This window comes from Pezoporus occidentalis, unplaced genomic scaffold, assembly GCF_034315485.1.
Source record: "Pezoporus occidentalis ecotype Australia unplaced genomic scaffold, CSIRO_AGI_Poc_V1 ctg39, whole genome shotgun sequence".
Classification (NCBI taxonomy): Eukaryota; Metazoa; Chordata; class Aves; order Psittaciformes; family Psittacidae; genus Pezoporus; species Pezoporus occidentalis.
This window is the reverse complement of record NW_026915713.1, coordinates 1,642,915-1,931,272: the sequence shown is the minus strand read 5'-3', so window position 1 is coordinate 1,931,272 and position 288,358 is coordinate 1,642,915. Positions and strand designations below refer to the sequence as shown.

Sequence of the window (288,358 nt, the reverse complement as noted above, 5' to 3'; positions counted from 1 at the left end):
TGAGTTAGGCAGCTTGCATAGCTTCTTGTGTGACAAGTAGAGTACAATCTTTGCCCAGGTATCAGGAGTTTGGATTCAGCAAGAAGCTAAGGATACAGCAACATACGGCAGCAGGGCACTCCAAAAGCACTGCTCATAAATGCATACCAAGTGGGTTTTACCCTCTTTCTCACAGCTGCCAGCTCATGTAGGTGTATGGCTTTATCCTGCTCTATTAAATTAAGGCTTCTTCACTTTTCCTTCTGCCAGGAAAACAAAGCCCAGCATTGTTTTTTTCCTCAAGCATGCTATCCAGCTGTCTTTCTGGCTATTTTGCATAGTCTCCTTTCCACAGTCGCTGAATTTAGCAAGGAAGTATCACCCCATTTTACAGAGTTTAGAATTTTACACATTTACACATTGAGAATGTGAGGCACAGAATATGCTGAGAGACATCACCATGAAAAGAGCTTTCTTCTCTTTCACCAGCTCTCTTCAATCTGTTAGACTGCTCTTCCTAAAAGAAGAGTGGATGCTAAACTTCAGAGGCAGTGGGCACAGGAGTGAGAAAAGAGGAGAAGAAAGGAAGCTGTAGCATTGATTGAATGCTGATTGCTTGCCATGCTTTGCTGTGTGTTAGCTTTTATTTAGAGGAAGCTGCAGAGGCTGTCAGTCCAGAAAGTGATGGAAAGAAGAGCATGATAATCTACAGGGGAAACCTCAGTCAAAGGTCACTGATAGAATCACTCCAAGCAAACGCACATGGTTCACTCCTTGTCCCACACAATTTATACCATAGACAAGTGGAAGACTCATTTACCCATGCACATCCCTTCCGCAGAGACTGTGGGCAGTGAAAGGAGAGACTTACTCTCCTCTCCCTGACTCTTGCAGCACTTCCTTTTGCATTCCTTCCTTTCCTAGTTTATGCAAAGAGGTCCTCCTGTGTCCTCACCTTGCTAAAGGGTTAAAGCCTGTTCTGCCCTTTTGGGTGCTGGTTCAACCTCCACTTTGGCGGGGGGGGGGGGGGGCACATTGTGGTCTTCTCTACAGTCATAGCTAGCTATAGATTTGCCTCCAGTGGAGGAGAGCATTTGAGCTGTTGGGCTTGTGAAAGGCAGGAACAGCGAGCATGCCAGCAGCTCCTCTGGTTGCTGCTGAAAGATGAGCTAGCTGGCCTCAGTACATCAGATGCCAAGACTGTGGGGAGGAGCCAGGAGAGATGAAAGAAAGAGATGAAAAAGAGCGAGGGAAGACTTGATGTTTCTGTGGAAACCAAGACTTTAACTCAGATTTTTTGTATCCCTGACCCCAAGGTGACCGGCTGACCTCTCCTTCCAGCCTGACTCCAGACCAGCTGTTTCTCCTGAAGAAAAGAGGACAGACTCACCCCCTGCTCTCTGCTTGACAGCACGTCCACGCAGACTCCTTCCTGCCACAGTAAGTACAATTAAAAGAGCATCATGCACAGGTTTTGGGACACCTAATACCACAGAGGTCAACAGGATAGGTGCCCTAGAAAACCACAATGCAGCAGTGATTTCTTAACAAGTAAATAACTGCACATGTGCTACTCTTTCAAGTTTGCTGACTGCATAGGTAAGAATTGCTGGATGTTGCTTGTTCTCCACCTATATGTAAAAAACTGCAAAAGAAAGATCTGAAACAAGCCATGAGGTTACAAATCCAGCTTCCAAAAGATGTTTGCTGATCACTTTCCTAGTCAAAAGGCCCTAATAAAAAGGTTGTGGCAGCATGCAGCCTGAAGGCTAAACCAATGTGGACTAGCAAAGAAGCGAGAGATGTACAGCAAGTTCCTGAAGGGGCAAAATTATTTGAAAGGAAGAAGCAATATATTAAAAACTGTAGAGAAATAATCTAGTCTGCAGCCAGGACAAAGCAACTACAATTATGTGAGCTTGTATTAGGAAGGAACAGTGATTCCATTGCTAAACTCCTCCCTCAGGCAAGAGATCAAAGCAAATTACACCCATAAGAAGAATTTCTACAATGCCTCACTAATTAAATAGCAGTTGGTTCATGTAATATTGAAATCAAAAAACATGTAAACAAGCCTTGAGACAGGGTTGAATATTTTCCGTGCAGACATAAGCCTAAGCAAACTCTGTCTTGCGCTATGCAAAAATTTTGGTGAAGTTTGAATCCAGAGATGGATCCAGTCTGTGCTCCACTTAATATTAACAAAAGTCAAATCCTTAGAGAGGAAAATACAGTAGCTTGAAGGGAAATGCAGAATGCAACTAACGACTGATAAGAAAATGTAAAATGAGTCCAACTTCAGTGACATTTCAGAACTAAAAAAGAGACATACTTAGGTGCAAGTAAGTGAAAGATATTCAATAATTTTTAGGGTCCTCTAGTTAAGAAAAGGAATCAGCATTGTGATAACAAACCCAATAGCAGTGCTTTCCAGTATGACTGAGAAGATTCCCAGGCTGATGGCAAGGCAGCAGCAAAGACCAGCAGCACCTTTCTTGCAGTGGGGAAGTGCTGCAATATGTGTGGTGCTGGACTGGTCAGAAAGGGACAAAAGAATAACTAGACCTTACCACAGCTTTTTAGAGCAGCACTGCTGAAAGTCTATGAGTTTTGACTCTGTGACACCCACAAATCTCTTCCATCTGACAGAAGCAGAGCCTGGGTTTTGAAGAGACTATCCCTGCAGCTGCATGTGTTCACCTAAATAAAAAAATATACATATTAAAACCAGGCAGCTGGGGATTTCTTGGCTCTTTTCCATCAGAAGTCTGTACTGGGAACTTACAGCCTCTCTGCTTTCCATTATCAGTTTCTTCTCACTGATTTAAGGATCACCTGCAATGCCTCTGTCTGTCAGACCCTGCTGGGAAGGGAACACTGGGAATATTTCCCCTCCTTCACAGAACAGATCTCTTTTCTCCTAAACCAGCTTCTGCTTTGTGCATGGTGGTGTTGCTCTAGCTGTGTCTGCTCCAGTAAATGCAGCAAGGCCAGGGAAAAGGCTTAAGCACTGTCCTACAGCTGCCTCTGCCATTTGACTGTTGGCAGACTCTGGGAGCAGCGCCAATGGCTGCCTCCTAGCCTGCTTGCATTGCTTGGGCACGGCTTGCAAATGCCAAGGACCATTTTCTCACAGCAAAGGTAGCCCTCTAACCTCCCATCCCTCCTAGTCACTGGCCCTTCCCCATATTCTAGGACCATCCCACCTCATTCCCAATTCCCTTCCTGCTAACCCAGTCCCGCACATATGCACACAGAATATTACCATTGCTATTCTTGTTTTTTCCCTTTGACTCATAATGCTGGAGCCCTGCATCTCCAGAGAGCCAAGTGTCTCTCAGAAAGAAGATTTACAAAATAAGAATTTCATTCTCAAGAACTCATCTGCTAAGTCCCCACCTGCACTCCTAATCCTACCAATGACATCAGGGGGAATGGGCAGACATTAGCAATTTTCAGTAAAAGGCAGAAGTCATTGGTCTCATGTTCATTTCCTACAGCCATCTGATCCCAAAAGAGCAAAAGAGAACGTTTTGGTTTTTTTTTTTAAGACAAAGAATAAGCAGAAATAATAGCCCAAAACTCTGCACACCCAGAAGTATGTCAGAATCACACTATTTCTGAAGTGACCACTTCTGAGTTTCCTGTAACAGCAAACTGGATACGCAGTTCAAGTACTCTTTGGATGTGGTAACCAGGAACTGGAACATCAGCCATATGTTCAGCATGGACATGGCCTCTCACCAAGGGCAGGGTAAGGGATTCACAGAGGCAATGTTTTCTCCCTTCAAAGGCAGAGCGGCAGGAAAGCTCATCTCCCAGGGAGCCAGGGCAGCCGCAGAACTGGACCAGCTTCACAGGCAGCCCAAAAAAATTCTTCCATCCTTCAGGTTTCCCCCTTAAAGGACATTCCTTTCACAGCTTACCTGTGCCAAGCACTTCCCTCTCGGGGCAGCTCAGAGCAGAGACTTTTGCAGATGGCTCTACTCCAAACAGCCACTTCAACCAGCTTAACCTGCACAGAATTTTGCTTCACTGCAGAAGGACATCACTCTTAATCACACGTTGGAAAAACCCTTGCACACACACACACATTCACGTGTAGACACAGGCATTCACACGTTCACACACGCAAAGGCCCCCCAGCCATAGCCTGAGGACAAGCATATTCAGCACTGGCATAAAACATAACTCCAGTGCATCCTCTCATTTTATGAATAAAAACTTAGCAGAAAAATGTCTTGTGAGGACAAGTCACAGGGCTGTTATAGCTTTAACAGACCCCGAGTGCTTATCTCAAGCTGAGAGAGTGATTTCATGGCAATAATTTGTTTAAAGTGTTGCTGATTGCTTCCTATTTCTTCCAGCAAGTGACTTTTACACCTTTCTACTGTTGCTTTTATATGAGCTGCTATGGCAATTACTCTGCAGGAGGCTGTGTAAACATCACACAGACCCTTTTATCTGACTACTAAGGGCCATAGAAGACACTCCTGAGACCTGATAAAAAGTATTTTCATACGTTTTCCCCTTCCTTGAAAAAAATATTGTTACTAAATTGCTACCAGAGTTTTCTCTATTCTTACAGTGCGCATTCAAGTGTACTTCAAACAGAGACTTGTCTGGTCCCTATAAGAAGTCTCTTTGAAGGGAACTCCAATAAAGTAATAAATAAAATTACTGAGAGTTCCTGGGGGTGGGGAATCACCCCTTCTCTGGTAAAAGAAGAATTTCTGTGATAAAATTGTTTCAATTCATGTTGACTCCTTCAGAACAAATGGGGCTAATCGGATGAATCTTCTTCTGGTTTACCCTTTTATTCTCAAGTGCCAGCGCTAGGTGTCAGCTATCTCTCTCCTATCCCTGCTAGGAACAGGTTGATGCAATGATGTTCGGTATCTCACCAAGGCAATGTTTGACTGGGGTTCCAGCCCGAGGGTTTGGCTTGGCCAGTGAAAGTTTTCTGCTTTATCCCAAAGTGTCAGCATTCTCCATTCTGCATCTCTCAGGGATTTGAGTGCATCATCACACAACCACATCTTGGTCACATTATCCAGAGTCTATGCGAGTTTTAGGCTTTTTTCTTCCAGTTTTATTTCAACTTTAGGAGGACTTAAAATAGGTGAACCAGCACAAAGTTAGAGGACCACAGGAAGGTAATGCAGGATCTAGTGTAAATCCAGCTGCTATGGTTGTGTTGTCAATGTTTTTAGCACATTTATGCTGGTGGCTGATGATATGAGCTCATTTTTGATCAGTATTTTGTGTTGTGTGACCACAGTGGGCTTTTTTTCTCATCAAGAAAATCATTACATTATGCAATGAAGAGTGAAAAAGGTACTCTGATAGCAATTAGTAGAAAGAGAATGACAGAGCATTAAACCTTACAAGATGATTAACTCAATGTTTCACTATTGTAGTTAAGATTGTGATGCAGGTTCCATTTTAATCCTTGATCTTCAGTTGTTTGGGGGATTTGATAGTTTAGCTGTAACATATAAAAAAATGATTAAAGTCCTACAGGCTTTACCAGCAGATTATATTCCTTTTTATGAGATAATACAACATGGTCCAATATAAGTAATATATTTATTTCCCCAGCATTCAATATGAATGAGATGTTTCAAATGTCTTATGGATGAAAGTACCAAAACTCAAAAGGAAAAATTGTAAGACTTTTACCTGTAGGCAAAATGGGGAATACATACCTCAGTGGTGTTATCATAGAGTCTTTATCGTAGTTCTCTATTTTGTATATAGTCTGTATTATTATCCCATTTCACAATCTCTGAATTCATATTTGCTTTGGGATAAGGTAAATTCGAAAGTAAGCACATTGGTTTACTTCTGAAAACTGTAATTTCCAGCCACCCTGTCCCAGGGACAAAAACCATACACACGGTATTGTATGTATGTGGATTCATCCAGTTGTGTTCTTTACCTTTGGTGTAATCAAGGAAAGTTTCCTGAATTGCAGGCTGTATTAGTCTTCCAGATCATGCCAGTCTCTCTGCTGCCCATCCACCCCTACTGTTACACCACTAATCATACACAATGACAGCTTCCTATATTAACCCCCTCCCAACAAGTTACGAGTTGGTTTTTTTCAGTCTTTAAAATGTGTTGTCAATACTACCAGGACTCCGTTAGATACTGGATCAAAGTCATGTTCAATACAGTGAATAAAGGACATTATGTGTATCCTTACCTACACATACATTTCTCTGATCATTACCTCTTGCATTTCTGGGCAGTGAAATAACTCCCTAGCTGTAAGAAAAGAGCAGGTACTCATCAATGGGCTCTACAACATCTGTTGAAAGACGTGCTGTGTGCAGCATGATGTCAAACAGAGGGAGTGTGAGCTCCTTAAGAAGTTATGAAAGGAGCTTCCTTGTTCCTTGGACTGAAAGCCCATTTCTGGCTCCAGGTGGTAAAAACGTTAAAACTGATTATGCATTATACTCACTGCTTATTTCACACGAGCACGAACTGGTCTAGTACAAGAACTGTCTGTCAAGTAAGTGAAATGAGATAAGCAGGACTAACAGTATTATGCACTTAGTATAACAGTAACTCCTGTAACATTATCTAGATGGCTACATAAATTGCTCTTAAGTACTCCAAGTGTTGTTACGTGCATTTTTCTTTACTAATAGGCTTGGTAACATTGTTCTTCCCAGCCTTTGCACTGCCACGTACATGCTCCTTCAGCCCTCAGAAAACTAGAACTGTAACTGTACAAAACAAAAGCTGAAATGATTATTCACAGCAGTATTATGTAATCAAAGAAAAAGTCTTCTGAGATCTATTTGCTATGTATGTATGTCCATAGGTATAAGAATATACAATGCAATACTGCCCCCTATTAAATGAACATTTATTTGCCCAATATAAGATAGTGGAAAATCCTGATTTGATCCCCAAGATCTGTGTAAGAAAACCACTTAGACTAAACAAAGATAAAACTGTTGTACAGTATCTGATGCTCCTTTGCAACCCAACACAGAGCTAATTCATCACCATGCCTTAATGTTATCAAATTCAGTCCTAAAGCCTCACTTGGTGCGAATAGTGGCAATAGTCCACCACAAAAACTTGTTTCAGATTAAAAAAGAATACACAGTGTCTAGTAAAAACAATACACAGTGTCTAGTCAAAACTGATCCCCAAATACAACCCACTTCAAAACATTTCATCAAAACAAGACTATTTCTGACCTGTTTAGGTGGAAGAGGAGAAGTACTTAGAAAACTTCTCATCTTCCCAGCTAGCTTTAGCAATTTAACTGTCATCTGGTGTGGTTTTATAGCTCCTAGAGAGAGGTGCAGGGCCCCTAACCTGCCTTTCCCAACCTGGGTTCCCTTCTGTCTTGCCTTCTTTTCAAGGGACCTTAGAAGAAGATCCTCACAAGGGATTCCCCTCAGTTGCCTGCCCATGGACATGGAGAAATGCTGGAGCCCCCCAGGACTTAAGACAGAGTAGAAAGCTGACAGGTAGGACCTGTGCTCTCTGGCACAACAGTGGGAGCACCCTGAGTGGCACTGAACGTGGAGGTGGTCATCTGCTAGTCCTGCGGCAGCCTGGGGATAGCACAGGCAGAGACAAGAGGAAACTGCCTCAAGTTGTGCCAGGAGAGGTTTAGATTGGGTATTAGGAAATATTTCTAACCAAAAGAGTTGTCAAGCACTGGAACAGGCTGCCCAGGAAAGTGGTGGAGTCACCATCCCTGGAGGTGTTTCAGGCTTGTAGATGTGGTATGTAGGGTTGTTGTTTAGTGGTGTTACACCTAGGCAGTGTTAGGTTAATGGTTGCACTCAATGATCTTAAAGGTCTTTTCCAACCGAAACCATTCTATGATTCTATGACTCTTCACACACAGCAGTAAGGAAGACTCTGGCTGTACAGACACAAGCTATACCATGCTGCTTAGCTCCCTGGGGTAGAAAACAGACCCTGGTTAATTTTATTTACTGGTATAAGTGTAACCCTCAACTTCAGCTGTGACATTTCTTGAAGAACTGTATGGTCTACTCAAAGGGAGTAAAATAATAGATAACAAACTGTATCTTACTCTAAAACATTCATATTATCACAGCTTACTATGAAATAAATATCTAAATGTAAATTCTCCAGCCTTCTTCAATCACACCTGAGTAATCACAAACCTATTCTTAAAAAAAAACCAAACAAACAAACAAAAAAAACAAACAGTACAAACAGAATTAAGATTTGTCTAACATTTCTGTCTGAACTACTTCTCTCACTTCTTTAAGGTGTTCAGGATTTTCTGTTGCTTGCTTATGCATCTCTCGCTGTCCTGAAGAAGCTCTGGGAATGTGTGGGGTGATAACCCCTGACAAGTTATTTTCCCTAGGCATCTTCTCACCTCTGCACACAGTCTGCCTCAGCTGCCATTTGCCTCATAGTCTAAACCAATACAAGTTAACAGAGTTGGCTGGGAGTAGCTGAATAGTGGCCGTATCATCTGTCCTGCCATCCCTGAAGGAAGAGAAGCCACTTCTACCCGAAGAGTGGCCACAGGGAATGCTCATTGGACTTGGGCTCCTAAATCACTGCTGTGAAAACTTGACCCCAAATCTGGAGCATGCTGTGTAGCCACTTGCTGCAATGTGACAAGACTTGAATTTCTCTGTTCCTAGTGGTTTGACTTTGGTTCCTTGTTAAAACAAACATTTTAACAAGTTTGTTTCTGAAAAGCTTTGAATTTATTATCTTTACATTTTTTTCTTCAAATGGCCTATTGCAGGAAACAATATTTCACATTCTTTTTGTATCTGTTAACATATAAACTTCATCCCTATAATCCTGTTCTTTGGAGTGATTTTAAATAATTACATCTTCTTTCACTTCCATTTCTCTAGTACTGCTCAGATAGAATGGTTATAACCCACAATTTAGAAGTTATATTGTAAAGTATAGATGACAACCAGCAGAGCCAGCCACATTGCTCCCCAAGTATCCTTCTAGTTCATGCTCCTCTTCCATTTGAAAATAAGGGGATGTTGTTGTTTTGTTTGTTTGGTTTTTTTAACGTGTAGATTATTTTGTCAGGTCTGCTCGGATGATGTAGTGATTGCATACAGTCTCTTCACAAACAATTTCCACTGAGAGTCAGGGATGATACTCTCTCCAAATTAGATACTCTAGGAAATATTTGTGTTATTTTCTACCTCTAAAGAAAAACTAGGAACCTTAGAATATAAGGAAATAAAAAATTCTTTCGTTGTTTCCTGTTACATTCAGCGTAACAAAATCTCCAGTCTAAAAGCAGCTGCTGCAACATTTTAAACCAGTTTCTACCAGTGTACTTTTCAATATACTAACTTCGATGTAAGACTTTGTTTTCAGTTTGCTAATAGAAATTTGGCATGTTTTACATTTCCCATTGTGTAAGAATTTTTGTAACTAAAAATTATTGTCATAGAATCATACTCATTTAGGTTGGAAAAGACCTTTAAGTTCATCAAGTCCAACTGTAAACCTAGCACTGCCAAGTCCACCACTGAACAATGATGTCCCTAAGCACCACATGTACATGTCTTTTAAATACCTCCAGGGATGGTGACTCAACCACTTTTCCAGTGCTTGACAACCCTTTCAGTGAAGAATTTTTTCCTAATATGCAATCTAAACCTCCCCTGGCACAACTTGAGGCAGTTTCTTTTTGTCCTTGTTACTTGGGAAAAGAGACTGACAGCTTTAGTGTAGCTATCTTCCTCCTGGAGAGATTTGCGAGGCTACGTTATTTGTGGTCCTGGTAAGCAAAATTATTAGTTCTATGTCATACTTTTCATCTGATTTCTCACCATATATATGTTTAGTACAAATGTCAAAATAGGAGTATTTTCCATATTTCTATGTTTACTTATATTCTCTTGTCCAGTTTTCTCAGGAATGTAAAATCATTCTATGAAGCTTTATCTACTGAGTATTTCAAAGTCGTTACATGATTTTAGACCAGACCACAGGCAAATGAGAGGTACTTTTTTGCACAAAATGACCAAGTTAGTGGCATACCTTAGAGAAAAGACATTTCATTTTGGTTTAGGAAATGAAAATATAGCAAATATTCAATCTTCATATCGAACAAAATGACAATATGATCCTTACCTTTACATAAATGAAGCAGCTCCCTGATTTTATATTCAGAGCTGTTCCTTTTGTGTATCAGAAGTGCTTATCAGTTGAGAAAAATGTTTTCTTTCAAAGGCACAAGCTGTAGAGGACTCAGACAATTTGGCAGTATGTCTGGCATCAGACAACATAATACCTATTCTTCTTAAACCTCTTTGAAATATGAATGAAATCCAACAGAAAATTATAAACCTGGCTGACTTCACTCATCATCACTGGTTTCATATAACCCAGCAACAGTCAAAGTCTAAATGCTGCTCCTGTAAGGAAATAACAGTTATCAGTATATTACCTTGAGGCAATTCCACTCCTAGCAAAATACAAAGCTCCTCCAGTTGCAATGATGCAAGCTCACAGTGAGTGAAGTTATGGGGAACGGACAAACCTCTTAACTAAAAGAAATTAAGTGGGAATAAAGAAATAAAGAGCAAATGAAGATTCCTCTGTTATAAGTTTTTGCCTAGTGTTTAGACAGCTTTGGGCAACACTCAACCAACACAATGAGCTTTATCATTCTAGTAAGCTCAGGTTGACTCTTGGGCTGCTCTAAATTACATCGGAAGCTGGAGCCTCTAGGCTTAGGGAAGCACTAAGTTTCTGTAAAGTACCTTGCCTCCATGTTTGTTCTTTACCTCTTCTTCCAGCTCAGTCTATACAAGCCTTTTTGTCTGCTCCTACGGCGCCTCTGACATGCTCAAGCAAGAAGTGACAGCCATCGCAGCACCATGTGACATTCTGTGATGGAATCTGTGTTCATAGACCTTGACAATTATATTATAGGCCCTCATCTGTTCAGTGTTCTATTTGCAATACATTGTTCAAATGCAGAGACATATTACATTACTCATACCAAGCGATATAGCAACTCTAGCATCCTACAGTAAGAGGTCCTCTGAGATAGTCCACAACATATTGCTGAGAACATTTACTATGCTGTTTTTCAACACTATCCTGATTTCTGTTGCAGCTTTTTTCTTGTGTCTTCTATTTTTGGTAACCCAGGCCAGTAACATACTAATGAACTTTACATTTAGAGAAGCGCTCAGTATCCCATCCCTAAATCTGCATAGGAGCAGAACACAGGATAGGCAATACAGTCTCAGTTACCATGCCTTCCTGTTGTGCAGCTGGGGAAGAACAGGAAAGTTAATCTGCCAGGACAACTCTGAGCCCTCTTTGCTAGAGTTTTCCAGAGATGTCAGTCTTTGAAGTAGACTCTCATAGAAATAGATGCTTTCAAAATTATTTATATGCTAGTATAGCATTTTCAAATAGGTAATAACAAGTTTCTTCTTGCAGGACCTTCACCATAAGCTTTCTCTATGTTTCTGATTACACAGCTCTGTTAATCAATTTTGTGCAACTAATATTCCCAATCTACTACCCGAATGTGCCCTAGAGAGTTCATATCATCTGTTATAAGCCTGATAGTATAGTTCTTAAATTAGTTTGCCTCACAGGGGAAAAGATTAGGGCCCTGTAGACCCTTGAGTATGCGCTTTTAGGTCTTTGCCAGAGGATGTATCTTTTTTATCTCTCTTGCAGTGGAAATTTCTCTCATTTTGTAACACTGGAGGTAATACTTCAAAGCCATCCACTATAAATTGAAGGACAGAAATTTGAATAGTATTAGTTCATGACAGCCCTGTTATTGGCTCCAGGGTGGAGAACAAATTCTGATATGATCATAGTGCAGCTTTTCGTTGCGCTAAATTGGATCCGCCTCAGAGGATGTACTGATTTAGTTACTTCCACTGTTGGCATAATGTGCAACAGGTTTTATATCCCAAAATGCTTACTGCTTTATCTCTGTGTTGAATTTTAAGTTTGCATGGAGATGCAAAATACGAACGGTCACAGATATTTTCTATGGTCAATAAGTTAGAGAGAGCTAGCCACATAACGTGGTGCTTTCTGGAACCGATTTTCTCCTGCAGAATATCTCCAGGTTTTAAAGAAACATTTCACTAAACTTACCTTAGCATAAACAGATGAAAAAGAGAAACAAGTATTTGACTGCATAAAGGTTCTCATTGTCTGGTTCACTTGCAGCCTTATTCCTAAGTCCTCTGCAGAACAGCAAATATTTGTAATGCAATTTATATATTATTCTACTTATTTTTTTTCCAGGGTTTCTCTAAAAATCTCTGTTGCAGTCCTGTTCATGTGAACTTCTATGCAGGCACTTTGAAGAAAACAATGCTCCCCAAACACAACACAACAAAACAAAGCAAAACAAAACAAAACAAAACAAAACAAAACAAAACAAACAAAACAACTCAGAAGCAGAACTGTCTTCTCTGCCTCCATGAGTCTAAAAGCAAAATTTATCCCAAATACAAAGCAGTCCAAACCACATCTATAGTCTTAATTAAGTAGCTATGCTGTGTTTTTTACAAATTTACCAACTGTAGAAGCTGCAAACATCCACCACGGAAATAAATAAAATGCATGTTAAGCCATATTTATAACTACCATAGAGTAAGCAAACAAATTGCTTTGTGAAGATTGATAACTACTCCTATTAATTTTATCTTCCTGTATATTTAAAATTTTTAAAATGGGAACTTACTGTTTGTGATTGGCATAAAAATTTAATCTCTTTTATCAGGATATCCCTCTAACCCCCATAATTTAACCAACTCAAGTGACAAACTAAAAGTCTGTCATGGTAATGAACAGCCTACTAGGTACACTCATTACATGCCCTCAGATTGTCAAGTGATGAATACTGTGAAAGTGCTTGGCAGTCCTTGCTTCTGGGCTGTCCACAGGGCTAGTTGGGAGGATACAGAAACATTGGTTGTGCATGTAGGGATGGAAAGACAAAACTCAGCCAGAGGTGAAGCTAGCAAGGGGGGATGGAGGACAACAGGAAAGGCTTCCTCTATAAGTATACTGGCAGCCAGAGGAAGGCTGAGGAGACTGTTGGCCTGTTGCTCTGTGGGGTCAGGAACACAGTAGGGAAAGGTGACCGAAAGGCGCACCTCTATGCCATTGTTGCTCCAGTTTTCACTTGTCACCAGGCCTCCCAGATCCCTAAACCTGCTGGCAGTCTGTGGGAGTGAGGCCGTACTCACTGACGAGAGACAAGTACTTGAATGTGCACAGGAAATTGGGACCAGCTGGGATGCATCCAAGGGTGCCAGAGGAGCTGGCTGATGTAATTGTGAGGGAAGTCTACATAATTTTCAAAAGGTCATGGCACCTGGGGAGGCTCCTCAGGGCAGGGAAAAGACAATGTCACACCCATCCACAAGAAAGGCAAGAAGGAGGATGCAAAGAATTGCAGGCTGGTCAGCCTCACCACAGCCTCTGGGAAGGTGATGGAGCAGATCGTTTTAGAAACCATTTCCAAACACAAGAAGGACAAGAAAGAGGTTGGGAGCTGCAAACATGGGTTTGCCAAGGGCAAATGATGCCAGACAAATATCAATGATTTCTGTGATAACACCTTGTGAATAAGAGGAGGGCAGTGAATGTCCTATACACCTTGACTTTTAGATAGGTCTTTGACATACATTCAAAGTCCCAGCCACACTTAACAGTTGTTTCTGTGTTATCTAGAGTGCTCCCATGATCTACCAGGTTTCAAGGTGCTGATGCTGCAGCAGGATAGCAGTGTGTTAAAGACTCCTGCTGAGCAAAGAGCACCTCTTTCTCATTGCTGTCCTCTGTGCCTACAAAGGCAGGTTCAGAGCAGCCTATCTCATTCCTTTCCAAAAGTTGTGCACTGTGGGTAGAAACAGGTAAAGGAGGGAAGGTGGAGTGGAAAGGGGGGGAGAAGAGAGGTAAATGGCAAAAGTTAAAACATGGTGAGAGAAGAGCTTTGCAAAACATTTGGATTTGTTGCAGCCAAGTCACACTTTTTTACAGTTCCAAGTTTCCACATCTTGCTGGGCCATTCAGAAAATGCTCCCACAAGAAAGGGGTTTTAACTTCTAAAAAACTCATTCATTATTACTATTTATTGTTACATCCTGATAATTGCCAGGATGGCAGAAATAATTTCTAAAGAAATTAATAAAACAAGAAGTACATGTAAGAAATTTAGAAAAGACTTGCTGTTTTGTCTTTTGTTTCCTTTGCTAGGAAACTTTCCAGAGGGACCTTGACACACTTGTGAGGTGGGCTGATGCCAACCTCATGAGGTTTAACCATGCCAAGTGCAAGGTCCTACACCTGGGTCAGAGCAATCCCAGGCGCAGCTACAGGTTGGGCAGAGAAGAGATTCAGAGCAGCCTGCAGAGAAGGACTTGGGGGTGCTGGTCGATGAGAAAATGAACGTGAGCCGGCTTCAGTGTGCGCTTGCAGCCCAGAAAGCCAACCGTATCCCGGGCTGCATGAAAAGGAGCGTGACCAGCAGGTCGAAGGAGGTGATCCTGCCCCTCTACTCTGCTCTTGTGAGACCTCACCTGGAGTATTGTGTGCAGTTCTGGTGTCCTCAACATAAAAAGGACATGGAACTGTTGGAACAAGTCCAGAGAAGGGCCACAAGGATGATCAGGGGACTGGAGCACCTCCCGTATGAAGACAGGCTGAGGAAGCTGGGGCTGTTCAGCCTGGAGAAGAGAAGGCTGCGTGGAGACCTCATAGCAGCCTTCCAGTATCTGAAGGGGACCTATAGGGGTGCTGGAGAGGGACTCTTCATTAGAGACTGTAGTGATAGGACAAGGGGTAACGGGTTAAAACTTAAACTGGGGAAGTTTAGGTTGGATATAAGAAGGAAATTCTTTCCTGTGAGGGTGGTGAGGCACTGGAATAGGCTGCCCAGGGAGGTTGTGAATGCTCCGTCCCTGGCAGTGTTCAAGGACAGGTTGGACGAGGCCTTGGGTGATACGATTTAACGTAAGGTGTCCCTGCCCACAGCAGGGGGGTTGGAACTTGATGATCTTAAGGTCCTTTCAAACCCTAAGGATTCTATGATTCTATGCTAGAAGAGGTTATAAGCATCTTTCAGCTAAACAGCTTCCACCCAGTTCCTGAGTACAAAAGCACACAGCAGCAGCACCTCCAATGTGAGACTGATGTAATCATCAAAACCCTCAAAGCAGGCACAATGCACGATGGGCTGATACTGCAGATCTCCAAGCCTGCTTAGTGAAAGTTATTTTTCACATCTTGAATGGTAAGCACACATTACAGTACTGTGCCTATCCTATTTCAATTGGTGAAACACTACGTTAAGACAGACAAGAGTTACAGGTTAAAAATGGCACCTTTAAAACAGTTCTTCAGTGCTTACAATCTGAGGACCTACAACCTCCAGAAAGCCACTACCATGCAGAAAAAATGCTTTTACCTCAGCACTTCTGTGACACAGCCTTTCAAAATCAACCTCTTGCCCACTCCTTTAGTCCTGTCCTTCCTCTATAATTTTTTTTTTTTTTGTATAGAAATAAAAACAAAGCCATATTGGATTTTCTTACCTCCCCTCCCTTTTTCTTTTTGATTATGGACTAAAAGACTGAGAAAGTCTGATATTTCTTGATCTCAAGCTTTAAGCTCAAGAAAGTGCAGCTGAAGGGAACGGGAAGCCTCAGTGAGTACAGATCACGTTATGTAGTATGTGTGAAGAAAAAAGCGAAGCTGAAGCACAAGCACAGCATGGCGTGCTCTCCCTGTTTGGTCTATAATATCCCAGAATTACTAACAGCACAAAGACAAAGCAGTACCGTATTATTTATAATGTCATTTCTCAAGAATGTGATGTCCCACCCTCTCCCACTCTCAGCTTTAAACTCATTTGATGAACACCAGTTTTCCAGTAAAGACAACATGGTATTTGGCCAGAGTGGCGGAATAAGAAACATGATTCTTTTCATGTTGGACACTTGCATATTTCTCAACATCCAAAGTTGGGTTTATGCAGTATTACAGCAATTCTCATATGTTTATAGAAGACGACAGCATGTCGTGTGATAATGTTTAGGTTAGTCATCATGCAACCTACAATAGCCTACGTGGAGGGTAATATGAAATTTTAGTTAGCAAAGTGAAACATTTAATTAATTTCATCTGTCCAACAGTTGCTTTTTTTTTTTAATCAAGCAGTAAACATCTCCCAACAGATTCACAGAGCAGAGACTTGTTTTACAGTGACAGCTAAGGAAAATGCTTATTAATGCTCTGAGCCTGCTATGTATGTCTGACACAGCCAGGTTTGTCACGCTGTTGACCTCAGAGCTGCGTGAGAAAAACAGATTGCACATAAGCCTTCACAGCTTCTCCAGGCCTGTGAAGGCTTGCGTGGTCTAAACTGGAGAACAGTGTGCCCTTCTGGAAGAGGAAAGGAGAAAACTGTGTTCCCTTCTGAAAGAGGAAATGAGACAACCTTCAGCCCATCACCATCATCTCCTCACGGATTGCTGCTACTTTCACTAGGGTGGGAGAGACATCCTTCCAGGGAGAGGCAAGGAAAGAGCAGGGAAAATCACACATGAAGTTTGTTGAGATAAACATTTCCAAAAAGTCTCCAGCTGACCCTCTGGGTGCTATAAATAATGTTAATTGTAGATGATCTTCTAAAGGCAGTGATATGAGGCATAGATAGTTTTTATTGCAGTGCAACCATAAATAAATTACAGTATAATAAATGAGCCTGTCAAAACCAGCTGGCAAAAAGTTAGACCAACTAATCTGATCTGACTGCCAAAATCAGCACTCAAGAAAATCTCCATCTGTGAGCTGACTGCCCAAGGTGCTTGAGGGTGTGTTGTGCATGCCTGTGTCAGCTACCCAGAGCAAAGATGCTGCTCGGAGGTGCCCTGTGATGGCAGATGGATATCCCATAGGACAAAGGAGTGTATAAAGGGCACTACTTAATTGCTACTGCACTTGGGTATGTGCCATAAGCACCAGTAAAAGCTCTTTCTTGTAAGCAGATACAGCACTTTTTACCTATGTGAACTGTAGTAATAAAACACCTTTGATAGTGTGAAAATTTACTAAGAGCCAGGAAGTTAAAACTATGCCCATCATTTATAAGATGCGACTTTTATGCTCCTTTCATTAATTTGCAGCTGACCAAAACATGCAAAAAATTTTCATTAAAAAAATGTCATTTTTAAATGATGACTATTGGCCACACATTGGTGATGCTATTGGATTTTTTCCTTTAAGCCCAGACATTTAATCTAAGTATTATTAACACATCAATAATTTGCCAATTTTTCCCCTTACTAAGCCTTCTTTTCAAGATGGTTATTGGTTTGTTTCCTTTGAAATTGTGTTTCAAATGTGATTTTTAATGACTTTTTAATAACAATATCTCTTTTAAAATTCAAATACTTTTTGGGGGTAAATGAAAAATGGCTCTGAACAGAGACTTTGTAAACTCAAATTAGCCTCAGTATTTCTTATGCCATGTTATTCTATTTTTGACTGACTCTCCATTTCATTGAAACTAAAAAACCCAAACAATAAAATATATGTTTGCAGTGTATGCACACAGACACGTGTAAAACCACACACAAATACGTGCAAACATACACATACATACAGTTTGGCTGAGGCCAATTTGGAAAAACAAAAGCATTGCTAATACCTGAAAATGAGGATCTATCTATACTGGGAATAGACGTGTAGCATCAGTGCTACCAGGAGTTTTCTCTCTCCACCTACTTGTGCTAAACTTTCTGGAGGGGTTTAGAGATGTTGTCATTGTAGTCTGTTAGACTGAGAAGATTTCTCAATAATCTCTTCCTGCTGTAACAGAAAACACTCACTTTTACAGTATTTATTTGAAGGTGGATGTGTTTTTGACAGAATCCTCAACCCTGCAAGAAGACCGGAGCTGAAACAGTTGACAAGCATTTCAATGTTAAAATTTTTGTTGGCGCTTACACAGCTTTGTCTGCCTCTATCTCTTTTACATGAGGACAATAAAGAGAAGGGGATATTATTCTTGCACGTATTAATACAACATAAATATTTTGAACTTTATAATGTAGATAAGGAGAAACAATCCTGTTTCTGCCTCCCTTTTTGCTCCAAATTTTGCCAGCAACAGCTTCACTTAGCTATTCTCAGGCATGCTGTATGAAAAACTGTGTATACTCTGAGCGTAGTTTATGTCTGAGTGACGTTAAAGTCAGACCAGAAGAGCAACAGAATGGGTGTGGGTACAACTAAGAAAGCTGTGGAACCGTCCGTCATCTTATGCATTTCAAGGATGTCCTCACTTGTGATCTAATCTTGGTTGCAGGACCTGTGACTCCAGAAAGTCCTCCAGCCTTGACTTTAAAGACATTGGGAAACAGGCCTGAGCACTGCATCTCTTGCTTTTCTCCCCTCTCCACTGGCTGTGGGTGCCTGTGAGCACTGGGCTGTGGTGCGTGCCATGGACAGCATGCCTCCGCACACTTGCCAAGTCTCCCCACATCCCAGGGCTAATAAATACACCAATAAATCTGCTGCCTGCTCACACAGGGCTGCAGGCTGGCACCCACCTCCTCCCCACCCGCGTTACGTGCTCCTAATCAGCCTTCCTGCAGGAGCAACAATACCGGATCAGATGGCGGCACATTTTTGTGCTGGGTACCTGACTTAGCGGAGGCCTTTTCTTTTGAATTACAGCCCCCAGCCAGCTGGACAGTGGCAAAGGGGCTGTCGGCACTCGGTAGGAAAGCCTGGGAGGAAGGCAGCCCCGTGCGGAGAATGGCAGGAAAGCCGCTCCGCTTCCCGGTGGCTCTATCTGCTGGGAGGCAGCACGGCGCCTGGAGCCTGCCTGCCCTTCGGGCGCTTCCCGGGATTTCCGAGTCGCAGCCACGGCTCCTGCTAACAGCCAAATACTTCACTCTTGAGACATACTACACTTCCTGATATAGGATGCACTTGCATGTCTCGCGGTGACCTTAAACACTAATAAAGGAGTCATAATATGACCTAGACAGGCCTTGAGGGCCAGCCGTCGTGTGAGTGATTGAAGGGGAGGTTGAATGGGTGGGTGCACTTGTCTGCTCTTTGTTCGTCAGCTTTTGGGTCATATTCCTTTCCTTTTGTTTATGCAGAGGAAGAGATACTGAAATACATTCCTGTTGCCCTTTTGCCAACAGCAGAAGTTAATCCACTATGCTGGGAGAGAAAAATCTGACAGTCGGGGCTGACCAGCAGCTTCTGCTGCCTTGCTCTTGCTCCCCCAGCAGCATCCTATTAAGGAAAACAGTGACACAGTGCAAACACCAATCTTCCTACACAGTCACTAATTCCCACTCCTTGTGCAGGCCAGAAACTATTGTGCATGTGTGTCATGGACGTGTTGAGGCCAGTTTACAGTTGTGAACTCACACAGAAGTATCCAGCTCCTATCCAAATCACAGACTGAAGAAATCATAGTATTATAGAATCAGCTAAGTTAGAAAAGACCTTTAAGATCATCAAGTCCAATAGTTACCTCAGCACTGCCAAGACCACCACTAAACCATGTCATTGAGGGCCTCATCTACACGGTTTTTGAACACTTACAGTGATAATGGTTCCATCACTTCTCTGGGAAACCTGTTCCAATGCCTGATGGTGGGGTTCTTGATGTTGTTGAACCAGCTTTTCATTTGCTGACAACGGACTTATCTGCATTCAAAAAAAGCAGAGGACTTAGCCCCTTTGGTGTGAGGAAACACAGCAGCTATCGTTTGCTCCTTCCTGCCACACATGGAGTTTTGTACTGCCTTTAAGCAAAAATAAGCAGAAAAAGGCTAATTTTGGATCATGTTGGCAATCCAGCTATCAACCATAAAATGTGCTCAGACTTGCTAAGTAATGAGTGAATGATGACTTTGTTACCAGTAAAACAGTCAGTGCTAGACAGATCAAATGCAAGTGGAGGAGAAACAAGAGACCACCATGAAAAGAGGCAAACTTTCTCATCAGCAGAGAGCTGTTTAAACTGCTTTAATAGCTCTAAAAATAGTTAATTTGACCATGAAGCTATGTTATTTAGATTTGTTTATTTGTAAAAGAAAGGATAACAGTCTGTCTTCAACTCTATGTTACGTAAGATCAGCTGACATTTGCTATGATATCATAGACCAACAAAATGAAATAACTTGCAGAGAAAATATTGACTTTCTTTGTCTGAAATGAAGCCAGCAGCCAGAAGGGAGATGAATATGAAATAAGAGAAAATATTAGAGCAGTCATACCCAGACTAAATTTAGATACAAGTGATACATGACCTAATTCAGGAAAGCTCAAGAAAAAAAAGAAAATCTTAGGCATTATTATCATTACTATAAAGGCTTGAAGTTGCAGAAACCAGTCCTTAGCAAATGAACAATGCAGTGAGACAGTTCTCACAAGTGATGGAAACTAAAGTGCACCATGACTTCATCATCCCCCAATACCTTCACATAATTCCCCCTGATTTTGACAGCAGCATGCACGCGTTTAGGAGGGAGGCCTTTGGTCGTAAAGAGAAACAGAAGGCAGAACCTGTACACATGGCAGTTCTTAACACTCGCTGTCACTGCACAGCCCAGCAACTCAAAACATTATGGATCTGCTCTCAGCTAAGACACTAATCAAATAACTTCACATCTGACATGCCCTTGGAGTATCAGTCTGCCTGCAAGACTCTTTCCCATGAGCTGACTGACAAGGGCAATTAATCAAGGCTGGGTCCACTGTAGCAAACAATGTGACACCAGTGCAAAGCTGGTGAGAAGTCCACACCAGACCTTGTTTTCTGCATCAGCTTTATTCTCAACATAGTGCTGTTGCTCACCTACTACTTCATTTTTTTAAAATCAGTGCACATTTTTTAAACTGTTGGTAGGATACATTTCTCAGTTTGAGTCAACACAGTAGGCTTTAACTGCAATTTCTACAAAATCCTATTCACTCATTCTGCGTCTTTACCAGGAGAACAAAGCCTTGACGACTGCCTTTAAATATTCCTGTCTGTCATGAAAACCTTATAAAAATTTCCTCTGTATATTCAGAACAGTCTCCTGATAACCCTTCTAGGGTCTGATGTGCCCACTTTGTTATTTTCATTCAACAGGAAATGCTTCTCTTGATATGCTCCCAAATTCTTAATTTTTAATCCAGTACCTCTAAATAACTAACAACAAATTATCTGTCCCCAGTCCTAGATTTAGAGGGATGAAATGCTATCATCTCCCACATGCTCTAGGGTTTTAGGATAGCAGAATTTTGAACATTAATCTTTCTTTAATATTGATTCAGTACACTACACTCTCACTACTGAGGTTACACTTGTATTCTGAAGTCACGCCAGATCAAGAATTGTGGTGAGAACCTGATCCACACAGTGTCTGACCTGTATGTAGTAAAATCAGATTTTGAGGACTTTGGAAGCCCTGCCACTCCTTAGAGAACCCTGGGTATCTGTACTATTTCTGGGGTTTACGACATCTTATTAAGTAATACTTCTGCCTCCTGTTACCCTCTTATCAGATCTTTGCAAGAGGGATTGTCCAATGCTCCAGGACTCTCCATCTCTTTCTTTCTCCCCACTGGCCTTTTGTCTGCTGTTCCTGTTGTGTATTTCTGCACAGCATTTCAGTTTCTTTAAATGCACCACTACTGGAGCCTCAGATGATCTCAATTTGTATGTCAGACAGAAAAGAAAGAAAAAAAGCCAGTCTACAATTCTGTTTGCTTTTTACTGTCTAAAATGCTCCATAAGTTTACTTCATGTCATATGAGTGTTTCCATTCTCCTCCACATCAATTTTTCCATGGAAACCTGCAACAGCATCATATAGGATTGTAACAACCTGTGTCTGGGCTGCCCATGCATGAGCAGTGAAGGGAGTTGATGGGAAGGTAAGTGTGACAGACAGACAAATGGCCTGTGGCTCTTTTTGCACGTGTTTCTCAAGCCCCAGTTGTGAGTTGACATGTTTACATTTCAAACCACTCACAGATTGCAGTGGGTGCAAACAGACATCTTCAATTATTCGTGTGGCTTCCTCACAAATAAAATATTAAGAAAGAAAGAAAACTGCCTTCTAGCCTGTTTACTGCTAGGATTTATCCCATCTTGTTGTACTCAAGCAGAGTAACTGCAAGAAACTCCTTGGCTGTCATGGAAAGGAGAAATTACGACAAATAAGCCCAGACAGTGGTCAGGTAGATGCATTCCCTCTGGGGCCAGAAAAGAGAACACTGATGAAAGGATGGCTTTGCAGCAAGGGGGAGGGTAAGGGCCCTGGCTGCCATGCAGGGACACGTCATTGCAGGCTTGCTGTCACCTCAAAACAGGGAGCTGGTGGCCACATCAGCCCCACTTGCCCTGAGGTGGGGTGGGAACCAGGACAACAGCCCTTTCAGTTTCCACATCAGCTGCCAGCACTCCCACCGGATTTATGTGGCAGTTTTGCCCAAGTGACATCTATGTCACAACCAGTTCCTACGTACCCCACTGAAACTCCAAGCTATTTCCAAGGGAGCTTCTTTCAGTCCATAACGCACATCTGTTTGTTCAGTCAGATATTTGCTCCTAATGGTAACTTAGCACAAACAAAACCACGTGCAAAGGTTATGTAAAATGATATAGACTTAGAAATAGCTACATCTAGGAAAATTTAAAGTGGGATTTTTTAAAACATCTACTTGTCATCTAAACACCTTTTTCCAAAGCAACTGTAGGGCCTACTTCCCTCCAGCTTTCAGTCAGACTTGTCCAAGATGGTAACTACAGCACTTCACATGAGATTGGCCTTCACACGAGATTGGCCTTCACACTTCTTGATTCACAGATATCTTCCTGTAATGGGCATTCCCATTTGGCATATGGCTATGTAGACAGGAACATGCGGTCACAATCCCCGTGCAGGGCACAACACAACTGCTACATCTTTGCCCATTGTACAGGTGAAAACAAGCGTTCAGTTCATGCTGGGCATATTAACAAAGAGTGCAGGGATAGGCTTTGCCCATTCCCTTGAATTTTGAACTTTAATAAACTCATGAAAGAAATATATAGGCAAATCAACTAATGAGAGTAGAGGAAAACCATACATCAGGGAAGACTAGTCTGCAATAAACTGAGTGTGTTTCAACGGCATTTAATTTTCTTTTTTACTATTCCCTAGGAGATGTATTCATCCTGCCTTTGAGAACTGGTGCCCCTGCTTAATCAGATTTATAGTAAGCCTAATATTTAAGTTCTCAAGAACAATTTGAGATTTCCTTCCAGTGAACATTAGAAAATGATACTGTGATTAGCCATGATATCTCTCTGACTGAGACTGCTAAACCAAACAAGCAGCTGGCACAACTGCTTGATTTTGGAAGAAAGAGAAGCAAGAGTAATGACAGCCAGTTTCCAGGTTTTTATTGGAGGAAATGTTTTTGCTACAGAAGTCCCATCCGAGCTGTATTTAAGTTTACATGCTAAATAACGCAAGATGTTTTTAGAACATGGAAAAGTTCAGAAAAGCTGATTTAAATGATTCCTTATAGCCCTCTGTTCACTTTTCTCTTTATGCAGCCCCCAAGAGTTGCAAGAATTGTAACACAGGGGAAAAACAAAGGATCAATCCTGCCCAAAGATATAGCAGTCAGCTAAGACAAGAGCAGAAATTTGCCCAGCTTTGCCTTTGGACCATAAGGACTTTGTTAGCATAAAAAGAGACAACCTTATTTTTCTGAGGAATGTGATGTCAGTAGAGCTTTTGAAGAATAAACAGAATCTTTTACTGCATTGTGCCATGGAGTCTTAAAAACACATCAACTGACTTCTCACATTTTTACCACAAGTGATGCACAAGGCAGAAAAAAATTGCTGAGTAGATTCTGAAATTTCAAGCTGCACTGTCAGAAGTTAGAAAAATCTTGCCTATTTAAGCACAGTGACACTGAAACAAGTGACAACAGAACTATGCAACTCCATGTTTTTGTTTTCCATGGTTAAGTTCAATCCAGCTGAAGAGCAGAAGAATAGACTAGCATTGACTAGATGGGTGTTTCTCTTTTCTTCATTTCACAGAAATTCAGATTTCAAAGTGCTTTTTACTCTGGCCTGAAAGTGGTTTAAAAGTAAACATCTGTCTTTCATCTGCTGGATAGCAATTAAAGAAAATCCATCATTAACCCCCCAGGTACCTCTGCAGATGCTGGGTCCCTGGGAACGAGCAACTGTTGGGGCTCTTGGAGGTCCTTGGGTTTGAAGGAACCCAGTGCTTCTACACTTCAGTGAAAAAGGGAATACAGCATCAAGGGTCCCTTTCTGAAATACAGCTGGAAGATAGGAGAAAAGTCAGAAAAAAGCCCTAAATCATTTTAGTCCCATTCCTACATGTGTTCCCAATAGTGTCCTGAAGACAGACAGTGTATTTAGTCTTAAAAAAAATGAAAAGAGCAACATCTATTACAACTGAACAAAAACTGTACTTTATGGTAGCTGTATGTATAAAACCACATTTAGTCCTTCCTGTCACTTGCCTTGTCTCAAGTTTGGCACCCAGGGCTATCTACTGCTCTCTTATGAAACAGCCTTATGAGTTCACCTTTTAGCAAATATTTGAGCACGTTCAAGATGCAGGTACTTGGCACTCTGGGACATGATCCAACCTGTTAAGAAGGAAGAAAATGCATTTCCTCCTTTCTTTGACATGCCACCTAATGTATTTCAGGGAATTTTAAATGTAGGGGAGAGGAGTCAGCCTGAAATCCCATGCCTCACCCAGTGCCTCTGAAGAGGCATTTCCCTGTGCTTGGCATGTGCACTGGATACCTTTTCTTCAGAGAAGAAACTGCGTTTTATCCCATGCCAAACAGGCTACCCCAGGGCACGGAACATACAGACTTGACAGCCTCAGGAAATTTATTACCTGCCAAACAACTGCATAGCCACTAGAGCAGAGCAGTGGTGGTCCATTCTGGCACTTTTCATCCGGGTCAGCAACATCCCTTTGACCAGCAATTAAGACAAAAAGTGATGGTGTTAGGCTTGGGGGCACCCAGATGCTGCGACCCACTGCTAGGTCACTGTGTGTGTGTTGCATCCAACATTTAACACAACACATAAGCATTCAAGAGACAAATGCCTAAATATCTTTCAGCCTATTCTGTTTCGTTTTACAGGGATTATTTTGCCATGCACATTACAAGACATCTGAGAAATGCATTTCCAGTGATAAACAAAGCAGCCTACACTCAGACCTATCAACAAAAAAAAAAAGGATTTCAGTTCACAAGTCAACTAGATGCTTTTGAAAATGTCAGACTGAGCTCTTCTGGCTTCCCCAGGGAAGCAGCTGGGATGCCTGGGACCTACCAGTACAGAAGCAGTTAATTTCTATGAAGTCTTTGAGAAAGAAAAACAGTCTAAGAACAGCCTTGTGTTGGGAGGAGGGCTAGAAAACGAGGCTGTTGCTGTTGTTTTCATTGTGTGCACTCTAATCAGAGAGAGTAAGAACAATAATGCATGTAATGCTGATTTTGGACCGTTTCCATGCAGCTTTTCCCAGGCTAGGGAGCCTTGGGAACCACTGATAGTGTGGCACACCAGGGGCACAGCCTCAATCACCAAGCACAGGGCAGGGCAGCCTTTTCTGCGGATAAAATATGTGAGGGATGACAAGAATCTTCCCAGCATGGGAAGTGGCAATAACAAAAAAAAATATACAAGGGGCTGAAGCTGAGTGCAACATCCACTGCAGAGCGTGCCTGCAGGCAACGCTCAGATTTGAAAGGTAGACTGCTATTTTTCATTTCCTCCCCCATTTGGGGTTTGTTTGTTTGTTTGTTTGTTTTCCCTTCTTTCATTAAATGCCCCCCTCCCCCTCTCAACACCACTTTGAAGCCAAGATGAAAGAAATGCTGTGGGTGCTGGCAGGGAGCACACACAGGGAGACCGACTGAAGTGTGCTTTAGTTTAAGATGCCACGGCTTTTTTTTTTTTTTCCCTAAGTAGGGGGGGGACGGGGGGAGGGGAGAGGAGGAGAAGAAAGTTATTCAGCTAAAACAATATATTACACTTCATTGAAAAGCATATTGTACAGCTTGGATTGAAACATGGTCCTAATTTTTGAAAGCTTTGCTCTTCAAGGACAGAGGGTTTGGGGTAGCTAAGATGTGGCAGCCTCCCAGACAGCAACTGTCCATATTTTACTCATAAAACCTGTCACATCAGTATATGATGAGAATTGACACAAGAAGCCGTAGCTTTGTGACCTGTTTTGAATAAGTCAGTCAAATCAATGATGTTTGTCCCTTGGTAGCAGAAGTTTATACAGCCACTGTAGGGTGGAAAAAAGTCACTTGCCACCATTTTTGTTCCTAAAACAAAGAGATGCTTTTGAACAGTAACAATAAAAGGATCAACCTCTTTTCTTTCTTTTCTTTTTTTTCTTTTCTTTTTTTTTCTTTTTTCTTCTTTTCTCCTTTTCTTTTTTCTTTTCTTTTCCTTTTCTTTTCTTTTCTTTTCTTTTCTTTTCTTTTCTTTTCTTTTCTTTTCTTTTCTCTTTTCCTTTTTTCTTTTTTCCTTTTCCTTTTTTCTTTTTTCCTTTTTTCCTTTTTTCCTTTTTCTCTTTCTTTTCCCTAGGCAATTGATTTCTTTTGACATCCACCTTAAAAAAATAAAAATCTGTCAGGAGAATGGGTAGAATTCACACACCTCTGCCTTGACACTGTAAATACTGGAAGACGTAATTAACTTTGAGTGGTTGAAGAATTCAGATCTTTGGGGAAATCCTGGTGCCAGTGACATCAGCAAGGGATGCATCAATGACTTCAATGTATCAAGGAGTTCAAATCCCACCAAATTCATTATGTGCCACCCAAGCCTGCAAGAACAAGGCCCTGCCACCAACCCAGACTTGCCCCGATGCTGGGAAAGTTGTGCAAAGACTGTAAAATCTGGAGGAAAAGGAAGGTCATCATGGATGGTTGCAGTATTTTCTCCTTGCGCAGCTTCCAGCCCTTGCCCCTATAAAAGTGTCATTCACCACTAGAATTTCATGCTTATTTAATATCTGTTAGTCACTGTTAAACTGCCAACAGCTAGCTAAATTCACACTAATGTTCTTTTAAATATGCAGCAGTCCTACCATTTACAATCATTATGGAATTAAACTGTAGAATTAAACTCTCAGGTCAAATACCTTAACATATATCTAAAACAGCATTAATTAGCATGTCCAAGGATTTTTTGGAAGCCCTTGAAGAGAGCAATTACAGCAATTGGTGAATATCCTTTGAAGGGTGGATTGCATGCAGCTTAGCAAGTTAGAACTTCTGACTATTAATTTATTTTAAACTAATTCTGACCCTGCTTCTGTCTGCAAACTGCAAGACAGTTTTCAAAGGCCAAGTACACTAGTGTACAAAGTAAGCCAAGTTTTCTGGAGAATAGAGAGCAGTAAGCCAGCTCTCAAAGGGATGGGACTGGTTCAGTACCAGAGGTTAATGGAGAAACAAAAGAATCACAAAATAGGTGTTATCATGACCTGTTACACAGAAAAATAATTTTATAGCAATATGTTTTGTGTATGGAACAATCCAGGCTCCATGTTAGGAAACAGCACAGCCTTTGTAAGAGTTTCTTGTCGCACCGGAAACAGAGGATTTGTTACAAACTAAGCAGTTTCTAAGCAAGTAGCAAGCAGGGGAGCAGACCCATTTGCAATTGCGGCATCGCAAGAGTATCATGAGCAGACCTTTAAACGACAGACAGATTATAGGGCTCAAAGAGACTTTTTGGCCTGACTCCAAGGAAAGACCTATACCTAAACTATTCCAGACATGTTCATGAAATCCCCTCTTTAAGGTCTCAAATGATGGACATTCCTCAGTTTCCCCAGGTAACACAATTCAGCCTGTAGCTGGCTGCACATCAAAAATAGGTCTCAAGATTTTCTGCAGTCTTCTTTATTACTGCTTGGTATGCCTGCATCACATTCTTCTGGAAGGCAAAATGCATCACACATTAGCGTTTTCATTTTGTTTGGCTTTATCCTTATCATTAATAGGTCTGGCCAGTCCCATTTTTCCTAATAATGGCTCTGGGATTGTGTGATTTAAGCTTTAATATGCTCCAACTCTTTTATTTGCTGCATTTTGTCTAGCCAAATTCTAATTGTAGGAGTCCCTTTTGTGAGTACCGTGATACGCTTCCTATCGCCATTGTTTTAAAAACACAGGCCCTTTCAGAGCCATAAGTAGGAGGGGATGAGAAGAGGAAATGTCCAACATTTGAATTAATTGCAGTAACTGGGTGCCAAGACACTGAGCAATGAACTTTGCATATCAGACAACCACATAGACCTCACTCAGTCTAAATTGACAGGTGAATAATATTCCAGAACTGAAGTAATTTTAAATGAAAGATAGAAAGAATCAAACAGAACAATTCTGCATAGGGTTAATCTCCTGTCACTGCACAAAATTTGGCTACAAATCAAAAATAGCAGAGTGAGGAGAAAGCTAGAATCTGTGAAGAGTTAGTTTTCTAAGTGACGAGATCAACAGAGTTCTCCAAAATTCTCTCTTCTTAAATCAGTTGGTTCGATGTTTCTTTGGGATAACTGTAAAGAAGTGACAAACGAAAGGCATAGCAAGTTCTAATTCTTGCCTATCATCCAAGAAATACTCCAGTTATTTTAACCCCCAGAAAAAGTCAAGTACCTTCTGGAGGGCCTCAGTAAAAATATCTGTTCAATGTGCCTCTGAGACAGAAAGTTCAAATTGTTAGTGCTTCTGGGACAGTTAACATTTGAAAAAGAAATTGGACAACTACGTGAACAATAACAATACAATGAATTATAAAATATAATGCTGAAAAAATCCACAGGAGGCATTAAACCTGTTGCTTCAGGATTTAGACGGTTCTAAATATTGCTGATAGGGAGGAAACCGGCTGGGGAGAATCAGGTATTTAGCGCTGACTGGTTCTTATGGTAGTGTATTGAACAGGATGAGCCACATACTGGTCCAATATGAGAATTTTCATGTTCCTAGAAAAAAAGAGGTATCTTAGTAATTCTATAATCAACCTCAAGGCAACATCTTTTCCATTTTCATCAATATATCTGGCATAAAAGCATTTATGAGCCCTGATCACTGTTTAGCCTCATTCACTAACATTTTACCTGCTGAGCTCTAAGTGTCAGCACCTGTGTGCTCCCTAAACACAGGAAGTTTTTCCTGGCCGTGTGCCTGACCCCATGAGGCTCTGTGTGTGAAGCCCCATAGAAAATAGCAGTACCCCTGCCTGCAGCATCTTTAGTCTAAGTCCCTGTACCGTCCTACAGATACTGCAACCATGATTTGTGTGAATCCTTAAGCTTTGCCTAGTTTATATTGGCCTAAAATGTGTCAGATAATTGAATTCTGTTGATTAACCTTCTTAGTCTTGTCAGTGAACTTTGAGTTTTGTTTAGTATCGAGCCAATTATTATCTCTGTTCAATAACAAAGTCAGGGGACCGATGCAGCCTGGATGCTTGTTCAGCAGCCTCCCCAAGCTCTTTGAGAATCATTGTTATTAATGAATTCATGGTAGAGTGTCAAACAGGAAAGTATCAATTGGAGGGATTTTTTTGTATTAAATTATTAAATATTCTTCATTAAATGCCATTAAGATACTAAAATACTAAGTTGATTTTTCATGCCTTGTGAATGCCTTTCACAGGCAGCAAGTCCACATGAGTTACTGACTGTCTGCAGTACAGGGCAGAGGGTTTTTAAAAGGTTAAAGGAGAGTCCTGGTATTGGTTAACAAATCTGTCCTCTCCTATGTGTGACTGGGGAAATCATATTGGCAATATCAATCTTGGCATACCACTTGGCTGCCTTTGACTCCAGTTCATACTGAAGTTCTAGCATGTCCGGTACGGCAGCACTCAATGGTGGTGTGACTTCATTCAGGCCACAATAGTCTACTGTTAGTCTCCATTCTCCATTAGACTTTCGCACTGGCCATACGGGGCTGTTAAAGGGTGAGTGGGTCCTGCTGATCACTCCTTGGCTCTCCAGTCTATGGATCAGACGATGGATGGGAATCAGGGAGTCCCAGCTGGTGTGATATTGCCACTGGTGTGCTGTTGTGTTTGCGATTGGCACTTGTTGTTCCCCAACCTCCAGCAACCCCACAACAGAAAGATCCTCTGAGAGACCAGGCAAGGTGAGCAGCTGCTCAATATCCTCTGTCTCCAAAGCAGCGATACCAAAAGCCCATCAGTACCCTTTTGGGTCTTTGAAGTACCCTCTCCTGAGGAAGTCTATGCCAACAATGGGGCCTCTGGACCAGTCACAATGGGGTGCTTTTGCCACTTCCTCCCAGTCAGGCTGATTTCAGCCTCCAGTCTTTTACTCTGGAGTAAATCATGGGGAAATCATGGGGAAATATGTCATGGACTACTTGTAAGAAAGAGAGTAGGTGTGTTTTAAAGCTCAAATAAGTATCCACTTTTGCAGTCTCTCAGCAGATCACAGCAGGCACATAAAAGTTTTCTGTCACTGCTTGTGAGCTGCTCATGACGGGCTCACAAACTTTCCCTCAAAACATTAGTGCAAGCTAAGGCTTATTAGCCAGAGCAAAAACAATTGTGTTGCCATGACCCACAGCTTTTAAGGGGATAAAAAAAAGTAGTTATAAATAACTACTTCTGAAGAGCAGCAAGTCATACATTTCAGTTTTTCCTTTGTGTTCTTCTTTATAAACAAAATATCCCTTAAAATAATTGTGTTAAGAGTAAAGTCATATGAGATATGTGACTGCAACAAATAATGGCCTCTTGTAATAATATGGGAGTTTGGGGTGTTTTACATTCTTAGTATAATAAAGAAGATCGTGGGCTTTTTAATGAGTGGAATGACATCTGAGAAGAGAGCATGAATTGCCATTAATATTTGAATCGCTCAGTCAATTATGTGCAGACATCATTCATAGTAACACCTACACTGTCTTCTTCTGACCCTGTTACGAGCAAAGAGGAGCTCACAGAACAGGAAAGTGCAGCCCTCGGCCCCTAAAGTCAGGGCTTATGCCTTCGGCACAGCAGGAACAGCAGCAACCAGGGACAGGGAGCAACATGGAACCAATAGAATGGGAAATAGGTGGTGACGCCAATTTGGTCGAGAGGTCAGATCCTTGCAGTTTTTCCCAACAGAAATCACTCACTGAAAGTTTTTTCTGTTCTTGTACTTTTCTGGTTTTCTAGTTAGACCTTCTACACCAGCTGCAGTGCTCATCTAAATGAAGGCTATTATGCTTTCTGTCATGCTGCTCTCTTTTATCTGAAGCTCCCACCAAAATCACCATGTTACAGTCTAATATAGAAAATAAATCTCTGAAGGCAATAATGTCATATTGGAATGGATGCTTTCAGCAAAGGAATGCAGATTCAAACCTTAATTAAACTAGCCAGCAGGACCGTGACTGGCTCTCTTGCTGCCTGTCACAACAGGGGTGTCACAGAGGTAGAAGGACAGTACAAGAGATTGGAGCAAGCTCTTTCCTACCAGCAATAAAAGTAAGGATACGGAAAGGATTTCTGAAACTGGAACCAGACAGTTGCTGACATGCACCACAGCATTACTGAGAAGGGTAGTGAGTAACACCAGGTCACTGGCTGATGGAAAACCCTTTTGGCTCTTTGGACTTGTTGGCTGAGGGAATGTGAGACTCCTAAGCAGGTACCAAATGACTGCCAGGGTACTTTCCACGTGCCCTTGTAAAAAAAACTTTGGGTCTACCTTGGCTGTAGGTGAAACTGCTGCTATGGAAGAGCCCCAGCCACAATCGAGATGGGGAATTTCACTTTTTTCGCTCTTCACTGACATGCTACAGATGTCAGCATGATGTGAACCAGGGATGCTTTTGTGGGTCCCAAAAGATGATGGGTCCTAAATGCAAGACAAAATGTGTAACATTTCTGCTGCTTGGGAGCCACCAGGACAGAAATTTTAATTTTAAAAATCTGTCATAGATGTTACATATTGCTAAACTAAGGATTTGGCTATGAATTCTGTTTTTCAGCTCATAGAAATAATTTAACTATGTAGTCTAGCACTAACCAACCTACCTCTCCTCCCTTCTGGGTAATGGCATAAAGGGAGTGTAGCCTTGAACATGTCAGATCTTTAGCTCTGTCAGAGTCTTCTGGTCTGAATTTGAACATGTATCAGAATGACAGGATAGTAGATGTCTGCCCTCCAACCCAAGGCTGATCATGAGTTCAGAGATGAAAATATTTGGCCTCAATGCACTTTGCACAAGTGAGGATCAGCCACCATCAGCACATTCCCCTTGCAAGGCAGGTGGTGAACCCCTTAAAACACAGCCGGCATCCCTGAGAGGACTCATCCAGGCTGGAGCCCTCTCTGTGAGGCTGGAGATGCATGCTGCTTCTGGAGGGGCTATTGGGTTGTCCTTGGGCTGCCGTCAAGCTGGTCACCCCAACATGGATGGCCATGGGGAATAAACCAGTTTGATGGCAGCCCAAGGACACCCTAGCAACATCACAATGGGCTGCTCTGCTTAGACCATGTCTGCTATCCCTCCTATGCTCTCCCTCCACCTCTCACACAGAAGCAGCAAGGGCAGTAAGGACAGTGACAGATCCTGCTCAGCTCACTGTCAGTCTAGGAGCAGACAATGCTTGTCTGCTTTTATTACACTCCTTGCCATAGTGTGTCTTGGACTACAGATGTGGAGTAATTGCTGGAAACATTCATCCTGAATCTATAATGGCTGGTGCCTTGCATAAGAGAGCTGTTATTGCCTTCACACTCAGTATAGATAGTCTCAACAGCAGGGGAGCATCCTCCCATGCTGGTTCATTGGTGTGTGTTTAACTGCCTCTCTGGCATTCTTTTGGCTGTGCTGAGAGCAAGAGAGATGGCACAGAAAAGAGACTGTGGTTCAAAGGAGAAGAGGTTTTCTGATACAGTGCCTCTGTCTTTGCTTTTGTCTGTTGCTATCACACAGTGATCGAGTTACAGCAGTGCAAAGGAGGCTGTGGGAACATCTCTGTCTGTTGGCAACAGACATGGAGAGGCTCCCCCAGCCAGAGCTACAGCAGTGACACAGGGCAGCAAAGGAGCCCTACACCTTTACAAGTTCAGGTAGGCTCTGCAGCAGCTTTTCTACAAGAAACACCATTACACACAGACTTCCTGCCTTCATGATGCTACTGCACAACATCAAAGTTTTGCCTTTCCATCCTAAATCTGATCTCATAGATTACATGGCTTGCTAGTGCCTAGGTTAAAATATATAAAAGCATCCTGATTTTCAAGGAGAAGGTTCTTGAAACTCTTGCAATTATTAATCTTCCATTTGTCCTCATACAACTGAGGCACTAAAGATCCTAAGATACTATGAAGATCCCACCTCACTCACAGTGCTTCTATGAAGTCAGTGATGTTTTGAACTTTAAAAGCATGAGCTATCTTCAACATGGAAAGAAAAGCAATTCTGTGAGCTGTTCTTTAATTTTTCAGGTATAACTGGCAAGCTAGCGGCAAGCTACAGTTGGTGCTAAAAGCTACTGCAGATAGAGGCTACCATATGATTTATTTAGGGCTTACCAGTTGTAGGGTAATGATCTGGAGGAAATCTGATAACCTGTTTTTCCAACACAGCAAAAGGAAGTAGCTGAATTCTGTAATGCTTATTTCAATAAGTTCTTTTTTTCCCATATTTATTCTCACCTCCAGCCAAAATGAAGTCCTGATTTCAATAGATCTTTTGAAAACAGCAGTATAAATGTCAGATAATAAGAACAGGAAGTCGGCTACGTATAGTTTTCTCCTGATCATCATTGCTTTAATAGCTGAATATTTTACCCTATCAACATATTTATCCTTCAATTATCTGACAGGTATACACTACAAATTAAAAGAGGAATGTTATATTAGCTTAATATGGCTCCTTCAAGCCTTACCTGGCATCTTAATCACAAAACCAAACCTTTCTCTGCAAACTAAATACATGTGTTCTGAGCAAATGTGTTGTAGAGATGATTGCTTCAGTGACTGAGAAGTGATATGTTTCAGTGACACTCCTTTGTGATTCTGCATATATGCCAGTGTGTGCACAGAAATCCGTGTGTGAAAACAGAAAAAAAACAAGATTCACTTTTTCTATTCTAATCCACCTCTGAATGATTTCACACTTCCTCCCACCTGCTTTCTCTCTGATTTGCTGTGACTCTCCAAGCTGGTGGGAACTTCTGACAATTTCTGAGATGTTGAGCTACATTCTGAGGCAGCAGGATGGAAAAGTGCCATGAAGATATTCAAAGAGCTGGCTGATGAGAACAGAATGGTGACAGACCAATTTTAAACACAAAGATGTGAAATTTTTACAGCAGAAAGATCCCAAAACCTTCTCAAAAATCTTTTGCCATGTATTTACTGTGAGGGCGGTGAGGCACTGGAATGGGTTGCCCAAGGAAGTTGTGAATGTTCCATCCCTGGCAGTGTTGAAGGCCAGGTTGGATGAAGTCTTGGGTGACATGGTTTAGTGTGAGGTGTCCCTGCCCATGGCATGGGGGTTGGAACTAGATGGTCTTAAGGTACTTTCCAACCCTAGCTATTCTATGATTCTATGATTTGCAGACTAAATACATTAATTGTTTTGACATTTTTACTTGTTATGTCAGGATGGAGTAAAGCCTGGTGACATGGTCTAGTGTGAGGCATCCCTGCCCATTGCAGGGATGTTGAAACTAGAAGATCTTAAGGTTCTTTCCAACACTGACCATTCTATGATTCTATGAAAAAAGCATACTGCAGACTCATAGAACCACTTCAGCAGAGTGTAACCATCCCAAATTCAAATATAATCACAATACGAGAGGCACATCTTCTGTATTTATAATGGCCATGCAGCCAAAACAGAATAGGCGAGCCTAAGGGCTATCAGTTCAGGGGCACAATGTCCACCAATGATGAAAGAAGAGAAAGCCTTCTATCTGATCGTTGTGCTTGGTAAACAGTGCATGGTCAATTAATTCTGGGAGGCTGCAAGAATCCTAAAGTTCTGGTATCTGATATTGCTAGGATTAAAACACTATTCACTTGTTTTATGTGACAGTCGTATTACAAAAAACGAACAAACCACTGTGGGTTTTTCTTTTTCTCCAGTTTTCCTGTGATGTAAGGTCTGTTCATCTGCACCCAGGCTGTCATAATTTTCTTGGCAGTACTTATCCCTCTCTCTTAGCTGCTCTGAATTTGTCCTACTCCAATGTATGTGCTCTCCATCAGCTTTCTCATAGCTTCTTCACCATCTGTGCAATGAGAAGGCAAGGGAAGGCAAGGGAGGGGAGGGGAGGGAAGGGAAGGGAAGGGAAGGGAAGGGAAGGGAAGGGAAGGGAAGGGAAGGGAAGGGAAGGGAAGGGAAGGGAAGGGAAGGGAAGGGAAGGGAAGGGGTCCTTTAAGTACACCCCACAAAACATTTCCTGGGATCCGTTTAGCAGTATCCATATACATTACCAAGGGAAATTTCTCACAATGAATTTCGATATATTGAAAAGGGGGAAAAAGAAAACAAGAAAAAAAAGAAAAGAAAAAACCTGTGGCACAGTCACCATGGGAAGACCATGTCCAAGAGTGACATTCTTGAGGCTAATCTTCCCATATGTCCTCTCTAATAAGCACGGTAAGAAATAATTGCATCCATTCCTGCTCAAGTCACATCATATGCTGGCAAAAATTATTTCACCAAAAGAGCATTCTTCTGTGCAAGTCCCCAGACGCCTTTGTGAGGCTGCAAGGCAGCACTAATGCTTGCTCTCCAACATTCTTGCTCTCAAGAGTGTGGCATTCAAGTACGAAGCGGGCTGTGTTTTCTGGTATAGAGAGTAAAGGTGACTCTCACTGTTACTGTAAATTAACCTGTCAACACTAGCCAGAGAGCCACAGCCAATAAAAATAATGGCCCTGCTAGTGAAGAGCTGTTGACATAGCATTTCAAAAAGACAAGTTTGGCACTTAGGGCTGCAAGGGCACCAAACGTTTTTGTTCTAGGTTTTTTCCAAGTTTGCTTGGAAAATGCAGGAAAGTGGTGAATGTTCGGCATCATTTCCAGCCTCCTAGTGTGTTAGGGAGGGCATGGGTAGCCTGAGGATTTTCAGCCCCAGAGGCCACCTGAGATTGTGATTTAACTTGCATATCTATATTGCATGAGAAAATCAGTAGCCAGGGCATTATGTGCATTGCTAAATTATTTTCAGCCATGATGCTCATTAAAATGATCTTTAGAGCTGATGATCAAAAATTGAGCCCCAGTGTTCTCAACCATTACAAAATTATAACATAAATTCATGCTCTCTCTTTTTGTTTCAGGACTCATGTATCTCCATACAGAAAGCACTGTCATCTTCCCTTCCTCTCGAAACTCCCCTTTGCTATAGGATTAGAAATACAGGTAGACTGCAAAGAGGAAAAGCATAAGCTTTGTTCAGAGTGATTTCTGAGTAGACATTGGTCTTTAAAGCTGTTTGTATTCCCACAAGTTGTATTACAAATACTATGAAGTGATTTTATAAGTATTGTTTCCAGTACTCAGGAACAATTCCTGCTGGGCTCCCCACCATCTTCAATTAAGCCAGTACACGCAGAGCTTCTCCCGCCGGCTGGATCAGGGCAGTCTCTTAACCAAAGGGAGCAAATACAAAGGACAAAGGAGCCTGTAAGCAAGCTGTGTGGTGGAGTGGGGGAGGGAAAAAAAGTAATCCCCTCTGCCCTGGTGGCTGGGACAGAAATTGCCGATGGAGTGACTGGGACTCAATTCAGTCAGTCTTGCTGCACCGATGTTCCCGTGAGTCTTCCTGACACATGGCCATATGGTCAGAGCACTGATGTTCAGGTGTTTTAGGCTCAGTCCCTGCATGGATAGAGACTATCTGAAATGCTGGATGAGAGAAGAAATCTTACATGAATAGGATGATTTCTTCTGTTTCCCCACCCGGTATCTGTGGGTTTTAAGGCCCAGGAGTGCCTCTCTCCCTATGTTTATGCAGTGCCTGCCACAGGGACCACCATTGCCACCAATGTCACTGACAGCCTGTATGGTAGTCCCAAAAAATAAGCAGATAGATCGATGTCCACATATGACTTTCCCTTTTTATCTTTTACCAACAGCTGCTAGCAAGCTCAGCTTTATCACTCTACACTGCCATCTTGTCTGGATAACTACCTGCTATGAGGTAGTACTCTCCTGTATATTTCTCATGCCTTAGGTTTCCTTCATCAGAGTTTGTCAGACTCTTCACTACAGACAGAAATACTGATTGGTCCGTAGGCCAGAAATCTATTTCACAACTCATTAAATTTTTACAACTATTTGACTGCAAAAGAGTTGCCTGATACTCACACAAAGTTCTACACCAGTGATGTGTCGTCTGTCACAGACATAAATGCAGTAACATGATTCCCATCTCAGAGATCCCGCTGTCTAATTAGCTAACTCTTCATAAAAGTGCTAGCCCTTGTCTCTGCTAATTTGCAGTACAGTTTCCTAAAACATTATTCAAATTCAGTGTTTTACTCAGAACTATTTTAATTTTTTTTTTTTCTGAATCATGATCTGATTTTGGAAAACTTTAATTGAAGGCATTTGGAAATTAAAGGCTGAATTTACCAAGAGGTGACTGGAAAAACCTTGAGAATATTGTACCCTCAGCCTGCATCCTTAAAGAAGGTTCATTTGTTGCAGTATTTTCAAAGGGGACACAAATTCAACATTCCTCCTTGTGTCACTACAGCAGAGAACAACACACTTAAATTTGGGTCTTTTGCTTTTCAAGAGCTTGTCTCAACACTCAGAAAGGGTGGTCTGGAATGGGGCTCTCCCAATATTTCTAACTGAAGCTTCATCACAATTTATAGAAAGTAATTAAAGTAATTAATTACCCATTCAGGCAAGTGCTGTAGACACCAGAATAGAAGAATGAGTTGCAGGGAAGGGATGTGCAACCAACTCCTTCTTCTCTGCATTGTGAAAGCCACTAAATCACCTCATGAATCAAGCTTTCCAAAATTCAATGTTTCCTTCTGAAAATGTCGAAATGAAACAGTCAGGAATTTCCAGAACTTTATTTGTTTGTTAGTTTTTGCATCAGCCAATATTAGCTGTCCTGCTTGACCCAGTGTCAAAAGTCTGAACTTCTTTGGGTGAACAATTGATTTATTGGAGAAAACAGAACAATTGCAAAGTCCTGGTCTGTGCCACTTCCTTCTAAGCCAGGTCCAACAGCTAGGGAGCACAGCAGAGCCCATAGTCCATCCCACCTGGACATAACAAGCAGCCTCTGACCGGCAGCAGGAGGTCAGCTACTTGTGTGGCAGCATGTGGCATTTCTTCTTAATAAGAAAAGAAGTCACCAAAGCAAAAACAGATGATAGAGAGTAGCCGTTGCTGAGATACTACGAATACGAAAACAATCCTTGGGCTTTGTGCTGTTGTTATTTTTCTTTAATGAGTACTGTGGGTGGGATGCCCTGGCGCCTCTTCAGTGCATCCAGCCTAGAAAAAGAGCTCTTTTGTACCCTGATCAGCTTGACAAAGCGACAGGAGTGGTACCTCCTGAGCAACCCAGCTCACAGCTGGGGAGTATTCCTCTGCTTTGAAGGTTTCTGTTGCTGACATCAGAATAAAATATGAAAACCCTCTCTTCTCCTGGATCAAATCCTGCAGTTCTGCTCAGACGAGAAGAAGCTTCTGCCAAGGACTTGGCAGGCTTTCCAAAGCTCAGCAGTTGAGTGACAAGGAATGGGGAAGGGCACTGCACTAGGGCTAGCAATGATTTTTTAGTTTATTATAAGGTATTAAAAACTATAGAGAAGATGTCCACACAGGCACAAATCATCTCAATTGTAAGCTGATGGTAGAGTGCATAAAATCTCATTTTGAGGACAAGCCAAACCATACCACATCAGTCACAGGCTTTTTGGGAACACTTGCAGAATATTTTCCTGCATTCTTCAAACCTCATGTTTGTCCACTATGAGAGATGTTCAACAAAATGTAATGATACCAGTGGGAAGGAGGTACAAAGTTGTCCCTGGAAACATCTTCAGGCTACAACTTCTGTATTCAAGTATTCCCCTACTTCAAGCAGATTCATTCTAATTTTTTGCCAGCTGCAACTGCACTTAGACATGAGTTTAACAGTTCTGCCACCTCTAGACCTCCATGCCTACTTCTTTGCACAAAACTGGCCCTGTTACTGGAAAAGAAAAAAGAGATGGTTATTTGAGATTCCAGCTGGACACCGAATGGATTGTTCTTCTCCACGATACAAACCCAGCCTCATGGGAGTCCACAGAAAAGAGAGCAGCATTGTTTTGTCACTCCTCCTGTACGCTGGGGCACTGCTACTTCTTGTGTGTCTTTCTCATATACAGCCCTGATGCCTTATGGATTTTATTTCTTTTTTTAATATGTGATGAAAGGATAGAGTATTTTTGTGCCTAGCTCGGGAGAGGAACTGCACTGCGTAAAGGCTGCTTTCATTGCCAAATATCAGTTTGAATGTGAAGGTCTGTATCTGTTCCTTTGGAGTCCCGCAGCACCTGTGTAGATTGCTTGCTCTTCCTTATAGCTTTGTAAAATCTCTTGCTATTGCTGCCACTTACTCCTTTCCTTACAAGTAAATGCACTAAAAGTACTAACTGCAAACACTAATGAATGTACCTTTATGTCTGAGGGAAAAGCTAGAACAATGCTGCTGACCAGACTAGCCGGCTGCTCACAGTCAGATGCTGCCAAACAAGGTGCAAGGGGGGAAAAATGAAGTGCCTGCCAAATGCGTCACTCTGGGTGCCAGCTCAAAGGGCACGTGGTTTCCCACAGACTTGTGTTTCAAAGCTGGTGTCCAGAGAGGAGTAAAGTTTCGTCCTTGGAAAGCTCTGTCTCCAGTGGATTCTCAGGTGTCTACTAGGACCGTGCTCCCTCAACATTTCTCTCAGCTGGGGTGGTACAATAGGCGTTTCTGATTTCATGAAACTTGCAGGAATATCATTACTACCTTGGTGATCCCTACCAACTCTGTTTGGCTTTCCAGCCAGTTTGAAAGATACTGAGAGATGCAAATACGAACAAACACGTGCATAACATAGAGCAGTATGTTGGGAAACTTATTTCCTAGAAAACCCCACTAGTAAGTAAAACAAAATCACAGGTAATGTCATTGGCAGTAGCGTCAGCAATCCCCTTACCTGTCATGGTGCTGAGGGCACCCACAGGTCTTACTGTCTCCAGAGAGCCTCCTCTTTGGCTACCCCTACCCTGCCCACAGCTCAGGACCCTAGCTCAGTTCAGTCAGTCCCTGCCCTAGAGGCACTGTAGCAATGCTGGTTTCCAGCCCTCTCTCTTGGATGGACTGGACCTATGCTATAGGTAGACTGTGTCTTGGATGTACACTGCAGCTTGCCTCCAGTGCCATCTCAAACCCTGGATAGACTTCGGACCCATGCTGTTTGCTTGCCTCATCTCCTCTTGCTTCTGACAGAAGCACCTGGCATGGTCTCTGGCCCTGGTTTGACACTTGCCATGTCAGGGTCTGTTGATGGATGCTGTTACTGCTCTCACATCTGCCCACCATGATCAGACGTGTGGGACAGCACCCGTTTCTGAGGGCATGACCTACACTAGGGTCCCTCTTGGCTCTGATGTTACCTCCTGAGCAACAAAACACATGATGGGGCTATGAAATTTATTGTAAGAGTTACATTAAAATAGAAGGGTAAAACCATATGAAGTACATTTATGCAACTTTTCAGTAGATAATTTGGGACTCACAGACTTGTGACTAATGTCACAAGCTTGTAAGGGAGTAGGGAGAGGGCAAAAATGAGCAATGCTATCTCTGCTTGTCAAGGATCAAGAAAATGAGAGATTAAAATGACAGAAACAGTCTCTAGGGAGTTAAGAATGGAAGTTGAAGGGTGCTAAAGGGTGGCACGAGGAAGTGTCAAGTGCCACTAAAGGAGTGTTTGTTATCTCAGCCCTGTTCTGGGTAAACATGAAGAGGGACAAGTCAGAGCTCCAGGAGCAGTCTGTCTGGAACTAGAGTAGATACATAAGCTAAGGCTGCTACCACCCCAAGAAGCACAAGGGGTGGTTACACGTGGGGATAGTGTGGTATTCTTTGGATGATCAGAAGCCAAACTGTGTTGGGATCCTGCAGGGCACTCATACGCCAGTACTGAAAGTGATGAGCATCATATTTGATTTTGTTGCACTGAAATCACTGAATTATTGTTTGATTTTTCTCAATCATTGTGCAAACATTTAGCTGAATGTCCTCTTTAGTGCATTATCACATTTTGCAGTCTGTTCTTTGATGCTTTATAGGCACATCCTTCAACAGAAGTTGAAGATTTTGTCCTCTGTGTCAAAATCCTCTGTAAGACCTATCGAAGTTACCTGTGGGCTAAGCCTAAAGGGCAACGGTTTCCCGTGACAGGTTCATTCCTGGGGACAATGGAGCTGTCAAGATCCACGAGTCAAAGCCTGGTTCCCTGCCTCAGCAGCCAGCCTTCAGCTGCAGAACATGCTCATCAAAGACAGCAGGAAGACTCAGATATCAACATCCACAGCCTTTGAAATGAAAAGTAGAAACACAGGGTACCATTAATCCTCCATCCACTTAGAGCTCAGAATTAAAAACACACAAGAAAATTTCTCTCAAAAAAGGGAGCTGGAGGAACATGCAGAAATCTTCTGTTCTTGGTCTTTTACAAGTTGATGAGCTATTCAAAAAGTGAAATGATGAGCACGGTAAAAGAAGCCAGAAAATGACTGTCAGGTTATTTTCACAAAATCACAACCAGACCCTGCCTTTCTCTTTGAAAAAGAATTGCTGCTGTCATTACCTATAGATGATGAAGTAAATCTGTTCATTTGTGTTTCTAACTGCAAATGTAGGAAGAAGGGCTAAAAATGTGTCATATTCCTTACTTGACATAATACAGAAAATAATAAAAAGTAATTAATTTTTATCATAAAGGCATTCAGCTTGCACTTACAGGCATTTGTATCCTACCAGCCAGGTACTTTTTAGTATACATCTTGATGGATTGAGTCCTTTTCCTTTTGGTAATCTCAAGCTGCAAAAGTTCAAATATCTCCTTCATGCAGCAGGACTATTATAGAGTCCCAATGCTCCAGTGAACAGACAACTGAAACATGTGAACACCTGTTTGTGCAGAACAGTCAGCTTAAAGCAACTGTGTTTTATGCTAAAAAAGCATGATTACCATTGCTCACCCCAAATCAGTGTTTTACTGTGTAATTTCATTTTCTTTTTCCAGACAGAGGAAACTAGGAATGGCTTATAGCAGGCTCTCTATCTCTGTTGTGTGTCCTTTCAAACCAGCATGTCAGGAGGATTAATTTTTTTGTGTGCGATCTTCAGTTTCAGTGCTTCTTTAGTTATATGCTTTATGTATGTGTTTGTTTTCTGTGTAACACATAAGCACCATACCTTGCAGTACTACTTTAAGCAAACCATAGCCTTGAGGCTGGGACTCTGTAAGTACAACTGCAGTTCCCAGTTCAGCACCCAGAGCAGCCAAAAATGAATACTTCAGCTTCTGTGCTTTCACAGGCTTGAAGACCTCTGATCAGGAAAGCATTTATGGATGCATTTAATTAGAAACACATGCTAAAAATATGGACTTCAACTACACTAACTTCAATGCAACTTAATTGAAAATGTGCTTAAATATTTCCTGTTTGAGGCCTAAAAGAACAAGAAGACAATTATTCAAAATATAGGACGTTTCATTGTGTGGAATCTTGAAGGATTTTATGTGCTGCATATGCTGGTATTATTTATCCCTGAAAGGCGGCTGCTTCTAAGGTGGAACATTTTGTGAGCCATGAGAACAAACAGGGACACTGCAACAGCTACAGACAATGAGTATATCATGCCCAAATAAAAACACTGTAGGAAAACAGACGAGAACATAATTCCACAGCTTGAAATTTAGAGGAGACACTAACTGTTACAAAAAGCCTTATTGGAGCTCTGACAATGAGCATGGAGGTCTGAAACCCTTAGCTTCATGCCGGGACATTGATTCATTCCTTACTCCTGGGGAAGATTGACCTCTTTCCTTAACAAACTACGGGGAAAGTGTTATCCTTTGTACAGCACTTAGTCTTCCTGCAAGGAGTCCTGTCGCAAAGCCATGCTTAGCTTACAAGAGTGTCACAGTCTGGCTGTCGTGGACCTAGGGAAAAGGCTGCCTAGCAATTTGGGAAGTGTCATACAAAGTTTTGTCACTGCTTTCTTGCTGTTGCTGTTACCTCCCACTTAGGATGCTTAATCCTTTCCATTTATTTCTAAAAACCACTCTGCGCCATCACTTCTTCAATGGTGTTTAAAAATTGATAGCATGATATGTGCTTTGCCTTACACATAGTATCTGTCTCATCTGCTTTCAGCAGCATGTGTAGCAGCTGTACAGAAACACGGCCCAATGCATGTGAGAGGTTCATGGGAATGCAAGGGGCACTGACAGGGCTAAGGGCATATGCCACCCTTCTCACACACACAGGCTGCAATGCTTCAACTGTTGTATAGTAAAGCCTCCAGATACAGATGCATTCACTAGAAAAGTAGTTTTGGCAGTATACCTCTTTCCTCCATGGCCAGGATATAATGATGTCAACCACCTTTATACTGCTTACTTATATTTACAGTAGATCCTGTGCTAGAACATTCATGCTGTTTCTTTAAATTCACTTTTATGACTACCACCACATTACAGTTAAAAAAACCCTATGTCTTAGATCTTCAGCTGAAAACAACCCGATTGCATGATCACCACACAAATTTGTTCTGGAACATATGTGCAAACAGTGTCAGTCTAGAAATATGAAAAAAAAAATAAAAATAATTAACACCATTTAGAGTTAAGAAGAACCTCATTTCTTCTCAATATTCTCTGTTTGGTTTTCTTCTATTGCTTGATGCCCTCTTTGAGGAGTGATACAAAAGACTTTTTAAAAGGACATTTGCTGTAGATTAGTCTATGATCTGAATTAATCCCAGTCTGTGTTCTTTAAACATTCAACATGTTAGAATTTACAAGGCAGCTATGAAGTAATCATTCAAAATAGATCTCTACGTGGCTGAAATTATAATTCTACAGCATATACATACCAGTAGACATAAAAGGCAACAAAGAAACGTATTTTGATTACATTAGTAGTAAGAGGATGGGGAAAGAGCTTGACCACCATGCAGTGTAGAAGGAATGGCACCACCTGAACACACAGGCAAAAGCAAAATATTAAATCTTTGCATACACCATTCTTCAAGACAAAGTTTGCATGCAGTCACACAATTAACACAGCCTACACCACAACTCAGCTCTCAGGCTAAGAGGAAGACAGATAGAGAATATTTAGGACAGTTGTTTGTCAAGTTGTTTTCCAAATCAGCTTCCTGATTAATTCTATCTTAGGGTGTTTAAGAACAAGCTGAAACCACCTTGGAGGTTCACAGGACTCAGGCAGACAAGTCCGGAATGGACATTCATTCCACCCAGTACAGATCATCTGAAAGTCATTCATTATTAATAACCCCCATTGCAGAGTCATTGGAGACAAGTGTCTTCTTTAGAAAGCAATTTTCTCATCCTAAAATGGTTCCTAAAATGACTCTCTTGTGGCACCCATCTCTCACATAATTACAGAGGGAACCTTGATAACTATTTTAAATTGGACATCTAGTGCTCACATCATGTAAGCTGAATTGCGCTTGTATCTTCAGGAAAAGGAGAAGTTATGGGATTGTAGGGCAGTCATGTTATCTTTAATGTGGGAAAAATACTAGATTGAAGAATTAAATAAACTCTTCATAAGTCACTGAAAGATAATGAGGAAAGGAGTACAGTCAACATGGATTTGTCAAAGCCTCTGTGTCTCAAACACTGTGGCTACTGGCTGCTGTGGGGCAGGTTTTCCCAATTTATCCCAGTATTTCATATCACACCTATAATAAGACTAAAAACTGTATTACCAAGGAGCGATTTGTGAATGATTCGCAACAGCAGCTGGATGTTCAGGGAGCCGTTTTGGCAGCAGGGGACTCCCTGGTGCCCACTTGGGCAGTCTCCTCTGTCACCGCAGTGCCACAGACGGAGGAGGTTAGGAGCAGAGAGCTGTGCTCAGCTAGGGGGAGGACAGTGTTAATCCTGCTGCTGCAATGCCTCCGCTCAGATAGCCACAGAGATCAGACAGCCAGCTCTATTTCACCCCCACCGTGGGCTTTGGCTACAGAAACTAAACTCACTGTTTGGCTGCCATGAGAAGCAGCTCAGGCACAGCAGTGGATGGGGTGAGGCCGCTGAGAGCTGATACAAAGGGAGAGAAAAGAGTGATACTTCTGCCAGGGAAGGGTATGAGAGTGGTGTCACAGGAAAAGCTTTTTTATGCAGCAAGCATACTGTCTCTTATTCAGACTTCCCCTGAGTAACAGCTGCCCATAATTGTTTTCTTCTTCTTAGTCCTTTGATATAGTATCTTTTGAAGCCACCTCTGAGCAACTGTTCCTCTGTTCCTGACCCATCACCACATTTTCAGGAAGGCTGGGTGTGTGAGGTGCAGACCACTGTGTGTGTCTGCTGTGGGAATCGCCCACCAGGACCAGCCCTGCAGGGTATACCAGGTAGCAAGGTCTCACACACTCTCCACACCCAGAGACATAAAGAACTGCAGGCACTCAGAGAATTTTGCTAGTGGGAATGCAGAATTCAGGTTCTTTTGGCTTCCATCGGCCTCTGCATGAGAGTCCTATGCAGCTATCTTACAAGCAGATGTCTTTATTTTTGCGGACACAATAAAAAGCAGATAACAGGGCAAATGCTTCAAAGCCAAGTATAAAACTACCTATAAAGAGATGCGGATGAAATAAAATATGTATGAACAAATACCTATATTTTAACCTACCATCACATTGCTACTGATCTTACTTAGAATATGTATTACCAAAATAGATTTAAATACAGAGTCACATCCTCCGCTGGTTGCGATCAGCTGGCTTCATTATCCCTGAGGTATTTTCAGCAAAATTGCTGTAACTGACGTTTTGTCAGGCTGCCTGACTTTGATTTCTGTTCCTTTGTGTTCCTGTGCCACCGGCCTCCTTGTGAGGTCTGAGGAACATCTCTGCCGGGTGGCAGAGACACAACACACAAAACCCAGTGCAGTGGCGCACCCACCGTGGTGTGCTCTCAAAACAGTAGTGCAATCCCATGCAACCTCCTCTGGATAGATGTGGAAGCAGTAGCTTAAAGAATTGCATGGAACTGAAAATAACTGTTTTCAAATGTGTCTTACTGGTGCTGTATGACCATACAGGCACTAGTTATGGACCTGTCAACTTCCACAGGTCAAGGTCTCTGCACTCAGGGTCTCTGTAACTATAACATTTCACACCTGGCCCTGGCTCAGCTAACCCATCTTTGATGTTCCCATTCCCACAAGATGAATGTTCTCTGAGCCTCTGTATTTGGTAGTGTCGTGGTTTAAAACGAGTCAGGCAGCTCGTTCACTCACTCTTCCCCTTCTTTCCCTCCCCCTACTCCTGGAGAGACAGAGAGGAGAATCGAAAAGAATGCAACTCCCATGGGTTGAGATAAGAACAGTTTAGTAACTAAGGTATAACACAAATCACTACTGCTACCACCAATAATAATAATGATAAAAGAAATAACAAGGGAAGAGAATACAACACCTCACCACCTGCCAACCAATAACTCACCCCCCCAGCCCAACCAAGCACTGAACGATACCTCCTCCAACCCTGCAGTCCCCTAGCCCTTCCGGGTAACTCTCAGCTACCTCCTGGCCATGACGTGCTGTGGTATGGAATACTTCTTTGGTCAGTTTGGGTCAGGTGTCCTGTCTCTGCTTCCTCCCGGCTTCCCCTCCTCCCTGACAAATCATGAGGCTCAGAAAGTCCTTGGTCAGACTAAAACATCCTTGTTAACAGCTCTGTTCCCAGGCCAAAAGTCAAAAGACAACACTGCACCAGCTACTAAGAAGGAGAAAAATGACTGCTACTGCTGAACCCATGACAGGTAGTGATGAGTGAGAAATTGGGAGCAGAAGAATATGCTGCCTAACATACATGCAGCATTAGCACAAATAACTCTAGTTCAAATAAGGCAACATCCCTTAGACTCAGCTGTTCTGCAGGCTCACTGCATGGCAACCTTCAAACACTGGAAGGCAGTTCAAAACTTAGCATGTTCTGAAAATGTTATTGTGCCATACAGCATGGTGGGGTGTTCACAGGCACAGGTGAAGAAAAAAGTAGATCAGTTATCTGAGATGCAGGGCAATGCTGCTGTTTACTGAAGCAAGTAGTGTCATCCTCACCGACCCTGCCTGTCTTCCAGCTCTGCCTGTCTTTCAGAGGGGCAAAATAAAGCTGTTCAGCTGCTCTTTAGGTTGTGCAGGGGTTTGCAACTGCACCCTCCTATAAATCTTTTTTTCCTCTTCTAGCTGTCTCAGTAGTAACCATGAAAGCAAAGCTACACCAATAGCAGGAATTATAATGATGGCAACATGCAACATGCAGAACTGTAATTTGTTCTTTAGCTAAGCAATTAAGTTGGATTGGGCTGGACGTTGGACTTGCCCATAGACAAGGTGTGATGGACCAGGTTACTAGGTCTTGCAGTGTACCATCCACAGAGAACAGAACAAGCTTTTCTTGTCTTCATAGCCCTCAGATGGGGCAGAATGCATGAGGGTTATATTTTGGCCAGTCATGGTGCAGTGCAGTTTGCAACTTGTTAAGATTGTAGTTTGAAGTTTGTTAAGATAACACTCAAAGTACAGCAGACGTAACCTGCTTCCAGGATGCTGTGTGTTTTAATTTCATTTTTTAGATTTTTGTAGACCACATAATTTTCCCACAAGGTAAAACAGATGTAATAAATTTTCAGCACTTGCCTTTGTGAAGGGATTTCACTCTCATAAATTCAGTGCAGTGTCAGGTCAAACATTCCCTGGAGAAAACAGGGCATAGATTACAGTTAATGCCATGAATGGCACATGCAGACCTATGGCTATACCTCCAGCATTTATTTTGAATGTATGACACCTTGAACTTCAAAGAATAGATCATCACAGTAGATACAAGAACGAACAAGGAAGAGGACAGTGAAATACCACATTCACTTCTGTAGTTATTAGATACAGAGCCAGCAGTGTTTTCCCACATGATTATAGAAAAAAGGAAGTTTGTGTAAGCTTAAAGGTGGTGAAGAAACATAGTTACATCTCATTATACACTGAAGAATGGGAAGGATAATTTTTCTACTAGCTGTCAGTTTTTCCTAGCAGAAAATGAGGTTTTCCTTTTCTTTATCAGAAAATAGTTAAAAAATAAATATATGAGAAAATATAGATGTGTGTGTATAATCTTCTATATATCTTCCATGTGGGTTTAAAGAAGCTCCACTTTAGCGCCTTGCCATCACTGGGGAAGTACTCTGTATTTTTACGTTCCAGACAAACCCTCCCAACATCTTCTCCTGTACTTTGATGGAAAAAATCCAGTGCTTATAGAAATAATGCATGTTTGTATCCCGTGAGCTTCCTGCCCATTTGACTAGTTTCTCCCATTCTTGAAAGTACTACAGAAACTCATCAGTTCAAACAGGTATTAATATTAGTTTTTAAATCTATTTTCCCAGTTCTGATAGGGAGGCAACAGTGCCAGAGGACTTCAGAAAAATGCTGTAAAGATAGCTGAAAAGTGGCAAGTAAAATCAACAGAATGTGATCAGCACCAGGAATACAGGACATTGCACCAGTGAGGCAATAGGGGCTTTAGAAGTGTATTTTAAGCCTCCAGGGTTGATTTAACAGAGAAAAAGTTTACTGTGGCACAGAGAGCACTCTCACTCCATGGAGGCAGCAGAAAGCAGTCAGCAGGTCCTGTATGAGTTGCTGAGGGGGCAGGAAGGGAGAGGAAGTAAGAGAATCAGTGTCTTTTCTGTAATGCTGCCTCTTTCCACTTCTGATCTTTGGTTATTTTGTGAAGTTTCACCCCAACAGAAGACAATGATTTAGAAGGGCAGAAGGCTGTCCTGAGGCCAGCATCACCAGTCCCTGAGATAAGCCCTGGGAATCTGTACTGGGAACACACTGCACTGAGCAGCCTCAGAACAACAAAGACTTCCTAAGCACACCCCAGCTGCGCTGCCACCACTCTGCGGCTGGCCACCCTCTGAGTCCCATGTGTCTTTTAGGTGTTAGCATCTCTGGGGTTGTCTTGTGATAAATACCAGGATTGGTTCAAGATGAATACAGAAACATGCAGAAGATCAGTGTTCCTCCCCTAGGACTGTTCCCCACATTATTTCTCTCATTCAAGTACACCAGGACTGTAGAAACAAAGTCTTTAGAACAGGATGGAGAATGCAATCATGAACTTAGGCCAGAAAAAAAAAGGCCTAGTGAAATACAGTGGATAAGGTAAACAGAGACCCACTCCTCTGACGTCTTTCTAATGTCCTTGGTAGAGGTCTCTCTTTAGCTCCCTCTTTCTTAGAAGTGGAGACTGTCCCATAGACGTACCAGGTCCACCACGTTTCACAGACAACATCAATGCAGGGCAGTAGCCCAGATTTCTCCTGGCAGGTCTGTCTGTTGTTGTTGGGGATCCAGCTTGCTTAGACTACTGTGGGAGCATCACTACTTAACTCAATGTCCCTGTCTCCTTGAGGACTAGAAGAGGGAATGAAGGTACTGCTGTGCCACCTCTCACTGCAAGCTCCTCCCTATCATCACCCACATTAGCATTCAATCCATTGCAAGACCCCAGAGATGGAGCCTTCTGCAGCAACCTTGCACAGAAAGTCTTGAACTATGGACATCAAGTCTTTGCTACAATATAACACTCATTAAACTCCCAAAGTGCAAATACAACTCTGCTAAACTACCTCTTAAATTTCTCTTTTGCAGATGAAGTTTTGCCTGACAGTGCTTTACTCTTTTCAATAGAGAGTCAATAGCTTTTTCGTCCCTAAAGCTTCTGGCCGTGGGGTTGCAGGTACTTTACTGACAGCAATATTATAGCAATCCCTATCACCGCAATATAAGGATAGATGTTACAGTCTCAATCAAACCTGAAAATATTATCTTATGTTGTGCATCTTGGCAGTCTTTTCATTCCTGGTTTGGGTGTAAGCCATACCTTTACAATGATCACAAGGATCACAAAGCCAGAACTAAAACCTGTGGAGGGAACTCAGTCTTCATAAAATCAGGTTTGCTCAACCCCTTTACAGCATAGCTTATGGAGCATGACCAAATTTCTCCATTATAGCCGTAGTGATACTTGAAAGCACCTGGTAGCTGTGTTGTCAGCCTGTAGAAAGAAGTACTGCTTTAAATTCCAACAGCTCCTTATGCTTCCAGAGAAAAGAACCTCATCCTTACCTTTTTCCATTAGAAATGTGAGGCATCCTGTATTCAGGCACACTTAAGATGGAGCACTGGAAAACAAGAATGGGAGAAAGAATGAGCCACATGTTGCAACTGATAGCCACACTTAAGGCATCAGAAGGCACTTGGGTGTTTCTCACCATAAGTGATATGTAAAAATCGATGTCAAACCAACGATGCTGAATCCAGGCAGCCACTGAACACTGCCAGCCTGCAGACCATCAGGAGCCCTTGTCATCAAGTTCTTAATTCAAAACATCGTACTGGTGAAATAGTTTCATAAGCCAGCTCCAGATGACAAGTAGTCCACACTTGGTTTGTAAATCAGTGAGTGGCGTAAGAAAAATGTTAGCTTCCTATTCATAGCTTTTCACATTCTTTATTTCTTAATCACAGAATTTTAAAGACAGACACTCTGTGGGGCTATCCTCATTAAACAAAACTACCAGCAGGTCTCCCTGTGCAGCCAGAAGAGTGGAATTCAAAAGAGATTCCATCCTTAATTATGGCTGAGTGTTCTGCACACACTTATCTGTGAGATGGAGAAAGAGGTCTGCATTCCTAAAAAACCAAAAAGGGTATTTCAGTACCTTGCTGCTCACATACAAATGCAACTGTAACCTTATGCTTTTATACTTCTTACCTATCATATTTTTTTGAGATTCCTAAACATCGAAAATACAATCCTTAGGTCAAAATCCATTGTCTTTGTTGCAGCTACATACTGTTTGAAATACGAGAGAACTGAAGCTCATCCAGACTTCTACTGACATTGTTTTTCTGAGCATGGACCAAACCTTGCCGTGACTCAAGTGAAGTTTAAGGCATAGTGGTGCTGAACAAAAATAGTTTCATCCAATAGTTTGCACAATGTGACTATACATGAGACAGAGATCAAATCAGACAGTAAAGGGATTGGTAAGGAAGATACCGCCATAGCCAAATTTTCAAGCAACTGACAAAGACCATCAGGGTTTTGCAATAGAGAATAACCATGTGTTTTTCAGTGATGTCAAAGATGAAAGCGATTATTATAATTTTCAGCTGTTACTAGTGCGGGACATTTCACAAACTCATTTCAGCCAAGAAAAGAACCTAAATATGTGCCAAACAATTCCATACAGAGCTTCCCATGAACATCTATACACAACTATCAGAAGCACAACACCAGATTATCAAATACAGATGATAACTGCATTTACTGCTGGATATAAGACTCTGTAAATATTCTATGTGTTTGGAACAGCCAATCAAAGATAAGGCTTTATTCTGAAGATTTTTCCATCATAGACAGTAAGAAAATCTGATGACCTGCAGCTTGGAGACAGGAATGAGATGGGTAAAGTCCAACCAAAAGAAAAGTATATATTAAATTTCAAACAGTAAAAAGTAAATCTTTAACTATAGGGAGGGAAATACTAAAGTTACAACATGTCAACTCTTTGTATGCCGATATTGCTGAATCTTATTAATGTGTGTTGTTAATGCTTTCTTTATCTTCGTTAAATATATCCTTGTTTTCACCCATAAAGTCTCAGTAGCACTATTACATATCGGTGGCTGTTATGAAGTTCTCTTTTTTTTGATATTCCCAAGAAGACCCCATCTCTGAAGCAAGCCTCCTTCACTCTACATTATCCACTGTTAACAGCTATCCAAACAGCTCCTAGACTTCAAATATTTCTGAAAAATTGGAAGAGCACCCATGGCTCCATTCTGCAGTGGGAAGAACCGCGGCGCACAGAGATAAAATCGTCTGTCCTTGGCAGGAAGCCACTTACAGAATACTTGCTTTTTGTTTGTTTGGGTTTTTTTAATCCTGCTTTTAAATGCCAGATACTTCTTATATATTTTTTCATTCTCTTTCTTGCTGGTATTTTGCTTGATTTTTTTTTTTAATCTTCACCTTGTTTATTGAGGTGCCTGTACTTTTAATTACTTCTCCCTACAGGCTATTTCATAGGAGAAAACTTCCCCCAGTTGCATAAAGTCCCTTGTGAGACATCCAGCAGGACCAGGACTAAGCATATCTTGCTCTACTTTTGTCCCACTTTTCTCTGTCCTTCAGATCTGCTTATCCCTAGGTCTATCCATTTTGCACTAAACTTCTAACTTCCCCTACCCCCCTCTTCCCTGCTGCCGCCTTCCTATTTTGTTTCTGTCTCTCTCCTCTTTTCCCACCAGCTGGACATAAAGGGACCAGGATTTGAAATACCAAACAATAGCTTTTCAGATCTTGGTATGTTTCCTTAAGGACTTCACAGGACTGGAGCTTATGGGAGGGGGAGTAGCCTTTAAAAAAAGAAGTAGATGCTCCTAATCATTGCCAGGAGATGCACTAAGGGGAGCCTGAAAGGACTCAGTCACAAAAAGGGAGTGGTATTTTACTTGCCATGAGCCGAGTATTGCACTAGCCAGCACTCTGAGTCACTGAGGGGGAGCTTTGCTGGGAGAAGTCATGCAGGATATTCAGCTTGAGAAACCAATCTCAGAGCAGCCATTGCCCTGTTTTGGAGAATATTGAGTGTCAACAGAGAGTTTCAAGAAAGTTGTTCAAGCTAATCTCACCATGAAAAGCGCCAGTTATGCTTAAGCAGAACAGTCCTCCTTAACAGTTCCTCCCTAATATCCCTTATTACTCTGATGTTAACATGTCACTGTGACCCAGGGTCATCTGCTGAGCACACATTGGTGGCGTATGTTCAAAATGTCCCTATGTTCCTTTAAATAGTTCCATAAATAATCCCCTGATCTCTATGCATTTTGGAGATACCAAGTGATAGCTTAAGTCAGTCCCTACCCACATATTCCTTTCCCAGCTCCCTACAGTTGCTCTTACTTGTAACATCCACATTGTTTATCAATTTCCACAAAAATTACCTAGCAAAGATCAGCAAAACTGAAACACCCCAACACGTCCCTCTGCATCCTACCTGTGATGTAGTTGGAAGCTCAAGGAAAAAAAATAGTGTTCTCAGAATGCTCCTTTCAATTGAGAAAGAAAAGAAAGATAACATTATAGGAAATGTTGGGAGGGCTTTTAGCAAACTGGTACAAAAAGTAAAAAAATAAATGAGGGATATGCTCTTGTCTCAGATGTCCATGATGGATTTCAAACCACACATTAACCATGGTGTGTTTGTATTGGAATTGGTGTCCCACAGATACTTGAGACAGATCTTTTGTTGCAAGAAAAGCAGAAAACTAGAGTTTTCTAGAGAGCAGAAGACTAGAGACCACTTTGATTTATATTTGTGTGTCTTGCACTGAAAATTGAATAATTTGGTACAGATTCACCATTTGTCATTTTGTCATTTAAAGAGGAATGTGCAAAGAAAGTTAGACAAGAGTGATGTAACCATGAGATGGACCAGCTTGTCATCCATTGCTTTTCATACATAACCTTCATCACTTGCACTGCTGAACATCCCCTTAGCTAATCTACATGATGTAATGAGAAACAGCACTGCAACTCAGGGCATCTCATCATATGCCTCTCTGATCCTAGTAAGCCCTTCTGTTTCTGAAATGCATGAGTAGGTTTTTATCTTGTCGTATGCAATGCATATAAATGAAAAGTGAGGAAACAAAATGCTTGGTCATATAAAGGGAAAAATATGCGAAAAATCTCGATATCAAAAATGATGTTGATGAGCTCATTGCTGACCTGACTTTATGTCTGGGTCTGGGGATAAGATTTTCTAAAGTCAGTCACGAGACCCACTACAGCTCTGGGCAAAACAGATGTTTTCTCCATGCTTAAGATGCTCCTCCCTTAAAATGAACTTTACAAACTACCATAAGATGAATTGATACTACTCACAGGTGAGAGCCTAAATAGCACCAGGCTGTGCTGTGGGACCAGCTCCCCAGTCCAGGTCTATGTCTGAGGCATGTTCAAACTTCTCACTCTGTGGGGAAAGTCAGAAAAGACCCAGACACACAGCCTCACTCCCTCCTTCCCTCATGCCCTTGGTCCCAAGGGAAGGAAAGCCAGGTGCATTTGCTGGAGGCAGCTCCAGCATTTTTTCACCAAATCCCAGATATGATGAGCTAGAGACCAGGATAGTGAGGGGAGGGAGAGGACTCTGTAAGCAGGCTTCCCTCTCTTCAATGGTAATGTAAAAGAAACCACAAAACCAGCCCTACAGTCACACGTTAAAAAGGCTCTGTGAAATCTTGAAATTTAGTCTTGAATGTTAGGAGCAATACTTTCCAAGCAATTCATACACATCTGCCCAGGTATGTCTTACACTACAGGTATATAAGATTAGCGCAGCTTTCTCAGAATCTTAATAGGAGAACCAGAAAACAACCACGCCGATTTGACAAAGTGTAGATGCATCAGCTAGTATGGCCATGGACAGAAAAGATGAAGGCATTTGAAAACCTTCTGTTTAGAGAGTGTTATGTCCCTTTGAAATATCTCAAAGACAGCCTTGTGCAGGCTTTACAATTACCGAGGGAAAGAGAGGACTGTGGGGAAAAAAAAAAAAAGAAATGAAGGAAATGGAAGGAGGACACGAAAAGCATTTTAAGAGGTTGGAGGCAAACCCCTCACCATGGAAAGTGGGCAAAAAGGGAGTTAAGAATGGGCAGCATGAGACAGGGCTCTCTGAAAGAGAGTGGGAAGGACACTGTGTTCTGGAAACTGGTGCGACCAACCACAGACAAATGTGCCAAGGCTCTTGTACATTTTGTTGGCAGTTGCTCAAGGCTGGCACATAATTCATACCAGGAAAGGTACCACCAAGTAGGCAGGGCCCTTCACTGGGGCATGCATTGCCAGTACAAACTCCTGAGGGGAGAGAGCAAATGGTTCATCAGTCAGTGACAGAAAATGATAAAATGAAGATCTTCCTGGACTCCTCCTTATCACCAGAGGAACTGATAGAAGTTTTATGTACTTACCTAATGACATCAAAAAATGATTTTTTTTTTTTCTACCAGCTTACAGTCAGTTCATAGCCATTTGTTCTTGTGCTTACATTGGCATTTAGTTTCTTTCTAAATTAGCTTTAGTTAGCTTATCTTCTCCCCCCCATATGGTCATAAAGAGTAATCACATACCCCCCACCACCACTAAGCTAACACATCAACCTCTGCTATTTTCTGATTGCAAATTAAATCTTTGATTCTGTGATCACTCTCCTTTCCCACTTCTGTATCTGCTCTGGTCCAAACTAGTTTCTCTTGCAGTGCGGTAAACAGAGTGAAAATGAAACTTCAAATATAAGTTTACAAGCACCTTGCAAAATAATACGTCCCTATCTCCACCTAGGATACCAGACCTGACAAAACATCTAAGGATAAGTAACATTTTCACTCTTAAATCACACTGATGTTTCTAAGTCCCTATTACCTCTCACAGAGACCAAGATTATAACAGATGTTTTTAACGCTTTCCAAATGCAATAATTTGCTATTAGTATTAAATTCCATCCTATTTTTGCTGAAGTCATCTTCAAAGTAATCTTTATGCAATGATCTATCTTGACTTGCTTCTCTTCTTATTTCTCACTGTCAGTTTTCATAATTTATTCCTGTTTTCTATGCCAAGCTCATGAAGCAAACATTAAGCGGTACCAGTGCCAAGACATGGTATCAGGGCACTTCCTTGCAGCCTGACAGGTTTCTTCTCAGCACAACATGTTGTCGCTTCCCTTTATGTGCAACTCAGGTATCTCATATTAATCTCCATCTTCTCAAATCTGTCAGTTTTTCAGGTGGTACAATATCAGATACTTCAGTAGCAACCAAGAATATTGGACATGCTATGTTTCCTTAAGGTAGAAAATCACTTAGTTTTCTAAAAAAAAAAAAAAAGGTCAATATGGAATGCTTTAAGCAATCAAGGCAATGTTTTGTCCTGTTTTCTATTTACCTCCATTTCCTTAATTATTCTGTATGTCAGCAGTACGCCGTGCTGAAAATCCTTGCTGCTAGAACTACACTTCTCTGACTGGTCTTACAGGTGAAGATTATCTAGTGCCCTGATTTGAGTACATGGAGAGGACTTGGAGACTACATGTTCCTCACTGTCTCTTCCAATCCAAGAAGAAGATGCATTCAAAGCAAACATAAGGAGGTTGTATCTCAATCAAGCTGCAAGTAACCTCTGGAATTTCTTGTCCTGAAACACTGTGGACAACTAAAGTTGAAAAAAGATGAGGGGCACATGAATGAGTCAACGAAAAAGGAAGAAACTGAAGGTTAATAGATACAACCTTCCCCACACTTACTGTGGGTATGTAAGTCCCTGGGCCACAAACTGCTGGAGGTTTGAAGACTACTCCTGAACTGGGAGGCATGGCTTGAAGATTTTCAGTCAAGCCCACTGAACTGACTCTTATGTATTTATGTAATCTACCATGTCTTATTTGAGCAGCTTATCTGAGTCTTATTTCCACCACACTCATTCTAATTTACCTATTCCCATTCACCTTCCCACTTTTTACTTCATGGCCAACATCATTATTAAAAGCTGAGACAAAGTGTTTGTTTAGCTTTTACACAATACTTATAATATCTTTAAACCCTGTAATATCCTCATGTACAACAGATGCAACAATTCTTCCATTTTCTTTTACACATCTTGCTTTACCTACTGTTACTTCCAGTTATTTCTTTTTTTAAGTGAGGATCATGACATCTGCAAATTGTCCCTACATTTTCTAGTATCTAGGAAAAGGTTTATTTCTTGATAAGTCCTTCTTCTATTCGTTGTAGCCTTCAATTTTCACTCATAAGTTCTTGCTTGACACAACAATTCATTAGGATAAAACTGGACACATTTCTGCAAGCTCTTACTTGCCAAAGATGAAATAGATTTTACACCTTTTACACCAAGAGGTAGGTTTTACAACTTTGATTTGAGGAATTCCAGGCCTCTACTGTCTCTTAGTTCTCATGATCTCTAAGTAATGAAAGTACGTACAAGAGCTCAGGAAAGAATAAAAAGTAGATTTGAAAGTAGATTCAGATGACTGAAGCCCCTTCCAAGCGTCTAAGGTACTTACCTTCAACAATTGCAGCCATCTAGTGGGCAAATACCAGAAATAGTCACTAGTCAGTAAAAATGTGGTCTGTTACTTGCAATCGTTCACTTTCTGAGTGGACTTATATTTCATGGCTAAACCAGGCAGTATGAAAAAAACATGTCCCGAACTATCCTTATCATAAGCTTGTATTACAGCACAGCTGCCCTGGCCACCCCCATAACACCTCAGGAATGGGCATGCTTCACTCCTGTTGAACATGATACCACAAGGAGTCACTTGGGCATACAGATTTATTCTCTTGTCTTTCCAATACCACAAAAAGTTATAACTTTACTAATGCTTCACTGAGAGTGATAATAAACACACAGCCAGAATGGTTTCTACGCTGAGCAACACAACTGACTCACTTGGATGCTTGACAAGTGAGTGTGGAGTCAGATATATGTTCATCAAGGCCGTACACTACAGCTGCGATTCCCAGCCTGTGCTACACCTACTTGATTGATGCACTGATCACTCTATCAAGGGGAAAGTCAGCAGCTGCTGATTATACCTGGTGTAAATGCTTGCCATCACAGTAGGTAACTACATAGACAATTACTACTTTTGCATGCCTAATTAACTCAGACAGCTAGGTAATGGCAATCCAACAGCGACTGTCTTTTGGGTACAGGAAGTAAGGAAGGAAAATAGATCAGCTGGTATGCATTTGGTGGAGGAGAGGTGCAAAGTTGTAAGGAAAAGGAAGAAAGGAATGGCAATATCTCTTGACCTGTCAAGAACCAACTGTGGAGCCAGAAGTTGTTCCTATTGCTGCTGTCAGTGTGGTAATTACCTCTTTTGGCATCAGCTGTGGTGGTATCCATGCACTCTATGACCTCAAACTGTTTTGCTAAAAGTGTTTTTATGCCAATATATCAATCACAATTTCTACATCATATAAAATAAGGTACTTCCTTAAGAATGACCTTCATTATTTTTTCAAATGAACACATTATCATAGAGTGCATGACACCCAAAATTTATTTCTGTCAAAAAAATATGCACTTAGCAACATCACTATGATGATGTCCTTCTTTCCGTGCCAAAAGTCATCTTTTAAAATGCTGCTACTTGAGAGCAATGCATGGTTATTCTGTTTTTGAAGCTAAGAACCAAAACCAGTTTTGATGCTGTACCACTGATAAATGTTTCTGAATACACTGAAGGAATGGTTTGTTGGAAATACAGTCATTTCAGTTTTGTTTAAGTATTACCACAAAACAAGTGGTTGTTAGCAAGATAAAAGATGTATGCTCATAAAAAGCTCATAAAAAGACATCAATTTGCCAGAAAGTGAACCCTGAGAACCTAACTGATATAGAAAGCAGTCACAATGCAAAAACTTAGCTTTTCCACACCCTACCCTCATATTATGGGTGCTTTCAGGGGCATTACCATTGTCTGCATTATTGTATATGCCTGCATTATTTCTGGCTATTTGGAATGAAAAAAAAATAAATAGCAATTTTCTAGTGAAACTCAGATATTGTGCTTCCTTGAGATCACTTATGAAGCTGGGTATGAAGAGAACAGACACGATAGAAGAGGATCAGGTCAACACAGATGATACAGTAAGTCAGAAACCTTCAGTCACTGAAGCTCTCCCTTCTGTGCCTATAGAATTTTCCCTCCCTTTCCCTTCATTCAGCTTTGATTTTCCCTTGTCCAAGGGTCAGAACTGATGCATAGAATTTTGTCCATTTTCTGCTCCTCCATCTTCCAGCAAAGTATCACTGCCAGATACTCACAAATGCCTCTGCTTTTCCTGGAGCAGCAGGTATTTAACTCCAAAGCATGAAGCATGACTGCTCATAGGGTTATCTCCAGTGTTTCATGAGCGGGGCAATTTCTATCATTTTGGAGCAGCTCTGAACCCCTAGTCCCAAGGGCAAAGCTATGAACATGCAGTAGCGCCCAAAAGTGCCCGGGAGGCAGGGGAGATATGTGCCAGAGGGGATATTATACTTTATGCATACCTCCATCGTGTTCAGCACCGCTTCTGCCGCTCCTGGAGCTGGACACCATTTGGACACTAGTGTAACTACCTGGCTGGTTCAGCATCAGAGCTAAGTAAACTGGTTATAGCCAGCAACATAACAAATCCAGACCTTTTCCCCCCCATTCATAAACTATTTTTAAGCTCTGCATTTTATCAAATTGTTTTACTTGCAAGAAATCCACTGTAACTCTTTATCAAATTATATGCTCTTTATGTTATACCTAACACACTATTATTTCTATAGCCAGATCAACTCTCTGAAACCTTTCATAGATAGACAGTGGAACTTCAACAGTCATTTCCAGTTGGATTTTTGAGCAAAGACAGACTTACATACACATGCAAAAAACAGCAGCCAATGTTTACTTGTGTGCATGGCCTGGGGCAGCAGTTTTCAGTGCTAAAACCCAATGGTACACAAGAGGTAGGAAAACATATGTGCTGTGAAGTTCCCAGCATTGGCAGAGCATCCTCAGCTACATATTCTAGTGATCAGTCCACCGCAGGGCAGCTGACATCAAACTGATGCTGGATTTATTTCACATTCCAGAATAGCAGCAATAACCCTAAATTACGTAGGTCTGCACTGGACTTTAGTGCCTGGCAGTCGTTTGTCAGCTGCAGTCTTCTTCCACATGTACTCAGTCCCTGCAATATTTTAACATGTTGCCTTTTGGCAGGATTAGTGTACTGGACGTCCCCTGAGAAAGCCATAGGAAATGCATACTGGTCTTGTGGTTAATTTAACAAAGCTCTTGATGTCATTATTATTTAGTGGAAACATAGTCAAACACTTACCGGGCAGCCAAAATTTAAATAAATTCCCATGTTCTTAAGTGGTCATTTTGAATGTTTGACATAAAATGCACATCTCTGTTTAAGACACATGGCATATCCAGATGAACTTAAACACCACTGTGGGTTTTAGCATGCTGAAACGATTTGCAACTCTGCTTTAAAGTTGCTGGCTTCCAAAACCAATGGTGATAAGTGAGATCTGGAACAAATTAATATATTTCCCAATAACCTGCGGGTTTCTTGGGAACTGCTCATAATGCTTAATGGGCAGCCAGAGCTTCTCGTAACAGCAACAAAATGCAAAGGAAGAAACCCCCCTATGAATATTGATAAGGTGCAAAGTCAGGCACTTAAAATTTAGGAAGTATAAAAATAAGGTTCCCTGCATGATGTTAATTTAAGACCATCATATACATTTATTCTGATGCAAACCTGATATTCAACTTTTTTCCACAGGATTCTTCTGAAGCTGGGACAGACTGGGAAGCTGGAAGCAGAAGCAAAGTGCCGTTTTCCAAGTAGGACACAGCTGGCTGCAGCAAATGCCATGCCAATGCGAGCTTCTCTGTTACAGAATTAGAAAGGAGCCTGGAGGAGTTATCAGAGCCACGATTGACCAAGGCATGCATGTTTGTTCAGAGATGCTGGGCGTGCAGGAACCAAATTAATTCCTCCATTTCCCACCTTTCCCAGGAGGCCCTTAAGAGCAGATGTAACCCAGCTGGGTTGCCCAGGAGGGGTAGGTTGCTCCTTCCCCTTCCCTTTTACCTTTTTCCTTTTCCATTTTCCTTTTTACCTTTTCCTTTTTCCTTTTTCCCTTTTCCCTTCCCCTTTCCCTTCCCCTTCCCTTCCCTTTCCCCCTCCCTTTCCCTTTTCCCTTCCCCTTCCCTTCACCTTCCTTTGCCCTTCCCTTTCCCCTTCCCCTTCCTTTCCCCTTCCCCTTCCTTTGCCCTTCCCTTTCCCCTTCCCCTTCCTTTCCCCTTCCCCTTTCCCTTCCCTTTCCCTTTCCCTTCCCTTTCCCCTTCCCTTTCCCTTTCCCCTTTCCTTTCCCCTTCCCCTTCCCCTTCCTTTCCCCTTCCCCTTCCCCTTCCTTTCCCCTTCCCCTTCCCTTTCCCCTTCCCCTTCCCTTTCCCCTTCCCCTTCCCTTTCCCCTTCCCCTTCCCTTTCCTTCCCAACAGCTGGGTTTCTTATCCAAGCTGGTGGACAGACAGACCCACACCTGCCACCAGCACTCCCTTGCAAAAAGAGGGCAATGAGGAACAGGCAGCCAGAGCTTTTCCATGAGTGCATCCTTGGCCATCACCCGTCTACCACAGGGATCTGTGGGGAAGCACCCTGATCAGCTGGTCTGGCTGTGGTCCCCGCTGCAGAGGTGGGAGAGAAGCTGGGCACCTCCCAGGAGCAGATGTACATCCACAGGAAACACGTATCCCCAGGGCACAGTCCAGGTAACTCCCCACAGAGACCCTCAAACCACTTCTAAATGAGGTACTGCACAAAGGGGAATTAATCCTGTGTTGATGCAGCACTGCAATCACCCTAATGAGCTCTGTTTCTTAAGCTGTAAGGCCACCTTACTATTCCTTTCCCCCTCTGTGTTACTCTCTGTGTGGCTGTTATATATTAGCCGCTTTTATTACATCAATTTAAAATGGAGAGAAAAGACTTTACAATTTGCACCCATTTTATTCTGCTTCTTTTTTATTTCTTCCCAGAGAAAAACAAAACAACAACCAGAAGACCAGCTCTGCCATTCAGCTTGTCCGGTTTTGTACTTGGGCACTACAATGGGTCACATTAACAGCTGTAATATTTTTTATAGGAGGTAACTGGAAGTTCACAGACACTGAGTGACCTCTCCACGCAGGAAGAAACAAAAGCCTTTCTTTCCAGCTTCCTCTTCTAACAGCAAAGCTGCTCTCCCACCCTCCCTACAGTTCACTGAAAATTGTTCCTTCTCTTTAAAATGTTTACTCCAAAATACCACAATTGTGTCTTGGATTCCCACAGAGCTCAGAGTAGCAATACAACAGACCCCAAATCTGTCGACATAGCTTCACCTCAGTGTTGCTGTCACAGCCAAGGTTTGGATCAATGCATCTCAGACTGCTGCACTGCCTATACTAGTGCCTAGCCACTTGTAAAGCAGGCAACAGTGAGATATGAGTGACAAACCAGCATATAGGTTTACAGAGATACAGGGACTAAGCTTTAAAATTGCAACCTAGGGGGTGAAAAATAAATTAAAAAAAAAAATTAAAAGAAGCTTTTCAAATCACCCCATAACTAAGATGTCAGAGTATTTCTTTCAAAGTCAGGCAAAGAGCCTCACTCAAATAATACGGTTGCTTATGACTCAAATTTTCCTCAGCCTCCACATTCCTAACTATTCAGCTGACTTCAATATTTTGTAATGTAAAGGCAGCTCAAGGCTTCTCAGCAGTGTACGCGAAATGCAGTTTTGGAAATGGTGGTAGAACGGCTCCAGGATAGGGAGGACAAATAGTATGGGGCTTTGGTATATGGTGAAAAACCAGAACTGCCTTGCTTGTACTAGAAGAAGTGTGGTTCAAGCAATTTGAGTCTGCTCAGAGCCTGATTTCAGGAAAGCATTTTTTCAAATCTTCCAGTTGCTAAAGAGGAGGGAAAAGAAGGTTTCTGCCTCTTGAGTGGGAGTGCTTAGAAAGGGACATGCAGAGTTGCTCCCCACCTAGAAGAGGCTGTTCTAGGTGAATAGCCTAAGAGGGACTGCAGGGCACGAATTTTCATCTCCCACTGAGTTGAATTTCCTAGACTTCTGCTCAAAGTGGCAGCCAAGTAGCTGTGGCACTCACTGTTCCAGCACACGGGTGATGCTACCAGTACCTAAGCTTCCTTGAGGTGACAAAGGGGAGCACAGTCACTCTAGCTTCTCACAGGGTAGGGAATGGGAGGCTCTGCCTCCTGAGGCAATAACTCACCAGGACCAAATCTACAAATCCAGAGTGCTCCTGAGCACTGCATTTTGGTCAGATTTTTGGGTTGGGTTTTGGTTTTTTTTCTGTCTTTTACAACCAAAGGAACCTGGTTTGTCCTCTCTCTCAATGCACCTACATGAGGGTTTTGAACACCCGCCTGTCTACATAGGTATGGTGCTAGATGCTTTCTCCAAAGACTGATTAGCCTACTCCCACCTTTACATGATCCTCAGAGGGACATGAATGTGGCACTCAGCACTCTCATGGGACAGCCCTCTGAGCCCAAATTAATGTCCTGACTTGTTATGGGGATGCTTTGTAAAAGGGTAGTTCATGGCAGTCTGTTTGCAGAGGAGGAGAGATGTAGTGGCTCCTTCACACAGCCCTTTACTAGTTACCACTTACAGCAATGTGCTCAACAATAGCCCCAGGCAAGCTCGGTGGCTTTGCTGAGGACTGGCATTGTCCATGACATCTGCTGAGCACCTATCTGGAGGCCAAGACCTACTGTGAATGCATGGCGTTACAGCTTGGGGGTACTCCCAGTATGAAGGTGTATGTGGCCTCAAAGACAGGAACAACAGCAATGGAAAGTTTCACAATGTGTGGCCTGAACATACAGTACACTCATCTCCTTTTCCATTAAAGGCTTTTGAATCTGCCACTTTGGGGACATGGTGACCAAGATGGTGCCATGTTCATGTGCATTTGGCAAACCTGGGGAGATGGAGAGAGGCTCAGATATGAACCAGCGTATCTACTTTCATCCACCGAGTCATTGTACATAGGAACTGCCTATTTCAAAGAGGGCTGGTTACTGGTAAGTAATCTGTCTGTTGTCTGTCTTCCTTGCTTCATTGTGTGCAGTGTTCAGATTAAAAATGTGTTAAGAGCTCTGGGTTGAATCTGCAGACTTTATTGTTTTAGCATGTCTCAACTTTCTGCTACAATTCAGGATTAAATGAGTTGACTCACTTCATAAAAACTATAAACTCAACCAACTTTTGGTTGCTGTGGATATGACGTGCCCCAGTGTCCCATCACTCCTGTACTACAAGCTATCACGTGAGAAAGCGGGAAGGAACTTACACTCAAAGGCTGACTGCTAGTCCCTTTCTTGACATGCTAAGGGAGAATGTGATGTCCCCTGGTTGGCAGAAAAAACAAAGCTAATCCATTTCCTTTGCCAAATATGTTAGTACTCCTGCTGCTGCCCCAGGAAATTCCAGGTTTCCATGATCACCAGAAATTGCTCAATGAATCATCACAGATCTACAGATCCATAGCTGCTTCTGAATAAAGGTGCCCTTCATGCACCATGTGTACATGGAGAACTTCTCGAGAGGCTTATGCAAGAATACAAGTCCTGTGCTCATGTCAGAGTTTTCATGAGGTTAAAGATTAAGTTTTGCATAGCGCTTATACGAGTAAATATTTATCATTCTGAGCTGAACTAACATGTAACTGTTCCTACCCCAGTTCAACAACGATTTTAATCTTCTGCCTGCTTTAAACAAGCCATAGGCTTAAGCAGCTTGCTGAATAAAAGCCAAAGGGAAGAGACATTGAAAGAAAAGCTCAGGCAGTCATAAATTACTGCATAGTTTTCAAATAAACCTTAAAACTGTTTTCCCTTTAACTCTGATGCTTTAGTTTTCCTTAACAAGTATTGCTTTCCCAGTAGAATCTCAGTGCAGCTCTCATCTTTAGCATAGAAAGGAAACTGAAACAAACTTATAGTTTTGCATTTAATTGAGTAGAAGTTTTTAATGGGTGGAGTCACGCCCAAACCTAGTTCTCAGACAGACTTATAGCTCTTTATTTGCATCTTCCAAAAGCCTTGAGCTGTTCTGCAAATGTTTTATCTTGTATTAATTAAATGAAAATCAATCATTTCAATATAATTTCAAATGATACATGGAGCACACGGGGGTCTTGTAAACATAGCAAAACATTACAACATCTGTTATTATTAATGCTCTTTACTTTATGCCAAGTTTATCCATGGTCCTGTCAAGTGAGGAAATCCCTCCTTGCTGGTGCAGGAATCAGATGATTAGAGTTGGGCTAACCAGGGACAAGGAGGCACAAGGATTCTGATGCATTTCAGGATGGTGTAGAGAATTTTTTCATATACTTCTTACTGAAGGAGGAGTGATGGAGCTGTTGCCTGTTAATAGGACTGAAAGGACTGGGTACCGTAAGAATCTCCTTACCAATGTGTTGTCATCTCCTGGGTGGCCTAAATGTTGGTGGATTTAATGGGATACAGTGAAGGTTCACTATTCATTTTCAGGAGCTGTCCTGGTTTCGTTTAAACCATGACAGTGGCTTGTAAAGACAGGCTCCATGTCCTGCATCAACCAGGTTCTGTTTGTCCAGCATGCTGCAACTACATACATTTAACCTACACCTATCATTGCTCAAGTACCCCCTCAGTGAGGATGCTTCAGGCAAGGAAAGTAGTAATATATATGTGTATAAGTATAGATACAGATAGCTATAGTCATATTAATAGTGTAAAATTCCATGGGCAAGATGAGATCGGCAAGGTATTCTCATGTCAATATACAGAAAGCTGGGCTGTAGCATGCCATGCTAACATCTGCAGGAGTGAACTGCAGGGTCTAAGCCTCATGTTTGTGAAGGCTCAAAACCTGGTTTTTATGACGTTGATAAAGATTAGAGAGAAAAAGAAAAAATGTTCTTACTGAAATCTCCAGAAAAAATACAACACAAAAAAATATTTCCCACAATCTAAATCAGTTCAGACTTATCAAAGAGGGAGCTGCTCATCTTTTCTGCCTATTTCCACCCCATTTGTTTTATGCCACCTCTTTCTAATACAACCAGGGAAACCGATCAAACACATTCTATACATACCACCCAGCCCACAGTCTCAGCATCCCAGCTGTATTCCTAACCTCACAAATTCACAGTGAAACCATCTCCAGGGTTTCAAAAGCATAGCAGCTTTCATGAAGGGGGGCAGTGGGAGCTCTCTTAATTAGCTCAGCTTCTTTGTGCATTTCTAGACACGTCTCCCTCTTTGTTCACCTTCAAGAGTTTAATGCCAGGGTAGAAAGAGAAGATTTCTCCTCCATAAAGTAGCATCACATTCTTTTGGGTCTTCCTTTTTTTTTTTTCCTAACAAAGTTTTGGGGCTCAGAAAAACAGCTGGGGCCAAGCATCAGAATGGATAAAGGTGAATATTAACCAGTCTGCACATTTATTGAGCACTAACAGAGGAAAATTTGGAAGCCCAGCCACTTAGGCAAGCATTTCATTACCAAGTCCTTCACACATTGTCAACTCTGCCAGGAAAAATTCAAACACGGATCCATCACTAATGTAATTCAACCCCTTCTAGAAGTAGAACAAAATAAAATTCAGTCTTGATAACTTAATCCTTTTAATTTTTCCTCTTGAGACATGTTACTGACCTCACAGTCATTTCTAGAATGCAGGGAAAGCAGCAGGTCTGTGAATTTTCTCACCAGTGCTTTAAAGTACAGATCTATGCAGAGAAGAGAAATGAGGATCAAGTCGTGGCAAGGTGGGTTCCAACTTCAGTGTGTTCCTGATTTCATTATTAAAAGCTTGGAACAAGGAAATCACACGATTGCCTAGCACATTCAGCCTGGGCTGGGAGGTCCTGAAGCAGCAAATCACGCAAGGATGTGACTGATCCACACACAGCAAGTTTTTATAAGGAGAACCCATGCAGACCAAGTTAGAGAATAACTAAAAATGTTACACTTTCTCTCTGTTGACTAATAATAACGTTTGAAAACTGAGATTCTCCATTAAAATTTGCATGGATTCCAAAATCTGAAGTAGAATATGGCTGGATAATAGGCAGCAGTCATTTTAAGCTGAGAATCATTTTGTCTTACACGCTGCAATATATCTATTACTGGAGAAGTGAAATAAAAAGGTTAAATCTGAGCATTGTCTAGTTTTTATGCATTATGATAATGGCTTAAAAGAAAGATTAAAATTTTTTAGAAATTTAGAATTTTTAAGCACCCCAGAGGTAGATTTCCTCCTGAAGGCAAGGCAGCTACAAACAGCAATCTAGCTATTTCCTTATTACTATGAAGAGGCTATCTTCCCTACTAAGTAAGGTATATTTAAAGAATTTAATGCTAAGCCACTACAATATAAAGGAACATAAACTAATTCTGGTATCTACCTCAGCTCTACCTCCCCTTGGAACCTCCCTGAAACTGACAGACAACTCTGATCCATCGCACCAATGTCCTCACCAATTTCCCCTTTGAAACCATTACAGATCATTCCTGATGATTTGAAACACACATTTCCTGCAAGAAAGGAGGCAATTATCTAACTAAAACCTACTTACCTTTTCAGTACATGCATATGTGTACATTACTGCTTATGTGTACTCTGCTTTTCAGTATATTTCCTTTCCCAGAAACAGCAAAGTTTAAGGGAGTGGGTGTTACCTAGAAATACATTGGCACTGCTCTAAAAACCTATAGTATTAAACTACTTCAATGTCTGAAACAACTGCATAACTCTCACTGTAAGGCCTTTTGCACTCAATTGACTATATCGGCCAGCTATTCATCCTTGTTTCTTTTCAGTGTAACATTTAACATGTTGATGCTATGTATTCATTATTGAATTCATTAACACGTTAGTAAATATACTAACATTGTTTGATAATTAACTTTATTTTTCCCAGGCATAAAGTGATCAAACTAAATCTCAGGACATTTTTCTTGTTGCTTTAATTTCTCAGCTGTTTGCTTAACTATCATTTTCTGTAAATAACTGGGTAAAAGGAGATGCTTCTGTATTTATTGTTTTTTTGGATGGTCTCTTTTATGTATTCTTATTAAAGCACATCTGCTGTTTGAAGGGACTGTGGCCATCCCTCCCACTGAAGGGCTATACTCAAAAAAACAATGGAAAACACAATTCTACAACTGCCGTGCATGGACTTCTCTTTATTTTCCTGAATAGGGTTTGGGCTGCAGGATCCTGCAGGGTAATTTTATGACTTTTTGGACATAGACTCACTGTCCTGCCTAAGCACAACAGACCGTGGGGCACAGCTTCATTACATCTGTGCTAGCAGACAATGGCTCTGCTCCTGCTTCTAATGTAGTCACTGAGAATTTTGCCATGAACTCATATTACTGTAATTCAGATGTGCTACTGAAATAAACGTGATGTATATTTTCCATGATATGATTACTGGATTCAGTTCTGGTAAATTAAAGCAGCCTTCCCGGGGCTATCAACAAGGTAATGATTAATGTCAGTAAGCAACCCTTCCTGGCATCTGCTGTCTGCCTGTAAAAACACCAAAAAAAAAAAAAAAGCAGTCACATCAATTTGCTGACTTCAGCTACATTTAAACTAAGAATACACAACTGCATGGAGCTGAAGATGTGTCTTGTACCCAGTGAGAAACTGGCAGAGGGAACACATATTTGCTAGGAATGTTGGACCAGCCATGAATGAGGCCTTGGTTCAAGGTGAACAGTTTAGCTGTAGCACTGGGCACTTCACCTGAAAAAAAACATCCAGTAGCACTCTGCCAGTGCATCACAAGACAACACAACTAGACCCGAGCCTCACAGCACAGCAGAAACAGGCACAGAATGTAACAAAAGTAAAAATAAGAATTCATGTGTGTGTGTGTATATGTGAGCTCTTGAATTGGTTGAATCAGCACTATTAAAACAAAGCAGCCATATGCCTTCCAGGGCTTTGGTGGGCTTTGGTGGACAGCCCAAGTGCCAGCCCTGCAAAGGACAGCGTGAGAGCAGCTAGCCTGAGACCCTGCCACAGAGGGAGAATTTCAGGATAGAGAAGCTGCAGGTGAGCATCACACGGGTCCCTGTGTGACGCTGCTCTCCTTCCAGCTACCTCCCCGTACAGCCACACTGACCCTCAACATTTCAACAGGCATGAGTCACCTTCTTGTTTTCCATCCTAGCTGGGCCTTCCTAATCATCCAGTGGGCTGCATCTCCAAAACAAAGATGCATGCCCCAGCTCCTCTCCTAGCTCCTTCGCGCATGGTTTTGGTGCCACCCTAAGAGATTGTACTAAACAGATCCTTGCACAGCGGGAGTGAAGATGGGCATCTCTCTTTCTCCATTGTTTTGAAGCAGGAAATGGCTGCAGAAAAGCCTCTTCTCAGCGCACCCAGGCTGATGACATGGTGGGATCCCTTCTGGTGAGAACCTAACCCTCACTGGAACAATCAGCATTTTGGACATCCAAAAATTATTTTATTGAGCAGCAGTTGTTAAACAGTAGGAGGTTTTTTCCACAGCCATTCTTTAAAGCCCAAACATTTCCATGTTTCCTGTAATACTTGTGCTTAGATACACATTGACAAATACAAGGAAATTTGTAGGACAGATCTGTAGGACAGATTTTTTGAACAGCCAAAATAATCTCCTTGAATTTTGCAGTCACTTGACAGTGGGAGTCCAGGAGGAGAGTGTTGAAAACAAAAGCTTGTATTTATTCACTGGAGTTTTTACTGTATTTCTCTCCCAGAAAATGATACCTATCATATTCTGCTAAAAATACATCATCAAATAAACAGATCATAGACCCTATTAAAGACTGAAAGTTGCCAAGTGCACTTTTTGCTACCCAGCTTGTAAGTCTGACAGATAGGGAAGAGATGGACCTTTGCAGATCAGCCAGAGTTTAACACACTCCAGTATGGAGACCAAAGGATCTGATAGAGGACATCTTCTGCAGAGCATTCTGTCATCTTGCAACTCACACAACTCTCATAAGCAAAGAGACTTCCATTGTGTCTGGCCTCTCCTGCTGTAATACATCATAAGAAAAAAAGATCCCTAGGTCAAAATGTCCAAAACTCTATAAATACTTGAAAAGTACTATGTACCATAATGAAGAGTTATTAGTATTACTCACTAAATACTTAAAGAAGAATGGTTGTGCTGGCTGGGCACAAGGCCATGTGTCACTAATCCATGAAATTTCTCTCCTCCATGCCAGGTTGTCAGGAAGCTGGCAGTGGGTCTTGTTCACAGTACTGTCCACGCAAAGAGGAGGTCCTCTCATTCATTTTTTCCTGTGGTCATCCCGAAAGGCCATGACCTCAACAGAAGCAAAGGCAAATATCCACTCCAACATCCATCAGTTTTGAGCCATGGAAGGAACAAGCACTGCATCTCTAAGTAGATTTTGAGAGCAAGAGATAAGCCTGGCTGTTTTTCAAAGGACTGGCTCTAGCACAGTGCTGGGCCTGGGCGTAGGCAGCCGAGGAGGGCCATGGCCTGCTGAGGATAGCAGCCCTGTGGTCTGCTCTGCTGGTGGCACAGGCCTGCAAACCTCAGTTTGCTGCTTGACCTTGCATGACCAGCTCCTGCTGGTGGGATCCTCCCTCCTTTCACCAGGCATTCACACATGAGCAGGAGCAGCAGGCTGGGCTCTCCTACAGCTCTCTGTCTCAGATTTTCCCTTTCCTTCTCTCCCTTCTCTTAGGGCAAGTCCGGTCTCTTCACCACTCACCTCAGACCAGGCTGGCTGTGTTGCTGAGAACCTTGAGCATGGGTTGCTTTGGTGTTCTACATTCAGGCTGTCCCCTCAGCAGCCCTGCAGATCCAGAAAGGCATGGGGCTTGGACATACCCACAGCGTGTTCTGCAAGCATGCTAAGCAACATATAAATGTCATTTATGTCTACTACACATCCCAGAGTGTGAGTGCTGCTCAGAGGAACTTCATTCTCTGCTTGACATCCCTGCATGTCATCAGGAGCCCGATTCAAAGACATGGACTTTGCCAGACAATGGTGAGAGTTAAAACTTCACTATCCTGTTGTGAATCTGTTCCTCGGCCCATCCCATACCCACCTGCATAAGACAGATAATATCTTTTACCAGATAAAACATTTCTGCATCTTGGAGGAGTACTGTGAATATAAATCACATTAAAGTCTGTGTGGTACTTAATTTGTTGTGTCTTTGAGGTCATTTTGCTATGATTGAGTTACAGGTATTATAGGGAAATAAGCACTCCTGCTTATCAATCACATTCACAGCATACTCTGACATGGCCTTTGTAAATGAAATTAAAAATAAAACTCTCCAACAAACATGGACTGAGAAGTGAGACTTTATAAAATCATAAGCTTTCCCTCAGAGGAAAGACAGTATTTATGTTAAAGACTGGTTTGGATTCATGTTAAAGACTGGTACAGATTTTGGATGGGTGAATATGGTGCTGGCCATGATGCGATAAAGCCACGGGAAGACATCTCCTGGAGAAGCAAATAACACTAGCTGGATGCGCATGATGAGTGCAGCTGGGCACCACCAAGACTCCATGGTGACCTCAGCAGAATAAGTAAGACCCAGCATTTTCCATGCAGCAGAGAACAAATTTTTGTCACTTTGCAGCTTTCTTCTGAGGCCCCCAAGAGAGCAATTCTTCTTTTTTCCCAGACTGTTTTCAGTTGCTGCAGAGCTTCCCCCCAGATCCCTGTAACTCCTGCCTTATCAATACAAGAAAGGAAGGAAACATAAAATATTCAGGTTCAACTGTTTTTCTTCTGAACTAAAAATGTGGGAAATCTGTGGTGGTAAGAGAAAGAGGTGAAAACACATCAACACTGCAAGGTGAAACGCCTTTGCAAGCCTCCTGCCTTGATCCCCTTTCACATGCACAAGCACCCATGCACGTAGATGCAACAGGAGCAGTTGTTGCAGATCCCCTGCGTTCCCCCATTATGTCTTCTAGCAGTTCTTATCCTCACAGACCTCTTTGATCAGCAATACAGGGAAGATTAGATCTGAGCTGATACAATAGCTTATTGCAGGACAGGGCATGTTTGTGCCCTGCCTGTCAGTGCAACTTGCCATGTCCGTGGGGCTGCATCTGCTAAGAGCAGCCACGCCGAGCCCCCACGATGCACAAAACTCACGTACTGAATTTTCCTTCTTTGCCTCCAGCCATCCCTGTTCTTGCTAAGTCAATTAATATCTACCATACTAGCAGTACAGGCCCCTTGGGAAAAAGGAAACCAGGGAGTAGGCTGGTTGTTCCTGATTTAGGCTTGCCTTGTGCCAATACAGCATATTTTCTAGTGTTTTTTACAATTCAGTTTAAATGACTCAGCTGAGAGGTTTTGTATAACTTCTGACCACAGCCTAACAGTTCTCACAGGAGGTAGTATTTCCTAGTGTTTGGCATGAGCTTTCCCCCTTTTCATCTTAGCACTTGTGCTCCTTCAGTAATCCTTACCCACTTCTTTCTTTTCTTCATGCTTACAGCCTACAACTTTGTAAGTGGTTACTGGATCCCTCAGCTTCCAGCAAGCCCTTCACCACTCAGCATAATATATCACATTCATTATCATTATGCAAGTACCTAGACAGACAGGCTTTATCAAGCTGTTTTCATCCTTCCCATAAACCAGTTCTTAAAGTCCAAAAACGGTTTGAGTTACTTTATGTGATTTCCCTCCTTTTTGTCAACATCAATCTACAATGCTCTGATCTTTGAGTAACTGGGTTGTCACAGTGCTGACAAGGTGTGACCATTTTCTTTCTGGTACGTAATCAGCTACTCATTTATTGCATTTAACTAATTGCACTTAATTCTACCTCTATTTTTTCAAGTTCCATTACACTATCTATATTACACTTTTTGTGGTAAGCAGCACCAGACACAATTGGATTCTTTAGTCTGTCAGGAGCAAAAACAATTGCTATAAATATTTAAAACCCAGCCAATTCTGACATATGTAACAATTAAAACCCTTTCAAAAGCATCCTCTCTCTAAATCCATCTCCTGGTAAACTGAATTTAAGTGGTAGCAAAGAAATCAAGCCAAATCATTGCATTTCATTTCTGCTGATGTGAAATATTCCCTTTCTCTGCTCTATGTTCTTGCTCCTCACAGAGTGAGTAGATATTTGATTAGGTACAGATTTAAACACAAAAAGATTTTCCAAGCCTTGATTCCAAGTTCCAAGCAATTATCCATTTGCTGGGTGTAACTCACTGCAGGGTCACCCAACTACAGAGCAGAACAGAAAAGGCTCTTTACAAAGCATCAAAAAAAAAAGAATATTCAGACTGTTTCACCTCACAAGGAATTCTTGAAAAATGTGCTTTCCCCCAGAGACCTGCAGTTGTTTGTCTCATTCAAGGGCTGAGTATTTTCCTCTCGCTAGCAGACTGGTAAAGAGGTGGAGGGCTCATGCTGCGGAGTGCGAGAAGAGCTGTCCTGGGCTGACACCAGATTTGCGTGGGAGTTCCTGCAGGCTCCACCTGTGTCACCTAATAGCGCTGTCTGCTGCACACCAGACCCTTCTACTTGATCTCAGGCATAGCAGCAGGATGCACTCGCATTGTCTGCTCTCCAGCAGCACTGGTAGCAGGATACTTTTGCAATCAGGGTAAAAAGTCTTAGCTACACTCCTAGGTGTGCTTCATAAGCAGCCTTCCTGAGACTGAATACAGTCGTTAAGGCTGGTGGCCTTCTGGTGACCCGGCAACGCTGTCTCTGAGGACTCACCTGGGGAAAATAAGAGCTAGTATTGGTCCCCTAGTTCTCAGATAATCAAGATTAAATGTGACTTTTTTAAACACCAACACCAAGTCTAAAACAAGAAGCTAACTAACTAGCTCTGACTAGATGACACCAAGTGGTCATAGCAAAATTTACATTTATTATTACTGGAACACTTTGCAAAACTTTCACCCTTTGAACTGGAGTTTTGCAGCTTTGCCATTTGAACAATTTTGTATTTTTTTTTATGTGGGAGCCACTAAGTCTGGGTATTCTGAGTCTAGGAAGAGCACTCAATCTGTTAGAAATACAAGGGAAATATTTCAACATGAATTGCTCCCATACTCAAAAGCTGACTTACTGTATATTAACCAGATACAGATTTTTAAGCACTAGTTATTAATTTAGCTAATTCATAGTAAATGAAGTGATTAATAACTAGGCTATGCAATAGTGCTAATATAGAAGTCAGCGGAAAAGTTCCTATTACTAAAACATCAGAGGTCTCTCTATAAGGCACTGTGTGGACTACTCAAACCTGCTGAAGTATAAAATAGCAGCAGATCAGTTACACCATATTTCAGAACAAGTGTTTATCTCTCCCTTGTGATCTTAGTGTTGTAATATATCTCACAAGAGAGATGTGAACATGTCTTTACTGGACAAGATACTTACTGTGTAGGAAAAAAATATGTCAGTGGTGCATTTTCTCATCCGTTAAAATTTTGTGTGTGATGTAGAGTTATATGAGCAAATATCAGAAAGCATTTTTAAAAGTTAGTCACCTCCTGGAACGTGTTCTATTAGCGTATTTTCTTTTCTCCCTTAGATGACTCTGTGAAACACTTCCCTAGGCATTTTGCCAGCAACCATGGAACCCCAGCAAAACATTAAAAGTCCAGCCAACCCAACGCTGCAAAACTGGCTACACTGAAAATTAATTCAACAGGTTCTTCCACTGTTTTTGAAGGACTTACATTCTCCCTCACTAAAGAGTCTGTACCTGCACAGGCACACATGAAAAAGGACAGGGGTGGTGATGTAAAAGCAAATGCTCTCTGTGTCCACAGAGAAGGGGAGGGTTAGAAGTAGGTGTATGAACAAAGTGTGTGGACATATGCACTTTGTACTACTTCTGGCCCTAGCAATGGAATTCTGTTCTCTTCCTACACAGGTATCATCCTCTCTAAATATTTCTCATTTTTACTCTGGTCCCTGTACAAGGCATGTTCTAGACCAAAAAGATTTAACTTGAACAAGAAGGCAAGAACAGCATGAAACACTCAGTGGAAGGCATCCCAAGCTTCCAGAGAGGGATAAATGGCCTGCTTCTGTCACTGACAGGACAGCGACTCACAGTATCATGAGGATTTACTCCCCTGGTACCTGTGTGAGCCTGCCCCACAAGTGCACAGCTTTTTGACCAGCTGAACCACTTTATAAACTTGTTATATTATAAATACTCTGCTCCACTCCATGCTGGAATGCACCCCCATTCATTCACCTTGCACCTTGGACTGTGTTTTTTGAGCTCTCCAGGTTGCTTTCTGTCATAGAATCATAGAATCGTTAGGGTTGGAAAGGACCTTAAGATCATCTAGTTCCAACCCCACTGCCATGGGCAGGGACACCTCACACTAAACCGTATCACCCAAGGCCTTGTCCAACCTGGTCTTGAACACTGCCAGGGATGGAGCATTCATGTCTGTGTCCTCACTGCTATTACCAGGTCTTCTAAATTTTAAATAATTTTATATGCTGCCTTTAACATTGCTCCAGTATCTGCTTGATTCCTGTTATAAGATCAATACAGAAAAAATCAATGGACCAAAACCCAATTCCCTCAGACACTTCCCTCTAGCTCATGAGGCATTGCTGACATGTTCTTTTTGCATCTGGTCTGTTAGCTGTCCTTCTTTTTTATCAGTGGTTTTATCTGAGAGAACTCCAATAAGCAGAAAACAAATGTTCCTGGAGAAACTGCTTTTAAGAGTGGTCCTAAATACATATTACTTGGGCTAATTTATGTTTTGCTGAATGGAACAAATGAAATGGTGTTTCATTAATAATGTAAGTGATGGACTTCAGGTGAGCCCATGGACTCATTGAGCACAAGGACAGGAAACCAAGCCCTGCAGGTTACCTGGCTTTGGAAGCAGAGCATATGAGTGACATGTACCCATCGCACAGGCAGGTACCTGCCAAACGCCTGCATCAGGACACTTGCTCTGTAGGACAATCCCCTCTCCCACCACAATTTTCCCTTGTTCTCTTTACTGTCAGACTCTCTCTCAGAGCAGGAAGGTTTGCCCAGCACATTTCCTCAGCACAAGTTCTGCCTCAGGAAATGTCCTACCTCCCTTCACCTTCCCCAGCCCCATGTACCCACCTGGACCCCTTTGCAGCTGAGGAAGGGCAGCAGCAGGGAGGTTTCTGGAGCTCATCCCTCTTGCCTCCCTCCTCCTTGACAGAGCCAGCAGGCTGCAACTCTGGCTTGGAATTCCCCTATCAGGGAAGAAAAATCCCACTGATTGTGGGAAACCAAATCTCCCACAGAGGTGGATGGGTGATAGGGTCCAAGTGCTGCTGCTCTGACATGTCACCTCACAAAATAAGTCACACCTAAGCAGCTCAGTGTGCAGCTCCCAGACCACAAGAGCTCCAGGGCTGAGGGGAACATTTTGGTATCTTAAGGACATGGACATACCTAGTAGCGCTGAGGGCACCCAGGGTTTACAGTGCTTATGCCCAGAAACAATATAAAGGAGATACAATAACACTACTAGTCTAACGTAACTTGTAAATACTGGAGCTAGTCTGAACTGGGGAGCATCTGCTGAGCCTGTAAAATCAGTATGGTGAGTGTGAGCAGATGTCACAGACAACTGTCACAGCCCTCATGCTTGGGAGCTCCGTGGAACCACCGCTAACCCTGAGCATGTCTGGAAAATCCACCAAAATATTTTGATGACTCTGCATGCACAGGAACAGGGAAGGCAGCTAAGAGTAACTTGACTGGACTAGTAGAAGGAGGGAGCAGAGAATATGGTAAAAGAGAAAAGCCAGGTGTGAGGGAAGGTTGGGGAAAGGCCAAGGTGGTGAAGGCAGGTTATTTAAGGCAGAATAGGAATGAGTGAACCAGAGGAAATGACAGGAGCAATATGGCCAGAGATATTCTCCAGAAGAGTGAACTGAACAGCTTTTCTAACAGACCAGAAGCAGAGAGAGATGTGCTTATGAAATCAGGCAGAAGCCTGAACAAAGTTTAATCTATCTAGCAGAAAAAGATTATTCTCTGCTTTTGTAAGAAGACCTGATAGCTGTGCTTGAAGACAACCTTCACATCTAAACAATCAAGTGGGCAGACAAAGTACCAGCATTATAGCCTTTCTCTCCAACTGATGCCCTCAGTCTTGTGCAAGGAAGCATAGATGAGAACTTTAGGAAGAAAGAAGTTCCACATTGGCTGTGTAAAGACCAAAGTTGGAAGAGGGACATAAGAAGAGAAGGCTGCATAGAGACCTCATAGCAGCCTTCCAGTGTCTGAAGGGGGCCTATAGGGATGCTGGGGAGGGACTCTTCATTAGGGACTATAGTGACAGGACAAGGGGTAATGGGTTAAAACGGGGGAAGTTTAAATTGGATATAAGGAAGAAATTCTTCCCTGTTAGGGTCGTGAGGCACTGGAATATGTTGCCCAGGGAGGTTGTGAATGCTCCATCCCTAGCAGCGTTCAAGGCCAGGTTGGACAAAGCCTTGGGTGAGATGGTTTAGTGTGAGGTGTCCCTGCCCATGGCAGGGGTTTGGAACTAGATGATCTTAAGGTCCTTTCCAAACCTAACTATTCTATGATTCTATGAAGAGGGAGAGCCTGACAAAAAAAGACACCATATTAAGAGCCTATCCTGTGACTGGCGATAAGTCATTGCTAGAAACTGATTTCTGTGAGCTGTGGTCCATATGAACAACATCCTTAGGCTGGCCCTGGAGGTGGAGCTGGCAAACAGGGAGAAAAAGCTGAGACCTGAGCATGTCTCATGAAGGGCAGTAGAAAATAGAAGGACAATCAAAAGCAGGAAAAGAAGCTGAGGAGCACAGCTTGAAGAAGGCCAGGGAGGGCAGCTTCCCAAGCAGGAGTGATGGCCTGAAAGAAGAGAAAGTTTCAGAGACCTGAGATTGGCTGAGAAAATGAAGCTAAAATCTTCAGTTGAAAAAAAAACCCCAAACATTCCATGGTAAAAAACAATGCAACAGCAACTAAAGTGGGGTCTGGAGGGATGAAACATAAAATAACAGCATTTGTTTTATTCTCAACACCAGGAGGAAAACACCCAGGGATCTCATGGTGTTTTGACAGGAGGAACATGCATTTGCTGCAGCTCCAGAAGGGTCAGAGGCTTGAGAAGTGGTGCTGGCCACCTCACATCCTGCGATGGAATCCAAAGTAGAAATAGCATGGGTCCTAAAATGAAACCTCTGCTCCTTACAAATGTAAGCACCAACAGCTACACAGAACAGGCAAGCACCAAAAGCAAAGCACTCTCTCACAGTAATATAAAACACAAGAAAACAACTTACCAAGCAAAAGAAAGCATTTAGCATTTTGGAAAGCCTTCAGTCTGCACGGAGTTTTTCATCTCTTGCAGCACAAAGAACAGTGAACACTTTTTAAGTCACTCACAATTAATCTGACATGTCCTCAGAGCTGTAGCGGTTTTTTTCTCAAAGTCTGATCTTTTTGCTGTAATATGACTTTTTTTTTCAGTTGTGTATAAACAAAAAAAGGTACACAGAATAAAATTAATCAGAAAGATGTTAAACTAAAATACCTACCAAAGCAATGTGACATTTTGAAAGAGAGAAAAATGTTTATCACCATAAATCAAAAATACCTTGATAGTATCCTTTCCTTTTAGAAGCTGGAAGAAAATTGAAATTAGGCCTAGTTCCTACAGAGAGCTCTTCAATTCCTTTCTTGAAGCAAAAGTCGTATTCATTCAACACAGGTTTTCCTGATTAAGCTCAGCAGGATCAAATGCAATATTAACTAAAGAATCACAAAAATACTTGCTTAAGCACAGACAGCTGTAGGACACAAGACTGAGCACAACCAAGACACAAACAGTTTCTCTCCCTTGGAAAACGAGAGTGATTGACAAGAGGGAACTTTCTGCAATTTACAATAACAGTTCTCTGCATGGACACGTATTCGTGGCAGTCTTTAAAGCTTTCAGTTTGGTGAAAACCAGTTTCTTTCTTTGGTTTAAGATCTTGATCCAAACAGTTCTGTGGCAGAACACTCTGGCTCTTGTCTGGATTTATGCCTGCTTAATTTGGGTGCAAATTTTACCAGTTGAGTTTTCATTTTGACCCTACATGGTTTATTGCAGAGATTTGGAAGAAGTTTTCATTTTTTTTTTATTCCCCCCCCGAGATTGTAGCTTCTACTGACAAGCAGATGTTTAGAGTGTCCTTTTACTTACCTGCTTTATGGGATCTGTAGTTTCATCTTCACTTCCAGGTGCCAGCAATGACTACTGTTATTGAGGAAGTTCATTAAAGTACCATGGATCTAGACAGAATATCTGGGGTTGCTTATTTTTGTTGTATGCATAGTCTATGTGCAGGAGTATTTTTAGACCATTAGGTGATATGCTTTATTATTAACAGCTAGGCTTGAAGCCTGAAGATGATAGGCCATCTTCTCTTGTAAACTCAGCTAATGTCACTGCTGTTTCCTTAGCAGTCCCTGAAAATTGGTTCCTTTCTAACAGTCTGGGAAGCATCTTGGGTTTTATTTTAAAAGAACAACCAATAACAAAACTCGAATAATTATAATTCTCCGGTTTTTGGCAAATGAAAAGCACAAAAGGAGTCCCATTTGGAGTGAAGACATTCAAGAGAGAAAAATACTGAAGAAAGTGGACTAGGAAAGAACTAAAAAAGTCAGAATTCCTTTAGCCCAAAACCCACCAAATTTGGACTTAAAAAATCAAGGTCCCCATTTTCAAAACAGGATATGTTTATGCAGCCTTAACGTAGTCACTAGTGAGTCAAGCCATGCTTCACCACTTCGAAAATTTAAGCAGAAACGAGTTTCAATGAGAAAGCCATGCTTGTGTGTTCATTTCTACAAGTAAGTACACTATTTTCATTCTAATAGGTTAATTTTATTCTTGCAATAGCTGTATTGATTTTAATAGAACTACTTCTAAAATATTAATATTAATTTGTGTTGTGGAGAAAAACATGTATATTTTTGTGAGGTAATTAAGTGGCCTGACTTCCATTAATAAAGTGCCCTAGTTCCATTAACACTGATGAAGCTGTTCATTAACATAACTGAAGTTAAAGAGTTCTTAAATCTTGGCCCATAGCCTTTGAAGAAAACAGAGCCAAAGCCAGGGAGATGTTCAGTGAAAGGTTAAAATGCATGATGAGGCCTTAATTCTCCACTGCTTTGTGACTCCTGTGGGTATATACAACTGGGTACACTCCTTGTAAAATACTACCAAGCAAGAACTTTGCACATGTGTAGAAAATCAAGACCTGACTTTTGCTGAACATATACACTCAGTAGCAAGCAAGACGCCGCAGTTACTAAGACCGTTCAATGCAATGACTTTAAACAGTTAGCAGGCAATTACTATTTACATTTTACTGATAGGCAACTAAAATAGACAAAGCAAGCTAGGCTGGATGGAAATGTCCAGGAAAATTAACAGACTTAATTTTTTAAGTGGATTAGTTAAACCACAAACAATCCTATGTAGACATCCATTCAAAACTAAAGCTGCTTTTATTCTATTCAGTGTTATTTTATTCTGAAAGGGAATTAATTTAAATCAAATTGCAGCCGGTTCTGTTGTGAATAAGAGCATGTAAATTGAGGTTCAATACAGTTCACAGGCACTTTTAATTTACACCTTTTGTTACTTTAATTAATTGTCCTGAGGGCCTGAGCTCACATAGGAAGCGTGCCAAGGTGCAAGGAGTTAAGGATCAACAACTCCAGCAGCCCTTCCCTGCTGCTCAAGCATCCTCCTTATCGCCGGACGACACAGTTCTGGGGGAGTCAGAGGAGGTATTCCTGCCTTTCCCTGTCACCTACCATGTAGTGACAGCTCTCAGGGAGAGCATTTCATGCATTGAATGGGAGGACAGGACAAACATGCAGCACCTATTGACTAGGGGCCAGGAGGAAGCACTCGACCCAAGAGAGTGCATTCATTGACCTCTGTAGGCACTGAAAGCAGAGAAGTAGTGTGATACATCACAGAGAACACAGAGCTGTGCGTTCAGTGGTCAGCTTGAAAACCTCATAGTCAGCTTCACTACACCATGATCAGATTTGCGGAGGTGTAACTCAATGATAAACATTGAAAGATGCCACTGAGAAAGATCTATAAATATGCAGTGCATCTTTCTTCCTTCCTACTTATTTTAAAATCATACTCAGCTTGAAATTGTAGTTTCTTACAGCAAGTCTCTGTGCAATTTTCATAATTCCCAAAACTGAAGTAAATTGTAGTGATCTTGTGGAATGATAACATCCACCTCAGGGCAGCACAATTATACCAGTACCTATGCAGTTACTGTAATACCACGGCAACCACCAATGGATTGGTCCCTGCTTTGACCCATTGACAAGAGTCCTACACCCCAGCTAATAGTCAAATACTCCTTCACGATGTAAAAAAAAAACAAACAAAAAACACTAAACAAACAAAAAAAAAACTAAACAAAAACAAAAAAGGGTGAAATGCCACACATCCATTTCCACCCGCGTGCAGCCACTGTCTATACAAAGCCACACATTTTAAGGTCTCTCCACCTCTTTTGAGCATTATTTTCTTCAGCTTCATAACATGACTTCTTCAGTTCTCTGTTCTTTCTTCAGTCTGTCAATCCCACGTCGGTATGAATTTAGCCAGAAATCATCTTAACCTTTTAGTTACATCAGAGAGAAGAATCAAGAAGGGGCTTGCTCTCTTTCCACAGATTTTCCTGGCAGTTAGTGCAGAGCTCCTCCAGAACAAAATACAGCATCGTTGTCCGCAGTCCATGGGTGCGGCTCGTCTTTCTCTACTGTTCTTAGAGCTTCCTAATAGGACAAACTGAAAAGTAATAGAACAGTTATCCCTAAGAGGCTGCTTACTGGACGAAGGAAATGAGATGCAAACGTTTATTAAGAGGGATACTTCACTATAGGTGAAGTATAGAAGAAAACATCTCTAAAACACTGTGTATCTTCTGTGTTCTGGAAAGAAAGTCGGGTCAACCTTGAGTCCCCTTGAAGAGAACTGCTGGGTAAAACCAGAGCTCCTTCAGAAGGCCACGCTCAATTTTAAAATGTTCTTTAAAACTCTTTAATCTTAAACGTCTCGCAGCTAGGTAAAAGGGGCAACCCTGAAATCCTATGGAAACGGCAGCCTCATTTTCGAGAGCGGGAAGGTGGGAGGAGGGACGACGAGCCGGCTCTGTAGACATAGCCAGAAACGTCCCGCTTTCCTTTTCTCGAAAGCCAGTTCTCGAAACGCCCCCAGCGTTCAGCCACTCTCAGGGGACAGCGGGGGAGCACCGGCCCCAGCGGCCTGAACCCCTCCCGCACCCCTCAGCCGGCCGCGGCGGCGGGACAAGGGGTCTACGGAGCCAGGAAGCCGCTGCGCGCTGGCCGGAGCTGCCTCTCCCGGGGCAAAGCTATTCAGGGGGTTCCCGGGTCCCCCGATTTCCAGGCGGGAGGTAGGGAGCGCCGGCGGGGCGCGGCGGGATAGGATGGCTTTTTCCCTTCGGAGGGAAAAGCACTGGGGGGAAGAGGAAAGATGCATCTCTCTGGGCTTCAAATGCAGGCGTGTCAACGCTGCTTGCCGCTAGTGGAACGGGTAACCTCGCTGCAGCAAGTGCTCCGCGGACCACTGGAGAAAGAGACACTTGAGTCATGGTAAACACTTCCACCCGCGACCTAAGCAAACCAAGAGGCTTCGCCCCGCGACGGTGCGTCCCCGAGTGCAGGCGGCCCGCCGCATTCCGGGCCCTGCCCGCGGGTCGCGGTACTGCCCGCGCCCTGCCCGTGGGGGTCGTGGAGAGCCTATAGAGTCCCTGACTACCGCAGCGGGCGAGCCCGGGACCTGGCTGCGCCCTGGGAAAGTCCGTAATTCTTCCCCCCAAGGAGCAGGTAGATCTAATAAATGAAATAATAGCAATAGTAATATAATAATAATAATATGGGCAAGATGAAACTCTAATTGCCTGCTAATATGAGCCGCTTCCCGGATGAGGGACTTCGGTAAGGCTGCCAGGAGGATTTGGTAGCCTGTTCCGCGACAAACAACGCTGACATAAGCCCTGCTCTGGGAGGTAAACACAGGGCAGCTCAGATTTCCGTAGGAGAACAGCGCGGGGGACTTGTGCCCTAGGGAAAAAAAAACTCGTAAGGCAGCAGGAACTATAGCCGGAGTGAGCAGAAATTACAAATCCAGTGGCATCGACGCGTGACATTGAAGATTTCTGTGCAAATCTCCGAGACGGCTCGGAAACGCACCGATAATCCCGGGTGGTTGGCGTGGTATAGCGGGATCTAGCCTCCGCCTCCCGACTCCATGGCCCCGTTTCGGCAGCGCCCGCACGCGCACCCGGAGCCACAGCAGCCTGGGCGAGGAGACACGGGCTTTGTTTTACTCGCACCTACCAAATCTGCGATCTCTGATCCGGGGCTGCCGGTCCCGGGGAGCCCCGGCCCAAAGGTACCAGGAGAGGGCCCGTCTCTCGCTGCACCCTCCGTGTCGTTACGCAGAGAACAGAGAGAAGTTTGAAGTTTTGCTATTTTTTATTTATTTATTGCATCTAGAATCCCCCGCGCCCAGCAGTAAACCTAACGAGTCTGCTCCCAGGTTTCTAAAGCGCTTTGTGCTTCTAATCGCAGCCGGGCGCCGGATACTGCTCCTGCTATTCCACTTCTCCCGAAAGATCCCTTTGGGTACTTTTGGGGCGAATATTTTTTTTATTATTATTATGGCAGATCCCATCAAAGCGCACATTGCGGGGAATACAAGTCCCAAGTTCCCAGGGACTGCTTTTTCCTCTCCCGCGGATGCTGCTTCTGTGGTGTCCAAGCAGCCGCAGAGCTCCTCAAATACGGGCGTGAAAGGCATGTCCCGGGAGGGCAATGAGGCATGAAATCTCGCTGTTCCTTTACATAATAGCAACATCCACATGAAAGGGGAAACACCCGACGTGCCACCAAATATAACTGCATTAGATGGAGGGTATGGGAGGAAAAAAAAAGGCTGCTGCTGGTTTCTCTTTCGCCGAGGCCCTTTCTCGCGCGCACACCACTAAAGGAGCTACACCACCTGTACCTTCAGCAGAATTTAACGGAGTGGAAAACCGAGTTACCATCAGCACAGTCGCTAAACTGCAGGCAGCCGGGGAAGAAGCAGCCCCGTCACTACGGAGCGGAGCTGTGCCGGGAAGGTGCTCGCTTCCCCACACAGGGCCGACCGAGCTCGTAGCCTGCCCAAAACAGCAGCCGGAACCATTCCCACTCCAGACCTTCTCTCCACGATCCTGACCCGTCGTTCACCCCCGCCTCGGGCCGGCGCAGCATCGTGCTGTCGCCGCCCGGAGACCCAGAGAGGCGAGAGCAGGGCGCCCGCGGCGCCACGATGAGGGTCGCGGGACCATGCCGCGCCGACGGCGAGACGCCTCGCCACCTGATCGTTTTGCGGCGATCCCAGTGATTGCTTCCCGCGTCTCTCTCCGGCAGGTGCCCGGAGCCCGGCCGGGAGGACTGCCCGTGCCGAACGGTACCACAGGGCAGCATCGAGGGACCGCCTCCCTGCACGGCTGCAAGCCTATCCCTGACCCTATGTGCTCCCGAGGAGCCAGAAAAACCGGTGATGTCCAGGCCGATTTCGTGGCCGCAGCGCGGACCACCGCCGGCCCCTCCAGGGCAGCATTCAGACAGCAGGAGCTGGATAAAAGCGTTCCCAGGAACGTGGGAAAGTGGACGGAAACGAGGGACAAGCAGAGGGGCACAGTCACCTAAGGTGAAAGATTACATTTCTGCGGAGATCGTACTACTCCGAATGTATATTGTCAGGAAGCCGGAACTGGAAAACACAACACAGAAGAACTGGGAGGGGGGAATCCCAGACAAAAGCAAACTAAAACCCGCCTGGTACAGATCCGGTAACCAAGCCACTAAACTTCCTCCGAGTCTTTTCCAGCCGGGATTATCGCCGCGCTTGTTTCCCGTCCCTGCAAGTGCCCGGTACCCTTCGGGGGCCCGTCAGAGCCCTCCGAGACGGGGCGGCTTGCCTGGCTGGGCCGGGATTTATACTTTTCCCGGGATACACACAAGCCTCACACCCACGTTCCTGCATCCTACAAGACACTCCGCGGCACCCAAGAAGCGGCGGTCAGGGCTGCCGGCCGGCGCTTTGCGGGACGGGGAGGGGGGCTGGTTCGGCTCGGATTTTACAGGCCAGGGTGGGATGGCGGGGCTTCTTCCCTTCTCCCTTCGGCAGCATAGGAGGGCTAGGGACCAGATGTCACTTATTCCCCCGAAGGGGAGCACCGGCGATGCTCGCGAACCCTGTTCACCCCCCAGCCCCGTGCCGGGGGCAAATGCCCCGCTCCGCTCCCCGCCTGGCGCGGGTCGAGGGCGGCCAGGCCCCCTGCGGGGTGGGCTGCTGCCCGCCCGCGCCTCCACGGTGGGCGGCCCCCCCTCCCCGCCCGTCACCCCCGGCGGGGCGGGTCTTGCCGGGGGCGGGCCGTCGGGGTTGAGGCTGTGCCGCGGCGTGGGAAAGCACTTCAGAGAAGGTTTTCTCTGTTGGCGTTACAGAGCTGAGCTGTGCCCTGCCGCACCGGAGCCCCCCCCACCCCCCGGATTTATTTATCACTGCCCCCAGCCCGGTTATAAACTGTGCTGCATCCTGTGCCCACGATGAAACGACCGTGCGAGGAAACTACCTCAGACAGCGACATGGACGAGACTATAGATGTGGGGAGCGAGAACAACTACTCAGGGTAAGTGGAACGCACACACACACACCGTCCCTCCGGGGCCGCCGTCTCCGTGGGGACCGGGGTAAAGCGCGGAGGAAACCTGGCCGCCCCGGCGGGGTAGCGAAGGGGGATGGGGCTGTAGTGTCTTCCTCCAGGTCAGCCAGCAGATTGATAACCAGGAGTTTGCCCTGCGGTATAGCTGCCCGAGCCTCGAAATAACCCGGAGCACTCAAGTAGCTTGGGAGACATCAGGCTGCAGTTCATTAGCTCCGCTTAATTTGCCGTTTTCAATCAGATCTTTTCCAAAATAGCTCCTGAGCAGGCCGGACAACCTAAGGGAATGTGCGCTAGCGGGCAGTGAGCTGTGGAAAGTAATCAGGGAGCCACGGCAGCTGAATGGTAACTTCGGCAAGCCGAGGGTGAGCCGTGGTATTCGCGAAAGGGGGATGGCTGGGAGCTCGGCGGGACCCTGCTGGCCTTCACAGCTGGTCTTGCCAACTTAGGGGCACATGCTCTGGAGCCCTGTCTCGTCCAGATCAGTATTAAAAGCTACCGGATTTTTTTGCTTACACATGATGAAATAAAAGCCTTTTCGTGCTCGTGGGTGGTGTAGGTTTAAAAGTGGATTTTGAATTCTGCTCCTGATGTGGGACAATGCAGCATATTGGGGTGGGCAACTGACTTGAGCATCTACTGACTCGAGTAGCAATGGTCAGGATATCAAAACCTAGCAGGTCAGGTAGAGGTTGTGGTTTCGGAAACCTGTACTTTCCACCACTGTTAGCGTATAGAGGTGGTTCGCGTGGGTTTGCACTCGGTTCTTCAGCCTGTGTTTGGTAGGCAGGGCTTTGTATGCAATGGAAACGAAATCTGCTACGCAGAAGAGTGACCCTTCTCCAGAAAGGGACCTGTTGGCAGGGTGTTCTGTCCGTTTAAAATATATTCTGGGACTGTCAAAAATTAAATGTCTTTCTTTAAAAATACTGTGCAGTGCAAAGCACATCTTCTAAGCGCTGAAAACAGCAGGTGAAGGACTATGCATAACTAATAACAGTGACCTAAGGTGTCTTCAAAGATCAGTGCCAAGTTGTGCAACACCTGACATCCTTTTATTGTTTCACAGGCAAAGTAATAGTTCTGTCATTCGATCAAATTCCCCAACAACAACATCTCAGATTATGGCTAGAAAGAAAAGAAGAGGGGTACGTTGCATTTAATTATTTTCGCGTGTGACAGTTTGCATGTGTGCTTTGATTTTGCCCTTCAACATTTTTTCTAAACTTAATATGTTTTGGTTTTCTTTGGGAATAGATTATAGAGAAAAGGCGCCGTGATCGTATAAATAACAGTTTATCAGAGCTGAGGCGGCTTGTGCCAACTGCTTTTGAAAAACAAGTAAGCCCTTTTTTTTCGTATTTTCAAATTCTGTGTCTCATCTGGCAATGTTAGTTCTCTTGTAAAAGTCATTAAAATAATGCTGTATGTGTCCTGATCTGGCACAAAGCAGGCATTTCAATAAAATGCTTTGTTGTGGCAAAACTATTAGAAATATAATTCATTATAAGGCTGAAAAACATTTCCATTCTTTGGCTTGTTTTTCCCTTAAGGGTAACTGTGTTCATGTTGCCTCTGTTCTTTCAGTGAATTCCAGTAGTGGTTTGTTAAAAACGTGCTTTATTCCATATTAAAAAAAAAAAAAACAAACAAAACAACCAGCAAACCCAACACAGTTCCCCCAAACTTGGGTGTCAGTTTGCCTTCTGTCTAAACCTTTAAATATAATCTGCATCACACCTACTTTAAGAATCCTTTATTTTTTAACCTATCATTTCAGTTGGAAACTAATCAACCCAGTTTCCTGAAAAGGGAGCAAGCAACCTGCATTATTCACATTTTAGAGTGACTGTGTAGAAACAGTGCATTAGGAAGGGGAATAGGACCATGAAGTCAGTGATGCGTTCAAAGACATTCAGTGAGAAAGTATTTCAGTACAAAGGCTGTAAGGATCCAGGTAGCTTTGGTTCAGCTCCTTGGTCAGGCCAAAAGCTTAGAATAAAATTTGTCCTTTAAAAAAAGAGCATTTTGTTTCTGCCATTCAAATTTTTATTTATTTTTCCACACCTTGATTTTTATTTTTTTTTTTTTTAGGGTTTTGGTTCAGTATGTGGTTTTATTCCTGTTTTGTTAGATGTATGTATCTGAAGATCTGTGGATATGCACAATTGACACTACATTGCAATAAAAAGACCCAACTGAAAATAAAGAACCTGACTTCCTTGTAATAGAAAAATAAAACAACAGAAAGCAGAATTTGAGAGCAGGATTGTTAGGCGCTAAATGTCAGTGTTAATTATGGGGCAAGTACTGCACCATATTAGGTCTGTTACATCCTTGGTCTGAACAAAACTTGGTTATAGATAAATTTGAAGTATTGTAATTGTGATGACAGCATCACCTGTCACCTGCAATATTGTTTTGGTAACTAGTAGTTGTAACCATGCCCTGGTGGGGGTTCTGGCAAAACAGTGACAGAGGTGTCTTCAGCTAGATAAACATGGTCAAGAGACAACGGTTGTTTGTCCCATTTTATTGTTTACTTCTTGAAAACCACAAACATTATAAAGCAAGTCCTACAGAGCCTTTGGAAATTACCCAGCACCATGCAGTTTTTAGCTATTAGTCACTCTTACTGAGACAGCTTGTACTGTGTCTATGGAAAAGATGAAGTCTGAGAAAACTACAGGATGTAATTGCATGTAAAATGGGGAATTCTGACGACAAATTCAGACACTAACCTTTGCACAAGGAAAGCGCCAAAAGCAATAAGCAGATAAAAAAGAATTTAGTGCAAAAATGAGTGCATGCTGTATTTTGCTCAGAAAGCCCCACCATTTTTATGCAATATGCCAAGGGCAAAGTCATCAGCCCTTTTCCAGCTCCTTGACATTCAGCTCACTGGAGTTTCCAAGTTGGAGGTTTAGTTTCGCTTCTGCCTCGCTCTCTCCCTTCTTTCTTCCCCAAATCAAATCACAGCTCTGTGCTCCAGAATCCTTCTCGGAGATTAGAAAGTCTTGATGAAGCGGGGCTGCAGAAGGGGAGGGTGTAAACCTTGTCTAACCTGCACGTGTGAGGCTGCAGAGTAGATAAATAAGAGAAAAATTTGGCTTGTGGGATGTGATCCACTGGTGACTGCAGCTTGTGAAGCCCTGGTGTTGGCTGATGCCAAGGGACAGTCTCTTGCACTGGAATAACATTTGCATGGTAAACTCAGTCATCTGGGTGTTCTCCAGATATTGAAGGAAATGCTACCATTCAAAATAGTTTTATTTATAGATTAATATGTTAATGCTACCTTTTGAGTTGTATTTGGTGATTTTCCAGCACCTATTGTAGCTCTGTGAGCCATCCTCACTAACAAAAGATTTTTACTGGCAGAGGAGCTGAACTCTTTCACAGTATTTAGCTTCAAGTCCCAGAAAACTAGGCCTTTTGCTAACTTAAAATACCGTGGGGTTGTTTTTTTCAGTCGAGAATGAGTATAGAATAGTCAGCAGCCAAATGATACGTCGAAAATTAACAAGCTGTTAAGGAAGAGGGATACTTTTGGGTGTATGTGTCCGCAGGGACACCTGCTGGTAAAAGCACAAAAAAGTATGTTGCTCCAAAGTCTTCATCGATAACTGTGCAGACCTGGCCTGCCAGCCCTCCATTTCTGTCTGTTGTTAAAAAGAAAGCCCAGGAAATTATCTGTTTATCTCATTTCATGAAGATGTCATCTCTACACTATCTTCAAGGCCAGAGCTACCCTGAGCTATAGCCTTAATAAAGCAAAATCGTGCTGCTGCTTGTATAGCTAGAGAGGAGACAGCATTAGTCCTTAGACAAGATCTGGGCGGCAGATGCTCACGAAGGAATTAAGCTGAGAATGTCCTAATGATAGGGGAAATTGAAGCCATAAGGCTGAGCTCAGTGGAAAGTATATCAAATTAAAGTTTCTAGTACTTGTAAGCCTTTATTTATACGAGTCTCTTTATCTCAAAGGGATCAGCCAAATTAGAAAAAGCGGAAATACTGCAAATGACAGTGGATCATCTGAAGATGCTGCAGGCGACTGGAGGTAAAGGTAAGGAGCCCATGGTTTCTTCTCTAATATTCGGGGAAATCTCAGCAAAAAAAAAGTGCTTTGATGAGCTGCGTTTCCAGATTAAAGGAGTGGAAATCGATGCTAATGGCAGGATTGAACTCGTGGGAAAGAACTACTGGGACAAAAGAAGCACTTGACCCTGGGCTTGTGTTTGCTTTCATAACACTGTGGGAGTAAAGGCTTCATTCACAGGCAGCCCAGTCAGAGATTTGTTTGGGGTTTCCAAAGAGCACTGAAATCTGCACAGGGAGACAAAACAAATACACAAACACCAAACATAAACAGGAGGTTTGTGGCAACAATTGTGTAGCACAAAACCGATGCTAAAGCTCATTATCCAGCAGCTATACCGAAGGAAGTGGATGGAGAGGAACTTTCATTGTTGTTTATGTATTTTCTTTGTTCTGGAAAGACTTTTAAATGCCAGGTTAGACTGTCTTGTTCCCCAGAACAAAACCCAGACTTGCTCTCTGCAGCTCCAGGTACCTGATAAAGCAGACTCTGAGTTCACATTTGCGTGATGTATTTGTATGTCAGAGGTCTGGGCAGTTCCCTCGGCGCTGGCATGATGCAGGGGCTGCACTGGCTGACCCGCTGGATCAGCCGACTGCTGGGAGCCAAGCACACCTCGCTTGTGCAAGCTGACAGTCCTGAGGCTGGAGGCCAAGTGATTTCAGCCACCCACGAGGTATTCTGTGTAGTCATGGGTTTGGAACTAACTTGGACTGAAAAACTTGCTGGCCTCCTGTAGGCACAGTCTCACGTCCTGTGCCATCGACCGTGATTATGGTTCAAATTGCTGTAATGGAAACCAGCCGATTTTTCACAAACCCACTGGCTATATAGGTAAAGGCTAGAAAAGAAGCTGCTGTTGCTCTCTGTCTTCCTTTTTTGATTAAAGTTTTTAGTCTGTGATTGAATTACTGCTCCTCTCTGTACCTTGCAGTGATTATAGAACTCAGAATTGGTGCATGCTTAGCAACAGATGGTTATGGGAAAGCATGCTGAAGGCTGGTATTCTGTTGTTTGTGAAAACTGACACCAGGCTGACATACCTTTTTTCTTGGTGTTAAGAGGCTTTTGTTGGGAGTCCATTTAAGCTTAAAATTCATAGGTAACTTGTTCTATAAGCTGTGAAAGGAATTTTCTTGCCCTTCATATAACAGACATGTGTCTTGATTCCTCAGAAAATGTGCAAAATTAAAAGAAGTTCATATTTATATCTTAAAAGTGTCTTTTAAAAAGCACTATTTAGTTGGTAAAGCTGCACTCTTGAAAGTTATGAAACACCGGAATTGATTGTGCTTGTGTAATTTAAATTCAGATCCTGTGTGTGTGTGATAGTGCCGTGTTCAATTGCATGGTGGCATGCTGGCTTTCCACAAGCTGTGTCGCCTGGTGCACAGAGTGAACAGTGTTCGGCTGCTGGGGGAACCGATGGTTGTTCTGCTTTGTCCTCCCCATGCAATGTGCAGCTCAGCTAACCCACCCAACCTGACCCTGCTTTGCACTCCTCTGAAAAGCTGAAGCAGCTCCCACCCCTCCAATGTCTGTGCTGATAGTGGGAGGCCAGGAGGTGGCCCGATCGGGGGCTTAATTTAGTATGAAGCCCCCTTTACCTGCCTCCCTACCCCAAAAAAACTTGTGGGGGATTATTTTATAATTGGGTCAGGTGAGGTGGCCCAGCCAATGGGGCAGGGAACAAAGTGCCTGGGATGGGACCTGCTGGGTGGAAAGAGGTGTCAGCAGAGCCCCGGCATCTGGCTGCTGCAGGACAAGCTGGATTTTGTGACCGGTCTCAGGTTAATGCGGTCTCTTCCTTGGTCTGCCACCACAGCCATGCCTCTCCCTGCCCTGGCTAACACCAGCGTGCCTGTGGCTACTGGAGGCCAGTGTGGGGAAGGATGACGCGTTGAGGTGCTGGGAGAGGTGATTCTGGCTTATACCCAGAGCTGCCTTCCATCCACCCCATGGTCCATAGTGGGTGGCATATCCATATAATAGCCAGTCACTTCACAAATACTACAGCTTTATCTTCTCCTTCTGGCCCAGAGATAAGAGTAATCTCTCACTGCGTGGATTTAGAAACTTTAAGAGGTTTGCCAGGTAGTACTGGGCAAAGTTTAAGCCTGCATTTCCTGCTTGCTTAATGTTTTACTTTGCAGCCTAAGTAACAGCTTTAAATATAATTTCTTAGCGTGTTTTTAAGGCAGAAGTTTGTTTTATTTGCAAGTGTAGTTATTTCTACTTTGTAACTCATCGTCTGAGTCAGAAACATTTTTGGATCAGGAGAAAAATGAGTTCCAGCAGTTTTCCTATGGACAAAAGCTGTTACTGCAGCAGGGCGAAATGTGTTCTGATGCCCTCATGGTCCCCTGCATTGAGGAACTGGGGAAAGCTCTTCCTCCTCGTGCAGAAATGGAGGACACCCACGATGGGGAATGCCTGGGGCTAGGCAAACTGGGCTGACTGAGTCAGCCACTGCTCAGCACGCTGAGCCTGAGGTGGGCTTGGCAGAAAACCCAAAGTGGCTCCTGTCTCTGCTCTGCTTTGCAGAGCACTCCAGGCAGGCATGCTGCTGCCTTTGAGGTCCTGCATGGATCCATGTTTCTGCTGCCCTAATGCAGGTGTGGGCAATGGTCTCCTGCTCATGTTGAGTTAAGTTTTGGCCTGAGTCCAGGGATTTTCGCTGACCCTGCAAGCAAGCGCAGGGGAGGAGTAATTTGTCAACAGTGAGTCGCTTGCTGAAACCTTGGTGTGGTTTTATTGCAGCTTCACTGCAAATTTAGTTTGGGTGACTGACACCTGAGTCAGGAACATGGGTTAATATAGCTGAACGACTCAGCCTGTGTCCGGTGTGCAGAGCAGGTAGGTTACCAGGATAGCCCAAGTAAAGCTGGTGTACGCCGTTCACTACATAATGCTGGCATGTCCACGTTTTGGGTGGTGGTGGAGGATGTTCTTGGATTTTGGAAACAAACAAGAAAAAATATTTTTCAGTCTCTCTGAGAAGGGGGAAGACAGCAAAGGGGAAACCTGGAAAAGATAACCATCAAAATCAAAACATAATGGAGCCTGGCAGTCCCAGCTCTCATCTCCCCTCTGTTTTCACATCTCAGCCACCATCGGAGACTGAGAGGGAGCCAGGATCACCAGGGCTTTGGGGCGGCTCATCACAGAGCCAGCAGCTGAGACTCCAGAGAAGCTGGTGGCAACCACATCCCCCATGTCTCCTCTGGTCTGGAGGGAGGCTGGGAAGCCCTGGCTTGAGCCACGGCTCTCAAGACTCCCAGGCTGGCTGACTTGTGGCCAGAGCTGGAAGGCGGGTTTGGCTGCATGTCAGCCCCTCTGAAGCTGCCGGAGGTCCTGGAGCCTCCGGCATGGAGTCAGTCCCCACGCCAGGCTGGCTGGCACCCGAGCAGGTACCCTGCTAGCTTGCCACCTCTGCACTGCCTGGCATTTGTTTCTCAGGAGTGCACTCAGCCATGGTGTTGCCACAGATCCCTTGGTCACAGTGGGCTTAGCAGGAAAAAAGCTGGGAGGATTCAGTGCTTGCTGACACAAGACCTCAGGCCCTCATGCTCACCGATCACCAATCTGGTGGTCAAACTGGTGCTTCTCCTAGGTTTCACACAGCCTCAGCTGAGCAAGGTGGATTGAAGCAAAAGTGCTGCTGAAATTTGGCAAGAAGGGGTGTACAGTGAGTAGGGAATTTGGAGGGACATCTATAAATGTGTCCAGGTTAATTCTATAATGCAGGAGTGCAGCGATGGAAACGCTCCTTTCTAGCTTAAAAGTTGATACCAGTGGGGAAAAAAATACCTAGGATGCTAGCATTTTTCAAAAAGAGATGATTCATGCCAGAGAGCACAAGGCCTAATGCAGGTATTGCTGCCACTTTACTCCATAGTAAGGGCACTCAATCTTCATATACTAGCACACATCATAGTCATGCATATCTAAAAGTTTTCACTGATAGAGGGAAAAAAAACCCATGCCAGCTTGGGAATGGAATGGACATTATTCCCCCAAGGAGAGTACTTTTAAACTGAAGTAGGAAAATTCCAAAAACAGGAATAGGTTTTTGTGGTTGAAGAGCTGCAGCTTGCAGACTAGATTTGATGCTAGACCCTTTTAGAAAGGGAATATCTTTTCATGTGCATTTAATAAGGATTTTTTTTTTTTTTTTTTACCCCAAAGCTTTTTTGTCCCAAGCCTGTGGAGCTCCAGTTGCTGTTTGTTGAAATACCTCATGGGCCATATGACTGTCAGTCTTCCATCTCCAAATTAGCAATGGCATTACATAAAACGTTTTCTCAGTAAAGCTTTTTATTGTGTGTGTGCAGAGTCATGACAAGATGTTTTTAGTTTGCAGTTAAGTAACACCGTATGTCATATTGTCTTAATGACTCTGTGAAGTAGATGGGACCTCAGCAGCAGTTACAACAACTATCTCACCATGTCGAGAATTAGTTTGAGAGCGTTAGGATGAATGCCAGCACAGGGAAGACAAGGCAGGGTAGTACATGCAAGCTCTCTGATCCTCAGCCTGTTTCTTTGTGTGAATAAACGTTTCTTTCACACACATGTGCAGAATCAATACAGCACTGCAGCAGCTTGCTGAGAGGAATTTCAGGAGAGGCATCATGTATCTTTTTAAGTATTATGAGTACTCATGGACTTAATTCTTTTAATTTGTATATTGTCTGCAAAAACAACTGCAGCCTATTGCATTACAGGGATGGCCACACAAATCATTTACAGATCGGAGAACAAACCTTTTGTGTTGCAAATCTTAACCCGTAAGTGGGAGACCCGGCAGCTGCACAAGGACCAGGTTAGTTGTGTCAGCCAGGAAGCTTCCTCAACATTCAATGCATCTTTTGTCCTCCTCCTCCCGCAGGTTATTTTGACGCCCATTCCCTGGCCATGGATTTCATGAGCATTGGCTTCCGGGAGTGCCTGACAGAAGTTGCGAGGTACCTGAGTTCGGTGGAAGGCCTCGACACGTCAGACCCACTGCGCGTTCGACTCGTGTCTCACCTGAGCACCTGTGCCTCTCAGAGAGAAGCTGCCGCCATGACCTCCTCCATGGCCCACCACCACCACCCTTTGCACCCTCACCACTGGGCAGCTGCCTTCCACCACCTCCCTGCCGCTTTGCTGCAGCCCAACGGACTCCACGCCTCTGATGCCGCCCCGTGCAGACTCTCCTCGGATGTGCCCCCCCACGGCTCTGCCCTGCTCACGGCCACCTTTGCCCACGCCGACGCTGCACTCCGAGTCCCCTCCACTGCCAGCATCGCTCCCTGTGTCCCTCCTCTCTCTACTTCCCTCTTATCCCTCTCGGCCACCGTTCATGCCGCAGCAGCGGCAGCTACAGCTGCTGCCCAGAGCTTCCCCCTCTCCTTCACTGGCACCTTCCCCATGCTCCCCCCAAGCGCAGCTGCCGCCGCTGTGGCTGCAGCAACAGCCATCACCCCGCCGTTGGCCGTATCAGCCACCGCCAGCCCTCAGCAGGCTGGCAGCGCGGGCAACACCAAACCATACCGACCCTGGGGGACTGAAGTTGGAGCCTTTTAAGTGCCCCGTCTCCTTCCCAGTCCAGCTCCCTCCTCTCCATCAGCACACGTGCACACACAGCCCCATGTGCCCACACGCTCCCAGACGCGAGCCTTCAGGACTCAGCGTGTCCTTCTGCTCACCCAAAAGGCCTGGGAGGTGCTGACAAGGAATGGCACAGCTATCCTCATTTCAGGCATCATCCTACGGAGAGGACATGTAGTGATACCTTCTTCTTCTCATTCTGGTTTGCTGGAGCCATTTTGAGGGAGCAGCAGTGGCTTTCATAACAGCGTGATCATGTCAGCATGTATAGCTTTCCTGGGAATACACAGAAATATGTAGACATTAGAACTAATAATTCTCCAGCTATGCATCCTTCTTTGGCAAAGCAGTGAGGGACAGCACCTACCAGGCTTCCCCAGGCTAGAAAAAGACTTTGACTTCAATAAGTGCCTGATGTTGAAAAAAAAAAATAAATAAAAAATTATATATATATGTGTGTGTTCTGCTAAAACAAGTAACATTGCATAGGTATGGAAATGGTATGGGAGAGAAGTGAAATTCTGCATGCAACTTCAGAACTGGGACACCTTTCCAGGAAACAGTGTGCTTTTGAAGGGGACAGGGGGTTTTAGCCAAAATATTACCGAGGAAGAATGTTCGACAGGCCTAGTTCTCACTTCCTTAGTTCACTTTGTACAGACTTGCCAGATTGTGACATCTAGCATAGCATTGGTAAAAGCAATTATCAGTGCTGGGATTAATGAATGTTTCAGCACTGCCTGTGAGCCTTGAAGCACCCTTTTTATGCCTTAAATATGGTGCTAGCTCCTATCTGCACAGTGAATTTGTCATGCACCCAGAAGTAAACACCTGTTTAAATTGTGCACACTTGGATGCAGTTGATTCATGCCAATACAAGAGACTCAGTGTTTTAAGAGTTCAAATTCACTTATTTAGCTGTATTTGGACATTTAGCTGATTCCGTGCAAGATTCCTCTTCACTATCAACTTCTGGGAGAACGGTCGCTCTGGGTATGAATGAAGTTATGGTAGGGACAGTTTTAAAATTGGCTGTTAAGACGCCAACATTGTAACATGGGTTTGATTCCAAACCAAAATGAATGTATTAAGGGGGGTGTGAGTAAATTATTTTGTCAATACCCAGACAACTAGTGCTGCATAAAATGGTTTGCTTTTGTTTTTTATTACAGTGACTTAAAATAACCTATGTATTTTAATACATCCAGTCAAGAACTAGAGATTTTATGTAAAAAAATTAAAAAATAATAAAAATAAAACACAGCATGTATTATTATGCACTTGATTTCTCTGCTGTGTGGAGAAAGCAATAAGCATTGAGAATGTTAAACATTATGCAAAATATACTTTAAAATATTTGTTTTAAAAATACTGTACCTAGTTGGTCTTATGCATTACTTTGTTAACCTTTTTCTATGCAAAAGCCTTTACATATCACTAATTAAACGAAGTCCTTTTTGACTGCGTTTTATGGATGATTTGTTGCAGTTTTTGTTTGCTCTTGAGGAATACTCGTGCACTCAAAGTTAGTTTCTGCCACTGATAAAAAGCCTGTCAGCTGCTCTGTCCTCTGCTGCTCCCCTTGCTCAGGCACTTAGCCAGTCTTATACAGTGTGCTCTGAAATAGAAAGAAAAAAAGCAGCTGGTAAAGCAACATTGGTTTTCAGGCTTGTCAACTGGTTCTGCACTGACAGTATACTTAATGATGCAAACACATCTGCACATCCTGGGGAGCCCCCAAAATGGCGGGAGTTTCTAGGTTCAGCTTTCCTTCAGATCCTGACTATGAGCCTGTGTTCAGAAGGGGAAGAGTGTAAGCCAATGACATCATTAAATATCTGGATTGAGAGAGGGTAGTTTTTACTTTCAATTCTGGTCTTCTAATTTACTGGTTCTTACTGAGGCAAGGGTTTGTTATTGTTCCATCTGAATCTGCAAATCCCATCTGTAGAAGGCCTATAAAGCTCTGTTCTTAAGGATAAGCACAAAGTCTTACATGCCCCGAAGACAATAAAAGATTATTATGCCCAAGGAGCAGCTGACAAGACTTAGCCACAGAAACAGGGTGATCATCCTACAGCCAGAGAGAGACTTCATCTGTCATCAATATGCATCCTCAGCTCAGTGGCTCACACCCCATCATCCCTTTTTCCCAAATGTTAAACATGTAAGCCACCCCCACCTGCACCAGCTGGTCTCCAGCACCCAGGTGAGGAGGGAGTGATTTGCTTGAATAGCAGGCAGTCCCATGGAGAAAATGGACAAAGGAGAGGGAAGAAGGCTTGCTACCCCTGCACTGTAAATCATCGTTGATATTCTTTGAAGTTTTGTTGTTTGAGGGAAATTTGACGTTTTCTGACTCAGGACACAAATGCTGTACTACTGTTCAGGCGTGTTTAGCTGCATTCAGTTCAGGTGCCATTCACTTTCTGCAGTTTCAAGAATAAAAAAGGACATTAGCCAACTTGCAAGTAGATGAAAAGTGGGCTTTATTTACATAAAAAAGAGCAGGATGCAGTCCTACTTGACTTTAGGCTGTTAACTATTAACCTGCCCTCTAAAAGCCTGGTAGGAGGTTTCACAGGCATCTTACTGTGTTAAAAATGGGCAGCCACTAACTTGGTTTCACCTAAGTGAACCTAACTTGGCTTCACTCTAAGTGATGTGCCCCCAAACACAACCATTTGTTGCTGCGAATGCAAATTTTGCCTAGTTCTAAATATAAAAGGAGTTTGAAAAAAGAGAGACCTCTCAGAGTTTCTGAGAGACCAATTAGACAAAAGTATAGTTATTTTAGTATCCTGGAACAACACCATGGATGGATTTGTGCATCCAGTGTGTTTAGGCTTATCCCATTTTCACTGTCACAAAATAGGCCAAATTCATGGACACTGGGTTGCAGATGTCTCTATTTCTTGTTTTGTTGTCTTTTAGATTGTTTTGTCTTTTAACCTGAGTCACCTAAATGAGATGGGGGTTCACCAGGAAATGAGATGGGGGTTCAGTCTTCATGCCTGTTTATCCCTAGCTTCTGTTGGCAATGTTACCTCCCTCGAGTGGCTGAAGATTTCCAAAGCGAAAAACTAGTGGAGAAGCAGCCTATTTCACATGTGCTGTTGGAAAAATATCAGAGAGTAATAGCCTCTAATGGCTTTGGCTGTAGCTATAGGAGTCTATGCAATGTTTAGAACAGAGCAAGAGTAAGCTGTTTCCTTGGCATAACCAAGATCCGAAAGGCAGGACTTGTGGCTGTGCACATGCAACCTTTTCTCAGCCCTTTTCTATCTTTATTCTGCATTCAACGATGAATGGACCTGGAGAAAGAAGAAAGTCTGTGATTTATATAATTTAGGGTTAGATCATAGCACATAGCACATGAAGACAAACCAGGCTGCTTGCTGAATAGTAAGCAGTTGGCTTTGACTAACTTTTCAATGGGTGGGTTTGCAACCTTAAATTCCAGTTACCAAGAGGATCAAAGAAGGTTATGCATTTTCCTAGAATGTTTTTCTTAAAAGGAAAAACCTACAAACCAATTCTGTCACTCAGCATTAACAGGCTTGAAACCTTAGCCCTCAGCAGTGCAAATAAGAAGCACTTAGGCTGCTGAGAGAAGATTATTACCCTAGAGAGGAGATGGGCAACAGAGGGGTGGTGCTGCCTGTCCTCCCAGGGCTCTGATTGCAACTGGAGGAAATCCGGCACTAGGTATTGCCCCAGAAGAAAAACCGGCTACTGCGGCTGAGGGCTGAATGCATATATTCAAAACAGAATAGTCTGGCAGTTGTTCAGGCAGATGTAGTCACAGCCAGGAGGTGTCAGTTCACGCTGCTGCCTCCTTACTGTGAGCCTTTAAAATGTTTGTTTGCAGCTACTCTGAAAAATGATACTTCAATCAGGATGCCATGAGATAGGTAAAGGGCATTTAGCGAGGCCTGGGACTTGAATATTAGCAAGTTCTTACAGGTATTGTAAAGGAGGTGTTTGTTCTTAATAGGAAAGGTCACAAGCACCTTTTCATCAGAAGATACGACATCAGAAAATACTACTGAAGAGTGAAGTGGACTGTTAGCGGCTCTTTAGTAACCAGTCTCATTAGTCATCTGCTTTTATAGGCACAGATAGCCTTGAGATCACACAAATGAGGACCTGAGTCATTTAACAGTCACGGATAGTTTTGTTCAACTTCGAAAAAAGATAAAGGAATTGGTATGGCTTTGTTTGCAAGCTTCCTGTGCCCAGCCTCATTTGTGTGAGGTTGTTACCCGAAACTGAGTATTATTTGACTCAACCCTGGAATTTTTACTTGTGCTCTGTTCCTCTGCTTCAGCATTTTGCACAGCACAGATCTGTGTTTTGGAAGCTGGTGCATAAAGGTCTCAAAACAGATGACCACAAGCAATACATCTGACCATGACCAGAAATTATAAACAAGGGAGCACCAGGCAGGTGCTAGAAATGCTGGGATCTCAACTTGAGGGTGAACTCACTCTTTCCTGATTTGCAAATAGAACAAAATTTTGACAGATAATTACCTGCAAAAAGGTGGTTTGGTTTGGTTTTGGTGGGGTTTCTTTTGATTGGTTGGTTCCTCACGATCCAGTAATTGCTGCTGCTGGAAGATGTAAAATGCTATTAATAAGTAAGTATAATCACTTAGTCAGTATTCAGATATTTGCCATGTCCTAAGCTAGGCTCCTGCTATCACTCTGGAAGGTGCAGGTCTCCCTTGTGTCCTGTGTCACTTCTGCCAGCCCTGTGCAAACGCCTGGGAAACTCAAGGTTGCTTAAGTGGCACTTAACTGTATATGGTCAGGCAACTGAATTTCTCCTTCTCCATCTTGTATCATCCCTGGATAGGATTTGAAGCTTAATAATATTTTCACACTTGATCTAATGTTTTCAAAAAATCAGCTTCCTTCTCACCTGAAAAAAAAAAAACAACAGAACAGCATCAAAATTATTTGATAATGTGTTGTTATAATCTATCAAGCTTGTAAAACTAAGACCAGTCAACATCTCATTCAACACTAACTTCAGAGTTTCTTTTAATGGTCTGGCTGCAGTAGTGGCAGTGATTATAAGATGATGTCCATATAATTTCTTTTTAAAGGGATGTTTTTCTGCATTCATGGTGCTAGTGCAAGCTGAGATGTGTGAATTAGTGTTGTACCCTAGAAACTAAAAACTCAGAAGCAAAAGGAAATGAATGTGGGAAGTAAAAGGAAGTGTGTGGGGTTGAATTACTTTCATGGTCCAGAGAGGAGGACTCCTTTTTTACAGCTACAACTGGTGATACTGAATTCAAGCAAAGGTAAACATTTTAGACAATGTTTATCTGAACAGTGCTATTACTTATTCTACAAGAAAGTCCTGAGATATTGACTTAATTTTGGTTTTTGTACAGTCCATATTCACCATTTTTCTCTTCTACAAATGAAAGTCTTCAGGATGAAAAAAAATTACCTTGACGCAACACTGAAGTTGTGATTGCAATCGCCTAGCAGCTGGCAAACTTCTAACTTTGCCTGCATCTTCATGGAATTTATGCTTCAAGACCTCCTTCTATGGACCTCCTCACTGCTCCAGAAAACAATGTCTTACTGAAAGATGAAAAGTGGTTTACCTGTAAACAATACGCATGGATAGTATTCTGTATTATTGTGTGCTAGAAGAAAATCTAATTGAATGACTACAGGGCTATCCATAAATCTAAGCAGACATAATTACAATTACCTAAAGGCCTACACTTTTTTTTTCCCCTCTTAGTTTTGATTTAACTCTGAGTGCTGCAATTATTTATTTATTTTTCATATATGAGAAAGACAAGTAACTTTATTTTTCTTTAGGAGAAGGACTCTCCCTCAAGGAGTTTAAAACAAAATATTAATGCATTCAAGGTACACTTTTGCAGCTAGTTTAACAAGATGAGGTTTGCTGTGTGTGGATAGCACAAATACATTTTAATGACATTTCCCAGCACAACCCTCAGCTGTGTTACAAGCTTATACAGCTTATACAAGCCTTAAAATAATGTTGTTTCTCTCCCCACCCCTTCTCCCTCTGTTCTTTCTAAATGTATTTTGGTGGAAGAAAAGGGAGTTTATTTTGCTTGGGTTTTCTTGGGTTTGTTTTTCTGGAGAGGACTGGGGTAGCAAGGAGGAGCCTTGGCAGGGTACACTGACTCCTTCAGTGCAAGGAGCATCTCCTTCCCCCTGGGTAGGCAAAGCCACTTCCTTGCATTTTCCCTCCCCTGCCCTCTTTCTGGGCAGCCATCCCAGCAGGCAACCCTCTCCCTCCTTCCCTGAGAGAAAGGGGCTGCAACCATAGCAAAAGGTCCCTGCCAGGCAGCTGACTCAGCAGGGACTGGTGGCAGGGACCAGCTGCCAGCCTGTGGTTTCGTCAGGCTGTCATGGTCTCTCTCGACGCACTCTTTATTTCATTGATCATAAAGGCCAAAGTGTGTGGGTTTTGATCTCAGATATTCAGCAACAATCTGCCAGTCACTGGTGTCTGCTTCCTTTCCTTCTCGTGTCATCATCGTGAGTCTAATACCTGCCCAGCTACAATGACTTTGTCCCTTCAATTTATTTTTGCAGTTAGTGGAGAAAAATGCTACAAACAGGATCCTCAAAACAAATGAAAACGTTTCTCAATACTGCTGAAAACTGACCTTCATGTGCTGCTCTGTCCTCCTCCAAGGCCTGCTAAACCCACAAGAAAGATTCCCATTAGTAAATCACTATTGGATCATTAAACCTTTTTAAGGCAGTATGTGCCTCACCAAGAGAATGAGGATTACGACACAGCAGTGGCTGCTGCCCACTGACAATCATGGGAACTGACCTCAGTAATAAATCCATTAATTATCTGGCTCACTTTGACCGGTTCTCACACCAGAGCAGCTCCTTTGATGTGACCGTCAAAACCCAAGGATTCCCAGTAGCAGTAGCCACCAACAAAACAATAGACAAGTAATAATTCAATATAAATATGTAAAATCTGCCTGCCTGTATGCCCAGCTTTTGCAGTGGGGCATTTCTGTGCCTGTGGTGGAAATTTGAGAAAAAAAAAAAAGGGAAATAAAGCCTTTTTTTTTCCTGTATATAACTTTTTGAGAGGAGAAAAGTGTTGGAGAGATATTCTTTAGCTATCATTGATGTGCATGACATTTTTAGCCAAGAGGGGGGGGATTCCCTGTTGCTTTTCAAAATCAATCTGACAGCTCATCACCAACATGCACTTAAGGACTGATCCTTCAGAGTGACTAAAGAAGTCTCTCTGGGGAACACAGAGGAACTATTCTTCCTCAGTGGGACTATTAATATAAATAGTTACTAATGGTTTTAAGCCCCTACAGGACCAAAACTTTGGAGGATTGTTTCTCACTTGTCTGTTTTGTAAAAATATATACCTGTCAAACTCTTTTTGAGTGTTTAAATACATCAGAAATACAAGTGTTTGTTAGTCCACTTCTTGGCTGTCCACCTGTAAAGTGGGAATACTGTTACTATGTTCTTGTCCTTGATCTTGTCTAGTTAGACCTCAAACTCCAGGAAAGATTGTCTCCAAACTAATGATCATCTTGTGAGCACCCTTAACTAGAGTTTCTGTCTCTTACCATAAGCCTCCAGTTAGAAGATAGTAACTCTCCTGGAATCCAGTTGATAGTGAGGCAAATTTCTGATGGCATAAGGGATCACATCTGGCAGAGGGGAGGGAAAAATCTCCTTTAAATTGTATGATCAAAGGAGAAGCAAAATTTATTCAATTACATTTAACCATTTTTTTACACTTAAAGCAGGATCGGCAAACAGTAATAAAAACTAGGTACAAAAGAACTTAAGATACCTGCTTTTCAAAAGCACTGAAGCACCTGCAAGTATAGCAACATGATGGGGATGAATAAGCAGAGGATACTACTTCTGGGTATTCCTGTGCTGAACTGTCACGGTGGAATCGCTCCCATGCTTAGGTGAGGTGAATCAGGCCTGCCTGCTCCTGCTGCCCTGAGTTAACCACTCCAAACTGTCCAGCAATGATGGGGGGTGATGGGCACCCCTTCTAAACTTCTGTGTTCTTGAAGAAACATGGCAATATGGCATGTGGCAGTGAGCTTTTGTATATTGCCTGCATTTACAGGAAAGGCCACCAGCAACTGACATTACTCCTTCCTCCTCAAACACAGACTTGGGGAGGTCATGATGGGCAGCCCAAAGGTAAGCACTGTAGAATAGGGTTGGCATGCACACAAGGCATCCTTGTGAGCCTCACAGCCGGTAGGAGAGTCACAGTGATAGAACACACTTGCTTTTCACACTCAGCTTCAGACTCAAGGGGAAATGGGTGCCGCATGGTTGGAGGGATGAAAGCCACCTAGCAAGCTACAGCAAGATGCTCCATTTTGATTAACCCATGGCCACAGTCCAAACAGATCTGAAGTTGAAACTTTGTACCCAGCTTGGGACAGAGAATGAACAAACTAAAGATTATACACTGAAAAACTTCATCCTGATAGGATTAGACAGGCAGTCTTTTATCTGAACAGAGGGAAAGATCATTCCTGTTTCTTTCATTTATTTTGCTGGATTTCTTGTGCAGAATTGCAGCTTACACAATATCAATTAAGCCATTTAAGGAATACAGAGGTGTCATGTATGCCAAAAAATCCCTTGCAAAGGATGTGGGGTCAGTTTGGGTGCATAGCTGCTTGGTGGCAGAGCAGCAGAAGGCACCCTGCTGTGGCCACACTCCATCAGTTACCTTGGCCTCGCCTGGGTCACTGCTATTCTCTGTTACACGCAGCAGGCAGCAACACCAGCCAGAGCATGTGTTGTAATATCAATTTATAGTCAGTTATTATTTTCCCTGCTTCTGGGGGAAGCTGGCACCTCCCAGCTCCTTTTTCCTGACAGCAAGACAAAGAGGCACAGCATAATAACATTGTCAATATAGTTTACTAAAATGTGATTAATCAAAAGAGCACATGGGAAACAAAGCATGGAAAAGCAGAAGGTAATGATTGACTGTAGCCACAAGGCAGTAATGAAAGGGGTCTAGAAAGAAGATTTTAAGCCTGTAAGTGAAAAGGTTCAGGCTTTTAAAAGGATCAGAGCTTTCATAATTTCATGATCAGAACACTTCTTAATAGGATACGACAACTGCTCCTGTAAAAGGACTTTCTGGAAAATGGTCCTCGGATAGTATTACCTAGCAATACGTGTGGTAATTAATTCTGCATTGGACTTTCATTACCATCACCTTAAATAAAATGCCTTGGTTTGGATAAAATAATATGTCTTAAAACATGATTCAGAGTACATTTTCCAACTGTAGTTCTGAAGGGACAGTCCTAGCAGGATTTGAAATGATGTTGTTATATTTTTTCAGTTTATCTTACTATCCAGGAGGTGTTCCATATTGGATCTGTACTTAGGAAAGAGATTTATAGTTCTGTTTTAAGATATCAATATTTTACAGTAAGGATTTGGGGGAGAGATAATAGGAGGCAGGGGAAAAAAATACCTGGAGAAGGGATTGTGTGTCTGAAAGCATCTTCATTTATTTATTTATTTTATTTCCATCTCCAGCAATTTAATAAACACTTTGCCATGTTTGTGCCCTTTGACTGTGTCCTATGACACTAACATCATAGCACAGACTGTTCCCGTGGTTCACCAGTCTTGCGCATGTGTGCAGAAGGGAACAAGATCACACCCATCTTGTCTCCTTGGGCAGCTGAATTCCTTGGATCCTGACCTGAGATCCAGAAATTCTGGTTCCCTCCTTTGCCTTGGCACAGACTTTCTGCATGATCTTCAACATTTACACATGAAAAGCAGAGATGCTGCTAGCCAGTGACAGGCCACTGATGGCCATGTGATGGTGCATCTCTCTGGTAATGGCATATATCATCAATATATAAATGCCACAGACAGACTGAGGTGTTAAAGATTCCGTTGTAACTTCTCTTTTTTTAAATGCTACATTAAGACTGTTTAAAAGATTGTAAAGCTTCCATGTACAGCTTTAGACTCAAGGAAACATGTTGCACATAATTTGAATTAATAGCAGCTTCATCTGTACAAAAAGTTAGCTTTATCAGTAAATACAAAGTGTTCATTACTCTATAGCTCACTGGAATTAAATGGGCGCAATATTAACCTATGGAATTAAATCTGAAATCTTCAGAGCAGTTACCATTCTGGGAGGTGAGGGTGAGTGGTTGCAGACACATGACCGGGGTGCCACCTCGTGGCATGATCAAATGATGCTTATAGCAACAAGCAGAGGCTCATCCTACAAAAGATGGCATGAAGTTTTACTTGTTTATGTCCACAGTCCTGGGAACAGAATAAATCCAGTAACTGCATGCCTGTATGTGCTCCAGATATAAGTGAAATAAGAGCGCATGTAGAAAATAACCCTATAGGGAGAAAAAACAAAAACCAAAAAACAAATCAAAACCAAAAGGAGCTTTCATTTTCTAAAAAGTCTACTGGTTGTGAAAGTAATGCAGAATTTCATCTTCACTCCCAAGCAAGATATTTCATGTAAGACTGTAAACAAGTGGAATTAATGTGTAACTTAAAGGGGGTAACTAGAAATAAAAGTAAACACCAGAAATAAAAGATCAAGTTGGGATATGAAAGCTTCTGTTCACAAATTCTTCAATAAAGTATATAAAGAGCTAAGAGTTAAGAGCTGACAGAAACTCAGTTGCTGGCATAAATTGATCTGTAGTTAAGGTATTGTCTTTCTTGCTTTCCGTATTTCTACTGCAGTGCTTTCCCACCAACTGTTGCTGTGAGATGGAAGGCAATTGGTCAAGCTCTTGAGAAAGAGCAGAAATTAATGTAAAAATATTTGTGATCCAGTATCTCAGAATATACCACAGTTAGAAGCAAATTCAGCTACATTTTGAGAATGTGGTGGTGATGATGATGATGACAGTGATAATAGTAACATATTGATCTTATATTTGACTGAAATACCTCTGTTCTAGCCTGTGCAGCCATGTGCCATGTATTTTTTGTAATGTGCTTTTGACTGTACTATCAGTTCTCTGAAAAGCAGCTTTTTTTTTCCTTGGCCATCAGCATGGCAGTGTCACAAGTTATATATTATTTTAAACAAAAATATCAACAAAGACTTTAGGAAAGAGGCTTCTTCCACCTGTTGAAAAACAAACACATATGCTGTTCCTTCCCTCCATCACACTAAATCTAAGGCCCAGGAAACAGGGAGTCAGAAAGTGCCATAACTGTTCAAGCTGTGCTGAAGGTGAGGACTGATCCTGGCATATTTTCACCCCAAACCAGGACGCTTTTAATCACAGTGGGACCTGAAGTGGCAGAGGACTGCAAGAGGACAAATTCCCTCTCTTTATGGGGTGGATATTTGTTCTCTGTGCGAGGGTCAGTTTCAGGTCTGGCATCAGACTGAAAAGGGATTGGGAAGGCCATTAGGTACTCTCTTCAGAGACTATGCTTCCATTCCCAGCAAAATACTGGAAACTGTACTCTTCCTTTGTGTGCATGAACTATTATGGTGATATTTTTCCCCAGGTTTCTAAAATCTTACATATGATTACCCTTTCTTAAATGACTCTAAAGCTGGACTCATGGTGCTAACAGCATCCAAACATACTACTATAAAAACAAACCAAAAAAACCCAAACAAAAACAACAAACAAAACCAAACAACAACAACAACACCAAAAAAACAAACAAACAAACAAAAAAAACAAACCAAAACCACCAAAACAAAGGAAATGCTTTCATTCCTATTCTGTAAAACCATTATCTATACCTTTTCTGAGAAACACCTGAAATTCACTTTAGCTGCTTCTAAAATGGCCCACCATTTTCTGAGGTAGAAAACCAGCAACTACTTCTACCAACTTGGTAAGGCATTTCACCATAAATATACTGCAAAGAGCCAGTCTGTCTGTTCCCTGGGTGAGTAAACACCATGGAGAATTGCAGCCCTGCTCCTGCCAGAACAGAGATGCTGGGAACAAACCCTTTCCATCTTCTCTGAGAGAAACAGCACTCGGCCAGAGGGACACATGTGCACCATGACAGCTAAGGGGGTCCCCCCTCCCATTGCTCAAGGATCCATGACAGCACCGAGTGACCATTCATTTGTGGTGCAGAAGGTGTGGAAACACCCTTACCTATCAGAGCAGCCAAAAATAAAGGGTGATACAGTTTTTCTAAGTGCTACCTGTGCCTCTCTAGGCAGACACTGATCAGCAGCCCTAGGAAGCCTTTAGGTGGGCATGGAGGGTCCATAGACAGTTTTGTGAAGGGAAGACTTCCAGAGAGATGCTGCATCTGGATGGGCTTCTCCTGACTGCACCTGCACAGGGCTCTAAGCCTTTGCATGCTCCCCCTAAGCACGACTCCTCCAAGCTGCCAAATATGTCTTAAAACTTGCTCCTGAGCAGCAACGCTGACACCTCGAGCTCTCACAGCAGCCGGCCGGATGCTCCCTAAAAAATAACATCAGGAGAAGATCGATCGAAAAGAATCTTGAAAAGTGAAAGAATTGGGGCAAGTGTGGAGAAAAAGACATCTTCCCTGACCGGGAATCGAACCCGGGCCGCGGCGGTGAGAGCGCCGAATCCTAACCACTAGACCACCAGGGATCTTCTACGGAACGTTCTACCAGCCTCCTCAAAAATTCACATAGAGGCCCCTGTACCACTCTGCTAATTTTTTTCATGTTCCCCTCTTCCGGGCAGTACCAAGTCCCGGAGACAGTTGTACGTATGAGGGACGTTCCATTCCATCCTACGGAAGGGGGGTGAGCAGAGAGGGAGCATCCCAGACGGGGTGAGATACGGGATGGCGGTCAGAGGCCGGGCGCTACATAGCCCAGGCCCTGCGGTCTTTCTGGCGCTGCAGGAGAGGGGCCAGCTATGCCTCGCACAACGCGGTGGCCAGCGCTGCGCAGCCGGCGCAAAGGGCGGGTCGGTCGGAGGAGGGAGCTGAGCGCGACCTGGCGGTCCTTCTGTTACCGCGCTGGGCTCTGGGCGGTCCCTGTCAGGAGCAGCGCTGTGCGGGGTGGGTGTTTTTCATTTCGAGTTGCCTGTTCACGCCGTCCCTCAGTCTCACTACGGGATACTGCTGCAACTGCTTGTGCGCTGCGAATCCCGGCCGGCAGCTCCTAGGAGGCGGGAGCGAGCGTGCTGGTGGGGCTGGCCTCCCCTCGCCTGGGTTCCTCTTCAGGCAGCTGTGGAGGCAGAAGCCCGCAGCTACACCGCTTTTCGGTGTTTGGTCTGCACGGGAGAGCCGATCAAAGGCCTGCCTCAAGCGGAAGCCCGTGTCTCCACAGGGAAAACGAGATTGGTGGGGGTTCTGCCTCGGGCTGCGAGGGCCTTCTTACACAACAGTTATGAATCTGTGACTTCGTATTTTATTGGTAAGGTTTCTAAGAGAGGAGTTGAAAGCTCTGCTATCAATGCAAATGACATACGTGTAAGTGCTTATTCCTCTGGTGTGTTGATTTCGTGAGCAAAGCGGATCTGAGAGCTGTACTAGCAGAAGTGAGCTTTTCCTATTGTAAGTAGTGTCCATAATGTAAGAGGGTTTGCAGTACACGAGCAAATTTCGCTAGTTCTCACACACCACACACACGCCTCTGAAATGCACTATAAAAGTAACCTTTTTCATGTGAAGATAGATAAGCTTCAGCCTATGTATTTGTGGACTCTGCAAATATGCATTAGCTTATCTTTAAAAGCTTTAGAGTCTGAAAACAAACTTAGGGAGACCACTTTCCTCAGGGATGTACTCGGGAGGTTTGGGTGTTTGGTTTCCCTCTCACTTGAGTCCCTGTACAGCCAATGGTTCATTTCATCCCATAGCCTTCATAGGAGCAGGCTTGAGCAAAATGTCTTGATTGCGATGGAGCTTTCTTTTGTCCAAACTGAGCAACATCACTGTGCAGTGAAGTAGGTAACTTACAAAATGGGAGGTTACAATCAGGCCCAATTAAATACACATAGTCTTAGATACTGCAGGAACTGCATTTCATGTGTCTATCTACAACTGCTTTGTTAAGGCCTTAGAGTAGACAAAGCTGTGGAGCCCTGGAGGCAGAGCACAGCTCAGACAGAGGCACCACTGCAGCCTAAAGCCATTGCAAAAAGGGGGATATGGTTAGGTGAAAGGTTGCCTGGTCCCAGCAGCTAATCTGTGCCCTGTCTTGAGAAGAAAGGCAAAGTTTCTGGTTTCCTACAAACTCAGAAGAAAGGCAAAGGGATCTGGTTTCCTGCAACTCAGAACCTGCAAAGGGCACCAACCAAATACAACAGTGGTGCTACACCGCAGAAACTGAGCTAGCTTTAAAGGAGTTTGTATGCTTCTCACCAGAGTTGTGGTTAAAAGCACATGTTTCCCCACCCTGGGTGCTTCTCAGGTGGGTTTTGGAAGGTACTGATTTCTGTGCTTCCATGGCTGTGATGCTAGCAGCACTTGAGACAGCCAGGTTAAAAGTAGGGTAGGTCCATATCAGCTGCATTGAAGACGTGTTAGAGAAAGGTTGTTGCCACTGTTTGTTCTTAAGAGCACCTCTGTTGTGCAACACCTCAGAGGAAGGCAGGGGTGACCCCCTCCCCCCGATTTTTAAGTTGCCTGTGGGACAGAGGCAAAATACTACCCTGTCAATTTCAGAAAAGTTGCTTAGCCTATGAAAGGTGGGATCTCATGCCAAATGTCAGGGCAGGGGAATGCATTTTGTGTATGCCTTAGGAAACTTAAGATGTAGAAACAAATACTTCTCACTCTCTTATGCTTGACAATTAGCAAGTTATTTTTGAGATGTGCAATATATCATACTGAATTTCTCTTGAGTAGTGAAAGGGTTGTTGATTAAGAGTGGTGAAAACTCTGTATGTATGTACTAGCGAAATTTTAATGAAATAAGAAATCTCCCTCAGGTTTTGGGAGGCAGGAGTCTGACCACTAGACCACCAAGGAAGTAGAACTCAAAATAATATGTGCTCTAGTTATTATTAGAAGTAGCTTTCTTTTCTGTACAAGACATGTGCACTGACAAAAAATTACACCTCTTCTCTGACTTCCTATACTCGATAGAGAAATGCATCAGTGAAGCTGTCAGCGATTCAGCCTCCTGCCAGCACAGCAGCAGCTACTGCCTGTGCCTGAATCCCTGTGATGCTAGCTGGAGAAGAACAATCTTCCCAAAAGCACCAGGGAAGGAATGTCGGAGGCCAGTGTTTCTTCCCACTTAATGGAACAGTGGTGTGTTGGTAAAACCAAAAGAGTAACATCCAGTGTTCAAGGTACTGTATCCCAGCTCTCAGAGTTCAGTGTGCAAAGCTTAAATGAATTTGCAGTCTGATAAATAAGAGCAATTACTTTAAATGCAAGCTGTAAAGCAGCGTGCAATTAACTTGTCTGTTCCATATGAATATATTGCATATTATTATTACTTTAATTTGCCATGTGAGTTATGTGTGACAGTAGGCTTACTATATAAACATGAGTAAGAATAGCATCAAAGTAATGTGCTGATTTACTGAAAGTATATTATTTGAGTATGCTTCCGCTATATAATCACAAAATCACAGAATCATTAGGGTTGGAAGGGACCTCTAGAGATCCTCTAGTCCATGCCCCTGCCAAGGCAGGGCCATATAATGGTAAGTGCAAATCGTCTTGACTACCTGGAGTACATGCTTCAGCAGTAGTGAAAATCCTTATTTGTACAAAAGCTGTATATGGTAGTTATAACTATATGTAATGTGTGTATTTATCACTCCTCTCCTTCTTCAAGTGAATATTTGATATGGAAAGTCTTGACATCAGCTTTTCTGCTTTAAGTTAGCCTGATTTAAAATGTACATCATCCCAGTTTTAGGGAAGCAAAGTTACAAATTACGCCCAGTCTTTTGCGGTTTTATGTTTAATTTCCATGTGTGGTCAGAATGGTTACTTAACTATTAGATTATAATGATTTTCTGGGGGGAAATACTATTGTAGTTTACATTCCTGATATCTGTTTTCACCCTAATTGCATTTTATGGAAATAATCTAAGGAAAATCTCAAGTGGTTGTCCAAATGTTACAGCAGTTCTGGTACTCTTAGCTCCAAAATCATCTTCCAAGCTGTACAGTGACTTGCTCTATCTTCTTGTAGTTTAACTAAACCAGAGCTAGGGGGCAGCATGTGAGAATTTGCAGTGTCACGTCTTAACGCTCTGCAGACTGGTCACTATTTACAGCAAATTATTTTAAAATCCCGAAACAAAATGGCGGCATAACTCACCAACAATATTTTTATAAATACTTTTACAAGTTCTTGTACTGTTTTCCTTGGTCTTTCGTTCTTCCCCTGACACTGGATTTGATCCAGGAAAACCTGTGTCAGCTTTTTTCCTCTTACCCTGTGGTAAAATGCACGTGATTCTGGGGTTCAGGGATAACTATGGCAAAGGGGTGCTTCCTCCAGTGCCACTGAGGTCAACAAAATACCTTAGTTGGAACAAATATGATTTTTTTAATCATCATCTCACATATCTCAGCAAATTCCTTTTCTTTTACAGTCTTCTTTTTCTGCAGAACATTTTGGAAGCAACTGTTTTGCTCTGCTAAACAGCAGAAACGGATGCACAGAGGAGAACTTCTGATTAAGTTTCAAGTTCTGGCCTCTTTCTCTTTCATTTTTGTGAAACTTGCAGAAATTTTCAATACCTCTGTCAAATTGAGTTACATCTAGACAATCAATTCAAAGTTACAGGGTTAGTTGGGGACAGTCAGAAAATTCATCATTACATAAACCAAAGAAACCAGGATAAAAATAGCCATGTATTGTTACAGAAGTCAACCCCCAGTGCATGGTAGGATCAAGCAGAGCCTCAATTATGTATGCTAAGAGTCTGCCTGTATGAGACCTATTTTGTGACTACTTCATGGTGAACAATTGTCAGAATAATCGAGAAAACCAGGATGACTGCTAAGGGGGAAAAGACTGGTGTCACCTTTATTTTTATTCGTTTTGGAAACTTCCTTTTGAAAACAGTAAGACTGTTATGGTGTTCAAGCTCAGCAGTGTAATTCTTTATGGCAGGTTGTCTTCCTTAAATAAACAAGCTATAAGCTAACAGTTGCAGATGTTAAAAAAAATAAATTACACAAATCACACCTTATAAAAATAGTACAATGAGTGAAAAACAAATCTGCCCCATCCTGAAATGAATGACATGAATTTTAGAGTCTAAGCATTGATGTCACAAAGACAATGAATTAAAATGATGTTAGGTCATTTGTACTCAAATGAATCGCCATGGAACACATTGCCTGGGGAAAGAGCTACCCATTCAGACCGTCTTCTACCCTCTGTGCTGTATAGAGACCCAAACTAAATTACAGTGCTGTAATCATGACTTGTACAATGATTCTGTGCCAGTCCCAGCCTGCTTATTCTGCTAGTCTGACAGGAGTCTGAGTGATTTCTTCACCATGCCAGTAGGCTAGAATATGTATGTGAAATGCTTGGGGCAGTGTAAATACTGGAGTAACTTAATTTCTTTGCCTGTGTCCTGGGTTCAGCAGTAGCAGTCATTTTTCTCGTTCTTAGTAGCTGGTGCCATGCTGTGTTTTTGACTTTCAGCCTGGAACAGCGCTGATGACACTGATGTTTTTAGTTGCTGCTCAGTAATGTTTACTCTGACCAAGGACTTTCTGAGTCTCATGCTCTGCAAGGGAGGAGGGGAAGCCGGGAGGAACCAGATACAGGATACCTGACCCAAACTAGCCAAAGAGGCATCCATACCACAGCACATCATGCCCACTATATAAACTGGGGGCAGTTACCCAGAACGGCTGATCACTGCTCCGGTCAGGCTGGGTATTGGTCAGCGGGTGGTGAGCGGTTGTATTCTCATCCCTTGTTATTTCCCTTATCATTATTATCATTGGTGGTAGCAGTAGTGGTTTGTGTTATACCTTAGTTACTGGACTGTTCTTAACCCGTGGGAGTTACATTCTTTTGATTCTCCTCATCCCTCCAGGAGTGGGGGGGAGGAAGAGGGGGGGAGTGGGAGAGCAAGCTGTGTGGCTGGGTTTAAACAACGGCCTGCTATATGGAACCTATGCACTGTCCTCAGAGCTTTCTACACAGTACAGCAGGGCTGACCATGCTTAGAATGATGATAGGCAGGGAACTGGTACATAAGAACAGAGACAGCTTTTCCGGCGCTAAAATAAGGTCTTGGTCACTGTCATTGTTGTGCCAGTTCAGCTAACAGGTAAGTAGGGTTTCCACCACTTTGATGGATAGGGCTGCATACCTTCTGCAACTTGGCCAGAGATGCTGGGTAAATGGTATTGGTTTCAGTCTGCAGTTTTCTGCCTTTTTTCCCCCAGTTCTGTAATCTAAGTGGAGACGGAGGAGTAACAAGAGAGCAGGGCCCCATTCTTCTGTGCTGTAGTAGAGAAGCCTTGTGCCAGTGAGATCGGAGATTTTAACCAATTTAACTTTGGATTTGCCTAACTTTTGCCTGGGTAGTAATATAGATATAAGATATTGTAACTACAGTATGCTATCAAAACATAACCTCTAAGCAGGAAAACTCTGTTTTAAAGGAATCTATGTCTTGCAAAATAAACTGTTTCGGGGATAAAAAAAGAAGATGTAAACTTCAATTTTAGCTGGAAGTACAGCAGCAAATTTAGTGGAGGTATCGAGACAGTTACTGTCCCAGTACTGCCACTGAGTGGTAGAAAGCACATGATATGAGTAGGGTGATGGTAGTGTTGGTAGGAGGTGGCTGTGTGTCCATACTGGAGTTGTATTTGGCCCTGAAAACGACATGTATGGTTTTGAAATAGACCTCTAAGCAGCTGTTAGATTGAAAAATAGGCCTCTGACAAATATCTGCCTTACTTAAAATTAAAAATTGTTGGATTTATAGCTACTAAAAAATTCTTGCCTTGAGACACTGGCACACTGTCTTAGCCTCTGTATGCATATGCATACAATTCGTGTTACTTTTTTATTTATGCAAGTTTCTGCCTATCTTCATGGTTTTGTCTTGCAGCATTTGAGATTTATTGATGCTACAAAACATTTGTAAGCCTTTCCTTAAGCTTTGCAGTCTTTCAGGGCTGGTTACTGGCCAAAGGAGGAAATAGGAATTTAGACATTGTTTAGGCTAGCTGTCAACACCCAGAAGGGCTACCTGGAGTTAGCTCGGCTAAGGGAACGGAGTTCTTGTAACTGTGTCAAGTTTTAGTTTTGGGGTTGGGTGAAGTCTGCATGCTGACAGCGTGGGAACAGCAGATAAAAGTTTACAGGCTTTTCAGTTTCCCATGGATCTAAAGGCTTTGGTTAACCTCAATTCCCTGGATCGGTTGTTTTGTTTTAGTACTGCCCTTGAGAAAACTCCTCTCCAGAGGCACAGCCCGGCGTTTGGCCTGTGTGAAGCAATACGCCACGCTCGGATTACTCTGGCCCCAAAGCAGACAGACCCCTTGCCCCAGGACGGGGCTCGCCGGCGGGCGGGTGGGACTGAGGCCCGTGGGGCAGCTCGGGGGAAAGCACGCTCATGTCGTCCAGCCCGCAGCGACAAGCCCATCCAGAGCCCGCCGAGCCCCGGCCCCCGCGGTAGGCGGGATCGGCAGGACAGGGCGGAGCGGAGCGGCGGGGCTGGAGCTGGCGCTGGTGCTGCTCTGGCCGAGCGGAGAGGACAGCAGCCGCCGCTCCCGCAGCGAATTTTCGCCGCCGCCTGGCAGGGGGGGGTCCGTGCGCCGGGGGGCCCGTGCGCCGAGAGGCCGCCATGCCGCTCGCCCCCCGCCCTGCAGGTGCGCGCCGCGGGCAGGCCCCCTCCTTTTCCTGTTTACGCCGTGCCGGGGGGCGGGGCGGGGGTAGGCAGGCAAGAGGCGGGCGGGGCTGCTCGGACATTGAGTGAGGAGGGGTGGCGGGGCTGGACCGGAGCGGGTCGGGTCGGGCCGGGCGTGGAGCCCTGGGGGGCGGCGGGCTGAGGCTAGCGCCGTCGGTACTGCGGTGCGGGAGGGGCAGCTTGCTTGCCCGTTTATTTACCGAGCCGGCCTGGCGGAGCTTCGCGGGAGGTGAGGGGGGGCTGTGACCGGCCCGGCTACGGTGACCGGCCCGGTCGTGGTGCCTGCGGTGCAGGTCTGGGTTTTGCCTCTGCTGCTGCCTTTAACCAGCCGGTACAGCCGAGGGGGCTGCTTTGTTGGCTTTCACGGCTCCAAACCTCATTTATTTCCTCCCTCCCCAGATCTTGGATGATTCACTGGAATGTTCCAGGCTTGCTATATATTAATTTATAGTCTCAGGTTGTCATGATTAAGAAGTGCTGCCGGGTGCCGAAGGTGTGTTGGTAACTCTTTTAGGTTTTTTTTTTTTTATTTTTATTTTTGTCTTTAATCTGTGCAACTGACTGTGTATCTCATCATACCCTGCTTCGGAGTTGTTTTTTGGCTGGAGTGGCTTACCTGTGTGTGGGTGATATGTGTGCAATGTTATGGTGCTAAAGGATGCAGTAACTGCTTGTCCTCTAGGTGATGAAATAAGGTGATGAACACTTGGACTCAGTAACAGGCTTTTACTGTGTTTACTTTACGTGCCACAATTATTGTTCTCCCACTAAGTAGTCATGCATTTCTTGTATTAATGCATAGTGATGGACTTTTAAGATAGGTAGGTGCCCATTAGTCGATTATGGTTTGCCTCAAATGCTGTGACCCAGAATAAGGGCCTGTGTTTGGATGATAGCTAAAATGCATATTGGTGAACTCTCCCAGCATATTGTGTCAGCAAGTGTTTATATAGCACGGAAGTCGTATTTTGCTCATAGTGTTCTTCTGAATATGTATGTATGCACATGCAGACTTAAGAAAATTAATGGAGTAGGCGATAGAAAATGCTAAGAGACGTATGCATGTATACTTTCTGAATGAAAATTATCAGGAATATAGGTCTTTATATGTAATTCATCGTTAAAAATTTATAAGTCCTGGTGCATTTTGTGCTGCTTTCTGTTTTATGCTTTTATTGGAAAATGTTCATAAACATACATGAAGTATCCTAAGACTCTAAACAGGCAAGTAATGTTGGCTCTGAGAAGAGTTATATTGAAACTGATGGGACTACATGTAGACAAAATCCTGTCTGATGGCTTTCCATGTTTTTTTCCTTTATTTTTTTCCAGAATGGATCAAGGTCTTGGGTCTCAAAGGGAATTCTGTGCTTCAATTAAATTCAGTACCTTTTTTTTTTGTTGTTGTGTGTTATGCTTTGAAGAAAGAAATGCTTCTAGAAAACCTGATTCAGACAAAATCAGTTGTGAGGCCCAGTCTCTGCATCTTGATCCTCGCATTTGCCCACAGGTGGCCACACTCCCATTTGGTCACATGGCAAAATGATAAGTCATTCCCTTTGGAGTCGAAGTGACTTAGAATTGATTGGAAGAGTCCTTGTCTGGTTGTGTAAGAACGTGGCTTTGTTCCTTTGTGTATCCGTGCTTCTGGAAGAAGAGATTAAAACCAGCTGGGGGTTGGCTTTAGTAAATACGTGACTAGCTTATGGTCTCGAATGAAGTGGGCAGCTTGCAAATCTCTTGCAGGGTTAGGGAAAAAGCCCCTCTAGTCAAATAGAGGTGAATTCATTGGAATGTGATTTGGGTTGGAGAAGACATTTCTTCAGGAAGGTTGTTAATGAAACTGAGAGTCCTATGGATGGGTACTGCAGCCAGAGTGGCTCCCTGCAGTCCCCCAGCTCTGTGCATGTTTCAGAGGTGGAAAGTTTGTGTCAGATCATGCTGCAGAAGCTTGCACAAAGAAGTTGCTGCTCCAGGCAGCTGGTGATGTTCGTTAATTATAATTATGATGGAAATGAGGGCCAAAGGGACTTAATTTCTCTTTGCTTTCCAGTAGGCATTGAAAAAAAGCTGTAACATAACCAGTGTTAAGAAAAATTCCTGTCTGGCGCTTGGCTTGTGCCCTCTATCTCGGCAGGTGCCCTATACAGCAGCCGGAAGTTGTGGCCTGTGGGGTGAATCTAGTGTTATCACCCAAGAACCAGCAGATTGACAAATTTCTTCCTCCTCAGTAAGTGATCAATAAACCAAAAAGGTCTAAAGCTTTATGGGAGCAGCTGTTGTTTTAGTGAGGTGTCTGCTCAGTAGTATAGATATTGACAGTGAGGATGGCCACCTGCCATGGAGTTGGTGGTTTCTCAGTCCCTGCTGTGAAGGAGCTGGGCCTTGGGATTTGTGCCCTTGTGGAGGAAAATGAGCAAGTCACGCTGCGCTGTGAGTTTGTCCTGGGGGGTTGAGATTGCTTTCCCAAAAAGAGGAAACATAATGTGCTGCAGTTGAGGAGGGAGGTCAGCATTAAGAGTGCTCGCTTTTGTCCAGGAAGAAAAGCAGGGTAGGAGATTTAGTTTTCAGATTTATTTTTTTATTTATTTTAAATGTGTCTGTTTTTCTTATTACCATGTTATTTATCCCTTGCTGGTGTGCTGGACTCATGAAACAGGGAGGTAGTGACAAAATTCACAGCAAAATAGAGGGATTATATTCCCACCACAAACATAGTGTTTCTAATTGCTGCATTAAATACATATACAGGAGTATTTTTCTTCTCCCTTTTCTTTGCACACCCTTTTGATTGTAGGTGGAAAGCTGTCCTTTGTTCTTGATCAAAATGTCAGGTGGGTGTGAGTGGTTCTACTGCTGCTGGAAGGTGTTTGGTATGAGCTGTTTGTTCAGTTTTGGGGTACGTAGCATGTTGCAGCAGGGCAGGGGACTGTGGTTATGTATCTCCAGTTTCTTCTCTGCTGGCCTACAAGGACAGGGTGCAGGCAGGCTTTGTGGGGTCTGCTGGTATTTTCCAGTGGGTAGCAGTGCAGAAGGGCGAGTTCCTCCAGGTGCACCTGTGCTGCTCCCAGGCTCGGACCAATCGTGTAGAAATAGTACCAGTATTTCAGCTTGGTACCCTATCACATCTTAATGACTTACTGTACTTACCTGAGACTTAATGACTTGTCATGGAATCACAGTTTGTCCTTTAGGGAGACTTCTGACTTAGATGTGAAGGTCTCAATGGATAGAGTACTCATCATAATCTTAACAAGCCTTTCTCATTGTTTATCTTGTTTTCAAGATACTATTGTGCTTTTAGTTGCATGGCTCAAATGCCATGTGTAATGTGGCCTTGTCAGCTAGATGAAGCTCTTCCCTGCTTACTTGGTCCCCTGTAGAGCTCATTTGTTGTAATTAAGCAGTAGGTCACCTCTTTGATATGTTACCTGTAGATCCCACTGAAGTGTCACTTTTTTCCTTTGTTGTGGTTACTCTGCATGTTTTACAGGTTTGGGGTTTTTGTGGTTTTTTTTTTCAACATTCTTTTTGAAATGCATGTTCTATGACTACCCTTCATATTTAAGTAATGGTAATATCAACCTGGATTACAGAAACAGCATCCAAGCTGAGCAGGGAAGTTCTACAGGCAAGATTTGCATTTACTTTTTTGTTACAGTGTCAGATTAGGATTGTTTTGTTTCATTCTGTGTTCAGTTAGCAGCACTTAGAAGCCTTTTATTAATAACTACCAATTTTTAGAAAGGAAATTTTCTTACAGTAGTCTAACCCATTAGTGACTGATTTTGGGATATTCTTATAGTGCTTCTATAGAGAGGAGAGCTATTTTCTGGAAACCTAAGACTCCTGGGCAGACAAAGAGCTGTCCCATTGCACCAGTTAGAGGAAATCGCAGCTTTTGTTTTACACAAGTCATGGTGAGAGCTACTGCTTTCATGAACTGGGCCTTATCTGAAGAAAAGGTAATTTATTCTCTGACTCATTTTTCAAGTAAATGTAACCTTTCCTAACAGTGATCTCTCTTATCTGCTGCTACTCCTGTCTGTGTTTTTCTGCTTTCTGCCCCACATGCCATCTGTTTTACTTTTCTTTTTTCTTTTTAAATACTCTAAGCTAATGGAGCACGTAGAAAAGAAGTATGAATGTTTATGAAACATCACCACCACCTTTCATTCTAAGAGGAAGAGGTATCGATGACTTCCTACCAGGTCAGGTGATGCTGTGATTGCAGAAACTAATTGGGATCTGCTTAGATTGCTGCTTCGAGGGGATGCTACAAGGAACAACTCTGTATCACCAGTGGCTCAGCAGTGCTTGCATGCTGTGTCAGTAGTCACTGTGCACAAATAACACAGTAGTAGGTAGCACTAGTCTGTTGCTGCAGTTAACTGTCCTGTGATTGGGTAATGCCCCATTCTAGTGCCAAGGGCTTTATTTTACCATCAGCTTAAGAAATAGTATTTCTAGCATGCTTTTTAAGTAGCTGTAATGATGCCAAAGACCAGGGCATTTCTGATAAAGCTGGGTATAAGACTGTATGCAGGTTCTGTTAGCTGTAACAAGCCCAGCAAAGCTATGTTGGTCAGAGAATGGTTTGAGTTTTTCCTTCATGCTTTCTCACAAAGGTTCTAATAATTCAGAGAAGCATTAGAGTATAATAATTTTACACATTAAGATTATTTAGATTATGATATTTAGAATAAGTATTAAACCCAAAATTTTCACTTGTAATATATAAGCAGCACTTTACTTACGTACTTTTTTTTCCTCTTTTTTTTTTTTCCCCCATCCTGGCTGTTTATCACACAGTGAAGTTACTGAAGACTGATGGCTAAAGGTCAGAAGTGTGACAGCCCATGGCATAAAATCCAATTAGTTATATCAGTCCCAAAAGCTGAAATACAGGTGTTACACAGTAGATCAGTACTGTGGTGACATCCTGGTGACTATGAGTGGAGACTGAAGGAGATAAAACTTTGACTCTTTCTTTCTTAGGGCACAGTATGCTAAAGTGTCCAGGTATGTGGTGAAAGATTGACTTTGCCTGCTATAAGCCAGTCACTTGTGCAGATATGGCTGAAATGATTAACAGCTATTCAACAGCTGATGAGCATGATAGTCCTCTTGCCACTCAGGTATGTGGGGTTAAGTAGCAAGCAGTCCAGGTAGTCATCAGAGGGGTTAGGAGATGAAATGAGAACTACAAAGGAATGACAGGGGTGGCTTTCAGACAGTGTGGTGAGTTGTTCTCCACGTGCTGAAGTATCAGCTAAAGAAACTTAATTTGATTTTCAACTAATTTGTTTCATGGTTTGGGGTTGGTTTGTAGTTTGTGTTTGGTTGTTGTTGGTTTTTTTTTTTTTCAGTGTATGCTGATGAGCTGTGTTGTGTAGGTATGCCTTGCTAGTTGTGAGTAGATGGTGGGAGATGGCTGGCAACAGCACATCACTGGACAGAGGCTAGGCACACGCTTGCCATGACAACTACATCTGTGTCCTGCTACAGTCATTCTTACAGGATAGCAGGTAAAATCTCCTGTGTTGGCCTAGTGCCATGTGGTTACTCACTGGTGCACACTGGTTTTCTTATATACGGGAATTCTGGATTTCTTAAAATTGAGCCCTGCTGCTAACTGATTGCTCAGTGGATACATTTTTAGGTGGGTTATTTGTTTTGAAAATTGGATTTCCCTTTGTAATGCATCATTTCTGTTAGTACAAGTAACATGTTGGTTGTCATGAAAAGAGATTGAATTGGAGATTAGTTTTTCTTTTCTCCTCCACTGTTGACACTGTACACTTGGTCCTATTGTGTGAGTAGTAAATGTCAGTGTTTTGTCAACTAGTTGTGTCCTTTTCTGATCCCTGCTCTGGTAGTTCCCAGTCCCAGGCTGAGCCTGGCAGGTAACAGGCTGGTTTTATGGGACTAGAGACTGATCTTGAGACCAAAATGGTACAGCAAGTATGAGAAGTCTAGAATCTTCTACAGGAAGGGTGGGAAGAGCGAGTAACATGAACTCCAGGAAACAGTCAGACCTTATGCAGTGTTGTGTGTTGGTGCGTTCTCCTGGACTCTACAGATGGCAAGCTGTGGAAAAAACACTGCACCCAGAAGAGTGGTTCCCAACCCTTCTGGTCAAATGAGTGTGCTTCAGATTAAGCTTGTGAGAAAAGCAAGGAAGGTGCATTCCCTTCCTTGTTTTCCTTCTGGGAAGGAAGTGCAGACTCGGGCCTGGTAGGGCATGGGCATGCTGCTCCTTGTGGAATGAGGTCCCACTCTGCTAAGAGTGGGCCATGACTGAAGAATGCCATGGGCAGGCTGTGCAAGTGCCAGCAGAAAGCTGAGGATGTTTGCAAAAGAAGAGCTGAAGGGGCCACTCCAAACCTGATTTTAGGTGCTTTTAAAGAAATGTGCATTTCTTAGTACTTGGTAACTGTAATGTGTTCATTTTGCCACATGGGCCAGTGTAGGATTTTGGATGTAGGGGCTTCAAGTTACAAAATGTATTTCTTGGGCAAAATTATTGTCGTATCTCAGTAACTGATAACGGGTCTTTAAAAGCCTCTCTTTTGGCTGTATTTTTTGTTCGGTTTTGTTCTTTTAGTATCTAGAAACTTCATAAACAATCAAACTTCCGTGGATGTCACTGAAATCAGGACTTCAGTACTGAGTACAGTTTTCAATTCTCAACTGCTTTCCTGTCAGCATTATATTGCCTTTAAAATAAAAGTTTTACCTTGTACTGTGTTTTAAGTTTTGATTTCTTCTTCATACTGCATACTATTTTTTGTGAATTCTGTGATGAAAAAGCTGTGGATGATTATTTTCTCACTGAAAGGGTCTAGGATGACAGTGTACTTGGTTATAAACTGGTATTTATCTGGCCTTGGAACATATCTTTCTTCTTGCTTCTCTTCCCTTTTTTAACTCTACCTAAGTCCATCAAGCAGATAGCTCAGAAAAGCAACTTTGACCTGTGGAAGCTAGTGCCAGGTATTACCTGTTAAATTAGGTTAGCCCAGCCATGTGTTTGAGATTGAAAGTGTGCATTTTAACCCACATCTTGTAATATGCTTTCCACGGGTAATGCATCCGTCCTTTTAAACTGCAAATCACTAATGCACCCAGATGGGGTAGGTGTAAGCTGCTTTTCCTGTTTTCTTAAAGGTGTAGGTCTCTATTCAGTTTGGACAGATTTCCAGAGCAACTGTGAAAAGGTCGCAATTGCTTTCTACTAAATTTCAACACCAAAAGTGGAAACACTACAGCCCCTCGAAAAAAAAGGAGACTTCAACATGGACTAGAAAAAAAAACCCAAACTTGGCTGGTTTCAACTTGAGGAAGGACAAAGCAATTACTGTGATGTAGCTGTAAAGAAATGAAGACATGGTTTTGTTTGAAACATGTTGGGCGATCTGAAACACTTGCCATTACCCGTGATGACAGGCGTTAACTTGTGGTGAATGGAAAGTTAGCAGCTTTCATCTTTGGACCCCAGTTCTGCCAATGTGTGCTTAGGTGTTACGAGCATAACAAGTTAAGTGTATTGTCCCTCTGAATGTACTTGGTACATGAGTAGAGAGCTCAGTGATGTTGCAGTACCTGGTGATGTGGCTGAGATGGCTTCCATGAGAATACAGCACTAGAGGAATGTAAGCTATTTGTAAAATTAGGTCAAATTTTGTGAGCGGATTTTTGTTGTTGTGTTTTTGCTTGTTTCTTGGGGTTGTTCCCTCCCTCCCTGGGGAAAAAAAGAAGAATCTACCTTTGGAAATGCTGAGTTACTGTATCAGTGCTGTCAAGTGTAAGACGTCTGAATTTCAGCTTCAAGATCTGCCTATTTTGTTCAACACTAGCACTTCGGTTCAGTAATAATGTTTAAAAAACTTGTGTAATCTGAAAATAAAATATACACTGCTATTGTTTTACCAGAAAATTTTTGCACTTTTTTTTTTAATGCAGCAGCACTGAACCTTAACTCAAGAATATATATTTATTTTTGTTCTTTTTTTTTGAAACCAAGTTAAGCAAATAAAGTTCAGATCAAATATGCTGAAAAAAGGAGAGCATATAGCTGTTTTGTGTGAATCATTCCATCATTCCGTCTTTTCTGCATACACAGAAATAGATTGCTGACTTTATTTACCTGAATAACTTGGAGCAGACACTTAGCTGTGCACAAATGGTTAGAACACAGAAAAATAGAGAACTTATTTTTCTGTTTCTGGAAAGAAGCAAGCAGCTATTCAGAGAGGCTAATTAGGTAGGTAAATGTAGATGGTATATAGCAAAGGGAATTCTGTTTGAGAGGGGAGGTTTTGATTTGTATATAGTGCAGGGTAACTCAGTACAAGGGCACAAACTTCATGTAGTGTTGTACAGCAATCTGGAGATGGAGGAAGAGAAAACAGTAAGATAATAAAGATTTTGATGATGTTCTAGGGAGCAAGTGAACTAAATCATTCTGTGAATTAAATCATTCTCAGTTACACAATACCTAAAGGAATTTTGCAAGGAAGAAGGAAATAATTAGAAACATCGCTTCTCTTGCATAGTCTGAAGCCTGTTTTAGTGGGTAGAGGATACAATTTTCAGTCATTGTAATTTTAATGCCACAAATGCTGCCAGCATCTGAGCACCTGTGAAACTGTCTGTGCTGGTATGATACGAGGTGACACTTAACAGACTCTACATGCAATAAATGTTGCAGGTTAAGGAACTGACAAACAGTGGAGGTTTCCAGCATTGATTTTTGTACCTTACAAACTTGCAGTATTTTCTGTTACAATTAAACTGTTCAGTATGTTACCTAATGTACAGTGTATGCAATGTGACACAGTGATAGTTGCTATGGTAACCTGGCATTTTGGTTCTGTTAACAGTATTACAGCTAGGAAAACATTTGCATTGCATTACTGTGAGACTCCTTTCTACCCCCAGTCCTTGGCTGCTTTGCTTCTCAGTTGGGAAGTAGGTGACAGAGAAAATGGCCTGGAATTTGCATGACTCAGGGTCGATTGAGAAGGGGATGTTGAGCTGAAACTCAAAAATCATAATTTTACCTTCAAGAAGCTCTTGAGTTGCTTTGTGAATTGAGGAAGTATTTAAATGTTAATCTCTCACACTGTAGTGCCAGTGGGCTGTTAATTTGAGGGGCTTTTTGAAAAAAACTGAAAACAATGGGTATATGCTAAAGAAAAATTTCCAGTAATTTTCACAGCATGGTTATGAATACTGTTGGAAATGTCCTTGACCTGTGACCAGTGACTAGAACTTCCTATTAGATTTATGGGATTATTTATATTTTATCACTTTCTTGCTGCCTGGTCTTTGTCTGTAAAGCATTGAGAACATGTTAACCAAGTCTCACGAAGTACAGTGAGGATATTTACAAATATAAACCTAACTTTATGATGAAGCATTCTGGGACCTAAACTAATTTTAAGTAGAAGGTGATTTAGGGTACCTGTGATTTATGGTACAAGTATTTGTGCCGGGTATCAAGCTGTGTCTTTGTGATTTAAGTGACTTCAAATATCTAACTCTTTCTGCTCTACCTCTATTTACCATTGGTATTAATGCCTTTATTGGGTTGGTGAGAAAAGAGCTGAGAGGTGAGAGAGCAAGTTTGCTGGGAAACCGAGAACATGCATTTGTGTTTTGTGGTCTGTTTCTCATCTCATGAACACTGGCTGTAGGTCCCAGCAGCACTCATGTTTCAAAGTGTGTGGTTGCTGAGGCCCACTGGACAAAGTTGCTGCTCAAGGAGTTCAATCAGTGGTTGTCTGCCCAAGCCTTCTGCTGCAGGTCTGCCTTTGGGGGTGGAATAGGGTGTGCCTGAAGTTCAGCTGTGTGCAGCAGAGCCTGCTGGAAGTGGATTTGAGCTGGCATGGCAGCATATAAACTGAACCACAGATACAGAGCAGTTTCTGCTGACTCTCATGCAGGTAATTTATATCGTAATTTTGGGTTCAGGAGTGGTAGCAAACTGCTGAAGCAGGTGAAAGGGAGAAAGGCAAAAGGCAGCTTACAACTGGCAGTTTCTTGTTGCATGGACCTATTTTAACAGTCAGAGATTGGTGAGCAAAAGCCCAGTTTCTTTGGCTTTGCACTTTGGCTGGCCAAAGGACATTGCTGTGCGTCTGTCTGCAGTGGTGCTGTTGTTTCACCAGTGCAAATCCTGCTTGAGCCCTGTGTAAGCTAATTCATAGAAGTAACTCTTATGTATAGCCAGGCCTGGGATATGTGACACTGGATCCAATGGCCCTTAACATCATGCTGCGTATGGAACATAGGTCAGTTCTTTTGGTTGCTCACCTGGCATGGAGGTGGCATGAGGCAGTAAGCCAATTTTGTTTGTTACTTGACTTGCTCTTATAATCCATTGCTGCATAGGAGTGGTGAGGATGGAGTGACTTTTAATTCAATGCTTCTGTCCCTTTGATTGGTTCAGAGAGGGGAACCTGAGGAGGTCTTGGTCATGTCCTTTAGAAACCTGGGAGAGAGCCCGTATCTCATTGGCTCTGGGGGTGATGTGTTTATCTGTATGCATATGTTTTGACCTTGTCAAACCAGATGTGCAGGCTTTCTTTTAAATGTTTTTAAACAGATCATGAAACTAGCAGTTGTTAATGAGCAAGAGACATGCTGGTGTTAATTGCCAGATCATCAAGGTAGGGCAAAGGGGATTGTCTAAATGGTAGTTCATTTGTTGAATGTTCATCAGTTTTTGTTTTTAGAAAAAGGGCAAGTACTTGGTGTTTTAGTTGAACACTGTTAAGCACCCATACAAAAGTCCTTTGTGTGTCTGCCTGCCTGCTCCAGTGAGAAGTAAGAGAACAGTGACATCTATCTTACCCTTTCTGGGGTATGGTAAACTGCATCCTCGTCTTGTTCTGTGGTGGTAGAACTGCAGTGCTGTACATTAATTTAGGATCTGACTCAGAAATGCAATGTAAACTGTGATCAAAATGCCTTAGTATGTGGTGTAAGCACAGACTTGATTTTATTCACCAGGTGTCCGCCACGGGCAGGGACGCCTCACCCTAGACCATGTCAGCCAAGGCTCTGTCCAGCCTGGCCTTGAACACTGCCAAGAATGAAGCATTTACCACTTCTTTGTGCAAGCCATTCCAGTGCCTCACCACTCTCACAGTAAAGAACTTCTTCCTTACATCTAACCTGAGCTACATCTGTTGAAGTTTGAACCCATTACCCCTTGTCCTATCACTACAGTCCCTGATGAAGAGTCCCCCTCCAGCATCCTTGTAGGCCCCCTTTAGATACTGGGAGGCTTCTACAAGGTCTCCACGCAGCCTTCTCTTCTCCAGGCTGAACAGCCCCAACTTTCTCAGCCTGTCTTCATATGGGAGGTGCTCCAGCCTCCTTGTCATCCTCTTGGCCCTCCTCTGGACTTGCTTCAACAGCTTCATGTCCTTTTTATATTGAGGACACCAGAACTGCACGCAGTACTTCAAGTGGGATCTCACGAAAATACCAATGAACTGGAACCAGCACCCTGCAAATTCTTAGGTGTTCCTCTTATTTACATGTATGAGGTTTTCATATTTCAGTGGCTACAAAATTAATTCTGTTTATCTAAATGCTTATGTTTTTCTGCTGCCTTGTACCTACTGTTACAGTATTTGGTTGGCAAAAGCCAGTGTTTCCTGTCAAGAGTCCATGAAGATGCAGGGTTTGGTATTCAAACTCTTCATGTTATGCACAGTGTGAGCATTGAAAGTCTGGGGGGGTTCAGAAGAATTGGGCTTGACGCTTAATTGAACTGGGGTGGACTGAAGCAGGGATACAAGAAAATGAAGGTATTAATCACTTTAAAGCTTCTGCAGCAATGTTCTTGTTGACTTAAAAATGAAAATCTTCCTGAGTGGCCTGATTTCAAACAGCACCGCACTTCTACATTTGCTATGGCATAGCTCTCTACCTGTTAATGCACACACTGTGTTCCAAAACCAGTGTCTGTCTAGCAACTGCAGCTGAGTTACGCAGTAAAATACATTTTTCCTTACGGAAAATGCATCTGATGATGTTTAGCTGCCAGTGAGGGAAGTTTAAATCTGGATGTTTTTTCTTTCTCTTGACAACCCTCACTGGTGGTGTGGGATTTCTGGTAACAGTGTTGCTTCCACTTAGGCTGTGTGAAATGTGGCAGCCTGTGTTAGTGCGTAAAAGTCTTGTCCAAAGAAAGGTAGAAATAATTTGTCTGGGGAGTCCATTGGAGTTGAATCAAGTTTTATTATTGTTGTTCTGTTTCTGAATCAGGAATGTTTCTGTTACATTGGTACCCATTTATTTTATTTAAACTTTGTTCTTGTTAACAGGCTGTTGCAGATGCAGTTGGTGAATGAAAGGTGATCTAAGCTTGGCCTGTTCTTGCTGCATTAGTAGGGAGCGAAAATGCTTGGACTGTTAGCTTACTTCACCTCTGCAGTGGGGATGATAACCTCCTAAAGATTGCACCCAGTTCCTCAAGAGCAGTGGTGTTTGTTTCCTTTGCCTGTCTTACCTCTAGATCTTATCTTCACTGCCCTTGAGAGTCCACAGGGTACAGTAGCCACATCGAATCTCCCCTTCTTTCCATTTGGAGATAGAGAAATTGTGATACTGTTCTGTGCTTAATCTGAGCAAATACAAATTTATTTTCAGTCTCTTAATTCTTGCATTTAATTAACTGGGGATTTTAAGAGTGTGTCCTTGTTACAGGAAACACAACAGGCTTAATACTTTAAAGGTCAGTGGAGTTGTGTGCATAAATAAGGGTCATTTACCTAAGCAAGGCTCGAGTCATCAGCCTCAACTTCACCAAGGTGGAGAAGCAATTCTAGGTTAGTTTAGCACTCTTCAGTCATGTATAATGGACTGGAACTTCTTTATAGAGCTTCTTAGAGTTTTAGAATTAACATTACACTTTATGTGCTCATTGTAATGTAGCTATGTGATTGTATAAAAATAATTCCATACTTATATTAAAATAATTTTAGAATAAACAGGTTTTTTGTCCATTCTAATTAAACTAACCATTCTAATTAAACTAACAATGTAATTAGTCTATGCTGTGTTTCATTGGCTTGTGCTAGTGCTTTCCTGAAAGCTTCCAGTCTAAAAGCTTTAAGTATCATTTTTAGCTAGGTTACTCTGAAGAAAAGGCTAAAACTATTGTAACTTAATCTCCTCTTTGCTGGATGTGCATTTCCGTTACCTTTCATCTTGAGATGCTGTAGTGTTTATTCTGAAACTTACCTTTACTATTACACTGTATGGAATACACTAACAGCATATAAAAAACGTAAAACCCAGCCTAGTGAGTGCCTCAGTTAGTGAGGCAGTAATGAAATGCCGCAAAGTTTAGCATTTCTCGTGAGGTGTTCATGTGCTTTGCTCTTCCTGTTTTTAAAAATGGTGTGTCTCTTGAAATGAATGCAAGAGTTGATATTAGTTTTTTGGTTTGTGAAGCTTAATCATATGCATTTGTACGCCCCAGTAGCCAGTTATAACATGTCTCCTCTTACATGTTAACCTGTTTCTCTTGCCTTGTGCTTAAAGCTGTTGTGTGTGACCTCGTGCTGCAACCTTGTGTTTTTATCTATTTGCATCTCTGTAGTGCCCTGGAAACTGCTTTGGGCTCACCAGAGGCACAGACAGCAACCCTCAAGGGTTCAGTTTCAGATCTAATACACTGAAAATGCTTCCCATCTATCTGTGATTTATTCTACAATTTTATTCTGCCAGCTTGATAGACATTTTTAGTATTGCTCATGAAGTACTACATACATATATTTCATTTTTTGGTCCTAATATTGACTTCGTGTAATCCTTGTCATCTCTCATTGCGCATTCTTTTTAGGGGTCAGAATTGGCCCATGTACCCAGAAGGCTTTTTATCCATAAGAAGACCCTGTTGCGGAGTTGCAGATTTAAGTAGAATCATTAGTAATGCTTCATGTCTGAGAATGACCGTTAGCAACATTTGAATGTTCCTATTACAGCAGGTGATAGTAAGGAAGCATGCAGTACTATGAGCAGATGCATGCAGTGTTTGACTGTAGTCTCCAGGGCAGAGGTAAAAGAGAGAGGCAAAAATAAAAATCCTAATGTATGTGATACTGCACCAGAGAGCTGTGTGGTGTGCCTGAGCAGCATGCTGTTCCCCCAGCACAGTGGGATGTCTCCCTGTTACATCCTTAGTGTGACCATGTCCGCTTGGTTGTCTCACTGGGAGTCTTCTGCCTTAATCTGCTCTCTTCCTAACTGTGGAAGATTAGTGCTTAGGCCTCTCTTGCCTTCCTTAACTGCTCTTCACAGTATGATCGCTGCCACCTTTGCTTACCTTGTAGATCCCCTGCTAAGGTACAGGATGCTTACTCTTGACTTGGTTTGCCTAAAGTCAGTTCATTGCTTTTTTACGTACTTGCTGAAGGAGTTGAGAGAGCCATTTAAACCTAGACCCTCAGAGGAGTTACGCTTTTTATTATCATTCGTGGCTCTGAGCTTTAATTTTTATGCATATGCCTGCAAAGCCAGACAGAGGTGAGATTGTGCTACTGGTCCCCAAAGTTTCATTTTGAATTTTATACAGAAAGCAGTCAAAAGTTTCCTTTTTTTTCTCATTGCTGCTGAGATTAAAGCTAGTGGGAGGATACTTTCACATGTTGCTCTTCTGCTCTCATTTGAGTGTGTGGGGATACTTCATATAGTTCAGTTGCAGGGCATTACAGCATCTTCCTGCCTCATGAAAGGTTGAGAGATACTGACTCTACAGGGCTGTGAAAATATATTTGGAGAATTGCATGATCTTGTGGGTTTTTTTTTTGTTTTTTTGTTTTTGTTTTTTCTGTATATCTTTCCAGGACTTGCAGTGGGTACAGATGGCCAGAGACAAGCTATCAAGTCCACTGAATGTTCTAAAAATAATCATACTTCATTGGCTTCTGTGTTGCTAGTGCTGTTGTTCATGTGCACGGTTTTGGAAAGTAATGCTCACAATTGCAGGATTGGTAGTTGATGCTTTATTTTGCTGGGTGCTTAGCCCTAAGCGTGGCAAGCAGGTCCTTTTGTTGTCTCATGAAAATGTAAATTGCCTTGTTACTTGCAGTTAAAGTATATTATTCTTCATGCCTGAGAAGGGAGGAAAAAGAGAGAAAGTATAATAAAAATACAGTAAATTTATCAAAGTCTTCAGAGGACTTAGGCTGTTCTGTTCACATATTTATTTATTTTTAATGTTCCCCTTGAAAGCCCTGTTCCCTTCCCCTTTGTTTATCCTCACACATAAAGCATCTTCCTCTTCTGCTGTTTTGAACGTACCATGACAGGAGGCTGCTGTCCTGCAGAGTTGGCTGAAAGCAGCATTTCTAGAGGTCTTGGGAGAGTGGTGGGACTTGCAGTGCACTTGCCATAGTCAGGAGTTCAGTCTGTTCCTTTTTTTTGCTTGTTCATTACAAATTCCCAGTAACATCCCCAAAACTCCCTGGCAGCTAAACCTAACCAGACAAAGCAGGTATCCAAAAATATGCTAGTATAAATGAAAAAATCCAGAGTGGTAGGACTAACAACAAAAAAACACAGTGTATTTTTATGTATTTTATTCTTCATAAAATTTTTGGGTGCTGACATAGGCTATATTTGGAGAGTGGCAAATTTTTAACAGGCTCCTTAAATGCCTTGTTTGTCTATCAGGAATATCTTTCCTCTTGAAATTGCTGAATAAAAGAATTAGTACTACTGTTGACATGCAATTTAAGCTTTTCACTGTTTGTTTCTGTTTTGGGGTAGAAAGGGTAAAACTGAGCCTGAAAATCAGCTTTGTCTAAACCATGACATCATCATTTGAGTTTGGACTGTACTCATATGAGTAAGATGTCTGTCTCTCAGCATATAAATATCCCCCAAATATGTGCATTTTTAATAGTCTGCCTGATTCAGTCTTTGTCTCTACCAGAAAGGAGCTACCAGGAAACCAAGATTAATTTTAATGATGTATGCTTAATAACATTATAAGGAGTTAATAAAGAATACCTGGGATTTCTTTCTTGGGAGATATCAAAGGACAGGTAGGGGGAAGGTGTGGAGTAGGTTTGCTTTTTTTTGATGTAACTTTAAAACATCAGTGACAACCTGTAAAGTAAATGTGGGGTTTGTACTGTTACTTGTTACAGCTTAAAGAACTAAAAATTGGCAGCGACCTTTCAGAAATACTAGGTTTCAGTAGCAGTTCCTGCATGTTATGCTGTGATCCTCCTAGCTCTCAGGCTTTATTTTGGTTTTCCTCCTCAAAGCCAACTGGTACATGCAAAATGCCCAACAACAGAAGTGAACTCAGAGGTTATGAAGTCGGCACTCCTAATCAGTTTGCTTTTCCTAGTACTGTATTTTCAAAGTATGATTTTCAGACTTAAATATGGCTTCCAAGAGTGCCACCTTTGTTTCTTCTATGAAGGGGAGCTACATAAGTTTTTTAAGTCAGCAGAGTGGGACCTGATGTTAAATTATTTTGTTATGAAAATTTTCATTAATCGGTGACTGGATATGAGATCCCTGTGCTTTTTTTTTATGGGCAAAAGGAAAAAAAACAAGCCACCTGAATGCCTTTGTTACTCCTGATCCATGGATAACATTCCAATATTCTGAATGCCCACCTGTTCTGAATATATATATATTTTTTTTTTCTTTAGAGTTCTTGATTTATTCCCTCTCACTATGTGAAAGGACTTGGAATGGCTTTTAGTCGGTGTAGGAAGAGCAGGCTCCATACCCCACATTGTCATTGCTAGCTTTGTTTATCACTGATGAAAGCAAACAGAAAACCTGAGTAGGGCCCTCCTGGTTTGGCACTGGCACCTCCTGCAGCATCTGTGTTTAGGTCTAGGGTTAAGCCCTATCTCCTCTCTCTTCGTGCCCCTCTTTACAGAAGCAGGGAGCAGCTGCTCTTGCACTGGGCAGGACAGGGCTATGAGCAGGCACGTTTCTGTTCTCCTGGCTCCCTGCTAATAGTACTTCCTTTATCTGCCCCCTCCATGCTGGAGCAGGGATGTTTTTCCCCTGGGTGGGATTGATAGATCATGGAAGAGGATGAATGGAATAACTATTCTGCTGACTCTTGCATGGGGTGAGGCCTTGAGGACACATCTCACTTCCCTCCATTCATCCTAGCTGATCATATTTCAGTGAAGTGAGAGGGGCTCTCCCTACTTCCCTCTTCTTGTTCCCATAGGTCCTGCTGTTCTGGTGATCATGGGTTTAATACTATCTTGATGCTGTGTGGTTATTTAATAGTTCTTAGAGTCAGTGTGAAGCGCAGCTCTGGCCTGTTGTGCCTGTGTGCACGCACCAGTAAGTGTCATGAAGGCAAAGGGGAAAGACTGGTTCCTCTTTCACGGAACCTTTTGTACTTTGCTGTAGAAGTTTTAGTTGTCTGCTTTGAAAGTTTTCTTGTAACACTAAATCCAGTGCTCACAAAGCCACTAGTTTTGATTCTCCGAAGATGTAACGATATGCCCCGGCAGGGAAGATAAGAATGCACTGAAATTATCAGGAAATACGCGATCTCTTCATGCAGACCAGCCATCTGGGCAGGACAGTTCATTTTGATGTTGCTTTTACATTGCTGTTATGTAGTTTTTTGTGTCTGGCTGAAGACTGCCACATGTGTTAGTTTGAAGAGATAAAACAGTGTTTCCTTTATAAAGCCAAAGAAGTCATAGGCAAATTTGCCATATAAAGTGACCATTACTGTAAGACTCTACCTGATGCCTAAGGATCAGAGAGATTAGATTCTTTTTGATGTGCTGGATCTATTAAAAATTAATGAGTAATAAAAAGTGCATTTTGAAGCAATGGACTTTAATTGCTGTGGACCAGTGCTTTCTAAGTATGGAGAGAAAGTTATGGCAGGTATTTCTTACAGAATCTTGGTAATTGTACCTTGGGCTTTTCAAGTAGATAAGTCTGATTTTGCTACATTCTCTCTTTTGTTGACATTTACCAGTTTGTAGCTTACAGTCTTTTAATACGAGGGGAAAATAATGGGAACTGATTAGGTCCCAGAGGAATTTTTCTTCTTTAGCTATGAATCATAATTTATGTGGCTTCTATTTGTTTGTATACAGCCCATTAAGCTGAAATGTTTAGTAGTAACTTTGATTTGATCTTTAATCTGAAATACTGATAAAGAATTCTTAAGAAGTTAACTTACTTTGTGCATGTGCAAAGCTGTCAGGGTAACTTGAATGTGTGTTGGAGAAGGGGAAAAGGATAAAACAGCTTGGCAGGAATTTTGGAGAGCAACTGATGTGACATGTCATTAGTTGCTGTAACTACCAGGCAGTTCTGAAATTCCCAACTCTTGGTTTCTAGGTGCCTCAGTATGGCATTCTGCAAAGAGCTGGTGATTTCCATGTCAAAAGGCAGTGGTACCAATCTCCTTTTTAATTTTTTATTAACACACACCCCCCCACCCCCCTCAGCCTTCTCGGAAAACCTTCCCTAGTTGTGCGTATCTCGAGGTGACTGCAGTTTGTATGGAGAGAAGGAGGTCCATTGTGTTTCTCCCTGTATACTTGTTTATATGTTCACAACATACAAACTTATGTATAAGTTCACAATGATACAACCTGTGTAAAGAGCATAAATTGCTCTTTTTTTCCCTCTACATTGTTTTTTAAAACTTCCTTCTTCCTCACATTTTTACAGAATTTTTGTAAAGTGAACATTATGTGTCTTTCTGGTTATACTGTTTGTACTGGATATTTCCAAAGCTTCTCTTGATCTTCCTGTTTCTAAAACATATGAAACCAGGAAGATGTTTTGGTATAAACTATTTAACAGCTTGGGAAATACTTTCATCTTTCCAGGCAGCTTGCTACTACCTTTTGGGTTACCTGCTTTGCTGTCTCTCTCTTCCTCTGCTGGAGAAACTGGCCTAAGTGAATTTATTGGGGTTTATCTCTTTGTATACTAAATGGATATCACATGGCAAGCACTGACTGGTTAAAGTTTTACTTTGCTTTGTCACTGTGTCAATTGCATTTCCACAACCCTGTTGTTTTTTGTAGGTGTTGTTGACATGTTGATTTATGAACTTCCTGTTTTTGAATGTTATATATAGAGGACTCTGCCTGGATATGAGGTACTGAGGGGAAAAAGAGCATCACGCTTGGCTGCTCACCGTGCCCATTGACTGAACATAATGGAGACCAAGGAAGAGAAGAAGGAACGAAGACAAGGCTATTTTGCTCGGTAAGGTTACAGGGTTTATTTCAATCTTGTTTAAAATACGGAACTCCTCATTCTGCCTGTTTCAAAAGGCTTTATAATTTTTCAAGTATGTAAAAAATGAAACGCATGCTTCATTGTGTATCCAGAAAGTTCTTTCCTTGTTGTATACCTTATTTGGAGTGTTTTTTTGTGGTTTTGGGTTTTTTTTTTCCTTTTGGGTACTGGAGATAAATTCAAATTTTTATTGTTACTTGTAACACAAAACTGTTCTTGCTTACACAATTGCAGGTAACACTGCATTTGAGCTTACTCCAGTTCCTGAAGACTGTTTATAAAACATAAATATGTCTAAACCTAAAGTTTGTCTGATTTCAAATAAACTGCATACTAAATAATATCATCTCATAGGATAAGATAAGCTAAAAAAGGGTAAGCTCCCTAAATCTATCATCTTTATAAATAAAAGCACTGTTTTTTCAGTCAATCATTTTTATCATTTGGAATACATGATTAGTGTATTTTTAAGAAATAAGTGATGTTGATTTCCTAATAACTTGTCTTTGTTAGTTTATCGAATCTGTAATCATCTCTGAGCTCTGATGAGGAACCAGAGCTTGCTTACCCTCAGAAGGGTAGGAGGGGGAGGAAATCAGTGTAAAAAGCATCTTTTGACTCAAAGTTACATTCTGCATTATTGAGGAGGAAAAACATATGCCCTCTCCACTCTGTACTAAGTAACTGTTACTGAAACTACACTGGAACACTAGCCTTAGTGCATTACAAACATACCTGTTGCACCACCAAAGTATAGGGAAAAGTTGCAGCACTTCTTTCTTTTTGCTCGGGTGGTATGTAGTGGTGGCTAAAGACCTGTCATGGTGAAGGACATCTGTTAATGCCAGGTAACTTGCTTTCTTTTTGGAGAAATGCAAGTATGTTGATGATGACAGGAAGGAATGTTGCAGTTTTGGATTCTGAGAAGGAAATAAAAATAATGGCAACTATAGCAGAGAAGGCATCAAGGAAAAGAAAGCAGAAGTAGCTAAAGAGATTGTGCTAAGGAACAAGTAATTTCTTGTTAAAGAAGACTGAGGCCTTGAGAGACATATCCGTGTAAGATGCTTCAGTTTTGAAAACTGCTTTGAGTCCTTTCTAAATGCTGTCTGCTAAACAGATAGCCTCAAGAGGCTTTCAGCAAAGTCCTTGATGTGCATTTCATTTGTTTTGCAGCTTTTCTGTGTCCTCTATGGCTGTTCCCTTTCAAAAATTCACAGGGGCAGTGTGTCTTGTATGGGTGTAGGACATCAGGCAAGGGTTAGAACGACCTGAAATAAATTCTTAGTTCTAGCACTGTGTAACTCTGGGGAAGACATCTGTCTCTTTCCCTGCTGGCTTGCAGCTTTTTTCTTCAGGTAGGTTGCAGGCCCTTAAATGTAATTCCCACTCTATGCAAACCCATATGATTTCCACAAGAATGTTCTTGCAGATCCTCAAGGCATGTTTTAATGGAAGCTAAAATAGGTCAGAAGGTATATGCCCAGTTTACCTTCCTTTACATTGGTTTCATGTACAGTCAGGACAGAAGCACAACTGAATAGACATGTCCTTGATTTTAGTCTAACAGCTAAAGTCCATCATGCTTCCTCTAGCAAACAGGTGTCCCAGCACCTTGCCGATGAATGGTGAAAATGCCTTACATGATGACCCATGTAAATGTCATATGAGTACCTGGTAATAATAGGTTGCTTATATACTGCTTTTAGTATTAAGGCAGTTCTAACAATTTAGCTTTTGACTTGATGTAGGCTGGAGTTCCCAGCTTAGGTGCCTGATACTGAGACACAGAGATAATTTCATCAGGTGCATGTTTTGCTGTTGCTGACAGTTTTGTTGTTTTGTATTTTATAATCTGTAGACACCTCTTCTATCCTTGAATTAAAACACCCAAGTTTAGTAAGTTTTTGCCTTCCTACTGTTTTGTGTGCTATTTCAGACACCCTGAATTTCCTGATAGCTTGGGCTCATACTTACTAAGCTAGGGGCAACCTCAGCTGGTTCCCCAACACCTCTACTTCCATTACTGTTTTCTTCTTTCCCTTCTTATTGCTGCTGTGTTTTGTGAGCCTAAGATAATAATATTTATGAAATCTGAATTTATGTATAGTAAACATTCTTATAAGTGCTCTCCCCCTTACCCTGTTGTCTGAATGTTGTTATTTTTGTCTATGATCAGATGTTTATGGGAGAAGACTATTGCCTACCTAGGAAGAGAATGGGAAATGAGGTAGACTTTTTGCCAGGAGGAGGGAAAACTGTCATGTCAGGAGGGTGGGGGAGAGGGGTCTGCTTTCCCCTCTCCCTATGGCAAGTTAAGCCAGAAGTATGTAAGTAAACCCTCACCATTCTTTTTTTGCTTCCTACCTTTACTCACTGTGTTTTGTGGTCAAGGGCTTATTTTTTCCTTCATTGGCAAGAAATTAAGCAAGTAACTTTTCTAACAAAATAGAAATCTCTACATAACTTTTTTAAAGACTGATTTAGATTCCTTATGCAGCTAAGATGTTACAGCTTGTGGGAGTTTAACAGGCAAGAAGGAAAAGTATGAGAGTAACATGCAAGCATAAATTTCTCTTATGCAATAAGTCCTTATTTAAGACTGCTACTCCTACTTAAAGACTATTCTGTGTAGTTAAGTTTTTCTTACCTAATTCTTCAGACCTTGTTTTTAGGCTCTTCTGTTGACTTCTGTGTCATTAGCTCCCAAACAGACCAGTATTATCCCAGCTCTTGCAAGGAACTGTCTCCTCTGGCTGTGAAGTCTGTCCTGGTGTCCAACAAGTTCAAAAATAAATGTACAGTATAGTATAGTTGTACAGTGACACAATTGTGTGTACTGGGTCCCTGACTTCACTGTGATATTTGGTGCTTTTTACTATGATCATGTGCCCTTGAACTCTGGTACAATTTGACATTTCCCTATGCCTGTTCTTTCATCTTCCCTCTCTCCCTACAGAATGGAGAACCTCTCAGTTTTCCCCTGCCCATTGAGCAGGGACAAGTTCAGAGGTATTAAACCTTGTGAAATGAACAGCTATTAAGATTATAACTTAATTTAAAAAGAAATTACCAAAATGAGTGACATATGTCACATGGAAAGAATTGCCTTGGATATAAATTGGTAGCCTGGAACACTGAATGTAGAGCTTGAAACTGGAATTGCTTTGTGTGTGCTACTGTTTCATACTGGATATATTTAGACAAGAAGTTCTAGGAGATGAGAGCTTGTAAGAGAAGAGTTTTAACAGCTTTCTAAGTAAAACAGACCATACAAGAAATGGTATACAGCATTCCAATCACATTAGGTGTTTGCGACCTAACCTTATTTCTCCTTTGAAACATTCACAACCCACAAAGATAGGCTTCATTAATACGTAGCTGCAGAGCTGCAAACAGCTGGAGTATGGAAAACTTAGCTGTAGAAGGAATCTTATACATACTTGTCATATTGTTATGGTCTTTCCCTGGTCCTTGCTCTTGGCTGGTGTTGGAGTCAGGATGCACAGACCCTTGGTCTGATGCACTGTGGTAACTCCTTTGGTCAGCCTTCTACATATTACAAACTAATAGGTTTATAAACATCTAATTTGGAATTTTCCTGGCTTTGCTCTGGTTTATTACCATATTCAGTGTTTGTATGCTTCATATTTTTTATTTCTGTAGGTATTAAGACACAGATGATGAAATAAGAAAAATGCAGCAAGCACAGAGGGAATGTATTGAGAGAATATTGATGATGGTTAGGAAGGAGGAAAACCCAGATAAGGAATATATGCACAAACATACTTTTCTGAGGGTGTCTCCTGTACGTGAGACTTTGTCATAGGTTTTTCTGTTAGGTACTTTCCTTGCTGGCCAGTCTTACTGTATCCATGTAACAGGGTTTTTGCTGCATGCTCCTCAGATCATTGTTTCTCTAGCAATAATCTCCTTGCAATTGTTCTTGCTCTGCTGAGCCAAAGTGTTGATGTTTATTCAGGTTTCCTGTAGCACCCACAATTTATTTCTTGCTTTTAGAAGGAAAAGTTTCCACACATTGTTTTTAAAACAAGCTGTTGTGGAGGTTTATCTTGGGTGTGAAGAATAGTCAAGCCAAGATCCTGGAGATGCTTAATTTTTTTTAAATGGCTCTAGGAAATAATACATCATTTCAGCTCATCTGTATAATGGAAATTTCTTAGCTCTGCTTCCAGACATATAAACATTACTTCACAATCCTGTTATTGAAACTAAAACACAGTATTGCATTTTATTCACATTGTTTTGGCCAATAACATGTATGCCTGATGCATTTTATTTTCTAAGAAAAGGCTACAGATACCACTATTTCAGATTTATGGGGTGCAATTGATATTATTTGATCTGTTATTTAGGGGTGGGTGTGCAGGATAACTGATTTGCTATGTTGGATGCTGAGAGAACCCATTAAATACTTTCTGAAACATATACAGTATTGTGATTTGCCTTACAGTTACTTAAAATTAAGAGGTTTTGATGTTTTTAGCAGACTTGCAGCCTGCTGCTGTGTAGGTTAGCATTTCAGCTGTCCTTTGCAATCACTGTAGTTTTCAGACATTGAAGAATGTTTAGAGTTTCACAGACAGCACCATGAGGAACTTTTGAGTAGAGCTTTGGGAGGTTGGTTAAGGCCTTCAGAAGCTTGAGATACACTTGCTGTTCATTGCTCACAAACTTACTGGTGTGTGTGTGTATATATATATATATATATATATATATAAGAATTTCTTTTTATGATTGGTGTAAACCTGGAGAATGAGAGTTGGGGGGGGAAGTTGAACCTGCTTTCTCCAACAGGTACTGCAGTGCAGGGGAAGAGTTACATTGAACAGCTGCTTGTCTTGGGAACTTGTGTCGTCATCTCACATTCCTGTAGCTCTCTGGACTGTGAGGTTTTGAGATGAGTGGTCTTGTAATTCTGTGGTACAGGATGAGAGTCAGCAGAAGAGCATGAATTACTGTCCTCTACTTAGTCTGCAAATCACTGAATTATTCTCAGTGTAAGTGCTTCCTCTGGGAAGTGTAAACCAGGCAGTGGTTTCTGCAGCCTCTGTTCTTTCCAGTGCTTTTATCTTCCAGAGTATGGAGTCATTTAGGATTGAAGAAGAATTTTGTTATTGGATAACAGAGTTAGTGGAAGTATTTAATGGGGCCCTGAGGCTTTCTTCAGGGTTTTACAAAATTTTCCAGTACCAGAAATGCTATTTATGGAGATAGAAAGCTTGCATAAGACGGGAAGCATGGTTAATCTCCTCACCCGTTCACTTCCCTCTGCATGTGAAGTGAGACTGGGTAACAGTGTGGGCTCTGTATATAAAGAAACTTTTTTTAGGAAAGAGAAGAAAGGCAGAGTTTTATGATGTTCTTGATTTCTTTGAGGACTACATCACAGAATATACAGAGAAAAGAGTTTCTGTTTATTTACTCTTCAAACATGCAGTGTCACACCAGCAATTACAGAATTTTCACTGATGACCTTGCAAGATATGTGTAAGTTGGCTTGTTAGGCAGCAAGCATACAATGACCTTATATTTGCCTGTCCCAAAGGGATATCTGGGTGTCTCTTATCAGCCTTTATAAAGAAACTGCAAAAAAAGGAACTTACTTAGCCTCCATTTAGAACATAGTTACATGATAGGCCTTTTAGTGTAGGAGTCTGTGCGGTTTTGATAAGAGTTGCTATTAATGTATTTTGTCAGCTGTGTATGCCAGGCATGAGGGGTGTGCTGGAGGCTCCTGGTGGGCCATGCCATCCACCTTTTTGCTCTTGGAAAGATTTTAAGATGTTGTATCCTAAAGACTATAAAATTTGGGGCCTTCGTAAGATGGTTTTCTGGATAGGTGAGATACAGACTTTTTACTGTTGTCTGTAGAAAACTAATATAATTAACCTTATAAATTAGGCTGTGTTTCTGTAGTGTGTGGTGTTCTCCCTTCAGCCTCCCAAATGTATCTTCTGTTCTGCTCTTAGGACCTACTGCATAAAATTCTGCTTAATCCCAGTGAACTGTTTAAAAATTAAGGCTAGCTTAAACACTGGTGGAACTTAAGCATTACTAACTGGTGGTGAATGTGTGGTTCCACAGTCAGTTTTAAAGAGATGCTGTCAAAGATGCTGCTGAAAGAGGTGGTCCCACTCAATCTTCTGGTTTTGCCACATCTCTTACGGATGGCAGAGCTCACATGAAGGAGCTGCTGTGGCATGAAGGCCCATTCCAGAAGCAGCCAGAGTTTTGTATAAGTGACAGGGAGGCGCACACCTGAAGAGATGCCTGATGGTATTGACTTTTTGGTGGTGCTGTTAATTTTCTTGCTTGTGCTCTGAGAAATCCAGCTGTTTTACCATCTTGTGGCAGCAGTCTTGGTCAGCTTTCCGGAGCTTTGTAACATAAGGTGTACATATTAGGGCATGTGGTGTACAGTATTTTGAGAAGAATCTGCACTGTGAGATACGCCAGAGTTTGCTGGACTGAAGAAAGCCTAGGTTGATAAGAAGCTAGATAAGCCCCTTAAGGGAAGGTTTCTGGTGTTTCTGGCCCACAGCCAAAGTTGCTTGCCTTGTGTCTGCTGCTGTGATTCCACACTTTCACCCTTCTGTTTCTGCATGTGCCATGCTACATTGGGTTGTTGGTTTGGCTGGTGGGATAGTCTATTTCTGGTAACAGTACTGCATGTTTAAAGGGAAAGGTATGAATTATACCTGCAGGAATGTGCATTTGGAAAGAGGCAGGTTTTTCCCACTCTGTCCAAGCGATTGGAAAGCCTTATATAGCTAACTAAGGGAATTCTGTTGGTAAAAGGAGAAGTGCTGTAGATCCTGCGTGGGTACGCTTCATGCTTGTGCTGAATTGGAGCTGTTAGTAGCATGTTCTGCAGTTTCTGCTGTGTGCCTGTGGACACTAGGCTCCCCAGTCCTGCCTCCTCCAGGAAATAAAGCTTTTCCCCTTTTCCCTAGGGCCTTGAGCAGGGTAGGAGGCTGTGTGGATATTCCCAATGGCATTAGGTTACCCCTGGTGCCAGGCTGGTAAACTTTCATGTCCTCAGCATTAATCCATCTTCCAGGCTGGGTTTTGACAGGATTTCTCCAAACCCTGCCCCTACCGATCTGATGATGGAGAGGTGTGTTCTAAGTGTAGGTTTGCAGTGGGGTTTTTTGGTCCTATTCTGTAGTCTGGGCAGGGAGTGTTGCCTAGGATCATCTGAAATTTAAGCATCTATGTTAGCTAAACTCTTAAGTTTCCAGTGCTGTTCCATTGAGGTCTGTGGGGTTTGTCGTGTTGATTTATGTGAGAGACTATCCCAAGGAGAGCAGAGAACTGGTTAGGAATCTGGGGAGGAGGGAGAGAATTGTCCTTGTGCTGTAAAACCTTTGTAATGTAAATGAGCCATAAATCAGCTCTTTGGTTGTCTAAATGCACTATTTTCCTGTCAGACGGCAGTCTGGCACAGAGAACTTGTCTTGTGTAGCATTTAATATACTATAATAACTCTCTACCCCTGTTTTTCTGGTGTGGCTGTTTTTATTTCAGTTGGTGTAAACATCTAGCCAGTCACAGGTGAATTTAAATTGTATTCTGTGGTTTTGACATAACAGTGCATTTCTGTCAGCAGCTGGATTTTTGCTTTCAGTAATGCTTCTATAAATACATGGCTTCAAGGTGTTAATCACATGTTTCAATCAGCCTTTAAAAATCACATCTCCTTAAGCAGAAGATTTAGCTGTACGTTCAGTATCTGTGGTAAAAAGATGGTGCTTCTCTATCCACCTGGAGCACAGCAGGTGTGCTGCATGTACCAGTTCTGATTGCCTAAGGCTGGGAAGTTTGTTTTTTTTTTTGCATTATAGAAGTATTTTGTGTTACAAATGCTGTCACCGCCTTCTCTCTCTCCACCCCCCCCCCCCCCCCCCCGTTTTTTTTTTCCCTGCAATCTCAGAGTCCATTAAAACTACAGCATATGACTCTGGTCCCGTGAACAATTTGAGCATTTCAGCAATTTGATTCATATGAGGAATCATACTGTTAGGTTCAACAGCTGTGAAAGCTGCTTGTGGGAACAGAGCTGTAGCAACGGTGGTGGGACCAGGTCCAGGGTGCTGCTGCTGCAGGTGAAATGCCAGGGCACTGGGGGAGGAAAGGAGGCCAACAGCTCCCCACCCACCTGCCGCAGGGGGAACAGAACCCGGACGCAGCGTGCCAGGAGGACGGCGTGTCGCACAGCACCCGCCTTATCTGGCTCCAGCCGGCAGCATCTGCTAGGAGGCCGATGTGCTTGAGGGCAGCAGGGGACTGAGGATAGCTGGCCTGAGTCCTCCTGCCGCCCTCCTGCTCCTCAGCTTCGGGGGAGGAGGAGGCACTCAGCCCTGCCTCAGCCTCGGCGCACGTGGTTGCTGCCGGGAGTGAGGACACTTGGTGTTAAGCAGACGGGTTGACTTAAAAGATCAGATCCCAACTTTCTGTCTTCCTCAGCTGCTTATTCTAATTCAGCGCCTGCCTGAAGTGTGGTGGGACCTTCTCGGCTTATAGAGTCCAGAGAACATAGAAATGGAGCAGAACCTCTTGCATTCTCCTCTTGCCCCTTCTTCTGTCGTGTTGGTGAAGGCAACGTTTACTTTTTGCCTTTTGTTTTTCCCCTGCAGTAGTTGCTACTTCCCTTCCAACAATATGCATTTTGATCACATGTTTGAAGTTTTAGCTGAAGAGTAAATGAAAAAATCCAAACATTGTTTTAGTCAAAAATAAAAGCATAAATATTACAATATTGGATGTAAAAAATAGAGAAATTTTAAGACACTGTAATTAACAAGTGTAAATATAATGGAGGACCTACTACACTGTTATAATGCTTTGGCTACTGGAAAATATCACACCATGCAAATACTCATTTTAGCATAAGGTATATATGTATGAGAAGTTTTCTTGGTACAAGCCTGCCATGTGACTGACCCATGTAGGCAAGCCCTACCCTGTTGTGTTATCGTGATACTTATCGTTAATGGCCTTTTGACCTTGGTATTAAAAAGGTGGTGCCATATTTATTTTGTATAGAAGCATTGATGCAAACACCTCCTCTAGGTGGAGGGGGATTATCTTTCCAATTTATGAAATATCCATTGTATGAGACAATATCAATCATTATTCCAGATACTGAAGCTACAATTCCTTTTTTTCCCACCTATTAGCACCATTGCTGGGTGTTTCTTAGAACTATAACCCATGTAACAGGATCTTTAGTGCACTTGGGCATTTCCTCTCCTGTGAGCCTCAGTTAATGGGAACTCCATTCAGAAAGCCCATTAAACTGCTCAGTGTGCAAGCTAGTTTGGGAGTTTTTTGGAGACAGTGAATTCAAACATGGGACAGTGAATTCAAACATAGAACTGAGACACAGCGGTAAGTTGGTTTTGGTTTTGGCAATTATTGTGAAATACTTGAAATACAACCTCTTCCACTTGTGTCAATATGCTTCTTGCTGTAAATTTGTTCCTGAACAGATGAGTTTGCAAACTTTTTGTAAGCACATGCACAGCTTTCTCATGCTATGAACTCCAGCTGTGATTAACAGACTTCCTGAGAAATATGTGGTGATATTTGGATGTATCTGGCATGATTATGAAAGTTAGCATTTAAAAACATAAGTTTGACTTTCTTTTTAGTGCTGCTTCTCCCCCCTACCTGTCTTCTCTATTAATAATAAGAAAAGAAGTTGTATGTTTTTTTCTGTGTTTTTCTTTTTTAAACTACTTTTGTTCATAGAGTGGTGCAATGATGTAGAGAGCCTTGACATTTAAGTGTTAATTTTTAAGGTTACTCCTTAAGTAAAAGCAGAAGCTAATTCAGAGAGACAGGTGCTTTAAATCTCAGTCTCCCTCTTTTAACACTTAAATAGTCATTTAAATAAAGAAATAATTGCATTTTTTACTTCAGTTTGATCACTGACTTCTTGACCATGGTTACTTCTGGATCCCCCCAACCTTGCCAGTCAGCAGTCATACAGGTGACTTCACTTGGAGTCAACTTATTTAACATTAAGATCCTTTTTATGAAGAAAGCAACAATTTCCACTTCCCTGTTGCTGCTGGAGAAGCAGCTACCGTTTCCTTGTGCTTCGCAGCAGTGGAAGCTGCTCTTCTCCCAGCCCTCGCAGTGCAAACCTTTTTCTTACCACTTCAAGCCAGCTGATGTCAAGGGGAGTAGTGGCTCAGGGAACTGGCACTGAGCGTGGGACAGCAGCTGGAGGGAACCCAGCACTGTCTGGAGGTGACCGGGCAAAGCCGTTTCTCCCTTGGCAGGGCTTTGGTGTAGGGAGAGTGTCTTGCTAACCTGCTTTATGAAGAATCCGTTGCATGTGTAGGAGTGGTTTGGGGTGATTAATAAACACCACAGTAGGAGAGAGTATCTGGCATTGTTAGCAGAGAAAAGGAGAAGCAAGATGAGAGTGTGGTAAGAATCAGATTGGTATTATTGACAAGATAGAGAGCTGTGGTGCAGATTTAATTGAGCAAGCCTGTTAACATCAGGCACACTTAAAGGAGTTGGCCAAAGGGAAGGATTTCTTCATTTTGACTTCTGCCTAACGCTGTTTTGTGAGAGCCTGCAGTAAAGTGAAGTTACAAGAGAAGGAACTGAATAAAACAGGCTTCCAAACTCCTTTCCCTAGGGAAAAGATTTTATTAAATTGTTTTCATGGTAATGGCATGCTGAATACATCATTAACTCTTTCGTTAAGTAAACAGAAAATATGGGGATACCTTTTGCCTTTGAAAATAGAAAGTTTATTAAGCTGGATGATAGCATTATATTCCTAAATTTAAGAAAGTAAAAACTTTCTGACAGCTCAAAACTCCCTTGAATTTTATCCTGGGAAATTGCGATTATTTCTGCCCTCCCCCCCTAACATATGTAAGAGAGCTTAAGTGGGTATTTAAAATTTCCTGATATCAATTAGAAAACTGGGAGGAAAATTAGCATACTTTTTCCTGTCAGAAGGTACAATGTCTTTACTTTTCCAGAACAGCTTCACCAGAAATACTTCCCTCAACATTACAGATGATGAAACAGAGGTGGAGTGACTTATTTTTGTAAGCTAAGGGCAGTATCAGGAAGAAGATGGACATAACCCTGATTGTCAGTACAGCACTTCACTCTTTGGAGCATGCCAACTTTCTTGACTGTTGCTGATGACTGACCATGTGTGAAACCTGGTGCTGGCATTGGTTATAAATTAGTAACAGGAGTTCTGGTAAAAGTTGAAATTTCCTGTTTTGACCTGTGCTGCTGTGACATTAATCAGAGCTTTATTTAGTTGCTATATGTCATTTGGAATGAAGATCAGGCTATGGATTATTTAGTGTCTGAAACCACATTGTTGTCCTTGGTAACTATTTCAGAGTTACTTCTCTTGTAATCTTTTTCCCCTCTGCAGTTAGCTGTTTAAATCTCTCATAAGAAATGTGTTCCGTCCCTTATGTTTGCCTTGATAGTCTGTTTTGATAGTAAACATCCTTGTGGCTTGCTCATTTCCAAAGCAGGATGCATACCAGCCTGAAATGACTGGTGTTTTATGGAGCATGCCTTTTTGCAGGGTGGAAGCCCTTTAGTTTTAGGAAGATTTCTCACTGAGGGGGAACAGCTTTGTGTTCATTCCTGTTGAGAAGTGAAAGTAGCCACACTGAGGAAGTCCGGAGCTAAGCGTTACAGTCTGACAAGCAGTCTGACTTCTTTTGGCTTTGCAAACAGTAATGATTTGTCTGAGATTGCGTATATGTGAGGTTGGATTAGATGGGATGAGAGCACAGCAGTGCCCAGAGCTGGCTGGGTTGTGCTGGAACCAGTCTGGTGAAGGGGAGATGTATGATCTGTGTGGGCTGGAATATAGCTGACTGGGATCTGAGCAGTGGGTGCCTAATGGAAGTTTTTACTGTAAGGTTTCTGTATATAATTTTTTTTTTTAAATGTCATGAGCTTGATTTATTTAGCTGTTCTGGATGGGTGAAGAAACGCATGTAGGGTACAAAAGAATTACTACATACTGAGTGCAGAGGTTTGAATTAAGATGAAAATGTTTAATTCTGAATATAATAATTGGGGTATATGTAATTTTGTATGCAAAGTAAATGAACAGGAATCTTGCTAGGAACAAACCAGATTAAGATGCTTTAAGTATTTTAAAGCTCTTTTTTACAAGTTCAGTTAATCTGACTGCATAAATGCATTAAGTGGATTTAAAAAAACACCACACCAGCATTTGCAGAATATGATCTGTTTGTGCTGTGCAGGACGTCAAGCTGATTGTATGCCAGATATCAAGGCATGTTTTAGAGGATGCACATTGTGGAAAATTCCCAAAAGGAAAACTGTGTCAGCTTCAAGATAAAATGAAGATTTCTTCTTCCTTCCCTCTTTTTTTTTTTTTTTAATTATCATTTTTGGAGGGCCACTTTCTTTGATGCTTTTGTTTCTAAGGCAAGAAGTTGTCTGTGGTGTATGATTTTTTTTTTTTCTTAATACACCATAAAGATCGTGCTTTAGGAGTTTTAGAATATTCTACGTAGTGCTCTTTGTCTAATTATTATATAGCAACTGAGGTCCTATTCAGTTGTTTGTTAGGCATCTCTGCTGAATGCTATTAACCAAAACCAAATTCAATTTCTAGGAAAAAAGAAATATTGTCAGATTTCCATTTCTCTATTGTGTCAGTGTCAAAAGTTGCAGAGCTTTACTGGTTGCTTGTAGTCTTCTAGTGAAAGTTGTGCAGATGAGATAACACCTCTTTTCTCTCATCAGTTTTCTTTTTGCACCAACCATGTACATTCTTAGTGTAATGGCAGTTCAGGCTCTTTTATTTTAAAAATGTATTTGTTTTTTTGTAGGCAGTCAAACAGACTTGGGTCTGGAAGATGAAGCAGGATGTTTCTTGAACTCTTCCCTAGCTCTTTTCCTGTAAGTCAGTGCCTGAGCTATTAAGCAGTCAGTTGCAAACTGATTTCAGTGAGCACTGCTAACCTTGTATTTTTACCTGCCTACTGTGAGATTATGTCAGTTTCAGTTCATTAGTCTTCATTAAATGGTATGGGGATGTTCCTTGTGTTCTAGAAAGCTTCTGCTCCCTGTTCCTTCTGTAAAATAGATGTCTGAAAGATCTTTGCAGCCGTCTCACAGTGCTCATTAAGAACCTCTTCCTCTGATTCTCATGGAACTTGCTGGAAAAGCCCCCATGCCATCCACTGTATACAGTAATAGACTGAAAACTTTCACTGGGAAACTCTGTTTGGACGGACTTAGGAAACAGCTTATCGGTTGTTCTCAGAAAACACTTTGAGGAGCTGCCTCTGTATAAATTCAGAAGAAATGTTTTGCCTGTCAGAACCAATTAGCTTGAGAAATGTTATCTGGTGTCTAAATGAAATTACAGATGTGTAAGACTCTTCAGAAACCAGAGTGGTTTTGCAGATAAGCTGTTTGTTTCTCCCACCCTCCCTTTTTCTCTCTCCCTCTTCCTTCCCCTAGCAACTTTCCTGGTAAAACACAACATGCTCATTGACTTCGGTACTGAAAAACAAACATCTTCTGCAATAACACCTTATCTGTTCACTGGAAAAGATGCGTATTGTTTTGTCCAGATGGCTGATTTAATTACAAAACCTGACACTGAGGGGGTTTATTTATTTATTTATTTGGCCTTCATCTCCCCTTTGCTCTCATAACCGTTAGGCTGAATGTTGGTTTTGTTCAGAGAAATCACCTTAAAAACTGAAAAAAAAAACATTTGAAATCTTCTAAAGTATTTGAAAAAGGAAGTAATTTGACAAATGGTGTTCTTGAATCAGTGTTCATGGCAGCTTTTGCCGTGAAGGTGGGTGATACCCAAGAGCTGGGAGAAGAGCAGATGAAGCCTTCAGCCTCCAACTTCTTCAGGAGGTGATGGGTTTGAAATCTGAGCAGCAGAGGGGCTGTCAGTGTGTGTGGGTGCCCAACCTGCCTTGCTGGGATGCGCAAGTCAGTGTGAGAGAATGGTGAGTGGAGGCTGTAGGGGATACCTCAAGGGGATGGAGTTTTGTTTAAGCAGTAAACCCTCCACATGTGCTCTTCACAGCCCAAACTGCTGCACCATACCTGTGTGTGTTACTAATTAATTGCCTTGTGTATGGAGGACTTTGTACTTACTTTACTAAGAGGGTGCATATAATGTCAAAAAGCATAGTAAATTTCAGGCTGCTGTTATAGCTTAAAATGCTATTGAAAGCTTGTTTTGGTTCCTTGGCATACTACAGTTGAATAAGTCAAGTGGAGGGTTTGAGGTAATTTTGGCCAGGCTTTACAAGACCCCTAAAAGCAGCATCTTCCTAGCAGAGTACATAACCCTAGGCAGAGTTGCAGTAAGTCTGAGTCCTGTGAGGAATGTTGTGGATACTTGGCCCTCATCTGGTATTTTTTCTAGTGCCAAAGTTGCTGCTTTGAGAGTTGCACGGTCATTGCCTTAAACAGAGCAGTGGGCAGGAAGGAGGAGTAGGCTTGGCAACATCTCAGAATCTGCTGCCTGCCCTGAGGATAGAATAGGAATTACAGAGTGCACAGATTCTTGATCAGTTTTACCTGAAAAGTGCCTGTGGCACTACCCATTTGAGGCAGCAGCTGCTTGCCTGGGGATGCTATAGGTTGTGTAGTGAGCTCTTGGTGGGCTGTAGTGTATGGGAATTGGGCAAGATTAAACACTATGGGGCAAAGCATTGGTCAGGTATGTTTCATTGAGTCAGTTCAGGGAGTCATCTCTGCTTTCTGTTTTTTTTATCACTAGTGGACCAGTTCTGTGTCAGCTCTTTATTCTCAAAGTTGCCTGGGGCAACTTTGAAAACAAGTTCGAAGGAGTATGTTTTAAGGAGAGTACCCACGGAAGCTGTTAGTACTGTCGTGAGGACTGTTGACCTGTAAGAGAGGTTTTTCCTCTTTATTCTTCCTTTCCCTCAAAAAAAAAAAAAAAAGGTAAAGAGGTTCAGTGTTTCCATTAGCAGCCTTTTTTGTTGTTTTGACATACTACATTTATACTATGGAAAGCTTACTTAATAGAGTTTGTGATCCAAATAAATAGACTACGAATGTGGGGACAGAAGTCTTTGGTTCAGTGTGAGTAGAAACGGGGCTGCTAGTGGGTGCTTGCTAGTTCACATCTGCTGGAGCAGATGATTTTGGGTACTCTGTAATAGGCACACATACAGGAAGGTTGCTGAGTCACTAGAGTAAAAAGTCAGGGATGTGTTTCATTTACAAGTCTAGAGTCAAGTACAGCCATGGTAAGGACTTGCCATTTCAGCATAGAGGGCTGCTTTGAAAAGATTTCTGCCAGGCTAAATATAGACATTGTGTATGCAATGTGACTGTAATGTTTTGCGGTTGCCACAGCAGCCTTTGTTCAGGACTGTGTTGCGAGTCAAAAATAAGCTTCCTCTGCATACACAATTTTTCATTAGTCTAAACAAAGCACTTCATTTATTATATAGATGTATTCACTTTTATCTTTTCTAAATCCCTGTAGGTTGTTTTCACATGTAGTCAGAACTTGATGGGTAAAGTTTCACACACGATAAATCTCTTTTTCTGTGCAAAGCCTGAACTACTACTACTACTACTTGTCTCACAAATCAGTGGGTCTGAATGAATGGGGAACCACAGCATCTTCACTGAGTTAGCTACAGAATGTGAATCTTCTGCTGTCGTATTTTGGGAAGCATTTAAGAAACACGTATACGTGTGTGTGTGTGATAGACACAGCTTTTGAAATGTTTCACTGGAGTGTGTTGGTCACATGTGGTCTCATAAGCTGACCCTTCTCAGGGGTCTCAAGCTGGATACATAAGTTTAGGAATTGGTTTTATTTAAAACAAGAAAGGTGTATAGCCTGAAATGTCTTACTGTAATTTTCAAATGCTCTGTGCATTTATTTTTATGTTGTAGCTTGTAAAAAGTATATGAAGAACATATAAATATGAAGGTGAGCTGGAAGAATTTCTGAAGTTCCTGCATTATGTTAGTAACTGAAGATACTAGGTTTTTCCTATGTAAACTACTGCTGTGAGATCATGTAACCTTTTACCATTTGTGGTATCTTCTATGCATAAATTTTCCTGTGCTTGTAACAGTTTTACCATCAACAACATAAATATTCTACTCCCTCTCTTAGGTACCTTGTAACTTAGAAGCTAAGTAAGGTACTAGAGAGAAGGTCCATTAGATAGATTAGTTTTTCATTTTGTGTGGTACGTGTCAGAGATTCTTAACTGAGGACTGTGTTATTGATGCTGACCCTCTAAGTCAGCCTTTGCTGTTGCTAAGCAGAGTCAGTGCTAAAGATGGTGATTTAGCAGAAAATTCAGTGTTAGGAATCCTGAGGCATCTTTCTCACTTGAGCTATGCTTTAAGGAGTCTTCCAAAAAGAAAATACTCTTGTTGCTATAGTGATAATTTGGAAGATTTAACGGCAGCTTGCTAAGAGTTCTCTCAGAAGAGCTACAGCAGCTGGAAAATGTTCCTGCACAAGCAGTTTGCAGCCACATTGGTCACATTGGTGAAGGTCTGCTGAGTGACACTTGGAGTTCAAGTTGGCATGGGTTGTGCAAGAACAGATGTGGAGAAGCATGGGTGGTGGCTGGGAGATAACCTTGGACAAAATGGAAAGAAATAACAAGTTTATATCAAAACAAACGGCTTTATAAAGCAGGAGCAGTTGGCTGTGAAATTATTATGTTAGCTGTTGCATTATAATACATTATGATCTGAGGTTTTGTTTTATCGTAACCTCGATCTTGAAAACATGACTGCAGGTATCTTGTTTCTGCATTTGGATGTATGGTGGTTTAAAACAAAACAACTTCTTAATGTTGTTTCTTTTTCCCTGTCCCTCTTCCTCAGTAAACAATAGTAAAAACTTTATTACCTTTTTTGTTATTCTTGAGAAGATAGCCTTGAGATGATGATATGATTGTAGAGAGTGCTGTTGGATAATCTTAGTTTCCAAGTTACTGATGCAAAATGTGTGGGTTTTACTGAATTCTGAGAAATCCTGATATTAATTTAAAAACCCTCAAGTTAGCAAGTGACTTGACTTGTCTGTAGAGGTTGGTATCATGTTAATGTTGTGGGTTTTTTCTTTATGCATAGTTTGAAAAAGAAAAGGCAAGCCAAACAAAACACTGAGACTGTCTCTGCCAGTTCCCCTGGATCTCCTGTTTCCAAAACACCTGAGAAAGATGATGAAAGTAAAGTTATTTTGGAGCAAATCAGTTCCTCTGAAGACAACTGTAAAGTTGCTGGTGAAAAGGAAACTGCTCCAGACAAAGAAAAGAAAAAGAAAAAGTACAATCAACTGAAAGACATCAGGCGCACAGAACTTAAAAGATACTATAGTACTGGTGAGTTGTATTTCAAAATACTATAGCATTAACATGCTTGTTTTGATAGCTTGTAATGTACTTTTCACATATTATGTAGGCTTTCCTTAAAAAAATAATTGACTTTAGATATCTTTCCTGTAAAACCAAACAAAATTATGTAGTTTTGAATATCATCTGCTTCTAACTTTTACCTTGCAGTTCTCAAAAAAATATGTATTTCTTCGTTCTCACATCTAGGTCTCAGTGTTGTTTTAGGCAACAGTTAAGTTTATTACTGTATTTAATTTTTTTTTTAAGATTTGTCTTCAATATTTTATGGGATTTTGGTTCAGGCTTGGGTTTTTTTGGGGGGGTGTTTCATAAATTGATGTATACTGTTTAAGACTTCAGTCTTAATTCATATTCATTCTGTTGAAGTATGAGCAGGTAAGTAAATTAACTCTATTTTTAAATAAGATATGAAAGGCTTATGTGCTGGAAAACTTGTTTCCCTTTTGCCCCTGCTAACAGTATCAGTGCCTCTGATTACTAGTTAATCATAAACACCTTCTTTAGATTTATTCTTGCAATTAATTCCAGAAAAAAAAAAAGTTTGTGCATAAATATGTGAGATGAGTCACACATCTGTTTGCAGTTCTGGATTGTAAATTTTTAGATACTCTAAGTAATTTTAGATATAATTTATGAACTACTTTGAATTTTGTCTTGGTATGTTGCAGGAGTGAACTCTTAGGTTAAGGGAACCCTGGTTCTGTTATGTAAGGAATCCTGTGAAGAGAAGGAAAGGAACAGAAAATTGTAGCTATCCCAAAGCAGACTTCTTTCCTGCTCACGCAGTGTGTGTGTGAATGGCCAGGTCCTAAGTAAGAGAAATAAATGAGTCCACGGTAAAAATGTTGTTATTGTCTTTTGTGAGGCAACGCAGGCCTTACAAAAAAGAAGATAAAGCTTGGTGTGGTGTTTCCTGCCAAGCTGAAGAGCTTACAGTGATTTATTGATCAGTCCGGAATTTTTGGAAGGCCTGAATCTAGCAAGATCAGTAGTTTGGAAGTTAAGAGAAAACGTGTTTGTTTGTCTCAGGTCTTGCCTACACTGTTGCTGAAACAAAATCTGTGGAGGAAAACTGGAGAATTATTAATGAATGAACCTGTGAATGCTTTCTGTTTTGGTAGAATGGTAATTTTTAAAAAAGGCAAATACATCAAAATACAAAACTTCTGTTGCATTCCTATTAAAGTGCTTCTGCTAAAAGACTGATTTATTGTTTGCTTGTACCTAGGGGAATTTAGGGTTTTGTGAGGTAGTGGAATTGTGTTTCTCTAGTGTTTCAGCAGGTTTGTATACAAAGCTCTGAGTTGGTAGTTGCAGCAGCGAGAAGGAAGATGATGGCATCCCTCTTTTCATGGAAGAGTGCGGCAGGGCTGGTGAGGGAGAATGTAAAGCTCTTCAGGTTGTCTTTGGCTTGTGATCCAACAGTTAATACAAACTCAGGTTGTACTAATGTTTGTTTTGTAAGTGTTCCCATGTTTTGTGTGCACTGGCATCGTTGTGGGGGTAGTTTGAACCATCATGCCATGGTTCTGCAAAGCCTCTGGGTTCTGCAGAATTACAGAATTTCTGTTGAGAGCTACAGTAATTTAATGCTGCTATTGGGCTGAGCGCAGACCCAACTGACAAAAGCTGTAGAGAGAGAGACTCCCTTATTGTTTAAATGCCTGCTTTTGGCTGTTCCTAAGTAAAGGCTTTAACCCAGCTAGAGCATCAGAATTGTGGAAGTGAAAGTTTAAAGAGAGATGGAAAAAAGTTGGTTGTGAAACAAGTGCAGTAGCTCTATGTTCCCTGTTCAGCTCTCAAATGAAGTAATTTCAGTGGAATCCTTAGTTGCCATAGTATTTATTAGTCTGCATGCCTTACAGCAGCCTCTGTCCACTGCAGCTATACCGGGTGGTGGTTACCTGCTTAGCTGTTTGTTAGTGCCACTCTCCTGAAGGCTGTTACCTTTGTGAGCATCCCGGGCAGTGTCTGAGAGCTCTCCCTATGCCCCTAGCAGCCTGTAAGAACTGGACTTGTTTAAATACTCGGCCTTTACCTGCATGTGGCAGAGGACAAAACCATCTGTCTCACAGAGCCAAGTTCTGCCAGAAGGGGCGCAGTCAGCATTTTCCTGCTGGAAGCTGTGTTAGCTGCAGTGGTGGGAAGGTACTGCCGCCACTGTAAGGGCTTTTATTTTCTTAATTGCTGTTCTGCTTTCACATGCATTGGCTGTGAGGGATTATCCGTGTGTATACACCTGTCTTCATACCTAACATTATGGAATGCATCTCCTGCAGGTTTTTTTCTTCCACACGAGTTTCTGAGTTGTCACTTTACTGATGTTTGTGAAGTGCTCTGACTAAAATAGTCCCTCTCTCTTTCTTATGGTTAACCGTTTTTCTAGGTATGTTTGCACAAGGGCTTGGGGTTTTGTTTGATGGTTGTTTCTTCCCAATTACCCAGCTTTGACTTAGTGTCTAGAACATTAAGAAAATGGGATGCAGAAATTACTGAATTTTTTTTTTTTAAATGCTTTCTGCTCTTCTTTGCCAAAATGCTTAGTTTTCTTAGTCACAAGAAGAATACATTAGATGTAGCAACAGTCTTGGATACTGTTATGTGTATTGATAGGATGATTGCATACATACTTCATTTTGTGGCTTGATTGAGGTCTTGTCATAAGATGCTTTGAGACTACAAGGGTTGTGTCTGTCACTGTAACAGAATGAAGACCCTTGTCCTCTGAATAATCTCCTTTTCATATTTCACAGGACTATAAATCCTTCTTTATTTATTGTTCTACAAGATTGGGCTAGGAACTTCGTATCTCACTATAGTTTGTTCCTTGCACACCATGTCCCTTCATTAAAAATTTGTGAATGTGTTTGCTTTATGAATTTGTAAATGCTGTGACATCCTTGCGCTCAGTTTGAATGTCATGCATTTTAATGGACTCCTTAAGGGCTGATACTGTGTCAGAAAGACGTTCTTGGCTTGGTAAATCCCTCTTCTCCGGTGGAAAGATTTATAAGGCAGTTTGTAAAAGCTGCAGAGAACTGGAGGTGGCAGTGCTCCCTGCCACCCTTTCCAGGAAAGGGAGTGCTTAAAAGATTTCTCTGATGTGGAGAAGGTGGAAGGGCAGTGGGGGAGCCAGGAGCTCTTCGTCTGGTCTCCCGGGACCGGGCTGCGTTAATGCCGGCAGCCGGCGGGTGGCACCGCCGAGCCGAGGAGGAGTTGCTGTAAAGAGATCCTCCAGCGTCCCTCTTCCCAGCCATCACTGTGCTGTACAGCGTATCTGCTGGCACTGTGGTGGCGTCGTTAGAAACAACCTAATGGTATGAGGTGCTGAGCATTTCTTTTGCTAAATGGCAGAACAGGTCCTGCTGCCAGAAGGTTTCTCCAGTATAGCCTCATGTTTTCTTCTCTCTTAGCGCTAATACTGTTCTTCAGTGGCTCTCTAGTTCTGGAATAATTTTTATCGTTCAATCTCCAAATCTCAGCCTAGAAGACATTGCTTTGCAGGTATAGCCCTTGTTCTCTTGCCTTAAAACAAGAGGGGTGCTGATACAGCTTGTTCTTTCCTGAGGACTAGTGGAAATAACATTCCCCTTGTTTTTGCTTCATCTCTTGGTTTATGTGATAGTTGGCTTCTTAGCTTTGTCTTACCCTTTCTGCTGTTGTTACTGCACTAATCTGCTGTCAAGCTTGCAAGGATGTCTGCCACTGTGCAGTGGTTGCATAGGCACCATGCCCGCTATACTCAGTGCCCAGGGTTCCCTCCCCGTCTTCTTGGGATAACCAAGTTGACCTAATTCTGCAGCTTGGCTGCTTGATTCAGACACACTCTGTGGGAAGCCTGTTTTTGTTGGAAGATACTGATTTGCTAAGCTTTGAATTTATTTTTCTTCTTTCTTTTTTTTCTTCTCATTGTTTTGGTTGTTCCCCCCCCCTCCCCCCATGTGTCATGGGCTCTAAAACACTTTCACAAACATGAGGTGAGTTGTGGGAACCCAGCAGTGGAATTGTAACAGCTTGGAAGCACCAGTTTATTTGCTCTAGGGCAGGATGCGCATCTCTGGGATAGACCTGTTAGATGGACTCCTGAGAGATTAGGAAATCAGGATTCCTGTCAGGAATTGCTAAAATGAGCAAAGGTGATTGTGGTTTGGCACTGAAGGGACTAAGACAGGAAAAAAAGTGACCTTCTGAAAGCAGCCAGTGTGCTTTGATGTAAATTAGGGTTGAGCACAACACTGAATTTCATCTGTATATTTATTCCAACATGATCTAATGTGTCTTTCTACCAGATGCGCAGAATATTCCTAGATTCCACTGATTCTGCTTGCAGACGCGAGCCATCGGCACTATGTGAGGAATTGGTCTTCATTAAAGAATGCATCATAAATAAAAGTTTGGTTTAGGTGACCTGTGCCACGTTACATGCTACTTTTGTCTTATCAGCAAAACAAAATTCAGTTGGTCCTTCTCTCTAATCATAAAGCCATCCTTTCTCATTCACTGTATGGTGTTCAATTTCTGCAGCGAGTGGGAGGTGAGGCTAACAAAACCTCCTCTTATTGTAGCTCTGATTTCTGTCCAAAACAAACGAGAGTCCTAAACACCATGGGAGGGAAAATGGTGTATGCCCATTTAATGAGATAGACCATTGCATGTTGAACGGGAGGAGCCACAGTATCTCCCCAGAATCCAGAGGCAGAAAACTGATGCCTTTTTGACTTGTCTTCCCTGCCACCACTTGGGCAGGGGGTGATACAGGAGTAGTGTTGCATGCATGCAGTTACCAAACCTCTGAATGTTCTGGGTAGCTGGCCAAGAACAAATATTAGTGAATAAAACAGAGAGAGCATAGTAGTTTTCATCACTTATAATGTGGTGAGGTTTGCCCCAGCTGGCACAGAACCAGTGAAGGCTGCTCCCATGACACCAGCCGTGCTTACTGTGTTTCAAAATTGAAAGTTGCTTGCAATACAGAAAATCTATAGGTAATTTAAATTTAACAGAAAGATGGGGCACCTACTGAATCCACGTTGCATAATAGTTTCTAATAAGTAGGTCATTTGCTAGATAGGCTTAATCTGAAGTAGACTTTTCAGTACATATTGAGTTGAAAAATTGAAACTTCCTTCTACTAACAAGTCCTAGTTTTGTCTTTTGTACTACCTGGTGTGGTTGTTCAGCAGTAGGATGCAGCTGAGAACTTAAGGTGCTAGCCATAAAAAGGTAGAGTGCATTTAAAAAAAAATAAGAAAATTCATGTAAATTCTCGCTGGTAATTAGCTAACTATAATCAGCCCTAATCTCTGGGGACTTGATTTTGAAACCCTATTCCTGGAGCAAAGTATTTTGTATTCTAGAGTAATCCAAGTGATTTACAAACTGGGCTTCTCAGTGTTGTGTTAAGTTGCTTAATACAATGTAAGAGGAGCAGGATCTGAATTTTCCCAAGTTCTGAGACCTTGCTTTAGCCGTTGTGTTTCAGGTTGGCTTCAGACAGCAAAAATGAGATAAAAGGTGAAAAGGGAAATAATTTGTTTCTTCCAGAATAAAGATCTCAAAATTAAATCAGCATAGGGAGGAGTTTTGATTGTAGTTGCCTGTGTAGAATAACAAGGGGTTTGGAATAATTTACATATGAGTGTAAACTGACTGTAGTAGGCAGCAGCTGGTTGGGAAGCTTCAGGCAGTTGGTGTAATGGCATTGGCTGCTGAAGCCATGTGGAAAGAATGAGGTGGAGAAATGACTGAAAAGCAGCTATTTTCAGATCACTTTGTTCTGGAATAAGAACTAATGATCTCAAATCCTGATGGGTCAGGGTTAAGGCCACCAGGTTATATTCAAGCTGAGTTGTTAATTGGTGTTTACTAAAAACTGTCTCAAGCAGAAGGGATGCCTTGTCCACAGGCAGAAGAATTTGATCTGAGCAGTAAGTACCAGAAGTAATGTTGTTGGCACTTCCCAACATTTGGATGGAAATGTCTTAAAGTTGCTTGTGGAATCCTCTTCTAATTCTTGTCATGATGGATAAGCTCCCATTTGTTGTGAAACTAAGTAAAAGATAAGTTAAACTTGGTGTTTTGTATGTAATCCATAGGTACTGCTTGTCAACACACAAGTTGCCTCAAAACCCATAGTTAAGACAGAAGGCTGAGCTGTTTTGAAGTCTCATGTTGGATGGAAGTGAAGCTATATGGATACATAAAACCAAATTGTAGACTGGCCACTGATAGTCAGTAAACTAATGTATGTTTCAACTGGAAAGATAGAAGTTGAACAGTCAGTACCTAGTCACCATCTCCAGGCCTCCTAAGGTTCTTTCTTTTCTTTTCCTTTTTTTTTTTTTTTTTTATACTCCTCTCTCTATAAAATACCCCTCTTCCATCATTTCCAGGCTGAGGAGCATTGGCATTCCTTACCTGTAAGCTGTTTCATTGCTTTACTTGTCACTGTTATCCTTCTCTGAACCTCCACAACCCAGGGTGCTGGGATGGGGAATGTTTCCGCTCTTGACTCAGATTCTCTGACTTGATTTACTGCAAGCTCTGTTCAGCACAGCTTGGGGAGGAAGCAAATTTTGGGGGAGTAGAGAAAGCTGTGAGAGACTCCTTCAGTTAGAATTGTTCTTGGGGAAAAAAGACCCAGAGCTTTACCCTAAATTACTTGTGTAAGTAATTAAAATATCATAGCAAAGAGTTTTAGCAGGGTGAGCAGGCTTAGGAGACAAACAAGCGAGGATTAGAAATCAGGGACACCTTTTTAACAGTAGCAGTAATTATTGAGGCAGAAAACTAGAAAGTGGAATTTCTGTCACTGGGAAAAATACTGGGGTTCAGTGTTTTTTAAAAGTTATATTCTACTATAGCAGTTACTAAAGTAAAATTTAAAATGGTGATGTCCTGTGACCTATTCTGCTGAGGTCAGACTAGGGTGATAACATGACTGGTGTTTGATAAGCTAAAACTGATCTTGCTGCTGAAAGAACCAGATGCATTTCCAAGGGCTGTCTCTTTTCCCAGAGCCTGAATCTTCAGGAAGAGTGAGCATTTATGTTCTTAATTATATATAAATGCAGATGCACTTAACATCTCTGAAAAGTGGCCCTCGAGGGAAGGGAGGAAAGCTGTGGAGCAGTTGGTCACATAGCACACTGCCAGGATGTGGCAGGTGTTTGTGTGCAGGAGGGGAAAGGGAAGCGTGTCAAGAGAATTAATGAAGAGAATTGTCATATTTTTGCCGGGGTAATGACGGCAAACATGTCTGTGCAGTTAGTGAGTGCTTCACTTCCAGGATCCCCTGGCTCAGCATGTTTGAGGTAGTCTGAATTTTCCCAGCTGCCTGTTGGGTCTTGTGCTCTTACTCTGGATAGCTGCAGGGAATGTGCAGCTCATTGGAGATGATTTTGGTAGTGTGTCTTGTCCTGGGAGAAAGGGTTGGACTCCCACAGGCTTTTCTCATCATCATTTCCTGGGAGGGCTGTTGACCTTTGCCTCTTCCCTCACCCAGGTCTCCAGGACTCATGCCTTGGGTACCTGAAGCAGTTCTTTGCAGCACCCTGGTATGTCAGTGCTGAAGTCTCTCCCCCTGCCTAGTGCCTCCCTGTAGCTCTCTGGGGGATCTCTGCCCACAGAGAAGAGGCAGAATATTCTCTTTGCAGTTGCAGAATGAGGATTACATTTGTAAGATTTCTAAGACAGGAATATTCTTAAGTCAAGTACATAAGGAGCATGAGATAGTGCATTTGAAGTCATGTTGCAGATCTTCTGGTCTCCAAGCAGAGGCATGAGGGAGTCATTCTCAGGGAGTCTATGTAACTCAAGCCTGGTATCCTCAAGGCAGGCTTTTAATTTCTCTTCTTTAACAAATTCCCATGTTGTGTGTGAAATACACTGTTAGAAGTTCACCCAAATGTTCTGAAAAGCAGAACTCCTTTCACATGCGTTTAAATAATAATACGAAGTTAAGTCGCACCTTTTTCATTTTGTAACACTGGCTCCTAGCTTTCTACACTGACTTTTCCTCACATTTCATCAGTCTGTCACAATGTCTGTGATGCGACTCAGCAAGTCACACTTGGGATCAGTAGCATGTATAAACTGAATTGCTCTTTTCTGTGGCAGCTGAGGAGCTATATGATGAAGTGCTGTGGTCAGCAACACATCAGATGCTGATGTCATCTCTGCACACAAAAGTAGGGCATGTCCCATATCTCTAGAGTCTTTGTGATTTTCATCTATATTTTAAAGCTATGACTTTGTAATCACCAGCCAATAGACAAGCAGTACATGTAGCATGTGATTTGAAGAGATGTCATGCTTGACTTGCATAGCAGAGCCTTCCCAGTCAAGGTGCTGTGTGTTCAAGCAGCAAAATGAATGAAGGAAAACAGCATGTGTAGTGTTAACAGTTTTCTAAAACATGCATGTCTTTTTCTGTAATGCCTAAGTATTCCTTCTCGCAGCCCTGCTTTGTTGCTAGACTGGTTTTCCTCACTCTGTACTGTGTCTGAGTCCCTGATACAGTGGACAGTGAGAAATTTTATGGTGGTGCTTTTGTGGTAGGTGAATTTAGGCACTGACACTTATCTGAGCAAGGTTCACAGGTAATGTCATCTGCCACACCACTGAAAATGGGATGTAGAGTTTGCACAAGAATTGGGCTCTTGACCACACAGATACCAAATGTCTAAACTGCTTATCTGGGCAAGTGACAGAAAATAAGAACAACCTTGTCTCTCTGATCTAGGGATATGTGTGCCTTGCTTCTTGCAGTTCCCAGTAACACAGCATATTTCTGTAGAGCATTCAAAGATTGACATACTTCAGCTGTGCTGTGCAGTTTGATCTTGATTATGAGTTGGTAGCACCAACACCTGCATGGAGTAGACATCTGCAGGTGATGGGTGATGTACACTGCACTCTACTGAATAATGGTGGGAAAAGCTATTCAAGGGAGCACTTATCAGGTACTTTATTACTGTCTTTATTAAACTGAAAATTTCTCCCAGATTTTTAAAGAAGTCCAGGGAAAGTAGTTCATTCATGTAATTCACCTTCCTAACTTTTGGGGTGTATATGACTTGTCTTTGAAGTCTGTGGTCTCTGTTGTGAGATGGTATGGCAGCTAAGGCCCCACTGGATGATAAGTCTGGTGAAGCACAAAATGCATTTTGTCCTGTAGCTCCACTTTATCAGTGCACCCAAGAGGACCTTCTTCCTACAGAAACACACAAGCATAGCAGGATATTTTGCAGGTGGACTGTCAAACACAGGGATCTTGGGGTTGATTGAATTGTCCTGAGCTAGAAACTGGAAGAAGTGACAGTAGATGGTGTGAATCTTTGAATTTCTTTTATGTGAGTAAAGCTGAACTCTGGATGGGGTCTGAATTGTCATATGCAAGTTGGTATTTCTGTGGAAGGTTGACTTAACATTGTGTACTTCTATAATGCTAATCATGCTAGTGGGGAGCTAGACCATGCTGTTGCCAGGCAGTCTGGAGGATATAATAATGCACTTCTGGGGTTCTTGTTGTATGCGTACCCCCCACACCAGTAGCAGCCCATGCTGAAGTTCCTATTGCTGCATCTTTGCTTTGGCTGGTGTTTGCACTTCTAAGGTTGAAAACAGCCATATATAATTACATGCTGTGTAATTATATCCCTAATAGCTGTAGAACTCGTGGCTGGTAGCTGTTTAAGCTGCCTTTAAGTAGTAGACACCCATTGCTGCAGGCCATCTTTTGTGTGGGGAGAGACAATTATTAGTGATAAATGAAAAGTAGATCAGGAGGAGTCATAGAATCATAGAATAATTAGGGTTGGAAAGGACCTTAAGATCATCTAGTTCCAACCCCCCTGCTGTGGGCAGGGACACCTTACGCTAAATCATATCCATATTTTTCATGATACCGTAATATAGTTATCCAGAGCGTGTGAGAACAAGCTCCTATCACAGAAATGGCCATCACTTTGTATTGTTACAGGCATGTCAGAGTTTCACTGTGACTATCCAGGGCCAGAATAAATACATGGTTACAAGTACTTCCACAGTAAGTATAGTTAGATTGTATATGCAAAATGCAGGAGAGCACTTGCAGATGTTTTCCCATTTGAAATTTTCTGTGGATTTCCTTTTGAATGTTGTGCTTAAAGCTTTATGTAACGAGATCTCCTTTTGTTACACCACTGCTTTGTCTATACGCAGCGGTGTGCAGAAGGACACCTGGCTGTGGAATGCAAGTTAAAATTACCACGTCTCTGTATCCAGGCAGCATCAGTAGGAACTAAAGGCAGCCTTCAGAAAAAGAATTGTGCTAACATATAACAGACATGGGATTGACCATGAAAAGAGAAAACAATTGTCCTTTTTCTAAAGGGTGGAATAGAGTTAGGACCTGGATCTGCCACCCCACTGCTTTAGCTGTGATGGGGCTGGTTATTCCAGTCACTCCTACCCTTCTTTATTTTCATCCCCTTTTTCTCCCCCAACCTCATTCACTCTTTTCCTCTCTTTTCCTCTCTTTTCCTCAGTGCTGGCACCAGCTTGGTTAAGTGCTGCCTCACTCTGGGAGGATTAGGCAGGTTGGGATGGGGTGAGAGTTTGTACATAAATGCAGGATGTGCAGAAACAAAAGTTGGGAAACTGTCTACTGTTTTAAAGCATAATCCAAAAACTTAAACTCCCCAGAAATGAGGAACTGAAAACTTGTTTTTATACCATAATATGAATAAATCCAAATTGTATACTGTTGCATTTTGAAATAGTGTTGGTTAGGCTGAAACCTTACATATGAATGTGATTAATGGTGAATAGCACTCTAGAAAATGTATGAAATAGTAATAGAAGCAAGATTAACTCTGCTGTTAGTATGTATAACTTGTAATTCCATGATGCTTATATTACCAATCTGTTCCTGGTACTGGAGGAGCTGCTTGTATCTTGTTCTTTGCTGTAGTAACAGTTGTGTAATTCCCTAGAGATAGTAATTGTATAATTCCTTACAAATACTAAACTGGTCAAGCTCTATTTCAAAACTAATGGGTGCTTTCTTCCCTCTTAAATCTGTTAATCCTCCTTACTGTTGTCTTGTCAACCAACTTGTTGCTAAAACCTATTGATTTTATGCCATCTGAATCTTTCTGATTGTCCCTCACAAGTCAAAAATAGGTTTCATATGCCTAAAAAGGCTTTCTTTTCAAAAATTATTTCTTAAAGCATCCCAAGCTAGATTTAGGCGATGTCCGTATGTCTGCTGACTATAGTTTTCTTAGGCAATAGTTTCAGACTACTGCTGAGTGCCACAAAGAGCTTGATGTTCCCAGTGTGAACAGTTAGGTCTCTTGCTTCCTCCCTCTGCTAGGAACTACATTTTTGCTCTCCCTCTGAACTGGCACTGACATTTATCTGACCACAAGTTAAAATGAGTCAATTCACTAGACCAGCAAAGAAAAAGGTTGAGATAATTATTTTTAACCAGTTGGGTAATCTCTCTGTGAGATCAGATGAGAGCCAGAGTCCAAGGTAGAAAGAGATGTGAGGAGAGAACAGCTACTCTCCTTTTAGGAGCTATTCATTTGGCTCTTGAAACCATACCCCTGTGCCTGCCCTGAAGTAGAATTTGGTGTCACTGTCACTGCTGAATAATGAGGAATACAGAGCACAAAAGCTGTATACTTACTTCTTTATGGTCTAACTTAAGTCCTTTGAAACTTCAGTCCTGGGTTCTGCCTTAAGTAAAATATGCTTAAAAGTAAGCTATGTTTAAAAGCTACCAAACTGATTTTCTAGGCCACTGCACCTTTGCTGAAGTCAAGTCAGCAGCTGTGTGGGTTTTCTTCTTATTGCATCACTTACACTGAAATCAAATGACTCTTGACATGTGATTCTTTAGTTTTCTTTCAAGTATTTGCATATGGAGGAGTTTGGTTCATCCTGTAAATGCTTTCCTCTACATAAGCAGTACTGATTTTGCTTTTGAGCTCAAGGTCTTGTATGGTTACTTTCAGTTTTTTAGTATGCTCTAAATACCCTCTAATTTAAGAGCTGTTCACATTTTTTCCCCCTGTTCTCCGAAATATTCTCCTTTTGTGTGTTTTAATTCCTGTACCGCTTAGATTTCTGTCTTTCATTTGTATAGCTGCCTTGAACAAATACAAATTGGGAATTATGTATTTTGTACAAGTTGAAAAACACCTGATTTATAACATAAAGTTAGACTGCCTCTGCAGTGAAGTTTCTTGCTCAGCTCCAGTTGTACAGTCTTGGCTAAGTCACAAAGGTCTACAGATGTACAGGTTGTGTTCAACTTAAGGCATCTGAGCAGACGCTACCCTTTACCTGCATTTGGTGATTAAACAAACATTTTCTAGTGTTACAGCATGGCAGTGTGAATTGTCAATTCCAATAAACTAAGGAGTAAAAATTTCAGATTGCTCTAGTGTAAAATCTCCATGAGTGGTGGTGCAGTTAATTCAGACCCCGACATTGCTCAGGAAAACTTGACCCAAGTACTTATGCAAATCCTACCCAAAATGAAGGAGCAATTAGTATCTCAGCATCAGTTACATCTCTTCCAAAAGCAAAGCCACATACGGTTTAATAATACAATTAACAATTATTAGATTTTTGCTTAGTCTCAGCGTGTGTTTCACCCTTGTGTAAGGAGGTGTTCAGTTGTGTTTGCAAGAACTTTGCTTACAGAAGTATTCCAGATGCATCATGGGGACTTGGTTTTAAAATCATACCAACTGTTCCCCAACAATGTGACTAACAGAAATGAGTTTGCTTTCTCTTACCTGTTTTCCGTTCACATTTTGAAACACCAAACCACTCTCTCCTTTGGAGAGATGTTCAAGATAATTACATTTCTGTGCATTACATTCCCTAAGGACACACAAAATTATGTATTGAAATCTTACCAGCTGTTTAAAAACAGTCTCAGTGTGTGTTACAATTCTGCCTGAAACTCAAAAGGGAGTGTGATCTTTGTTTTGATCCGCAGGCGGCTGGAGATGATGTTTGCTCACGCACCCAGTCGGTCTCAGAGAGGCTTAGGACACAAAGCATCTGCTCCATGTAGGACATATTCCCCAGCACAAAAGAAAAGCATGTGTAACCGGTTTACTTAAGGGTAAAGAAAGACAGATACGATAATTCCAGCTGGGGGCTATTCTCCTGTCCAGCTGATACATATCTTAACTTATTCCTAATGTGTATTTAGCAGCAAAGCCTGATCCTTGTCAAATGTGAAGAGTATATTTGGGGTCCTGAAGAATTCTCTGGATTTTCTTTTTTTTTTTTTTTCCCCACCTATATTTGCTGCTCTATGAGAAAACTGTTTACCTCTCACAATAGCCCTGTCTTGCCTATTTTTGGCTACAAGGACCCTTCAGCCCGTGTATTTGTGTTCTCCCCTTTCTTCTTTCCCATGACTCCAAATTTCACATTGAAGATACGCTGCTTTGCATCTGGACAAAGGTGGGAGAGAGCTCTCTGGGAGCCACTCATCTCCTTTTTCCCCAGGATAAGTTTCAGCGGAGCTGGAGCAGAGGCAGTCTCCATCAACAAGGCGCATGCATCTCATGGCATGACTTTCCTTACAGGCTTGCTGTGCTTTGGCAAACGTCACCATGACCTGTTTCTTAAGTACTGGTCTCTACCTGGAGAAGTATGTCTGTTTTCTGTCTGATACAAGGTTATTGGTTGACATGAATCTTTCCTGTGTCTTCAGACAGCACCTAGAGCAAATGCCAGGAACCCTCTGGCTTCACTGCCCATCCTCTGCATGCCCTCCTTCTCACAGCACTGTGCATCCTTTCCTTAAAACTTCCCTTCTGACCCTAGTATTCAATATAAAGAGTCATCTGATTACCCCTCTTCAGTGCTGTGTTCTTGGTGCCTGGAGACACGCAGCGTCAGTAATACTCTAATTTCACTATATTTCAACTTCTGTCACAGTGTTTTCCAGCTGAGATTTAGAGCTAAAGCCCTGGGTTGTTGGCTGCCTCTCACTGTTTCTTTACAGAAATATATCCATTTTTCCTCTTGACAGTTGAAGGGCATGAACTACATCCTTCCGAAATTGAGTGGTGGTGGTTTTATGATATTTGTATTTTTTCATGTAGAGGCCGCAGTATATGAATATTGCATGAATGTCAATAGCCAGATTCTTATTTAAACGTGCCTTAAAATACCTGACCTATGTATAGCAGAAGGTACTACCTTTTTTTATATCAGTTCCTTGAACTCCTTGTCATTTTAGTTTGGGCCCTGTGTTTTCTGGTGATCTCCTTATTCTAGTGGAGAATCACCACGATCAATTTTTATTGAGAGCAATGAAAAGCTGTTTAAGGCATAGATAATTAAGAATCATGTGCCTGGATTTGCATTGATCGAGGAATTGCTATTCTCTTATGGCAGGAGAAGTTTCACTAGTGAAGGAGCACAAGCGTGGTGTGATAGATGACAGCAGCCTTTTTGTTTTAAGTGACTTCAGCAGTAGAGAATGAGGAAGCCAAATGGTAATATAATTCAGTAGAGGAAAAATATGCAGAAGCAAGGTGAGGGCTTGGCAGAAGGCTGTGGGGAAAATAGGGAAGCAGGGTAGAAAGCCAGACAACCAAGATGGTGGTGGGAAGGGTTGTTTGGTTTGGTTTTTTTTCTCTTCTCTAACATGGTAGCAATCCACTACCCAAATCTGAGCAGAAAATGTTTGTCTAACTTGTTGCCTCAGGGAGATAGCTCTGATCAGGTGGCCACATTTTTATTGATGTGCACCCCAGCTGCTGCAGCTGGCTAAAAGAGGGGTAATATCTCTTCTTAGAAAGCTGCTGTGGCACCTGGGAAGTGCTGGAATGTCAGAGGATCTCAAAACAGGGATTTGGCCCTTGTGGTGGTGAGCTGAGAGAAAGACTTTCTATTAAAAATTAATATTTTTAGTGTGTATGCTGTTCAGTTCACTTCAAGGGCCATGAGAAGAGCCAGAAAGGTGCTTGTGGAGACACAATTATATCATCCTCTATACAACCTTGTATGTAACAGCATTGCTTAAAGTTATGAAAATGTCAGTTTCGAAAGCAGAAATGGAAAAAAGTTGTTCAGATAAACTGATTTGTATTCCTTCTCTACCAGCCCAAGCAGGACTTTTTTTCATATTCTTTAGGTCTCTGTGTCTCTCTAGAATGACTTAAGTGATACTTATTCTACTCCTTCTCTGTCAAGATAGTTGGTATCAGGCCTCATTTACTGATAAGGTAACTACCCCAGGAGGCCTTATTTGCTTAATTTCTTATCAGTACTCTGATTAGGTTATTCCAAGTGATAGCCATTCTGCCCTGAATTTATTGCATTTCAGATTCTTTTAAGCTACCTTCAGGTTTTCACTCCTTGATCCTGGTGCTTTGCTAGACTGTGATAATATAGTTCTATTTTGTCTTAACAAATCCGTCATAGAGACGTAGGACTGGAATGTCCTAAAACAGCAGTGACGTACTCGGCAGCGTTGAAAAATATGACTAGTATCTTACAGTTTTACGGAAATTCTATGTCATTACACAAATTAATGTGTTTTTTTTTCATTTTAAAATCTGCGTTTGGTTTTCCTTCATCTCAGAAAAGATGGGGTAGGGGAAGAAAAGCTAACTAGAAGGACAGCCTGTGTGATGAGAGAAATAGGAAAGTCTAAAGTACGCTAGTATTAGTTAAACCGAAAAAGTGAAATAGAGAAAATGCTGGAGATCTGTGACACTGTGAGTGGCATGCAGAATGTGAATAAGGACTGTCTACTTATTCACCCTGAAAATAACATCAGTTAGGATGCTCAGTGAAATTAATCAAGTACAAAGTACAAGAAAGTAAGCACTGCTTATGCAGTGTGGTTGCAGTGCTGCTGTGGGGCTCCTTGGCGTAGGACCAGTGTGGAGGTATTGAAGGGACTGTGCAGTTTAGTGCCCCATTGCTCCTCTGCTGTGGGGAAGCCATGATTTCTAGAAGACAAGGGAGCTAGTGAGGGGAAGAAAATTCTGTATTTACATGATGCTGAAGTCTTTGGTAAGACAGAGATTAATGAGTAAAATGGACTTCAGGTCCAAGTATGCCATTGCCTCTGTTTTCTCGGGCTAGCGACTTTGTTTACCTGGTGTGGGTGGTGGTCAGTCCTTTGGCCCCTTGTTTACTTCAGCATTCCTGTTAGCATTGCCAGACATCAGCCTACCTGATGGCTCAGAAACTGTCAGGCAGGTTCAGGGTGTCCCTGCCAGCACTGCAAAACCTCACACTGATGGTGGCCAACAACAGGTTAGTTTGTAATGTTGCTGTACCGTCTTGCAGTGGCACGTTGCATGTCGCTGTGGGCAGCCTGGGGTTCTTTTGATGCTTCTTGACCTATTCTATCTACTTACACAGCTATTTACATAGTTGAAGAGGTGTAATTCTCCTATCGTGTGTCAAGGTCTTTTGGATGATAACTGATTGACCTCTTTTTTGTAATCCTTCAGTAGTTGCTTTCCAAATTATTCCTAGATATTTTTTTCTTTTTTCCCTAAGGTTTTCCATAGCATTGCAAAATGAAATATGAGCAGTCTGCTCGGAAACTAAGTTAAGTATAAATATATCAATAATAAAGGCAGAAAAAGATCCTGTTCTAGACTTATGTATTTTCAATAGGCCTGAATTTTCCTGCCTGTTCTCTCTTGGCTTTGTGCTTCTAATTGATTTTACTGCTTATGCATAATTCTGATTTTACATGTTTCCTGGAATCATGGAGAGGTTCAGTACACCCACTCTGCCCCTTCCCTAAAAAATGCAGTGTGACCAAATTTGCATTAGCACCTAGTCGGTTCTCATGGTTGTGCAGTCCCATCTTCAGTATATGTGTAGGGAAACTTGGGAGGCAGAACTGTGAGTCACTTCACCACTACATGTCCAAGTTCAAGAAGTAGCCATTTATTTATTCAAGAAGCGGCATTTATTTTAAAGCCTGCAGAGATGTGGGTCTCTTAATTAAAGTTATGTCTGAAAGAAATGTGGTTACTGAGGTCTCCGTGTGCTCTGAGTGCCTTTGGGACTACTACTAGAGCTAGTTGTCTTCACATCATGTCAGAAAACATTTGACTTCCTAGAGGAGAACTGAGAGAGTATAATGGAACTGGAGAAATAGTGTATTGTGGTGTTTTGCTTGCTTAGCCAGGCTTCCCACCCTTCTGATGTGTCCACTCATGTAGAGCATAATTTGTGACCTTGTCCTCTACATATACAGTAAGTGGGCTTACAAAATCTGTCCCCCCACCTCCCTCTCTCTAGGCTACTTTATCCCCCACCTCAAGGTCTTACTGATGTCTGTCTAGTTAGTATGAAATAATTGCTCTTAACTGTTTCCTACCTTGTGTGCTCTTTCAGAGCTAAGCAAGGGTTAACATATCTGAAAACTTGTGTACTTTTTCCAGCTAGACTAAATAGTTTACTAGAAGATGAAGTCTACCTATAAACCCTCCTTGTCAGTCTCCAGTGATAGGTCACAGGCAGCTTGGGTAGTTTGCCTGCATGGGTGTGATATGTAGTTCTCATTAACCTGGAGTAATTGAAGTGGTATCTCTTTTGTAGCACAAAATAGCATGAATGCACACGTGCATAGATGAGGGAGTTTGTTCAGGCAGAATTGTGTCCATATTGCCAGTTGTATGTAAAAATTTGCTGCATCTTTGTTATGTTAGCATTGTGTTTCTGGTGGCTTGATACTGTGCCCTGCTGATGTTGTCATTACTGTTGTCATTACCCGTTTTTCCATCCTTCACCACAGACTGCTTTGACTTTGATCAGAGGAGGATGGTTTGACAATGTTGGAAATATTTAAAAGTTTTACTGTGGGTCTCTGTTCTCAGAGGTGAAAAGTTTGAGATCATTGAGTGATGCTCTGTTCCAAAATGCTATCAGGGAAAGGCAAGCCAGCATCGTCCTCATCTCCCTCATCCTACCTCTGTCCTTCACGCCACGTGTACTATCCACATGTACTTAAATTGTGTGTGTTTAGTCTCTACATGCTTTCCGGCTCTTACATTGTGGGAAAAACATCTTTGCTGTCTCTTGTATTGCTAACCATGGTGCTTCTCCTGCCCACATCCCTGGCAGGTAGTATGTGTGTGGGATGTACACCTGCAGTAATGCTTTGATGTGTGTTCATCTCTCGTGAGTCTCTGGTAACTGAAGGAGACCGCCCCTGACCATGTAGCCTCTGGAAGATGCTGAGGCAGCCCCCAGCATTAACCTTGCTGTGGAAATGGGCCGGCAGAAGGGTCAGGTGCAGCTCGATTCCAGGCCCCTCCTTTCTTCTTGTGTACATTACAGTGCGCCAGGCAAGTCCTCGCCCTTCTTTTTACTATCTGCCTCTTGGTGTCTGGAAATAGCAAAGGTTGCAGCAAAGCCTGAATGCGAGGCAGAAGCCCTGTGCTGCCATTCCCCATCCTTTCCTCCCTGATCTCCTCCTGGAGCTGCCAGCTTGGAGAGCAGGAACAGTCTTCCCAGGATCACATCATCTCTCTGCTCCTGGCCCCGGGTGCTGGTATTGCCGGGCCGAGCCCTGCCTTGCCTTGTCTCTTTTCCCTGTCTTGGCCGGGCTGTAGCCCCGTGCCATTGGCAGCAGGACCTTTCCGAGGGGCCAGGAGCAAGCAAGCTGGACAAGCAGAGTGGCCATGCGCAGCCTCACTGCACCCCAGCCCCATTCCTGGAGCTGGGGCTGTGTGCCACCCTCACCACCCCCAGGTACATGGGTCTGGGCTCTGGGTGGGCAGGGGGAGCCTTGTGGGGCTGGGGGTAGCTGGGCAGTGGGCATTGGCCCTCATCCTCGGCTTTGCTTGCCCTCTGCTCCAGTAAGAACTGGAAATAGCTGCCCTGCTCATACTGCTGAGAGTTCATGGGTGCCTTTTGAGTCTTGCAAGTGCAGGGAGTTTTCTATATTGCAGCTGATGGAAAATGTCTTCTAAATAAGCTTTATGCATTCTGATTCTTGACTCTGTACTGCATGCAAGCCTGTTATGCAGGACTCTTGGCATACTTTTACCTTCAGAGTTTAAAGTAGTACTTAAATATGATGTATTGGTGGTGAAGTGGTGATTAACCATGATTTGTTGTGGTTGTACTGATGCAGTGTATGTGCATACATTCATCTGGTGGTTTCTACCTCAGCCTTCATAGCAGCTCATCACACAAAGTACCTGTATCTAACAGGTGAATTGTGTAGGAATCATGGAGAAAACCATGGGAGCATGTATTATGTATACATTATTCTTGCAGAGATCCTGCATGATTACTAAGCCTGCTGTACTTGATGAAATTTTGCTTGCCTTGCAGTGCAATTTTAAGGTCTAATAGATATTTTCTGTGTGTCCTCTTGTTCCTGTTCACAGCTGAAATTTGAATATTCTGTAGATTTTTTTCAAAGCACGTTGACAGGCAAACACCATGAAAGTCAATTACTTGAATACTTGAATCTTTTTTTTTCCTCTTCAGATGACAATCAAAACAAAACCAATGAAAAGAAAGAGAAAAAAATGGTTTCTCAGAAACCCCATGGTACCATAGAATACACTGTAAGTATCAGTGTGTGGTTTGTTCATGTCTGCTTTCTGAAAATGGAGTTGTTGAGATTGAGAGGGGGCCAATAGCACAAAACTGAAAGCACTAAATGAATACTGGCTACAGCTTGTACCTGTCTCAGTAGGGATTGCTCCAAATATCATTGCATGGGAGGGGCTAGGCTCACATCCTGAACTACTGTTCAACCCAGGTTCTCTGCCTCTTCTTGCAACTGCCAGTCCTATTTTTACTCCTGCACCGTGGCTCTTTACTAGATCAATTGATTTGTTATCCTGAAAAATACTTCCATTCCACAGTGCTGCTTGGGTCGTCAGCTGCCTGGTCTGTGCTTGGTCCTGAGGTGATATGAGACCTCTTTCTCTAAGCTGAAGCAGGGTGGCAGCATGCTGCGGCAGTGGCTCAGAAGGCCTGCTCTGCCCACAAAGTCTGTGTGAGTGGCCAGGTTCCTTAGTGGGAGCTGCACCTCACTCTCCATCATGCAGAGCATTTGTCCCAGCCTAGAACAGCACAAATGCCTGAACGCTGTGACTGCTGAAGGTGTAATGAACTTTGCAGTGTTTGTCCTTTTCCCACTTGCCAAACCAGTTCTAAATAAGGTGGTTCTGTTTTAAAGTTTTATGAGAAAGGAGGGACATCTGTAACACTTCTCCATTATATCTGCTGTATAGTTCAGTGTATTTTTTTTTTCTTTTTATTGATGCTCGCTTACCATGTAACCTGTTAAACAGAGGTTGTGTTAAGATCATCAAACTACTGCAACCAGTTTGTTACATGCTTTTAGTTCTGCTGTGCTGAATGTGTTAAGTATGGTATACTAAGCTTCAACTCTTTCTTCAGGCTGGGAATCAGGACACCATAAACAGCATAGCATTAAAGTTTAACATCACACCAAACAAGCTTGTGGAGCTCAATAAACTTTTCACACAGACAATTGTGCCAGGCCAGGTAAATCTTTTACGTTGTTTTTCTTTTTTGTTTGTTTGGTTTTGGTTGTTTTCTTTTAAGGACCTAAAACCTAATTATTTGCTGTGTATTTAAAAGCTTTTTACTGCTTTCACATATCTTTTAAGTAGCTGGATACCAGCGTAATGGACAGTAATGTAAATCCCTCAAAGGGGAGATTGTTACCTGGAGTTGGGGGGGGGGAGCTTTGTAGTTGCTGTATCTGACCTCTGTTATTTATTTGCTGTCACTAAAGCTTACAAAGGACTCTGAAGCTCAAGAGGGTAATGTAGCTGTTGCAAGAGGGTAGAATTCTTGGGAAGCTTAGATAAACGCTATGTATAATACATTAAAGAATTAGAGAGTTAGATACAGTAATTGAAATGGCTCTTTGCTGTTATGTTGGGGATGAGTCATTCTCCTGTGAGATGAGAAATAAATGGAGATAGACTGTTTTGGGGAGAGTTAGGTAATGGAAAAGCAAATGTGAAGGCTAACACCTGGTTCAGGAAGAGCAGATCTTTACTTCTACTTCACAGATACAAAGAAATTGGAGTGCCCCAGTTTGCAGATGGTAAAACTGAGGCAGGCACAAAGAGATGGCATGACTTGCCTAAGAACACCCAGCAGACAAAAATTGGCATAAAGAAAATGGGTTTATTTTTCTGAACAGTTTTTGTCTAAAACAAAACTGCGAACATTTTTTTAATTTTAGAAGTGTCTTTCTTGACTTTGGCACTTGCAACATCTGACTGTGGTTTTATTTGGGGTGGAGGTCCAAAGCAGTTTTAGTACTGCTGTACTAAAAATCTGTGATGTTCACTGTGAGGGAATGTGAAAATTAAAACATTATATTTTTATATACAGTTGCATAATAAGGTTTATTTTATTTGCTTGGTGTTTATTTTAAATGTAGTACATGATGCCAAAGTGCTGGTTCATATAAAGAATATTTTTTTACATTTAGAAATGCAAATATTTTTTTTGAAAAAAACAACCTATAGTGAGGTGTTACAAACTTCTAGCACTAAAAATCCCCCATCTTCAGCAATGGCCTTTTCTTTGGACCAGAATTTGCTGTTACAAATTAATGACTAGTAAGAGTAATTTTGCAGTTACTTGTTTTGTAGTTGCGATAGTTGCAAGACGACCAGAGACTGTAAATTTGGCAGGGAAAAGGAGCTTCTCAGTCTGTGGAAAATGTTTTATTTTCTTGCCTGTCCTGCTAAACAAAGTGTAGAGCTAGATCTTGTAATTAATTAGATCTGCATGTGCCCCACCATCACCTCCTATGAAGAGAGACTCTAGAATAAGGAGTGCGTTGCAATTGTGAATGATCAGTACTGGGTTGCCTTTCTAGTATTTATAGTGAATAACTTTTTAAAGCTTGTGTCTTACTGTTTTGACATGTGCATTTGTATTTAGATTCTCTTTGTGCCAGAAACAAGCGCTGCGAGGCTCTCTTTCAATGCTGGTGCTCCCGTTTCTCCTTCATCATCAGATGCTGAATATGATAAACTCCCTGTAAGTCAAACATTGCTTCACTGCTCTTCAACTCAGAAATTAATTTCTGATTCTGAAGCTGAGATTCAAAGCTGTGTAAATAGCAAATATTTGAGGTTACAGTTCATGCCTTGTAAGTGTATTCAGTAACATTAATTTTAATTTCCTGTACAACAAAATTTACAATCTCTTTAAAATATTCCAAATTAAGGGAATTCTGTCTAAGCGTAGACACCCAGCACAAATTCAGTTGGGCCCAGAGCATGTCAAAGCAATTGAAAATAGTGTAGTGTATAGTTTTTAAATAATAAAAAATTAAATATGAAAAATTGTTTCACCCTGGAGATTTTTGTGCTGCTCTGCAGTCCAGAGCCTTTATCCTGCACTGGCAACCTTGAACTCAGAGGCTGTTAGTTTAGTCTGAGCAGTCAGGTTTTTTTCTAGTTGAGCATATCATGGTGGTACTTCTATATAGAATTTAATCTTTGTGAAAGCCTTGGCATAGCTGATCATTCATTTTCCTTAGAAGGGTGATTGGCCATGATTACTTTAGATAGTTGTTTTAGGGAGTTTAGCTGTCCGCCTGATAATGTTAAAGCAGTTACGACATTTCAAATCCATAACTAATGAAAAGGAAAGTGGAGAGAAATCTGGAGTGAATAACTTTTACGTTAGTCTTGCAGTGTGCCTCCTGCATGGGGAATCCCACCAGTGCACTCACTGTGTGCAGAGGTCTTCAATGTAGATAAGGTGGCAGGACTGGCCCTCTCATAAAATAAGAGTGCCTCACTGAATTTTGGTGAGCTGACTTGCTGTGGCATTTTGTAATTTCTTGCGTGTTACTTATACGGAGGTTTTTTGCCATGCTATGAGGTTTTTCTTCCACACATGCTATTGTGGGGAGTGTGCATATGTGACCACTGTTTTTCTTCCTTAAGCGAAAGGAAAATAGTTGGTTGAACCTGGCCTTTTGTTGCCCAGAACCTAAAAGTATACGATTCTGGTCTTGCTGCTCTGCGCTGAGCCTTTTATTTTTTTAAGGATGCTGATTTGGCAAGAAAGGCCTTCAAACCAGTTGAGAGAGTCCTGTCCTCTACTTCAGAAGAGGATGAGCCTGTGGTGGTCAAATTTTTAAAAATGAACTGTCGTTACTTCACAGATGGTAAGGTAGGTGGAACCAGGCTTTTGAGCATTGTTTGGGAGTCTTTAAAAGCGAAATCTGTTTGAGTAAGTGAGAGATGGATACTGGGGGAGTAAAACATGCTCCACTTTGTAAAGAGTGTAAATGTTACAGTAGCTTTATCTGTCACTGCTGTGTTCATTGGTACTGTAGTAATACGCTGTATCATTTTGTTCTTTCAGCTGCCTAATCTGTAATAATTGCTGTATGAAAGAATACCTCTTCCATGTCTTCATTCCCTTACCATATCTTACTTTACCAGAATTATCTGTTTAAGAGTGTGTTGCTAGATACACAGAAAAGCTGCTCTTTAGAGCTATGTCACATCAGGATTAGTTGTTCACTTCCATCCCATTGAGCAACAGCTTCAGAAAATGAGCACATACTTATCTATTTCATTTATGACTTCAAGGTAAATTTTAACTGCTTCCAGAGCAGTATTTTCAAATACATCTATGTTGCTTCTGTACTCACTAATGAATATCAGTCATGCAAATCCTAATAAAAAGATAAATATTGCATGATACAACCTTTTTTTTTTTTTCTTACAAGCTTTCTTGTAACATGCATGTTCCCACTAGGACTGCAACCCTAAATCTTACAGCAATTGTTTTAGAAACAATGACACAAAGCTTGGGCAGTATTTTTACCCTCTTCTCCAGGCTGCAAGACAGTGTCTTCTTGAACTGTCTACTTTGATATATCTACTCTTGTTGACTCTAATTTCAGTGAGGCATCTGGATTTTCAAATTCTTTGGAATTTGTAACACTGGAGATGCTAACCATTGTAGTTTAAACATACTTTTCCCTTAGTCCTGACTATTGTAAGGTGGATGTGTTTACACCTGCAGTTTCTCGCTTCTTTTCGCATCGAGTGGATGTAGACTGTAATAAACCACTCTGCAATTTTTCAATCTGCTGTTTTGTGGAAAGTAACAGAGGCCTACTTGATGCCTTGCATGTAAATTAGGGCCGTACTTTTGCTTTGTTATGTGATGCATGCTAGGTGCAGAGGATACAGCTTGCCAGTTTTATGGCTGCAGGACTGAAAAAATAATTTGCAGTCAGAACAATCTGATGGCTCTTTTGCCAGTGTAGCTAAAATCCCTTGTTTCCTTGCTTCCTGCAGTGGCTGGGTAGGAGGTACAGCCTACTGATGTATTGTTCTTCTGGCTAATACAGACCTGTGGGAGAAACCTCTGCACTTGATTTTGATTCTTTCATCCAAACATAAACTAGGCGTGTGTATGCGAGTCATACAGGAGAAGCAAATGGGAAATACATACACACTTTGCTTTATAAAGGAGCAGGCATGCATATACCCACTTGCCAGTGCCAAGCCATCAGCTTGACACAGTTGAAAAAAAAAACAACAAGCCAAGCTTGTGGTCCTTTACCTGCCTATTTGTTAGTCTTCCTTGACTTGTCTTGTGGAAGACTTTGGATAATTAATAATATCTACAGTAGGTCAGTCTTGTTGCTCTGCAGCTCCTATTTGTTAGACATCATGATTTACATAGAGCTTCTGAGTTGGTCTGATGAATTTTGTAGCTTGTCTGGATGACAGGGTACAGAAGCAAGACATTGCTCCATCCTCTGTAAACCTTGAAAAATGGTCAGTTGTCATGGGTTGGAGGCTGAATAATGGCTGATGTAGCCTCTTATCAAGTCCATGGCCAGTGTATGTTTTGAAGACTTTTTGTCTTCTACAGCCATGCAAAATATGCTTGAATCAGTGGTAGAAGCTGCTTCTGAATTAGGGAGAAACTGTTTCATATCAGGTCCTTATATATAGAAGTGCTTTTCATGTAGGGAGAGCACATCAAGGAGGCCTATAAAATAGCTTGGCATAGGAAGTAGTAACCTTGACTTTTCCGTGAGTAAAACTGCCTTCAAGTGTGCTGATTGCATCTAAATTCATATATCAAATGAAGGTGGCTGTATCTAGAATAAAATGGTACTTTTTTATTATTAATATTCTATTTTATTTTATTTAATCCACTAATATGTTTTGTCTGAGATTGATTACAGTCTGCAGCTTCAGCCTGTAGAAGCCAGCACTGGAAGTTGAACAGTTCAGGTGTTCTTTCTTATCAGCCAGGAACTGGCATGTTACTAAGCAATTATTTCCTTGCTCTCCATACAATGTCTAGTTTGATTTAAAATGTTTTGGTAGCAAACACTGCATGATGGTATATGAAGAGGTAGGAGAGAGGTTTTTCTTTTTAGGATAGTAATGTAACATCCAATACCAAATGATAAGTGAAGTACATGTAATGTGCTAACTCTTCCTTCTCCTATTTTAGGGTGTAGTCGGAGGAGTCATGATAGTAACTCCAAACAATATCATGTTTGATCCACATAAGTCTGATCCTCTGGTAATTGAGAATGGCTGTGAAGAATACGGGCTCATCTGCCCCATGGAGGAGGTTGTCTCAATTGCTCTCTACAATGACATCTCTCACATGAAGATTAAAGATGCATTGCCATCGTAAGGAGTGTTCTTCCCTGAACTTAAGTTTACAGATTTTCAGTAAGGGTCATGCATAAAGAGGGGGTACAGGGAGGTAACAGAAGGAAAGTGTTTTGATGCAGCAGAATAAAATAAATCAGGGGAGGAAAGTGCCAGCAAAGGAATGATTCACTTGTGTTGTTCTTAGACTTGCCTTTTAGAACACTTCAGTGGCATTAAAGAAAAATGGGTCGTGAATGTGACAACCAGTGTGCAAAGGAGATGAATAAAATGCAGTAATTAAAAGCATTGATGGCTTGCCATCATTGGGCTCTTGGACCATCTCAGTTTGGACCATTTGTTGTGTTACCAGGGCTGTTCTGAGAGGAATATTTAAAACTTTTGAAGATAATAGCCACCTTACCTCCATCTTCAGGACTTTGAGAAATACCTGTCTGTGGAATATTTCCACTTCAGAACCAGAAACACATTGATAGTTACCATTTATAATACATAATAGACTTTCTGGGGTGGACTGCTTTTATTATGCATAGTCTAGGTACTGCTTATGTATTTGTTGTAAGCAAGGTTTGTCACTGTAGGCAACACTTGTTTGATCAGTGAAATTCATCTACTTCTGTCCATTTTCTCATTTCAAGAAAAACATTCCAGGTATTTGTTACACGCATTACTAGAGTGTTTAGTACCCTCTTAGTAACCTTTAAGTGATGAGAATCTTGTATTCTCATTCACCTCAGACTTCTTAGTGGCAATGAAGAGTTCAAGTTGTATGCTGTTAAGTTTTAAAGAATTTTCCATTCTGAAATGTTTTATGGTTGTCCTGCTTTAAAAACAGGTCTTTGGGGAAGTCTGCATTCAAACACTACATTTGAGTGCTAGAGAAAAAAATAAAAGGAAGAAACTCCAACTCCTTTGCCTGTTACTCTTTTGCACTAAACATGTTCAAATGGTATACAGCTTATCTGTGATTTGCTTTCTTCTAAAAAATATATTTGTGCTGACTAGGGAAGCATGGGTGGTGTGGGAAATAACTATATTAATATTGTTATGAGTTAAATCCCAGCAGCTGAATACATGTCCTGTGATTTTTCAGTTACTGAAGTTCTGATGACTTGCACATTGTTATTACATGTGTACCATTTCTTCACCCATGTGGCATATTCTGCCAAATGGCTTACTCCTTTTATTTTGGTATTATCCTTTTTGCATTTTTCTCCATTTTCTTTCAAGTCACTTATTTTCACTGATGTATATTTATTTTGGAGAAATTTTTTATTGCGTTTCAGAGCTTCAGTTAAGTTGGTATATTATTTAGTTTTTCTTTTCCGATTTTTTTTTCTGTTTCCATTTTGCTTTTAACATCATATGTACATCCGTCATTTTCCCTGACAGTGACATACCAAAGGATCTTTGTCCTCTGTACAGGCCTGGAGAATGGGAAGACCTATCTTCTGAGAAAGACATCAATCCTTTCAGCAAATTCAAATCCCTTAGCAAGGAAAAGAGGCAGCAGAATGGGGATCCATCCATTGCTTTGGGTGCCAAACAGATAAAGCCTTCAGATAAGGAGAAGTCTGCTGATTTTGAAGTTCTTCAGTCATCTGAGAGTACAAGCTCAATCAAGTCGAAGTCACTGAATTTTTCCAACAACATCACTGCCACTGAACGTTTGGAAAGGTTTGCTTTGGATCCATGTGCAAAGGAACCTTCTGGGGAAAAAAATGCTTCAGATATCAAAACCAAAGAAAAATCCCTTTTGGGAGAAGGAGAGGATGACTTCATTGAGCTGGAAAAGACGTCATCTCATGTGGATAGAGGGTTGGACAAGAAAGTCTCAGTAATGGAAAGCTTGCTGGCTGACCCCAGGGACTTGGGGAGAACTAAGCAGCAGGTAACCATACACACTACAGAAGGCCAGGAGCAATTGACAGTTGATTCCTTGGAAAAAAAGGACAGTGTTGAACCTAAAGCTGACTTAGACTTAGAGCTGTGTGAAAAGCAAGATGTTATTCCAGAAGTAAACAAATGTGTCAGTTCCCCAACAGGTAAGGTGGAGACTGCATTGGACACTAAGAAAGAGCTAGAGAAAGATAAACTTATTGAATTTTACCTCAATAAGGATGGGAATGGGTCTCAGTCATCTGAAGACTTACACAAGGCTGAAATCCAGAAAGGTGAAAACAATAAAGCAGTTGGCATAGACCTTACACTTAGCTGTTCAAAGTCCCAAGCTAATGAAGTCCATACAGTTAAAAGTATGGAGCTTGATTCCTGCTGTGTTGAAAGGAAAGCACCTTCATTAGAAAGCAGCTCAGCAGCAGCAGAGCAGAAGGATCTGAAAGAGTCTGTGGACTCTTCATTAGTACCAGCTATAGACAAGACCTGTCAAGAAACACAGTTAGACAATCAATCAGAAATCAGACTGTGGCTGCTGCAGAAAATTCAAGTGCCAATTGAAGGTAGGTCTCTGGTTATCATTGTTTCCTCTGAGACTTGGACAGCATTATGACGGTAACTTTTGAACTGATAGCCTTCTGCTCTGAAGTTCCTGTTTCTGTAATACCTGCTTCTTTTTTCTTTGACTCTTGCATATTTTATTTTTAATTATCTGCTATTTAGAGGGAAAACAACCCTTTTGAATACTCTAAAGTTCTAGTTTGAGAAGTAGCTTGTGAGTATTTTCCATATTCAGTGATCTGTGGTTATATAATTTACCTCTGTTTACTGGCTTTAAGGAGAAAATGTCATTCAGTTACATTACTGGCAGGGACATTTCATAGCCTAGGAATTGTCACTCTGTATTGGTAAGTTTTATTGCTTCAGTGAATTCTGTCAGTTAATATCTGATAGTATCTGAAGTAGCAGTGTGTTGCTGTTATGGGGTGTACCAAAGTATTCTTGACACTAATTGCATCTGTGTAGTGTCTTTCATGCTATGGAAACCCTTAAAGAAGTGATAAATAGGAATATATGTAGAGTCTTACTGCCTGATCATTTTGTCCTAATTGTTTTTTGGATTATAATAAATAAAATTCAGGCTGTTACTGGAAAGCATAAACAAAATAAGGTCTTGGTTTAGGTAATGTGTACACATATTGCTATTTCTGCTGCAGCCTGGTGCCTCTAAACACTAGTCACTAGTCCATCCTGGAGCACTGATGCTCCTCTCCTGGTAGTTTAATGAACCAGTGGACATAACCCTCGATTCATATCAGCTGATGTGGGATAATTAGAATGGAAGTCTTAATTTTAAAATCAGTTGTTCTTAAAATTACTTTCCTGTTTTTTTGAAGAGTGTATATCTTGCTAAGTTGTGTTTGGTGATAGTTCCCTGTGTGTGTGGGGGGGAAAGGCTGTATGCGTACACCTAAAATGAAGGAGGCAACTTCAGTATAATTGAGGCTATTGTTTAAGAAGCAATTGTTTGTTGCACTAGCTGTCTAAGGAACTTAGAGCTGATCAGGCTTTGTGTGCATGTGTGCAGGGTTACCCTTCAAGTTGAAGGGTTTCCTGAGCCCAGTCAAACACTTGCCTGCTTTGTGTGCCATTTGCACTCAGCCTGGTCGTTTTACTGTTATGATTTATCATATGCTATTCTGTACATAGTTGCACAGCTGAGAAGAATACAGGCTGTGAAGAAATTGAGATGGACAGTTTAGGATGAGCAAGGATTTATTAAACCACTTTTGCTACTGAATGACGTATCAGGTGTAATTCTGTGTATGGTGCCTCTGAGTATTCCTTTGCGCAAGATTATTAGTCTTTGTGATAATGTTTTATCATCTGCAGTATTTGTACTTGCCTGTAAACAGCCCGTTTCTTCTGTCTCTTATTTAGATATGCTTCCTTCAAAAGAGGAGAAGAGCAAGACTCCTCCAATGTTTCTGTGCATTAAAGTAGGCAAGCCTATGAGAAAGTCCTTTGCATCTCAGAGCACCACTATGTCTCAACAGTACAGCAAAAAGATAAAGCAACCAGAGTACTGGTTTGCTGTTCCTCGGGAAAGGTAAGCTGGAGTGCCTAGCACAAGAATGTGTTTGTCTCTTAGTTTTGTTTTTTTTTTTTTTTTAAATGTGTAGTGCTTCCTAGAATTGAATCTGACTTTTCCTACATGGTCCAAGGTGTGAAATGAAGCAAGGATGCTAAGATGAGGGGAGGGCTACCCTCATTTCATTGTATACCGGCGATAAAGCAGTATTTGTTGCTGGTTTAATATGGCTCCCAGTGGGGAGGAAGAAAGGATCAGGTGCCACTTGGAAGATGAAAAGAGGGGTATATGTGCAGCTAGCATACAATAAAAGCACTGAGGGGTAATCTGGGTTTCGGCTGTAGTCTGAGAAGGGAGGGAAAGGGAAAAGGGGGAGTAGTGGCAAGAGAGGCAAGGAATCCATTAGGGTGCCAGTCCTAAAACAATTGTTATTTCGTATGAGCAAAGGGCATCATCTGGAAAAGGGAAACACTCCCAGCTGAATGGGTGTGGCTGTGTCTGCCTTCAGGCCCATAAAAAAAAGGCACCTTCTTTCACAATAAAATCCATTAACATTTTATGTGCCTGTAGGTGTTTATAAATGCCTAAATAGTACTATAACAACAGCAACAACAAAGAGATTTATGTGATTTTTTACACATAAATCACATGAGAATTTTCGCTGGCAGTGAGGAATCAAATCCTTGGTCCCTCTGTTCCTAAAAGGCAGCTAAAGCAATTTTCTAGTGTTGATGAACCAAAACAGGGAAATCAGTGATCACACTCCTGGTAAATTAAATTCCAGGAAGGAAGAAATCTGAACTGGAGATCCAGCTCAGAGGTGTCTCTTTTAAGATTCAGTAACTTTTTTTAATAGTTTTCCAGAATATTTAATTTTATTTTCAAATTTGTAGCATGTGTGTTGATTTAAGTGTTTATTTCCTGTATTTTAGAAATTAGTGTTTTGAACAGACCAGCAGGGAGGAGGACACAGGGAGGAGGAGAAGAAATTAAATCCAGCTGGAATGTGGCCATTGGGAGTGTAGCTGAAGATAGCTTTTGTTTTGCTTGCTATCTGCTGAACCAGTCCTTGGCTCCTTGGGGATTGCAAAAGGGCAGGTTCAGAAAATTCTAGGTTGAAGTGTGAGTAAATACTTAAAGGAGTTGGAGTGATGCTGTAACATAACACAAGGTCAGTTTATTGCTTTGGAATAGTGTATCTAATGTTGAATAAAGCTGCTGAGCTGAAGAAAGATTGTCTCTGATCATTGCTCTATCTGTTAAGCTTCTTACCACAAACTTGGAAAGAGACTTCTCAACTTGTTTTTACATGGGCAGAAATTTTCTGAATAGTGAGGGGACCCAACCCATATATAAACTGCGATATTGATTGGTTTTCAGTTTTTAGAATGTGAAAAAAGTAATTCCTGCAGTGGGATGTTTCAGCAGTGCTTGGCCATGCTGACTGAGAGGCCAGATCTTTGATGTCCTGGCTGCTGTTCAGATCATGATCAAAATTAGTGGTGAATGTAGCATGGAGTTGGGTCATTTTGATGCTATTCATGCACACCTGTCTTAACACCACAGGGGTGCATAAAAAATCATGTAGAACTTGGGACAAAAATTAAAAGCGAGACTCACTCCTTCATATTAATGCAAGACATGTCTTTGCTTAACAAGTCAGTGTCTTCACCAAACACTCTGATGCCTTCCCAAACCAAAATGCATAGTTTCCTACCTGCCTGTGATGTTCTTGCACTGGTATTGCATAGTACAAAATTATCAGTGTTGCATCTTGACTGTGCCATGGACAGTAGAGCATTTGGGATTGATTTGCAATGCATTTTTGATACAATTTATCAGAATAATTTACTAAGTTTAAAAAAATCTGTAATGCAATTTATATTTATGTATGAAAATAACAGGATTACTATTCTTGTCTCATTGCCTGTAAAGCAGCATAAATGAAACACATTTTGTCCAGTGCAGTCATGGTAGCTTGTGAAGCATCTTAACCTTTCATTATAATTAGAAGAAACCCCTAAACCACACACAAACAAATCCCCCCAAAACAAAACCCAAAACCAACCAAAAAACCAAAACCAAACCTGGGCTGTGATTGTGAAGAAATTGGTGTGCATGTCTGTAACCACTGTGTAAGTTAAATCTTCTTTTGTTTCATATTTAATTACAGTTACATTTTTCCATGATCTCTTAGTGTTTCTGTCATCAGTTGTGAAAATGGCTCTATTTTGAGCCTGGGCTCTGTAGCCCACTGCTCCCAGCAGAGCTGTTCTTGCAGACTGCTACTGCTTTCCTGGCCTCGGCAGGCTGCAGGATGGCTGCACTTGGGTGGAGATGTACTTGCGTGGAAGCCTCTGGAAACATTATTAATACTGAGATTAGGGTGATAATCTAGAAAAGCTGCCAGTAAGTCTTATCTGCCTTTTGCGGCTGTTGTAGGTCATCTCTCTTCCTACATGCCTTCCCGGGTGCTGAGTGTCCAGGCATGCATGGCCCCATGACCTGCACAGCACAGCTGAGTTAATCAGTGACTAATGAGCTGCTTTGAGCTGCCTGCTTGATCACAGTGGTGCTCACCTGAGCACGTAATGGGGGTGGTGGGCATCTGGAGCTGCCTTATATACAGATTACTGTGTGTAGGGCAGCTTCGTGTCAGGTTCAGTGGAGCAGAGAGGATGCTAATAGGTTGATTCTTTTGCTGAGAAGTTTTGCAATGGGAATAGCTTATAGTATTAGAAGGTAAGTCTGTGCGTGCTCTTACTGTGTGGATTTACATTTAAATGGTCTGTAGATTTTCCACCCTAGTGTATTTTGAGTGGTAGTAGATCAGTAATTATGTCACAGATGTGGCCTCAAGGTCTTGCAGAAGTAAATGCCTTACACTAGGGACAGAGATAATAATGTAGAATTTCTTTGTTTATAAGGGTATGCCCTAACAAATAATTTCCTCATTTTAGCATTGACTAGTTCTCAGTCAAGAAGTAAATCTCATTGATTATCTATAATACAAATTTGGCAGATGGGTTTGGTTTATGAATATATAATTTGCATCAATGTTGATATAAAAGATACTGCACCAAGTTCATGCTGCTGAGAGGGCATCTGCTTTTTAGGAAGTTTATTTTTTGAGAGAAGGCAGATTTTCAATGAGGAAAAGTAGCAGGGGTTGCTTCTCTTTTTCAGTCTTTGCTTCCTGCCCCAGTGATACTTTGGGGGTTTTGGTTTGTTGGTTGGTTTGGGGTATTGGGTGAGTTTTGGTTTATTTTTGTTACTGTTCCTGTGGGTTTCCTTTTGAGGAGCAAGTTGTTGCTTGGTTGTGACTCCTGTTAGTATCTAGTGTGTAACACCCTGTAGTTGATAGGGTTGAAGCTGAGATCTGGAACAACTTGGAGCACAGCTAGCTGGAGTGAATACCTGTGTGATGCTTCCATGCACTTAGGTAGGACTTTGCATAAAGGGACAATAACTAAGATTGTCCTGGGGCAGAAGCATCAGTCTTCCATACTTCTGTTAATGGAATGGAATAGGTAGCATAAAGCTTAGACTCCTTTTGAATTAGCCTCTTACAAACAGAGTACTCGTGGAATCCTGATAAATAAGGTATCTAACTATACAGGTGAAACCTATGAAAACCCGTTTGTATCTATAGCTTAATATATTACAGTGAGGGCTCATACAAGTTTGGTTAAGCTCATATATGCATTATGAGGGCTTATGATACCTTAACCTTCTTAAGATCCATGAATGATCATCATCTAGTCAGACATGTTTGTAACAAAGTCGTAGGACTCCTGATTTAATTCCTGTTTCTAGGCCAGGAGCTGTGTTTGGACATTGAGCCTTTGTATATTTATCACAGGACGCACACAACCCCACTCCCCACCCCCCTGACACAAATGTAAAGTGGCACACCCCCACCCCCCTGACTTGTGACTGACCTGGAGATGAAAACTGGTTTGCCTCTTCCCTCCAAGAAGTCAGATATTGTTGCTCATCAACAGAAATGGTTGTGGTGATGATGTCAGTTTGGGACCTCCTAAATTAAAGTCTTTCAGAAGAATAAGAATTTACTATTTCCCCTCAAGAATCAACTGTAACTTGACAAAAGTTGTCTCGTGTACTTTATCAATAATTGTTTTTGCTCTTTTCAATGCACTATATACCTACTTTAATTTTCCTGGCTTCCAGTCCCTGGTTTTGGTTGTATCTGTATTATTTCCTGTTACTGTAGGCTATTACAGGGTATTGCTTCTGTAAGCTATTACAGGGTATTGCTCCTGTAAGCTAAACAATTCTTTTTGCCTCTTGCTGTATGCCAGTTGGGTTTGCATCTCTAAGCTGAAGATGATGAGATGACTTGGGAATGGTGCACCAGAGATGGGCAGAGTGTTCCAGCAGTGGTCACCAAAGTGTCAGCCACCAAACTGAACACAATCTCATTCCTTCCCCTGAATGTTACCTTCTTGGTACATTCAGGAATTGCACTAAGTATTGTCATCAGCATGCTGGTGCAGAGCTCCTGCTCTGAAATTCAGAGCTGTTATCCCACGTCTTGAGGGTCTTCCTGCCAAGGGTAGAGTCCCATCCTGCAAGAACAGCCTCTGCTCAGTGTTCTTCAGTGTGTGCTCCTCTGTTTGGATATGTTCACACACACAACTGATTGTGCCCAGTTTACTAAGCAATGCAGTGGAATAAATACTCCTCAAAATCAGTGTTACGCTGATTTTATCACTTTGTTGTCATGATATTTATGTCATGTTTTTTACTCTCCAAAATTAGTTTTCTACTGAATGTATATCATTCACTATAAACCTTTTTTTTTTTTCTCTATTTGTTTTGTGGCATCTGTGTGTGTGGTAGCTGTGAACATTTTTGTGAGCATATTCACTTTCCTTTTAATTTGGCTACAGCTGGAGGGGGAATCTCTCTTGAATCAGTTCTCCATTTTTCGATTTGTATCTCGTAGGTTGCTTTTTGTGTTTTCTTTTTATTTTAAAAAGTTTTCTATTACCATCTTTTCATCTTGACTGCTTTATTTCTGGAGTGATTAACTGTAAGTGTCTGAAGTTGTTCCTTTCCAAGTACTTTTTGTTTTACTGATGTTCCTCTGTTAGTGAATGACACACTAATAAACTTAATCACCAAAACAACTATTGAGTTCTAGGTTAAGTTTCCTCACAGCTGTCAAGTTGACTGTAAGAGAGTTCCTCAAGCAGTGGGCTTTCAATTTAAAAATTGTCTCCAATTTTTTCCATTTCGTAGCTTGAAAACACCACCATAGCATAATGTTACAATTTTATTAACAGAGCAGGGATGCTCTGCATCCCCTTTGAGAATGACCTCACTTCTGCAGTCACCTATTTCTCATTTTATGCTGCTGCTTTGTAAAGCTGGAGGGTCTGGATTTATTTAGCATCTGTCTGTTGTAGAGGAAAACTTAGTTATGGACTGCTTAAATAAACTGAGCATATGCAGGTCAGTGGGACCTGCCAGGAAATATTCTGAGTGTACAGAGGAAGTTGGTTGATGTTATTGCAAGGCTGCTTTCTATCATCTTTTGAAAGGTTATGATCACTGGGAGATGTCCTTAATAATTGGAGAGACAAATGCTGCAACCATCTTCAGAAAAATTGAGGAGGCTCTGGGGGCACAGGGCAGTCAACTTCACCTCAGTCCTTGGAAGATCATGAAGCAAGTCCTTTTCCAAGCACATGGAGGGCAAGAAGTGATCCGGAACAGCTAGAGAAGATTTACCAAAGGAAAATCATTTTCCTATGAGCCAAATAATTTTTCTATTTAAGATGGCCAGTTCTGTGAACAAGGAGAGAGCAGAGGATTGGTGTTTTACTATGACCTTAGTAAGGCTTTCAACACAATCGCTCATAATATCCTTAGAGCCAAATTGGAAAGATTTGACTTAGACAGGTAGACTGCCAAGTGGATGAAAAACTGACTGGACCACTGGGCTCAAAGGGTTGATAGCTAGTCTGAGTGGCAGCCAGGTGCAAGTGGTATTTCTTGAGGACTGATACTTTTTAATGCCTTCATCAGTGACATGGACATAGTGACAAGACTGCACCGTTGTCATTTTGGGGGATGCCAGCAAATATGGGGAGTGTTCATACATTGGAGGGCAGGGCTGCTGTTCTGGGGGACATCAACAAGGTGGAATGGGCTGACAGAAGCATCAGGAAGTTCAGAAAAGGCAAATGCCAGCTTGTGCACCTGGAATGGAGCAGAGCATCTGGTGAATAATGAGAAAAATCCAGTGTCACACATATTTACTGTCTTTCTATCTGCCCTCTTTAGTTGGGGTTCGATTTTTTTTTTTTTTTTTTTTTCTGGCATTTCAACTTCTTGTGCAGTAGATTGTATTCCTAGTTGAAATTGCATGTGTTCTTTTTAATTTTAATATACTACATAAATTCCTTCTGCAGAGATTGTTTCACTGTTATGGATGCTGTCAAAGAACACCTCATGAAAGACAATTATAGAGAGCTGACTACATTTACGGAAGTGCATACACTGCTGGTACTATATCATTAGCAAAGCTGTCAGTAACTGCTCTTTTTCATAATGCTAACAGAATGAAGAATTGTTTTGTGGTTAGTCTGTCTAACTTCTAGAAATGTGGTGTAGGCTACTGGTGATATGGCTTATTTTATGCAGGAGGTCAAACTAAATAAGTGAAGTGAGTTTTAATGGACTTGGCTTTTGTGAGTATGACCTAATACCAATCAGTTTGACTTCTTAATACAAATTGTATGGGGCTGGACAAGCCACTCGGTTTTACCATGATGCTTTGGCTGTGTGTATAGCAAAGGGGGAAGAAAAATACATTGTGGAGTGAAAGTAGAGAAACCTTGAAGTGCTTTAGGCTGCCAGGTGGAAGGAGCTGTTCCATTTTGTGGTGTATGAGGGTGGAAGTCCACAGGTATCCCGTTTGTATAGTTGTCCCTTCTTTTGTCATTGGGCAAAACTTCTGTACTACATGATAGTGCGTGTTCATGGACCACTGAACAACAGTTGTCTCCTCTTTTCTTTATAGGGTGGATCACCTGTACACATTTTTTGTTCAGTGGTCACCAGAAATATATGGGAAAGATGCCAAAGAGCAAGGTTTTGTTGTGGTAGAAAAGGAGGAGCTTGATATGATAGACAATTTCTTCAGTGAACCCACTACTAAAAGCTGGGAGGTGAGTGCTTTCTGCCTTTACATGAAGCATGTGCATATCAAGTGTGCATCCTCTAAGAATCTAGGCAATTGTTCTTTTGATGATGTTTATGGCATTTATAATGCTTGCTGCTTCCATCTAGAAGTCTCCTCAATGCTTCTGTCTCACAAATGTACTTGTATTCCTTCAGACTTCCTTTCTTCTCTCCTGAGAAATAGCAGGCAAATAACTGGGAGCTCTCTGGGATCAAACCAGCTGGAATTGTGTAAATGTTTTGGTTGTGTGATGTTCACCTTCTGCAAAACTATACAGGTGTTATGTTGTCAGTGTTGCTGAATTCATGCTTACATGTGCTACAAGCAAAATCTCAAAAATGTATATGTACACATAAACACCAACGCAGAGATCTATGTGCTGGTTGGAATGGATTGGTATGTGGCGATGTGCCAGACCCTTGCTTCTCAGGTGCACACAGCAATACCATTTGAATGTTGGTTGTAGGATGGATAAATTTTATCCTTGGACTTCGGCTTTTTCATATGGGGGCTTTTGCAATCTGTTTTAACTAGTTGGCAGGCCTATGTTTATCTGTCTGTCTCTTGAGCATACAAAGCCTAGTTTCTAAGGCAAATAAGCTTGCACACATTTTTTTAATGATTGCTTCTGAATGCTGAAGCACTAGCTGTGCTAAGGATTATGGGATAAATTTAAAAAAGAAAAGGTAAATCCCAAAGTGGGAATTCTCTTGATGATGAATTAAAAAAAAGTCTTAAACATAAACTTCTTTTTAAGGTTCTACTACCTTTTCTTTTTTTTTTTTTTTTTTTTTTTTTTAGAATTTCTGTCTTCAAGGTGTGTTGTCCCATTCAAAAACAGAGCTTGGGAGTGGGGCTTGTCATTTAAAATGTAGCAGCATCACCTCTAATCCTAAGTAGATGTTATTTTACAGTTCTGTATTTTCTTAATGCTGGTGTTTTGTGAACTGCAAGATGGAAAAAATGAGTCTTCCTTGTTGGGCACAGAGCTGAGTGTAGTCATATACTGCACTTCCTTGTTTTGCTCAGAGCTGCATGCAGTCATATACTGCACTAGATTTCACTGTTCCGGTCTTAATTTCATTCCACTTTCTTAAAGCCAAAATGAAAGCTAGTGTTCAAAAGAACAGAGCTGGGAGAATTCTAGGCACCCTGGGAGCTTGTCTCTCATTGTTTTATTCAAATATGTGTTGGGAGAAGTATTTTATGGAAACTGCTTCTAAAGGCGTGTCTCTTTTATTTGTGAGATATTCAGGCTTTACAAATTTAAAGTAGGTCCTGCTAGGAAATCCTTATCAAAGTCCAAATTTGGGCATGCTTACTGTGGAAGTTTCATTCTTCCTTGCGGGGAAACAGAAAGTGTGATTGTAGACAAGCATATAAGCAGTTTTATCACAGTGTGCCATTGGCAGTAGCCATCTGTCATGCTTGTGGGCAAGAGCTCTTACCATTAGAGCAGGGAAGTGTAGTGGATACTGCAAAATAACCTGTTAGATGATTAAACGGAAACAAATGCCTTTGAATATTCAAATTTTTTACTATGCCAGACCTGACCAGGAGGAACCTTTTGTGGAGGTATGTTGAACTGTGTCCCTGTTTGAACAGCCTGGATCTGTTATAGCACTTCTGCCCTAGTAAAAAGTGTGTTTTGTACTGAGATGAATTTTAACAGGGTATTCCCACCCCAGGTAGCTTGCTTTCTCAGTCCCATAAAATCTTTAAAGGATTTTGTAGATTCAGTTTCTGTAGTAGTTGATTTTTTTATTTTTTATTTTTTTAATCTGTCTCTCATTTTGTGTAGCCTGTAAATACCTGATCTTGCAGGTACCTCTTTTTGCAGTTTTTGACTCTGAACTTCATTCAAATGTGTGTTTCGGTTACGGGCTGAGCAGGTACCCATGCAGTGAAGAGGGGGACTTGACTGTCTTTGGAGTCAATTTCTATTCACAGCTCCGTTAATACATTTCCTGTGGTTGCCTGTGTCTGTAAGTTTCGTTGTATTTTGCTACAGATACCTATTGCTGGTTCATTTACTGTACTACTTCACCACTAGCACCGTTCCCCCTGGGGTAAACTATTCCTAGAAAATAAACTTTGAAAGCTGGATACTTTTAATTTAAGAAGAAAAAAGGTGATCATTAACCAAAAAAAAATAAAATAAAATAAAATAATGGCCTGGGAGATGAGGTGGGAAGGCAGGCCATTCAGGAGGCAGAAAAAGAACAAGGATAAAACCAGAAAGACCATTTTCCTTTAACAGTTTGTTGCTTTTAAAAAAAAAAAAAAATTAATTTTGCAGTGCAAACTTTCCTGAAATTGGCCATGGGAAAATTTTCCAGCACAGGATTTTCTGCAGTCCTCAGAAGACCCAGGACTAGATCCCGCTGAGCCTGGGCTGGAGGAGCAGGATGCAGCTATACAGCTCTTGCAGTATCACTGGCAGGAATACCTGTCCTGCCTTGGGTGTACAGGGGCACCTAACAACATCGCTTTTGGAGGCTGGAGTTTGTCCTGTGGTCCTGCCCTCTTCTCTTTTCCTAACCTCACAGTGTGTGTTGGGGTGCCAGTGCGTGGGTCCTGCTTGGGGCAGCTGCAGACACATCTTGAGGTTCCTGCTGCAAGATAAGACCTGTGGTGGTATGCTCATGGAAGGATGACAGTTTAAGGTTTCCTGTTTGGTTTGTATTTAGGCCTCCTTGTTTCACCTTTTCTTTCTCCTCAGCCCCATCTCTGAGCTCTTGCTGTTGCTTCTTGCTTGCTTGGTGACACCAAGCCCCAGGTAAAGACCTGCTGTCGAGCACAGTGGGCCTCATTTCACCTCCCACTGCTGTGCAGAGCTGAGGCTCCTATCACTCACTAAGCACCCCGAGCTGCTGCACTGGAGCATCTTTCCGGCTGTGCCAGGTGATTCTGTCTGCCAGCCAGGAGGCTGAGTACCCCAGCAGCAGTTTGTTGGAAGCCACAACACCCAGACTGCTGCCATTGAGGGGTGAGGCAGCTCCCTCCCCTCTGCAGTCAGCTCTGGGCATCGTGGATGCTTCCAGCCTGGGATCTCCTGCCCCATGCCATGTTTGGGCTCCTGAATGCTGCCTGTGCCACACGTGGTTCAGACTTTGACCCCTGTCTCTCTCGGCACCTTATAGGCTGCCAAGTTCTTTTATAGACAATCTTTAAATGTATGGACTCGCATCATCATTTTGTACGCAGCTTTATGGGAAAAGGTAGTGTGGCTTACCTGTAGTTGCTGGAGAGAAGGCCGTGCTTTGTTTTAAAGTATTAAATGTAAACCTGATGTTGGAAATACTTGTATGGACTCACCTTTTAAAATACTACAGTGAAGTATGAAGTCTTTATGACGTCTTAGGCAAAGGAATAAACAGAAGTTCCCTGAGAGCTGTTTGATCATTCTCAACTAAGAATGTGTTTTATAAAGACCCTGACTCTCAGAATGAGTATTTTCAAGAACTTATGTAAAGCGGATGCTCAAAATCATCTTACTTAGTACATTTCCTACAAGAAAGAACTCAAAATACCTGTTCAAGTTGATTTACATTTTTACTTCTTTGCTATATTAATTTTGTTTAAATTTGTGAACACAAAACCATGTCTGAGTAAGTAAAGAAAACCAGGAAAAAGCTGCTGTTTAAATAAAAAGTGAAATTTTAAATCTTCTTATGTTCTCATGCATTAGCACCTGAGAAAATAATTGGTGTACTTAACTAGCTGCATGAGAGAAATCAAAGAAGCTTCTGTGTCCTCCTCATTTAGACTTCCGTAAGACATCTAGTTCAGATGTGTGTATCGTGTCTTGGAAGAAGTAGGTGCACTTGATAGCCTTCTGACTGGTACCAGTTATGTCTGAGGCTGAACACATGATGTCACCTTGTTACTACAATGTTTATTAAACCCAAAGAACTCTACAGCTCTGGGAGGTCACCAGGGTGTGAAGAAATTCTGTCCGTGCTGTCTTGAAGACGCCTTCCCAATTAAGATTTTCCCCATTTGGTTAACACTGCCTGCTCTTGATATAATCATCCCATACAGTGGTTTTGCTCCACACAGTGTGACAGCTGGAGTATGTTGTTTAAAGTTAACCTGCTTCAACAGAGGATTGACAGTGTAAGAGCTATGCTTTAGGTTGGACACTTGTTCTTTTGCTTCAGATCATTACTGTAGAAGAAGCCAAACGACGAAAAAGCATTTGCAGTAACTATGAAGAAGAAGATGATGATACTTTGCCTGTCTTAAAGCATCACAGTGCTCTTCTGGAGAATATGCACATAGAGCAGGTATGGCTAGAAACACTTCAAAGTGTCCTTGTTAGCTATGGTGCTGTCCCTGCTAAGTGTGGGACATTCTGCCTCCCGGAGGCAATACCAGTGCTTTTTAAGAGTTTGTAAAGTGCTTAGTATGTTGGAGTGCCATTGTGCAAGGTCCCGTTTGCTGCAGCACTGGCTTACCTGGAAAGCTCAGTATTACGTTTTGCAGCTCTGGAGTTTGATTTGTGTTATTGAGGACTGGCAAGTGTTTCAGTGCTCAGAGAGGGGGTGCTAGTTTTCAAGGCTGTCAAAGGCTATGTGAATGCAGGCAGCTGGGCTCAGAGTACAAGGCCGCATACATGTGGTAACGTGAAGCTGCTGGCATCACCTGTTCCCTTGACAGCTGTATTTTGGTTCAGAGACCCTGCAGAAAGGGATTAGTTTGGGCACCTCCTGTGACCCAGCCTCTTGAATATGTAACCGTTTCCCCCCATTCATTGTCCAGCTTGCCCGGAGCCTGCCCGCGCGAGTGCAGGGATATCCGTGGCGGCTTGTGTACAGTACACTGGAACACGGGACTAGCCTGAAGACTCTGTACCGTAAATCGTCATCTCTGGATAGTCCAGTTCTCCTTGTCATCAAGGATATGGACAACCAGGTAAGGAGTGCTTGTTCTAAGGGATTTGGGCTGAAATGGCAACATTATGAAAAGTGATCAATATGAAGTGCTAGTCATACTGTGAAATGACATCATACATCATACATCAAACATCAAAATAAGGCATTGGTGTTTTGTGTTTTCCACTGCTCAAACTAAACGTACAGGCAGGAAAGTATATGAATACAGTAATAGACATACACATCCCACCAGCTTCATAATTGCTGTGAGTGCTTATTTTAATAGTGCCTATGGCAGTATCTTCTTTAGGTATCTCAGGTAACAAGCTGTAACAAATAATGCCTCTGTGGAGGTCTAGTACTTCAGTAGCTCCTAGAGTTGGCATTCCTGTTGCTGTTGTTGTCATCTGGCTTTTAACTTGCAGGATACAGAAGATTTGCTCCTCTGATGTACTTTACTAGTTGGTTCTCCTAACAGGAAACGCCAGCTCAGTTGTTCTTTAGAAAGTAGTTTGAAATGTTTGGCAATTGTTCTCTCGAATTTTGCACTGTCCTCAAAAGTAGTTTAACCATTTTATTCTGACAGATATTTGGAGCGTATGCTACGCAACCCTTCAGGTTTAGTGACCATTACTATGGTACTGGTGAAACATTCCTCTACACATTCAGTCCACATTTCAAGGTAAGTGGGTGTTCACTTTCCTGAGGAAGATTTTTGGAATCCAGTTCTGAAGCACTTACGAGATTTTTATGAAGACATAAAGCATATTTGAGCTTAGAAGATGTGCCAGCTGTTAATGGCTGCAGTTGATGACTCATTGCTTCAATGCAGCGCTTTATGCAGAAGCAGCTGTAATTATCTGAAGTGCCAAGAGGACAGTCTGGATGGAAGGGCGAGGAGAGGATTTTAAGTGGATTGAAGGGGGAAGCAGGGAGGAGTGAAGAGTGGACTGCCAAAGACTCACCTTACAGAATCATAGATCTGGGAGGTTGTGGAGTCTCCTTCCCTGGAGACATTCAAAGCCCGCCTGGACACATTCCTGTGTAACGTTATCTAGGTGTTCCTGCTCTGGCAGGGGGATTGGACTAGATGATCTTTTGAGGTCCCTTCCAATCTCCAGCATACTGTGATACTGTGATCTGGTTGGGTTGGAAGGGACCTTCGAAGGTCATCTACTCCAACCCCCCTGCAATGAGCAGGATCATCTTCAACCAGATCAGGTTGCCCAGAACCACATCCAGCTTGACCTTGGAAGGCAGTGATATCAAGTATAGGGTATAATTTCACACATGCTTAAGATCACAGTGATGACAAAACAGAGATCAGAGTGCTGCTGAAATACCTCTTAATTTTTCAATAATTAAGAAATTATTGAACGGCTTATGCATTTTTCAGTACTGAACACATTGTTGCTTTTTAACAGAATACATGTTGATTTAGAGATGCAAGCAGAATTTCAAAAAGGATTAATGTGCCTTGTTTATAGTTTTAAATATGTGTGGCAAGGGGCGTTGGAACTAGATGATCTTAAGGTCCTTTCCAACCCTAACTGTTCTATGATTGTTCCTTTACTTTCTACCTATTACCTCTTTCTCTCCCTTTAAGTACAAATAAAATAAAATATGGCCACACCAAAAAATACATGTTAAGAGTTGGTCCCCAGGAGTTCTAGAGTACAACCCTCACAGTCCAAACATAAATTTATTCCCTCTTCTCTCCCCCACCTTAGGTATTCAGATGGAGTGGAGAGAACACCTACTTCATCAATGGAGACACCAGCTCTCTGGAGCTCGGAGGTGGAGGGTGAGCAAATGGTTTTCCAGTTCTGTACCTAACTTTTTAAATGAGAATAGGGACAGTGGTAGTTGCAAGAAAAACTAATCAGTAAAATGGTTGAACTTAACTTTTAGTACACTGTTTAGAGCAGATATCTCACCAGTCTGATTTCTGTTACAAAACCAAAGGAATTTCCATTGCTTAAAGAAAGTGACTGATGTTAGTGAGTAGGGTTTGTTGTGTTTTGGGGTTTTGTAAGAAAAAAAACCCAGATGTTTTGGTAAGATACATGTCTCATTGCTGAAGAGGTTTGTCACTGGAAGATAATCTTTAATAGCAGTTTCGCCATCAGCATTTAAGGTTTCTCATGTGGTCCTTATTAAATTGTTGTTATTCTGTTGATACACAAAGCAAGGATACAGACAGTGCTTAATGACGTCCAGAGTTTCAAAGGTCAGTGGGTATGAAATCAAGGGTTGACTGCAGCTTCACCACAGGACACCTGGGCATTGTTTGCATCAGGAGTGTAGAAACACCCCTCCTCTTTCTCCTAAAGCAGATGGGGCTGAAGAGCTGGGGAAGGGATCCTTGTGTCCACATCCCAGTCTTGGCCATAGCTACAACTGGTGGATTCGAACAGCTGAATGGCATGAGGGGCTGTAGGCATAGACTCAGTCCTGCCCTCTGCACTGCTCATTGGTGCAAACAAGTGAGGGGCTGCTCTATGAGCTTCTTGACAAGTGTTTTGCTAAGACTCAGGTCTTCACAATCGGTCTAAGAGCTCTTTAGAATTACATAGATTTTTCCATATTGGTTCTCTGGTGGTTTCTACAGCTTCTGGTATTTTTACTATCATATATATAACCCCAAAATTACTGCATATTTCCTTTTTAGTGGCCGGTTTGGCTTATGGTTAGATGCAGATCTGTATCATGGGCGAAGCAATTCCTGCAGCACCTTCAATAATGACATCTTATCCAAGAAAGAAGATTTCATAATACAAGACATCGAAGTATGGACATTTGAGTGAAATACTGACTGCCTTAAGGACTGGATCTGTTAGGCACTTAAAAGCTAACTAGAAGGTGCAGGCTGCCTCACAATGTTACACGCTTTTTCCTCAAGTTCGTACCAGAGCATGACTACGCAAAAAAACCCCAACGAACCCAAGAACAAACGGCTGGTTTTGAGAGGCAGTAAGAGACAGAACAGTAAGACATCATTCTGAAGTGTTTTTTACTTCCTCCTCCAATACTTCTCCATCGAAGATATGATGCTTATGAAAACATTCATGGTGTATAAGTTGAAAACTTTTTCTGTAACTGTGAAGAAGATCCTGTGGGAAAACTATAACTATATAGTACATTCCATTTGTATTTATGTTCAGTGTACAAATGCTAACCAAAAATAAAAGGTTACTTTACCAAAATCTACAGCATACTGTTTGCCATGGAAAAGAATCAAATAGGTGTACACAGCACTTAAGGGAACATGTTTTTAAAGTCTTTTTATTTATTGTTATTGTATAGCAGATTTATTTTTTTTTTTTTTTTGTAAAAGCTATGAGTTTTTTCTTTTAATGTTCCAAATCTCAATTTGATAAATACTGTTCAGGTAGGTTTCTTATGCATTGGCATTTATTCTGAATCAATTTATTTGATTTCTGAAGTTGATTTTTATATTTTTATTTTGTAAATGAGATTGCATTTTCGTTTTACCCTAATTAGAGGGTTTGTTTTCTGGCAGAAACACTTGAGTGCATAATTCTGTTCCGTTTTTTTTTTTTCCTAATATGAGAGAAAAGGGGAATAGTGCTTCCTAGTAACTCGGCTGCCACATTCATGTTAATAGATGATTATTTTGGCCGTTTATGGAGACACTGGGCAGACTGCCACCTGGTGTAGACTGTGTCAGCTCTGTTGCAGTCAGCAGGATTGGGACAGCATGCTCTGAGCATCTGCCCTAGTATTATTTGACTGTTTATGAAGGACATTTTGAAGAGGATTGTTTCTTTATATCACCACCAAATGATTCAAAATAAGCTACCCACTGTGCTTTTATGAGCATTTATCTACAAATTGAAGAATTCGTTAAGGAGAAAATACAGCTGAGATTTAGAGAAGAATGCTATTTTCCTAACAGGCCAGGACATGTCAGTGTAATACTTCTTTTCTTAGTAATTACATATATGATTTCCTTCCCAAAAAAGACTTAAAGCAACAGGCTGGTTTAAGGTTTGTCAGGCAACTAAATGCTGTTCTTTGCTTTTCATGAACTAAACTGATACTTCCCCTTCTTCCCCCCCCAACACTGAAGAGAAAAGACTCCCATGTTAGGAAATGAAAATTTTGGTTAATAGGGAGAGTGTGACAGAGGACTAGCTATCTTCACTGTTTGCTAAGGAATTCTCTTTCCCATTAAGATGTGGCTCTGCTTACACAATCCAGGCCTGACTAGCGTTAGGATGCTGTCCTGCCTTAGACTCAAATGTGTCACTGTCCTGAGAAAAGCAGGTTTTAGAAATGTTAGTGTGCTTCCATGCATTAAAGCAGTACAGTCTAATTTTGGAGTATTATTAACTGACTAATACAGCTCAGTTTAAGTTACTGCTCTTCCCTTTTTGAAGAGATTAAAAAAAAACCCCAGCAAGTGGTTTTCTTTCAAAAGTGTTACTAAATCTTAATCCTGCACAGAAATTTCACAGTCTAAAAGCCAATGCTATCTTACAGTCAGCCTGTAGCACTCTGCACGTGAGCTTTTCACACTTCCCTTCTGCGTGGTCTACTACAGCCATAAATAAAGTTTTTTATTGGTAACGTAAAATATTTTGGAAGTCGCTTACAGAGTAACACTTTGAAGATACCAGGAATACCCAATACTGTTTGCTTTTTTAAATGGTGGCAGACCACTTAATAGTTAAAAAAAAAAAAATCCAACCTGACCAAGTTCAACATTTTACATACGTTTCACTAGTGCTGCCTACAACTTACTCCATTATATTATCCTTGTCAGAGCATAACTATATATTCCAAACAGTGTTGTTCAATCAAAATTCTGTGACCCTTGAAACTATGAATATTGAATATATGTAATGCAGTGCTATCACAATATTTTCAATAAAGCAATTTATGCATTCAGAAACTTGTTACAGTTTTTTTTTACTCACAAACTTCAGTAAATGTTAAAGATGAAAGGATACAGCTTAAATTACAAGTTATGCTGACAAATACCTGTGCCTCCCCTTGAAAAGAGAATTCCAGCAATATCCCATTTTAGAAACACAGGTAAAGAGATGGGAGGTTTGGGGTTTTTTTGCTTTTTTTTGTGTGTGGTATAGCATCTCCTAAAAGTGCTGTGGTTTGGGTTTACTCAAAGGCTGTTACAAAGTAGTTCTTGTTTCTCTTATCTGTAGTGAATTTCCTGTGTTCCCTCATCTTTTTTGACCAACATTTCCCAGAAGTCAAAAGTCCATGTACATAATTTTTGTATGCACCTTTTTTATGTTGCTGAAGTGTCTGTGTATTTTTATTTCTGCCCAAGCACAACAAAGGCATACATACCTTAAAACTGCTTTGCTCTTGGGTGTTACTGGTTTTATGATATACAGAGGTGGCATTAAGAAAAAACAAACTGTGATTACACATGAAATAGGACAAGTGTGCTGTCTGTGAACCTGGCTTTGAAGTGGCAGTAAGAGTTTTCTTGAAGTAAGAAGAAGATTACGGGCCTCTGCCCCCTCTTCCGTCTTGTCTGCAGCCCCGCTGTTAAGTGAACCCGTAGAAGAGTCCAGTGCAGAGCTACAAAGATGATTAAGGGGATGGAACATCTCTCTTATGAGGAGAGGCTGAGGAGCTGTGACTTTAGCTTGGAGGAGACTGAGGGGTGACCTCATCAGTGTTTACAAATATGTAAAGGGTGAGTGTCAGGATGATGGAGCTAGGTTTTTTCAGTGATGTCCAGTGATAGGACAAGGGGCAATGGGTGTAAACTGGAGCACAGGAGGTTCCATGTGAACATCAGGAAAAATTTCTTTACTGTGAGAGTGACAGATGGCTGGAACAGGTTGCCCAGGGGGGTTGTGGAGTCTCCTACGTTGGAGATACTCAAGGCCCGCCTGGACAAGTTCCTGTGTGATGTACTCTAGGCTACCCTGCTCTTGCAGGAGGGTTGGACTAGATGATCTTGTGCCAGATTTGTGCCAGAGCCTGATGCTGCCGGGGGAGGGAGGACAGCATTCCACCTGCGTGAGGTGTGAGCAGGTAGAAGATCTGCTTAGCCTGGTGGCAAGACTTAAGGAGGAGGTCGAGACGCTGAGGACCATCAGGGAGTGTGAAAGGGAGATCGACTGGTGGAGTAACTCCCTGGCGTGCCGGTCGGAACGGTTCCAGGGAGATACCCCCCAAAAGGGGAAGGACCCCCTGCCCTCTCAGGCAGAGGGGGATGGCCCGAGACAGCCCCTGCCCTGTAGCTGTTGCGCAGAGGTAGGGGACCAAAAAGACGACGAGGGTTGGAAGCGAGTTCCGGTTCGACGTCGGCGGAAACCCTCCCCCCTTCCTGCCCTGCTTCCCCAGGTGTCCGTCCGTAATAGGTTCGAGGCCCTGGATCTTGAAGGAGAGGTAGGTGAGAATGTGGGGCAAGGCCAGCCCACAAGGCCACATAGGAAAAGGGGGTCGACTTTGCACCTCAGGACTGCCTCTGTTAAGAAAGAAAGAAGGGTCATTGTAGTAGGGGATTCCCTTCTGAGAGGAACAGAGGGCCCGATATGCAGAGTTGACCCTCATCATAGGGAAGTGTGTAGTCTGCCTGGAGCCCGGATCAGGGATATCACCAGGGCGCTCCCCAACCTGGTGCACCCGACAGACTACTACCCGCTGCTGGTCTTCCAGACAGGTGGGGAGGAAGCTGCTTCCCGCAGTCTGAGGGGGATGAAGAAAGACTACAGGGCCTTGGGGAGGATGGTGAAAGAGTCTGGGGCTCAAGTGATCTTCTCCGCACTCCTTCCATCTTCCACTGATGATGTGGGAAGGAATGGGAAGATTCAGTTCATGAACAATTGGCTACGAGACTGGTGCTACAGGCAGGGCTTTGGATTCTTTGATAACGGCTGGTTTTATAGGGCACCAGTCTGGACAATGACAAGTGAGAAAGGTTTGTCTCACAGAGGCAAAAGGATGCTGGGGCACGAATTAGCAGGGCTCAGTTGGAGAGCTTTAAACTAGATTCGAAGGGGGATGGGGTTGTTGCTGGGCTTGCCCCAGTGGGGCAGCGCTCCAGAATTAATGAAGACTGGGAGGCCTCCTATAATCCTAGGGTGAAATCGGTGTGCTCAGCTCGCTCCCTGGAATGTCTGTGCAGCAATGCGCGCAGCATGGGAAATAAGCAGGAGGAGTTGGAAACCTGTGTTAAGTCAGGAGACTATGATCTGGTGGCAATTACAGAGACGTGGTGGGACAGCTCACATGACTGGAATATAGTCATGGAGGGCTATGTCCTTTTTAGGAAAGACAGGCCAGCCAGGAGGGGTGGTGGGGTTGCTCTTTATGTGCGGGAGGAACTACAATGCACCGAGTTCTGTCTGGGGACAGATGACGAGCGAGTTGAGAGTCTGTGGGTGAGAATTAAGGGGCAGGCTGGCAGGGGGGATACTGTTGTAGGTGTCTGTTACAGACCACCAGATCAGGGTGAGGAAGTTGACGAGGCCTTCTACAGGCAGCTGAGAGCGGCCTCACAGTCACAGGCCGTGGTCGTCGTGGGGGATTTTAACTTCCCTGATGTTTGCTGGAAGGACCACTCAGCACCCCAGCCACAGTCCAGGAGGTTCCTCCAGTGTGTGGATGATAACTTCCTCCTGCAAATGGTGGATGAGCCGACCAGGAGAGGAGCGCTGCTGGATCTCATCCTCACTAACAAGGAGGATCTGGTTGAAGCAGTAAGGGTTGAGGGCTGCCTTGGTTGCAGCGACCACGAGATGGTGAAGTTCAGGATCTCGTGGGGTAGGACTAGTAGAATACCAAGTAGATTTGCAACCCTGGACTTTAGCAGGGCAAACTTTGGCCTTTTCAAGCAATTGCTAGGGGAAATCCCATGGGCAAGGCTGCTTGAAGGAAAAGGGGCCCAAGATAGTTGGTTGACATTCAAGGACTGCTTTTTCCGTGCTCAAGATCGGAGCATCCCGACACGTAGGAAGTCAAGGAAGAGGGCCAAGAGACCTGTGTGGCTAAATAGGGAATTGCTGGGTATGCTCAAGTGGAAGAGGAGAGTTTACAGGTCATGGAAGGAGGGGCTGGCCACTTGGGAGGAATATAAGGCTGCTGCTAGGGGATGTAGGAAGGTAGCTAGGAGGACTAAGGCTTCCTTAGAATTAAACCTGGCAAGAAGGGTCAAGGACAGCAAAAAGAGCTTTTTCAAGTACATGGCAGACAAAACTAACACCAGAGGCAATGTAGGCCCACTGATGAACGGGATGGGTGCCCTGGTGACAGAAGATGCAGAGATGGCAGAGTTACTGAATGCCTTCTTTGTCTCTGTCTACTCTGCTGCAGGCAGTCCTGAAGAGCCCTATACCCCTGAGACCTTAGATGAAGTCAGGTCGACGGAGCGACTTGCCTTAGTCGATGAGGAATGGGTTAGAGATCAGTTGAGCAATCTGGACGTCCATAAATCCATGGGTCCAGATGGGATGCACCCGCGGGTGCTGAGGGAACTGGCGGAAGTCATTGCTAGACCACTCGCCATCATCTTTACCAAGTCCTGGGAAACGGGAGAGGTGCCTGAGGACTGGAGGAAGGCAAATGTCACTCCGGTCTTCAAAAAGGGCAAGAAGGAGGACCCGGGTAACTATAGACCGGTCAGCCTCACCTCCATCCCTGGGAAAGTGATGGAACACCTTGTCCTTGGTGCCATCTTAAAGCATATCAAGGATAAGAGGGTTATGAGGGGCAGTCAACATGGCTTCACCAGGGGGAAATCATGTTTGACCAATCTCTTAGCCTTTTATGAGGAAATAACACGGTGGATGGATGATGGCAGAGCGGTGGATGTGGTCTACCTTGACTTCAGCAAAGCCTTTGACACAGTCTCCCACAGCATCCTCACGGCTAAATTGAGGAAGTGTGGACTGGATGATCAGGTAGTGAGGTGGACTGCGAACTGGCTGAAGGAGAGAAGCCAGAGAGTTGTAGTCTATGGGGCTGAGTCTAGTTGGAGGCCTGTAACTAGTGGAGTGCCTCAAGGGTCAGTACTGGGACCGGTATTATTTAATATATTCATCAATGATTTAGATGAGGGAATTGAGTGTACTATCAGCAAGTTTGCTGATGACACTAAGCTGGGAGGAGTGGCTGACGCGCCAGAAGGCTGTGCTGCCATCCAGCGAGACCTGGACAGGCTGGAGAGTTGGGCAGGGAATAACTGGATGAAATATAACAAGGGAAAGTGTAGAGTCCTGCATCTGGGCAGGAACAGCCCCAGGTTCCAGTATAGGTTGGGGAACGACCTGCTAGAGAGCAGTGTAGGGGAGAGGGACCTGGGGGTCCTAGTGGACGACAGGATGACCATGAGCCAACACTGTGTCCTTGTGGCTAAGAAGGCCAATGGCATCCTGGGGTGTATTAGAAGGGCGGTGGTTAGTAGGTCGAGAGAGGTCCTCCTTCCCCTCTACTCTGCCCTGGTGAGACCCCATCTGGAATATTGTGTCCAGTTCTGGGCCCCTCAGTTCAAGAAGGACAGGGAGCTGCTGGAGAGAGTCCAGCGCAGGGCAACCAAGATGATTAAGGGAGTGGAGCATCTCCCTTATGAGGAAAGACTGAGGGAGCTGGGTCTTTATAGTTTAGAGGAGACTGAGGGGTGACCTTATAAGTGTCTATAAATATATAAAGGGGGAGTGTCACGAGGATGGAGCCAGGCTCTACTCAGTGGCAAACAATGATAGGACAAGGGGTAATGGGTGCAAACTGGAACACAAGAGGTTCCACTTAAACTTGAGAAGGAACTTCTTCTCAGTGAGGGTGACGGAACACTGGAACAGGCTGCCCAGGGAGGTTGTGGAGTCTCCTTCCCTGGAGACATTCAAAGCCCGCCTGGACACATTCCTGTGTAACGTTATCTAGGTGTTCCTGCTCTGGCAGGGGGACTGGACTAGATGATCTTTTGAGGTCCCTTCCAATCTCCAGCATACTGTGATACTGTGATCTTTTGAGGTCCCTTCCAACCCTTGGGGTTCTGTGATTCTGTGATCATGATCACTAGAGAAACCACTGATTTTTTAATTTTTTTATTTTTTTTTTTTTCTCTCGGAGGGAGAGCAAAAGCTTGTTCTTGCAATATGAAGCACATGTACTTACTTCAGTGGTACTTGGATAAAGTTTTTTGACTCGGCAGTGATAAGATGCTCATTCACAGTAAGGCTTTTAAGTACTGTGCTTGTACTGGTGTTTAGGGGGTGTAATTCAGCGTGTGCCTGGCTGTGGCAATCCAAAGGAACTCTGTTTTACCTGTTCAGAAGAGGCTGCCTTGCGGCAGTGAGTCTGAGCACTGGGCGCTCCTCGTTCAGCTGTGGAAGGCTTCACTAAGGTAAGCGGGGCTGCTAGGGGTTGGTTCACTTAACGGCGGCGCTGCAGACAAGACGGAAGTGGGCGCAAAGGCCACTTTCCCGCGCCTCGAGCGCGCCCCCTGGCAGTGCAGGAGGCGGGCAGGTGGGCGGGGCGCTGACGCAGCCGCCCGGCGCCCCGCCTTTAGACCTCCCTGACAGCGCGTGAGGACGCCGCCCCGCCTCCGCCGCCAGGGGGCGCATCTGCGCGGCGGCGGCAATGGCGGGCGGGGAGGGGGTTGCGGCTGCGGCTGGTAGTGCCGCCGCTGAGGGGAGCGAAGCCGGGAAGGGCGGCAGCTACGACGGCAAGTGCGTGTTCTGCAGGATCGCCCGCCGCGAGGAGCCGGGCACGGCGCTGCTCTCCTCCGAGGTCGGTCGGGGGCGTCCCGCGGGCGGAGCTCTGGGAGCCGCCGCCCCCGTCCTGTCCCGTGGGTGCCGGGCCTCCGCTGGAAGGGGTGGGGGTCTTGTCGGCCGGTGCGGGTGGCTGATGTTCGTTGCCAGTTGTTACCGGAGAGCCGAGCGCTGGCTGCCGCCATGTTGGTGCTGGGACAGCCCCTGCGTCGATCGCGGTGCTGCTGGGCACCGCGGCCCGCGGGGAGGGTGGTGCTCCGGGGAGAGCTAGAGGGCTGAGGGAGCAGTTTGACAACGAGAGGTCGAAGCCTGAGGTTGGGCCTTGAGGCGTCCGCCTGGTGCCGGCCCGCCCTCCCTCCCTCCTTTTCACCCTCTCGGCCCGGCATGCGAGGTCGGGAAGGGCCTGGGTTCGGAAGGCTTGGAGGGTCTGGGGCAGTGCTGAGAGACCTCGGCTCTTCTGTGGAGATCGGAGTGAAATGTGGGTCAGAAGGAAAACACTGTCATCCTTAAAGGTCGGTACAACAGCTAGAAACTCGACACGGAGGTATCCTGGCTGCAGGTCAGCTGAGGACATACCACCCTCCCAGGTTTTTCTGGAGGCTAGGTCCAAAAAATGTGAAGGTTTTTGCTAGCTACTTCAAATACTCTGTGTACTATAGTATTGATGTGGGGAATGTGGACTTTGCTATCTACTCTTTGCTGATATCTTAATCAATTTAATATGTTTGCATCTTTTTTTAGTATGAAGACATCACTTGCTTTAGAGATTGCAGACCTGGAGCTCCCCACCACTATCTGGTGGTGCCGGTGGAACACATGGGAAACTGCAAAACACTGAAGAAAGAACACATACCTTTAGGTAAGAGTGCAAGTGTCTGTTCAAAGGAAAATAATTTCACACAGCCTTAAATAGTGTGTTGTCAAGTAAATTATGCCTCTGAGCATCATTTGGTTGAGGATGTAAACACGGAAATAGATGGTACGAGTCAGTGCAGGCAGACACTTGCACTTGCTGGGAGCTTCATGTACTGTTCTAGAGGAGCACATTTTTTGTGCCATGTTAGAAAAACATTGCACTACTGTATGAAGTCTCTTTTGTTTGCATGGAGTAGAGATGCCTCTGCACTTTCCTGTAACTGCAGCTTTATTTTTAAAGCATTTATGTGAGACTTTATTGTGTTTTCTTAGGCATATGTGCAATTTCGTGTTATATTTAAAATACAGCAGAATTTTATTAAATGTATGTTTCAAAAGAAGTGTTACGTTATTTTTCACGGAAAAAGGGAGTGAGAGAAAAAAGAGGGATATGTTTTTTCAAGAAACATCAGTAATTTTTGAAAAAATAAGGTTATAAAACTCTGAAGCTGATGTATTGTTAATAGGCTTCTTTTTCCTTTTTTTTTCTTAAGAAAACATTGTCCTGTGATTTGTTTCACAAGAAATGCCTAAGTGTGTTGAGTAACAGGAAAAACTACAACCCATATGTGCCTGAAGATATTCCACCTCAGGGAAACTTATAGGTGGTGCAAGAAAAGAAAGAGTTATAGTTGCGTGTTGCAAATCTTGCATTACTGTATTTTCCTTTTAACCATAGGGTAGCTTTCTCCAGAAAAGAACTTCTATATGCATTTGGCTTCAAGACAATTCCTCAGACTTGCCTTAGTGTTGCTTCTTTTCTCAGTGATACCCTGATGAAATGTTGTCCTAGTAATAAATAGTACTTACAGTTTTGTTTCAATTTAAATTCATGTACCATCTCTGAAACTTCCCAACTTCCCCAGGCTGCCCATGATCAAAGTCCTGTAGCTGTGTAGAGATATAACACTGGAATTAGTGTAAATGTCATTAATTCTAATCAGTCAATATTTGTTACTTTTTTTCATGAGGGTGTGGTGATGGCATGGCTTATGTACAAAGTTCTTAGGATAATATCACACTTAAGAGCATCAGTAGTGTGGGAATTGGTTACAGTAGCAGTTTTCATGTCAATCATTGCACATTGCACCACACTGTCTTGGAAGTCTTTGATTCTGAATAGTTGCCATATTTGTATCTTGAAAAAAACATTTGTGATCTTAGTGTAATCAGTTTGTTGAAGTTAATATTGTGAAGAGTAGCATTTTAAAAAATCACTTGACATATGATGTCCAAAATACTACTTAAATGTTAATTGAAATTTATTTGTGTTTAATAGTGAAGAGAATGATGGAAGTTGGAAAAGCTGTCCTCCAGAGAAATTACTTTAGTGACTTGCATGATGTAAGGTATGTAATGGAAACCTTCTGTGTTTATTGAGTATGGTTTTTTTACTTTTCAGAATGCTATTTTAGAGGTGGGGGCAACAAGTACAGTGTGATTTATTGAAGAAATCTGGTCTGCACTCACTTATTGCATGGTTTCTCAAGTAGAATATGCTGGTATTCAATTTTTTTTTTTTTTTCTGATGAATTTCCAGCTCAGATTATGTTCCAACTCAGATCCTTTCCTGACCACATCTTGGGATAGGGAGGGCACTTCAAACAACTTACCTAAAAGGCTGCTCTTTAAGTACGAGCTGAAAATATGCTCTAAGTCCTAGATTCCGGAAGAGAAGTAAACTTTGTCCTGTTCAAGCAGGGCACTGCGTTGTGTTTCAATTGTATCTGCATTCATTTGATTGCAGTGCTGCACCCTTTAGCTTAAATTGAATGGTGTAGGGGGCTGGGCCTTCATGATAAAAATAGGTAGAAACTACATTAATCTAGTGACACTTGGCTTTCCAGCTGAAAACTAGATATAATACATTTAAGATACATTTTATTTTTAAACCCTCCTTTCATCAAAACGTGTCTTAAATACAGAGGTGCGAAGGAGAAAGTCAGTGGGCTCTTGAAAAGGTTCCCTGAAAGCATAATGAAAGGTGTATTATTGTTCCTACCGTTATGTACAAGGAAAGTGCCATGAGTTGTTAATTGCTGATGTTGAAGAACTTGCAATGTTCCACTTCTTCCTGAATTAACATTACCAGTATTTCTTTACTTGTTTTCCTTTTCTGAAGAATGGGTTTTCACTGGCCTCCATTCTGCTCAATCTCCCACTTGCATCTTCACGTCCTGGCCCCAGCCAGCCAGCTAGGATTCTTATCCAGACTCTTTTACAGAATCAATTCCTACTGGTTTATCACGGTAAGTGTAATGCAGGTGAGCTTTTCGATAGGTTTTCAATTGTAAGCTGAAAATATGATGTCTTTCTAACATTTTAACTACGTCCAGAGTTTCTTAGAATAGTTTTTTTGCGTTACTGTAATTGTTATGTATATTTTGCAGTAACTATTTGAAAAAATCTAATGGTAAAACCTGTAGTGTTTATGCTTGTTAAGGGGAATGGAGTGCCTGTACCATTAGCAGCAAGCAGTACAGTAGTTCTGGATCTAATATATATCTGAGGTTAATGTGATGGGCTTCTGAGAACATTTTGTAAATATTTGCTCTTTAATTTAAAAGGATATGTACAAATGTGATGGACTGTTGTGCATACACCCTGGTTTATCCAATTCAGGTGAAAATATCCACCAAATGATCACTTTTATCAGGTCACATGGATTTTGTCCTCTTGACATCTTTAGATTAAAACAAGTGCCTGCTTTACAAAAACATGGTTTGTAGTGATTTTTGTCAGTACAGAAAAGCAATAAGACTGAACTGGCACTAACTACTACATCACTTTGAAAATACCTCTCTCAAGGACTAAAGCCTACTCTCACTGCTTTGATACAGCAAAGAACTTGTCCTTGTGATGTAGCTACAGCATCCCTGTGTGTTGTAAAATTCAGTTTTACTTGTGTTTGAAATGTGTTCTGCTTTCCCTTTAGTCAAAGCATTACAGGTGTAGTTACTGAACAGATCCGGCTCTTAAAAACATAAAGCATTATGCAGCCATGGGAACTCTCTGGAGTGTCACCCGTCCTCACTCAGCACTGTGAATTGTCTGGCATTGTGAACTTGGACACTTCAGGATACGTTTTTCAGAACAGTCAAATGCTTTATGCCAAATGAGATGTATAATTTATTTGTCCTTGCACAGCAAGGTAGAAAATGCAGCGTTTGAGGATACCTGGAGAATCGGCGTTGCTTTCTGTCCTCACATTTCATCCACTCAGGGGGCAGTTACAGTAGCTTCTCTTTTTAAGAGATGTAACTCGCAAAGTTCTGTTGCAAGCAGGGTGACGCTTTTGCTTCTTGCCATGCAACGTCTGATCTAGGGATGAGGTGGAGAACTAGATGGCAGGGGGATTGGAACTACATGATCTTAAGGTCCCTTCCAACCCAAGCCATTCTATGATTCTTGCCATGGAAGGTCATTGCACAGCCCCAAAACAAAGATGCCGAAAAAGGTCATCTGAAGAATATAGATAGCCTCTTAATGAGAAAAACCTTGGCTTCTTCACAGTAGTACCTTGCTGGAGATCTCACCTAGCATGAAAAAAGCAGGTGTCTCTGCTGTACTGTAGAGCATCACACAGATATTTGGCCGTCATAATAAGTATAGCTGTGTAGTTTAATTGCTTACTTTCTTGGATTAGACAGGGAGATCAGTACCAAGTTTGGTATCCAGTATGGATATACTTCCACAGAAATACTTGTTTCAGAAGTGCGCATGTTAGTTTCCATGTGCCCAGTTTGGCCTGCTAGAACAACATTGGCAGGCCAGTGTTGTCTTTCTGCCTCGAGCCTTTCTGCAGGCTCCGTGGGCTGTTGCTGTTAAATATACAAGATACAGCTGTGCCAGTTATGTGCTACATGCATAAATAACTACATGGTGAGAAAAGTATGTGTGAGCATAGTTACATAACCAGAGAATGGATGTGTATCTCGTGACATGAACCACATGTGAATGCACTCCATCCCTCAGCAACATATGTGGCTAGTGTACAGCTTGTTGGGTGATGAGAGGCCACAACACCCTGTCTCCCAAAGAATTCCAGTTCTCAGAGCTTGGTTGTTCTGAGCGCTGCTGTCTTTTGAGGTCTTTAAAACCACACAGCTTTATATGCTATTTATTTGCTTAAGCATCCTCTGACTTTAATAGGTTCTGTTTTCTCTTCTGTGGGCCTAATGGGAGTTTGATGGAAACTGAAAGAGAGTCTGCTGTTTAAAACAGTCATTGTATTCTGCTTGTTTTATGCTTTGTCTGCAAAAATGAAAAGTAAGTGCTCTGTCAGTGTCACTATTTTTAAAATTGAATTTTCAGTAAACTGAAGGTCCACGGTGTAGTTAATACATTGCTTTCTCTGTTTCATAGGCTGAACAACTGATTGAGCGACTGCAAGCTGAAAATGCTACCAGCTGAAAGCACTCTTAGCCTTGTGTCGCTAGCCAGTTTGTTCTTCAGCTTTGGCCTCTGCTTTAAGGTTGCACAGTTTGATGTTGCCAATAATAAACCAGGATAAAAAAAACAAGAGCTTTAGTTCCTTATGAGGAAATACACACCAAATGTGTAGCTGCCAACCTAAGTTTCCCATTTGGATATTTAGTCTACGTACTTCTCTGACAATAAGGCAATATATTTTAATTATAATTTTGTATTTGTGTATATGCATACATAATACATACATACACATAGTCACACATGCAGAGAACTTTCCTCAGTAAAAGGCAGGTATAGCAACAGAATATATTGCAACTAAGGCACAAGTTAACTACTAACAGCATGTACATGATAACAAAGGGAATATTTGTTGCGGAATCAAGCTTTTATTTTGAAGCGGCGTTGTGCTAGGATTGCAACTAACATTTAAGTTTCCATCTGTATTTGTATAATATGCTAGTTATGCCTAGTGATTAGTAAGTACATGCTGAAAGAACACTACTAATTTTCTGATGCTAAACCACTTTAATATATTACCTGTCTTTCATGACAGTGGCAATGTTAGTACAATAGGTGCCCAAGATATCATAACGCTATATAACGTAGACCATAGTTTAAGTGTCTGTGTAAGTGGTTGTATGTTGAACTTAAAGGTTGTTTCCCTCTTACTTACACAATATTTGAAATTAATTGTTTACAAAAAATGTGAAGAGTTCAAGAGGAGTTGATTTAATATACTGTTCTTCTGTGTGATAACAGAAAAAATAATCCAAATTTTTAGATGGTTCTGATATTGTTCCTACTGGAAGTTCCTTGGAGATTACTCATGCCTTGGCTAAGTTTGCATTCTAAATGAAGTCCTAAGAGACATGTGTTTTGAGTGAGTATGTGGCAGGCTTGCTAATAGCAATGTGATTTGAATTCGGGATAGCGGGGACTGAGCCCAAAATTAGAACAAGTTGGGTTGGTTAAGGAATCTGCTGAACATTTTGCCTTTGCTGTATGACTCTAATGAGTAACACTAGTGCTTTGCTTTTCAATACCATATTAAGGCAGACTGGAAAGTCAGACCTCCAGAATACATGGGGTGGATTTTCCTTCACAGAGCGTATCTCTCAATGCCCAGTTAGTCAAGTGCCCTTGGCTGATGCATTTGATGCAGTTGAGGTGTTAGTGGTCTGTTGCACCTGTGAGCTTCCCTGAACAGTATCTGCTCAGTGTTTTTCATTGATCCAGCACCTGTTGCCTTAGTTGTACAATGTATTGTAATATTCTTACGGTGAACTATATGTAATACTTGAGAAAGTTCACATCCTTCCGCATATCAACACCTTCTATTTGGAAGAGTTTACACCTCTTTTCTGTAAGACCTTCTTCCTAATGTCTTGTTATTCTTACTAGTGGGCACTCATATGTCATTTGCACCCCTTTAGGGTTTAAATTTGTAACATCAGGTAGGAAGAGTGTGAATTAAAGCCACTGAACTTTGACTACTTCTGTGCAATAGATGAGGAGGTTTGAGCTGGCTCCTAGTTTTGTGAAATATCTGAACATTAAGATCTTTCAAGAGCTATGTGTATGTGTTCTGACCTGTTATTAATTTATGTGACTGTACTTAACTGTGACTTGATATTTAAAGTACCGACATGAACTGTTGTCAAAAAGGGTTAATAAACAGAATAAATGTTAATCTTGGAATGATCTTCCAGTGCAGTGGAAGACTTGACTGTGGGGATGGGCATGGATAGCCCTTTGCTTAGTATTCACACCCAGTATGTCTCCCAGAATAGGAAAAGCAGAAGTGAAAAAACTCGTGGGTTGAGATAAATACAGTTTAATAAGTGAAGGAAAGAGGAATGAAAAAAACAAGCTATATGATGCAAAGGTAATCCCTCATGACCTCCCACAAGCAGGCCAGTAGCAGTGGCTGCCTCCGCCCCCAAAAAAGCCTCTCGTATGGTATGGAATATTCCTGCTGGTCAGTTTGTGTCAGGTGTGCAGGGTTTTTGCCCACTGGAGGGGCAGAGCGGGAAAACAAGGCCTTGATGCTGCAAGCACTGCTCAGCAATAACCACACTGGTGTGTTAGGCAACACCGTTTCCGTCACCAACCCAAAACATAATACCTTACAGGCTGCTCTGAAAAAAACTTTGTATCCCAGACAGACCCAGTGTGTTCTCACACGTACACACAAGCACAAAGGTCAACTTCTATGTCTTCCATTTGAGAAGAGTCCCAGTAATGACAGTAAGACTGAAAAGGTACTACAAATCAGGATACAACCTAGCTTCCAAACTTTTACTGATGAGCAAGATAGGGAATTCAGTTTGTCTCTGACAGCAGCAGACAGGCCTCAAATTGGCTAAAACAACAAAGCATTAAACAGACACATTAATTACTGAGATGAATGTTCAGTATCTCATTAGTGTTTCTGAGCATAGAACCGTGTTACGTTTTCTTTCTGTATTGACAACCATTCTTGCACTCAGCAGATAATTTAATTAGGCAAAGAAATACTTTATGAAAAGCCTAATGCTTTGAATATCACTCAGAATTCCTGGCTAGTCCCTGGAAGAGGTGGTGGGCAGACGCCATTAACTGTTACTTTCTTCTACAGCAGCATTATTAACATCATTTTAAAACTTCCAAAATAACCTGTATCACAAAGAGCAATAGAACTCTCTTGGAGCGTGAACTTGGCAGCTCTTACTCTTTGGGAGCCTGGAGAAGCAAAGTGAAGTTTAGCCACTGCTGCTGGCTCTGTTGTTCTTTGATCCAGTATTAGCTGTCCTGAGAAAAGCTGCTTTTTTGACTACAAGTTTAAGAAAGACAAAGGTTTATTTGTGATTTTTTTTGTTCAACTGTTTTGCATAAATTCCCAACCTAATTCAAACCCAGAGAATAAAGCTTTTACACTGAAGTACTAACTGCCCCTCTGAAAGGATAAAATGGATACACAGCACTGTTAAATGCAAAATAAGAAACAAGTTTGTGTTTTGACTAAGGACAGCATTTACCATGTGATTAAACTAGTAACTAGTCCTCAAGGTAATCTGAAGTCATCTTAAGTGTGAGTGGTAAACAAAAGCATAAAAATGGGAGCAAACCAGTGAAAATCGCATTTGAAATCTGACAAACTTGGAAACATAAAAATTCATTTGCTGTCATTGCAGTCTGATGTGCAACATTTATTGAAGTGCTGAAAGTGCCTTCAGTGCTTGACAAAATACATATAATCCCCATACAGTGTACAGTCTAAACCAGCTGCAGAATTCACAGGCTTCAAGTGGCAGAAGAGGAAAAGACCACTGAGGGAGCTTGCCACAAAGAAATTTAGGAGAGATTTGAAGAGCTGAAAGTTACTCAGTAGAGCAAGAACACCTTTTAGAAGGTCAGAGTTTACTTACTACTCCAGATAAGCTATAATACTAGAAAACTTCTAATACTAGAAATAATTTACTAAATTCTGTTCCACTTACTCTAATGGTAGCTCATTACAAAAAAAAATTGCCTCTTGAAAAGTTTAAATTCCTGTTTTATCTGTAGATGCTTGTCTGATCTCCACATCACAGATGAGGAAGAAAAATTGTGTTAAACTTGTGAACTGGTAGCTAAATTGAGTCATGTGCATTCAATATGATGCATTTGTGAGAAAAGGCTTCAAGAGTAGTTTCTTATTCTGGAGTGTGCTAGTGGACAAGCTGACCAATTGTATTACCTACCTTCTAGACTTCTTTTGAAATACTGGCTATTGCTGGAAGCAGGAGTTGTCAACCTGCACATTGCCCCAGTCCGTCAGCTTGGTGTTCATAAGCATTGGATGGGCACCTAGTAAGATCTCAGTCACTCTATAGAGAATATTCATCTAAAGCTGGCAGGAAATTTTGGCCCTGTAATTCTTAAAATCCCCCCATTCCTCTATAAATAATGTTTTTTATAATAAGCCTTGTTTTTATTCAAAATACCATGATAGGGCAAGCTGGTTTTAGTCGCTTATGAAGTGGGCAAGACCACTTCATTAGGGCTCACCCTGCTTCTTTGTTTTGATCAGAGATGTGCCTAAAGCTCTAGCTGTACTCAAGTGATATTTAAACCAACTGGCAGCAGGAGAGTGCAGCAGAGGCCACACAAGAATCAAACGCTAACTACTTACATGGCACTGGAAGCCTAGATTCCTGACATTTAACCATTTGAGCCAGCCTTAATTAAGAACTAGTGAGTATACATGAGCTGGACTTCCATCTTATGGTGCTCAGGCTACACACTGCCTGCCTCAAGTGTGTGTCTTTTAATGTATCATTTGTACAGTGTCTAGTATTGTTTTTCCTGCTACCGCCATCCTGTTAGTGAGCTGGTGTCATCTGAACCACCTGATACTGCTTCCTGCAAGCTATGAGCTAATACTATGGCAGAACTGACTGGATTCCAAAATGGTTAGTATTAAATGACCTGCATTCCATAGTTGTATTGTAAAAAGTTTGATTCATTTTGAAATCAAAATGAGAGCCAAAATCCACTGAGGTGCACTTGTGTCATTTGAGCAAGAAATGCTGTTCCAGCAACAACACATTTCAAATGTGTTAAGTTCACAAAATCTATGTCTCGTTTTCAGCTGCAAGACAAGGATTTGTTCAGGAAGAAGGAGTGGATTGGAAAACTAAGGGAACACATGCCAGCAATGCCTAGTGCAGTACATCTTCCCATTTCCAACATGGTAAAACTGGTAAAATTATGTGGCAATTCAGACCCATCCTTTGTTTCCCCATGCATGCTCTACCTGCATCTGATTCCCTTGTCCACTTACTTCAGCACATGAATTTCTTCCTTTTTTTTCTACTTTCATTGTCTTTTCACTACAAGAAGGAGGCAGAGGGATAATCTGTATTTTTATTTGTTTAGTCAAAGGCTTATTTTAATACAAATCCCCATTGGATGAAAATGTCAATACAAAAAACCCACTCTTTTAGGCTTTTTGCAAGAAAATTATTCTTTTGTATAAATAGCATCAAATAATCTACCACTTTTATCAAGTTCATAATTTATATTAAATTTCAATATCCTTTTGAGGCAAGAGAATATCTTACTTTAAAGATCCATCAAGTAGTGTAGTTAACACCACATGAAAGCTTTTATTTACCCTGGTAAAAATATATATTTTATATATATGCTATATATTTGTATTTCTAATGATAAGTTTTCTTGGTGTGAACTATTGTATATACAGCTCCCGATTATTTTTAATAGCATTATTACAACTATCGTACATAACCAATCTTTTGGTTCTTAGCATAGAAAAAGTTCCCCCCAAAGAGGCCCAAATGAATCATTGTCACCTTTCAGTCTCAGCTTTAACTAGCTGATCATTTTTTCTCCCAGTCTGGAAAACTCATAAATGTGCTCTGAAAGCACAGCTCCACCACAGAAATAAGGTATGAGACTGCACCACTAAACTTCTATTTATGCATTTGGCACTACAGGGTCTCTACTCTCCTTCTCTTGCAAACAACAGTGCTAGATTTTTGGTTTTTCCTCATGAACACAGAGTGCCGTAATATACTATAAACAACAGTTTCTGCTGTCTTTCACATCACGTGTTTTTTTGTGGCACCCCACCTTCAATGAAGAGATATAGCTGAATTCACCAAAAAAGCCTGCAGAACTTTCTGATTTTCTACAGTCTGACACAGCATTAGAAGAACAGAATAGGTAAAAAAAGGTGTGAGATACAGAGGACAAAGAAGAGGAGACATGGAAGGTTTGGAGAAGATATGACGATAAGAACAGACTATTAAATACCAGGAGCAGTCCATGTCTCCAAAACACATGCGAGATGCAACTCATTTAGGAACCATCAAATACCCTTGCTGTGATATTTCTGAAAATTTGGGAATTTTCATATACTTCATGAAAAGCACTTCCATATTCAGTATCACCATGCAAAAATAACCTAAATTTTGCTATGTACCGGGCTGTTTTTTTAAAGAAGTATATGAGCTCCCATGAAGGTTTCCAACTCCATGTTTTACAAATCAAAGTTCCCCACACAGTATTTCCCAGCCCACAAGAATCAGTGTTGTATGGTAGCAAGTTCGTAATTTATACTTTCTGTAACCTAAAGCAGTAAGCCAGTGGAGTTATATGAAGAACTGTGGTATATTTGGTAGTGGATGATAATAATGAAAGGACAATCCAATGGCAGTGTGATGGGTTAGTTCATCATTTATGGTTTCTGTCCAAATCTCTACCATTTTTACAAAAATATCTTTATCTTTTTCACCCACTTTCTCTCCTGCTCATGTCACAGTAAGTAGCTGAGCTGTAATTCTGTAATGAAAACCTCTTTAAAGATATTATCTAGATACATTTTTACAATGGAATCATGCAGCAGAATTCATTAGATGACAAAGCCTTACTCTAGTAAAGTGATGATCACACCATCGTCTTTTCCTTGCCAAAGCATTTCACCTTCAAAATGAACCAGACCGTGTTTTCTGGCTCTTAACAAGATTCCTACTACTTTATTGGAAATAGTCACGTATGTCTCAAACAGCTGCCCGAATGTTACACTCACATGTCCATCTTCTCCCATCTCTCCAGTGCTTTTGATGATCAAGCACAGCTCTTCCAGTTCCTTACCCACGTGTGACTGAGCATCTTTCCCTCTCTGCTCTGTCTGAGACCCTTCAGGGGGTCTCCCGTAGGTAGGATCTCCTCTGTGAGTATGCACAGGTTTAGATGCAAGCCTGTTCTCACTGCTGAATGGGTTCTTTCTCTGATACTCAATGTGATCCTCTGCCCAGGTCTGCCAACTTTTCCTCAAGTCACCCACCACACTGGTAGCTTTAGCACTCTGCCCTTTATCTTCTTCCATTTCTTGAAAATGTTTTATGGCACTCAAGCAGGAAAAAAATCAATGGCTGGTTGTAACTGTGGTTCCTGGGTACGCTGTCAGCTGTGAAGCAAAAACAACAGATCAGCCTGATAATTTTTGGAAGAGTTTTGCCGAAGTGAGAGGCAAGGCTGCTGAAAAACTTGTTAAACATCTGAAGATTTTATTAAGTCCACCCATAATTTTACAGCAGTGAAGAAAGTAGAAGTGATTCAGCTGAAATTCAGAGTAATTTTGTAATACAGGGCAGTAAGTTACAGGTTATAGGGTGTACCACCAGTCCCACACCCCCATGCAACATGAACATAGTGCAGTACTTACTCTTCATGCAACGATGCCTTTTAAAGAACTTTATCCTTACCCCCGGCAGCCCTGTAGACTTCTAAAACAACCTGACACTGTGCTGGCTGACCTGTTCAGCACAGGCTTATTGACAGGCAAGAGAGCAAACCATTCTGCAAGAGGCACCAACCCATAGGCAGGACTGGGCAGCCTTTCTCCTGCCTGCACACTGATTAAAGGTGGACAAACCCACACTGTGCTGATGAGGTTCCCACACACGACAGAAATTATTATCTGCAGAAAATAATATCTGGAGCTGTAACGCCAATATATGATGGGACCAGGAAGATTTTCCTCATCAGACACTGAAGAGAGAAGTAAAAATCCAGTTAGTTAGCTTAGCACCGTCTGCAATGCCCTATGTAGTGAAGAAAACCAAATCAGAACAGATAGTTCTCCCTTAAAAGGCTGTGCTGCACAGCCATGTCTGACTACTAAAACCTACAGGCAGGCTGCTAGCAAGGGAGCTGCTGCGCATGGGATTATGAGTACTTCAACTATCTGTACAGTATGTAATTATTCCCATGAATTAGGGACAGACTTTCATATGTACCTATAGAGATCCAAATGTGTTATAACTATGTATTTGATGGATCGTATCCTTCACCTGTTGGAATAGACACATTGGAGTTTCCCTACAGCATATTAGTAGAGCTGCTAATTTTCTTACAGATATTCAGAAATAAAATAGAGGAGTAGTGGCGGCTTTTCTATGGGGAAATAGAAATACAGTTTCTGAACAATTTAATAACTGAATTATAGATCAGGTATGTCTATTTTAAAAGCATTGTGGGTTTTTTTGGTAAGGTTTCTTATTTGCCTATATACATATGTAGCTGCTGTTGCATATGAACCCCATGAACAGCTACAGAGATCTCCCAGAGTTCCCTAGCAGAACATGCAAGTTTCAGTCAAACAACACTCATGTTGCCTTTGAGTCTAGAGAAGTACATGGGGTGAGCTGGAGATGGCAACACAATGGCTGCGAAAGACAACAAAGAACAACAAGCAGCAGCACACATGAAGTAACAGCTTTTTATAGTCCTCCCCTTTTAAATTGAAACTCATGGCTGCCATATGATCCTGTTATATTTTTTGTGAGAGGAGGGTGGTTAATTCTAGCTTCCTGGATAAATCTGAATTTGAGTAATTACATTTTGCATCCTTAAAATTCCCTTGAAGGCTAAAAAGAGTAATTTTTTTCTTCCTTTCCCTCCCTAAAACAGCTATGTAATGTTGTCAACATGACTCCCCAAACCCACACTAACAAACTACATGATTCTCCTCAGTGGCAGTACAAGTCTATGTTAAGTTTATGTCGTGGTTTAAACCCAGTCAGGTAACTCGTTCGCTCACTTCCCCCCCTTTCTTGCCCTCCCCCTGCTCCCGGAAGGACAGAGAGGAGAATCAAAAAGAATGCAACTCCCACGAGTTGAGATAAGAACAGTTTAGTAACTAAGGTATAACACAAATCACTACTGCTACCACCAATGATAATGATAAAGGAAATAACAAGGGAAGAGAATACAACACCTCAGCACCAGCCGACTGATAACTCGCCCCCCTTTGCCTGACCAAGCACCGACCGATACCTCCTCCAACCCTGCAGTCTCCCAGTCCTTCCGGCTAACTCCCAGTTACATCCTGGGCATGACGTGCTGTGGTATGGAATACCTCTTTGGTCAGTTTGGGTCAGGTGTCCTGTCTCTCCTTCCTCCTGGCTTCCCCTCCTCCCTGGCAGAGCATGAGGCTCACAAAGTCCTTGACTAAACCAAAACATCATTGTTATCAGCTCTGTTCCCAGGCCGAAAGTCAAAACACTGCACTGCACCAGCTACCAAGAAGGAGAAAAATGACTGCTACTGCTGAACCCAGGACATTATCCACCCCTTATTCCATACCATTCACGTCATGCTCAGATCCCACATTTTCAATATACCGTCACTCTTATCTCGGTGCACTCTTATCTTAGTGCATGGACCAGTCCCTATAAAGCTGCTGTGTCCATCTGGTCCATGTCAGGCTCCATCTCTTGTAACAGTCTTCCAGAGCAGGAGAGACTGTGTGCAGTGTTCACACTCGTGAATAACCTGGGCAATAGTGTCCATTGCTAAGTCCACCCCTTGATCATGAGTCCATCTCTTTTGCATCTCTGCTCTGATGGCCTGAAGTGCCATGGGCCCACCAGGCTCAAAATAATTCACTGTCCCCTTCAGCAGTTTCTGCAGCTTGTTGCTGGGGACTCCATACAGCTGCCTTCCATCTCCGATGCTTCCAAAGCACTGGAGGGGCCCAGTGGACTAGATACTTGCCCATACTGTCCCACACACCCTGCCACTCCTGGCTGTCCAGCCTTGGGGAAAACCTCTTGGTCCCCCTGTATTGTCGTCTAACCCCAGACAAGACCCAAACCCGACTCTGCTTAACTTTTGAGATCAGACAAAATGGTGGTGGGTAGAACACTGCCTGTGTGTGTGCCAGCATGCTGATCCCCATCACAATCAGCAGGCAGGTCCCAAGGATACCCAAAGGCCATTCAAAACCTTCAGAACTCTCACACAATGCTGCTGTACTTGTCACTGGGGCTGGTGCAGCTGCTGTGCTTGCCGGCTCTCCCACCGCCAGCTTCTCTTTTCCTGAGTCCAGCTCTTCCTCCTCTGCCTTGCTGGGAAATGCTGCGTGGTCTCCTGCATCCTCCTGGGGCTCGGCGGGCGGCTTCCGGGGAATGCTCTCGGCCGTCGCGGGGCTGGGCTCGGCCGCGGGGCTCGGCTCCTCCGCCGCCTTCTCCCGCTGCTGGGCAGCCGCCTCCTTCCTCTCCTCGACCGCCCCGACCTCCTCCACCGGCAGCCGTCCCCTCGCGGCCTCCGGCCCCGCTCCCGCCGCCGCTGGGTGCCCGGGGCCGCTCTCCCGGGCCGCTTCGGCTGCCGCCGGCTCCCGGGGCCGCTCCCCCTCGGCTCCCCGCAGCCTCACGAAGATGGAGAGTAGGGTGAGGGCCAGGACGGTGAAGAGCAGCCGGACGGCCAGGTACAAGTCCACGGCCACGTCCGTCCCGCCCTGCTGCTGGAGCCCGCCCGTATTACAAGCCATTGCCATAAAGCACAGTGAGACAAGAACCTTAGCCCAAGCCCCACACTTGATAAACACTAACACAGCAAATACCGGCTCTACGTAAGTTACAACATTCTGAAACTGTGAGATCAACAAGAACAACTCTGAGAGCCAATAAATCAGCATTGTGACGAGTGACTATTAATCCGGTCAGATCTGTCGTTATCTCAACCCCTCGTGCCCCACCTTGGGCGCCAAAAGGAACTGTCGTGGTTTAAACCCAGTCAGGTAACTCGTTCGCTCACTTCCCCCCCTTTCTTGCCCTCCCCCTGCTCCCGGAGAGACAGAGAGGAGAATCGAAAAGAATGCAACTCCCACGAGTTGAGATAAGAACAGTTTAGTAACTAAGGTATAACACAAATCACTACTGCTACCACCAATGATAATAATGATAAAGGAAATAACAAGGGAAGAGAGTACAACACCTCAGCACCAGCCGACCGATAACTCGCCCCCCTCCGCCTGACCAAGCACCGACCGATACCTCCTCCAACCCCGCAGTCTCCCAGCCCTTCAGGCTAACTCCCAGTTACATCCTGGGCATGACGTGCTGTGGTATGGAATACCTCTTTGGTCAGTTTGGGTCAGGTGTCCTGTCTCTGCTTCCTCCTGGCTTCCCCTCCTCCCTGGCAGAGCATGAGGCTCACAAAGTCCTTGGCCAAACCAAAACATCGCTATCAGCTCTGTTCCCAGGCCGAAAGTCAAAACACTGCACTGCACCAGCTACCAAGAAGGAGAAAAATGACTGCTACTGCTGAACCCAGGACAGTTTACAAACACAGCATCTAAAAAGCACTTTGTTTTTATGTCAGAATCAAATACTCTTCAAGTCTTACTTATTAACATACATATACTTTCAAATTGTCCTGAGCAGCACATAAAGACTGCCGGTGATTTTGCATGGATCCTCAAGACAAAACCAGGAAAAAACAGGACTTCACTTAAATTCTCTGGAAAACAGTATCACTGGAAAACAGGCATTCACCTTCTGAGAGCAGACAGCAGTGTTCTCTAGATAAAGTAAGCAAGTCTCAAAGAGATTCAGCTTAACCAGTACCAAATACTCCCTTATAAGGGGTTTCTAAAATGGGAGATATACAGCTAAGACATTTAAAGGGAGACAGATTGGAAAAATAAAAGCAGACTTCTTCCACTACATGCCTTTCAGCAATCTCAAGGTTTTGGAAGCAACCTCAGACACATGGGGTTTGTCAGCAGTTCAGTGTTTATTGCTGGGTCTCCACACTCAGCTGCTGAGGTGAACAATTCTGATCCATATCTACCTCTTTCTCGTCTAGGGAAGTTCACATTTAGATTGTTTTCTTGTCAATGGTCACAGCTAAAGCTTCACAGCAAGCCTGAGTTTTGATTACTGCAGGAAAACAGAACAGGAGAAGCTGCAAAATGAGATTATGGAGGGCCACAGAGAACACTGCCCATGCAGGGCTCACAGGTCATGAGCAAAATCTTAGCCATAGGAAAAAAAAAAGGCTGTCTAAAAATCAGCACAGAAAATACAGAACATGAATTCAGCACTGAGCTGGCCTCGTCCTAATAAAAAGCTTAGCGAAATCTGGATAAGCCAAACTTTTCAGCTCAGCGTAACACGGAGAGCAGTATGGGATTATAGCTAGCAAGTCCAAATGTTACTAAAACAATAGATGCAATATAAAGACCTGTTTGGTTATTTTGAGCCCCTGTTGGACAGTCACATCTCTCTCTGCCCCTTTACCGGGAATCTGTCTCTATCTGCTCTTACCCCCACGCCGCCGAAGCTGACCTCCCTCCCCTGGAAAAACGGACGTGTCCCCTCTGGCGCCTGTTAATTCTTGGTGTTATTAACGACCTGCTCTACCGAGGGAGGGCTCTGCCCGGGGCAGGCGAGGCCGCAGTTGCGCGGACAAGGGTGCGCGGCCCGAAACGGCAGCCTTCCCCGTGACTAGTACACATGTATTTATTTGCTTCTTTATATACCGGTACCGCTGCACTGACAGGTGACGTAAGTTAAAAAAAGAGTGAGAAGGAGGTGAAATAAGCAGTTATTAATTAAGACCGAGAGCCGTACTTTATCCTGTCCCCGCGCCGCGGCTATTGCCTCCGCACCCGGCGGAACCGCACAGCGGAGTCTATTGGTCCCATACCCCTTACCGGTAGCTGTGGTGGGGTTGGTAACATCACCTTCCCCCAGAGGCGGGCAGGCTCCTCCCGTCGCTCCCGCCTCTCCGGCTCCCGCCGCGGCGCTGGGCCCGCCCGGCTGCGCATGCGGCGTGGGGAGGCGGGGAATGGCTGGACATGGCGGTGCAGGCGGTATCGCTCCGGCGGTACTTGCTGCTGCTGGCGCAGGAGCACCTCGAGTTCCGCCTGCCGGTGAGCACTTCGGTGGGTCGGGGCTGGTGACTGGGCCCGGGCCCGGGCGAGTCGGCCTGTTGTGGTGGGGGACGAGTGAGCCTTTGCCCTCGGGAGCAGCTCCGGGCGTGCCCGGGAAGTGGCCGGTCCCGGTGGAGCCTCGCCTCGCCTCCTGCCAGAGCCGCCTGGCTTGGGAGCGCGTGCGGCTGCCGGGCGAAGGGCGCCAGGGGCCCTTCGCTCTCCGCGTCCTGTGTCAGGTGGTCCTGGGCGCGGGGCTACCCCTTCGGCCTTAGCGGGAGGTGGCTTCCTCCTCCTGGTTCAGCCTCCACGGAGTGCCTCTTCATGGTCCCTTTAAGGCAGGACTTTCCTTGCCGCTTTTAAAAGCCTTTGGAGCTAGGAGAGGTTGCCAGCAAAGTACCAGGGGCTTCGGATCAGAAATGGGAACTGGTAGGGAAATCTTTGTTTACAGAAGTGTTTTTAAAGTCTTGTGGTGACTATTTTTGTTTTTAAACTATGTATCTGCTGTCACTGGCATAGTGTGGGTACATAAATGGTTGGTGCTGCCCTGGCAACAGGTAAGATCCTCTCTGACCCAGTCACTGATGGAGCTGTGTGGGGCAGGAGGGGCCAGATGTCTTTATTGGGGTGCAGCTAGGATGGGGCTTCCCTGAAATGTCTGCCTCGCAGGCCGGGAGCTGATGGAGGTCTCCAGTGCCTTGGCTGGAGTCCTGGTCACAAGCCACCCTCCTCAGAGTCTTACTGACGGCACCGAAGGCTGCTCGCTTCTGGCTTTCGATCCTGAGTATTGGTTTCCGTGTGGTCAGAAGGGTTTGTGCCACTCTGGCTGACACAGGACCAGTGAGCAGACCCTGTGTGGTAGGATAGCGCAGAGGGTGCGGAAGCCAGCAGGTCCTGCTGCCTCGAGTTCTGCAGTCTGCTTGCCATGGACATGTTTATGCCTCTTGGCTGCAAATTTTGTGGTGCAGAGTTTGTTTGCCGTCACCAAATTGGTTTCATCTTACTGAGCGGTATTCGCAGAAATCACGTAAAACAAAAAAAAAGTAACATCTGAAGCTCCCTACTATTCTTTGTGAGGTCCCAATGTTTTTTTCTGCACCCTTGGTGAATGTCTGGTTTAACATAACACTCAATTTATGGGTTTATAAGAAAGTCCTCTGATTTGGAAATTTAGCTTATGATTTGTTTTTTTTTCCCAGGATGACTTAGTGTTACTACACTAAGAAAATTTTGTTACACTAAGAAAATTTTGGTACCCTAAGCGCTCCACTGGGCACCGTCTTGAAGAGCTAGTAACAAGATATCCAGGGTAGTGTGCTGTTGTTTAAAGTAGTGCTGAAATGCAGAGTTATTTTGTTAGAATTGGTGGGTCATCCTTACACGTTTTTAAATGCTTAATGTGTGTGGCATAATTTGTTTTCATTATTTTTCATGCTTTTGTGCATACTTTTTTTTTGCTGTCTGCTTTGTGGGACTGGAACACGAATTTGTTTATGATCAAACCAATTTTTCTTTAGGCAAAGTCTTTAAGTAAAGAAAAGATGATCCATATGTTTTGTGTTTTTTGTTTTGTTTTGTTTTGTTTTTTTTTGTTTTGTTTTGTTTTTTTTTCCCATGAAGGTTATAGTTCTATTTGGTTGTTCCAGGAGCTCCATTTCCCTTTTCTTGTACTCTGGTGACTGCTCAGCCACACCTTTGGCTTTGTAATGAGCAGCATTAGGGACCTGATTTGTCTGAAACATAATGAAACAAGCAAGGACAGACTTTCTTAGCAAGATCCAGCTGCCTGATCTCCAGCTGTAGCACACCTGCATATGGGATACAAGAGGCCTGCTTTTCTTCTGGTGATGGTGCTGGATCACAACAGCACAAGGTGGTGGTTGAAGCCAACATTTGTGGTTAAGTGTCTGTAGGATGAAGTTCCATGTTTCTTATTTCTTAGTCGTTAGGTAACTGTGCTCCATAGTCAGGGATTTCTCTTTGGTTGGGTCAGATACTGAGGGCTGACATCGGGCATCCTGATTCCTTTTCCAGCACACAGTGTCTGTGATGGACAGGTGGGTGCATGTCAGATGTTCACTTACCAGCATTTTCTGGCAGATCTGTTCCGGTGCTTCACTGTCCTTACTTTTGTAAGGATCTTCCCAACCTCTCATCCGCAGCACTGCTGTCATCCGAAGCCAGTGCTCTCATCTCCTCTTAGTAAATGTCAAAAATATTACCTTCTTTTATCAGCAACCTTTATGTGTGTAGTGGTCATGTTTGCATTTCTTTCCAAGCCTTTTCTCACAGGTCATGATTTTTATGCTTCTCTTTCTTGTTACTTTGCTGTAGATAATATTACTAGTAGTGTGTGGAGATGCCGGTGATACTGTATGTAAAATCTCAGGTGCTTTTTCTATCCCAGTACCATACAACGAAATAGCTGTGCATAAACTTCTATTCTCTTAGAGCAGACCTTCCAGTGTTTTCTTATGTCCTTTCTATGCAAATGGAAACAAATAAGGCAATGTCAGTTTCATTTGCAAATTTACAAATGCTCAATTTCATTTACTTTGGAAAATTAATGACTTAATTTACTTGGGGAAAGACACCTATGGAAGAAAACTGTTGAGATACCCATAAAGCCAAGAAGTAACAGAAAAGGAATTGATGCTCAGTGCTGGGCCTGGCCCTGGGTCAGTGTTACTGGTGAGACATGGCTTTTACATGAAAGTCTAAAAAATATTTGAAGAATAGAATAATTTTGTAAGAGAAATGTTGTGAGAGACTGTTTTTCCAGGAGAGTCTAATTTTTTTTCAGTTCATGAACAGTACATAAGAGCTGAATTTAATTGTAAATCTCTGCTCTGTCCACACATCTATGTTGAGTGTTTCACTGTCAGTTCCCACAGTTAGTTGGTAATAAAAACTGTTCATTCTTCTGTTGCTGTCTCTAATGTTTTGCTTGTAATTCCTATGGAGGTCACCATCTGCATTAGAATTTATGGCATGCTGATTTTTTTTTTTTTTCCCTTTCCTTTCTTTGAAACATTAATTAATGCTTCTAAAAACTGACCTTTATATTTTCACTTTAGGAAATAAAATCTTTGCTCTCACTTCACGGTGGACAGTTCAGCGGTGAGCAGGAAATTCGTGTAAATGTAAGTGAGAACTTAATATTTTACTTGAGTGCAGGTATGGTTTTCAAGTATGATTTTTGTAGTATTTTTATTAAATGCGGGTAGCTGAATAAATTTGGAATTTTCTGAGGGAAATAAGGAATCTTCCAAAACCAGTCAATTCTAAAATTCAGTAAAGACTCGGGACTGAGTAAAAGATGCATGACATGCACCTCAGAATGGCTTAAATTCACGGTGTGAAAGGAGGCAGTGCCACCTGCTGGGAGGCTCTCCTGCCTTCTCGGAATATCCGAGCCACGAAATCAGTCAGCAGTGGCTTGAATTTAGTGTTTTGACTAAGTCAGTGATGCAGCGTATCTGGAAGAGTGAAGCTAGGAAGCGCTATGATTGTGGTCTTGGTGCTTACTCAGAGAACATTACTAAGTTTTACTTACTGCTTGTGCATAATGAGGTATTTTGAGTCTTTAGAGGATGAATAATCTAGAGAAGCATAAATAATAGTATTTTACCAAGTCAAAGATGCAGTGGGAAAATGGAATACCTACTAATTTCTCAGACACTGAAGCCAAGTATACATGTTTGTCTCGAATTAAAAGTTTTATGTTCTCTGCACAGTTCACCTGTTTATCTATTCTTAAAATCTTCAGCATGCATGTTCTGTTTTTATAGAACAGAATCGTGTAGTTTTGTAACTCATGTGACATCCTCCAGCTCGGTATTTGCCTCAGTTATCGTCTCTTTATTTCAGTCTCCATTTTGGATTCTCAGTATTCCTTCAGAAGAGATGGCAAGGGGACTGATGAAACGGACAGTATGTGCAAAGTAAGAGGTGAAAAATCTTGTAAATGGTAATGTAGGTGGTGGAAAATTGTTCATATATATATGTATATAAAATTAGTACTAATTTTGTATAGAGTCTTAAGCAGTCTCTGATTACTTCTAGAATTGAGAAGGCATTACTGGAGCCTATGGGACTGAATGTGTAGCATGCCCATTCTCTACTTAGTGTACAATCAGTGCAGGATCTTGAAAGGGTGTCCTTCAATTCAGAGCCAGTACTTGACCTGTAGTGTCACAGTGTTTTAGTTGCCTTGAGTACTGTTTAGTTACTGGCTTGTTTTAAAATATGTCTGGAATCAAAAGTTAAAACTAGTGATATGTAAAAAAAATGAAAATCCTGTTTGGAAGGGAAAGGTTGTGGACCTTCCTAGTGCTGGTAGGGCTCAGAGCCCCTCAGCCCAGACTGCTGCAGCAGAGGTCTTTCTAGAAAATTCAAGACCACAGGAATATGCCACAGTGTGATTGCTCCAGCTGCTTTTGGTCCTTTTTAGAGGTGTCTGAATAACATGCTTTCTGTTGAGGCTTGAGGGATACCTCAGAGATATGGTTCAGAATGAGAAGCAACATGACTGTGGTATGGCTCTGTGACCATACTAAGTCTGTGCTGTCTTGTTCAGAGTTAGTTTGGGTGCCTCTGTGCAGTGTCACGTAGTCCCTGTTGAGTGTTGTTTGTGTCAGGTGTTCAGTTCTACCTACAGTGACGTGGGCTGTCCACTCTTGCCTAAAGAAACCCCATGTATACAAAATTGTCTTTATGGCATTATATTTACAATGGAGAAAAGCTGTAGTGTACTTCAAAAAGCAGCCATAGATGTCTAAAGAAGTTTGCAGATGCTGCATATGCCATGCTCTCTCAGCTAATGTATGCTTATCTGATGTAGAAAGCGTAACAGGTCCAGATTTTTCTTACTGACCTATTACTGGCTGTGGGGAGATATGTTCATTTTAGAGTAAGATTGCTGAAGCATCTCCATTTCATCGCTAATAAAAATTAGAAGTTCTGAAACATACATTTATCTAAGCAAAATCTTCCCAACATTTTGTGTTGTTTTTTTTCCTCCCCTTGGCTACACATGTAAATGTAGAAGTAAGAAGCAGGCCTGATAAAAGAGTTTCTCCAAAAGTTGAATAAAATTAAAAGATTCAGTTCTCTGATAGCCTATGCTGTCAGCATTTTCATTGCTTTGTCTATAAATATAGCTTAAATTCTCACAGTGGATGAATCAGATGCTTTCATTAAAAAAATAGACACTGCAAAAAAGTACTCTCTTTTTCAGGGTAGGGTGCAGGTTAGAAATATAGCCTTAATTTATTCAGGAAAGGATTACTTTAACAAAATTGTCACTGGGCTTTGATATCTGTTGTTGTCACTTAGTAAAATGTAGTTCTGTTTTTGTTTGAGTGAGCTAAATCTTTGAAAATTCTTTGAAAAGGTGCTCCATAGCATTCTAGTCCTTAAAGACTGTGTTTATAGTGTGTTGCAAATGCGCATATGAGTGTCTAACAACAAATGTCATGACATTAGGATTCCTGCACTAAAAGGTGTTTTTTTTTTCTTTGATACGGAAAGGCCACTTGGTTGGGATATTTGAATGCTGGGGGAGAGGTCTGTGATGTAGTGTTAGCCTTCATTACAGTAGCATCAGTTCTCTTATCTTCAAGGCAATACTTAAAGCTGACATTAAGAAAACGGACAAAATAAGATGACAATATTTCAGCATCTCAAAATGTCAAACATCATAACCACATCTTGAAATGGGACAGAACCTCTGAGATGTGAAACTGTGTCTTGCATATAATGACTATTTGTGTTACTCCAGGGAAGCGTAACACTGCTCTTGACCTTTTTCAGCCTTTGCTTACCTCATCAAATTGGTAGGTGCGAATGGATTTTGTCTCATTTGCTGATATCACTGTGTGCTAGAAAAAGGTCTGGTGATAGCCAAGGGTACTAAGACTGAAATTTACGTTTTAGTACATGTTACCAAACAAAAAAGCATAGTTGAAATACCACCTTGGGAATAAAATTGTGTCCTGTTAAAAATAAAACCTAAGCATGTGCTAAGAGTGAATTTCAGCAATCCATGAAGCAAAGCCTAAGTACATTGTCCAAGAAGATTAAAAGGAAGAAGTAACTGTAAGGTATTTCTGTCCCTCCACATTACTGCACTCTTAAACTTTGTAATTTCAGATCTATATTTGAACTGTGGGGTCATGGAAGATCTGCAGGAGAGCTTTATGCATCTTTGAAGAACTATCCAGTGGACAAGATGGTATGCTTATAAAGCATGTGGATAAAATGGTTCCTTACTCATAGCATGTTTTGGGTTGGAAGGGACCTCAAAGATCATCTAGTTCTGCCCCCTGCCACAGGCAGGGACACCTTCTGCTAGATCAGGTTGCTCAAAGCCCTGTTCAACCTGGCCTTGGGCACTTCCAGGGATGAGGCAGCCATAACTTCTCTGGGCAACCTGTGCCAGTGCCTTGGTGCCCTCACAGAAATTAAAGAATTTCTTCCTAATATCTAAATCAATCCTCTGTCAGTTTAAAGCCATTCCCCTTTGCCCTGTCACTACATGCCCTTGTGAAAAGTCTCTCTCTAGCTCTCCTATTGGCCTGCTTTAAGCACTGGAAGCTGCTCTGAGGCCTCCCTGGAGCCTTCTCCAGGCTAAACAAGGCCAGCTGTCTCAGCCTGTCTTCATAGGAGAGGTGCTCCAGCTCTCTGATCGTCCTCTTGGACCTCGTCTGTACTTGCTCCAACAAGTTCATCTCCTTATGTTGGGGGGCCCCAGAGCTGAACCCTGAGGTGGAGTCTCACGAGAGCAGAGGGGCAAAATCACGGCCCTTGACCTGCTGGCCACAGTCTTTTTGATGCAGACCAGGATACGGTTGATTTCTGGGCTGCGAGCAGACACTGAAGCTGGCTCATGCAGAGTTTCTCATCAGCCAACACTCCCAAGCCCTTCTCCTCAGGGCTGTTCTCAATCTGTTCTCTGCCCAGCCTGTAACTGTGCCTAGAATTGTCCTGACCCAGGTGCAGGACCTTGCATTTGGCCTTATTGAGCTTCATGAGGTTTGCAATGGCCCATCTCTCAAGCATGTCAGGGTCCCTCTGGATGGCATCCCTACCCTCCAGGATATCAGCCAAACCACACAGCTTGGTGTCATCATCAAACTTGCTGAGGGTGCACTCAATCCCACTGTCACCAGCGAAGATGCTGAACAGCACCGGTCCCAATAGTGACCCCTGAGGAACACCACTTACCACCATCTCCGCTTGGACTTTGAGCTGTTGACCACAACTCTTTGAGTGTGGCTGTCCAGCCAGTTTGTTTTCCACCATGTGTGTGTCCATCCATCAAATCTATGCCTCTCCAGTTTAGAAACAAGGATTTTGTGCAGGACAGTGTCAAACACTTTGCACATGGTCAGGTAGGTGACATCAGTTGCCCTGTTCCTATCCACCAATGCCATAGTTCCATTGTAGAATTGTAGAATGACCAGATTTGTCATTAAAAATGCAATGAAGCTGTACAAATGAAAGTGTCTTTGCTTCTTTTTCAGCTTCCATATCTGCAGTCAGACTCTACTTACAAAATACATATTCATACATTTAACAAAACACTGACTCAAGCACAGAAAATAAAAAAGATAGATGTAAGTAGATGTTTAAGAATCTTTGACATTTAATTTCATCTGTTCATGTTGTTCTTAACTCCATGCTATCTGTATATTTAGTTTTTGTTTTCCTGAAGGTCTTAATGCAGTTTATGGCTTATGTCTAATAAGCTCTAAATGAGATCTTTGTGTCTGAATTAACATTGCCTCAAAATTCACTACTTTGTTTTGTTTTTTGTTTTTTTTCTCTGAACAGACCACATAAGGCATATGTAAAGACAAATACCACTGCTGATTTCAGCCCAGTGTCCTGGGAAACTAAAGCTTATTGCCCAGAGCTATAGGATTCAAGTGGCTAGTGTTAGGTGCTAGGTGTTTAGAAAATCTGTTACTTGATCTCCATCTTAGGTGTTTATTGTTGTAGAATCTGGAACAAGTGACTTAAGTTGCAGGCTGTGGGCTGATTTTCTGTTCTGTACTTATGCTCCTGTCTACACTTGTGCTCTCCTAACTATATCAGTATTTTAATTAGCCTGTTTTTCTAAATTACTGTTAGTTTTTGCTCTCCCACATTTTATTTTAGCACCTATTTAGTCTATGTACTTAATTCACTGAGACTGAAATTATCTGTATTCATAGTAGCTGCCCTTTCCTGTTTGTTCAGTTTTTGTGTGCATAAAGTAATGCTGACTGTGTAAATTGGTGTAGCTGCGCATCACTGAAATTTTAAATTCCATTCTTCATCATCACTGCAACTTGAAAATTGTATAATATGTACAGCTCATTTATTCTAAAGTTGGATTCTCTTCAGTTAATAAAAACCATAGTTCCTGATATCTAATCCTTAATCATTTGAGCTATCTTTAGTTACAAGAGAAAAGATTTTGTAAATCCAGAGAAAATTGAGAATGTATCATATTCACAACTGTGGTTTATTTTTTTCCGTTTTTATTTTTTTTTTGGGGGGTGCATCTTGAAAAGGTTTGACCCTGTTACTTTTTAATTCTGTTTTATTTTGTTGTACAGGCCCTTGAATTTCTGCCGTTCAAAGGAAAAGTAAATTTAAAGAAACCAGAACACATCTTTTGGATTTTAGAAGATTATGGAATGGACCCTAATAATGTTCCAGAGGAGCCTTTTCACCTGTATTTTGGTAGATGGGTGCGTGAGTATGCTTGCTTCAGTTCTTGCCAGCTGTTAGATGTCTGCTTATATATGTATCTAAGACCTGACAGGGATTTTTAAATGCTTCAACAGATTGCAGATGGCCAAAGAGAACTTATTGAGCCCTACAGTGTGAAAAAGAGACACTTCATTGGAAACACGAGCATGGATGCCTGCCTGTCTTTCATTATGGCAAACCATGGGAGAGTAAAACCCAATGATGTTGTATATGATCCATTTGTGGGAACAGGTATATATTTGGTTTTTTTCTACTGGTGGGAAAAACTGGGGATTGTGTTACTGTTTGCACCACACTTTTCCTGGTGCAGTGGCTTCTGGTGCTCGACTAGTAATTGAGATGATACAAAAGCAAAATGGTGATTCTAAAATTAATGTTTTGTTAACTTGAAAGGGATTTTTGGGGAAGGAGACCAACTTCAGAAAATGTAAGCAGTTTATTTTACACTTCTGATAAGTCTGTCTTCACTGTATTACTTTATGTAACATGTCTTAAAACACCACTTCGTGGTTGTCATGGACTGCTTAAGGCAACCAGGTGACCAAAAACTAGTATTTGGATAGAGTGCTCCCTGCAGCTGCTTTCAGAATGTTACAAGGAGCAGCATTTGTGGAGGTGGCTTTTTAGAGGAGTGCTGAGGGCATTTCTGAGCATATAACACAATATGGCAATAGTTAGGTTATAGCATTCAAGATAGCGATCACTTCCCTGTACCATCATGTCTGGTCTTCAGGATAATGCTCACACAAGTTACTCGCCCCCAGCTGAACTTTTCCTAGTTGAGCCGGGAGGGGGAGCTCTTATTCCACATATTACTCTCTGTGTGGCATAGACGCGCTTTTTGCCTAAGGGAAACTCAGCTATTTGTAGGTGAAATAGAAGATCTATTGTGTCAGCTCCTGCCGTATAATCATACAACTGCATATTATCTTAAGCTACTGATAGTAGTATCTCCAAAAGCATAGCAAAGGCTATGTTTCTGACCTGGATTTGCTAAACTTTGATCAAGAAGGTGACATGTGAGACACGTACAATGAAAAATACTTACATTAATAGGAAGATGAAGAGAATTTGCTGTGGAAATCACTGCAAGAGAAGTTAGGGGGAGGGAACACAACACTACAGTGTCACTAGTAGGACAAATTTATATTAGTATGTGGCTTCTTTGTACCATAGAAAACCGACCAGGGATATAATATTTTCAGAAACATGAGGCTTCTGTAACTGTATGTTTTTCTCTTAAATTCTTGTTCATTTATGACCTGTTTTTCTGCATGCACCATAATGTCTTACAAAATTTCCTCCTCTTTGTTCTTGTGTTCCTTGTAGATGGGTAGTACTCTTTGAAAGGTTGACGAAAGTCCTCTGCCTCTTTTCTAAGCAGATTGTTTCATTTTGGTATCTATGGTTTTGTATCTTTTTACAAAAATCTGCTAAACTTAAAACACAAAATTCTCTGAGAGTGTTTATTTCCTTGGAAGTGAAAATTGAGGAAAAGAAAGGAAGCGTAAATCACATTGAAGTGGTGAAGCTATAGAAATGCAAGATAAATGTTAATAAATGCAAGATAAATGTTAAGAGGTGTTTCAGTTCCGAAGGTAGCATATGCAAAATTCTCCTCAGATTGCCTAATGATTTCAGTTGCAGTTTTTGTGGGTTTACTGTATGAGACATCTGGACTATATTGGCTTGATATTTAAGTGTACTTTGGGAAGTTGGAGATACTGGGTAGTACACCATTTGTCAGTAAAGTGTATTTATAACTAAACAAGTAAACAGTAGCCTTTGCCACCTACTTTTGGTGGGTAAACCCCAGGAATTTCAGTTGTCTCTTGAGGTCCTTTAGAGGATTTTCCAGATTGTCAGTGCAACAGTGCCCTGGCACTGTAATTCTGTGAGATAGTTAAGAGTTGAGAGCGATGCAGTGAGTTTGAGCAGATGGGTTTGGAAAGAACATACATTCAGGATTTGAGGAGCATTTTGAAGATTTCTTTATTGGTGCAACTTTTAATACCTGGCTTGGCTTCTTCCTGGCTTTTATGCTGAAAAGGTTAATAGTACCAAATTAGAATGGCCTAGCAAGATGGTGCTTGCTTGTTGGAAATAAACTGTTTTTGCTGGCTGAGCCAACACAAATCTTCCACATTTGTGTAAGAGTGGGCAATTGGAATTTGTCCTTGGACTAAAAGGTGCTTTTGGCCAGGCTGGTTTAGGAGACTTGAGTCCCCTTTTTTGTAAAACAGAATTGGGCTGGCTAGGATTGGTTTTGAGTTGTAAAACAGAATTTCTATAAACTGTTTAGATATCCTTTCCTCAGTGTTGGGCAGAAGAAAACCTGGAGGTTTCTGGAAGAATAAATGATGTCTTTTACCTGAATGCTTTGTACTTTCTCCTAGACAATCTGTTCAGGATAGCTCAGTAAGCTTGTTGTTTATACCTTTGAAAGATATTTGTCCCTACTTTGCCGATTCGTGATACTGCATAATTGCAAATGACAGAAATGTTTTCTTTGACATCCTGGAGGATAGTGGTATGACCAGGGCCCCACCTGTGCTGAAGAGATGAGGGAAATAGAGTAGGATAGAAAGGTGTGAAGTTCTGTGCCACCATTATTCTGCTGATAATCACTGGGGAGACAGTGATTCACTGATTAACCCTTTGATTGCATTTCTTTTGTCCATAGTAGGGCAAAGGGCTGGCCATGTTAGAGTTTTAAGTATTCATGTACCTTCTGTGTGAGCACAATTGAGCTAGTACCACCTGAAATTTATTAAAAGCTGTAAATCCATGTTTTTGTAACTAAAACCCTTTTTTCCTCTGTGATTAAAAACATTCTTAGATGGGCAAAGTACTTTCTTCTTACTTTTTTTATAGGACTGGGTGGTATGACATACTTGAGGTCAGGGCTAGCTAAATTTGTCTTGACCCTCTGGAGGTACTGCCCATCTGTTCTGAGGGATTGCAGCCAAGAAGGGAAATGGGTGACTCCTCTGGGGTGAGTAACCTTGCTTTTCCCTGATCCATTTCACAACAAAAAGCAGAGGAATTCTTTTTGGTTTTCTCCCTTACCTTCACTTTTGGTAAAGTTCATTAGCACACTGTGTAGGAATTTTCTAGTGCCCGGGACAGGGATTTTAGCCTGTGCATGCAGGGCATGTTAGGGATTTGTCAGTGCTCAATGGGTGGCATGGAGCAATGCTGCCATTTGAGATGCCACTCCACGCTGCAGTGAAAGGGAGTCACCTGCACAGCAAGCTTGCTTGCTCAACCCTTCGTCCTTTAGCAGTCATCCCTTTTATTTTAGCAGGATTGTTTGTATCCATAAGCAGCTGACATCAGTAGTGTGGGGTTCACAGCCTTGTTCTCATTAATTCATCATGTGAACTGCATACCTCCTTATTAACAACTTGACAGCACAGCTCTTTGATAGTCTCCTGCTGTCCGTCCATTTTTTCATTTGAACGCTGTTAAAGAGACAAAATAATTTGCTCTTTACTGTGGGCTGTTCAATCATTGCCAAATTTCAAGGGGAAATCACACGAACTTTTCTAGCTTTTTGCTTTGTTTTTAATTAGGAAAGCAGATCACTATAGTAATGTTTAATAAAATAGTTTAGTTCCAGGGTGAGCATGCTGATAAATATACTGACAAAATAGGCAGCATACTCACAGAAAAATGCATCTCAATATAGTTTTCACACAGCAAAACAATCAGAGAAAACTTTTTGATGTTGCTGTTTACGCTGGAAATATTTAGAAGATTCTTGACCATTGCTTCTTACTCAGGGAGTGGCCAAAATCAACAACAGGATTGATTTTAAACAGAATTAAGGAGATGGACTTTGAGAACAGATGTGGTAGAATTGCCATTTGTTTTGTAATGATTTTTCTGACAATTTGAATTTTCTAACAATTTGAAATTTTGCTCCTTGCCGGGTAGAATTAAAAGTTTCAGTTCATGTAACGATTAAAGGATCTTACTGTCTCAAAATACAGAAAACCGTAAGCAAGCTCCTAAGAACAGTCTCCAGCAATAAGGAGTGACATAGGGCATAGCGAGATAAGGAAGATAGGTATAGCAGACAAGGGACTTAGTGTTATTAAGTGCTATTAGCTCTGGTTATAGTTGCATCGTGATTCTAAGTGGTTGGTAGTTTTAGTTTGATATTTTTTTTTCTTTTTCTTTTTTTTTTTGTTGGGTGTAGTGTGCTGCTACTGGTGTAAACTCCTGAAGTTCCCGAGAAAAAAGTCCTAGCACAGGTAACATTTATGGCAGCAGTTTATATTTTTCTCCTATTCTCCTCTTTATAGGTGGCCTTCTAATCTCCTCAGCACACTTTGGAGCATATGTTTGTGGTACCGATATAGATTACAATACAATCCATGGATTAGGTATGTTGCATATTTCTAAGCCACAGAAATCTTACTCTCTGGAATTTAAGAATACTGATGGTAGCGGATAATACTTAGTGGATTTTAAAGCAACATCAATTTCACAGGATTTATTTGGTCATGGTTATTTTTATTAACTAATTTACATGTATCCTAGTTAAGCTGCTCTCTTACTTAATCAGGAAAGATTTAATAAAAGGAATAATAAAAACCAAAACAAGGTTCCAAGTAGTAGTTACAACAGCTGTGTGCTTTCTTAGTCTGTGATGGGGGAAACTTCTATTCTAACCCAGGAAGATTAATCCCATTCTTACTTCTCTGAAAGACTCCAGTGCGAATTGTATCTGAGTCATTAGACACAATTATGACTGATGTATAGTGAGAACATCATACAAACTAGCATTATTATAAATACATTTTTAGATACCCTGTGCAGATGGTGCTGTACAATTTGTCATGTATTTTCATTATTCCTTGTTACTTGTGAAGTTTATCACAAGTATTTGTGACAGTGAGTAGAATAAGTCAGGAGGTAAACCCTGGTTTTGAATGTTACAGTTACTTTCCTTTAAATTGAATCAGAGTTTCTGAAAGCGTTTCCTATAAAATAGTTTGTTGTTGAGTATGGGTTTTTTTCAGTTCCATGTGCTTCTCCCCTCAGGCAAAGCAACCAGAAAGAACCAGAAATGGAGAGGGCCAGATGAAAATATCAGAGCTAATCTCCGACAGTATGGTTTAGAGAAATATTACCTCGATGCACTAGTTTCTGATTCTTCAAGACCAATATGGCGAAAAGGGATGCTGTTCGATGCAATCATTACAGATCGTAAGCTTGTACTGCTTTTTGTTGCCTGATAACAGTGACTAAAAGATTATTGCCTATGTACTTTGAATTAATGTGTTGATGAGTGCTCAGCCCTGCAGTTTTCATATTGTGAAAGTTGACTGTTGAGAGCAGCACTGTGGAAATCTGCATTTGACATCTCTGCATTTATTTTAAGGATAGTTACAGATGTGTAACAAAGTTGGCTATAATACTTTCTTCTATGGACAGCATATTATATTTGCCACTAGAAATCAATATGGTTGAAAATCATCCTTCAAGGAAGTCTCATTCAGTAAAGGCATAACTTTACTGAGGCACAGAGACTTGTTAACAGGATGATCCGTGTTGCTGTTAAGATTTGAATTGCAGCACACTGGAATCGGCCATGCAGCTCTGATGGACTTCTGGAGACTTAAATGCTTATTGGAATGTTTCCAAGAAGAAAGTTTTAGTGCATGTCTGATACACGTAACTACTAGGCACACTAGCAGTTTGAAAGGATCCTTCACTCTTTCAGAAATCTTTTGTACTTAACTCCATTTGTTATGCGTGAGAGGGAGTAGAGGCTAAGAGAATAAATAAAAGACCTTGATACATCAATTCTGATCTCTGGTGCTGGCTGTTATGATGACACATTCATATTAATGAGAATATAGGGAGTGCAGCTTTGTGGGTTGCCTGCTAATTTTTATTTGGCAATAAGGCAATGTAGAATATTAATACGACTTAGAACTAAGTTTGTGAATTGTGTCACAACTTCTTCATTTGCAAAATGGTTATATTGGTGCTTCCATGATGCTGACAAAAGACTCGCACAACCAGATGTGTTCAACATGAAGTATATTATGCTATTGGAAATGTGTAAAAATGCAAAAGAAAAAGCCATCTCTGGCTTTTATTACCTGTCTTACCATTTCTGTAATGTGGTGGAAAGAAATTCCAATATATATAATTTCATTTTGAAAAATATATAGCTAAGTGCTACAGGGGAGATGTTTGTGTCTGTCAAAAAAAGATGAGATTGTTAGTCACATATTGCAAAAGTAAGGAATATCTTTTAATGAACAAAACAGGAAAGCATTGTCCTATGTAGAGCAGTAAACACCTAGGCTGCTAGAAGTGCCTTACAGCTGAAGGGCTTTCTTTGAAACAGTTTTAAAGTAACCTTTTTGAGCAAGGAACTTCTAATAGATCTTGAGGAAATTACCATGACCGACTTCTACTTTGTAAGAGCTTTTGTATAAGTCACAGTTTGTGCACTGTTGTGTATGTCTAATGTAACTGTATGTTATTTGAACAAAGAGTGAGGTTCTCATCTCTGCATTGTGTGTTTGCTTTGTATAGCACCATATGGTATCAGAGAAGCTACTCGCAGAACGGGTTCACAAAAGGAAACAGTTAAGACAGCTGAAAGAAGGTAGGTGAGCTGTCTTATCTGTTGTAGAATATAAATGTCTTCGTGGAAAGGCAGTCACAATTTTAGAATCTTTATTATTTCTTGCTTGCCCATCAGCAGTTAAAAAAAAAAAGGTAGTAATAATAAATAAAGAACAAAAGCTCATTCTGCTCTGTTTGCAAAATTAGCATGTCACTTCCTGAAATCCTCTTGGTTTTGTTCTCCCTGCTTATCATTTGCTTGTGTTCAGATTCCAAATCCCGTTTCTCTTTGAGCCATAATTGCCTTGTGTTTCCTATTCTTAAAGTTCTCTTCAGTCTATGCACAATGCAAAATCAGGCTAAAATAGAATAACTCCATTTTTTTATTTTTTATTTTACCTTAGCCTTCTTTCTTGGATTTCCACAGCTCCTTTCTCTTCAGAGATAACATATGGCTTCTCCGCTGCCTGGCCTTCCTTGTCTACTGTCTTTTACTCTAAATTGCCCTTAAGAAAGGGGCTGTACAAAATAACTATTCCCAGTGTGCTTATGAGTCTTTGATTTCCATGAGCACTAAAGACGATAGTATAAAGACCCAGTAGGGAATTTGGGAAGTTGTATTCCTCATATTAGAAGCTGTATAGAAGTTGTACTCCTGTAGTTTTGCAAATCACAGTGCTATTCTGTGTAGTTTTTTTGGGTTTGGGTTTTTTTAATTAAAAATGTAGGTTTTACCTGAGCTTTTATGTTTACACTTGTAAAATTTTTTTGTTTAGCGCAGAAAATCACCTCTTCGTTTCATCCAGTTATCATCTGAGTGACATCTTTTTTGACCTATTGAAGTTTGCGGCAGAGTATTTGGTGATGGGAGGAAGATTAGTTTACTGGCTGCCGATATACAGGCCTGAGTATGTATTCTTATTTCTGGTATGTAGAACCATAGAATTATAGAATGGTTTTGGTTGGAAGAGATCTTAAAGCTCATCTAGTTACAATGACCCTGCCATGGGCAGGGACACCTTCCACTAGACGGTTGCTCCAAGCCTGTCCAACCTGGCCTTGAACACTGCCAGGGATGGAGCAGCCACAGCTTCTCTGGGCAACCTGTTCCAGTATCTCACCACCTTCACAGTGAAGAATTTCTTTCTAATATCCAATCTAAATCTCTTTCAGTTTAAAGCCATTGTCCCTTGTCCTATCTTCACATGGCCTTGTAAAAAGCCTCTTTCCAGCTTTCTTGTAGGCCCCTTTAAGTCTTCTCACTGTGCTTTCTTTTGGGGCATAGTGCAGCTGGAACTTCCACAGTACTAGCACTTAAAAGAAGTGCTCAGACTTCATATTTTACAGTTTCATATAAGGGAAAGCAGATTTTTAAATAAGGTTTTTAAATGGAGATAATTCCTTACTATTACCAAAAAGAAAAAGCCTTCACCTGTCCTTGCAAATGCATGTCTAATGGGTTGAGGTTTAAACTTCAAAAATTAGTTTCAAGGTGCAGATAGATTTCTAAGATAGTAGCAAGGCTGTTATTAATATGTGTTTCTAGTAGAGTAGTTGATAGAGATGCATGACAAGGTCCTTTAAGAGAACATTCTTGGCTCTGGGGCTTGTCAGTAATAATTTGTCTTTCTTCTGAGAAATCAAAAGCCAAGTGACCAAGAGAATGGCAGTGAGAGGCAAGAAGCACAGGGGAGCAGCCCTGTTAAGGATGAGAGAGGCCAGCAGATGCTGTCTGCTCAGTAGTGCGGCCTGAAATTAAAACCGGGTTTAAAAAGGGATACATCTGTTTGCATACCTTACTTCAGCATCTCTTATCTAAGGTTTGGGGGAGGGGGGGGGATTGTGGTTTTATTTTTTCCAAAAACTGTTTCACAGTAAAGTGAGAAGTTAATACACAGTAGCTGTTTCTAAGGTGTAGATGTGCTCTGAAGGTAGCTTATGTGATGTCATGTGTTTTTATGTGCAGTCATACTATACTTACAAGGTGGTTGTTGTCCCTGGTTTCACCATGGAAATGTCTTGTGGCAGCCCTACATGTAATTATCACATGCAGTTTTGAAAATTTGGAAGTCAAAAGTATATGCTTCCCTAACAGAAGAATGCAGTAGCTTGCATTTTTTTTAGTGATAGAATTGGTATCATAAGCTTTTTATCTTGTAAGAATATTCACAAACAAAACAGTGAATGCCATTAACAGTATTATAGCTAATTGTTTCAAATGTCTGGCTGTATCTGCTTAACTCTGACTGAACATGTGTGGTTGTGAGTTCTTAGATTGCCATGTCAATAACCTTTGTTCAGAATTACTGAGTTTATTCTCAAAGTAGCAGAGTTTGTCAAAATACCGGAGCTTTTTATCTGCTCATTGAACATGGGTAAGAGGATGCTTCCTCAGTACAGCAGTATAAAGGTTTAACTTTCGAGAACTAGGAACTGCGTGTTCTGGTTCTACTTTAGTTGCTGTTTTGGGGAGGTCAGCTCTCTGAAGCTCTAGTTGGGTTGCCTCTTAAAAAGTGAATTTGTACATACAACTGAAATACTGAAGTCCCTATATTTGCACAGAATGTTAGTATAGTCACTTTAATTTCAGCTGTCATGATGAACATGGGAACAAACATCAGGTACTTGGGGGGGAAGGCAAGATACTGTCTACTAATATGTAGCGTTATCAGATATTATTTGGCAACACCTGCCATCAGATTCATGTGTTATTTGAGATCTTGTATATTACCTTAAATTAAAAACAAAGTTACTATATTTCTTACTTGACAATGTTCTGAGTTTTACCTGAAAGAATGTAGAAATATATGCATTGATGCTAACAGACAAGGCTTTTTAACAAAGCGATAATGATCTCTCCCTCTGTAAGATAGCATCTCACTCCAGTTTACTCTTTCAATCTGACATTGAAATCATTGTTGAGTCTAAATTCTTTTAATTCCTTTGCAGTCAGGCTTTTATGTGGTCATGAAGAGAAACTTTTTACGATGTTGTGGCAGTTGCCTGCCTTTGTACGAGAAAGAGGCAGTTTGGTGGGTAATAGATGCATCAAAAGTCTTGTCTAACAGAAAAAAACAAGTTGAGAATTAATTTGATTCTCCTTTGTCAAAAGCATGTTCTGATTTCACCTAGCAGAAGTAGTGACTTGATTACATACATGAGAAGTAACTGAAAGGTTGTTTTGAGATATGCAAATTTGGGAACAAAGCAAAGAAGTAGTACTGCTTGGGGTTTTTCCTAATTTCAAGTCTGTATTTGGTATTGTCTCTCTTGTTCAACACCTCACTGTTATCCTTAAGAAATGCCAGAAATGTAGAATATGTGGGGGGGATTCTCTGTACTGCGAGGTTTTAATTTTTTCTACGCGTTTGTCACAAAATGGGATTTATGATGTAAAAACTCTCGATCACCAATACCTGAGTTTCTTTAATCAGATTAAAATGTATATCAACTTTCTAGTGTAAGCCATTTTGTGAAGAATCTGTATGAATTTTGTTTCACATGCAAGACTTCCAGCTCATGAGCTTACAGCTCTATGAATGTTTATTTCTTCCAGATATACAGAAGAGATCATTCCTCGCCACCCATGCCTGAAACTTATTAGCAACTGTGAGCAGATGCTTTCCAGCCATACATCAAGGCGCCTGATAACTATGGAAAAGGTGAAAGAATTTAAGGTAAGTTTGAATTCTTGATTATATCCTATAAAATAGGAGCTATTGCATTCAGGAAAAGGTCATACTGTTCAGCATTTGATCCTTATTTCTATCATACTTGAGTGTTTGATGATGAGAGCGCATTTATAAAATTGCCACACATTTCTTGGGACTGTTTTAGTTTTGGTCTTTTCCTTTTTCTCCTCATTTTTTTATAAACTTTTCATCCTGAGCAGGCTGCTTTATATTATAAAAATTTCCAAACTTAGTTACTTGTGAAAGTTGCATATGCTTTGCTTGGAAAACTGAGGTCTGTGAACCCCATTCACAGAGTGACATAAGTACAGAAAGGCATCGGCTTTTTTTTGTTTGTCTGTTTTGGGACACACTAAGTACCTCTCCTAAGGTGCTTATTCCTTGAGGATCAGGGAATATTTCATTCAGGTCTTCTTCCATTCTTGCTGCTTCTGTCGCCTCATACTGTTAAAAGAGATACTAAACAAAGGTGAAGCAAATTCCTAATGAAAACACATGCAGGCAGCGAACAAGTGTTTTTAGTATATTCCTTGTCAGTTGGAAGAGCTATTTTTAATGACAGGAAATGGTCAGGCTGCTGTGTCTGCATGGTGCTTGCACTAGTAACACAGCAGGGTTTCAGTGCTGCATTCATATTGTTAATGGTGACTGAGATTCTCAAGCGGCACCTGTTTTTTTTAAATGCTGTGTGGAGTTCAGAGCCAGAGCTGCCAACTTCACCAGTAGCAAACCAAGAGGGTAAGTTATGAAAGTTTTTGACATGTGTGTCTCAGGGTGTTTGTAGGAATTTTCTGCAGGAGTTTTATTACTGCCAGGGCTGTAGGATAACATGTTCTGATATAAAAAATATATCCACCCTTCTGCAAATAGACTTTCATCATTTGTTATTCTTGTTTTGTGCATCACCTGTTCTCCAGTACATGCTTTGACAGGTTTATGTCTGGAAGTGTTTAGCTCTGAACACCTGAGTCTTGTTGGCAGGCTTACTGCTTAGATAAAGCTGTGCAGGTGCTTACACTCGGGACTCCAGATGTCTTTTAAATAATTTAAAGATACCAGGACCCATGCGCAGTTTCTGATGATGCAGAACTTGTCTAAATAACAATATACATATTGACTCCTTAGCTAGCGTGGGCTGGTTTAGGGTCTTCTTGTTTAACTATCCAGGATTTCCCTGCTGAGTGTCCCTTATCTGGAATATTTTTTCCTGTCTTAATAACCTGAGCAATCTTTGAATTGGATACTTCTGACTCCCCAGATATGACTGTAAAATTCAGTAGTTGGGTCTTTATTTGGTTTTCTTTTTCCCCCCAGTCAAAAAGTGAATATTTATGAATATACAAGCATTTGCATTTCCAGACAGTTCCTGTGTGCTTTACTAGAGTGGTTTGTAACAGGCACTCTCAAATGCCTCTTAATTCAGCTTAATGTAGTACTTGCAAGTGGCTAAGAAGTTCTACAAATTGTGTAGTCTCATTATGCAGTCCTTTGGTTTCCCCAGTGATGCCACCAATAATGAATTGCAGATTTCACAGCAAATTCAATTCCACTGTTAACACCCTAAACTCTTAACTAGAGATGAATTTAATTAGTTACTAAATGTGAAATTGGTGGTGCAATTTGCTTGTGCTTGCAATATAAAGGAGACCAGAGTGTATGTAAAAAGTGAGTATGTCTAGTTGAAGTATTGATCTATCCTAATTCATCATAAGCATGAAGATCATAAAAGTTGGATTAAAAACCTTGCAAAAGGTGGTATATAAGTCACTGTCTTGTGAGCATCCAGTCTGTTCTCCTTAAGTTTACGATGAAATCACACCAACTGGAAGGAGATTTCTTACTGAACACAGTGTTGATATGAATAGACTTTTCCAAAGTGGACAGTCTGAGCAGAAGAGTTGTTTGTTTTTTAACATTTAAGGCTCTTCTTTGGATAGCCATGGTGGTCATTAGTAACTCCCCTCCTCACCAGTCTTAAATTATAGTCATAATAATAGAAGTGAATGCAGTACCTAGCTAGTGACTTTTAGTATTCTAAAACTCAGAAGGCAGAAGACTTGGAGAAGTGAAGACCTGGAGTGTGGAGCAGGAGAGGAACAAAACAGAAGTGATACGAGGTGAGAGCTTACTAGCCTAATGTATTACTTCTTTCTATGGACATTATTGTCCCTTCTGGTATTAAATGGGTATGGATTGCCCCAGTATTCCTCTAAACCTGAAATTAAACTTTCTGATTGATACTATAGCTGGCAAGACTGTGTGTGAGGCTGCCGTCATTGAACTGTGAAGGGAGGCTTTTTTTAAGCAGTAAAAACACCCGTTCAGCTCTCCAAAGACTGTAGGCATTCCTATGTAAGAACTGAAATAAAGTGGTAGCAGAAGTTTGGGAAGCTGTTGGCCGAGTAGATACTGCTTCAGGTCAGAGGAGGTTTGAACCAGTACTTACAGCCCGAATCAAATAAAAGCATACCTTCCATTGTGCCAGTTTATTTTTCAAAAGCCTTAAAAATACAATTGTGTAAGGCTGAAAGGTTTCAGTCTATGCCACCTAGATTTGAACTGGCATGATTATTTTTTATTTAAATGTCAAATTTAAGTAAGTGGTTTATCAGTGGGAAAAGTGGACTATAGAAACCTACAGCACTACTTACCATGAGGGTTCTTGGGAATCTGTCAGCCAACTGTTTTCAGAAGGGGTGAACTTATTAACAATGTTTACCTGTAGGGTTGTTTGGTGTTTCCTTTAATTTCCATCAGTCTGTCTGCCTTTGTTTTCTGAGGCTTGTTGATTTCCCCATGTTGAATTATTACAGCTATTGCTGAATTATTTGTTTCATTCCTCTGCTGGCTGTCTTACAGAAATACATGGAATCTGTGTGGCTGGTGAATGCAACCTGGTTCTGAAGTTTCTAATCTGGACTTCAAAAAAAAAAAAGGCAGGAGAGGTCGTTAATTGACAAGGACTAAGAGGGCCACCTAGAAATTATGCAGCAAGGTGAAACAGAATTTGACTGATGGATGAGCTCTGAGCATATGAAAGCCTATGAAAGGACTCTAGAGCATCAGACATAGAAATCCACCATACTGAATGGGTCCAACATTTCTTGTCACATGGTCACTTGTTAATGGCGTAGAATTTTTCCTGCTGAATTTAGCAGTGTCTGTTCCTGGGTATGACCCTGTTGTCCCTGATTTGGAAACTGCTCTGTACTGTTTATAGCTGTATAACGTTAGTACAAGTGGTTTCTATAGCTACTGTCCAGCACCAGATGTAGGGTGGTAGGAAGCTGTCATAAGGCTAAGAAGATTTCTAGGTTTTTTAAAACAAAATCTGAATTTGGGTAATTGCCCTGTGGCTGAACTGTGTCATGCTAGATTCATACAAACCTTTACAGTATCACTTAGTATCTGCCAAGATCTAAGGAGGAATAAAGCTTGCTTGTTATCTTTAAGCTTCCTCCTCTTTCTTCCAACTCCTTTATTATTTATTGGAAATATGTCACACCTTTTTTAGTGTTGCCGTTAGAGCAAGTAAGTGTTGAGTTGAAAACTCGTTAGCTAGAAGCAGTTTGGTAGCATGCACTTTGACAAGAGCCTTGTTGGTTTTCAGTTGTCGCAGAAGTCGTCATAAAACATTTCAGAGCAAAAGTTTAACATGATAACTGTTGTTAGCAATTAGCCTGCTGTTTTGAGAACTTAAATTATTCAGAGTGAGAACCAAAGATGACAATAAAGAATCACCAGCAGTTAACAAATTACTTCAGTTCTTCTGACTTTTGCAAAGAAAGGAAGAAGTCTTTGTCATCTTGGTAGTGCTGTCAGACTAGGGAAGGAGCTGCCCTAATGTCAAGCAGGGTGATCATTGCTGATCAGACTTGGAAATGAATTCTTGGGAAGTTTCACTGTTTTCTGTTGAATAACCAATTGGAAACTTCATGCTTTGAAAACTATGTACAGTTATTTCAAAGGAAATAAGTGGAAAAAGATGCTACTCGTCTCTACATTCAGCTGTGTATCACAAGCAGTACTGACACTGCCACCCTCCACAAGAGATCTTCTCTTACTGTAAAATGTTCCTGTCAGATATTTAGAATGCATATTCTACCAACTTACACTATGCAAACTAAGGATTTTTGACTGGCTTCCCTATTGAAATGACATGGTGCCTGATGGCCGGGCAAATTATAGTGTAAATAGTCACAACAAATTGTTTCATGAAGTTTATTTTTTGACAAGTTCTTATCTATGTAGAGTTAAATTCATCTTATCCCTGGTGTTCAAATTGTAACCATTCAGCTTCCTGTGTAGGTATCAAATACCCTAAGTTAGATTTTATAGAATCACAGAATAGTTAGGGTTGGAAAGGACCTTAAGATCATCAGTTCCAGCCCCCCTGCCATGGGCAGGGACACCTCACACTAAACCATATCACCCAAGGCCTCCTCCAGCCTGGTCTTGAACACTGCCAGGGATGGAGCATTCACAACCTCCCTGGGCACCCTATTCCAGTGCCTCACCACCCTAGCAGGAAAGAATTTCCTCTTTATATCCAGTCTAAACTTCCCCTGTTTAAGTTTTAACCTGTTACCCCTTGTCGTATCACTACAGTCCCTAATGAAGAGTCCCTCCCCAGCATCCTTGTAGGCCCCCTTCAGATACTGGAAGGCTGCTATGAGGTCTCCACGCAGCCTTCTCTTCTCCAGGCTGAACAGCCCCAGCTTCCTCAGCCTGGAACAATTCCAAAATTGTTAGTCTCTGAAATACAAGAATTCCTATTACTTTGATCAGTTCTCTATGGGCAATGAATATTGCCCGTAAGACTGTTTTGACTAGTAAATGTCAACAGTGAGTGGCATCTCCAGGTAGTTTGGGATTTCTTACTTTGTTTTCTCTTTTTTTGAGAAGTAATTCCCAATTTGTTATTTTTCTTTAAAGCAATGCCATCTTTTTGTTGGGCAATCAAGTCTGTACAGGGGAGAGGTAGGGAAAAGGAGCTCTCACAGTGGAATTGCTGTGATGTGGGCCAGGAGCTTCCTTCGTAAGCTCTTCCATGAAGTCCATGTCTGACTGCAGATCTCTTCTCATCTAGTGAACAGTGATTTGCATAGCTTTGATGAGGCCTGGATTTACAAAATGGATTTTGCTGTATAGTGATGCACCAAACCTGCTTCCATTTGATGAATGCAGATGCTCCTCTTACAGCTGTGTTTAGCTTAAAGTTTGTTCTCTCACATACTATATCCTCTCTTTGCCCTAACCAGCCTGGGGGCAGAGGGGATGATTCCTTTCTTCCTTACTCCCTTCACCTTGAATCATCATTTTATTACTTAAGGAATCAAGATGAATGGTGTACAGATGTGTGACCTCTTAGATGTTGTGGGATTAATTTTTATGTTAAAATACTGTTGACCCATACATATATCATTATCCTTCAGAGTGAAATATCCCATCCATTTCTCAAAACAAATTATGTAGAATTATTGTTAAAAGACATCCCAAAGGTATAAAGTTATGTGTTTAGGTCAAAGAAGGATTTCTGACCTGCAGATTTAGGGGAATAAGAAGTGCTCTTTTCCTCCAAGTGGTCCTGTATAAGAGACTTGGAGAAGTGGGTGCTGGCTCTGAAAGGAGTGTGTCTTAAATCCTGCTTGTTTCCTGTCTGTCTGTAGTATTCTTCCTCCCAGGCTCCCCATGGACATGTTAAAAGTATGTCTTGGAGATGGCCGTCTCTCAGAGGTGACCAAAAGACCTCAGATAGTGCTGTGTCTGCAGTGGGTTTACTGAGGTAATTTTCCAACAGTGCAGTATTTAAATAGAACTAATTTGCTGCTACAGGTGTACATGCTTGGCATGTTACGTATCCAATGGCATTTAACATTTAGCAGGTTAATTTAAGTCGGTGGCATGCTTAAATTATCTGCTAGGGTGGCAGATGAGAACTGCTTCAGAAGAATATATCATTGTGTCCAGAAGAGGGCACTTTTGTACATGTGCGCAGACGTCTTGCTGTGTTGAAAAACCTTTTGTTTCACTCCTTTAGAATGTGAATTAGTATATCCAGAGCAAGATGGGATGTTGATCTTGCTAGGTATAAGACTGGAAAGGCTACAAAAGAGCTAAAGGGGAAGATGAGGATTTAGTTCATCCTTGCATAGTAATACTTTTGTAGTATGAAAATATTGACTTAAATGTACTACCATGTTCCTACTACTTATGCTAAAGCATTCCACAGTAACCTTGTTTTCAGACATGAACAGATAACTCTGAAACATTTAGTGGAATGGAGGTTTAATTTTCTCGTACGCTTGTTTTTATTTTCTCTTTGCACAGCTCAGTTGTCCTGTGTGAGGCTGCTTATCTCAGTTCCATCTTGCTATTGAACATAATAAACTGACATCAACCATAAGTGTAAAACTGTTTTTAAAAGTTGCCATTGGTTTTCATTAGCACTCAGATTAAAGTATGATGTGTTGTTTATCTTACAGTATTGATAACATTAGTTGGCAAGTATCTTAATTGTATAAAGCCACTACATGAACTAGATTTTTGTATATATAACATTCCTGGCTGATGTCAAATAGATATTATGGGTATTATGTGTACGGATTTAGTGTGTCAACTTTAACTTTCCAAAGTACATGAATGCTGAACAAGAAAAAATTTTCTGGTTGTGCTTCAGTAACTGTAGGAACTCCTTTTAGTCACCTGTGTTCCGTTTGTTTCTGCCTTCCACAAACCTTTGAGTGATTGAATTATCCAGATGGTATGTTTTTCTGGAAACTTATCCCTATATTTTTCTTCATAAAAAGTCTGCATGGCAGAGTACCTCTGCTCTCATTCATTCATCCAAAGAGTGGGTCCTGGTGATGTCAGATGAGATATTTCCAGTGATGCAGCGCTGTTAAAACTTCAGCTGCTTGGTATAGAACACTTGCATCATTTTGCTGTGCAGGGTAGAATAATGAAAATTTGAATGAGTACATAGAGTCCCAAAATAACCAGTAAAAAAACCTTTATCTGCTTACAGCTTATATTTGAGCAGTGTCAAATGAGTATTCATTGCGTATGGATTTTCACTTCTGTTAGATTTTAAGACTTTGCAGGAGAATGTATGTGTTCTTGTTAGTCCTAGTAGAAGTCTTAGCATTGTAATATTTTTAACCAATCGAGTGACTTAAACGTTTGCCATTGAATTGTTAAAAAAAAAAACAAAACCCACAAAAAACCCAAACCAAAACAAATGAAAAAAAACAACCAAAAACCAGCTTTGTTCTTGATTGTATTTGGTTGACGAAGACTGGAGGAAAACCAGTGGCAATACATGCTGAACGTACTACCTTAAAATCTAATGCTTGTGTTTTGATACCATGCAGGATCAAGATCAGAATTCTTACTTGTTGGATGGACAATATATGCCATACAGGGGACACAATTCTTTCCGTGAGAAGTATTTCAGTGGTGTGACAAAGAGGATTGCCAAGGAAGAAAAAGACAATCAGAAGTAAAATATAATATAAACAGATTAAAAAATGAGGAAAGAATGAAGGTCGTGTTTCTTGGTAAGGACATCTGGATATGAACATTCATTCGGATACTTCAGAAAAATAAACATTTTAAAACAAGATGAAACCCACAACACAGGTTGAGAGCAGTTCTTTTTAATTAGCTTTGTTTATAGCAGATTTTATTGTACAAGTTTTTTGAGTCTTATTTAATTTATATTTGTACTTTCAAGTACTAATGATGATTGACTAAAACCATTATTACTGTTCTTTCACCATTAATGTTTACAAAAAAGTAGTAGTATTATTTGGCTTCTTAAACTGTAAACATCTGGCTGTTTCAGCCACACGTGGTGGTGATTAACGATTGCTTATTAAGATGATCATTTTCATTTGTTTTGCTTTTTTGTACATGGTATACAATAAACCAAAAGATTGTTGTGAGTTTTTCTTAGTTGTTGCATGCAGTAACTGCTCGTATGAATTCCAGTTGCCCTGGCTGAAGCCAGAAGTGTTTAAAACAAACAAAAACCACAAAGAAACAAATGTGTGCACATGTGCCCACACACCTCCCCCCCAAAAAAAAGCCTCTGTGACCTGACAAACTTTGGAGAGCCTGTTAAACCCTGTGAAGGCTGTCCACATCTGAAGCTCATCTGTACCTTGGATTTGCTTTTGCATTCCTAAACCTTGACTCTTGGTCAAGCCCACTGTCTGCAATTTTTGGTTCAGAAATTGATAGTTAAAGCAGTAACAACAACAGCATAAAATCAGTAATGCTTCCCTAATGGTATTAAGCCTAATCAAAGCTTTGAAATTGGAACTGTATTTGTTAAAGGGCAAACTTTGCTGAATCCACACCATGTCCATCATGAAAATATCTCATTTGAAAATCACTAAGCACATTAATTCAGGATGTTAATGGCTCTTCTTATTTTGGTGGTCAGGTATGGTCAAATATTCTTCAGCAGGGCGTTGGTGAATTTATCTGCGTGCTCTAGCCAGAGGAAGCCTTGCTTCTCAACTTGCTGCAAGTCACTAACTATGGTCATGTTACAGTCTTGGTACATTATGATCTTTAAGTGCCTCTCAAGCACGAGTCATTCTGTGTATCTGATTGAGTTCATTAACTCAATTTGCTCTTCTGTGCGTTGTCCTCAGCTGCAGCAGGGAGAGCTCACATGCTCAATGACAACTTTGACCTTCTGGATCTAATATGTGGTGTGTTGGGAAGTTCTGAAATAGTGATTTATTTTCTGTGTTTCCATTATAAATCACTTTTTTTTTTGAGACTTTTAATGTCAGCTGTATGATAGTTATTCTGGGCTAAACTTGGAGCAGGATCAAAGCTCAGAACATTTTTCAAAAGCAGAATTTGAATTGATCACTTTCAAATATTACATCAAAAAATTACTGCTTCTGAAAACCTGTCTTCGTACAACTTCTGACTTCAATTTTAGCATTACAATTTGGCATTCAGCTTTTATTACTTTACAAATTAAAATTACATTCTGTTCTCATAGGTAAGGAATTTTTCTAGATGGATTTATGCATTTATAACTTCATTTTCATAAAAGTTACCCTACATAGACATGGTCTAAATGGTTATACAAGATGTAGGGTAGTGGCAAATCTGGCTCTGTCTATTCAAAGAGAATGATTTAGTTTATTCCTCCTCTGCCTTGTCCAACTTTCAGTCCGTTGAGCAGCAGTGGTGTGGCCTCTGTTTAGCAGTTCATACATAACAGCTCTATCATTACTGAAGGATACCATTTTGAACAGAAACTGTAAGCGCATTTGAGATACTGCATCAACATCCGCTAATAAAAAATAGTTTAGAATTGAAATTGAACGTTCAGGCCCTGCTGATCCCCACCTTTAAAGCTGTAAGTTGGAAATATTTCTCATCTTTAAATTTCTCCTCACTTCATATGCATGCTCTCCAGGCTATTGTATGTGCAGACATGCAAGGCGGAGGCGTTTATGGCTGTAGAGCCGTGACACAGTCGTTGTGCTCACTGTAGTGAAGGACTGACAGGCAGGTGAGTTATCCTTTCGGCAGGATTTGGCCATCGATGGCCGTGGTTTCTGGCGCTTTGTTCGATCTGGTTCCATTCAGTCTCTTTCTGTGAGGTTCCAGTTTCCTGTCCCTGGCAGGGAATGTCCGTTCATGAGCCCGCGCTGAACTCATGCCGTTGTCATTCTCTCCTGTGGGGCGGTTTGTGCCATTTTCCAGTTTTGAAAAATAAATGTTATTTTTGGAGTGCTTTGTTGTGCTGCAGCAAATTAGATGAAGGGAGGAAGGAGCTGGAAGCGGCTGCGAGGTCGTATGGGCAGAGGCTGTCTCTTGCTGTGGGGAGCAATTTGTGGAAGCAAGAAAGGGAAAGAGCCCCTTCTTTTCACTGGATCCCTTTGCTTGGTGGTGGTGGCATTCATGGCTGCCAATCCTCTCATGTATCTGTGGGAAGAAGAAGGAGAAAAGTAGCAGTAATAGATTTTTACCTGCATTAATTGTGTGCTCTTGCTCTAATACTTTTTGTAATTAGTGACCAATTTGAACAAATTTGACACAAGGTCATGGTTTGATGAGGTCTTACAGATAACAGGGAGTGACGTATTCTGTTGAAATAGGCAAAGGAGTTGAAGAAAAAGACCTAGATAATGTCTTTGAAGGAAAAGTTTATAGTACGAGTTCAGCTCTTGGAGAATATTGGAGAATCCACATGGAAACAAGACCTGGAGACAAAAAACTCATAACCAATGCTTTCTGTTGCTGCTGTGACAACCAGTGCTGTTTGCATTGATGCTTCATGTCTTTAAAACAAAAAAAAAAAACAAAAACATACAGAGAGCATGAGAGAAGGGTGCCACAGTGATGATGACCCTGTGACTTCACACTGTCCTCTGGCCACAGGTTTTCCAGAGACAGAAATGTCCAGTTGACATGGGCAAGACTGGAGCAGATAACACACAGTTGTTACGGGTTTTCCTGTTTGACAACAAGCAGTTCTGGAGTTAGCTGACAGGAGGATGATGAAGCCTCCAAAAGGCAAAGGTTGTTCTCTGCTGGCACAGCTCCCATACCACCATGTTTCTCTTTCTTGACTCCTTTTCACCCCTTTACAGAAGCTGGGAATAAACATCAAATGTGTTCTTTCTTTGCTGCTTAGCTTCATCCGCTGTTTAAACTGAGGTCCAGAGTTGAACAAGGCTGTCGTTTCAGTCTGGAAACTTCTTCCCTGCCCCTGAAAAGAGCTGTGGGTGCCCAGGAGAACGAAGAGGCTGGCGTCGCTCTCTGCCTTTTTCTTCTGCTTGCTACTTGGAAAAAATGTGTTTTTTTAACCTTCTTCTTTTATGTTGTTAATTTTGGTGATCACATAACTTAAACCAGCACAATATATCTTACCTGTCTCCATGCTACCCTTTTAAATGTATTTCTCTGGTGTTCTCATACTGGCTTATTAGGCTGTAAAAATCTCTGTTTATGTATGTATCCTGGCAACTGTTCTCATTGCAGTATTCTGTCGTGGCTGCTGTTATTTTGTACAGTGCTTCTAACCAGTTACAGCTTTCCTGAGCCTATGGGTGGGGAGGACACCACTCAAAAGAGACATCAGCTCTCTGGTAGCCAAAAGGCTTCATCAGCCCTGAGGTCCCAGAGAAAGGACAATCTGTCTGGCTGCTCTAAGGGCATTGAACCTCAAAGCAGGTTTGCCAAGGAAGTTCTTAATTCTTGTAGGTTGCTAAAATGAGGTGGACAGCTAAAAGGTAGAATCCATTGGTAGGAGGAAGATCTTAACATCTTTTCTGCCACTGTTACAATCTTGTGCATCTATACATTCAGTAAGGTGCCCAGGATTATAGACTGCTGGCAACCCACAGCAGACCTTAGCACAGGAAGCTGCAACCCTGCATGTTGGGTTTGACAAGGAGTATTTGGAGTACAACAGGGTAGGGAAAGGATGTTTTGCTTAATTTAAAATTCCCCCCAAATTAATTCAGATTCCATTTTTGAGTGCTGAAAAGAGACTGTTTTGTATAAAGATACAATGATTGTCAATGATCATCTGAGATTCTAATCCAGAATTTCTGTTGCTTTACATAAAAATGGTTTAAATTAAAAAAAAAAATCTTACCTTCTAAAGCTGTCAAACCAGCACTGTTACTATGGAGGCCACAGTATTTATTTAGTGAAAATGCCACTTGCTGTATAAAATTCTAATTTAAAACTTTTTCTTCACAGATTCTTTTAAACAAATTTTTCGCTAATAAAGTGCAAAATAACAGTTCTTGTTACTGTACATGATGGGATAAGTGATTAATTCTAATCAAATATATAAGTCCTAACTAAACAATCTTATCTCCGTAAGGAGATACCACTGGCAAAATAGTCACATAGCAGTTAATGATAATACTTCCTTCTATAAGAGTCTGTCCCAAGAGATGGGATGCCTCTTGAGTGGTGACTAAGGATGGATGTTCAGTGCCATGGCTGGACAGCCCAAAGTGTCTTTGCTTTGTCCTGAGACTGGTAGCGGAGATTTCCACTGAACAGTGGGTATTATGCTGGTGACTGCATTTTGGAGGCAAGACTAAACCTTCATCTATCTTTCTTTCTGTTGAATGCAGCAGGAGAAATGCAAGTGGGCAATTTCAGTCCAGGATAAGTTTAGCTATGAAAGTTCTTAATAAGTAATAGGGAAGGTTCATAAAATACTATGATTATTGGCTAAAGATGAAGCATAGGTATGTGGAGAAAATCCTGTGAGTAGTTGGATCTGTTCAGTTAGGATAGGTCCTTACACACAGGCAGTCTTCTCCACTGAGCTGTGGTCCTGTTCTTTGTGTGAATGCATGCGAGGGGTGTAATGATGCCTTTCTGTCCACAGTCCATGCCTTTATAAATTGTTCTTCTCTATGGTGGCTGTGTGCATAAAGCTGTTACACCTTGAGATTAGAAGTGCTCGCAAGTGCAGTGTGTTTATTGCAGTAACAGTCGTGGCAAAGACTAGGATAACCAGAATCTGAGCAGCACTGTAGGACATATGCTTCTGTCTTGGAGAGAACCTTGTGTGTCATTAATATACATCCCCTTACCAATTTAGGAATATTTTGGGAAGTTTCTCTTCAAAATGTGTATGTGGCAGAGAATACTTGTATGCCTTTGCTTGTACCTCATTCCTTAACGCAACACTCCCTGGAAAAAGGTAATGAAAGTACATGAGAAAAGGGGTTGGTTTGCTATAATCAGTAATTAGTAGTCAAAGTTGGTCTTTGTAAAATGTCATATTTTAGTCTCTATGGCTTGCACAGGAGCTGTCACAAAGGTGATAATGCTATGGGGTGGTTCTTTGATAGTGGTTACTGGAAAGCAGCTTCTTCAGCAGCATGATGCCTCTGCTCAGTCCTGGCAGTGCAAAGCAGCTGGGGTGGACAGTGGTGAATACGCTTGTTTATACTGGGAGAAAGTGCACAAGTGCCCAAGCACTGCCTGCGTTTGCTCTGCCTCCCTGTCCGGCTGTTGTCTGGAGCGACCTGACAAACCGTAAGGCTGAACTTGATAAACTACCGCTGTTTGCTAGGGGAATGACCGACCAAAACCCCACACAGGGACGCCCTCCCCTCTCACCCACAGCCGCCTTGCCTCTTTATAAAGCAGAGAAGATGTCTACCTCAGTAATGAATTAGTTTCATAATAACCACAGAATAGCATTTTTAGTCTTACGTAAAAATGGCAAAGAAGAAAAAGATACGGGCTATTTTTTAATTAAATATAGATTTTCTTTTTTGTTTTTACTCTAAAAGCAAACCAAAACATGTTTGTGCCAAAGAACTGTTATATCCCACCCCTCTTTCTCTTTTTTTTGTTAATTTGTATTTTTATATGCCTGGCAGAGTTAATGGTGGAAATCTCCCCAGCTGTGACTTTGCCAGAATCCCTTTCTGAAGCTCCTACTAATTTGGATTAAAACTGGCTGGATGAAAGCCTCAAACAGCAAGTCCTGGCAGTAGATCTGCTGAGGCCCCACAGCATATACTTCTCCAACAGTTCTTATCTTCTGAGGCAAAAAAAAGGGAAAAACAAGCAAATGTAATTGTGTAATGACACAGTTGTTAGTGCTCTCCCTGCCCTTCCCCTGCCTGGGTTGGGGTAGCAGCCTCCTGCATGCAGGGCATGGAGCAGGCAAATGGTGCTTAGTTGCCTGTGGGGTCTCCCCTTTGCAGGACAGACCCCTGGATTTTGCAGGGTGAGGTTTTGACAGCAGGGTTGGGAGGGGGCGGGGTGTTAAGTCCTATCTCATGCCAGCTACTCTACGTGTAAATAGCCAGCATGGATTTTAGAGCAAGTTGCCATGCTGTGAAGTAGCTGTTCACAATGACAAAGCTGTGTGTGCAAGCTTGTCATTGCAGGGACGTGAAGCCACTGCACTTCCCTAGTCGCAGCTGCTGGGTGCTCACCTCTCTTGCTTAATTCTAGCAGTGTTGGCGCTGTGTTTCCTCGCTGTCCGGGCTTCCTGGAGCCAGCAGCTGCAAGCTCTCCCACTGCCACAAACGATTACATTAATTTCTTTAAATTGGATGGATCAATCTCTAGGAAGTGGCCGATGTTCCTTCCCCTCCTCCCTCTTGCCAGGAGAGCCTTCTGGAAGCTTGTGAGCTTGCTAAGACCTTGCTCGGTTCATTCCTCTCTTCACAACCACGCTGAGGCAGTTTCAGATAGCAGGCTTTCAGGAATCGCTACAAGTTTGAGGAAGCTGCTCCAGATGCCCGTTCTGAGTGATATTGACTGTTTTAATTTCCTTTCTATTTTCTTTCATTGATTTGGTATCATATCAAGATCGGTACAGCAGACCAAGTTGGCAGGGCAGTACTTTGTCTTTTACAAAACTGGCACAACAGTCTCTTTATTCCAGATATCTTCAGTTTCTGCAGCACACCGACAATCAAAATCTAGGCTGAGGTTTGACTTGCCTAATCTTTCATGTCAAGATCTGTATCTAAAGCAGTCATGTTAGTCTTATTCTAGGAAATGGAGAGGAATAAGTCTAGAGCGCTTGTCAGTCTGCTCTTCAAGAGCTCTTGGATATGCACCGTTCAGACTTGTTCATTTAAGACTTACTCTTGTTGGTGATGTCTACTGTTATACTGAAACTCTTTGTGCAGCCAGTTAATTCACAATCATTTCATATATGTGCATCAGCTGCTGCTTCTATAATGTTGGATAAAAATATTTATTAAATAGTTCTGCATCTTCATTTTAACCTATTTTGTCCATCCAAAAGCGAAGCAATTTGCTTTTGATATACAGCAACACCCAAGAATTCAACAAACACACAGGACAGCAAACGCCCAAACATCAAATCTCAGTGTCTTTTGGTGGTCACAGAATTTATTTCCCTTGGCTGCCTTATCAGTTTTCTGGCTTCTGAGTTCTGAGAGTTGCTGCCTACTTGTACATTTTTCATAGGTTATGTAAATATTTGTACAGCTAATTTTACTCCCCCTTTCACTAGATTGTTACTTTATATGTATGGTGCTTTGGGGAGCTGATGGGCGAGATATGAATCCTGCTTCAGAGTACCAGAGTAATTCTCGTGAAAGGTTCTGCAGATGAGTAATAGCTCTGCAGCAAGTCCTCAGCCTGCGGTTTCACAAGCAGGGAAGCTAATGTGACAATGCAGTGCTGCTGAAAGGAGAGGGTGTTTGTGCCTTTTCCTTTCCCTAATCCTGGCTTTTCTCACACTGTGCTCGGCAGAGTTGCCCTCTCTTGCACTGACTCTGGTTCTTACTGGAGCCTTCTTGTGCCAGTTCAACTTCCTATGCCAGCAGAAACCTATTCTTTTTGCTGAAAAAGAGTACTGCAAGGCAAGGAGTTTTCTTCCATTGGAGGTGAGCTGCTGGATCGGCTCACTGTGATCATGAAACTGTGGTCTCTGTCACATCACTCCTACACCTCAGGCTGACTGTGGAGACTGCAGCTCCTGAATGAATTGCCAAAGAACCTCCTGGCAGGAGACAGCAAGCAGCTGATGGTCTTTTGTGTCACAGTGGGCATTGTTAAACTGGAATTGTGGAAGGTTGAAGAAGGAAAATAATTAGCTGCGTTTTTCAGCACAGATTGGCAATGTCTTTGAGGGAAAGAAGATAAAATAAAAGTAGAAGTATTGCCTGTGGGGGCTATATACTCACAATTTGTGCTTTATTGTGCTTTTCTTTTAAATTAAGAACTATGTTTTGGCTGCTGAAAGCTTTCTTTTCTTGTGATCCAGGGACAGGATGTGTCAAAGTTAACCCAGAGAAACCATGAGGATCAGGAGTGGAGCTGCAACTGGGCTTTTGGTCCATGTTTGGTCCATGGGATTTAGCACCTCCAAGGGGGGTGAAGAAATTTGCTGCCTTAGGGCACTTGCAGCCTCTTCAGGTTAGAAGAGTTTAAGGTATAGAGAAGTCCAGCCATGCTGTGTGTCACAGCAGCAAAGATTTCCTTTTGTGTGTGTGTGTGTGTGTGATTGTAGATCTTTAGGTGCTCTCTTTTTTAATGCCTCCTAATTATTACTTCTGTTTTCCTTTCAAAAATTCTCTTTCCAAACTGATTTGGGTCATAAAAGTTTCCAACCCTGTGAAACTGGCCCTGTTGGAGCATAATGTGTTTCTGATTTAGGCTTTGTCCTGTTTGGATTTGAATCCCAGTGGTTACTTATTTTTACTGAGAAATTTGTTCTTTCCTCCTAGTCTGTGAACCCTGGGATTCCTTTAATTTGGATACTGAAACTTTCTGACTCTGGTGTTTCAAAGACCATGCCTGGGTACCTGGTGTGATGATGTGCTGGGTTTTTTTCTCTCTGAGTGTGGTTTGGTGAGACAGCCCTTGCCTTTGTGGGTAAGGTGTAAGTAGCAGCACATAAATTGGACTCAATGTGTGAAAACACTGCCTAGAAAGTCCCACCCTGAGTAGTATGTGAGATGAGCAGTGTTCTGTAGCAGGTTAAGTCAGTTACCCAGCAAAGAGCAGCAAGCAGAGGAGTTTTGGAAGGTGTTTGGAATTAGGTGCTATGTGGGGGTATTTGTACTTGATATGCTGAGATAATGAAGTGGTACAAGAGTGACACTGCAGACACAAGATTTTGACTTCAGTGGATATACCAGATTTATATCCTGCCTGAAGCCTGAAGGCTATTTTTGTATGTGAAATGCAAGTAGGCATTCATCTCTGAGGCTTCCCATCATCTTCCCATGTGGAGTATCTATCTTCAGGAATGAAGGGTAAAGATTCCTTTTATATAGTGCTGTGGCCATTCTTCCTACAAATTATCCTGCTAAGCTTCCAGCCTCAGAGCTTGCATAGTTATTTTACGTATTTATGTTGTCAGCTCTGGGTCCCCCAACATAAGAGATGGACCTGCTGGAGTGAGTCCAGAGCAGGGCCATGAAGATGATCAGGGGGCTGGAGCACCTCTCCTGTGAAGACAGGCTGAGAGAATTGGGCTTGTTCAGCCTGGAGAAGAGAAAGCTTCGGATACACCTTCCAGTGCCTAAAGGGGCCTACAAGAAATCTGGAGAGGAACTTCTTACAAGGGGAACAGGACAAGGGGGAATGGCTTTAAACTGAAAGAGGGGAGATTAAATTAGATATAAGGAAGAAATTCTTTACTGTGAGGGTGGTGAGGCACTGGCACAGGTTGAGCAGAAGAGCTGTGGCTGCCCCATCCCTGGCAGGGTTCCAGGCCAGGTTAGATAGGGCTTTGAGCAACCTGGTCTAGTGGAAGGTGTCCCTGCTCATGGCAGGAGGGGTAGAACTAGATGAGTTTTAAGGTCCCTTCCAACCCAAATCATTCTATGATTTGAGTGTATTGTATTCCTGAATGAATTTGTCCTCATAAGATCCTAATGCAACTTATGTTATTCCCATCTTAGACTTATGACTTGCCCAAGATTGTATGTGAGTGTCGTAGTGGAGCAGTAAAATTAACATCTCCCAAATCTCAGGCTAGCTCCCAAACTACACTACCATCTTTTTTTTCCAGGGTCGATCACAGCCAGCTCACTATGCTCACAATTTCTGTGCTAGATCAGGTAAGAAAAATGTTCTGGATGTGTAAATCTAAATCTGGATGTATCTGTGAAACTACTAATCTTGTAGAGTTCTGTTGTAGCATTTAATATTTCAGTGCTTGCGGGCACCATTTATATTAATTTGTTTTCAAGTGGAAAGAACCAATGACCCTTAGGAGTGCACTGAAAAAGCATTGACAAGCACTGAAAAAGTGGTGAAAGAAAGACTGATTTTAAAGTTGGTGGGGAAATTCGTGGTGCACTATAAAGTAATTGTCCACAGTACACTTCTCATTCTCTTGAACATAATGTAGGTTTTGTGAACTGCCTGGTACCATGAGCAATAATGCAGGAGGACTTGTCAATGGTTGTTAATGTTTTTCTGGACAATTAATATGATCTTCAATAAAACTTCAAAGGTTGTAATCTGCACAATTGGTTTCATTCGCTGTTATCTGTCATTTTTAAGGAAGGTTCTCTTTATTTTATACCACGCTACAGCAAACAGATCCAGGATCAGGAAACTAAGAAAATTAATCCTTCATTGTAGCAGTTATCTTCAAAGCTTGTCTGAAAGATTTTTTCCACAAAAGACCCGACTGTGTTAGGGCTTCCAAAGAAAAATGTCTGTGAGTGCTTATGTCAAGAAAGACTAATTTATCTATGGAGCACTGCTGGCCTGTGAGCACCAATGGTGCTGGGACTAAAACCTACTTAGAGAATTTCATTAAAAGAAATAAATAATTGGTGCTTATTGCTCCACATCTGAAATAAGCGCTTGCCTTGTTTAACTCAGTGTTGTGCTGACATACTCAGTATGAGAGACCCAGGAATAACATCTGATTTTTAAGAAAGCTTTATGTTATTAATGGCAGACTTTCACAAGAGTCATATGAGAACAGAGATGTCATTTAAAACTTACTGTTCTTCCACGTCACCTTCAGGCACGTTTTGCCAGATCTGAAATCTAGAGCAGCGCTGACACTATTCTCTCACTCCAGAGAGAATAGACCATTCAGATCCTTCTCCATCACTCAGCAGCGCTGTGACAAGGTGAAGAGAAAAACATCACAAGATTTCAGAGAGTCTGTCTTAGCCTTCTCCGCAGAATGCAACACATCACCACAAAGACAGAGGACAGGGTGGTGAGATGCCTCCAGCACAGGCCTAGAAGATTATTTTCAAAGTTTTCTGTTTGTTCTTCTAGAAATGAATTCCCACTCTATGGTGATGGATATTTTCAGTCTTAAAGGCAAAAGGCTAGACTATCCGATTACTGGCTACCAGATATGGACAACTGATCGTGTTGGCTGCTCCAGCAGCCTGTGTTTTAATGTCTATGCTTAACTACCTTTCTAAGCCTTCACTGCTACAAATGGATACTGGGCTGCTATTCCAAGATGAAATTAGGATAATAGACGCTAGAGATGGAAAAATACCTTATGGTCCATTCTCCTATATCTGCCAAATAAACTTGCTAAAAAAGTGCAGGCAAATATCTTCCATGGCAATCTTTTACCATGAAATATTACATCCTCTTTATAGTCTATGCAGAAGGCAGGAAACCTAACCACTTCTTGGCTTAAGGTTTTGCCAGTCTGTAAGTTTGGTACCCAAAGACTGTATTTTGGTACCAGTTGCCTTTTGCTTTGTAGATTTGGAGCATCTGGAAAGTTGGATAGGGCAGTTTTTAAAGTGTCCAACTAATCTGTTGCATCAATACCTAAGTTCTGAAAAAAGGGAGTAAAGAATACCTGTTGAATCACAAGCATTAAGCACCCAGTCCCACAGGTTGCTTTATTTATAACTCAAAGCACAAGTGCTGTAAGTTTTCAGTAGTCCCTGCTGCAACGGTATGATGCCTTTGTAACTACAATGGATGAATGTACTTCACTTTGACTTATTGTCAAAAATACAGCTGTTCCGAGTGGGGCAAAAGGGGTGCCTTTCTTCAAAATGATCCCTCTCTGCTGGCTGTCCTGTTAGATACATAACTTCATTGTTGCTTCAGAGTTTCCTCTGAACTGATTTTATAAACCAGGGTTTTCAGCATTCAACGGCATATGTGTGTGTGTGCCTGGTGGTGTGTGTGTTTCTGTAAATCTGGACTCTGTAGAAGTAACTAAAATGCCTCATTTAGATTATTGAACCTGTAATGGAAAAAAAGCCCTGCAGACACTGTAACGGTTTAATTGGTATTCAATTGCTTGTACTTTTTCTGGCTTTTGAAGAGAAATATCAAAGAATGAACTATAAAACCAGATGTGTATCTCCAGGGAATTAAATTGTCCAGTTTCCAGTGACATGCTTTAATCTCCTCCCACTTAGTAATTTTACATTGGCGCAAGTCCTTTGGATAAGAAAGGGCAACTGACCCCTCCAAAATTGTTGTTCTTGCATTAAGTTTGAAATAATGGGATCTCACAAAAGCTGTAATCTCATTAATTATTATTGTATATGCATTAATGTCTTGGAGGTGATCCAGAGGAAGACTTCAGGCTGTGCAGTTTTGCACATGCTTAGGTGCTTAGCCAGTTTCGGAAGTTATTATAGGTAAATTACTGAAGACCAAGCTTTTCCACTCCTTTCCCTGTTCCTTCCCCACATGGTTACTTAGATTTCAGTTAGTTCAGGTGTTCCCTGTTACATAAATGTATGCCTGAAAAAAAAACCCAAAACAACAAAACCCAGCATCCCGCCCAAACCACCAAAGCTTGGGTTTGTGCTCTGAAGGTCCCAGGTCTTTCTTTCACCTGGTTCTTGTGAGAAAGGGGTCTGGATGCAGCCAGCTTCATAGTGACGGGTCCCCTCTTAGCAACTGCCTACATGGGTGGTTAGAGAGGAAAGGGATCTGTGCCTGGGTGCCAGAGGCTAAGACAGACACTCACTCTCCTCCTCCTCACCATGGTGGCAAGCCAGCAGTGGTGCACTGAGCTGCTTTATTTTGTGCTGTCAATACTTTTACTGTTGAACACTGTGTCCTGAGGTGTGGCGCTTGGAAGGACCAAAACGTGCCATGTGCTTGGCTCCAAACATGTCTGCTTCATGCCAGTAACAATGCCCACCCCTTTGCAGGTGTAGAGCAGCATATGTTTTGGACGGGACACTGATGACCTGAGTTCTCCTAGTGATAGCAGTTTGCCTGGGAACATACTGTGGAAATCTAGTCAGGTAAATGATTGGGACCTCTACTTATAACGTGCAACAGAGCAATAAGGTGGGGTATGGATTTAAACCCTAAGGAAGTAGCCTCTATTTATATGATTGGAAGAGTATTTGAAATCCCAAGGTCTCATCTTGTTCTGTTGTTTTTTGTGGGCTCACCTACCACTTTCCTTCTCATTACTTATGGCAGAATGACCTTTCATTTTCCTGACTCTTGCCGCAGAAGCAGAAACTCAGGATGAGGTAGGATCTATGCCAGCCTTGGTTTCTTTTCTATTCTCTGTTGGCTGTCATCTGAGTATTAGCTACATCAATACCATAAAATATATAAAATATATATTGGAGAAACAGACACTAAGTATGGTTTCTACTAAAAATGATCACTTTATTTATTATGGAAACCCTTGTCTTGCCTGTTATCATTGGTTTAAAATATGAGTAATTGTTTGGACAGACCAGCAGTTTAGTTGGATGGTTGGCTGAATAGTGTGAGTTGTTTAAGAGTGAAATAGTTGATTTTGATGATAAAATATGCTCAAATATTATTACAGTTGTGTGTTTGCCTGAAAATGGAGGGGAAAAATGCTTTTTTTTTTTTCTTTTTTTGGCTGAATTCTTGGTTTTCTTGGCCAAGAAAATTGCTCTGTGTCAATCTGATTTGCAAAGAAATTGTTCAGTAGAGATCCGTAACTATTTAGTAGAGCAGTTGGAATAATACTGAGATTGGGGACCCTTTGTTAGAAATGGAGGGCAGAAATTGCTTTTGTTAAAGAGTCTGAGGAATATAATGAGCCTAAACTTATTATGAATTCTACTGGCAGGAGAAGAAATTGGAAAACTGCAATATAAATGGTCACTTTCATACTACCAGCTAATAGGTCCTGACAACCCATAAGAACCTGTTGTCTGAATGACTGGCTCCTACTGTTTTCTCCAACAGGCAGTGATGCTTCCCAGCAAAGCCCCTTGAAGCAAGGGGTAGTCATTTTAGGAGCCACCTCCTGATGTTATAGAAAACCTTGAGGTCAGTGGACCTCAAGATGAGTAACAGAGATGAGAGAGAGCAGAGCTGTGGCTCCTCCTTTTCCTTGATTTCCCTCTTTTAAAGAATTTCTGCTTTTTAGCTTCAGCTGAACAAAGTGGGGATGCATTAGAGTTGCTTCTTTACCAGGAATTGGGAAGCACATCCAGTGTTTCCCAAAGGAAGGAAGTAGAGCAGTTCTACAGCGGGAGAACAGTCTCTTTTCCTCTATTTTGCCTGGTAAGGTGATATGCTTGAGCCTGGGACAAGAAGGTGGATAATCCTTCTGTGGTTACACCTTGAAGAGTGTGGAAAAGCACTTAGCATGCTGCTGTCCTTAGGCCCTGGTAGCCTAATGGGGCTGGCTGCAGGGTGTACATTATAAATCAGAAGAAACTGAAGCAATGCAGATTAACTTCTACAAACTGAAGATTTTCAGGTTGATTATTATAGAAATCCAAGGCATTTTTTTCAGCTAACTGCGGCTGAAAAATTAGCATAGCCTCTAGCATAAACTCTGGGAAATCAAGAGTTTATAGAGCTGTATTCAGAGGTGATGTGTCAATTATACCTTCTTCCACAGACACAGATTTTATCCGGCCTTCAGCTGCCTTGGATGAGGTGAGTTTTCCTGTTGTAAAATGAACTCTAGGTTGTCTCTAATGCTCTGTAGGCCTAGAAATAAAATTGGAGCTTTGAATGTGCATTTCTACCTACGTCCTGAATGTGAAGAAATCCAAGTCCTGGCAAGGAAGTGTACTGCTGTCTAAGTGACTTGAGTGGGGTTAAAAAGGAGGCATTACAGTAACCTACTATTTGGAGTCTGGCACTCTGAGTATACTCATCATTTCTTAATCTGTCCCTGGGTCTGGTTATAATTTGCATCTTGAGCAATCGTATTGCATTCTGCATTTGCATTTGTGTTTTCTTTTTCTATTGTTAAACCTGTTTTCATCTTACACATTTTTTCATTCTTCTGTAGCCTGTAGCCAGTGATAGATGACAAGGCTTAAATGTGGAAGGTCAATTAGATCATCCTGTGTCCATCTCTGCCAGCACAGGATTATTGCTTTCATGGTCTATTTGTTATTGTTTTGTCCAGCCGATTGCTAAATAGGTCCTGTTTATTCGACAGAGTTTTGCCACCAATAATACCCCACATAACCTTAATTATAACAAGGGAGTAGTCTGGGGTATTGTTGAGAGTTGGGAGATGGTCTTGTATGGTTAGAAAAATCATCTGTTTTTTGACTCTTCTTTCTCAGATTAGATTCGGTAAGGTTTTCTGAAGCATATTTCACTAACTGGTCAAATCAAACATCTACATCAACAACACTGTTTGAGTCCTGCTTATCTCAGTCTTTTCAGCCTAGAATATTCTCTTAGCAGAAAACAAGATGGCTATTGGCATGTGCATCATTAACTGAAACGTTCTTTTGTTTATTGAGAGCATGTTTCCTTGGATAGTCATTACGGGCAAAGAGGTCTGCATTTTGCTTTTCCATGGTTTCAAGCTGCAGTGCTTTATCTAGTAGGGAAGCCTGTCTTAAGCAGCTAGATAAGACACGACTGAAAATCACTTGCCTACAGGAGTTTCCCTGGGATCCACAGAGACAGAAATACACTGAATCTGAGGCTGGGAGAAATGATGCATTGGAAATGCATTAGTGCACATTTATCTTAAATTTCAAGGGTTCTGTAATATGAGTCTAAAGCGTATATAATTAAAGGCAATTTCAAAGTGATTTTCTAAGGTTAGACTTTCAAGAATATTCTAAATTTGGCAATGAGAAGTATATTTTAAATCATTTTAAAGCAGGTTCCTTCAGTGCCCTAGGGTCTGCATGCCAACCAGAATCAGAGGAGAGGTTGCCTGCAAGCAATATGCAGAAATAATATTACATAAATAGATTCTGTTCATGCAGAAGCATTTTGCTATTAGCTGGATAAAATCACATAAATATTCTTTGGGATAGTTGTTATTTGGATGTAGCTCTCACTTGGTTTCACATAAATACTACTCTTGTATGCTTAACAAAGGAGCACAAGGAGAAGGAGAATTTCTGGCAGAGTTCAACAGATATTGCATCTAATAGAGAAGAAATACACAGCTTCCTTCTCTTCCTCTGGGAGAGCACAGCCTTCTTTATCAAGGTAGCAAACACAAGGGAAGATAACAAGAGGCTGTCTATCAGTTTTCCATGCCTAATACAGGGGTGAGAAAATACTGACGAAGAACTGGCTGTGAAACTCTTTCACATTAAGCTTTTGCAAAGTTTATCTGCACCTTCACCTTACTGTGCGTAACAGAGGCAGGTATGGCATTGTTGTGTTAGTATCAGATGTGTAAATTTCTCAGGGCACCTAAATCCTGATTTGTAAGGACAGTTGAAAGGCCATGCTGTCCACCTAAACCTCTGTCTGTTGTCACACTTACTGCAGCTTCAGCTTTGGTGTGGCCGCTCTTCTCAGAGCCCCGCTTACCCCCAAGGTCTTGCAGAGCAACTTCTTAAATAGCACATCTTCCCCCATCGCAGCTGGGGGAGGTTGGCCTTCACATTCATCATCAGACTGAGTCTTGCTTTTTGCCAGCAGCAAAAATGAGGCTTTTCAGGATGTACTGACAGATGTTACCCAGTAGACAGAAGGCTGGCCTGGGAAGTGGGGCATTTTTGCAAAGTCGTACTCCCTAGCTGGTTTAGAACAAAAATTGGAATGTCATTCCCTGGCATCCACCATCAGTATTCAGCTTACTGCTTTGCCTGGTATTTTAAGGTGAGCCTTTCTCAGTTTCTCCTGTTGAAGGCATTTCAGTTTGCATAGTCACTGCAGAGGGAGAGGGTGCAGGTGGACGTGATATAATGTGGGTGGTCATATGTGATGTGCAGCAGTCATGACTAAATGCTTGCCACGGATCAGGCAGCATGGAGGTTTGAAGCAGGTTTTCATACTCTGCGGAGAGTGATCTAGCCACTGAGATACTCAGTGCAGTGCGAGGTGAAGAAAACAGAAAAGTATGGTTTTGTGACAAAGTTAACTGGGCTTGAACACCTACCTCCAGGAGGAGATTCAAGACTGAGCAGAGAGAGAGATTTTTGCTGTCTCTGACTGTGGTCCTGTTCTGTTCTGTGGTTTCTCCAGGCCAGTGTAAGTAACTTCATGCTCAGTGTGCTGGTTACTAGGACTACTAAGGCACCTAATTCTCCCTTGGAATGGTATCTTGACTGTTTAATTCATGGCTGAGAGTCTGCTAGGCAACAGGAAATCTGCAAATTAAAACATTGCAACATCCAAGTCCCTGGCTGTACCCCAGCTTTGCTGGAGGACCAGTTTTCGTCTCTGCCTATGAAAAATATACTCAGATGTATATCGTTTCTCTTGCATCATTTAAATGATTCCGCATGTTTCCCACCGGCTATTATTTTTATGACCCACATGCAGTCACTTTGCTTCTCATTTTGTTCATTGTAATGCAGCCAGTAGCAGTCTTGTTTCTTGATCCCTCAAAATGTGTGGTTTAAGGTCCCACATTAACAAAAGTTGGTTAAAGTTAAGTGGGCTTAGCCCTCCAGCTTCTGCTATTTTGTGGTGGGAGCTGGCCTAGCTTATTTACCCACTGCAGAGATGGACATCCATCACTGGGCTGGATGGCTTCTCTTCCCCAGCCTAAGTCTTTTGTCCTTCCTTATAAAGAAGTTGCAAGGGACTGTGCTCTGAGTAGCTTGCTGACAGCAATCGCTATGACACTAGTCAACTTCACTTCATCTCCCATTTACTGACCCCTCCGGGTTCCTCTCTTTATGAATCCAAGAAGTATTTCTTCTTCCTTCTCCCACAGCATGAGGCCATAGCACATGACCAGCAACACTAACCTGGTGTTAGGAGGGAGCTATGCTCCTAGCAGCATCCTCTTTGGGAAGACAGAGTAATCCATGGTCCCATGGCCAAAACACTCAGAAGCACATAGGTGGAAGTGTTAAGTAATCCAGTAACCCAGCATGCCTGGTGCTCAGGGAGCCTACAAATTGGTTTTGGAAATCAAAGTAAATCTAGTCAACATTTTTCCTCCACTGAAGAACAACACAAAATATTCAAGCAGATTTGTGAGCATCAGTGCTTTGAGGATCCTGAAGCTCTTGGAGACTCCCAGATTTAATTTTCAGGTAGACTGTGTCTACTCCCCTCCAAGCCTTTTTTGGGAAAGAAGTTTCTCTTTTTTTATGTCCATAAGGAGAGGAAGGTGTCTTGCCTGTCAATATTGACTCACAAAATTGCCTCACAATTGCAGTATTTATTTCTAGGGGTATTTTTTAGCATAGCCTGAAGCATGTGCTTCTATTATTTGATTTCTCTGTCCTTTCACAACAGTATGGTGCTCAGCACTAAACAAGCTTTTCTTTCAGAAGGCATGCCTGAAGAAATATGAGAGTGAGCCACTAATATTCTCTCTGGATTTCTGAGGACATTGTAACACACACTGCTCTGGGGACCTTTCATCAGTCTTCTAGACCTGCATTTTTAAAACCAATGAAAATCTTACCAGAAAATCAATGTTAATATTCAGGATTTCTTGGTAATAGACTATTGAAACCCTGGAGTGGGGAGCAGAGCACCTCTGCCTAATGGTATTCAGTCATCTGTTGCACAGAGACTCGGTATTCAAAGACTGGCTGGCTCACTGCCTACCGCTGATGGTAAAATAAGGCAGACCCCTTCTTTGAAACACCAAATCGTTCAGAGGCAGATACCCACTTCTCACCCTTCCAAGTGACTGTCACAAATACTTCAGTTCATATAAACCAGAAGAGCTTGTATGTGAGGGAATGCACTGCAGAATGGAGGGAAGACCCTGTTTCAGAGAGGTAGGATGTGGGAAGGGGAGGAGAAAATGAACTGAGAGGCTCAGTATCTTGCAAGAGGACAGTGAATCATACCTATTTATGCTAAAAAATGTATGCAATCAATGCAGTGCTCAGTGTTGCAGTGTTTCAGTTCTGCCTGCAAAGCTGGACCACTGGTCTGTGTAGCTGGGAGACAGATAAATTCTAGGTTTTGAAAGGACTTGTCCTGAGCTACAGGAATAAAAACTTGTTTACAGCACACGAGGTAAGATTTACTGAGCACTGTCTCTATTAATAGTATGAACCTATGTAATGACTTACTCCTTTGTAGCTGACTGTTCCCTGGCCCAAATAGAGAGTCCTGAACTATTATCAAGGACGTTGTTGTGCATAACCTACTAACAGCATTTCTTCAGATGATTTCTGATTACAGCTCTCTATTTGTTCCTTTCCAGTTTCTTTTTCCCAAGTCTGCTCATTCCCACTCTGCTTTTTCCCCATCTCTTCTGGCTGCCAAATTTCTGTTCCATTTGTGTGCTGCCCTGCAATCACTGCACCTGGAGACAGCCAATCATCCCAAAGAAAAGTGAGCATTGGGTCCCACTTGGCTGGCAACACAAGCATTCCCAAGAGGAATGGGAGCCAGGAGCCACTGTCTGTCCAGGCCAAGGGATGAGACTCTGGCCCAATATTCATATGTCAGAGCTCCTGGCTGTTAGATTCTCTGAATTAGCATGGAAACAACTAGTGGAGCTTTGTAAGATGCATTAGCTGAGCATCTGCTTCAGAAAATGTGTCAGATTTAAGGGTATGGAAATTCCTTTACCACTGGAATTCCCCAAACTTTAGCAGTCAACAGATTTCATATGCTAATAATATTTGTGACAACAGGGAGCCTATGTGGGGATTAAAATAAGGCTGGAGGTAGAATTAACCCAAATTCCTGGCTTTTGCCAGTTACAAATAGCAATGCACTATTGAAATTTTCACTGTTGTTTTTTTGGGGGGAGGGGGAGGGTTTGGATGTTTTTTTTTGAGAGTCACTGCACTAGAGCCAAAGGTGCTGGAAGCAGTCTTGCATTGCTCTGCATGGACGAGGAGGTCTAGCTGGATAATTAGATTTAATCTAACCTATTATCCACAGAGTGGTGTGTAAACTGCATTAGAAAAAATAGATTTATTTCAGATGTCATCTAAAGCAACTGATTTAATAATTGGGCAAGAGCTGAGCCAAAGGCCTAGATTTTCTGTTTATCAGTAACATTTGCTGCTTCGTAGGCAAATATGACAATATAATGAGTGTTGGGGCCTCGTTTGTCCTTGAGCATACGTGCAGAGCTGGCTGACCCCAAGGACAGAAACAGGATACATGCCTCCAAAGGCATAAGGGGGCCTCTTCATTTGCTCTATATAAATCTCAGTCTTTAAGGATTTGAGAGAGAATGCTCAGGTATTTAAATGAACGTTATTCTTGAGCACAAAGTTTTAATAGTGTACATTGTTTCATCAACCTCTATAAATTTACAGCAGATGAGAGTCTGCGCAATGCGTTACCTGCTTTGAAGTGAAAGCCTGTTGCATGTGACTGAGCAATCCAACCTCTGTGCACTAGAACTGGAAGAAATTAACTCCCCAGCCTACATCTTGCTGGGAGAAACTAATGATCAGCAGAATGGGTAAAAAGATTTCTATTATAACTATCTATATGCATTTCAGAAGCAGCAGATGCAGCTTCCATAGTAATTTTGCTTTTAGTTTTGTGTCAGTGTGATGAGGAAAGAGAAGCTAGAGGACTGTTTCTTAATCACAACATTAATTTTTCAGGCTAGATCTTATTTGCATGTCAAAACTGAAATGTTTGGAGGTGGAAGTGATGTATTTACTGGACACATTTGAAAGCCTTAGAATTCAAAACAATATCAAAATAGTTTAAATATGTATTTAGTCAAGTATGCTTTCAATAGCATGAAATGCGTAATAGGGCCCCTTCAGTTTTGTTTTCAAACAGCTAGCTTTTTTTTTTCTGTCTGAAACCACACACCTTTGTAGTTGGGTAACTTTCTGCAGGGTGGGATGGAAAGGAGCCATGGAAGTGTAAAAAAAACCCTTGCAATCTCCTGTGAAAAAGCCAATAAAGGAAACCCAACCCCAGAAAATTTTAGGTGGCCAGAGTGACACCTGCGGGGCCAGCCGAGCCTGGGAGCCAGGGGTGCATCCCTGGAAGCGCCTCTCTCTGAGTCACTGCAGCAGCTGAGCTGGGGCTAAATTGGAAACAGAAATAACCATTGTCATGTCACCCGAATGCTCTGCCTCCAGCCAAATGGTAGATGGGAAAAAAACGCTACCAGATGTTCTTATGTTATTAATATTGTTATTATTGTTATTATAAATAATACTCCGTATTGGCTGGCTTTCACTCCTGGCACATCTGGAGCGCACATGCTTGGGAGGAGAGCCCCAGCAGGCCATTGCTCCCCTGTTTCCCTGCACACCTGTAAAAGAGGCAGGGCAGACCCTGCTCCCTATGCTGCCCTGCAGTGTGGTGCCCCCCACCCTGCTCCCTTCCTGCTGCTGCTAGCGCTAGCCTGAGGACTGCCAGCGACCCAGTGATGCTGGCCAAGCACAGGCCTTCATTCCATTTTTCCAGCAGGGCAAGATCCTTTCACCCACAGCCCTGTTTTGAAGCTTTGCATCCGTATGCAGCCCTGGGTTTATACAATGAGATAATAATAATAATAATGGGATATTTACTCACTGTACATTTTGCAGTCAAATATGCTGATTCCTGTGGTCTGAAGCACCCCTGGCCGAGGAAGCAGGATGGTAGGTGCCACTTTGGAGGAAGTTCATTGGCTAAACCTCCCCATCTAACGTCAGACCAGAAATTCTCAAACAATATTTCTGTGCAATTGCTCCCACTTCACGTCACCAAAAAAAATTGATTGGTTTTGGAGATGAAAATGGAGAATATGGTGTGAGTCTCACCATAAACTTTGGTAAACTTTGAGTCTTAAGGATGCGCCAGCTACCAGGAACTGTTTAATGTAAGTGACAAACCATTGTTGGAGTGGAAATTATCCCATTATACCCATTTAGGTCAACTGTCTAGGAATACAGGAATGGGGAAAAGAAATACTGGAGGAAGTGATGACAGTGGTTCATTAAAAATAATTAAATGCTAGGATATTATGAAGCATGTCATACCAATATTTGTATATCTCTAAGCTGAGGAAACACAGTTCCAGTATAAACAGATGGAGCTTTATAAATGGACTTTTGTGGTCACACCAACTGTGCAGAAAGACAGTGTATTTTTTAATTATGTTGTGGTGACATACAGAATGGGTAAAGCACTTTCCATGGACACGGGAAGATGCTGTGCTTGCTACTAAAAGTTCATAACCAACAACAATTTAAGTACAGCCCTCTGAAGGTCAGGTTTGCCTGGGATGACTGTACACAGCACATCTCCCTCCACATAGCTCCATGCCAAGGAAAGTACTGCTACCCAGGCAACGAAGGGCCTGGTGAGGGTCTCAGTCCCCCACCATGGGTCACAATTCCCAGCAAGGGGGTTACAGACCCACTTGAGGTCCTTGCAGCCCTGGCTAGAAACAGGAGAGGTGCCTGGTGCTGATGCTGAAAAAGGGCAATGCGCAGTGTCTGGAGAGCCTTTTCCCAAAGGCAAACTGGGCAAAGAGCACCCTGGCCAAAACAGCCAGCTGCATTCTGAGTGAAATCTGAGCTGTGCTGTGCCAAGGAGCTAGTTATCATGACAAATCACAACAAAACCAGTCACCACATCTGACTTCAGTTGTGGATCTGTGTTGGAGGAATTCCCTTGCTAGTGGTATCTCTTTTTATCTACACTTTAAGCGAGACTCATCCTATGCAGTGAGAGGTCCATGTAATCTAGTTTTCTGGAAATGTTTCCTTTTCTGGCTGAAAGGGTTGTCCAGGCAGAATAAAAGGGCTTCACACCCTGGCCAGGGGTTTCCAGTCCGTGACTATGTGAAGGTGTTTGGGCTTTTGGAGATGCAGAAGCCATAGGGAAAAGGCTTGAGTCATGCACAGCCCCTTCATGTACACTGGGATCTTCCCAGGTGGATCATGCTGGCACTGCCAGCCAGAAGGCCTCTGGGGAGCAGCAGGGGACCTTGCGGGTCTAGGGCTTCAGACTGAGCCCTTTGTTCCTCTATGGGCTAGCTTGGTATTTATTCTTCCCTCCTTTCCCCCCTCCTTTTCCTTTGCACCTCTGGAGAACAGAATCAACCAAGTATATAGTGGTGGAAGTGGCTTTTTCAGACATCTCACATTCCCCCAACATGCTGGTGCTAGTATGAAGTCATAAGGAAAGGGTAGGAAGCTTTTTCTCTATTAAAGCAACAAGGTATTGCCGTTGACGTGAATAAGTCACAGACTTCATGATTGCCACCCGAGAGACATCCGCTCATCCTTCCTGTGGAAAAGAGAGAAGCAATTAAACTAAACTGTGGGCAAATGAAGAGATACGGGTGTTTGTTCCTCTATTGCTTTCCCTGCTATTTTAGAACCGAGTAGTTTTCTGCTCCAAGTGGAAAATAAGGATCATTACTTTATTCAGACTTGGGTTTTGTTAGATGCTTATAAATCTTGCTAATTAGCTGTAGAAATCATAAGAGCTCAGCATCATGTTTTAATCATAAGCTCCTCAGGCCACTGATGTTCATGTTGTTCCCTGGATCCTCATTTCCATGTACAAATTACTGAGCCTGTAACACTTTGGCAGCTCATCTCTCATGCCAGGGATGTTTCCAGCAGAATTGTTATTTCAGTAACTAAGCCACAAGCCTACACCTGCAAAAAATAAAAATAAGAGAATAACACAGCAGTGGAAGGTCCCCCCTCCTTGTACTGGTGGAATATTAAAGCTTCTTCAAAGTAATTAAACACTGCTTTCAAGTATAAAGCCTGGCTGACACATCAGTGAAACCGTTTTCTCCTTCCCAAGAAGCTAAAGTTCCCCCAGTGGAAGCACCGCAGTTACACACCAGTGCTAAGATGCTGGGAATTTCTGGGGCAGAACAACAGGTCCAAGGCATCATGAACACAGCTGTGAAATCAAACCTCGGCTGAATTGTCATCCAAATCACCCTAAAGGAGGTCAGCATCTGCTAAGACACTGGATAATAATAGCTTGCTTAATTATACATTTTGCCTGTAATTTAGTCCAGACCAGCTTTCATAGTGGCAGTAGAGGAGGGTATTTTCCAGTTCTTTTATGTTCCTGTGATTAGTGGATAATGCCCTCGGCGTATGCGCATGCATGCATCTAATTTTCACTTTCAACCTTAATGCAATTTAATGTTGTCAAAATAAATATTATTCTTCACTTTTCCAAATTTTGTTTCAGTGCTTGTAAAGTAAATATTTTGCTTAGGAATGTGGAAAGCCTGCGTCTGCTTACTGACACTGTCTGAGCCGGAGAAGGAGCCTGTCCCTTTATCTCTGAAGCCCAGAATTGCCTGGCAGCTGATGGTGCTTCTTTCAGGGAGGAAAGGCCTTCCTAACCTGCGGCAAAGGAGCAGGGTGGATGGCCAGGGATACCAGCTTTGGCTATTTCTGTCAAGTTTGCCTTAGCTACAGCCCAAATTATAAAGGAGTGGGATAATGGAATGAAAGCTTCTTTATTTGTTGTGTCTTGATGTGAATCACCATTCTAAGCTCATATTTGGACTGTCAGACATCGGTCATGTTCATTCACTGTCAGCAGGACAATGGTGTCAGTCAAATTTCTGAGCAGCTCAGAGCCCCTGTGCTGGGCATGGCTGCAAGAACTGCAGAAATTGACCTGAGCCAAGCTTGACCATTCATATCTCCTCACCTTTGCAGTGGCATGGCTGAGGTGTCAAAGGCCTCTGGTGGTTATTCCTTATGCACCTAAACCGGGTTACTTGCAGCAGAGATCACCACTGAGAAGAATATCTTGGTTTGCAGCTGCAGAAGAAAAACATACAGGACCTGGCCTGCCCTGATTGTGCATCCCCTCCTGGGAGAGGCTTAGGTGAGTAACAGGAAGCTCTCTGTAACTGTTCCCTTGGTCAAACAAAAGCACCCCTCAGGATAGGTGAGTTACATTTACAAAAATACTGGATTAAGAAGTCACTGATCATGAATTTTTGGTAAAGTCTTATTTTCTGAGCTATTTCAAGCAAAAGTGAAAATTGAAAACTGGCAATCTTACAAGATCAATAGGATTTACTTAAATGACTCACCAATTAGCATGTCTGTGGCTTTTAGTAACATTGTATTTTTGCCAATCACACGGATTTAAACTTTCCCTCATATATAAATTACACACCCAGATTCACGTCTCTTCTCTTCTCTTCTCTTCTCTTCTCTTCTCTTCTCTTCTCTTCTCTTCTCTTCTCTTCTCTTCTCTTCTCTTCTCTTCTCTTCTCTTCTCTTCTCTTCTCTTCTCTTCTCTTCTCTTCTCTTCTCTTCTCTTCTCTTCTCTTCTCTTCTCTTCTCTTCTTCCCTTCCCTTCCCTTCCCTTCCCTTCCCTTCCCTTCCCTTCCCTTCCCTTCCCTTCCCTTTCCCTTCCCTTCCCTCTCCTCTCCTCTCCTCTCCTCTCCTCTCCTCTCCTCTCCTCTCCTCTCCTCTCCTCTCCTCTCCTCCCCTCTCCTCTCCTCTCCTCTCCTCTCCTCCCCTCCCCTCTCCTCTCCTCTCCTCTCCTCTCCTCTCCTCTCCTCTCCTCTCCTCTCCTCTCCAGCATGAGGACTGAAGCAGAGATTGAGAAGTCGCCAGGCTCCCTATGAAATGTGTAACCAATACTCCCTTATTTCAAATTCAAAGGGGGTATAGCATCTTAATAGAGGATTTTTTAAAGCATGTTTTAGAGGATCGAGTGAGAGCTGTAGTCAGCACTGCTCTTCCCTGTGCAAGTCTGGCCAGCAGATCATGGTTGTTACCCTTTTGGAAGCAGCCATAGCTACTGCCACCTACTCCTCATCCGCTTGTGCATGGATCCCTCTCCGTAGGCCTGAAAGGGGAAGGCACCAAGCGCAGCTCCCCTTGCCATGGTAGTGGTGGGGATAGGACCTGCAGGTGACGGCCTGTGGACAGACTTATCTTGCATGGAGACTCAAATTGAGTATAAATTCTCAGTTTTAGCTAAAACATCTGCAAATAGCTAAGAGCTTACGTGCTTGAGAGGCCCATACCTGTTCTTCTATTTGGTTTGACTTCATTATGCAGGACAAAGAGCAGTGAGCCCAGTGTCCTTCATGAAGCCGTCTTTGCTTTGACATTTGCATGCAATTCACGCAGCTCCGTTACCCCAGCTTAGCAAGCAGGGAAGCGGCCACTGAACTGCGCTGACCCGCCATACACATCATCTCAGCCCTCGGGCAAGCAAGGCAGAAGCCCGGGGACAGGAACCTTGGTGAGGCTGGCTGAAGCTGTGCTGTTTCACCTTGCACTCACCATGTGTGAACTGTGCTCATGCAGATGCTCGCTGCATGGCAGCTCATTAAGCAAGGGGAACCCGATCTTGTGTCTGAACCCTTGTTCAGCCTGAAACAGGCCAGATTTGTTGATTTTAAAGGCAAACTGCAAACCACATTATTCCTCATAGGCATTCACAGAGGTTATGAGCCTGGGGAACATGTGGTTAAAAGGGAAGTAAGCCATGTATTTACATGGTTTCATTTTATTTTTTTCCTTTCCCAGTGCAGCATGTTATTTTATTTGCTATGAAAATGCCTACAGCAATTGGACAGGCACCTTTCTGCATGCAAGAAATCTAAAGAAATTAAAAGTCTTTGAGGGGCTTAAACATCATCTTGTGTTTAGCCAAAATGAAACTTAACAACAACCTGTACTAAGATGAGTTTATACACAGGCACATAAAGCTCCAGGGTGGTCTTAGTGGGTCTGCTGGATCTGCCCTTCATCTGCAGCGCTCCAGCCATGTTTCCTGAAGTGAGTTTGCACAGGTGTCTGTACAATTTGGCTTCCATTGTACTCACTGCTTGTGATGAGACACCAGACCGAACAAAATCCCATTACACCAGCTTAGCCCGAGCTCAGTTTGCTGGACTATCAGGCAGGGGAGAACCTCTGGTGAACTGTGCACATCTGACACGAAGAGTGGAGACACCGTCAGGCTCTGCACCCCTCAAAACCATTTTTAGAGATGTGCTTTCCAAGGCTGACCTGCCCTGAGCATGACATAAGGGAGCCCACACAGTGAGTCAGTGCTGGAACTGAGTTCCTGGCACTCAATCCTCTGCTCCCTCTGCTAAACCACACTGAGATTAAACCAACAGAGGCAAAGAGGGAGCCTGGATATGAGGGAATTTAGCAGGGAACCTGCCTTGACTTATTAATGGAAACTTTTGAAAACAGGCAGCAGCAGTAATTTTATTATATTTTTTCCCCATGCTGAAACAATTTGTCTGCAGTAGAGTCATTCCCTGGAAAAACATTTCTTTAATTTATCTTCTTTAATTATCACTCATCTTTAGCAGCATCTGGTTCTGATATTTTATTAGAAAGTTTGCATGCTTGAACCAGGCCTGGGTGGTATTTCATTTTTTCTTGTTTCCATTTTCTACTGTGATGGTACTTCCGTGGTGGGAAAAGATTGGCTTTGCTTTATTTCACAAGGCATAATAAATCATACGCCTGTTCTACTTTAACATCATTATTACCATGCAAGCATACTCAAAGACATATCCTGCAGATTACTTTATGTATTTACTTGAGGTTAGAATGCCAAGCATTACAAACAGCAGACTGTGTTCCTGTTGTGAAGATGTGCCTGCTGCTATGGGAAGAGGCGCTTTCTATCCAAGACCTTAGCATCTGACTGGTGATACTTATGATGTTCAAAACAAAGCCTGATTTTTGAGAGGACTCCTTTAAAATTGGGCCCCTGTAATATTTCTCAAGTTGTGCATCCAAACCGTGAGGTACTCCGTATCCAGCTCCCTGCTGAGATTTTGAGCTGTAGTTTCTATGAGCAGTTGTGGACAGAAGGGAAAAAGACGTCTGCTCTTATGGGACAGTTCTTCCCTTGTATTGTGGTTTAAACCCAGTCAGCCACACAGTTTCTACTACCCCCCCTCTTTCTTTACTACCACCCCCCCCACCCCCCCCACCCCCCCCCCGGCTCCTGGAGGGATGGGGAGGAGAATCGAAAGAATGTAATTCCCATGGGTTGAGATAAGAACAGTCCAGTAACTAAGGTATAACACAAATCACTACTGTGATAATAATAATGATAAGGGAAATAACAAGGGAAGAGAGTACGATACCACCTGCTGAAAAAAGCCCAACCAAGAAGAGAGTGCCCTTCCAGGTAACTCCCAATTACCCCCCCAGGCATGATGTGCTGTGGTATGGAATACTTCTTTGGCTAGCTTGGGTCAGGTGTCCTGTCTCTGCTTCCTCCCAGCATCCCCTCCTCCCTGGCAGAGCACCAGACTCACAAAGTCCTATGGCCAGTCTAAACATTTGAGCAGTAACTAAAAACATCATTGTTATCAGCTCTGTTCCCAGGCCGAAAGTCAAAACACAGCGCTGCACCAGCTACTAAGAAGGAGAAAAAATGACTGCTACTGCTGAACCCAGGACACCTTGTTAGCATTGCTTTTCAAGATTAGGGTCCCACTAAGGGACAAGGTGCTGCTCAGGCTATGTGAGGTTGACAAACATTTGTTTTTGCTGCTGATTCTTTCTTCAGACAAATGTTGCTTTCTTTATGATCATATATGACCTTCCCTAAAGTAACACATCAGTTTTGGTCAGAAACCGTCCTTCAGAAGAATATTAATTCACTTGTAGCAAGAAAATACCTTATTTTCTGAGCAAGAAGGAAAATGTCTTTCAGAGAATTGCAGATACAGGCTACCAACATTTTACATCTGAAAGAACAAAAATAAGATCATGAAGCCAGCTTTAAGATAGAAATAAAGGAATGCAGATGTTGGTTGAAGGTTTTTAGTACCTACAGTATTGTACTTTCCTTCCAGTGGCATCTGCTTACTCAACATGCAGTACTGGATTTTGTGGTGTACACTTAGTTTGTGGTGTGCCTGTTTTCCCTATCATGCAATATTTTCTTCTCTTCAGACAGAATTATGGTCAGTGTGGTAAGGGTAAATTAAATATGACCTAGCAGTCACTTGTCCTCATATGTATAAGCCAGTGAGTGTTTGCTGTTGTTCAGCAAGGGCTATGTCCTTCCTTGGGGATACACATCTATAATGCCCACAGAAATCTCAATGAAATTTCACCTAAATGAGCAGTTTGGTTTTGGAAGAGGAGAAGCGCTAGTACTGAAATGCAGCTTGGTAAAGCAATGCTGAGACAGTGCGCTGCAAGGCAGGAATTGAGCAGGCTTGGTACATATCCCACTGCAAATGTAATGCAAAATCAGTAATAGGCTAACAGATTCAACATCATTTTAGCTGTCTTAAACCAGCCTAGCTTACTTATTTGCAGTAGAGCAAAGAATACTACATCCTAGCAAGAGATGTTACCCTCCTCAGCACCAGCAGGCAATGCTTTCTCCAGATGGTATAAGCTTGCTCTGTGCATCTGTTCAGGCACTCTCTGCCACTCTGACTGACTGCGTGACTAGCAACACTTCCGCCGCTCTGGTGTTGGGAGTCTGATGGACTGCAAAGCCCACAAGAGGAGAAGAAAACAGTTGGGCTCAGACGTCAGGCACTATCTGATGCGCTTCTTGGCAGGAGAGATGTGGAGGAGCCAACTGCCAGTGTCTGACCAGGGTGATCCAGGACCACTTGGGCTGTGGGGCTCACATGGTGGCCTCGGTATCCGTAGTCCCGCCAGAGTTTGTTACGACAAGCAGCTGGGTCTTGATCTCATCTTGGGCACTGAGCCTTGGCCAGCTGAGGGAGAATTCAAGAGTTTGGGTCTCATCTCTCCTTGAGTTGCCAGGCATTGCAGTACAGGGAGGAAAGATTTCATGAAGTGTCCAGCCATGTTTGGTTGCCTGTGGACTTTCCCTGAAGGATAGCATGACAAATAATGCCCACAAAATGTCAGTCACTTTCTCAAAACTACAGTGTTGCTTTTCCAAAAAGCACTTATAAAATGAGCAGTTCTTCCCCATCCTCCAAATTATCCAAAGCTCTGCCCCTTTGGCAACTGAGGCAGGGTCTTGCTTCACTCGCAGACACTACAGCGAGTGCCTGAGTCTTGGTCTGGTGCCCCTCAACAGCTCCCCAAGATCTCCCTGGCTCTGAAAAGAGTCCTGCTGTTGCAGCCAGAGTTCATTTGTGCTTCTTGGTTGTCAGACTTCTGGCTTTGTTTTTCCCAACCAGTTCAGTAGGCCCTGCAGGAAGCTGAACCAGACTCCTGTGAGCCCATGACTTCCCCATTGTCCTGTGTTAACTGCAGGGCTGGCTGAGTTCAAGCCATTTTTCTTCCTTTCTGATTGTTTTTCTTACAGTCTACTATTAAACTTAACCAATATATTTGTGAAATAAACAGTTATTAGGCCAATGCACACTGTTAAAATTACTGTGGAGTACCTCTGTGTCCACCACACACACAGACAAATATGCACTAGGCTGCTCCTTGTTCATGACATATACAGATGTCCCTAGGACATCAGCTTGAGAGTCACACAGTGTAATGAATGTAGGGGATGTCTGTCCTGATGCTTGTGCTCTTCAGATCAGACTAGGCAACCTACAGGTTTGAGGATGCTTCCAAAAAGGTTTTGTTAAGACGATTTGAAATGGGGCTATGTGGCAATGTCGAGGTTTGGTCTTGGATGGTCTTAATCTTGTTTCACTGATTTTGGAACAGCAGTGAAGAGATCACTTGGCTCAGAGGTGAAGAACAAGTAGGCAGCAGCTTAATTCAATCAAGAATAAAACATCAAGATAGTGGAAGATTGTTATCATTTGTTCAATGGACTGCATTAAACACATGACATCAGAGTGTCATTACAGAGGCCTTAAGCTTTTCATCCAGGTAGAAGAAAAACACATCTCTAGAGTCCTTGCTGTAATTTAACAGGTAACCTGAAAAGAAAGTAAGCATGTATACTAATGTTCTCTTTGAGTCCCATCCTGGCTTCTCTCTAGGAGAGAAGTATGTTTTCGGTAGAAGTAATTTTATGGGGAGTGTGAAAGGAGGAAGGCATTGTGGAGAGACTCACACTGAAAACAGTCTGTCCTCCCACCTAGAGGGGACAGAAACTGCTCCAGGACACTCCTCCTGTCCAGACTACCGCATCTTGGGGAACAAGAAGAGACTTCATCTTCCTGTGGTATGAAACAAATTACCTTTTGCCCTGACAAGGCCCCAGAAATAGAAGGAAACAAAAGCCTCCTGTTGTAAATGGTCATGTAATTAGGAAGCTGGATCTCTTTTTTTCTGTGCTGTGTTTTTCAGCTGTCATGGATGTAAACTTGGCCTTGTGGTTGAAATGGCAACAGCTGTAAACTTCAAAGAATAAATTCCTCCACGCTTTTTTAATAAGCTTCTAACCTCATCAGCAGACAATCTGCATGGTTCAGCTGAGTTTCTAATTGTCCAGTACTTTCATGCACGAAGTACAAGCTATGGTTTCTCAGTCTTGTTTTAGGACACAGCACTCACCCATTAGAGGGAAATTTTTCCATATTGCTCACTGACAGGATATAGAAGGAGTGAATATTTTGCTGGAAAGACCTGGGGTTATTCCTTAACAAATTGAGTGTGGTATCTGTGGCTTGGCATGAATATCAGCACCAATTTGTCTCACTGTAGCCCAGAAACACCGTGAGATATCTGATGGCCTCAGCAGGCATGTAGGCAAGTTAGTGCACTCCCTCCAGGTATTTTTTCTCTTGCTTTCTATTGATACACTCAGGGGCATCCTAGAACTGGCGCTTGGCAAAGCACACAGTCCCCTCTTGCTCTGTCTTTCTTTTTGAGCCACTTTCAACTTTCTTATGTTTGAAATTAACTGGAGAAAGGAGTAAGTGCACTGAAAGGAGTAAGTACACTATGATATTCAGGCAAGGGGTCCCTGGCTTTTTTATGACTTATTTAGTAAGCACCTATTTTTACTGTTAGCCTCCCCTCTCCTGCCCTTCCCTCCCCTACTCTCTCCTCCCCTCATGTGGACTGCTCTTCAGCTTATGTTGCTTCTTTTATGCCTACTGTACATTTGTCTTCTAGTTGTTTTGTCTCTTTTTGGATGTCCTCTTGTGCATTTCTGTTTAAGGGACCAGCTTCTTATTTGCTTGGTTCCTTTTTTGGTAGCTTCAAGACCTCTTGTATTCAGATTATGCTAACAAGAAAAATGAAAAGCTTTCAGGCAGGGCACCTTCGCTTCTCTGAACATAATCTATTCTGGCGATCCAGATCTGCCATTTTAGGCACTAATAATGGGCAGCTTTTTCAAAAATCCTATTTTTTATTGTAGCAGATCATTGGGAACCTGTAGTAATGCAGTGAGGCTTCACAATGCCATGGATAATTACCATGTTTATTGACCTGAATCTCCATATGGGATCAAGTAAAAGTCTGGGTGGCTGGTTTGGACCTCTTCTATGGATCAAGATAAATAACTAAGGGATGGCTTCCCATACTGACTTCCCATACCTCCCCCCATCTCTTTTTTTTTTAATCCCAGTTAGGTGGAAGATCCCAGGAAGTAGGCATTTTTTAAAGGCCTTTTCAGGGACAGGTATTCCTAAACAGAAACAGCTCTTGCCTAGGTCAGCCAGTTGGTGTACTTCAGGGGACACACTAGGACACTGCAGCATCAGTGATGTTTCATTTACTGAAATGTTAGAATTATCTCCAAGATATATAAAAAATAAGTTTCATTTTCTCTCAAATGAAATCTATTCAGCTGCCTGATTGGGTCACAGAGCTCTAGTTTTGAATGCCTTTATTTTGTGGGGAGCTGTTGTGTTTGTAGAGATGCTTCTACTTATGTTGAATAAATGTTATTGCTATTTGGTACAGAAGCCAGACACCACTGTCTGCATAAGAAAATGCTACATTTTTGGTACACTAGGATGCCAAGTAGACATGTTAATATACGGCTACATATATACATTCCCTAAAGTCTCTTCTGGTATCAATAGTGGATGAAAAACATACAGATCTATTTGCTGGAATATCTGTAGGTAACTAGAACACTTGTACCTGTGAAAAAACCCGGGTCTTATTTTGCATTCTTGATCAATCAGAAATACAGTCCAGATACTCCGGTAAAAAAAAAACCCAAACAACAACAGAAAACCAACTCTAAGAGCAGTGAATTATCAAGCTGTAGTCTACGGGTTTCCTGTTTTGTTGTTTCTTTTTTCTTAGGGGAACAGTGAACGAGGTGTTGATGAATGCCATTTCCTGGTCTGCTTGAACCACAAATAGAAGGGTATGGGGTAAGTTAGCTCCAGGCACATACTCTCTGCCCAGATCAGGGGAAGAGCAGGGGCACTTTGCAGTTACCTCCCAGGCTATAAGTTGCTATTTCCTCTCCATGGGATGGAGGGAACCAGTCTCTAGCTGGGTCTGCTCCCAACACAGCATTGGATGTAGCTGACGTGAATTCCTAGGCAGAGGAGCTAGGAAGTGCTCCCAGGTCCTGCCAGACAGACATGGGCAAAATGCCCAGTGCTTGTAAAGTGTTTTGGAGTGGGGATAGATGATAGATAGCAAATCTTGCATGCTTAATACTTACAAATTACCTTTCCAAAGACACACTTCCTTCCTTTCAGCCAGCTGTTCTGCCTCAACACACTTCGCTGGTAGTCTTCCAGAGCTGCAATGTGAGTTTAAATTAATTTCTTGAAAAATCTTCTTCCTTGCTGCAGTTTTCTTACCCCTCTTTCCTGAAGCTCTGTCAACTTAATCTGCTGTGCTATGTAAGAAATAGTTATTTGAACCAAGGTTATTTTCAGCAATTCTTGTACCGTTTCATAAAATACTTGATGAGGAAAAGACTGGTCAGTCAAATATCTTCACTGACCTTTTCTGCCCATTGTTTGCTGTCAAAGCAAAATGTTTTAGAGCATTTTCATTCGTATTACATGGGTTTAGGCAAGGGCTCAATCTAATACTTAACAAAGGCAATGGAGTCCTTTTGTCTATTGGCTTGCGTGGGCATTGGATCAGCCCCTAACTGCTTGTGTCTATTTTTTGCTATGGAAGTTGAAATCTTGGAGGCCTAGACTAGAGTCCTTACACAGGAGAAATAATCAAGGAAAATCCAGTGAATAGAAATGGGAAATCTACTTGAACAGCACCTTCACCCTTTTTCTATTTCTCAAAGTCTGGAAGATCAGTGACAGATTTTGAGTGTTTGCTGATGACCACAGCGATGTAGGTACTTTCACTGCTCCTGCTTATCCTGGCAGTTATATTTATTCCTGTGTACTAGGGTCATTGGCTGTGTATGGAGAACTAGCATGGTAGAGGGGAAGGACAGTCCTCAATCTGACATGTAGTTTCTAAAAGGTGATTGAAGATTTTTTTTCTATTCCATCCCTTTAGCAGTCAAAGAGACATTAAGTTATCTCCTGAACTGTCATAATTCACAGCCTGGCATATTAACTTAAGTCTTATTCTCACTTTACCTTAGCGCCCTGGTCTGTGATCTGTAACAGATGCGTGCTCTGATTTATAATTTCTGCTGCCCGGTGACTGATGGCCCATGGGCACAGTAACCTCTTTGGCCACCACCATTGGCAAGGATTGTGAATCAGAGCCCTAAAATTAGGGGAAGTGAATCTCTCTGTGCATCTAGCTGTGATTACACGTCACATCTGTGCACAGGCTTCATACACAACCTCCCCTTCTAGATTATTTACACGATGTAATCATCCCTGTGTGTTTTGGAAATGTTTAACCTTTCCTTAAAACCAGTCTGATCATTTTATTCTTATTTTAAAGACAGTGGCTATGAAGTATCAAGAGTGAATTTATTACTAAAAATGCCCTCTCCAACTGTGCAATGCATCTATTTCAAAGTCTAATGGTCTTCCTTTCCTTTCTCATTCTGCAATCTTTATTAGGGTCTTCTGTGATTAATGGAACACAAAAGGGACAGCTCTCCGAGAATGGCATTGTCTGCATTCTCTCTCAGATGGATTTTTTTTTAATTTATTTATTTGTTAAAAGATGTTTTATTCAGAGAATCCCCACTGAGCTTTTTATCGCAGAAAATTAGGGATCATAAATCGTCTCCCAGAAAACTATAAATCCAGTACTATTGAAACATTCCATGGGCAGAGCTTGGCTCTTTGATGAAATCACTCCTTTTTTCTTGTATAATTTATGAGCTTTTTTTCAGCATGGGGGGATTTATGCTTTTAAATTGCTCACCAGGGTTTTATTGAATATAATTTGCTAGCAAATTTATATGAGCCAAATATATTGCATTTTATCCACAATTATGACCAATAAAATTGATGGGGCTTTACTTTTCATTTTATTCTGGCAAGCAGAGGAAACATGAGTTTATCCTGAACTTGGAGTGAGGTTTCTCAGGGATACATGTGTACAATTAAAAAAGAAAAGCATGTAGTCAGCAAGGCTGAGGTGCCATTTTGGAAGTTTTATTTGGTGTATAGGAGGAGGCCAGCTAGATTTCTCTTGCTCTAAAGGGACTGTAAAACACTGAGGAGCTGAGTTAAAGCCACTGAAGCCTATGACACAAATTGACTTCTGCAGGGTTGAAATCACACTGTTGGGAAGGAAGATGTAGATAAGCTGTCTAAGAGCTGCTTGTTTTTCAAAGTCCCCTTTGGTCCCATTTTCCTGTGATATTCTGGTTTTCGTTTGGCTCATACTGGTATATTCAAAAGCAAATACAAAACCCCCCGTATAACAGTACCTTACATGATTTATTCTATTTACTATATCTAAATTGTCTTCATTTCTACATGCCTGTTTTCCTTGAGAATTTTTCTGATAACAGAATATAGGAATAGAATTCTATGTATCATTAATCTCTACAAGGCATAACGAGCCATGAAAGTGCTCCATCTCCTGATTCCTAACACGCTGTTATTTCCAAATACTGTTTCTTTAAAATGAGACTTCTAAACCCAAAGTTACCTTCATAACACAGTCAGATGCAAATATTGCAGTTTGTTTCTGAGTCAATGTGTGACGTTTGGGGTGCACCAGACCACTCAGGTGACAGGGTATGTGACCAGAAGAAAAAATAAGGACTACACCTGGGTGAAACAAGCCCTCTTAAGTCAAGGCTTTACTCTTCCTTGAGCTTTGTGCTGTGGACTCTCACCTGCTTTGGGAAGCATGTCTTCTGCAGCCCTGCTTGCCTGTTAGTCTGTCCATCCCTCTCTCTATTGGCTTCATATGTTCTGAACCATGCCACTCCATAGGAATACCAAACCCTTACAACATAGACTTGTATTCTAGGAGAAGAAATGCTTAAGCTGATTTAGCTAAACTGGGACAGGCTGGTTTGTAGACACACATTACAGAGGAGTCTGGAGTAAGGCTAAACTTAGCTGTTCTGAAATGGAAATAAGATGGTGGGAGTTTCAAAACCAGGAGGGCACCAGCCCCTGCCCTGGACCCTGTGGCTATCTGTGGGATGGGGGACTGACCTACCTCTGCAACCTTAAACCTTCCCTGTGTGAAGGGAGGGAAACCACGTTCAGAGGAGACATCTTAAGGAAGGTTGTCATAACTTTTCCCTTCCTTTTTGGCCTTCTCCTTCACGTCTTAGAGCAGAAGGGCTTAATTTAGCTCAGAGCAGGTACCTTGAGGTTTTCTTTGCACTGAAGGAAATTAAGGCTGCAAGTTGAAATGGGCAAATCAAAGGAAATTCAAAGTTTAAGACCCATGTACTCTTTCAGCTATTTGTCTCATAACAGCCCAGCCTGTTGGTATGGCCAGTGTGTTAACGCTGAATATCTTGTCTGGCTCATGTCCATTTTTTGCCATAGTTGTATTATTATTTAAACAATCTATAGGTTTTGTACTTAATGTATACAGAGTGATGATTGCTGGGGCCTTAATAATGAAATATGACTTTCTTAATGAAATTTCAGTCCCAGCTGATTTTACTGCTGACATTGAGGTGACTGCAAATAAACACTTTCCAGAAGAGTCAGTTAAATGGCTGCATAAGCAATTTATCGAATACTGTAACATTTAAATAAATAAAAAAGAAGGATTCAAGTGTGGTATATTACTGCCTGTAGCTTTGTTCCAAATAACCTCACTCCTTGTCTGTCTAATAGTTAGATTCCCACTGTCAGAAAACAAATCTCTTTCCAACTTGGAGAGTTTTATCAGATTTATCTGAATGTCAGATCAATGTGTAGGAAACAAATGGAGTCAGCAACATGATTTAAATTAGAAGTCTAACAATTTACAGTCTCCACTGGTTTCTCATAAACCTTATTAGCGTTTGGCATTGGGTACCAAGGAACTATAAATAACATTCCAAAAGAACATTTATATCTGCTTAGACTCTCGTTATATGTCTTCAACACAGTTTAAGTAATGTCAGTAATACGTTCATCATGGACAGGAAATGAAAAAGTTACCCCATACATGTTTTGTCTTTTAATCAAATATTATTTTCTCCTTAGAACTGCAGAACTGTTTTGGGATTTATTTTTTAATATTTATTTTATTTATTCAAAACTTATGGCTACAGTTTCCACTTGTTTTTCTAGATCTCAGCAGGGTATAAACCACTCCCTCTGGACAGACCTGAATAGTTTCTTCACATCTCTCTCTGCAGTCCTTCTCTCCTACCCCTTCACCTTGGCTGCTGTTAGAGGGAAGGCTCTCTCCTCAGGGACGTGGGCAGGGGCAACACCATGAGCTGCTTGCAGGAAGAAACAGCATGAGGAAGGAGGGTACCATCAGGCGTTTCTAATATTTGGGCTGGTTGTAGCAGAGCAGGAGGTGAGAGCGATTTATAGACACTCTCCTCAAACTGCCTTCATTCATTTCTTACATTCTTAACCCTCGTTCTTTCTCTCATTTTAGTTTTTTCTCCTGTCCTTGTGAAAAAATTTCCTTTCTTTCCTTAGAGGAATTCTAAGGAATTCTTTTACATCCAACACACCCAAGCACTCTCTCCAAAATTCAGTTATGTTCTGAAATCATCTGTCCCCAGTCTGCTATTTTTATTGCCTCTCTTATCTGGAAGACGATGTGTGATTCTACAGGAATCTTTCAGGAAGAGATGTAGAATTTCTCTCTGATTCTGAAACATTGTGCAACTGCTACTTTTGCTCAGTCAGTGAATTCAGAGTGAATGTTTGGTGATGCAGCTGGCACCAATCATGTTGATGGTGTCTAGTAAATGAGCAAGGCAACAGAGAAACAACAGATATTGTGCATCGTTCATGTAATAAAGGCAAAGAGATTAAAATATGAAAAAGAGTTAGTGGTCTGTAAAGACCGAATAGTAGAAAGAAGCAAAAATCCAACAAATGTTGCTCATGTCAACACTGTAAAAAGAGAATTAGTCCTTACAGATATGCAGAGCACATTCATGTAAACTAACTTTAGGGACTTACAGAGCTTACTTCCTTTATAGTCAAGGAAAAGAAATGGACATATCAGGAGAGCAAATCATCTGCCCTGTTTAAGATGAATTAGGAAGCCCTAGGAAGAGGTGAACTGCATTTTAGGTGTGTCTGTTTCTCCCCATTATCTATAGAGTGAGTTGAGACAATTAGTCCAGGTGCAGATGTCTACTGGCATTTAATAATAGGTGAGATGAGTTTTGGTGGCCATGGCAGAAAGGATGCTGTCATGCACACTGTACTGGGCGTGATGTGACAGCCTTCCACCTTGACTCACCACAGCAAGCAAAGAAATGGGCTGCACAGCCAGAGCCTCATGCACATTGGTGCAGCCAGTTCCTTGGGACTGATGCTGAGTAGTATATGATAACCCACATGATGGGAAAGAAACTGTGA

At 42.0% G+C, this 288,358-nt stretch overlaps 3 protein-coding genes, 2 long non-coding RNA genes and 1 other non-coding gene across 18 annotated transcripts; 4 read left to right on the top strand and 2 right to left on the bottom strand.

The window, feature by feature from the left end:
• Nucleotides 1–40,873: 40,873 nt before the first annotated feature.
• Nucleotides 40,874–61,037, bottom strand: LOC134170811 (uncharacterized). 2 transcript variants are annotated; one of them, XR_009967380.1, is made up of 3 exons: nucleotides 60,813–61,037; nucleotides 50,434–50,590; nucleotides 40,874–41,663 (listed from the first exon to the last, which is right to left on the bottom strand). It is a non-coding gene; the product is annotated as an uncharacterized LOC134170811 (long non-coding RNA). The 2 variants fall into 2 exon arrangements; XR_009967381.1 differs by lacking the exon at nucleotides 40,874–41,663 and adding an exon at nucleotides 47,977–48,094.
• A 24,725-nt stretch (nucleotides 61,038–85,762) lies between these two features.
• Nucleotides 85,763–95,750, top strand: HEY2 (hes related family bHLH transcription factor with YRPW motif 2). Of its 2 annotated transcripts, none has more exons than XM_062632381.1 (5): nucleotides 85,763–85,908; nucleotides 87,011–87,089; nucleotides 87,199–87,282; nucleotides 89,929–90,010; nucleotides 94,935–95,750. In XM_062632381.1, the coding sequence occupies exons 1-5, from the start codon at nucleotides 85,826–85,828 to the stop codon at nucleotides 95,612–95,614; spliced, it is 1,008 nt and encodes a 335-aa protein (XP_062488365.1). In that variant the 5' UTR covers nucleotides 85,763–85,825; the 3' UTR covers nucleotides 95,615–95,750. The 2 variants fall into 2 exon arrangements, with proteins under 2 accessions (XP_062488365.1, XP_062488366.1); XM_062632382.1 differs by lacking the exon at nucleotides 85,763–85,908 and adding an exon at nucleotides 86,063–86,306.
• Nucleotides 95,751–108,218: 12,468 nt separating this feature from the next.
• On the bottom strand, nucleotides 108,219–108,290 carry TRNAE-CUC (transfer RNA glutamic acid (anticodon CUC)). Its single transcript has one exon. It is a non-coding gene; the product is annotated as a tRNA-Glu (tRNA).
• A 7,127-nt stretch (nucleotides 108,291–115,417) lies between these two features.
• Nucleotides 115,418–198,941, top strand: NCOA7 (nuclear receptor coactivator 7). 8 transcript variants are annotated; one of them, XM_062632373.1, is made up of 17 exons: nucleotides 115,428–115,473; nucleotides 115,911–116,004; nucleotides 134,638–134,768; nucleotides 151,977–152,227; nucleotides 171,761–171,840; nucleotides 172,685–172,792; nucleotides 174,215–174,313; nucleotides 175,334–175,459; nucleotides 177,779–177,963; nucleotides 179,338–180,404; nucleotides 181,783–181,951; nucleotides 188,985–189,132; nucleotides 193,310–193,435; nucleotides 193,911–194,063; nucleotides 194,610–194,705; nucleotides 195,754–195,827; nucleotides 196,695–198,941. In XM_062632373.1, exons 3-17 carry the CDS (start codon nucleotides 134,719–134,721, stop codon nucleotides 196,828–196,830), a joined length of 2,868 nt encoding a protein of 955 aa, XP_062488357.1. In that variant the 5' UTR covers nucleotides 115,428–115,473; nucleotides 115,911–116,004; nucleotides 134,638–134,718; the 3' UTR covers nucleotides 196,831–198,941. The 8 variants fall into 8 exon arrangements, with proteins under 8 accessions (XP_062488358.1, XP_062488357.1, XP_062488359.1 ...); XM_062632374.1 differs by lacking the exon at nucleotides 115,911–116,004 and having other exon boundaries at nucleotides 115,418–115,473; XM_062632375.1 differs by lacking the exons at nucleotides 115,428–115,473; nucleotides 115,911–116,004 and adding an exon at nucleotides 115,645–115,740.
• A 5,603-nt stretch (nucleotides 198,942–204,544) lies between these two features.
• On the top strand, nucleotides 204,545–249,782 carry LOC134170704 (tRNA (guanine(10)-N2)-methyltransferase homolog). 4 transcript variants are annotated; one of them, XM_062632371.1, is made up of 16 exons: nucleotides 204,545–204,757; nucleotides 205,480–205,597; nucleotides 206,933–207,002; nucleotides 207,776–207,902; nucleotides 225,865–225,930; nucleotides 226,658–226,731; nucleotides 228,941–229,022; nucleotides 230,314–230,406; nucleotides 231,394–231,528; nucleotides 231,625–231,781; nucleotides 235,861–235,941; nucleotides 236,603–236,767; nucleotides 238,112–238,184; nucleotides 238,921–239,052; nucleotides 241,701–241,821; nucleotides 249,210–249,782. In XM_062632371.1, the coding sequence occupies exons 1-16, from the start codon at nucleotides 204,608–204,610 to the stop codon at nucleotides 249,339–249,341; spliced, it is 1,776 nt and encodes a 591-aa protein (XP_062488355.1). In that variant the 5' UTR covers nucleotides 204,545–204,607; the 3' UTR covers nucleotides 249,342–249,782. The 4 variants fall into 4 exon arrangements, with proteins under 4 accessions (XP_062488355.1, XP_062488352.1, XP_062488353.1 ...); XM_062632368.1 differs by lacking the exons at nucleotides 204,545–204,757; nucleotides 205,480–205,597; nucleotides 206,933–207,002; nucleotides 207,776–207,902 and adding an exon at nucleotides 222,635–222,790; XM_062632369.1 differs by lacking the exons at nucleotides 204,545–204,757; nucleotides 205,480–205,597; nucleotides 206,933–207,002; nucleotides 207,776–207,902 and adding an exon at nucleotides 224,540–224,844.
• LOC134170705 (uncharacterized) lies at nucleotides 218,044–222,096 on the top strand. Its single transcript, XR_009967340.1, has 2 exons — nucleotides 218,044–218,615; nucleotides 221,298–222,096. It is a non-coding gene; the product is annotated as an uncharacterized LOC134170705 (long non-coding RNA).
• Nucleotides 249,783–288,358: the final 38,576 nt, after the last annotated feature.

Bases quoted from the DNA above. Each gene is read 5' to 3' on its own strand.
- HEY2 (XM_062632381.1), top strand. From the start codon at position 85,826: ATGAAACGACCGTGCGAGGAAACTACCTCAGACAGCGACATGGACGAG. The intron at 85,909-87,010 runs GTAAGTGGAACG...ATTGTTTCACAG, and splicing joins AGCGAGAACAACTACTCAGG to GCAAAGTAATAGTTCTGTCA. The intron at 87,090-87,198 runs GTACGTTGCATT...CTTTGGGAATAG, and splicing joins CTAGAAAGAAAAGAAGAGGG to ATTATAGAGAAAAGGCGCCG.
- NCOA7 (XM_062632374.1), top strand. From the start codon at position 134,719: ATGGAGACCAAGGAAGAGAAGAAGGAACGAAGACAAGGCTATTTTGCT. The intron at 177,964-179,337 runs GTAAGGAGTGTT...TTTCCCTGACAG, and splicing joins ATTAAAGATGCATTGCCATC to TGACATACCAAAGGATCTTT. The intron at 194,706-195,753 runs GTAAGTGGGTGT...CCCCCACCTTAG, and splicing joins CATTCAGTCCACATTTCAAG to GTATTCAGATGGAGTGGAGA.
- LOC134170704 (XM_062632371.1), top strand. From the start codon at position 204,608: ATGGCGGGCGGGGAGGGGGTTGCGGCTGCGGCTGGTAGTGCCGCCGCT. The intron at 226,732-228,940 runs GTAAGAGGTGAA...TTGTAATTTCAG, and splicing joins AAACGGACAGTATGTGCAAA to ATCTATATTTGAACTGTGGG. The intron at 238,185-238,920 runs GTAGGTGAGCTG...TTTTTTGTTTAG, and splicing joins GTTAAGACAGCTGAAAGAAG to CGCAGAAAATCACCTCTTCG.